Source organism: Protopterus annectens, chromosome 6.part0 (assembly GCF_019279795.1).
Source record: "Protopterus annectens isolate FY-2018-M chromosome 6.part0, PAN1.0, whole genome shotgun sequence".
In the NCBI taxonomy this organism is placed as follows: Eukaryota; Metazoa; Chordata; order Ceratodontiformes; family Protopteridae; genus Protopterus; species Protopterus annectens.
Window position 1 is genome coordinate 849,311,281 of NC_056737.1, and position 288,358 is coordinate 849,599,638.

Sequence of the window (288,358 nt, forward strand, 5' to 3'; positions counted from 1 at the left end):
ATAACTTCATGCAAAGAAAAAACAAAAGCGGGCTTCACCAAGTGAAATAATTAGCAAGAAGCATGACATTTTGTATTGCCTTTAGGGAAGAAAACATAAATAAAGACCTCAGTATAAATAGCAGTGCAAACTCATGAATAATATAAAGTAATAGTGAAATAAAATACAGGGTCTGGTTTAACATTGTGGAGTTGTACAAACAAATGGATTTTGCCTTAAGGTTACAGATATCAATTCATTGTATTAGTTTTATTTAATTACAACACCTTTTGATATATTGAAAACTAAAGAATAAGCTAGGCAAAATTGCACTTATTTCAGTTTATGGGTATGCATTGAGCTGCATTCATTAAGTTATTCTTTGATATATTTTTTTTTAATATATATAACTGGCTTTTTGCTATTACTGATTGACTTGTTAAATTAAGATGAGCTGTGATCCATCTGGACCATTTTCAGGCCCATCTGGAGTTTATAATCAAACATTACAAAATCAAAATCAAAACATATTTTAAAACTGCTATTTTTATGACTAGTATTTATAACTGTCTACAGATGAGTTGATAAAATTAAGCAGAGAATTAGCATAGCATAGATAAGTGAAATGTAACATCATTAAGATGAATGAACTGAATTGGTCAACAAAAAATGGGAATAATGAGATAAAAAAAGTTAAAAGACCTGCAGTAGGTGGACTGGATACTCAAAATTGGCCATAGATGTGAATATGCATGTGTGTGTGTGTGTGTGTGTGTGTGTGTGTGTGTGTGTGTGTGTGTGTGTGTGTGTGTGTGTGTGCGCGCGCAGTATGAAAAAACAAGTGTGACATGGCTAACACATTGAATGGTCTGAACATTGGCTCTAAATGATTGTCATTGTTGAAGTGCCACCCTGACCCCAGGTGCAAAAATGGGAAAAAGGGCATTGTGGCTGAATGGATGGAGGGCAAGGGTCACTGTTTCAAAGGAGTACTTTATATCGAAGAAAACTGCAGCAGTGAGCAGGTGATTGTCCATATTAATATGAAAAGCATGACTGACCAGCATGCTAATCTGATATCTCTAGAACTTTATCTCTTCCTTTCGTTTCTAGCTGCATAGCAGATGCTTGTCTGGTTCCCCTCCTGCTGTCTAATACATTCTCTCTTATTTTCTCCACACTAAAACTCAAATATCCTCCCATCTTTGTACCACAGTAATTGTCCAACTAAATAGATTTTTTTCCTATGTGATTGGCCTATTTAGCTGCTCTCTGAATGCTATTTTTATGCTCACCTCCTTTGATTTTCTGGTCTTTTTTTCTCTTCATTAATCATTTAAGGTTGGAAAAAGTGTTTGGAACAGAGATTCATAGTTAGGACAGTATAATAAAAATAAAACTTTTGTAATTCTTGTAATATGTGTTATGTATAACACTATTAAATAAGAAAAATTCAAGTTTAGGGGAGAAGCTATTTTAAAGTGAAACATGCTGCCAACAATGAAGGGAATAGTTATGCACAACAGCATTCAGAGTCGCCTTCAATTTATCACTCTCTGTTTCTTTACTTCTCTACACACTTACAATAATTATAGTAGCTAGTATTTTTGTAACCTATTTCACAGAGTTCATATATTAAGAAGCTTGCCACAGCCAAGTTTGCATGTATAGTGGGAATACATTGCTTACATGTATTTTTTGCTGATGCAGTCTGCCCATATCAGCTGCTTTCGCGTTTAATCACCCTTGAGCACCCAGTGATATCTCATTGCGGTTGTGCTGCTCCCATTTTGCAGACTTAGTCATCACTAGTTTGTGTTTTTTCACTTTTCTGTCTTTAACAGACATGGTAAAATTCTGCATTGGGCCATTTTTTGTCTTTATTGTTCCTGCTATGCAGCTCTACTACATTTGTGCAGGCTTAGACCGATTGTCTCCCATTAACTTGGGGTATCCCTGGCTTCACTCCCCTCTCACCCCAAATTTCCTAGCTAACTTCCAAATCTATGCATTTATTCATACTGTTTTTCTCCCACTTGTTAATGGCTTCATAAACCTGTTTAAAGATACAGCAACATATCAACACTATTTCCAAGCATTCACCCACCCCTTACCATCCATCACAATACTATTTATATTTTGTTCCCCAGTAAGTCTCTCATTCATTCACTCACTCATTTACTTAGTGTCTATTTTGTAAATACAGCAACCAACACAGTACTTCTGACATTGTCAGCCACTCAGTGACCACTTAGAAAATAGCCACCCTTCTTTCCTTTTGCACTACTGTACCTCCCTTCCCCTTCCTGTTTAAAAAAAAAATCTTCCTTTCCCAACTCACTAATCATCCCCCTACACAACCTTACTTTGTCAAATTCACTTCTACTCCTGGCTTCACACCAACTCCTCCCATTTTCTATTTTATAGCCTTATTCTTTTTCATACTTGGTACTACAAATTCTTCTCATGGATTCTCAACTTCGCCTCATTTTTTATCCAACACACTCACTAGTCTTATCCCTCTTAACTTTCCTTAACATCACTCTAACTCCTACATATCTTTGCTCCTAACTTTACAACTTCATTCTGTCTCATCACAGGTGTATAACTTATTTGGCTGTCTGTCTCAGGTAAATACATTGTTTACTGTTCTATTTCTTCGACTACTTTTTTCCTCACACACAGACTTCAAAATTGTTCTCACACCTAAAATTTCCTCATCTACCATAAGCCTCCATTTAAACCATTCTACCCAAAATTCGTCACACAAAATAGCTTCACATCTATTTTGCTGTTCACCGATTCTTTAATTTAAATTCAGAGTGTTTACTTCTCTTCACTAGCACTACCACTCCCTAACAAATCAAAAATTAAAAATAAAAATTACCATAATAAAATCACTTCACTGTCTCCAGTATTCTTGTGGTGATATATATCCTAAGCCAGGCCATCCTTTCATCTCTATCCCCTCATTTACATCTAATCTGGTCACCTTTAATAACTCTGAACGATTAAACTTTACCTCAGTGAATATATGCATTTGTAATAAAATCACTGAATTGCAGTCCAGGATCTCTCATTATACACTGGATGTTGTTGCCTTTACCTAGACATGGCTAAAACCTCATATAAATGACTCCGAAATTTTTCCCCACGAACACAGTATCATTAGAGTTGACAGGCTAAACAAAAAAGTAGGAGGAGTAGCTATTCTTTATGCTAACGCATATGAATTCTCTCCTCTTACAAAAACTCGACCGAAATTCAGTAATGCAAAACAATTATTTTTTTATTTATTTTACATTTGTTTACCAGGAAAATTCGACTGGGATAAGACACATTTTCAGCAGAGGCCTGGCGAGAAAGGCTCCACATACAGAGATTAAAAACTTATACAAGAAATTAATGAAGGCACTTAGGAGCAACCCAGCATATAAAGCAGTCTTCAGCATCAATATAGTCCCAGTGGGAAGGCAAAAGTCTATATTATTGGATCATCCAAAAAATAATCCACCATAGATAAAACCAGATATATTTATTTTGGCACATAAAAAAGGTAAGCGCTTTACATTCATGATGATGTCATCTAGTTAATTATTTAATTGAACACCTGTTATATAAGATGACCAACAGTTTGTATTTCTGTTTGTTAAAGGTCTGAGGAAGCCTTCTGGCCTTATTATCTAAATGTATATCATGTTCATCCCTGCTGATAATCTTCCCACAGAATACCACAGAATTGCTTCTAACATCATTGCATTCCAGTCTCCATCCTTATAAACAGGTCAGTACAGGAATCTTATATTCCTACAATCTGGAAAAATTCCATATCACCCCTCTTCACAAGCTGGCACTCCTAATGAGATAGCTAATGGCAAACTCATCTTATCCCCTCTCTCAAAAATATTGGAAAAATGTGTCTATAAACAACTACTCAGTCCCCGGGATTCATGAAGCTTGGTGCAAGGACGGCGTTAGGCTTGCGCTGACCGTGTGGCGTGAAGATGGCGCAGTAGTGCCAAATGCATATTAATGAAGGCACGCTGCCACCACAGCCACGTGCATAGGAAAGGACCGCGAGTGCATAGGGCATGTCGAAGTGTCGCACGGAGGCGTGGAAATGTCAGCTGTCGACGTGCAACTTAAAATGCTTGCATATAACTATTTGCAAGCAATAGTAATCAGATCTGTCAGTGTCCGTGGATACTGAAACATATGCAAAGTATGCAAGACAGTTCCTGCGAACACAAAATGAAGAAGCAAACACAAATGCACGGTAGGGAATAACGGGTCCCTATCCCGCGAACAAATGACATTGAAAACCGTGTGCCCATAGTCCAATGCTGTGTAGATAGTTATACCAAGTGGAAGTGAAACGCATCATATGTTAGCGTGCCGCCAATAGGTACGTCCAGCCCAATGGTCAGGGTCACCAGCTGACCCATATTGTGAGGGAGGGTACACAGCTGGGCAGATGTGTCCATAACAAAAAACACGATAAATGTAATCATCTAGCGACCGTATGACTGAATTATATCCCACAACGCATGTAATAGTCACATACAATAGGTATGTCCATATTTCACATACCAAATGTGACAGGAAATAGAATAAGCATGTAAACGAAACAGAAGGAGCATATAAACTGCTACAACAATAAGGCAACATGTAGGCTGAAAGGAACAGTATTATCTGTAGCGTTGACTGTGGGTACGTGTTGTCCAGTACAATCGGATATGTGTCTGGAATATATCCCATCCTGGACATAGGAAAAGGTGGCATCCTACCAATGATTAGAACAGTCGGCCAAAATCCGCACATCTGCAGTCCAAGCCGAACTTGTCAGGATGTGTCACAGTTGAACAGGTATTACGCAGGTATACCAACCATGTCATGAAAGTTAAGTATGGGCATGTACCTATGTGCGTGAGGTATATCATGTGGAAGGTCAAACATGGCAGGGTAGTCCACACAACCATACAGGTACCTGACATATGTAGGGCATGCAATGTGCTACCTTGACCGTGTCATGGGCCATCAACCAAAGCAGTGATGGATGGAGTGTCAGGAATATGTGTAGGGGGTTGGGTAATGGTATAATCCTCAAAGGCGACACTGTGTCGTATGCAGAATAGGTGAACCGGAGGTGTATGAGGGAGCAGTGAGTGAAGCAGAAAGAAACACAAAAACATGTATACACATCTGCAATACAACCAGACAGGCCATACTGTAGAACACAATCCCACAAACATATGAATATTAAAATGTGCGATACAAATGTACAGAAATGTCACCAGTACATATCCACAGATTGGTCCTGATGGAACTGGCCATATCAAATGCAACACACCTGGATGCATAATGGACTACCCAGCATCCCCTCCACAGCACACAACCCGCCCCCATACCTGAATGTCCACCAAATCCAGCCATACTTGGCCTACTAGTTTGGTGCAGCCACATCTGCACATAGTGACCACTATGCATATGTAGTAGGTAGTGTCACCCGAGGCAGTTTCAGGATTGCAAACTATTGTCCCTTGCATGTAAAACCCCCAGCACATTTTCGTAACACCAGAAGAATGGTCGGTATTGGTCTTGTTATTATCGGTCTTGTTAAATTTTTGGATATCCCTCATGGGATAAGTAACCTGTGTAAACATTATAATGGGTATGAAGACACGATGTCCAGTCCTGTAGACATCTGGACACAAGTTGGAATATGTAGTAGTGGTGCACGAGACTGTCCAGCCCTAGATGGTCATGCAGAACCTACTACCCAGGATCAAACACCTGCCCGTGACGCACGTGTCCCGACACGAATAAGCGAGAGAATATATTGCACACATTCGCATAGTGGCACATGGTATAAGGGTGATGAAGGCACTGACGTAAACAGGATACCCCCTGATCCACTGTGTGAGGGACAATTAATGTGTGTGTAGGTGTGACCTGAGCAACAATGATACAATGCCAAATGTCCTGTGATTGTAGGAAATAACTATGTACCATACTGCATGTAACAGTTGCCTAAAGCGGTCACATCGGGATATAATAAACGTAATCCATACAAAAAACAGGCAAACAACAAAAGTGCTAAAGGTATAGGCTCACAGCTAGGAAACTAATGAATGTTCTAAACCTGCACTGACCGTGGCTATGTGTTGGCCCAAACAATCTGGTGTCCCCAGTAGGGTTACCATCTGTCCCACTTTGCGAGGGACAGTCCCTCTTTGGGCAGATGTGTCCTGACAAAAAATATTAAAAATGGCAAATGTCCTGAGATTGTAGGACATAATTATGTCCCATATGTTATGTAATAGCTGCATAAAATAATTATTTCTATATCTAAAATACCTAAATGTTACAAGAAACAGAATAAGCAACTAAACCGCTATAAGAATAGGCTTTTATTTATGCAAATAAGTAAAGTTCTATCCTTTGTACTGACTGTGGGTATGTGTCGGCCTGTAAAATCTGATGTGTGTTCCGAAAATGTCCCATCTTGGTCATTTGAAAAGGTGGCAACCCTAGTCCCCAGACTATATCCCAACCTGTACATATGACAATGTCACCGCTACCAATAGTCAGAGCATTCACACAATAACTTGCCAGCCTCTTAACTACTCACAAAGCCAGTGACCTTTGGAGGAAAGGTGTTGAATGAGAATGACTACTTACAACAATGAAGAGTAATAGATGCATTTAACTGCAGAAAATTAGTAGTATTATGAATCTGTCAACAAGTTCCAAGTTAATAGTACTAATATGCTAGAAGTGTCCGTGATTGTCCCTGAGTTGTCATAGCCTTGTCCCTGTCACTGTAGAAATGAGTCCCCGAGTATCACAGAGGTCTGTACACATAAGTACACCAACCAACTGTCACATCTGTTGACAGGACTATTGCATACCTGTAGTGAATTTATAACTGATGTCCAGAATAATATTCATTGTATCTATAAATGAATGAAATAGTCAAATGGGAAGGGAAACACATGGAAACCCACTGCCACCCTGCATTATGTAGTGGAACCACTCCCCGCCCTAAATTATGTAGCGCCGACCTAATAATGTGGTCAGAGGTGCCCAAACACCTGCATCTGTAAATACAGGTAGAATGTTAAAATCTGGACTAACTCTGTCCATGTGCTACGTCTGACATTTGAAAAGCGCCAGGGCAGTTCTAGTCACCAGTCGACCGAGCCTAAACCCAGACTAGCACATGAACACCCTGACAATCAAACATGCGTATGTGCGAGGACTATAAGCGTAGGAGTACTGATTATCCTTGGAGTGAGTAGACATGCAGCATGGGCCCAGAGCAGTAGGAAACAGGGAATGTCCTAAGTGTAGTACTGCAGTTTTCCCAGCAGGGAATGGATGCCTGCTGTGTAAGGGAAGCGGTGAGGCATATGTCAGAGTAGCTATGAACCATGGATATACATATAAATGAGCCAGAACAATAATAGTGCAGTGGTTAGAGCATCCGCCTAACGTAAAGGCATTCCTGGTTCAAGTACGACTATAGCACATATTAATTGTGTAATGAATGCCTCTGTGCTGTAAAGCCAACATTTATACATGTAAAGGTGGCTGCGTTCGCATGGGTCCGTTAACCGGATTCCATCAGTCAAAGTGGTACTTTCATAAGGAATAAGGCACATGTAATCCCAAAGAAATGCCAGTAAACATATGTAACTCAGAATAAGTAGATGCAAGTGTGCCTGCGTGGGTGTACGCAGCTATTAGCATAGCAAATGTATGTTGTCTTGTACAGCTTTAACTTTTATATATATAGATAGATAGATGTGTGTATAGATAAATATCCACAGACATAACAGAAATATGCAATTATATATCTACATATATATCTATATATACATATATACATATATATATATATATATATATATATATATATATATATATCTATATACACACACACACACATATATATATATATATATATCTATATCTATATATATATATATATATATATATATATATATATATATATATATATATATATATATATATATATATATATATATATATATATATATATATATATATACATATACATATATATATATATATATATATATATATATATATATATAAGGAACGGCGAAAGACATAAGCAAACATAAGGGTTGTGAAGGGAATTCAGAGCAAGTAAGGAATTATAAAGTGCTCGCAGCATATGTCAGATAAAGCTGCACAAGTGTGAGTAGAGCACCGCTCTACACACCAGAGGCAGGGTTATACCAGTGGCCATAACATCGTTGAAGTGCTCCGTCAACATTGTAAACAGACGGAATGTAGTACATGTTACGACCACCTACACTTGTAACCCGCAAATCGTTCGTAGTCCATAACACCAGGAAAGGCACGTATGTGCAAATATGAATGGATGGTGAGCCTGTGAATACACGAGGCGGTACAAAATGTGTGTAGGGCTCCAATGCTCTGGAGAGGGCAATGTGTAAAGGTGTGTCATGGCTGCGATATCAGGTGTATAATGGCTGTTATGCAAGGAAACTCAACACAGGTGTGCTGGAGAAACTATGGATATGCGATTATGGACACAGGAGTGCTAGGGTATGTTGCACCGGGTGCAATGGAGTGGCTCATGAAGGTCAGCTAGTATGTAGGTGCAATTCCCAGATAGAGCTTCGTTTGCATGGAGACATGCGTGAATGGGCGTATCGTTGTCGGACGTTGTGTGTCAGGGCTGGCAGCCCGGCACGTGAAACCTATACGCCACCCATGAGTGGAACGGAGTTCTACTGTGACAACCCCAAACCGGGAAAAGCAGAAAGACACAACTACATGAAGACATCAATATGTTGACGTACAATCACAGTAACACAAACACTCATTCTATCAACAGTAATAATATGAATGTGCACAGAAACAAACACAGTAGCAGGAATAATAGGCTGCGCATACGAGTAATAGGTCGAATGACATGAAAAACGTGCGACATCTGTCCGCTGTAAAACATGCAATATACTGATCACAAGTTCACCGGAGTGAAGTGCCGGTGTCATAATGACTAAGGCAATAGTATGCTGTTGAAGCAGAGATAAAACCCAATACGCCTGTGTAAGTGCCCATGTCCAGGAAATGTATATGTTAACGGACAATCAGATATATATATATAGATAAAAACGTATATATATATATATATATATATATATATATATATATATATATATATGTGTATATACATATATATATTAATTTATATACACATATATATTCATACAGATATATATATATATATATATATATATATATATATATATATATATACACACACACACACACAAGGATATACTACGGATATATATAGATAGATATATATACACAAACAACAGGTATTGATGTATACACATACACACAAAACAAAATATATATGTCAGTGTAGATATACACATGTACATAAATAGGTTACTTCACAGCAATTAGGGGTAACATATTTACAGCCCGGGCATATGTGACTGGGAGGTCCAATAAATAAACATTGTACCCCCCACACCGCCCAGCTAGGCCGGTCAGATATACAGACAGGCAATACAGATCAATACACTGCTGCTGTCCAAAACACCGGTAGGAAAGTACCAGTGGGAGAGATCTGCAAGGTCTGCACTTTAAACATGGATAACGGTGTCCCTTGTGGGACCCTAAAAATTCAGGATATGTGTGAATCTGCTGACACTAATACGAGCAGGATGTAGATGTACACGGAACAGTAGGTTGTGCAAGTGTGATAATACATGGGTTGACAAAACGTACGACATGTGTCCCGAGATGGGTAGAGTGGGCAATGTGTAGAGGTGTGCTCATACCCCAGCTGTACTCGCAGTAAGTATTTGTCATGACTGCTGTAGAGGGGTGCCAGGTAGGTGGACCATGGGTATGCAATAATGCGCTTAAGTGTGCAGGTGCTGGTTGGCAGAGATGAGTAGGCCCGCCCAGTGGAAGTCATTAATATTCCTATGTGGGCGTAGCATACGCCTCACCTCCCAAACCTGAAGAGCACATCTACCGGATAGTCTGTAAACCATCAGGGGAATACATAAAGACCAAATCAGTGATGTGTACCCGAGTAGCATGGACGTCCATAGTTATGTATCAGAATGTAACAAAGTAAAACTAAACACTTCCAGAACTAGTGATATTAGGTGAACAGGTGGTGGAATACAGGTAATGACAGATGACAATATGTATGAGTCATAAACAGCATGTACCTTGACAAACGTGAATGAATACATATGCTCTGTGACCGTAAATGTGTCTGGTTAATAAAACCAATTGTCTAAATGTGTCCCACAGGGTGTTATGCATTGTTCCTGATACAGTGTTCATTCACACCCATTGGTATGTGAGTTCTGCTAGTGACGGAAGGTGCATAATTTGCTGACCACCTTAGGCAGATGATAGCATAATAGATGTAGTTCAACACCCATACGCCTGCAAGGGACACACCCATCTGGGCAGTTGTGTCCTGCAAAATGACAGTTATGGCACATGGCCTGTGAGTTCGGGAAAGGAGGCTATATAGTGTGTGTAGTGGTGTCAGAAATTAATTTGTTGTATCAGAAACAGCTACATGTAATAGGAAACAGTATTATCAATTATAATGCTACATGAATAACCTTAACGTATGCAAACCGTGGAAGTCGTCAGTTTACTAATGGCTGTGGGTATGTGTTGCCTTGACACATGTGATAGCTCTACATATAGGTTCTATAGGGCCGCCACCATTCTGAATGGCCAAAGTGGAACCTGCTCTGTAGAAATGTCAGACGTACCAGGGCAGAACATACCTACAGCCATGTATAGTACAGAAGTATACATATCAGCACAAATCAAAGCATAGTCTAGCAGCAGTAATGTTGCTTATGCTACTACATATAACATATCGACGTGTCAGGTATACAAGACCTGTAACAAGCAACACGTACAACATTAGAATGTCCCCTAATCAGGACAGTTGCAATGGCTAGAGTATTGTCCATACCTCTCAACTGTCCCTGAATTTCAGGTATGTCCCTGAGTTTGACTGAAACTTTAACTCTGTCCCTCTTAATCCCTCCTAAAATTAGTGACATTTGAAGGAAAGGTGGTGAATTACACTTAATGATTAATGACAATAAGTAAGAGTTATAAACTTCTTTTACTTCAGAAAATGTGTATTAAGTCATATGCTCTGATTCTGTCAATGTTTCAAGTTAATAGCACTACTTTTGTAAAAGTGTCCCTGATTTTTTCTTGACCTGTCCCTGATTCTGTAGAAATGTGTCCCCGATTGGTGGAGAGGTCTGGTATTGTCACATGAGATATGCCTAATGAGGGACTGTCCCATGTAAAGTGGGAAAGGTGTCACTCCTACAGTCTCCCGTCGTGCAATCTGAAATGTGGAAAATGTACAGTAGGTATGTGGTAGCATGACTTGGCGGACAGCTGCGTTAACAAAATCATAGTCACATGTCAGCATTGCAGAGTACCGGTTCCCATGTATCAGGCAGATGAGAGCAGATCGTATGAGGAGCACGCATATATGATTACATCACTGGACATGTCGCCGAGTCCCTACAGTTGAACGCCTGCCATCGCCAAATGGTTACACATACCCGATACTGTAGTCACATAGTCTGATATAATACGCATCACAAGGGATCACACACACCCAGCGTGAGTGACAAATATAAGCAGAAATGTCAGTGAGCAAGCGGCTGTAAGCGTGTTTGTCTACCAGTATGCCAGTAGTGCACTGTCAAAGAAATGTGGAGTCTAAACGGGTATAAGGTGCTGTGACCAGAGGTCAGCAGTGCTTAACACTGTGCAAACCCATGCACAACTGCTCCCACCTGCAGGAATGTGCCTTACCCAGTCCGTATCCAAAGGCGTCGGTCTGTCCGCAAACAAAGAACCGCCCTATTCACGTGTTGGTAGCAGTACCCTGCGCACATAGCTCATGTGAATTAACAATAGACCATGGCATATGTACAGACAATAGACCACACACACACCATACAGCGCACTATAGCAATGTACTGGCAGATATGTCCAGACCACTGGTGTATGCATGCCTGGTCATCCTGTGTTTCAGTGTGTGAGCATGCCCAGTATGACTGTTACACATGTTGTCGACCGACATTACCGTCAAACCGTCATGTGTGTGAGCATGCCAAGTATGGTCAACTGTATCGCATGTGTCACATGTCCAGATAGTTAGTACTGTGCTGCTGACCCCTCCGTTCTATACAGACAGGTGTCATGCTGTGTCTGCAGGGTAGCTAATGGTCATGTGGAATTGACAGTTGCTACATGTTTGCATAGCGTGGGGGGACATCCAACCACAACCACAGTCCTACACAGCACCGTGGGTAGCGCACATGACTCTCACATGTGTAGGTTTGACGGGGGCACAGCTGACAGTTGTACACATCTGCCGCTACTGTACTGGTATGCCAGGTACTCCATGACAGTGTGTGGACCTACCTAAATTGCTGGTTGGAGGGATACCAGTGTACGTCAGTTCCCAGCTTTAAATACCAGCACAGTGGTGTTGGACGTCCTAGCTTACACAACCTACATCAAACTGCCTGGCCTGCTGTAGTCTGTGTGTGTCTTAGCAGGTTGGGGTCATTCATTGGGCATATCCATAGGCCATTGTATATCATTTGTCTGTATTGGTCCACATCTGTCCAGCTGCATGGAACATGTGTGGGCTGTACGGACACACATGATGGTCAACCCATAATCTGCAGTGGGTTAGGACACCCTGTGTACCACTGGCTACCATTGTGACCCCCGTATGTGCTACATAGGTCATGGTGCCACTATGGATGTGTACTGTCTGCTACCCTAACATTCGGCCACCACAGTCACTTGTATGCTCACATACATACCATAGCAATGGGTAAATACACATTCTAATACAACTGCCAATTGTTAGGTCAATAGACATACCCTGGGTGTGTTCTGGACTTGAGGACGGTGCTGGAGGGCTGCCTATGTCAGATGCACACAGTGCACCTCCTATACATGGCCGAGCACAGGTAGTGTCATGTTTGGCATCCATTGTACTGTGTGCGGGTCAGAGAGGGGAAATCCGTGGGTACCTACTGTGTCAGTGCATATGCCTTGTGTTGCCTCTTTGCCAAGGACAGGTCATACTGTGCATGAGCTTTCGCCGACTGTGCCCTGCTCAGGTAGTTCCTTCACCAAGTCACACTGTGCCTGTACAGGACTTGGCAGTGGTGTTGGGCTGTGTGGCCCTGCCCCATGCTGTTCCTGCTGCAACTGTTACTGCAGGATAAGATTGTGTAGCATAGCAAATACCATAACAACTTGTATGCATGTAGCTAGTGAATACTGCAGGGCTCCACCGGATGTGTCCGGTTACCAGAACCGTGAACTGAGCATCCCAAACACATGCACAATTATATGTCTTGCCTGTGCATCTGCCTCATTATGGTGTGAGTGTTCAGGTGTGTGTGCATTGCTGATGGGTGTCATCAGCCATGACACCAGTGTTTACCCAGCATCCCCCACTAGGAGACTGTAGGGGATGTCCATATTGGCATTGGTGTGGTACAGCTGTCTCAGAAGCCATATATCTGAATCATCATAGCTTCCAGGGCAGACAGCACACACATTCAATCTCATGCCCTGGCCATCGCATATGGCCTAGCTGTTGAAGGGTATGCCCCTGCAGTGACTGTAGACCCTACCCTGCTCACCGGGTGGTGCTTCGATGTGTATGTGTGTGCAGGCTATAGCACCCAATACCCCAGGGTAGTCATCCATGTGGTTGAACTGATGCATATTGCTGGTCTACTAATCACGTGTGTGAAGGACATGTACGTGCTCACTAGCATGTGTTGAAATGGCGTCTGTGAACTGGTGCAATACTCTGGATGCAGATGCCTGTGAGATACCCATGATATCCCCAGTTGTGCTGTGTGAGGTACCTGTGGCTAGTACACCTAGGCCAACACATACCGTGGTATCCACTGTGATGGGTTTCCCTCGGCCTGTTTGATGTGTCAGGTGTGGCAGGCACAGGTCAACAAGCTGCTGTAGGAGGTCTCTGTCCACCCCATAGTGCTCCACCATCCCCAGCCCATGTAGCCCCTGGTAAGTCACCCTGGGTCTATAAAGTCTTATCTCACCCCAGTAAGGGTTGTTCGGCAGCATACACATCCTCACTGCCCCAGCCTCCTGCACATGTTGGTATATGTTGCCTGCTGCAGCCCTTCTCATTTGGTTGGACTGTGTCGTGAAATGTCCCTGCAGGTATACACCGGTGGTGTAGAGTGCGGAAGAAACCTGTGTGTATGCTGCTTGCTCACATTACCGCACTGTTCAGGTGCGGGCTGGCCATGTCATCTGCTGATTGTGCTGATCAACACCTGTTTGTGCAGCCAGTACACCCTGACTACCCCACCACTGCTGTCATCCCTCCCAATGTCTCCAGGCAGGTATAGACACACCCCTAGCTTAGGCGTGCTAAGGCAGGAGCACTCCCGAGGCACAGTTCTGCAATGTACGTACAGTATTCCTGACCCCCCCTCCCATGCTGTCAATTATATTCGAGCCCTGCACCTGGCTGACTACACACATACACTCCAGGGACCTACATCACACCCTGGTGATAAATGGGATACACTATTGTCAACCTCATCTGCATAGTATAGTCTTCTAATGAATAGTTATATGACCCATACCGAACCTCCAAATTAATAACAACTGCTCAGTGTCGCTCAGATCCGTACACAACTGACAACAGGTGCCTTACTATCACCATATTCAATGTCCCATGGTCTTCCCAGCAACAAAATAACTGGTGTCTACACGACTACAACCCATGACCCTGCACACTACAGACGATGTGCATTACTACTACGCCATGGCAGATATACATAGATCCCAGGTTATCACGTACAGATCATCCAGCACAAGCATTCAATACATATATAGATATATAGATATATACATACACACATATACATGTACACACATATGTAGATATTGCATTTATATAACAACAGCGGACCACATGACAGCAAAGCATTAGACAGGAATGAAAAGGAAACTACATGTGCCACCTGCATCATGTAGTGTTGTAACTATCAAGGCACGTGTGTTTTGTTGTGTCACACCGGTCAGACCGTATCAAGGGTAAGAGTAGGGCTGCTGACATTTACTCACCAGACCTGCTGGCGAATGTATGTGTTGACAACCCAGTGTCCTGGCAGAATATGCAGGCTGTGGACACTATATAGGTCAGCAACAAAACACACTGAACACATCCCGCAGCTAGCCACCCAAAGATACCAACACATACGGTATAACTACCAAACACACACACCTGCCATGCCTTGGAATCGAGCACATACCTGTCTAGTCTACCACACTACAGCATTATGCAGTAACAAAACGCGCTACTGAGTTTCAGCATCACAGCACTCCCACAGGCATACTTCTAGGTGGATGATATCAGCAAAGGCAAAGAAGCCGCTAGTGAATGTATGGGTAGTGAGCCGTCTAAAAGCATCACTCTGTCCACAGGCAGCTGGCAACACACACACTTGGCAGGGCTGGGAGTTGAACATACACCTAACTACCTTATCACACTACAGCATTATGCAATTACAGAACGTGCTACTGAGATTACTGGAACACAGCACTCACAGAGGCATACTTCTAGGTGGATGACATCATCAGCAAAGGCAAAGACGCTGATAGGGAATGTATGGGGAGTGAGCCGTCTAAAAGAATTACTCTGTCCGCAGGCAGCTGGAAACACACACAGACACAAACTTGGCAGGGTTGGTAGTCGAACATACACCTAACTACCTTATCACACTACAGCATTATGCAGTTACAGAATGCACTACCGAGATTACTGGAGTACAGTGCTCCCAGAGGCATACTTCTAGGTGGATGACATCATCCGCAAAGGCAAAGATGCCGATAGGGAATGTATGGGGAGTGAGCCGTCTAAAAGCATTACTCTGTTCCCAGGCAGCTGGAAACACACACACACACACACACACACACACACATTCACTTGGCAAGGCTGGGAGTTGAACATACACCTAACTACCTTATCACACTATAGCATGACGCAGTTTCAGAACGCGCTACCGAGATTACTGGAGCACAGCACTTCCAGAGGCATACTTCTAGGTGGATGACATCATCCGCAAAGGCAAAGACGCCGATAGGGAATGTATGGGGAGTGAGCCATCTAAAAGCATTACTCTGTCCCCAGGCAGCTGGAAACACACACACACACACACACACACACACTTGGCAGGGCTGGGAGTCGAACATACACCTAACTACCTTATTACACTACAGCATTACGCAGTTACAGAATGCGCTACCGAGATTACTGGAACACAGCACTCCCAGAAGCATACTTCTAGGTGGATGACATCATCCACAAATGCAAAGACGCTGATAGGGAATGTATGGGGAGTGAGCCGTCTAAAAGCATTACTCTGTCCCTAGGCAGCTGGAAACACACACACACTTGACAGGGCTGGGAGTCGAACATACACCTAACTACCTTATCACACTACAGCATTACACAGTTACAGAACATGCTACCAAGATTACTGGAGCACAGCACTCCCAGAGGCATACTTCTAGGTGGATGACATCATCTGCAAAGGCAAAGACTATTAAGATTAATAGGGAATGTATAGAGAGTGAGCAGTCTAAAAGCATATTACTGTCCCATGGTGTACATAGACAAACACACGGCAGTGGTGTGAGCAGGACAACTGCCTATCTACGGAGCACTATTACAATACTACATAGATACGAGATGCGCCACAGACAGTACACCCTTCAAGACAGTCAACCAGTGTGTTCAATGTAGGAATCCATCCTGACGTGGGGTATGGACATCTGTTACCTGGATGACCACGATCGCTATATAGGATTTCAATGGCCATGTCCATACACAGAGGCACATAACTGACACAAGGTGTCACTGGGCATGCTCACACACTTAGTATCACACGTCCATTTGGAATGTACTGTGTGTCCATCTACACAACGGCGTACTGGGCATGCTCACACACTTAGTAGTAGAGAAGGGATGTCTTGCATGCACATGGATTCTAAACATGGAAGGGCACAGTTTGGAATGTACTGTGTGTCCATCTACACAACGGCGTACTGGACATGCTCACACACTTAGTAGTAACGAAGGGCTGTCTTGCATGCACACGGATTCTAAACATGGAAGGCACAGTTTGGTGTTACTGTCCCCACGTACATGAAGGCCACTCACATGTACTGACCAGTACACACTCAAGAGCCATCCCAGATGTCTCAGGTGCAGATCACAGTTGTAAATGCCACATTCTACTATGTATCCCTCAGACATCACCATGTCCTTGTACCCGCAGCACACATCCATACATTACTACAACACCATGTGACGCATGACCAGTGGACTGTACATAGGGCTACAGCAACTGTGCAGACTACACATGTACTGACAGGGTTCCATCATGTGTTATGCAATGCAATGATACCACTGTTCATAACCAGGTTGACTCTACACATAACAGGGGCCCTGGGTCTTACACAGCTGTAACAGATGACTGTCGCTGTACACCAAAGAACACTTATGTTTGGATATGACATACATGTAATCGCAGTGGATATGTACATGGACCACACACACACAACACATATGTACATAGCGTAGCTTTTGCTGTCCTCCATGCAGACAAGTGGCTACAGCAATCACACACATGCACATGGAAGGTAGATCCATGGCTGTTGAATGCTAACAGTACATAAGGTAGCAATGTTGACCGAGGTAACATTCCCTCTGTACTAATTACCCATGACAACCATCATATCATACAACAGTCCATGTGTTATGTATGTCATCACACATGTCCACCAATTGCAATGCATACAAACATGGCTACATGACAGGAATGTAGGACCAACACACATGTACATGTAGTAGTGTGCATGTAGTTACCATGCATGTGCAGTAGCTGATTATGTAATTCATCTGTGCCTAACTACAACATGCAGTTGCAATGCAGCCCCCATTGACACCTGTACATGGTGAAATACTGACAGTACGGTAGGATGTACATCGGGTATGGATGGATGTGTGTACATAAAGTGGTGATCCACCTTTGCAGATGGATGTTTGCTGAAGACAGCTCACAGGTGTGTCATAAGCCATCCTACCCTTACATACATACATTTCTCTCTACTTTCACTGGCTTATGTGAGTAATCACAAAACCATCACTTTTGAAATCCCACCCCTTCAATTATTTAAATTTATTGGCCATCCTACAGTATTTCATAGTACCAAAATACAAAAGTAACCACCCCTTTCAGTCCATCTTGCTGTTTTAAAAATAGTAACTCTCCACTAAACCTTAACTTTTTAAACAGGTAAAACTCAAGTTACCTACTTTCATATCTAACTTCTCTAGTGCACACTGCAGAGTGCATTCTTTTCAATCTTACCTTTAAGCATCCCTGTTACTAGCACTTTCTCTAATACCTAAAAAGATCATCTCTACTTGACTCCAAGTAGACTTTTCTCTATCTGTTAAACCTAGCACTTGCTCCTACAGTACTTATTACCTTGATACGGCACTCTTATAGATAGCACCCCAAAAGGCAAACCCCATTTCTCGGTCACCCACGTCCCGCGGAATCTCTTTTAAAGTTTTTTTGTCTAGTCCTTCTAGCATGTCGAGGGATCAGTTGCTAGTGTCCTCTCCTGCTCAGCTGGTGAACCTGGGAATATTGAGGCAATGTTACAATTGCCTCATGTACACAGAACAACCCTCTCCTCCTCCCACAAAACACAAATACATGCGAGAGATGCAATTATACGGCCAAACTGGAGGCTGAGCTCTCTCAACATAGGACTGGCAAGACCAGTCAGGAGGAGAAGGTTACCACACACACTATAGACTCAGTCTCACATAGTACCATCACAACCTCAAATCATACACATAAACACACAAAAACATACTCAAGGCTCTGATCAAAAATCTACCAAAACAGCAGAGGCCACCAAAGCAGACACCCAAACAACCACCACCTCAGAACACAACACCTGCAACACATAGACCTCACAGTCAGAGTGTCAAACAGTCACAGCCCTTAAGGCCAAACACAATGCCAGACACACTAGTCATTGGTGACTCCATAGTCAGACACACTGGCGTCCGCTCACCAGACTGAGTAAGGAGAAGGTCACAGTAAGCTGCCTGTCGGCGCTAGAATCCGCCACATAATGCAAGCACTCGGGTCTCTCAACAGCAGGTACAAATGACTCAGTCATTGTCCACGCTGGTGTAAACGACCTGAGGCACCTCCTTGGACTACATGAAAGAGACATTGAGGAGCTCTCTGATTATGTAGCCCAGGCAGGTATGACCCTGACCTTGAGCAGTATCCTACCTTCACCAAGAATGATGCCACAATACAGAGATAAGATGATCAGCTTTAACAATTGGCTTAAACTCTGGTGTCATTCAAAGGGGATCCAATGTCTGTCTGCCTGGGATGACATGCTGGACAAGCCACGCTGCTTCGCAAGGGACGGCTTGCACCTGTCACCCTGGGATTCGGATATTGGCAAAGGCTCTTGCCACCCCATAGTGCCTTTTTAGGCAAGGCTCAAATTCTAAACCTACCACCCTAGAACACAAAAAAGGAAAAAAACTAAGGGTAATGCTGCTCAATGCCAGAAGTCTAAATCTCAAAATGCACGCACTCGAGGCCCTTCTCAGTATGGAGAACATCGATGTCTGTGCAGTGACAGAAACCTGGTTCAAGGCTCCTGAGAGCACCCCAGCACTATCAGGTTTTACCTCTTATCATGCGTTCCGGCCCCAAAATCCGGACAATACCAAGAAAGAAGGGGGGTATCCATATTCATCAAGGACACACACACCTCAAGACTGGTGGCAACGCACGATGCATCGGAGACCATCCAGGTGCAATTAACCATAGGCAAGACTGCTCTGCAAATTGTAGCATGTTACAGGCCACCCTCACAAACTCAGGAACCTCACATGGCCTTCCTGAAAACACTAGAGGGGATAAATGTATCACCAAACACCATCATACTAGGTGACTTCAATTACCCTAATATAGACTGGGAACACTACTCAAGCCCAAACACCCTAGCCCAAAAGTTCCTGGAATTCATAAACTCAAATGCCATGGAACAACTAGTCACCATCCCACAAGAGGAGAAAACATACTTGATCTCATCATCACGAACATGGGATCACAATGTTCAACACCGGAAGTATACCCCTCACTGGTGAGATCAGATCACAAACTAATCTCGCTGGAGGTCCTCATCCCACCCCCACCTGAAATAAAAAGACCACAGTAAAGAACTTCGAAGCCGACTTCACACTTCTAAAGGCTAGTGTGGTCTCCTTTAAGGCCCCGAGCCGGCGAAAACAGTACTCAAGCCGCTGAATCACTTACAAATGCCTTCTACCAGCACCTGCAGGACTGCATGGATAAGGCAATCCCAAGCAAAACAAAGACTCTTTGTACCAAAGGCAAGCGTCCAGTCTGGTGGACCCCAGCCATAAACAAACTCTACAACAAAAGGAGGAAGCTACTACAAGATAGAGCAAAATCCTTAAAAGGTAAGACACCCTTGATCACTATAAGTAAAAAACTAAGAGCTCTCATAAAATCATCCAAAGCAAATTTTGAGAGAAAAATAGCTAAAGACTCAAAAGACTATCATAAGGCCTTCTTTAGCTATGTTAGAAACCTGGGAGGAAACTCCCAGATATGCTCAGAACTAGTTCAAAATGATGTGAAGATTACTGATCCTACAGACATTGCCAACATACTGGCTGACAGGTTCAGTGCAAACTTCTCCCCCCCAAAAGGAGAGATCTATACCAAGCGATTGCAGCCATCCAAACATCTCCAACGCCCAAGTGAGAACTGCTCTCTCCAAAGCAAAAACACAGCATCCATGGGACCTGATGGTGTCCCCGGCTGTGTGCTCCACGAACTCAACGGAATTAAACCCACAGCTAGGACAGCTGTTTAATCATAGTCTTACCTCTGGATACGTACCCAGGAAGTGGCGCACTGCAACTGTGGTCCCACTTCACAAAGGCGGTGCCTCCACCGACCCTGGAAATTACCGGCCCATTAGCTTGACAAGCCTTATCTGCAAAGCCATGGAGAGGATCATAATGGACCTCATAAATAAAGACATAGGAATTTGCAGACTTTGGATCCATCCCAGTTTGGCTTTGTCAAAGGCAGATCATGCCTTCTAAACTTGGTTGACTTTTTGAAACAGTCACCAAAGCCATTGATGAGGGAAAGGCAGTCCATACAGCCTACCTCGATCTGGCGAAGGCCTTCGATACAATACCCCACTCGGGTATCATTGAAAAACTCATCAGCTTAAATGTTAACCCATACATCACAAGATGGGTTGCAAACTGGCTGAGTGACAGAACCCACAGGGTCAGAGTTGCTGGCGCCATGTCAGACTCAAAGCCTGTCACAAGTGGTGTACCACAGGGCTCAGTCCTGGGCCCACTCTTGTTTGGCATCTACTTTTCCAGTACAAGCAAACACAGGAGGGTTATGGCTGACAAAGTTTGCAGATGACTGCAAACTGGCCATAGTAGAAAACACATCTGACACAGATATCCTTCAGAAGGGTCTCACAGAAACGGATAACTGGTGCCAGAGCCATGGCCTAAAGTTAAATGCCAAAAATGCATAGTCATACCCTTCGGGAAAAACAGGGTTACCCTAGCTACCAAATAGGTGGCAATCCACTGAGCACAGAAGAAGTTATCAGGGACCTGGGGACCCAGGTTGATAGTAGTCTGTCATTCGACACCCATGTAGCTAAAGTAGTTAGGAAGACCTTCTACATTGCCCACCTTATCATGAAGGGATTCTCATCTAGATCAAGGAGGTCATAGTCTCCCTATACTCATCACTCATCAGACCAATGATTGAGTACAATGCCCCATTCGAATGTATCTGACCCGACACTTGCAGCAGCTGGAGAGGCCACAAAAGTTCCTCACCAAAAGGATAAAGGGTCTCAAACATCTGTCCTATGCTGCCCGACTGAAAGAACTCCAGCTCTATTCAGTCGCCAACACACTTGCTCAGAGGTGACCTTTGCCTAACATACAAGGCCATGTCAAACCCAGATTTGATGAATATGCTTCACCTCAAAAATCTAGATCCGTCAGAGCCACAAGGCGGAGACCTAAACCTCGACATGGCTATTAATAGGACGTGCTGGAGGGATAGATTCATCACCCAAAGACTCCCTATGCTGTGGAATAAAATCCCGGTATATGTGAGGCAGAGCACCTCGCTGGCCTTGTTCAAGAGAAATCTTGACCAATGGATGGGAGATCGCAGATATACCCCAGGGATTACCTCAGTGTCACTGCTCAACAGAGGCACAGCAAAATAATGGGTATAGTTCCCCATACTAAAGGGGTGGCGTAAGCCACAAAACTATGGGCTAGGCTTGTAAATGCCCTCGGGCAGATAGCCTAGTATGAACCTATGAACCTATGAACCTATGAACCTATGTGCAAACAGTACGCTATGTTACTGTTACTTGAAGGTGAAGACATACAACCTACACAACGGTCAGGGTGTTATTGACTGTAAATCACTTGATACCTGTAACACTTACATCGTCCCGTGTGCATATAGCAGCACAATTGCTGAAGGTAGCGTTGGTACACATAATGTGGCCAATACTGCTGCATGTCTGTCAGACATATCATCATATAGCAGGTGTATGATTCACAGTACTGCCATGTGTGTTTGCTTGTGTGACCATATATGCCATGTATGGTGGGGAATACATCCCAATTGTTACACACCCCTGTACACTGTTGTAGAGAACTGTACATACTGCAGTGTAGAAAGCATGACGTAGGCAGGGGTGGTATGTGTATCACACACATGTCAGCTATCTGTATGTGAATGACATTTGTGGACTCCACAGTGTGTGTGTGTGTGTGTGTGTGTGTGTGTGTGTGTGTGTGTGTGTGTGTGTGTGTGTGTGTGTGTGTGTGTGTGTGTGTGTGTGTGTGTATGTATGGCTGTCTGGTGCATGGAGTGAGGGTGTATGCTACCATACAGAACAGACAAGATCCCTAACCCCTCATGGTGATGCAGTCTACTACCCTGTTGATGCCATCGGTCTCAGCCTTACTGGCTACCTGTACATGTTCATTCTCTGTGTCGCATCGTGTGGGTGCACAGTACTGTGAGGGTGATTACCACATAGGCAGGGGTCCTCACCTCAACACTATCGAGTGTGCATTATAGTGTTGTTGACCCCATGATTGTGGGCATGTTACTGTGTGTTTCTGTGTATGTCTGTGTGTGTTCTCATCCTGTAATGTGGCAGGGTATTACTGCTACACATTGAGGCCTCATGCTATCAAGTGGCCTCTACCGTTATCATCGGCCAGACCACTATGTACCCCCCCCCCGCACCATGTCACCATACCTGTGATGTGACCTGGTATGGGTGTCACGTCTCTAGCCACTGTAGCCTATTAAACAGCCCACATGCTTCTGGATCAGCAGATGTGTGGACATCTGTGGAATGGTAGCCTTTCTGACAGTGAGGTTGAGGCTACTTATAGCATGCTGGTATTGCCATACATGCCTGTGAGTACTCCACATTTACACATGTGAAACTGCAAACACTGCTACTTATTGGCACATGCAAGTAGACCTTAAGGAGGGAAGCAGAGCATCATTACCAACATGCTGTTACTGTTGTTACCAAGACACATACTGTGAACATACAACAATGCACTCCAACTGCAAACACTGTAACATAATGGCACATGCAATTAGACCTTAAGGAGGGAAGCAGGGCATAATTACCAACATGCTGTTACCTTTGTTACCAAGACACATACTGTGAACATATAACAATGCATTATAAACCTGTACTACTTGGTATGTCTGGTGCGTGTCAACAGTACACAACTAATGTAATATACACTTATCTCACTATTCTGTTCACCCTGTGCATCAGACCATATGAGCATGTCCCTGTACCGATGGTGTAGATGACAGGGATGCAGCACAGGCATCATCATATGCACAGGGTGATAATGTTTTCCAGGGGCATAGGCTGCACCAGTGGATGACATCATTGTGGGTAAGGTCCGGTGATCTGATTGGACATGTGTGGGCGTTATGCATGTGGGTGTTGCGGTGCCCTACAGATGTTTCTGCTGTGTGCGTGTATGTGTGCACACATTTCTGCCTTTTGTCAGGCCTACACAGGGGTATTATTGATAGCTCCAGATTGTACAGACCAGGATGTACAGCTCACTGTGTCCGGCCACGGCCAAGTGACCTGTGCCTGCCAGGGGTTGCACGGGCACTACCAGGTGGAGGTACAAATTGGCTACTGTCCAATGACACTTGTCCACTGGAACCATGTCCCCACTGGGAATGTCCAGGGCCACGTCCATGTGGCCTGCTGCATCCTGGTGTGGACAGCGCAGCACCAGCTGCACTGCTACTGCTACTGGCACTATGGGATCGAGCATGTGAGGTGGCTCGTTCACGTTGACCTGCACTAGGTGGTGTAGCTGCCTACGTCCACTATGCATGTGATTTGACAGATGGCATGCAGCATGCATGTGATACAGCAGATGACATGCAGCTCAGACATTAATAGTGGTAGTTAGCATACCTCCCTGGGTTGCACACAACAGCAAGCAGGTGTCATATTAGTAGCCATGCAGTTCACACAATCATGGTAGTAAGCATGCATCCCTGTGATACACCATGTGGACCAGCACAGGTTAACAGTACACATGGCTGAAGTGACCTTGACATGTAATCTGCTGATGTGTGCATTGACATGCATACATGTCTGACAGAATGGTGTCCTGACACATGCACGGTGTTGTAATGGGTATCACATTGCAGTGTTGTCTGTATGCCCTACAGATAGAATGCACTTTTAGCAAATGTGCATGAGCATTGAAGGGTAGTGTGAGGCGTCTACATTGCTATACAGTGTGAAGTACAGACACTGTGCCATTACATGGCATCATGAGGCATCTATATTGCTATACAGTGTAATACGCACACAGTGCATAGCCATAACTGCGTGCATACACATTACCTAACTGTGGATTGTGACCTACGTCATTGAGGTGTATACACACCAAACCATGCTGTGTCATGTGACAGGTCACTGGAAGACCTATGGATGACACCCCTGCACAACTACTATAAAGTCTTAGCTGCCTGGCAACCATGTCCACACATGGCAGACTTGTCAATACACCATGTCCCACATGACATTAATGTACCACATACATGAGGTGCACGGCTGACAGTGATGTCCTACAGCAGCAAGAGGAATGTACGGTATCTGTGGCCTGATGTGGTGTCAATGTCTGTGAAAGCTGTACAGGTGACTACTGTCATGCTATGACACAGTCATGATGTTCAACACATCTTATATGGTCGAATTAAGTGACACCTCCACTAGCTGTGCACATGCTGTTGGATGTCTAGTGTTCCACATTAACTATATAATCAGTCATCTAAGGCTATAGTTGGACCATGTGTGGACAATGTACAACAGGGTGTATACACATCACAACTACTGTGTGGCTATATGTCTCTGGCCATCCTCCATGGCCATGTGTGAACATGTGTTGGCCAAATGTTTGTGATGGCCATCCATCTCACATGTCTGTGTTGTCCCATATGACATACACCCATAGATGTCAGATATGTCACTGTCCACAGGGCTATGCAGACAACGGGTTGTATGTTTGGTATGTGGGGTATGTATTATGGGATAGTGAGACAATACTGCAGCCGGAACACTACATGTCTGTGACATGTCAGATGGCACATCACAATGTGTTCACCCATTGCAGGGGCATATTACACAATGGTGACTCCTGTGGGCTGCCTATATCCCAGCTCACTGTGTGGTACTGTTTGCGTACCACACATGTGTTGTTCCAATGTATAATACATATGCCTACATTGAACACCTCCACCATTGTATGCACAGCTGTCCACACATCTAGCAATGACAGATACTGTGGTTTCATGTCGGTGTTTCATTTAGTTTGTATATAGTGCACATGGGTAGCCAGTGTGAATGATGACAGATGCGACCTGTATATCGTTACTGGACCATACATTATGTGTACATGTGTTAACTGGCCACATGGCAAATACATATATGCATTAACATGCCTGATACTGATAACTGTTTCACCTGCAACGGACTGATGTCTGTGCGGCATGCCAGAGGTACCTGTATAGGGGTGACACAGCAGTTTGAACATTATCCATGACTGTATGACAGCCACAGGGTGCACTGTGCATGTTAACACATTTGCCTGTACAATAGCATATAGTATGCACATGTGTGCATACACAGGGTAGCATACTGTAGTATGCGGCATGTGTGTAAACACACCTTGCATATGATGTTACATTACATATTGTACAGTGACACATGCAACTAAATGAGATATAATAGTCATATGTGCAGTAGTGGCTTACCAGGCAACTCCAGGCTCATTGGTTTGGAGACACCCACCTCCATGATGGCAGCTAGTGTTTGTGGATGCTGTTCTGAGGGTGTCCCCAGGCTGGCCAGTAGCTCCTCGGTGGGTGTGAGTGGGGGCTGGGTTGGTGGCCCACCGCCTGTTCCACCTTGTTCCCTGGCGATTGCATTGGCACGCTGTTTCACATGTTGTATCAGGTCCGTGCAGTGTCTGCGCACCTGCTGGTAGGTGTGGTTATGGCCACCCACATCATTAACCCACCTGCAAAGGTCCTGCCACAAATCGTCACGCTGCTGAGCATGCTGTGGCACATGGCTGAACAACACCTCATATTTCTCATGGAGGTACGGGATGAGGGCATCATCCTCCAGGCGACTATACACTGGCAGGCGTGAACGAGGCATTATCTGGAAGACATAATGATGGAGTCAGGTCACAGTATCACAGAGATGTACAGAGATACAGCTGCACATACATTTGTATTAAATCAAGTACATCTGAACAGTTATCTTTGCAAATCGTCATGACACTGACACAACTGACATGTTTGTGTTACACACATGTAACACCCGTTATGCACTGGATATCATCACCATATATGTGTGTCACCTCATTACATTGTTCATACTCCATGTGAATGCTGTCTTGATGTGGGCATGTCTGTTTGCCTGTACTGGTGTTTTTACCTATCAGCACATGCCTGGATGTGTCCACAGTAATGCTGTTGACCTTGATGCTGTTTATATGTCACATATCAACACATACACTGCCTTAATGGACATGAGCAGTGACAATGCACACATACGCACAGAAACCTTTACATGCATGTGTTTAGCCATATACATCTACACAGCACTGTACAGCAGTTCAACATCCTGCCACGTATCGCCTGTGTTGCACATGTGATAGACATGGGACAATGGCTAGCCGGACGTCATTCGCAGGGATGGTTATCAACTATAGCATACATGGGCAAGGTTTTCTAGCTGTATCCGACAGCCATTTTGCCACCGCAAGGTGCATCAGTGCCAAATTACTGATCCAGACAGTTAATAATACATCTACCATGCGGTCATCGCACCATGTATGACAGAGATGACATGTGCAGCTTTGATGGACAGGGTTGCATGGTATGGCAGGAGTATGTAACATGTATGGCACAGGGATCTGTCCAGCATGTGGTGATCCTTGTAGTAGGACGGTGGCTGTCCATGACGTATGTCTTTCAGATCAGGATATGTACATGTAGCATGTCCAACATCACAGTGTAGCACATGTCTTTATGCAAGGTAGCCAGCATGCTGCATAGTGAAGGCGAGGATTGTGAAGGCTGGTATCGTCCATCCACGCATGGCCAGTACCCCTTAAAGGTGATATGTGATCCGATATTGGTCACCCAAGTGCTGAGTATGCCTGTCCAATGATCTCCATGCTCATGGATGGCACTCTGTCATGACATGGGTGCTTGTATGACTACCTAATAGGCCTGGAGACATCACCAACTCAGGGAGGTGAACTGCACAGCACCATCCCTTACACAGTGTCCATAATGTTGACCGCTGCCTAGGTGGTAGTTAATGGGTACAGGTTTATTCACCTAGCAGTGACAATGCTATTATCAGCTGTCAGATTGTGCACATATGTCACACACCTCACCCACAAAGCCCATTCTGTATGTTGTCCACAACACTGAGACAGTTATTGCTTCTAGGTCATGGCCATTCACATCCTTACATACACAGATGCCTCCCATTTGTCTGTGTGGTATGGGCTACAATGAGGGGGGAAGTATACAAGATTAACCCTGTTTTACTGTAGCTGCCACTGGTGTGATATGCACATGTCACTCAGACACCTTTTATAGTGTTGCTTCTATCAACAGGCCACTGGTAGAACACTCCTGTGACATACAAAGGTACGTCTAGTATACTCAGTGTAGCTGGAACACGGTATGGGTGATGATGTCCTATGACCTGTCACAGGTATGCTATGCAGTGTGAAATCATCCGTACTGTCATCTACTTCTGTACTGCTAACATCTACATTGATAAAGGTTCATAGACATGCAGACCATACTCAGCAGGGTAATAGTGCAGTGCCTCCAATTATGACTGTCGTCTCCACTTGTGGGTTGCAATGGGTTGATATTATCCAACACCCTATCTGTATTGCATATTCATGCTCAGCACTTGTTCAGAACATGTAAGCACTTCATGAGCTACTAATTACTATAGCACCCATTTCAACTCATTTCTTACAAGTACAATTTCTGTCCTTACATTTCCAGCTTGCTTACAGTACAACAGCCGTTGTACACATGTAACTCACATATCTTGTGAGACATGGTTGAATATACAGGCATGTCCAATTGTCACTTACCAGTGCTATTGCCTGTCTGTATGATGAATATGGCAAACATGTGGCAATAGAGCAATTGTCTCATGTACACAGTCAATGCTCACCTCTCAACATACGACACTACAGCCTGTGGGAGATGCGCATATGTAGCCATGCTAGGGGTAATGCTCTCACCAACCCAGACTGAACCTGACATTCATGTGGGGATGTTTAACATTTGCAACACACCCCACTCATCACATAGTCTCACTAGATCTCCACCACCACAGGCCACACATAGTATGAGTATGACATTTGCAGAACCTCTTCATACTCTGTGTAGGCACCAGAGGCAGCCTCCATTACCAAACACAACAACAATTACTTATAGCCCACAGACACATGTGTGCCCATCAACTACAGCCAATAGGGTGTTATAACATACCCAACACACCGGTCATAGGTGACTCTGTAGGCGGTCACACTGATACACCAGGGATCACTGCAGTGGCTGTACCATACAGAGGTGTAGGTAACACATGGCTCTGCTGTTCACAGACAGGACACTACCCTAGAGAGGTGCCGCCAGTGTAAACACTGTAGTTGGGCTTACACATAGACTTGCTAGACAGCATAGTACCTCACTATGAACCTGTGAAGCTATTACATGTCCTTTGTGCATGGTTAATTGAGTAGCTCTTCCATTTCGATAAGCTATCATGCTGTTACAGTGTCCCGTGACTACAAACCATATGTATCCTGTTATTGTGTATTGTACATGCCACTAGACAATACCTTTTGTTTGCATGATATAACAGTTATGCTGTGTAGAATATCTGACATATCTACCAACAATACTGTACATTACACATATTTTACACATTATCCCATAATGCAAAGCATACTTGCACAGCAGGACCACCTTAGGCATGTTATTGTCGTTATATGCCCATACACATGCCTATTGTGACAGTATATCAACATATACTATCCCCTGCTATGGCACGTACTTGTTGGACATACCCTACCACTGACGGCGGGTAGTGTGGAATTGTTCTGTTTAAAGCCCTCATGTAACATCCCTTGTGGTGTATGTGATGTTTACCTTGTGGCCCACAGCAGGACACACAATTTCTACAAGCGTTACTATGCTCAACAAGACATCACTACATAATACCTTTTCCCACTTTATGCATTGCGTACACTTTTAATTAATACAAAACAGGCTCTACATACACTAACATACTGAGTGTTCTACATACCTTGTTAGCGTTCCGAATCTTCGTAAATATCTCTCTTACACCTTTACTGTTTAAATGGTTCTATGGTACGAGCATACATTCTAAGTCTTTTGGATTAAGCACTTGGGCTTCAGACCAGTTGTTTTACATTAGGAAGGTTTGTGGCCTGCACTGTGGTGGCAGGACAGGTAGCTTACATCCTTCTAAGTTGGGAACTGCTGATTGAGGGCTCAGTGTCTGTTATTCTAAAAGTGTATTAGATCTGGTTTAAGCACTTGGGCTTCAGGCCAGTTATTTTACATTAAGAAGGTTCGTGGTCTGCACTCTTGTGGGAGGAGAGGCTGGACTCTGCCCTTCTGAGCTGGGAATTTCTGGTTAATGGCTTATAGTGCCTGCATATTTGAACTGTTTCTTACTGAAATTGGTACACCTTGTTTGCTGTAGCATAGACTAGATCCAGGCCTGCTGAATCTAGCTTTGTTTGCATGCTTGTTGTTTGTTTGCTTGTTATTTCCCTGAAATGCTAATTCCACCTAAAACACGGCTTTTCAGCACTTCTGTGGAACCCTAGTAATATCTGCATTGCTTACTGTACTTATTTCCTTGTTTCACTTGAAAGAAAGTTACTGTTTGTCATTTTTGCATTTAAGTTACCTGTAACACATTGCATTTAAGTTACCTGGCAGTTGCTCACTAAAGCAATTATATAAGTCAGCACTAAACAATTAAAAGCACTACACCCTCACAAACTCCCCTTGAGAACCTTGTTCCCCATTGGCCCTTTTTTTTCAATTATAAAGGGATTCCCAATACTATTCTAGCATGTCCAAAGGTCAGTTGTCAATCTCCTCTCTGGTCCAGCTGGTGAATCTGGGAATCTTGAGGCAATGTTACAACTGCCTCATGTACACAGACAACCCTCTCCTCCTCCCAACAAATTCCAACATATGTGAGAGATGCAACCATATAGCCAAACTGGAGGCTAAGCTCTCTCAACTCAGTACTGGCATAACCAGTCAGGAGGAGAAGGAAACCACACTCACTACAATTCCAGTCTCACATAGACCTACCACGACAGCAAACCAAACACATGAACACACAAAAACATACTCACAGGCTCTAAATAAAAATCTTCCTAAGCAGCAGAGACGTCCAAACAGACACTCAAGCAACCGCTACCCCAAAACAAAATACGTGCAACACATAGCTCACAAAGCCAGTGTGCCGAACAGTCACAGCCCTTAAGGATAAACAACACACCTGATACACTTGTAATAGGTGACTCTATCGTCAGGCACACTGATGTCCAGCTCACCAGGCTGAACAAGGAGAAGGTCACAGTGAGCTGCCTGTCGGGCGCTAGGATCCGCCACATAACACAAGCACTCAGGTCACTCCAAGGCAAGTACAAATATGACTCAGTCATTGTCCATGCTGGTGTGAATGACCTGAGACGTACCTCCCTGGACTACATGAAAAGAGACATAGAGGAGCTCTCTGAGCATTTAGCCCAGGCCGGTATGACCCTGACCTTGAGTAGCATCTTACCCTCACCAAGAATGATGCCACAATATGAAGACAAGATGATCAATTTCAACAATTGGCTTAAGTATTGGTGTCATTCAAAGGGGATCCAAAGCCTGTAAGCCTGGGATGACATGGTCGACATGCCACGATGCTTCGCTAGGGACAGCTTGCACCTGTCACCCCTGGGCTTTCCGATATTGGCAAACACTCTTGCTACCCCCATAGTGCCTTTTTTAGGCAAGGCTCAAAAGACAAACCCACCTCCATAGGTATCACAAGGGATAAGAAACTAAGAGTAATGCTACTCAATGCCAGAAGTCTAAATCTCAAGATGCATGCACTCAAAACTCTCCTTAGCATGGAGAACATCAATATCTGTGCAGTAACAGAAACCAGGTTCAAGGCTCCCAAGAGCAACCCAGCACTACCAGGTTATACCTCATACCATGCTTTTCGCCCCCAAAACTTGGACCGAACCACAAAAGGAGGGGGAGTATCAATATTCGTCAAAGATACCCACACCTCCAGGTTCATGGCACAGCACGAAACATTAGAGATTATCCATGTGCATCTAACAGTGAGTAAAACTGCCTTCCAGTTTATAGCCTGCTACAGACCACCCTCCCAAACCCAGGAACCCCACTCGGCCTTCCTGAGAACACTGGAAAATATTTAGGTCTCTCCAAACACCATTATATTGGGCGACTTCAACTACCCAAACATAGACTGGGAGTATTACTCTAGCTCCAACACCCTAGCCCAAAGGTTCCTAGAATTTATAAACTCAAATGCTATAGAACAACTTGTTACCACTCCCACAAGAAGGGAAAACATACTGGACCTGATCATCACCAACATGGGGACTCTATGCTCCAGACCAGAAGTGTATCCCTCACTGGTAAGATCAGACCATAAACTAATCTCACTGGATATTCACATCCTGACCCCACCCCCTGCCCAGAAAACCACAGTGAAAAACTTCTCTAAAGCAAATTTCACACTCCTCAAAACCGAGGTGGAATCCTTCAAAGCCCCCGGGCCTGTGGAAAATATGGCCCAGACCGCAGAATCCTTTATAAACGCATACTATGAACACCTTCAGGAATGCATGGATCATGCAATCCCAAATAAAACCAAGACCCAATCCTCCAAAGGCAGACGTCCTGTCTGGTGGACCCCAGCCATAAACAAACTATACAATAGAAGGAGGAAGCTACTACATGATAGAGCAAAATCCCAAAAAGGGAAGGCATCTCTGATCAGTATTAGCAAAAAACTACGGGCACTCATAAACTCGTCTAAGGCCAGCTTTGAGAGAAAAATTGCACAGGACACTAAGGATAATCACAAGGCTTTCTTTATTTATGTTAGGAACCTGAGTGGGAATTCCCAGATATGCTCAGAATTAGTCCAAAATGACAAAAAATACACTGAACCCACAGACATTGCCAACATCCTAGCTGACAGGTTCACCGCAAACTCCACCCCCCCCCACCAAAAGGGCAAATATCTATCCCAGCAGAGTGCTGCCCCCCTGACATCTCAGATGCTCAGGTAAGAGCCGCCCTCTCCAAAGCAAAAAACACAGCATCAGTGGGACCAGACGGTGTCCCGGGCTGAGTCCTACATGAACTCCAAGAAGAGCTAAACCCAAACATAAAACTACTGTTCAGTCTCAGCCTTACTACAGGATATGTACCCAAAGAGTGGCGTACAGCAACACTGGTCCCTCTCCACAAAGGTGGTACCTCAACGGATCCTAAAAACTATCACCCCATAAGCCTGACTAGCTTGGTCTGCAAAGCTATGGAAAGGATCATCATGGACCTCATAAATAAAGATATTGGGGACCTACAGACACTGGATCCTACCCAGTTCGGCTTTGTTAAGGGCAGATCCTGCCTCTTAAACCTGGTTGATTTCTTTGAAACAGTTGCCAAGGCCAGTGACGAGGGGAAGGTGGTCCACACAGCCTACTTGGACCTCGCAAAAGCCTTCGATACAATACCCCACTCGGGCATTACAGATAAGCTCACCAGCTTAAATATAAACCCCTATGTCACTAGATGGGTTGCAAACTGGCTCAAGGACAGAACCCACATGGTTAGAATTGCTGGAGCCATGTCAGACTCCAAACCAGTTACAAGTGGCGTCCCACAAGGTTCAGTCCTGGGACCCCTCTTGTTCGGTATATATTTCTCGGAGGTACAGGCCAACACAGAAGGACTGTGGCTGACCAAGTTCGCAGATGACTGCAAACTGGGCACCATAATTGACTCTCCAGCTGACACAAGCATCCTCCAAAAGGGCCTCATAGAAACAGACAACTGGTGCCAGAGCCATGGCCTCAAGCTAAATGCCAAAAAGTGTATAGTCATCCCCTTTGACAAAAACAAAGTGCCCACAAATTACCACATAGGTGGTAATCCATTAAGTAAAGAAGAAGTAATTGGGGACCTGGGGACCCAAGCTGATAGCAATCTCTCATTTGACAACCACGTGGCCAAAGTGGTTAGAAAAACATTTTATATAGCCCACCTAATCATGAAGGGATTCACATCTAGATCAGGGGAGGTCATCGTGCCTCTTTACTCATCCCTCATCAGGCCCATAATTGAGTACAATGCCCCTTTTGGGATGTACCTTACCAGACACCTGCAGCAAATGGAAAGACCCCAAAAGTACCTCACCAAGAGGATCAAAGGGCTCAAACAGATGTCATATGCTGCCCGGTTAAAGAAACTCCAGCTCTACTCAGTGGCATACCGCCTGCTCAGATGCGATCTGTGCCTGATGTATAAAGCCATGTCCAACCCGAAATTAATGGATATGCTGCACCTCAGAAAATACAAATCCCATCGAGCTACGCGCTCGAGAGACTTGAACCTCAGCACTGAAATAAATAGGGCATGCTGGAGGGACACATTCATAACCCAGAGGCTCCCTTCACTCTGGAATAAAATCCCAGTCCAGGTTAGGCAGAGTCCCTCATTGACTCTCTTCAAGAGGAATCTTGATGAGTGGATGAGAGATTGTAGGTTTACCTCGGGTATCACTTCTGTGTCACTGTTAGACAGAGGCACAGTATACTAACCTCGAAAAAGGGCATAGCAAAATTAATTTAAAATGGGTGGCGAAAGCCAAACACACTCTGGCTAGGCTTATAAATGCCCTAGGGCAGATAGCCTAGTATGAACCTATGAACCTATGAACCTATGAATGTATGGCAAGTCATCCTTATATACGTCGATACCTGTAACATGTGGTTTCCTGCTGCCAATTGGTGTTCCTGAGTAAATTATTACATGCACATCAGCTGTGCAGCTGCTCCATTCGCCAATTATGTGGCAACAGTGGGGTATAATTTTATTCTCCACTTGGGCATTGCCCTTTTGCCCTACCTTCGGGGAGATGGCCTGTATGTGCTTTGTTGTGAGGAATTGCAACTGCTATTTGTAGAGACACGGATATTTTGAATTTATGTCCCTGTGGATTGTGTGTGATGGCTAGAGTATGTGGTTCTACATGTGAGTGTGCCTGTCATCTCAACCATCTGATAAGGGACTATTGCAAACAAAACCTGTAACATCGCCATCTGTTCCATTATACAACAGCTATGATTTCACATGGCGCCTTTACAAATGTATCTCTCACAAGGTATGTTAACGCTTCTGCAGATGTAATTGAGTGAGTGGATGTTTGTGATGTTATTACAGTCTGTATTGCAATTGTTTCAGGTGTGGGGGAGATGTAGGTGGGTGTACATAGCATATACAGGTTTGTGGGGACTGCATTTCTACATATTCCATATATGTGTGTAGTAGACTGAACTATGGTTGTTAAGGGCTTATACATTGAGCCATTGTTAATTGGTTTCTATATAGTATGCAGGTGAGGTTGATACTTCCATACCTCCAGAAATACAGTGATATGTAAAGGAATGTTACTAAATGACAGCTGTCTCGTGTATTTCTGTCACAGATATTTGTACTCATTGCAGTTGTGTTGGTGACTGAACCTCTTTGGCATGGGTTGCCACCTTTTCAAATGGCCATAGTGGGACATTTGCAAGACACACATCGGTGTTTACAGGCCGACACATACCCACGGTCAGTACACAGGATAGAGCATACTTTTATTCTGAATACATACTTATTCTTGTAGCACTTTAGCTACTTATCATGTTTCATGTAACATTTACGTTTTGTAGATACAGGCATAACTATTTAATGCAACTATTACATAATATATGGGACATAATTATGTCCTACAATCTCGGACATTTGCCCTTTTTAATATTTTTTGTCAGGACACAACTGACCAGGGAGGGGCTGTCCCTCTTAAAGTGGGACAGGTGGTAACCGTATGCCTACGGCCAGCTATAACCACACCTACCGTAATGATCTACCTCTGAGTTAGCACTAACAGACACACGATGCAAACACACACACACACATTACAGTCCCACGGAAATGCACATGGCACCCTCAACACACACATACACAGACTACAGCAATCACAAACACAGTTGAACACAGTACCTACGTGGACCGCAACACAGGCAGCGATAACTAAATGTCCCTTAACATTGTGATAATATTACACGCGGTTCCAGTGTTCTGGTACTGTGTTCTTTTGGACTTTAAGCCTCGTGATTACACGTGTCGGTATGTGACACATTCCATAGTTGGCAGTATCCTATTTATTTCTACCTCCATGGTTGTGTACATGTTGTTGACATATCTATATATTTGCAGATATAGGTGAATCCGTATATATCAACATATATCTCTCTATCACCCTTTCTATCTCTATTTTATATATATATATATATATATATATATATATATATATATATATATAAGAGAGAGAGTGAGAGGGAGAATACACCTTTCATTGTGTACATGTCGGTGTATACTGTTTCCTGGACTCCACACGTTTGTGTTTGAACCTGTCACATTACACACCTGCCGTTGGTACATCTTGGGTAGTTTAGTGTTAGGTGATTGTGTACATGATTGCATGTTCTACTCCTGGCAGTGGTCATTTTACCCTTCAGAGCAGGCACTATTAGTACAGGGGTGAATAATGCTAGTTTCACCTGTTCTGGACATTATTGACCGTGATCTGTGCGATATCCAGTGAAGCTTAGCCCTGTTTCATGCATATCCGTATAGTCATGTTTAAACGACGCTTACCAGCACTGGGCAATGCATATTCCCACTAACATGTGCTAAACCTGATGACCTGCATCCAACATCCATTATTCGGGCCTTCAGGATTACGTAACGTCCCTTGCAGGGCGTGGTACCGGGAACATGCACGACAGTCAGTGCATTTACCACTTGGGCATCTGGGATTTGTACATGTGTTATGGTGTTTTGTATGTGGACTGTACTATGGCTGTTACTCCATACTGCAATCAAATGGGTAACTCAGTTAGTTTACATATGGATGAGACCTATTAATGGTATGTCCAAGTGATGTTTAATGGATGTGCTCCAGCATTGGGAATGTATGTCACAGTGAGCCACACACTATAATGTGCTACACCTTTACACAACCATAGGTGGAGCAAGCTGGGGTGACAGATACCTGTCATGGGTACATGCCATGCTTTGCCACTAAATCCATGATTACATTGTATGGAGCCCCTCATTAACACACCAGGGAATCCATGCAGAGTGTGTGGGGAACAGTGATTACACACATGGATCCCACAATTGGCTCTGCTCCACTGAGGGACAGTTGGTTACTCGATGTGGTGGAGACAGCAGACACTGTTTGCCTCGATTGATGAATGGGCTCTGACAATCGGGAGTGTACCTACCGATGTACCTAGGAACCTATACATACAGTAACAACATATGCTGATAGGTGGGTGTACTGTTCAGGTGTTGACATTCCTTGTTCCAATAGCTGTTGTGTGTGCAATGGTTGAGGGCTGCCAATGTAGGATTCACACAGTAGGTTACCTATACATTACAATTTACAGGTGGTCATGTTTGTGTGCCATCCATTTTACTGTGTGTGCATGTGGAGAGGTGTGTCAGTCCATAGGGGCCTACACTGTCAGAGTATGTGCTATACGTTCCCTCTTTGCCAAGGCATAGGCATATTGGGCACACCTCCATCTGCCTACTGGGGCTGGCACAGGGTGTTCGTGGTCTGAATCCATCTGTGCCTGTGATGGCCTTGGCGATTGCGGTGGGCTGTGAGGGCCTTCACCATTATGTCCCTGCTGCAGCTGTTTCCGCAGGATCATATTATGTAGCATGGCACATACTATGAAGATGTGGGCACACGTGCCTGGAGAGTACTGCAAGGCTCCACCAGATATGTTCAAGCAATGGAACTGTGATTTCAGCATCCCGAACACACGCTCTATGATGATTCTGGTTTGTGCATGTGCCTCATTATGGCATTCTTGCATGGGTGTGTGTGCATTTCTGATGGGAGTCATCATCCACCGCTCCAGTGCATAGCCAGCATCCCCCACAAAATGGCCATGTGGGATGTCCCCCCTGACAAATAACTGATACAGCTGTGAGGCATGCCAGATGGAGTCATGGTAGCTTCCAGGGCTGCCAGCACACACATCCATGATAATGCCCTGGGCATTGCACATGACCTGGCAGTTGATGGAGTGGTATCCCTTGCGGTTTATGTAGCACCTACCATGCTCACCGGGTGGTGACTTGATATGTATGTGTGTGCAGTCTATCCCACCCAGTACCTCCGGGTAGTGTGCCACATGGTGGAAGAGACGCATATTGCTGGCCAACTCCTCCTGAGTTCAGGGGAAGTATATATGCTCATTGGCATATGGTAACATGACATCCAGGAACTGGTGTAGTACCCTGGATGCTGATGCCTGTGAGATCCCCATTATATCTCCAGTTGGCCTTTGAAAGGTACCTCTGGCTAGTATTCGCAAGCTTACACATACCTTCGTGTCTACTGGGATGGGTTCCCCTCTGTTGTTTCTGGATCTCAGGTGTGGCCGGCACAGCTCAACTATTTGCTGTAAGATGTGCCTGTCCACCCTGTAATGCTCTACTATCTCCAGATCATGTAGCCCCTGGTAGGTTACACTTGGTCTGAACACTCTTCTCCTCCTCAGGGGCCTGCGGTGGTTGTCAGCATCATCCTCCACAACACCTTCAGTCTCTAACACATGGTGATGAATCACAGCTATGGCAGCTCCCAACATGTACATTGTAAAAGTTCCCCGTCTGTTTACACCTATGGTGCAGTGTTTGGGAATACACAGGTGTGTGTGAGGAGCTTTCACACTTTATACTATTGTGCTGTGAACACTGATGATGTCATAGGGTGTGTATGTACGATCGTAGCTACAGGGTATCTTATGTGTTTTACGACAGGTACTACTATTGTGGTGCCTTTGGTGTTGAATTACATTTGGCTGCCGTGGATTAGCTCTTGCCCTTCCCTTTACATTTCTTAACATTTTACCTCCCATTTTCTGGCATGCATCCAGCAGCCTGCTTTCATTTGTACTTTCCTAAACCTGGCTTATCTTGCGTAATGTGTTCTATGGCCAGTCTACTGCAGGTTTGCTTTGCTCTTTTCCTTGCAATCCGACACCTCCCCTATCCTGTTTTGCAGGTTTCTGCGAGCAGACTTGTCAGCTGCCGTCGATTGCCCGCTGTGAGTTAGTAGGTGTTAATTGCTCAGTTGTACTCCAATTACCCTACTGCGGCATTTCCTTATTTTCTTCCCCTGACCTTCCTGTTTGAGCGATGGTGCACGGTGCGTGCATCCGCTTACCGGGTTTCGGGCACGCTTTCATTCCCGTACACATGCGCTTTCGGGCACCATATGTGCTCTCAGCTAAACTATGTTATACCTACCTCCCCACCCCTGTCCTGTGGCTTTGCTTAGCAATGGCCAGGCCGGATTTGCATTGCTCCAATGTGCTTACAGCTACGGTGGCACACCCCACTGCTGATGTCATGTATACCTCTAAACCATTCCTTGGTGTTGTAGCGCTGTGCCGTATGGTACATCCTTAGTCCGGCGGGACGTTTGCGATTCACTATTACTGGCCTCATTTGCATGGCATTGACTACTAATTCCTAGTTACCACGCCGAACACTGTCACAGACCCTTAGCAACCCTTGCAGCTTGGTTGTGGTGTACCATGCATACCATTGAGTATTATGGTGAAATCATGATTTGTATTACATTGCGATTTTATGACATTTGTATATATTTTCTTTGTGTTCCCGTTTGCGCACACATGCCCTGCATTTGTACTTTGCGTTACTGTGGACATGACATTAAATGTTTTTTAGGTGTTGTGCATCTTTTCTTATGCCATTGGCTGTATATTTAGCCATTGGCATATGCTAACTTTGTAATACATGAGTCTGGTCCATTTTCATTGCTCCGATGTTCTGTTTGGAAAAATGTAAACCGTGTTTTTTGGTTTACATTTCTGTGGGCTTATGCTACGCCTACACCACTTCATGAATCGCTATGTACCTTCATTTGCATGGTGCGGCACTGTGCATGGGGTGATTAGCATACCAAAGCCGAGGGCTGCGCAGATCTGGCATATGCTGGTAGTGCATGTGGAATTGGATCGTACCTGAATCGCTCGGCGGCCATATTTGGCGTTATACCGCCTGCGCTATGCCTGCGCCTGGCGCAAGCTTCATGAATCCCAGGGAATCTCTCTTAAAGGAACACTTAACCAGTACTCAACATGGTTTTAGCCCTGCCCATAACACAACAAGTGCCATCCTGACTTACAGATGACACAAATAAAGACAGGGATAGAGGTAAAATCATTTCTCCCTTTATTCCTAAAGCTTTCAGCACTGTGTCTTAATAAAAAAAAAAAAAATCTCCTACTGCAACTGTCCCTAATGGGGATCTCACAACCTAGCAACCTGCTCTTCAGTGCTTTAATAACTACCTGCCAGAATGCTACCAGGCAGTCAAATGGAACTTTATCCTTTCTTCTAACCTAGCTAGTATTACAAGCATTCCCACAAGGTTCTATCCTTGGTTCTTTTCTACTGGATATCTTTATCAAAAAATCTTCATACTTCTATACATCAAGCATCTATTGTCCAGTATGCAAATGATTCCACCCTTATCTGTCTTTCAGACAGTCTAGAAATCTTAGAAAAGATTATACATCATAACTTTAACTCTTTTGAAAGCTGTCTTTGCAGCAACAATTCCTTCTTAATCCAAAGAAAGCCAAACCACGTTTATTTTCCCCAAATCACTTACCCATGAGAAACTTAACTTTAAAATCACATCCCTAAACAAGACTTCAGTTAAAATAGTGCTGTATAAAAAAGTGCTGAGGGCTAGAATAGATGACAGGCTCAGATATGACCCCCACATACAGAGGAATAAAACAATATACTCACAAAAGCTAAGACTGCTCTATAGAGCCAACCAGTTCCTTACTGCATCCACCAGAATCCCTTTTGCCACTACATACCTGCCCCCCTCTCTACTATATGGTTCTCCAATCTTAACTAACTTTCAGGCCAACTTATCTAAACTAAAACAGTGTTACAACTAGGCAGCTGCATTTGCCACTAATTTAAGTCACAGAGCACATCACAGTTCTACTCTAAAACACTCTAAATTGGCTAGAATTATCCCACCAGATAAATTATATCCAAGTTCTCTTAACACATACAGTTATATATAATCTTACTTCCTGCCAGCTATGAGTACAATTCTTCAGCACTACCTCCCAAATCATCACCTTTGATCTTTTAACAAAACTCTACTTGACATAATAGTTATTGAAATAATAGTTTTTACAAAAACTGCAGTCAAAGTCTGTACTCACACTATGTAGCAAAAGTCTGGAATATGATTCTTGCACCAATCAAGGCAGCATATAGCATTCATTTATTTAAACTGCAACTAAAAGAATTCTTCCTCTCTGACTCCTGCCTTTGCAAATGCTGCTGTCCTGACTAATACTTTTAGCTCCGACTCATCTAATACCTATATATACCACATCACTCCTTTTACATGTTGGATTTTTATTCTTCTTATTGATGTCAGTTTTCACCTATTTATATGTATCCTCTTTTCGTATATTTGTGGAGCTTTTCTCCCTGAACCGCCATTGAAATAGATAAAATTATCCAATCAGACTTTCCTGATAAAAATGTCACTAAATAAAAATATAAATAAGTAATACAGAGCACTGTTAGCAGAGCACGTGTGGGTTTAAAACTGTAGAGCTTCTCAGTGAGCAACTCATATTTGATGATGTAATCTATGATTTGGTTATAAATAAGCTTTCTTAAGACTTCAATAAGAGGACATAGATGGACTATAGGTTCCATGTGAGATGCAATAGTTGTTGTTTAGTTGTTTTGGGCAAAGGAATGATCAGGGCATGCATAAAGATGGGTAGAATACAGCATGTGGTGTGTGTGAGAGAGAGAGAGATTATAAATGAAAGAAATCAGACCAGAAAGAATTTCACTACCAAGTCTCAGTATTTTTCAGTGTAATATGTGGAACTGTGGATTATAGCTGAAGTCTAGTTATCTAGTAGGCCCTTCTCTTGATTATTTTTCTATTCTTAAAATATTGCTGAAGATGGATGTACTAAAAGTAATGTGGCAAGGCAACACAATGCACAATAGTATTTAATAATTCTTCGGTGAGTGTAACTTGTGAATGTTGTTTAGGGAAATGTTTCTTACTACAAATTTGTTTTATACTAAACCAGGACTGTTTTGGTTATTTCAGCTTTACTTTTAATCTTTCTGAATTAGATGGCTTTATGCAAACTGGTGTTCATTCTGGCATCTCTGCATAATTTGGGGTATTCTTTATGTTTATCAGTGTTAGTTGGGTCACCTTTCAATAATTTCCAGACCTTGTTAAAAACCTTTAATTGCTGTTTAAGTCATGAAGTTAACTACGGGGGTGTCATGGCATCTACAGATTTTTCTGATAGTACTATTTGAATTAGTCTGATAATACTATAGAAGAGTGATAATACCCAAGTAGCACTGGTGCAGTGATATATAGTACTCCAGTCAATGTCTTGTCGTTTTTGTGTTTTTTTTCTGTGTGAGTTTGGCCTGATATCATGGTTAATTTGTTGTGTAAACCCCAACACTGATGGGAATCTGTGGAATTAATTATGGTAAGGCTTCTGCCAGTTAATGTGTAGGTCACCAAATATGATGGGAGTTTTTTTCTAGGTGCTGTGTGAGTGAGTATCCTATTAGGCATACATTGTGTGGTGGGAACTGAGTCTAGGGAATGAGATGTATATAACAGCTGTGCCTAACATAGCAGCATAGCCTAACTGTGTTTTAGTAAGAGTCCATTTAGGTTGGCTATTGTTTGTGAACTTAGCAGCAGCAAGAAGCTTGGGAATGAGGTTAGCCGAATTATCTTTATGCACAACTGTACCACTTAGTATGTGACCTAGGGTCTATATCAGAACATCAAATGATTAAAATTGCGAACGCTCTAAAGAGCGAAAATGCTGGATCTCAAACTCGTTATTGTGGGGGGCTGTGCCCCCCACACCCCCATTAAATATATATTCCAACTCTGAGATCACACTACAGGGAGGAAAGGGCAAATATTCTGATCTTCACTGTACTGCGATCTCAAAAAAGCACTTTGAGGTCCGGCATATTTGCTCTTTAGAGCATTCACGATTTTAGTAATTCGATGTTTTATATAGACCCTGTGACTTACTCCATGGTTACTGACTATTGTATATTTTGCTATGTAGTTGTGGAAGTTAGCCGCAGTGGTGCAGCGGTTAGCATTGTCGCCTCACAGCAAGAGGTTCTCCTGTTCGATTCTCTGCTGGAGCACCTTCTGTGTGGAGTCTGCATGTCCTCTCCACAGTCGAGTGATGTTAAAGACATGCAGGTAGATGAGAGCATGAATGGGCGTGCCTTTGCTGAAGGTTGAGCATCGGGCTGGCAACTCAGCACCATAAAAATCCACTGCCAATCATGAGCAGACCGGAGTTCCGCTGTGGTGACGCCTAACCGGGAAAAGCTTAAAGTCTAAGTTGTGGAAGTTAATGAGTCATTTTTAAGTCATATCTCTGTCTTAGCATAAAACTTTATTACTAACAGTTGAAGTTTACTTAACAATGAGATAAGAAATGTGTGTTGAATAAATAATTGTTTGATATAGAATAACCACAGTCATGTAAACTGACCTAAGACTGATATATATGGTTGGAGGATGGTGTTGAGCAACTGAGAGTAGTAACAATTATAAGTAAGCTACTTCCCCATCTGAGAGTAGAGAAAGTGTGAAGTCAGGTAGAAGTGGGCTCTGTGCTACTATGAGCTGATGCACTTGGCTGAAGAGTGAGTACTGGAGGAGTTTGTCTGGTATTATGGAAATGACATAGGGGTGGGTGGGATATGGTAGGATAGGGTAGGGTTGGTTAAAGTAGGGGAGCATAGCACAGAAAAGCAAAGTAAGGCCATACAGAGCAGGCTTCATCTGGCCTTGTCTTTCTGACAAAAAACAGTGACTTAAAGAAGAGGAAGTCTCAGCCTCAGCCTCAGAGTCCCTATGTAGAAAGTACATTAGCAGTCCCACAGGGCCTGTATTAATGGAATAAAGTTTTTGGCACAAGCAGACTGTGATCATATGATAATGGAAAGATATAGTGGAACCGAAGGTTCTGAGACATAGCTTAAGTAATAAATGCCTTGGTATATGAATGGAAATAGCTTAAGATTGCAAAACAGTATGTGTGTGTGACATGCAAATATAAAGTAGTTAGTAAGGCCAGCAGGACCAGCAACACTTCAGCTTTCAACTGGGTAGAACTTGTATTATGTCTAATCTTTTTGTGCATTAACTTTACAGTGATTAGATTCAGACTTCTTTAGGTACCTTTTTTGACATAATTTTTATTAATACACATTTTTTTCAGTTAACTGCTATAAATAAGAGCAGTCCACATGCATGGTGCTCTGACTTATCCTAAATGTAAAAACCATGTAACAACTTTGCAGATATTAACAATTTGTTGTACTATACCATATCAGATAGAAAGTAGTAGCTTGACCTGTCCTGTCCATGTGCACGAGCTGGCGGACATATTTTAATTTATGTTATAAGTTCTCCCCCTACTTGGTCTGTGTTACATCTTCCATCCCCAGCCCCATTGCCCTGTACTACCATGCCTATATTTTATTCCCTATCTTTTTCTTATCCACCCCTTTCTTCCCATCTTGTGTCCTACATAGCTCCACTAGCCTTATCACGTAACTTATATCGGGCTTGCAAGGACTCTTCTACTTCCTAGTGATTGCCTTTTTCATTATTAGCAGTATGGTCTGCACCAGACATTCAGTTGTCAGCGAGTGTGGCAGAGGGTTCACAGTCACAAAAATAGTCCTTAGTTACCTCAAATCCTCTCTTTCCTACCCTTGTCAGTATCTTTCCCAGAAGCTCCTTAAATTCTCTGACCTCCTTATACTCCCAGAAAATATGATGCCATTTGCCTGCTCAAGCCCTTCTACATCTCCAACATGTTGGGTCTTCCACATGAAATATTTTAGCTAGTCTGTCATGTATGTAAAATATTTGTATTGGCACAACCACCAAAACGTCTGGTAGTTCTGTGACCTTATTGCAGTATTTAGTAGCCAGATTACTCTTTTCCATGTTGCATCTGACATTTCACTCTCTAACAGTTTAGCCCACTTCTCTTTCCCTTAAATATTTTTCCATATTTTAAAGGTTGCATTTTCCTAACTGCCACCCACCTTCATTAATCCCTTAATCTCCAGCAAGCCTCGTCTAAGTTCTGTTTTCCACTTCACCAGTAGGGGACATTTTCCTCTTTCTGCTCAATCTGACTTGTCTATCTTACTCACCTCCTTATCCTCTCATATGGATTTTTTTTTTCAACAGAGGGATTCCATAGCCTTCCCCTAGCCTTTTTCAATCCATAATTTTACCTTGCTCTATTATCTGGTGCCAGTATTCTTTCTTGTGATTGTCCGTAGTCCACTGCTAGCCCTCAGTCCAGTTCTTCTTATCTTTTTCTTGAGTACCTATAGGAAGAATAGCTTCCCTCTAGATTTCTAAACTTTTGTTGTTAAAGCTGTGATGCCCCTCCATTGGACCAGTAATCAAGGAACCTTAATCCTGAGCACTGGCACCAGGGGGGGTGTACACTGGGAGAATGACAAGTACACACACAGCATATCCAGATGCAGCTCACAGCATCAAGTGCAATTTCCTTAAGAGCACACAGAGACCTCAGTCAGTCCAGGGATGTTTTCTTTCTCTTCCTCTAGATCCCCAATAAGACTCCCCACTGTCACAGCTATAGACTTGAGTCCTTAGCCAGGGTTCCAAGCCAAGCCCTCCAAAACTCTCTCTATCCAACCAGTGCTTCATGCCTCTGCCCAAGTAGCCAGCACACACACTCTTGGAGATTTGTTTTACACGCACACACACACACACACACACACACACACACACACACACACACACACACACACACACACACACACCTGGGAAAGTTTGGCCCAGGTTTACTAGCTATGCCCCCTTCTGCCCAGACTATAAGGTAGTTATCACTGCCACCAGAACTCCTTACAAGCTACTTTAAGGCCCTTAACAAAGGGTGTCCAATTTTTGCTGTGTAATATTAATACTAATACAAATGATAGTTTGACCAAGATCAAGGTTCTTAGGAGTGGCCCACACAGTGCTACCAAATAAATATGCAAGTGCTCTCAAAACTTATCTCTACTCAGATCAGCCACAATGAAAGGTTTAAATATATTTAATAATAAATAATAAAAGAATAAGACAATACTAAATATATATTCACAGTGACATCAGAGTTTAAAACCACAGGAAATATTTAAAACAACATTGCAGGACAGTCTCAAATAGATAAAGAAAAATATCTAACCTAAGCTATATTCCTGACTTTATCTAAGAGAGTTACTATAACCTAAGAATTTACTAATAGAGCAAAGCAGATGTGGTAAATGTTTTTGTTGTTGCCATTTTCAAGGCAGAATGCAGAATGCTCTGACTCATTAAGAGACTTTTAAAATTAATATCTAAAATATTACTGCTAGGATAGCTTGCAGAATGACATCACTTCTTGTTTTCTGACTTCTAGTTCCCAGGCTAAAGCAACCATTGATGGCAGCTGGCAGGATTTACCATCTACCTGCAAAAATACATAGATAAGGGGTTTTACTCAAATCTTTAGCAGAAGCTGGAAGTCATAAAACAAATGCATTCCTTTATGCTTTCAAGACTTGTAATTAGTTCACAATAAAGGCAATACAGAAAGTTTCCCAGTACAGACGTTGTATCTCTGGCCTAGCCTATAAAGTAATTTAGTTTCAGATGTTTTCCTAATATTAGCTGGACTGAGGTTAACCCTCCAGTTTCCTCTGTTAACATATACATTTAAACAGTTACAATAGTGCATGGTCATTTCTATCCTCTTCAGTAGAGCACACTGTGGATGCATCCAAACACAAATACTTTATAAAATACCTTTTCAACACACGTCTGTACAAACCAGTTTGATATACACATGGCATACATTTCTAATACAGTTGTAACACAAGCATCTTATATAAATCATTGATATTCACAAATGACATATAATCATTTATAAAATTCCAGCTAGCTGTGCTGGACATATCTCCTTTCATCACAAAAGCATTTTATCATTCCTACTTCCACCTCCCATAATATGGGCATGTTTAGCTGATCCTTATCTGCTCCCCGCATCCGCTTAAATAAATCTCCAGGTTCAGCTCTCTCATCCTTATCAAAGATCATCTCCTTCCACCTAGGTCGATAGTCCCAGTTTTTACACCTTTTTTAAAAAGGTGCACTACTTGTACATAGCTATTAATCTTGAATCCCTCTACAACCTAGATTCTTTTGATGTTTCATCCTAACCCATGCCACCCTTGTTTTTTTATCATGCCACACAAATTCTTTTATCCATTTTTTAATCCTTCCTAATTCTTTTTCCTAGATTGTCAACCAAAAAGCTTACAAATAATATAAAATGTGATAAATTGCATGACCAATTGAGTGCCTGAATGCTTTAATCTATAAATTTAAGTTTACCTTTTTCCATACTTGCAGGTTTTTATGTATTTTCTCCTTAATTTTTACAGGCATCACTCTAGTTCTTTTTTCTTCTTCTCTTACTAGTTTTACCCCCAAATATTCAATCCCATTTGATTTCCATATTCCTGGACATACTTCTTGCAGCTCTCCTATCTTAAATAACTTTAAATCTAAACACTAACTCCCAGATTTAATAAACTCTGTAGGAATAGTGTAAGTCCTACATGGACTGTACTGTGGCCATGTCTGCAGCTCCCCCTTGGCAGTCGCCTTGCATATTAGTAAAGGTGCACTACTGAGAGACAGCCATGTAACACATTTGCAGAATCGGTGTAGGGGGTGTGTTACAGTGTCTGCGCATGATTAACACACCACCTGCATTGTTAAAGTGTCAGATGACACTTAAATAATAAAGTGAAACACATTTAAATACTTTTTTTTACATGTGTGTTTACGGGACATGGCACTTAGCAATAGACACGTGCCAGACATCTAAAAATAGAAACCAGATGCATTTAATTATTTAGTAAAGGTCAAGTTTAAGCATAGCTAAGTGGGTTTGCATGACACAGCAAGGTGCTCAGCAGTGCTTAAACGTAACTGAGAGCGATATAGACATGTATAGCTGTCATCATCATGTCCTTGGTAGCTGAAAGGTTAGAGTCAAAGCCTTGTGTAAAGTAGGTGCATGGTTTGAATACACAGACAGGCCATTCAACTTTTACATGAGATAGGAAAATGTTATAAAAATATATATTTTAATTATGTATACATTGAAATTTGTTAACCAGGCTAGTCTAGCTGGACCAGACACCCATTTTCAGTGGAGACCCAAGGATAGATCAGTATTAGCAAAAGACTACGGGCACTCATAAAATCGTCTAAGGCCAGCTTTGAGAGAAAAATTGCACAGGACACTAAGGATAATCACAAGGCTTTATTTAGTTATGTTAGGAACCTGGGTGGGAATTCCCAGATATGCTCAGAATTAGTCCAAAATGACAAAAAATACACCGAACCCACAGACATTGCCAACATCCTAGCTGACAGGTTCAGCACAAACTTCTCCCCCCCCTCCCCACCAAAAGGGCAAATATCTATCCCAGCAGAGTGCTGCCCCCTGACATATGAGATGCTCAGGTAAGAGCCGCCCTCTCCAAAGCAAAAAACACAGCATCAATGGGACCAGACGGTGTCCCAGGCTGCGTCCTACATGAACTCCAAGAAGAGCTAAATCCAAACATAAAACTACTGTTCAATCTCAGCCTTACTACAGGATATGTACCCAAAGAATGGCGTACAGCAACAGTGATCCCTCTCCACAAAGGTGGTGCCTCAACGGATCCTGGAAACTATCTCCCCATAAGCCTGACTAGGTTGGTCTGCAAAGCTATAGAAAGGATCATCATGGACCTCATAAATAAAGATATTGGGGACCTGCAGACACTGGATCCTACCCAGTTCGGCTTTGTTAAGGGCAGATCCTGCCTCCTAAACCTGGTCGATTTCTTTGAAATAGTCACCAAGGCCATTGACGAGGGGAAGGTGGTCCACACAGCCTACCTGGACCTCGCAAAAGCCTTCGATACAATACCCCACTCGGGCATTATAGATAAGCTCACCAGCTTAAATATAAACCCCTATGTCACTAGATGGGTTGCAAACTGGCTCAAGGACAGAACCCACATGGTTAGAATTGCTGGAGCCATGTCAGACTCCAAACCAGTTACAAGTGGTGTCCCACAAGGCTCAGTCCTGGGACCTCTCTTGTTTGGTATATATTTCTCGGAGGTACAGGCCAACACGGAAGGACTGTGGCTGACCAAGTTCGCAGATGACTGCAAACTGGGCGCCATAATCGACTCTCCAGCCGACACAAGCATCCTCCAAAAGGGCCTCATAGAAACAGACAACTGGTGCCAGAGCCATGGCCTCAAGCTAAATGCCAAAACTGTATAGTCATCCCTTTTGGCAAAAACAAAGTGCCCACAAATTACCAGATAGGTGGAAATCCATTTAGTACAGAAGAAGTAATTAGGTACCTGGGGTCCCAAGTTGATAGCAAGCTCTCATTTGACAACCACGTGGCCAAAGTGGTTAGAAAAACTGTATATAGCCCACCTAATCATGAAGGGATTCACATCTAGATCAGGGGAGGTCATCGTGCCTCTTTACTCATCCCTCATCAGGCCCAAAATTGAGTACAATGCCCCTTTTGGGATGTACCTTACCAGACACCTGCAGCAACTGGAAAGACCCCAAAAGTACCTCACCAAGAGGATCAAAGGGCTCAAACAGATGCCATATGCTGCCCAGTTAAAGAAACTCCAGCTCTACTCAGTGGCATACCGCCTGCTCAGAGGCGATCTGTGCCTGACGTATAAAGCCATGTCCAACCCGGAATTAATGGACATGCTGCACCTCAGAAAATTCAAATCCCCTTCGAGCTACACACTTGAGAGACCTGAACCTCAGCACTGAAATAAATAGGACATGCTGGAGTGACAGATTCATAACCCAGAGGCTCGCTTCACTCTGGAATAATATCCCAGTCCAGGTTAGGCAGAGACCCTCATTGATTCTCTTCAAGAGGAATCTTGATGAGTGGATGGGAGATTGTAGGTTTATCCCAGGTATCAATTCTGTGTCACTGTTAGACAGAGACACAGTATACTAACCTCGAAAAAGGGCATAGCAAAATTAATTTAAAATGGGTGGCGAAAGCCAAACACACTCTGGCTAGGCTTATAAATGCCCTAGGGCAGATAGCCTAGTATGAACCTATGAACCTATGAACCTATGAACCTATAAAAGCTCCAGTTACACACAAGTGTCCAATACATTAAAGTCACACTCCAAGATAACATAATTAAAATGCATAAGGCAAGGAGATATAAAGTAAAATAGATACACATAATAATAAAGTATCATTACTAAACAATTGCTTTAAATATATATATATATATATATATATATATATATATATATATATATATATATATATATTTTTTTATTTTTTATTTATTTTTATTTGCAGTTGGTTTACCAGGATAGTCCATTGGGTCACAAAGTACCCGTTTTCAATGGAGTCCTGGGGAGAAAGCTCCAAGCAGAAATTTACAGTGAAATATCTTGTTACAAATTGTTATATTTACAAAAGCCTAGTAAAAACAATTACAAATACAACAGAATAGTGATTAATATACAATCAAAAGAGAGAATAAAATTTACAATATGATAACAGAGGTGACTTTACATATATGGTATGTTACACTAAGAGGTGCATGTTATGCAATCGGTATCAAGGCTTAAACAAGTGACATCAGGATGTATGAGATAGGAGGAGAAAAGAAGAGAGGAGAGGAGATTATATGGGGTGATAGCAAGAGCATTCCCACTGGGAAAATAGATGTGAGTGAAGAGATTTTTTGAAAGAACGGATGTTTGAGGTGGTGCGGATGGGTGGTGGTAGGGAGTTCCAGAGACGAGCTAGACTATAGGATAGGAGATTTTTTCCTGGGGGACGAGATGGTTTATATAGTTCTATTAGGTTTTGGTTGTTAGATCTAAGTAGTCTATCAGGGAGGTGCATTTTGAAGGTAGAGGAAAGGGAGGGACAGAGGGAAGGGTAGAAAATTAGCTTGTGGGCAACAGTAAGTTGAGTATAGGTAAGATGATTGGTGAGTTCCAACCATTTTAGTTTGTGGAGAGATGAGCAATGGTGTGAAGAGGACTTATGGCCAGTAGCAAACTTGACAATTTTGTTATAGCAAGAGGAGAGTTGTGATTTGAGTGAAGATTGTAGGTTAGTTAGGAGTGGGGCACCATAGAGGAGGGAGGGGATGAGAAATGTGGTGGAGAGGGTGATTTTAGTGGAGGGTGTTAAATAGTGATTTTGTCGGTAGAGCATACCTAGTTTTTTGTGGGGTTTTTTTATGTTAAGTTGAAGATGGGAGCAGCATTTGAGCTGACTATCAATTTGGACACCTAATAATTTGGCCTCTGAAACGAGTTTGATGGGTTTATTACTATGACTAGTGATAGGGAATGTACTTATATTATAAGAGGTGGCGTTGGATGGGGTGAATAGCATTAGTTTGGTTTTAGATGCATTAAGTGCGAGGTGATTGTTTTTCATCCATAGTTCGGTGGTTAAGAATGCATCTTGTGTGAGCTTTAGAAGGGTAGGTAAAGAGGTAGCAGAACAGATAATAGTTGAATCATCGGCATATTGGATGATGTTAGTGAAGGGGATGGAGTTATGGAAGTCATTTATGAATATATTGAAAAGAAGGGGGCCTAGTATGGATCCTTGAAGGACTCCAGTTGGGGTATTACGGAATGGGGAGGTGGCTTTTTTCCATTTTACAGCTTGGCATCTATTAGATAAGTAGCTAGTGAACCAATTCAGAGAGGAAGGTGACAGGTTAAGCTTAGAGAGTTTAGTTAGGAGTAGATTGTGGGAGATAGTGTCGAAGGCCTTGGAGAGGTCTAGCAAAAGGGTTGAGACAATGTGGCCTGAGTCTCGTGCTTTATTCACAGTTTCCAGGAAGGAGAGAAGGGCAGTCATAGTGTTGTGACCGGGTTTAAAGCCATGTTGTGTGGGAGTAAGTAGATTATTATCTATGAGATATGGTAAGAGTTGTAGGTGGATACACTTTTCCAGGAGTTTAGAGATGGGGGATAGGATGGCGATGGGACGGAAGTTAGTTATGTTATTATTGTTGCCACCTTTGTGCAAAGGTACGACATAAGCCTTTTTCCAGATTTGGGGTACTAAACTTTCTTGAATGGAGCGGTTGATTAGAATACTGATGGGATAGGCAATGGCTTCTGCAGCTATAGCAAGATAGTATGAAGGAATGTTATCAGGGGCATGAGAGCATGGTTTCAGTTTCAGAAGGAGTTTTTTTATGGTGGATGTGGGTACAGGTTTGAGTGAGAATGGTGGAAGCTGAGAGGAGAGGGTATTGAGGGGTGGTGATGGAGGGGCAATAGGAGGGGAAGCAGAGATGGGGGTACAGGAGGTATAGGATTGAAAGAGGATGATGGGGATAGTGTGGAGGGTGTGGTGGTGTTAGAGAATGAGAATGATGAGGTTAGTTTGGATATGGAATCAATGAAAAAAGTATTGAACTGAGTAGCCAGATCTATGTCTGGAGCTTCAGGGTCTGGGCTAGGGTTGTCTGATTTGCTGGGGTTAAGGAGGGTGGAGATGCCTTTCCAAAACTTTTGTGGGTTTGTTTTGTTATTGTTTTGGAGTATAGAAAAATACTTCTGTCGATCTATGATGATTAATTTTTTTACTTTGTTCCTAAGCATTTTGAATTCATTATGAGTGAGGGGAGTCCTAAGTTTTTGGTAATATGCCCAAGCTTTATCTCTGAGGTGCATGGTTGCTAGTGTGTTTTTTGTTAGCCAAGGAGCAGTTTTGTTTTTTATTCTTTTTGTCCTTAAAGGAACATGGTGGTTTAGGAGGTTCAAGAAGGTTGTGTTGAAGTGGATGACTGCTTGTTCCAGTGGTAAAGTTTTTAAAGTATTCCAGTTTATTGCTTTTAGAGAGTTGGAGAAGGTAATGGGATTGAAAGTTTTTTGGTGGCGTATAGTAATATAAGTGTGTGTAAGATGCAATGGAGAGGGCAAACGATGTATGAATGTGGGTAAGTGATCACTAAGGGAATCGGGAAAGGTGCCACTGTCTGAGAAATAATGAGGATGGGAGACTAAAATCCAGTCAAGGATACTACCATTATGGACTTGTTTTGAGGGCCTGGTTATGGAGTTGATAAGTTGTGAGAATATATAGAGGTTAATGTTAAGTGGGTTTGTGGGAGACTGTATAGAGGACCAGTTGATATTAGTGTCCCCCAGAATTATTCTTTCCATGCTAATGTTAATAGAAAGCCAGGAGAGGATGTCGTCAAGTGTAGAAGTATTGTCACCAGGAGGGATGTAAAGGGAGACTATATATATGTGTTTATGTTGGTTAACTTGAAGTAGGGCTAAAAGTAATTTGGCTTTATTAAACTGGGGTGTGGGTTTGTTATAAGGAGTAACTGATAAGGAGGATAAGTATAAGAGGGCTACTCCACCTCCTTTTTTGTGGGTTCTATCTTTTCTAATGATTGAGTAGTTGGGTGGTATTATTTCAGTATATTTTATATGGGGTTTCAACCAAGTTTCAGAGATAGACAGGATATCTGGTTTATTGTGTGCAAGCCAGGCATGGAGATTAGGGACTTTGTTAGCTATGCTTTGGGCATTTAAGGAGGTGAATAGTAAGGATTTATCTGTTGAGGGAGATGTGGAGGGTCCTGGGTTGGGGTGCATGTCTCCAGAAAGTAGTAAGGTGGCTAGATGTAGGAGTAGGTTAGAAAGGTAGTTAGATTGCTTAGAGTCAGGGGTGAGTTTTACTAGGTATGTGAGGGTATTATTGGGTGCAGAGGGGATAGGATACTTATAAGGGGTTATGAGTTTGTAGGGGAAGAGAAGGTGGTGTTGTATAGGGTACAGGTAAGGAGATATTGGGATGTGTGGGTGTGAAAGGGGTTGGCTAAGATGATAAGTTATGTGTAATGGTGGAGAGTGGTTAATGTTTGTAGGTTGGGTGAGGTAGTGAAAGTAGGTTATACTGAGAAGTAGTAGTAGTTGGAAAGAGTAGAATTGTGGTTTTGAGATCATGGTAAGATAGAGTAGTGAGAGTACTACTCTATCTTATATATATATATATATATATATATATATATATATATATATATATATATATATATATATATAATTTTTTTAATCTGGTTTCCCATAGCTAAGCTCTGCCAAGCAATGCTTAAACAGAACCCATTTTAGCAGTACTTAGCAAAGATCTGCTTAGCTGGTTTTACCACTGCTAAACATTTGCCAGTTTAAGCACTGCTCAGCTAAGCTTAGCAGGTTTGTGTGGTGCTAAGCTTCACTTAGAATTTTTAAAAGTGGTCCAATTGGGGCAAAGGGTGAGAAAACAGGTTTATTTAAGCTGAACAGGTGATACTACAGCCAGAACTTCTTGGAGTTTGATTCATGCAGGAGCTATAACAGGAGTTGGAGAGGGTGCGCACAGCTGTGGGGCATGTTGGAGACCAGGGTCATGGTTGGACTCCTTGTAAAAGGCCATGACATCTGGCTGCTGCAGGGATAGAACCAGGGGTCAAAATACAAATCTGAGGTCTGGGACCAGCTGGCATGTGACTTCACCACTGCAACTGGCATCCCCCACACTGATGAACAGGTGCCACTATGATGACCTGAAGCATAGGAAGGGGGAACTCTTGACCCAGTGGATCCAAGATGCTCAGGACACCTACACCCCACAAGTTTGTAAGTATAGGAAGCATTGATTTACCAAAGTCTAGTATGAATATCTCATAGACAGGTACTCATAATGGTGTGTTTCTCTCCCCACAGCTGCAGAGGAGAGAGCTCGCAACCTGGAGGCCCATACATGCTACCTGGCCAGGTTGCGCTGACAATGTGGTGAGTACAGATATATCCTGCAATATATACTAATACAATTAAGAAAGAGTACAGTATAACTGCCAGTAAGTATATTCTGTTTTGAGTGTACTGCAATGAATGTGTTCATAGACCTGGACTGATATAAGTGAGTAATGCCAGGTGCAGTTCAATATAAATGAAAGCATGAAACCTGATAATGCTACACAACATCACTGCACAGCACACCTTGGTACTCATATATCTCCCCATGACATGTAATAGTCCCCTCTGGTAGTATACCTGTAGGTGTTACATCCTGGCCCATACTGTCCCATGTGGATAACTTGAGAGGTATGTACATGCAACAGAAAATATAGGGCACTTGTAGACATAAAAGTGAGGGCAGGCCTATAGAGTATATAACAGTACTGTTGCAATAAATATAAGCTTATACTGTTGTTAATGAAATGTCTCTTTCACCCCGCATCCCTTATATGCATCACAAATATTATTATTGTTTTACTACGGGTATGGTTTCCATTTCAAATATGTTGTTATCAAAACCTTATGTTGGGCCTTGTGTTTAATTATTGTTACATAATACAATGGTTTTACACTAACATACCTTGTTGAAATACCAATGTCGTTGGCCTTTTCCCATAACTGTTACTGGCATGGTATTACAATACTGAATGTTATCCCATTTATTGTTGTGTTCTATATGCTATGCAATTTTATTGTTCTGGGTTATTTGGAACACCCATGTTTAAAAGTTCTGTGCATGACTAACCTATGCACTTTGACAAAATCCTCATCACCATAGCATGAGAGGGTAGGCTGGTACCTGCAGACCCACCTACCCCACCTCATCTGGCCATGGCACCTGGGCCCAGCACATCTAGGACCCAACCTGAAGCTGCATCGTCTGCTGGTCCTGCACCAGCCATGGGTTGAACCGCCTCAGGGAACAGGGTCCGTTCCCCCCTGGGCATGGGCACAGAGAGGGAGTGGTCACCTGACAACAGCTCCTAGGGATGGTGCTCAGGGTTATCCAGTGTGATGTGGACAATCGACTGTACCAGATCATGGGCAGACTGGCGCACCTGGAGGGGCAGTCCAGCCATGGCACTCAACACCCAGCACAGCCACCTTTGAGGCTGTGAATGAGCAGTGGTGACTGCCCAAGGGTGGGGAGCTCAGTCCCACCTGCTGCCATCTGGGGGCACTTGGTCCTCTAATTCCACAGCACCCTCCCCATCCAAGGTGTTTACCCCCCTCATGTGTCAAACACCACCCCTGTCTGCTGTCTTGTCTGTCTTTTCTGTTTTCAAATGCTATCTCTCCTACCAAACTTACTTCCCCACATGTACTTATATCCCTTCCCAACATACCACTCTCTCCTTAGAAAAAAGGGCATCTGTCCTGCAAAAAAAAATATTGCCCCATACATAGCTCTCCATTTGACCCACACTTACACTGCTATCAATCAATCATCACAGCAATTAATCAACAAAGTTATGTCACCCACACCCCTCCCTCTAGGATGTGAGGGTCCAAATTCCAAATTGTGCACAACATGCACAGCTGTTACTGTATAAGAAATGGAGAGCTATGGTCCTTTCCTACACCCATCCTGTACATCCTACCTGCCTTTCATATTGTTTTTTTTTCCCTGCTTGCCCCCCATTTCACCACTTTCCTATCACCCCTTTTTTCTTTTCTTGGAAATAGCACATGTTTAAGTGGGGCTAAGTATCACTGGGAATTGCAACACATTACTCAACCCTGCTTTAATTACCTTCAGTTTGTCACTGTTCTGCACATCAGCAAACATATCACCCTGGCAAATCTCGCACCCAGGACTCTACCAATTATGGCATAGTGTATTCGCCCACTAAGCCACTCAGCTTGGTCAACTAGCATGTGTTTCCATAAACTTATCCAGTTTATCAGTGATGCACAGCAGAAAAATATATAGCTACTGGTAGGTTTCAAACCCAGGACCCTGTCAACTACAGCACAGTGCATTAGCCAACTAGGCCACCCTGCTCTAATGAACCACAGGTATTTCCATAAACATATCCTTATTGCCAGTGACACTCTGTACATATAATGGGACAAATGACTATGCACTTGGGACTGTGATACAGACACCAAACCAGTACACAGATAAATAAATGTTGATGGATGTACGTGAGGCCTAGGATATCAGGTAGAGATGACAAATGCAGACTGTTGCAGAATGTCCACAGTTGTGCCACCTACATTTGGCACATTTGGCACACAACCTATGCTGTGTGCTGATGTACTGACAAGTCAGTACACACTGAGATTATGAAACATGACAAACAGTTCAGTGTCACACGTCATACACATCTGATCACACATGTTCATGCCAATCCTGTGTAACAGACTGTATGTATGCACGTGTGTCTTGCAAATGCACCTGCTATAGTATTGACTCCATAGCTCAATCTGCTACATTCCTAGCATGCTTAACATTTGTCTAACCACACTACTGGCTTCCATTCCAGTCTGTTGCATGTCGACTACATGGTTGTTTGAACAATAAAATGGCTGAGCCATGCAATTTTAAGCAGAACTTTTTTCTGCTTCTGCTTTCACTGCCACCCATATTAGCATCTCAAAGGCTTGTAGGTTGGGACACACTTGGCAAATATGTATAGGTGTCCTAAATATCGTCTACCACTGGATGGCACTATTACATAACATATGTACCAAAGGCACATGTTTCACCTGGACTGTTATGAGTACCCTCACCCTGGCTATGCTGTGACAACAGAGCTGACACTGCTCCCTTGCTCACATATACAACTTGCTGTCCCACAGTGTGCTCACAATTCCCAGTATGGCTCCTGGGCAGAATGCAGCAGCTGCAGCCTGCAACATATGCATCAATATGTTCAGCTTCCTGCTACAGACCTACCATTCCCCCCAAACACCTAGAACAGGGAATCGACACAACACCCAAACATAAAGGGTTGGGGGGGATGGTCAAGTGACAGGGACATGTGTCAAAGTTTTGCCTTACAAACATACACAGCTGATAGACCAGTGGCTACTGCAGCAGTATACATAATCTGATGCAACTAATGTATGACATTCACATCTGTCTCCTTACTGACCTCAACCCACATTGTTAAACAGTAAACTGCCACATAATCAGAAAGTCTTTCACAATGGCCAAGCACAGCATGCAAAACTGTGGGCATACCACATAAATCAAATCTTCTGTGATGCTGTAGTCCCCATACCTCAATAATATCCTTCTCACAGGGCAGGAAAAGGGTCAAGGCCTACATGAAGGCCTCACATACATCACTGTGTTGCCATGACTTCGTCTAATTAAAATGCAACCCATCTGTTCTGAATGCAATTAGCAAGTCTGAGCCACAGATTGGTGCACTGGCAATCAGCTGTTCATGAGCATTACCTACAAAAGGCAAGCTGCTCCCTATGGTACACAGGACTGTGACTTTCTCTATAATGACAGATTGTGCTATCCTAGCATTCTACCACAGGATTTCTGCACATAAAGGAGTACAGCACTATACCAGGTATGTAATAATAGTCCCCATGTAATCAGACACAGTTAGTGAATGTGGGCATGGGAAATAGGGATTACCACAACAGAGGTTTGTGGTAAATATCTTGGAATTACATTTCACTGTTAGTCAGCTGTCCAGCAGCTACAGGCTTCCCTTTTGGCTCTGTCTGTTGTAACATAGATCAAAGCTCTAGCCACTGAGTCCCCCCAGCAATGTTCAGCTCATATATGAATGTGACTGGATTGTGTATTAGACAAAAGTGACAGTCAGTAGTGGTGGATACAGCTGCCATATCACTTGATGTACTGTTAGTCTGCTCCTCTCATGCTGTGAATATCACACAGGCATAGTTCAAACATTGTCCAGGTGTCCCTGACTGTCTCTGACATACTCTGGCTAGGTCACTGTGTACTTAACACCTGTATATCATTGCCTGAGAGCTATGGCAAGCATACATGTTGACCCCCTACAGCAGAACAGCTGGTTATAGCCAGTAGTAGTCAGGGGGCACAGGCTCACCCCCAGTAACGGTGTGTACATATTGAGCATGCACTGTGAGGGAATGAATACAGTACCAGATATTAAAGTATTATAACTGTTTTCTGAGGTGTCTGGCCTGTGACAGCCAGATTCCTCACAGTCTGGAAACAACCATTACATACTGTCCAACTGATTTCCAAACATTCACATCTGTCTAGCAGAGGGTCCACGTATATCAGGCACATGTACACATTCTGCAAACATCTGTGTACTGCGGATGTTGAACACCCACAAGGAGGATGCCCTACAACATGTTTGCAGTGCTGCCTGTAATTGTGTCACACAGATGTTGCTGGACTGTCCCCATACACCTGTGGTACCACTCACCTATTTGTCAGATGGTGGATGTATGACATGGTACTGGTATGTCACCCATAGGGAAAATGCCACAGTAGATGGCAGTGATGAGAGTGGACACTTAACAACACAGTCCATCACAGTGCACAGGGCCATAACTGGTATACCTAGGATCATAAAAGGTTACTAGGCTATTGGCCCTGAGGTCCTTACAAACCTAGCCATTAGTTTATCCCCAACAGAATCATCGATCAGTGCCTTTTGCCCCTGCCATTGAGGGACACAGATAGGACCACTGGGGCCAATTTGTGGTATCCCATCCACTCATCATGGTTACACTTGATGATGGTCTGCATGGTACTCTGTTTGACATGTCTGAGAAGTGCATTCCTGAGACAGGGCAGCCTCTGGGAGACAAACCTGTCTGTCCAGCAGGTTTTGCTGATGTTGCCTATCAGATTCAAGCCTGTTGTGCTGGTAATGCACAGGCAAGTAGACTCAGATATATGGGGCAGCTGTTGAAGGGCAGGATCCAACAATGGGTTGTAGGTGTGCCCACCTCCAGGCAACCTGTCTGATACCGAGTGTGGCACTACTGATTAGAGGCTGTCTGCATGGGACAGGTGTTGAAGGGAATGGATTATCTTTGTGGGTATTACAATGGCCTTTCCAGGTGTTGCAGATATCTGGATAGGTACATATCAAATGGGCCATTGTACTAAACTAGTGTTGCACTGGCTGAGGACTATACAGAGGTAATGTCCACCTTTTTTCTGTATGTGCTCCCTTTACCTATGACTTTCACCACATACAAGGCCTTTCTGACCACTGCCACTACATGATGGTTGAATGTGACATTGTTATCAAACTGAATACCCAGGTCTGTCAACAGAGGTTGTGTGTTTATGGGCTTGCCAATGATGTGGCAAACAGTGGGGCAGTGTCCTTGCCATATGGTATGATGGTACTGTTTTTTGCATTTAGCTTGAGACCAGGACCTTAGCACCAGTCTGTACCCGACATAAGACCCTGTTGCAGTGTGTTAACATCATTTGGTGAGTCAATGACAGAGTGCACACAACTTATAGTCACCACAGCCTTAGTCAGTACCTCCATATGTGGGTGGTGGTGGTTAACATTCATGCCTAGATACATGTGGGTTATGTGGAGGCACCAGCAACCCACAGGGCCTTGACATGTATACATATTGCACACACATAGACAACACAGAGTAGGAATGCCCAATGTTGGACACTTCTTGTAGTATTGTGGCAGTTGGCAGGACAAATCATGCCCATGGCAAGTGCAAAGAACAGGACTTATCTTGGTCTGCCAATATGACATCTTATTTTTGAAGCATTTCCCTAGGTTATGCTATGTCTCAAAACATTCAGGTGTTTCTGATGTAAAATGACTGGTTTATGCAACTATTGCACATATGTAGGAAATGTTTGTTGTCCTACATTCTTGGGACCTATGTATTGCTTTAGTTGTTTTCACAGGAAACACCTGGCTAAACATGGACTGCAAACATGGACTGCAACTTGCAATGTGGGACAGGAGTCGGGCCTAACACAGTCACACTGCTCTAAGGGGATATGTGTACTCACACACACACACACACACACACACACACACACACACACACACACACACACACACACACACACACACACACTCATGAACTGCCCTTGTTGAGAGTAGAACACCTACCTGTGTAGCTGTACATACTATAGCGCTGCATATATATCGCATGAGCCACAGAGCTTTTATGTTTTTGTAGTGTTGGACAGTGCTATTCAGGTGGATGACATCTGTAGGTGCTGTAAAAGTTGCCACTGGGAGGGCTAACAGCTTTGTACAGGCCCTTAAAATGGTATAACCATTGTATACAAGCACAGGAAAGACAGCCACACTGCCACAAGAGGATATGCATACACTCACACAGTTCCCAGTTTTGAGATTAGAACCCCTACATATCTAGTTGTATGTACTATATTGCTAGGCAAGTTATCACATACACTACAGAGCTTATGTACCTGGAGAGTATCTAACTGTACATCTAAGGTGGATGTCACCAGCAGGCCCTGTAAATTAATCCAATAGGGGGATTAACGGGCCCTCAAAATGGTATAGCCATCACACATACACACAAGGCATCCACACTGCTGCAGGGGATATTCTTCATGCACACATACACTCACACAGTTGCCAGTTCTGAGATGAGAACCCCTAACTATCTAGTTGTATGTACTATAGTGCTATGTAGTTATTACATGCACCATGGTGCTTAGGTACCTGGAGAGTGTCTAACTGTGCATATAAGGTGGATGACACCAGCAGGCCCTGTAAAGTAATCCAATAGGGGGGTTAACAGGCCCTCAAAATAGTATAACAATCAGACAAGGCAGCCACACTGCTACATGAGATATTCTTCAAAAACACACACATACATATTCACACAGTTACCAATTCCAAGATTAGAACCCCTTATCTATCTAGTTGTATGTACTATAGTGCTATGTTCTTGTTACATGCACCACAGAGCTTATATACCTGGAGAGTGTCTAACTGTGGATCTAAGGTGGATGACATCATCAGGCTCTGTAAAGTAGCCAATGGGGAGTTCACAGGTAGGCACAGGCTTTAAAATGTATTGGCATTGCACACACATAGGCAGGAAATAAACACAGCAGCAAGGAGATATACTTACACACACACTGAGTTGTCATTGCTGGGATTAAAACCACTACCTGTATACACTATAATGCTATACAGTTATCACATGTGCCACAGAACTTATGCATTTAGGTAGTGTCTGCCACTGCTGTTGTGGTGGATGACATCAGTAGCTGCTGACAGGGAGGCCACTGTTATGGAGGACAGTAGTCACAGGGCCATAAAATGAGGGACCATTGCACAGACATAGGCCTCTTGGATGTGTGTAGTTTGCTGTATGTGGAATATACACACACGGTGGCTAATATGAGATGAGAACCCCTATCTACCTATTATTACACAGTAGAGTTCACCATACTATTAGCAAGCACCACTGGTTACAATTGGTGTACAACTGGCTGCAGCACTACTTTCTGGGTCTCTCTCTCTCTCTGTCTGTCTCTGTGTCTCTCTCCCCCTCTGTCTGCCTCTCTATGTATGGTATATGTATATATATATATATATATATATATATATATATATATATATATATATATAGGGTTCCCCATGGTTCCCCTTTACAATCCTGAAATACTGAAAGCTCAAATCAAATTTCAGTATCTCGGGGACCATAAAGGCGAAAATGTAAAAACTCAAAAGTGCATAAGCGCAAATTTGAATGTCTCGAATCTGCACTTATGTAGTGTAGCAACGGGATGGGAAGTGTTTGGCAGGGATTGTTTACGGAAGTGAAGGTAAGTGAGTGTATGTGAGTTTTATTGTAAGTTTTGCGTGTAGGTTAGGGTAGGGAGGTTGTGTTTGTAGTGATGCATTTTTCAACTGTTAGTGCAATCTCAGAGTTGATATATATATAAGTAGGGGGTTGTGGAGGGCTGTGCCACATTGGGGGTGCAGGGGGGCTTGCCTCCCTGTGTAGATGTAGTATAGGATTGTAGTTTGTGTGTTGTGGGTTGAATGGTGTGCGTGTTGCATGGTGTATGGCTTGTGAATGTTCGGGATTTCAGTTTTTCATGTTTGTGTGTTTCGGGATTGTGGGCTGTTCGACTTTAAAGTTTCAAGATACTGAAATTCAAGCTTCCAGTATCTCAAGATTATAAAGGGGAACTATATATATATATATATATATATATATATATATATATATATATATATATATATATATGTTACCTATATATATATATATATATATATATATATATATATATATATATATATATTAAATTCAGCAGATCCAGATATATCTTAATATATCTTATATGTGCCACATACAGATAGATAAGGATAATCATGTCTGATGGGGATAAGGAGAGACAGTTAAGGTATACCAAGCTGTCTCTATGCACAGAGATATACGGGCATCACAGTTCTATAGTCAGATGTGGATTCAGACATGGACTGAAATTAGCTAGTGTAGGAGCATGCCCTTTATGACCATCAATACTTACAATGGGACTCCAGGCCAGACCTACCTGTACTCCAGTCCCTGATTTTGTGTGCTACAGCCAATTGTCTGCTGAACCTGATGAAACAGTCCAGCACCTCCCTGATATAATGCCTGAGGGATTTCCTGGCTGTGTGCTGTCCATACTATCTTACCCATATCTAGGGTGTGTACAGAGTGTATTGGACTGAATAGAGTTTTGCATACTATGTCTGGTACATTTTACATAGCACTGTGATTTCTTGGTAAATATGTGGCAGATCATTATTGCTTGATGTGAGGAATCGTTGACAGACATTTTGGTTACCAACTCCATACACTGCAGGAAACCCATGCTACTGCATGAACTGTTCTATTCTGCACTTTCTACATTTGACTGGGCAGGAGTTTCTCCTTCCCCTTGTATGTAGGCATTTATCCTGCCCTGCTCCAGTTCCTGGCTTTGTCCACAGGTGCTGCTTTATGTAGTTGTAGGCATGCTGTGGCTGGGGTAAGAGATGTAGAGATGTAATACCACACAAAGGGTTACGGACTTCACACATCTGTCTGTCCCTGTTTTGCAGGTTGTCCAGCATTGTGCACCATACATCTATTCTGGTCCTCAGACAGTTTGTGTTGTACTGTTAGTATAAGGCTACATTTTACCCATATGTCTCAAAGTCTTACAGCCAAAAATCTGGACAAGGTCATATATAATGGTGGGACACAGGACTACACATGGGGACATGATTTTAATATTGGTCTTACAAACGTAGACAGTTGGTAGAATGGTTTTGTATTAGAATGCATCTTCTGGTAGGCATGAAGCCTGCATCTGAACTGTCTGTCATTATTTTCTCACAGAAACCTTTATTGATTTACCAATAGTTTGCCAGACAACTGCAATGTTATGACAAACAGAACAGATATAGGAGGCACATATGTGGACATTCACTCTCTAAAGCCAAAAACACAGCATCCATGGGACCGGACAACATCCCAGGCTGCGTTTTACACAAACTTCAGAATAAACTGGCTCTCCACCTAAGCACCATGTTCAATCATAGCCTCATGTCAGGCTTTGTGCCCACTGAATGGTGCACAGCAACAGTTATCCCATTCCACAAAGGGGGAGCCACCACTGATCCTGGGAACTATCGCCCTATTAGCCTGATGAGTCTGGTCTGTAAGGCCATGGAACGTATCATCATGGAATTCATAAACAAAGACATTGGTAACTTCCAAATTCTGAACCCCACCCAGTTTGGGTTTGTGAAAGGCAGATCATGCCTCCTGAACCTGATTGACTTCTGTGAAGCAGTCACCAAAGCCATAGACAAGAGTAAGGTGGTTCACACAGCCTATCTTGACCTTACCAAGGCTTTTGACACCATCCCCCATTCTGGAATTATAGCTAAACTCACTAAACTAAGTATAAATCCCTACATCACAAGATGGGTTGCCAACTGGTTCACTGAGAGTAAACACTGTAAAAGTTGCAAACTCCAAATCTGGCTTCAAACCAGTGACAAGTGGAGTACCACAGGTTTCAGTCATAGGACCTCTTCTGTTTGGTATCTACTTTTCTGAAGTACAGGCTAAAACAGAAGGCCTTTGGCTAATGAAGTTTGCAGATGACTGCAAACTAGGAGCCATAGATGAGTCCCCAAATGATGTGGACATCCTACAGAAGGGCCTCACTGAGACAGATGCCTGGTGTCAGAGCCATAGCCTCAAGCTCAATGCCAAAAAGTGCATTGTCATCCCCTTTGGTAAAAACTCTGTACCCATGAACTACCACATAGGTGGCAGTCTACTTAACGCCGAATGTGTGATAAGAGACCTTGGGACCCAAGTGGACAGTAGTCTCTCCTTCGATAATCGCATCACCATAGTAGTCAGGAAATCCTTCTATGTGGCACACCTCATCACAAAAGGGTTCTCATCAAGGAAAAAAGAGGTCATTGTTCCCCTCTACTCACCACTCATTAGATCCATTATAGAGTACAATGCCCCTTTTGGAATGTACCTTACAAGACATCTGCAGCAGCTGGAAAGGCCACAGAAGTACCTCACAAAGAGGATTACTGACCTCAAACAGATGCCCTACACTGACTGTCTAAAAAAACTCCAGCTTTACTCTGTGGCATATCCCCTACTCCGAGGTGATCTCTGCCTAACATATAAAGCTATGTCAAACTCAGAGCTTCTGGGCATGCTACACGTGAAGAAATCCTAATCCCTCCGAGCTATACACTCTAGGGACCTAAACCTTGTCACCACAATAAACAGGACATGCTGGAGGGATAGATTCCTGTCCCAGAGACTTCCTATACTCGGGAACAAGCTACTCATCTATGTCAAGCAAAGTTCCTCATTAGCACTCTTCAAGAAAAATCTTGATGGTTGGATGGAAAATAGGAAATACACCCCGCGGATCACTTCTGTGGCTCTGCTCGACAGAGGCACAGGAAAATAACTTTCTTGGGTGGTGTAAGCCAGGGAACCTTGTTGGCTAGGCTTACTTAGGCCCTTGGGCTGATAGCCTAGTACCTACCTATGAACCTATGAAACCCTGTACATTTCTGGGGTAAACATGGTGCCCACTGACTTGTTATAAGTGCTGACACAGTTATGTGACAGCCTTTATATCCTGGTGCTATTCTGACTTCTTACAACCTGCTGTTCTACTAGCCACCATCTAGGTTATTCAGAGATGTGTACTGTTCATATCTGTGGCCCCTATCCCTCCATTGTCTGTGTCTTTGTCCAGCTTTCTTGCAGTAACAAATACTGGCATACAGATATTCTGTAGCACTCCTACCATAGATGTGGCTCACATGCAAAAGAGTAGGTGTAGCCAGTCTAGAACCATGTACCCTATCAACCACGGTAATATACTTAGCCTACTAAGCCACAACAGACAGTGCAGTTTACTTCCTGATGCTATCAAACACAGATATACATAGCACATTGACCTCTGTATATTGAGGAATGGGTATAGTACATCTCACCAGCTTGATTGGGATAGCCCAGGGATTGTGTGGTCTGCTGGTATTACCTTGCAAACATACTGTTACTGCAGTTGTATAGGAACATGGTATGTTGGAGATAGGGGACTCTAGCATTGACAATCAAGCATCACTCCTGTGACCCCAGTGTTTGTAATTCCCTTGCATAGTGCAGTGGGTTTTGCTGGCTTATGGCCTACTGCATATTATGGGGTGGCCATTATTGAGCAGAGAATTCCTGTTGTCCCACATAGCTGTCAGTTGTCTGCGGCTATCTGGCTAGCCCACTCCATTCCCTTGCATACATGCAGCAGGTCCATACATATGCTACCACATTCTACTACCCCATTCATTTGTTGTAAAGAACAGTGACTTATCTTGTGCCTGCAGCAGTTGAGAGAACAGTGCTTCAGAGCTGACTCTGTGGGATGCATGCAGTACACAGCCTAGACATGGCAAAGTACAGGTTGTGTGGTGTGGCTGGCATCCTTTTTACTATGTATGTCAGCTGGAGTGAGGTGTCAGTCCCTAGGTACCTAGGTTGTCAGTACATGTGCTATGAGTTGCCTCTTTGCTAAGTCCAGGGCATACCAGGCACACCTACATGTGCCTACAGGGATAGGTTCACAGGGTTCCTCCTCTGTGTCCCCCTGTGGCTGTAGGTACCTTGGCACTGGTGGAGGGGGGGCTGCGTGTCTCTTCCTTGTAATGTTCCTGCCACAGCTGTTTCTGCAAGATCATATTGTGTAGCATGGCACATACTGTGAACATGTGTGCACATGTGGCTGGAGAGTACTGCAAGGCTCCACCAGATATATCAAGGTAGCAAAACCGTAACTTGAGCAGCCCAAACACACACTCTATGATGTGTCTAATTTGTGCATGTACCTCATTATGGCATTCTTCAGTAGGTGTGTGTGCATTTCTGATGGGCGTCATCATCCATGTTTCCAGTGTATAGCCAGTATCCCCCAGTAGATGGCTGTATGGGATGTTCCTCCTGGCAAATGTCTGGTACAGCTGTGAGGCATGCCAGATGTGAAAGTTGTGATACCTGCCAGGGCTGCCAGCACACACATTCATGATAATACCTGTAGCTAATATACTAAGGGTTACACATACCTTAGTTTCCACTGGGATGGGTTCCCCTCTGTTGACTAAGTCTGGGTTGAGGGCGGCAGAGCTCAGTGAGTTCTTGTAGTATGTCCTTGTCCACCCTGTAGCGGTCTACAATCTCCAGCTCATGTAGCCCCTGAAAGGTCACCCTGAGCCTGAACACTCTTCTCCTTTTCAGTCTAGGCCTATTGCCAGCAAAGTCATTTTCACTGACTTCAGCCTCAAGCACATACAGCTGTAGCAGAGCAGCAACAACCCCTAGCATTTTGTCAGTTCAGATTTCCAAGTCTGTATTCCAATGGTGCAGAGCATGTGGGAAAATCAGATTTTAGGGCGTATGCATACTTTATAGTGGTGTGTTGCAGTTGCAGCCTGTGTGATTGGCTATTTATGCTACATTCCACCTGATAGGTATATCATTGGGGTTTGAATGGGCCAGTGTCTCTTGAACAGGGCTTATCAGTCATTTCTCAAATACAAATTAAAAAAACAAAAAAAAATAAAATGATAAAATACCACCAAGACCACCGATCCAAGAAGTAAGCAAATTTAATGAAACACTTAGCGCCTCGGCTTAACACAACCTTCCATCCTGCAAGAAGGTCTAACTCTGGCAAATGATTGGTGCCAAAACCACTGATTAAAAATTAGTGCAAAGAAGTGCATTATAGTTCCTTCTTGGAAAATGCTAACACAGTTAAATTACTCCATTGCTAAGACACCCCTAAGAGTTGACCTGGTAGAAATCTGGGAACATATGTAGACAGTAATCTGACCTTTGATCAACAATTAGCAAGATAGTAACAAAATCATTCTCTGTTGCTCAACTTATAAATAAGGGTATGGCATCCAAGGACGTTATGGTACCACTCTACTTGACCCTAATCAGACTCTTCATTTTAGTACAATGTCCCATTCAGCATGTATCCAACTAGGCGCATACAACAACTGGAACAGCCACAGAAGTTCCTTACTAAGACAATCTAAGGTATTAACACATTGTCCTCTAAAAATCACCTTAGAGCCCTGTCTCTAACATACCTCTCAACTGTACAGATTTTCACAGAATGTCCAGATTTTTGGTACATATTTCTGGTCTGTTCCTCATAACATTTGTGGTTTTCTGGCAAATCACTGGGATGAGCTGAGGATTGAAGTCACTAAATAATGGCATACATTTGAGTTTCAGACATCAAATCTTTCCAAAAATGTATGTTAAAACAAACCCAGCTGTCTTGCCCCAAATGGTCTATCTGACACAGTTTTGAATGTGAAGGCATCTTACATGTCTTCCTCCATCTATTGTTTGGAGTAGGTAGTCATTTATTGTATAACCACATAGAAATACATAAATAAGATAGTGGGTTAAACTGACTGAATCATACTTCCCTCCTCTCTCCATATTCAAGTTTAGTCTGAGTCTTCTCCAAGCTTCTCTTAACTATCCAAGCCTTATTTCAGAAATACATTATCTATCATTTTATTTTTCTCATTCTTTCCCTTCAGATAATCACCATATTTAACATGTCAGCCCCTTCTTCCACTCCAAATATCCATCAGATTGCTTGGTTCATTATAGCATCTGCCTCTCACCTGTTTGTAACTGTTGCCACCTCTTCATTTGGTGATGTGTGTTAGCTAAACACAAAGTCAGAGAGGGCCATGTTACCTCACAGCTGATTGGATTATTTTTTGTTGTGCAATTACAGGTTCATGGTAAGTATGATGCTAGCTGCCCTTGCGGGCCATGTTAAGCAAATTTCCATTTTTGTGCTCTAAACCCATTTGGTTATAGAATGGCCTCATCCATACCAAGGTGAATAATTATATATTACCCGTAATAACAGTAACTGGGATAATACCATCGATAATTTAAGGGGATCTACGCATGGGATAAAGCATGTTGGCCTTTCTTTCAATAGCCAAGGCATTTTAAATAAGGGGGAATTACCTTACTGATTGGGTAGTGCTTGCTGCCATTTCAGTTTCTCTTTGATTATTTATGTCTCCCAGTTGAGAGGCCCATGCTGAGTCATTCACAGTATTTATTGTGAATCCTTCACTTTCTAGCCAATTCATTGCCTCCTTGGGGTTCTCTGTGGTTCTAATGCCATTGGGCAGAAATAATTTCTATATAGCTTGGAAAATGACTTTAACTTTTAGTCCTTGGCCATTTTTGTTACTGAGAGGAAGGACTGCCATTTCTTTCTTGTCTACGCAAAGAAATCCTTTCTGTTGGTAGGTCTCAAACCACACCATGACTTGTCTGAGGTTTTCATGGGTACCCAGGCATTAGGCCATTCCGTGTGCCCTTTCTATTTTGATTGACTCAGCAGGAACATTTATTTCTCCATTTGCGGAATGATGAACTGTTCACAATTCCTCCATTTCATGCCTTCTGGGATTCCACTCAACCTCAAGTTCTTTCTGAGAGCTCTGTCCTGTTGATCCCTCAGCAACTCTTTCACCATATTCAAACTAACCTCTGCTGCCTCATAGGTTTATAAGTTCATAGGTGTGTACTAGTCCAATGCCCCTTAAGCCTTTACAAGCCTAGCCCATAGAAGTGCCCTGGCATCATGCCGCCATTAGTTCCCGGTGCCTTTATCAAGTAGAGCCACTGGAGTGATCCCCAGGGTTAACTTTCTATTTCCCATCCACTCAACAAGATTTCTCTTGAAAAGGGCCAATGAGGTGCTCTGCTTGACATGTAGGGAAAGTCTATTCCAGAGCAGGGACAGTCTCTGGGTTATGAACCTGTCCCTCCAGCATGTTCTGTTGATTTTGGTAATGAGCTGAGGTCCCTGGAGCATGTGGTGCAGAGCGATTTGGATTTCTTTAGGTGTAACATTTCTAACAGGTCTGGGTCAGACATGGCTTTGTAAGTCAAGAAGAGATCACCTCTTAATAGATAATATGAGACAGAGAAAAGCTAGAGTTTTTTGAGTCTGTCCATGTAGGGCATGTGTTTAACGCCTAGGATCCTCTTCGTGAGATACTTTTGTGGCCTTTCCAGCTGTTGTAGGTGTTTAGTGAGGCACATGCCAAATGGGGCATTATAGCCTATGATTGGTCTAATGAGGGAAGAGTAGAAAGAGATGATGACCTCTTTCTTCCTGGATGCAAAACCCTTGGTAATAAGATGTGCCACATAGAAGGACTTTCTGACCACAGTGGCAATGTGATGGTCAAAGGAGAGGTTGCTGTCAACCTATGTCCCCAGATCTCTTATAACACCTTCATTGTTCAGTGGGCTACCATCATTGTGGTAATTAAGAGGAACTGAGTTTTTCCCAAAAGGAATGATGATGGATTTTTTGGCATTAAGCTTAATGCCATGGTTTTGACAACAGTGGTCTCAGTGAGGCCTTTCTGTAGGATGTCTACATCACTTGGGGTGTTAATAATGGCTCCCAGCTTGCAATTGTTGGCAAATTTGGTTAGCCAGAGTCCCTCCATATTGGCCTGGACTTCTGAGAAGTAGATGCCAAACAGGAGAGGACCCAGGACCAATCCCTGTGGGACTCCACTCGTGACTGGTCGGTAGTCTGACTTGGAGTCTGCTACTTTCTCACTCTTAATTGTAATTGTCTGCTTCTTGGATATTATCTTGAATTGCATTTGTGTGGTTACTTAGGACCAACTACTTCTTTGGACCTCTCCATGGTTTAGTCCATAATTTTCTTTAATGTAGCATTCATATTTTTGATTTTGCAAAAGTACCTCTTTCAAAATAATTACTTCTTCCATTTCTTGGTCTGCCATACTGTCTCGTGTTGCTAGCACAGGGTCCTCAGTGATCCTATTGTTTAATATTTTTGTTTCCCCCTTGTATTTTTCTTCATTCTTGACTCCACAAAGATGCAGGAGGTGTAAGTAACACTACTCATTGTTCTCCTGCACTTTTATTATTTCTTTACAGGTAGAATTCATGTTTCATTCTTTTGTTCATGCCAGTGATGTGGGATGAGCTGGTTATCTCATAGCACTACGCCAGAAGCTCCTAGGTACCTTTTCTTGAATATATAACTAGAGGTTCCTGTCATTCTTGGATTAGACAAATTCTTTTGAGTCTGTGCATCAGTTTTAGATGCAAGGATAGGGCTGTAAATTTCTTAAGCTGCTATAGAGTTATGTTCATTGTCCATAAACCTAATGGTGCTTGATGCGAGTGTAGCTGAGAAGCAAAGAGCATGAGAGAAAGAGGAGAGGAGAAGAATGAGGGTAGGAAGAGACAACGGGGAATAGATGTTGGTAGGCTATTTTGAAGAGTGAATAAGAAGAATGGAAGGTGGGCAGTAGTGAATGAAGTGAAACTCTAACAGCATTACTTAGTAAAAAAGAAAGGTGTTATAATTTTATGTCATGTGTTGCATAGCCTAGGGGATAGCACTCTTTTTAAACCAATTACATTGAGATTGCAAGAAGTGTTTTTTCAGATCCTTCCAGAGTTGATTGAAAGAAAGTATATATTTGATTTGATTCCGAACAGCTTCCCATAGTTTAGGAGTATAGAGAAAGCATGATTTAGATATTTTAGATTAGCTAGGGTGTGCTGCAGGTGTAGGATGGATATACAGTGAAATTTAAAATTTTATGGTATAAAGGGTGCTTGTGGTAGTCTTTGTCCAAAGAGCTGGAAGCTTTTTTGTGTGATACATTATAAGAGAATAGTACCTAGGAGGAGGCTGTTCTTTGGGGTACAGGCAACAATGACTTTTGCAGGGGTGGTACAGTGATGTTCATTATTTGGAGAGAAGGTTATATGTCATCAAATGTTATTTGGTTTAGTCTACAGTGAGTTAGGATCATTTTGTGAAGCAGAGGCTATAAAAGAGAGTCCATATATCGCAGCTGGGGAAGTAGGACCCATTTACCTGCTGCTGCCCTGTCTGTGTGAGAAAGAAAAGTTGTCCAGGCCTAAAAGAAAAAAAATTACTAACTTTTGACTTTGTAACCTTAATCTGGTGTTGGAAGTTAAGTGAAGAATTCACATGAATATGAAGATATCTATAATACTGCACTGTTTCTACACTTACCTTCTGATTGACTGGATTTTATTAGTCAGAGGTATGTTTATAAAGAGTTTTTGTGGTGTACCAAATTGCATCACTTTTTTATGTTTACAATTTACTTGTTATTGACTAGCAGGTGATAGACACCGGCAAAATTTGGTTCTAAATGGAGATTTGTGCTGGACAGGGTAGGGCCTAATATGTAAATCACCATGTTATCTGCCTAAAGGGTGATAGAATGTGAGTGAATGTTGATGGGAGATTGTTGATGAATGGGGAGAACTGAATGGGGATTTATTGGAGTCTTGTGGAATGTCCTTATTTATGGTGGCATGAGGAGAGAAGGTGGAACTGATCTGGACTTTGAAGCCTCAATGATCCACCTTACCCATGAGTGCTAACCCTAAACCCTCTCTCCCCCTGCAGTAAACCTAACAGTATGGTACTAAGTGACCATTAGGGTACTAAACATCCTTTCCCTAACAGTGCCACTAAAGCAGACATAAGAACAACCACACATCCACTCATCCACACAAATCCATATAACCCCTTCCCAAGCCCTTATTGTAACCCTAACCTACAAACACCTGTGTACACAAACACACACACACACACACACACACACACATGCACACACGCACACACGCACACACGCAGACACACACACACACAAGCACACACACACACACACACACACACACACACACACACACACACTCGCATGTGCACACACAGAAACATACACACCTGTGTGTACTCACACAGATACATACACACTCGCCCATACATGCACACATGCACGCTGAACTAATTCACCAACCCTTACTGTAACCATAACCCACAAACACTCACACACACACACACACACACACACACACACACACACACACACACACACACATATACACAAACATACAACATGTGAATGCCAAAATTTTTATTACAAACAAAATTTTCAGCATTACTGCCCAATCCCACGTATCTTACATTCACTGTTCATCATTCAGTAAATGCTGTTTTTGATCATCCAACCACTCAAACAATCATGTCAGCAAAAACATTACTGGCAAAATGTAAGTTTGATGAAATAATGAAATGAAGCTTTATATATAAATATATATATATATATATATATATATATATATATATATATATATATATATATAGCAGGCTATATCATCAAAGGACCTCTTAACCTCTAGCTTTACTCTATCTCTCAACTACTAACATATCTTAAAACCTACCTCCCCCACCCTCTCCTGCTCTGACTCTCACTACCACATAGCATTTCCACCATAATGTAAACCTGAGATATAACCATGCAAAATGTAGATTTCTCTCATAATTGTTACTACATCTATTAACTAGTACTCTACAGTTTTTGTTATATATTGCTACTTTCTGTTCTGTTTTTGATATGTGCAGCTTACTGCCTCCCTGTTCTACTTTTGTTCATTTTTTTGTGAATTATTTACCTGTGCAGTACCTACAAATGATCAGTTGTGATCAGTGTACTATCATGGTAAACAAATGTAACATGAAACCAGCAAGGTGGATTCCTATAATATCAAAAATGACAGTGAGAACCTCAGAACATTGAAGGCCCACATTAGCACTTGTTTCTGGATCCAGAGTGGTAGGGACTTTTGGGTTTGCTATTTTCTGTTGTTTTTGACTTTCAGAGTAGTGAATTTCAAATTGTTAGTTTTAATATTACAGGAATTGACTTTGCTGGTTTTGCATAAGTGATAGTAAACACACACACACACACACACACACACACACACACACACACACACACACACACACACACACACACACGCGCACACACACACACACACACACACACACACACACACACACACACACACACACACACACACTCACACATGCACAAATAAATCTGTTGATTGCTGGTAGCAGGTGTAGTCCTGGCTTATATTCTTCATGTTCAGGTATTAAAGAAGTTCTCCATTTATTACCGAAAATCTAAAGCACACATAATTACATAGTACTTATGTTGCACATTTTTATAAACCTACTGTGTTATGGTTTAGATTTTACATGAAGTGTTAACAGTCAGCCAGGGACAACACCTACATGCTGTGATTTTATACAGAGTGATGGAATAGAGTGTGGGTTGTTAGTTTTGTTCTGTCTCTGTGAAGCTTTAAATTCAATGAGACAATCCCCAGTGAAGTGGTGTGGGAGAAGAAAACATGCATATGGTCTCAGGCTTGGATCAGGAACCCAAGCTGAGTGGGTGTATTGCCAAGTTGTTTACCTGATTTCTGGTAGAGAATTTCCAGAATGAAAAAAAAGCAATAATTGATTTCAGAAATCTGTGCTTCGATCAGCTGGAAATAAAGTCTGGGCTTCAGCAGTTGTTGATAATGTAGCCTAATGCATCTGACTGTCATCTCAGATATAGCATCTTCCAGTTGCTTTGACATTATTAGGTCAGTGTCATACAAGCACAGCTTATGTGTGCTGCCAGTGCAACTCTCCTACCTAGATAACTTCAGATTTAAATTAGGATGTTAGACAATGAAGGCAATACTTACAAAGAGTACACAGTTCAGCACCAAGTCTGAATTACAGATCTGTTTTCTATATTGAATGTGAGAGCAGTAAAGCTGCCAAAATAGTTTTAAATGTAATGTTAGTTAAGCATTTAAAATAAATAACTAAATATTGACATCAAATAGCTTTGCAGGCGTTCCTGTAAATATTATATTCTATACGTAAAGCTTTGCCAGTAATAATGCTGTAAAATTATTTCCACTGAATATGATATGCAGCAGTAATATTTACCAGGTTTAGTGTAAACAAATAATTTTACATTTTTTATGGCTTTTTATGGCTTTGTCTAAAGTGCAGGTTTTTTATATACTGTGGAACATTTTAATTTTAATGTTTTTAAAAGAATATAATATAAACAAGCCCATGCAATCAAATAACTGTTATTTGAGTAGTACAAAATTTGCATGTTTATTTTTATTTATATTATAAGGAAAAAAGACTATGGACAATTGTTTGTGTTGCACCTTTTTTTACAGTTTCATGGTTCAAAACACAGCAGTGCTTTTTTGAGTTAAAGTGCCAGGCTTTTACATTATTTGCCAAGACAGTGACAATGGAACGAGTAACAGTAAGACAGTCTAAGAAAGGTGCGGTAAATCCGGAGTACATTTTAACTGGGTAGCTGTTAAATCACATTGTGGAAGAGAGGACACAGTGCTGACATTTTTGTAAACTAGTTCCTCATGGCTGATCTTCAACATCACACATTGTGCAGTGAGTGAAAAATCGCTGTTACATATATAGAGCTGAAGATATAACTCGCACAGTCTCAAACCACTAAAGAGGAAATAAATATTTAATGCACACTTTTTTTAGTATGAAAGCATATTCACTTACCTGAACTATGAGAAGTGAATGCTGCATAATGAAGTTTTCTTGTCTCACTGTTGCAGGGACCATAATTTCATATAACTTATAAGTGCATATTTGTACAAATGTACAGTATTTTCTATTAAATATACTGCTTTTCTCCATTAAGAATGAAAAGAAAACAGCCTGTTATAGAAACTGCATGTAGAGTTTTATATTGTGCAGGCATTACAACAGTTTCTCCTGTATCTCTGTTTACTGTATATTTTTTACCTCCACCTATATCCATACAATGACATGGTGGGTCCAAACCTCCTTGCAACACATGCTGTACAATGTAACACTGTATATTCTTGAAAAAAAAAGAAAGCAGTCTAACATCGTTAACTGCAAATATTACTTCAGTAAATCTTTGGTACAGTAGTACAGTGCTTTGCACATCTGCTTGGCATTTTGTTCAGTTTTCAGTCGGTCTGCCTTCTGTGTTCCCTGTGTCCATTCAGGGTGTTTCCATGGTGTCAAGTTTCTTACCATATCCCAAAGACATCCTGAAAGTTGAACTGATGAGCATCTAAGCTGTCTACACTTGTGTGTGTTGTGATGGAGTGACATTCTGTCCATGACTGGTTTAGCTCCCCACTAACTGTAAATAAGATAAAGTGGGAATCAGAAAATAACAAATGAGCATTCTATATGCATTCTATATGTATCAGTCACCCTAAAAAATGAATGAACTGGCACCAAGAATATAAATTGGCAAGTGTCAGTTCATGTCATTATTGCCACTTTCTTTGCCCAGTGTGACAGAGTCATACCTCTCAACCTCTAAATGCAAGACATCTGGACAAAGCCTGCCATAATGGGGGAAGGAAGGCCCAAAAATAGGGACATATTTTAAATATTGCCTTAGAGAATTAGAAAGTTGCTAGAATAACAAGATTTATGTTACCATGGATTTTCTCAAGGATTTGAAGTCTGAAACTCAATATATTTCATTATTTAGAGACTTCAAGCCTCAGATCATCCCAGTAATTTGCCAGAAAATCACAACTTTTATGAGGAACAGACCAGAAATGTGAGGCAAATTTTGGATATTCTGAGAAAATCTGGACAGTTGAGAGGTATGGCAGAGTCTATCAATAAAATTAAGAAAACCATCATCCCAAATGTGTTATTCATTCTCAGATAACAAATCTATCTCATATACCCAATATCCCTACCCACCATCCATCTCGTTCCTATAAGATGATAATAGGGGGTGGGGGATGGTTCCAATACATTAGTGTCCTCTTGCAAGGTTAGGGATATTGGTATGTGCCCAATTCATTCGAACTCATCCTGAAATAAAGCAAGCCATTATTTCCAAAGCATTCCTTGAAATAATGAGAATCATTCCTCATTGCCTGCTGCAGTCTTGCTTAATCCTTCCTGTCCATCTTCAGCCCCATTATCCTGTACCACTGCTTTCAATCAGTAGCTACAGGGTATTATCTATGCAATAAGGATTTCAGCAGGTGACAGACAGCTGTGACATGAGATATCTACTGTTATACTTTTCACTTGAGACACTAAGATAGGTGTTTTGCAATGTACATTTTAGTAAATGATCATAAGACAGTTTTTTTTTTAATTTTGGACGGACTTGCTTAACATGCCATTGAAGGGATTTCAGCTTTGAAACCAACTCTCAGCTCCCAAAACATAATTATGCAAAGACTGCATCATTTTTAACACGAGAGACTGACCTAAACTGTAATTTTGTACACCTGTAGAAAAAGGTTTGGCATACATGAATGTTGCAGGCTTTTGTTTATTTTATTTAATGATGTCTCTGTCTATCTATCTATTGATCTATCTATCTATTGATCTATCTATCCTATCCATCTATCTATCAGCTATATATTTATCTTTTTTTATTTTTTATGGTATTTATTTATTTAGGTAAGCACATAAGCCTAAGTATTTTACTAAGTAAAAACATAATAATATGCATAATTTAAAACTAACAGTTCTAACAACAAACAAATACGGCTGCAAGGCAGGTCACAGCACAAAATGTACAAGTACCAAATGTTACCTAGTTATGGGCAAAGGCATAATCTGGCCAAAATAGCCTCTCGTAGTGTCTTATAGTTTCTTGTAGTAGTTTTCAAGCTTGAAGGCTGTCAAGGAACACTAATTCATTAAAACTGATGTTACATATGTCATTCTCCATTCAAGTTTATTGAGAGAGAGAGTAGGTGATAGTATAATATCAACAGGTAGTTTATTCCAAATCCTGGAAACTACAATTAAGTATTTGCTCTGCATCTTCTTATGACAATATAGTATATTAAAGTTTATGTTATTACGTCTGTGTGATTTTAAGTTAGTAGATAAGGAAATATTGAAAATAGATGTATAAATATTATACGCAGTTATTGCTTTAGCACTCATGTAACCATAGTGGATAGAATTCCTTACACCTGTTACTGTAGCTTGCATTTCTAATTGGAATTTTGTTTAGAATAGTTATGCTGAACTAATTCCAGTTTCTTTAAGTTTGCCCTAGATTATATGCAGAAACTATTGCTACATTCCAAAACTGGGCATATAAATGACTTGTATAAAAGTAGTAAATTATTTTGGTTCCTGAGAGATATTGATGTTAACATTTAATCTCTTGAATGTGGTGTTTTTGTCAAAAATGCATTTTAATTTTTGATGGGTTGGGACTCGTGGCATCAGGTTTTTCACTTTCTAGAAGGAGACATTTTTTATAACTTTTCATGTCATTACATAGACTACCTGGACTAAACTATCCTGCTGAATTGCTCACTGTCTTGATGCCAGCCTGTCTGATTATACTCTATAACTTCCAGTCTCCCAGCCACAATGAGAGAGAGAGAGAGAGAGAGAGAGAGAGAGAGAATCAGCAGGCTGTGACTTGACTATAGTCTAAATTGATGAACTCAGCCAATGACCAGCTCAGCACTCATTCACAGCAATTCATGATGACCTGCACTGCATCCATTGTTTCTCCTGACAAGCAAGACTGCACCATCAAAACTCCAGCAGATGGTCTGTTACAAGAATTAATGTATAACTATAGATATTAGGCAAATAGCTACAGAGAACCAACTCAATATCATATAAAAATACCGATTACAGCTCCTCCCCAAATGGGCAAGTTGGCAATCAAGCCAAAAGAATAAATCTCAACCAAGGTTTCAATTCCAAAAGACTTGATCTCAGTGCAAGTGACCACTTACACTAAGAGCGTGTCTTTTAGAACCTGGACTGTGTATCAAGCTTATTTATAGACAGATCTTACACAGAGAGCAACTGTTTTGGAATCTGTCCTCAACTATTTTTATCTCAAGATCAAGCTAAAACATCAAGTACAAAAAGTATCTACACTGATGTATACCATTTTAGCTCCAATTGGATATGGAACTGCTCATTACCTACATCTGCCATCACTTAATTTAGTATAAACTTATCTGCCTATTTCCAACCTTCAGTACCAACTCCTGCTGTTTTCTTTTTATCCTTTTTCTCTTCTGTTACCCCTCTAGCCCCTTCTTGACCCTCCTTTAGCCACTCTCTTTTATTTTTCTATCTTATCTACCTTTTTGTCTTTCTTTTTTTTCTCCTCCTACCCCTTCTTTTTCTCTCCTTGTACTTCCTCCCTACCCTACCTAACCCATCTCCCTCCCTCTACATGTTATCTCCCTTCCTTACCCTAATTTACTAACTCGGAGCACACCCTTTATACTCCACTGTATACATTTGTTTAACATCTAAATCCCCTGAAAATGTCATTTTTGTCATGTACCTTTATGTTTTATTGACCTCTATAATACGTTTTCACATTGTAACCTGCTTACAGTGCTTTGCTTTAGTATATTTGTAATTTTTGCATATTTTTATTTTACTAGTGTGTCACAACTGTAATTTCCATTTTTTATTTGTATTTATTATTTCTTGTTTTATTCCTTCACTGTATTCTTTTTATTGGAGCTTTTCTCCCCAGGCCTCCCCTGAAAATGGGGTCACTTGGCCCATTGGACTTTCCTGGTAAACAAATGTCAATAAATAAAAATAAATAAGTAAATCATGTGAAATAACTGAGTGAAGATGAAAATCTTCAAAAAGTTGAAAAGCTCCATAGTGATTCTATTGGTCTTGTAATCAATCCAGACATTAAAATCTCCCACAGTCAGACAGATGAGAAACTCATACAGAAGTTTAGCAATGAGAATAGTAAACACATGTAGAAATGCTCCTAGTTATCTCAATTGGTATTGCACAAGAAAAAGTCTTATGTTCATTATTTTACTAAGGCTATAATTAAATGTGTTTGCTTGGCTCACTTAAAAAATATGAAAATCAATCAGTAAACCAAGACTTCCAAAGGCTGTGAGTAACAGAAAAACTTGGATGAATGGAGATAGACAATTCTGCCCCAAAACTCTCAGCCAGCTAGGTCTCCATGGTAAATGATAGGTCAGCCATTCAGAGCAAATCTGAGACACTACCTTGCTTGTTTCAGGTACCACTGTACTGTATTTAGTACATCAGCAATACTTTTCAAACAACACAGGCCACAGCAGGACCTCAGGGGAGCAAGTTCTGATAAATGTCCAGAGATGTTTCTTAAGGTAATGTTACTAGACAGGAAAAACCCTATTCAAATGGAAGTTACCCTTGGGTGTCATCTGCTGATCCAAACCCTGACACAAAATAAAGGCAGTATGAACAGTCAAGCAATCACAAAACACACTGGAACATGAAACCCAAAAGCATGTCCTCTGTGCTTCTTCAGAGACTGTTTTGGTAGTTAATTATGGCAAAAATCTATATCTATAATGTATAACAATCAGACTTTCCAGAAGTAATATTTTGTTGATTATACAGAGAATCCTTTGCAAACAAATCCATATAAATCCACAAAGAAAAGCCCTTGAGACTAGAATTTCAGCCTGCTAGCTAGAATGCAATGAAAAACTAAAGCCTTAAAACTTTTCCATCAGCTAGCCTCCAGGCTTTAATGCAAGGTAAAACAGGCACTTTAGAAGAATGCTAAGATAAACCAATAATTAAACTGTCAGCAGAAATAATAATAATTAACTGAAACTACAGACTTTGCTTCTCAAATTCTCAACATTACACAAAATTAAATAGGAGGAAAATAGAACTGGCTCTGTCTAACCCAGTGGAAAAGGAATCATCAGCTCTCACCATTTGCTCATGCAATGAAGTCCAGCACTGTATAAAAAAAAATAGAAGCAACAGTCAAAACATGCTTGCTGTGGACCCAGAAATATAGGCAAAACACTCAGGGAGCTAATCACATGCATTATTTCATAAACAGAATCCATTCCAAAGTGGGGAAGAGCAAGCTCAGGGTCACAGAGTGCAAAGAGTTTTGTCACAATTAAAGCAATCAGTAATCTTCATTTTATCAAAACACGTATTCTTCTAGGACCTAAGCTAGACATAGCAGAGTTGTAACAAAGTAATTGAAATGATTCATATAATACACAGGGCACAGTAAAAGATCCATGAACTCCACTGAAGCATTGTATAGTAGAATACAAGGAATAAACCAAGGAGCTGAAATTGTTGAAACTGTTATCAGAAGCCAAATCAGATGATGAACAGTCTTAAAAGGTTCTACAGTACCTAACGTCCTCTGTGAAAGTTTATTAAAATTGAACTGATAAAAAAATAGATTAATCCAGACCACAGATAGTAGAGGAAACACAGATTAGTGACTTCCTGAGAAAGATTAACTCAACAAAGTGCAGAAGGAGTGAATTCGGAGTTGATCAAAAGCCGGTTTATGAAATAAAAGTCCAAAAGCACGCCAGTATATAAAGGGTTCATTAACAGAACTGGTATTCATCTGATGAAGTCTATAGTATATGACGAAAACGCTTTGTGGATTATAATAGGCATTTATGATTTACTGTGTGTTTTTTGGCGTGCTTTTGGACTTTTATTTAATAAACCGGGTTTTGATCAACTCCGGATTCACTCCTTCTGCACTTTGTTGAGTTAATAGTTGTTTTTGTGCAGAGTTCACAGTATACTTTACGTTCCTGAGAAAGATATAACAAACTCAATCCAAAGAATAAAACAGCAGAAAAGGAGGAATGCTACAGCGTATAGCAACATTTCGATGCATGTGATCTTGTCTTTAGCACAGATTGATAGAAAGCTAACAAATTTTTGCATAAAATTAATAAAGACCTGATACACTCAAATCACACTTTTATGAGCTGTATTGATTCTTAACTACTGTTTTTATATTATGTCTAATTTGTTATAGTTATTAAACTGCAGATGTTTTTGTTTTATTTTTGAAGATTGTAAGATTATTGTTCTTAAAAATGTTTTCTAATAATTTGGAGCTTTTCACCCTGAACCTCTACTGAGAATGGACTTCTACCCAGTTGGAATTTCCTGGTAATCAAATGTCAGCAAATAAGTAAATAAAAACAGCAACAGTCCAACGTGATTCATCACACGTTGGTAAATGGTCCTTCCCATCTTTTCTATGTTTTTATAGTGTGACCTGTATTTAATACAGTATTTTTGCTCTACAGTGTACCACAATAAGTACTACGCCATGTTTACAATCTTACATACCCCCTCTACTTGTTGCATATACAGTATTTGTATACATCATTACACTGTAATTAAAATATCAGGTTTTACACAGCTTCCATCAGACTTGTCAAATCCAAATATAGCATTGTGTGATGATGATAAGCTGGGGATTCAATAAACTCTGTATAGGCTTAGTGTGAAGCCTACATGGACTTTACATGTTTGCATGATGAGCAACAGGCAGTGCATTGTGCTTACACGGATAGTTCATGCTTGCAGGTAACCATGTAAAGCAGCATGAAGGCATATAAAACATGCAGACAAGTTTACCTGCTGGCAAACGTGCTCTGCGGAATAGAACAGACAGCTACAATGATCAACATGGCTAAAATGAATGCAATGGATGCAGTAGTAATATATTATAGAAAAGTGTACTTAGTGCAGTGTACACTACAACATGTTTTGGTACACTGAAATAAAGGATTTGTGGTGATCATCAAGGGTACATAGAATGCAGTATAAATACATTAGTCTGTGGAAGTGTGTGTATTGAAAAGGGCCACAGACATAAATGGTAGGAAAGAAGAAATAGGAAAAAGACGTGAAACATGGTAATGTACACCAGGTAAGGGTATATCAATCTACATACACTCCAAAGACAAGTCAGTAGTAGCATAACATTAATCACATATGTACATGGCACAGTATGCATTGCTGTTTACACCTCCTATGTAAGTATATTTATATCATCACACATTATAATATATTATGTGACTGTCATACAAAGTTACATATCAATGGAGATGATTGGTTGTGACATAAACATCTTGACATGATCACTGGAAAAGACGTTTAGCAAGGATGATATATACAGTAGGGGTATGTGCATATTGTGAAGGTGTGCAAAATGACTTGCTTGAATATGAATGAAATGTTAGCATAGCTCTCAACCAATCAGAGACACATAACAACAGGTTCATGGACAACAGTAGACAGAAGCAAGCAAAATCATGGACGATATCAGAATAGCACCACCATTAATATGTGACATTGGCATAAATATATGATGGTAAGTTATTATACATGTTCTGCAGAAACACACTTGTACAGCTGTAATGATTTGCCAGTAATTTATAAGGGGAATTCGACACACCTTTCTCAAAAATTACTACTTTCTGGAGGTGTTAAGAGGGACAGTATTACACCTGTGGTTTACATTAGGGGCAATCCTGGCCAGTTGAGAGGTTTGCATGACACATAAGCCATAATCCAAACCTTCAAGAATGTAATCCAGGGTTGTCAAACTCATTTATCCCAGTGGCCACATTTCATCAGAGTATAAAGTATGTGGGCCAGATAATTATGAACAAATCAAGGCCACTTATTAGGGGAGTAATGTAATAATAATAATAATAATAATAATAATAATAATAATAATAATAATAATAATAATAATGATAATAATAATAAAGAAAGATGGATTTAGTCTACACTTGTGTTCGTGTGTAACCTAAAAACAAATAAGCAAAGAAAATTAGGCTATATACTTTAATTCCTGGTACTACTACTCCCAGAAACGTGGCACCTCTTGACCTGCACAAGTGAGTCAGTGTTTGGCACTAAGGATTGAGCAGTGGCTACTTTCAGTGTTGAGTTGAGATGTTCATCCGTAAGTTGAGATTTGAGTCGAGACTTGTTCAAATTCATCACAGACATATGTACCGCTGAACACTGACATAATCTTTGAGGCCAAACATTTAATTCAGGGATATGTTGGCCCAACAAACTGATAAAATGTGCCAATATCAACACCTGAAAACGTATCCCTCAACTCAGAATTACACTGGAGCTCAATTAGTTCTAACTGAAACTATTCGGGTACCTCATCAGCACTAACAAAGAAAGGGTTACAGAAAATAGAAAAATCATACTCAAGGCTTTTAAAGTCTCAAAATCTTTTTTCAAATTCACTCACTAACTTGGAAATCTTCCACAAATTCTTCAGTTACCTGCATATTTTCATCTACACTAAGTATATAAACTGCAAGTTGTGCAGTGCAACTTACATCTGTACTTACATCACTTGCTACAGAAAATGCTACAAATTTAGCAACTTTTTCGTTGAGCTGATTTCTGATAATTCATTAATTTTATTTACAACTGTATTTCTTGAAAGGCTTATGTTTTGCAAATGCTTGACATTTTTCAGGGCAATTATCTTCCACGGCCAACATACATTTCTTTATAAAGTTCCCCTCCAAAAAAGGCTTTGATGACACAGCTATTTCTTGCCCATTCCTATAATTTACCGAAACTACAGCATCACTGGCTTGATGAACACATTTAAACACTAACTGCTGCTTTCTGAGTGACTGTTCTAACTTCTTAACTTTTTCTTCTCATAACTTTCCACTATATTCATCATACTTCGAAGCGTGAATATTTCTATAATGCCTGAAAATGTTACATTCCTTCTCCATAACTATATTTTGCTTACAAATCAAACAAGTTGGTTTTCTATTCACTTTAGCAAAAAAATACATTTTCCACCTTTCCTGCACCACATGATGTTCTTCATTAACTGTTCTTTTCTTTGAAAACATGATGAAGGGATTCAAAGTAAGGTAATACATACTGGATATACTTAATTCTCCAACTGACTTGAAGGACAAAGCAAGACTAGTGCTTGAAGGCTGGGTAAAGTGAGAGCCTGCTGTGTCACATTCCCATTTAATACCTGTACAGTACAGAGTCAACACATTGAAATGGACATTGTTTAAAACATGATTAATATGGTTGACTTAAAAAGTCAGAGGGTCATTTGATTCATTACAAAAACACAATAGTAGAAAAGTGTAAGTGACGGTCTTAAAAGGCGAAAGGCCAGATTAATTAATCATATATAAAACACAGGGTAGGCCAACCGTACTACTGGAGCAGAGAATGAGCTGCAGGCCACATATTAGGAATGTGGCAGGCCTCATATGGCCCATGGGCCACGTGTTTGACACCCCTGGTGTAACCCATGCCATCAATGCTCCCAGTGACCTGTGTAGTTACTGGGTGCATCACGGAAAGATATATCACACATACATCTTGTAGAACACTTTGAAGGGAAGTCTGTACTGTAAACTCCTAATGGTTATACATCACATAGAATACTTATGTATGGCAGACAAAATGTGTGTCAGCTCACTGTGCCAAAGTAATACAGTTGAGTAAAGTATCTCTGGTTGACATAGGTATCATCCATATAGATAACAACACTTAAAAACAACACACTCTTATCAGTAGATTCCCTACACAGCTGTGTATTGAATGCATCTGACATATATAATAGCAATGGATATTGTCTGCAGCATCTGCAACTGATGTGTGAATTCAGAAGTGATCCATCATAATGAATGCTACAGCACTATGTGAGACTCATGGCAATGCATCAGTTATGCCCATGTGTACAGAAACTACAGAACTGCAAAGTCTAGCTTCAATGAGCGAGGAAGCTGTCACCATGATAGTGTTCACATACCAAACAATACATGGAGCACACTTTCTATCAGCACATGTCAAACCCAAAACGTGTCACATGATTATTGGTACATCCGTGATTCTGTACAGTTTCTAGGATACAAACTGAACTTCATAGATTTATAAGTGCATAGGGGTGTACTAGGCTAAAATCCCAAGATCCCATAAAAGCCTAGCCATATTTAACATGAGTTACACAATTTGCAATAGCTATGTAAACAATGTTTACTCAGGTATGTGCCTATGCTATGTCATCTAATAGCAACTGCCTCTGTCCATGAGGGACATGAGCACAACACCAGGAGTACAATTATGATTAATCATCCATTGATCTATGTTGCACATGAAGACAGTCAGGAAAGGCCTTTGATTCATGTGAATGGGAAGATGCTCCAGAGAAGGGGTAGTGTCTGAGAGATGTATCTATCGCTCCAATATGATTTATTATGTCAGAAGCTACTGTAGGTTAGCATCCTTGGAACAAGTGACCCTTGTGCAGTTTGCATTAACAATGTGTAGCATTGCCATCAGGGACAGATTGCAGGGTGTCTTGTAGATAAGACACAGATCAGCCCTTAGTAGTCTGTTGTAATTATAATACGTTGATAGGGCTTTAAATCTTTCTGTGTATGACCTCTTGTTTACGTCATGTATCTTCATTGTGCAAAACCTTGTGATGGTCCAGCTGCTGCAGATTTGTGTTGAGGTACATGCAAAAGGGTGCATTATACTCAATTATTGGTGTGATGAGAGCCAAGTAAAATGGCATTATAATGTCCTTTGTAGTGGATGGCATGGCCATACTTATGAGCTATGCTACATACAAGGGATCTGTCACCACTGTGGACGCATGGCGGTCAAAATTCTGGTTACTGTCTGAGTACCCAGATCACGTACTGCTGGATGTACTCATAGGGATGTGCAGTCTGTACTATAATTAACTTCAGAATTTGCTTTTCAAAAGGGAATAATTATGCTTTTCTGTTTATTTAATGTTTCCAGTTATTTTTGTGCATTAATAGATTCTGCTGTATATCAGTAGTGTTTGTGGATTCACTGATTTCCATATTTTGTAGTAATTCAGAAAGTTGGTAAGACAAAGGCTGTCTAAATCTGTCTTGACTTCTGAGAAGTAAATGCCAGACAAGAAAGGGCATAGTACAGAACCCTGTGGTGCGGCCCTGGTCATTGGCCTCTTGCTTCAGGTGAATTCACACATGTCAACAGTGTTGGTGATCCATTTGGCTACCCACCTAGTGACATATGTGTTTATGGCCACTTGAGACAGTTTCTCTATAATACCTGAGTATGGATTTGTGTCAAATGCCTTGGCCATATCTAGTTAGGTGGGATGCACATTCTTTCCATCACCAATGCCCTTGGTGACGTCCTTAAATAAGTCAAACAGACATGATGTATCTGTAACAAATCAAACATGGATTGTGTACACAGATGAGAGATTATCTGTGTTCTTTTTGATTAGGTCCATGATGATTCCTTTGATTACTTTACAGATGAAGCAAGTCAGACTTATGAGTCTGGAATTTCCTGGGTCAGGAGATGGTTCTTCCTTGTTCAGATGGATGATTTTTGCTGTACACCCTTCTGTCAGAACATATCCTGTCTTGAGGCTGTGGTTAACTATGGATCCAACTGTGTCTGCTTGGTCAGGTTGCAAGTTATTGAAAAGGCAACCTGAGATGTTGTCAGGGCCCATTGATGCCATGTTTTTAGCCTTTGAGAGTAGAGGGATGAGCTGCTGTCTTGAGAAAATATACTGAATAATGTTTTCATTTATACTTTTGGTGATGTCCAGTGTGGACAGGGGTTGAAGTTTGATCCAAATATTTTAGCTAGCAGTGTATTCCCCATATCATTTTGTACTTATTTAAAAAATTATTTGTGACAACACCTCCGAATACAGCCTTGGGTATGCATCACATGCACACAGTGGAAGTCTTCACAAAGTCATACAACTCTACTTATGTCATGTAATTACATCAATTGCACATGATATGTATATATGTTTGTCCCTGGAAAGCTGTGTGTGAGGGCCCTGGTATCATAGTCTTGATATCATATATGGACACATTACAAATGAGGTGGATGTGGTTAATGAAGAACAGTTACTGACATAATTGCTGTCAGTCACACAATGCTTCGGGGTACCACCTCAATAATCCTTGTGAATAGTAACACATGTGTGCATACAATGAATTCACAAAAGTTGTTACTGAATCTGGGCAACTTATATGTTTGTGTACATAACAGATTACAACATGTAGATGAAACAAGGCATTTGTGCCCATGCAATCAGTATGACTTTGTATTGATGTATCTCACAGAGCATTTAATAACAATAGGTAGGTACATGCTCACCTGTGCCATTCTGCAGGTGTCACTGTGATGGTTGAATGAGAACTGGGTAGAATGTTGGTCTACTCCTATACAAAAGCAAATGCTGCAGTAAGGAAATAATGCATATAGCATCAGCCATTGGCAGCAGTTCTCAAGAGGCATATTACTACAGCTGTTATGTAAGGAATATGTAATCAAATGGCAGCAGTGGCCATCAGTACACTACCTCAAATCACAGATCGGAATACATTGTTGTAGGACTGCTGTACATCCACACCTCAATGTGGCACATGTGAATGACAGCAACATTGACATGTGCAATCTTCATAGGGTCATAGGATATTCCTAGGCTACCAGCCAACATCATATAAAACTGTAGCCATTGTAATGTCATTTAAACAATTGCTGTATCTGTATGATGGAAGACTGTAAGTGTATGTGCATACATGTGTATGTGTTTGATTGTATTACATACTGACTCTGCATTTATGTGAATTGTGCACCACCCCATAACAGAATTAGCAATCACACATCAAGTGGCCTAGAGCTGGCTTGCAGAGGGTCATGAAAGGAATCTGGTTCATGATGTGTGTATGCATCTTTGGGGTGATGTGATGACATCCTCCAGTTTTCTGCAGAAAGGATGTTATGTGGACAGAGTGAAAAAGGGGATGTTTGATTCCTGGGGGCAATGTTAAAGGTTTACCAGAGTGAGGGTTGAATGAAAAGAGGCCCAAAAGATCATATAATGTCTGTAATACATCACCAACCACACACATAGCAGTTGATTATGGTCAGATTTCAACATTAAAATTGTGTAGGTATAGAAGCTAGATTCCATACAACACAAGACTAGCACCACCACACATGTCTGACTTTAACAGTGTAAAAGAGTAAACAGAATACACAGCCAAACCAATTAGTAAAAAAGCACTATAAGAAAATCCTAACAGAGCTAAAGTTTTCACTGTGTGATTCCTTAAAACCTCTTTTAAAAGAGGATACTGGCTATATACACATGACCTCTTAAGGACATGAGGTATTTCAGCTATACCACAGCTCTGAACACCCATGGCATTTATCTTTTTAAGTATATTAATTGCCAAATTCAGACAAGTAAAGCCAAACCCCACTAGCTGTGGACATGCATGTTTCAGTCTTCTTATGACTTTATCAACACAGCATAAGTGGACTGTTTGGCTAACCTGTAGAAACACAAGTTGTCGTACCCAGCTGATGTTCATAACAATTAAGGTGTTCACAAAATATCCCATCCGACAACTAAATAAAAGAGTAAACAGGACATACAGCCAAACCATCTAGTAAAAAGCTACAAGAAAATCCTAGCAGAGCTAGAGTTTTCAGTGTGATCCTTTAAAACCTCTTTTAGAACAGGATAATCGGATGTATGCAAATGACCCCTTAAGGACATCAGGTGCTTCAGCTATATGGCTTTACGGGTCTGAATTTGTCCATTACTAGATTTAAGAAGAAAAAAGCCATGGGCATTCAGAACTTCCATATAGTTGAAACACCTGATGTCCTTAAGAGATCATTTGCATATATCTCATTATCCTCCTTTTAAAGAGGTTTTAAGGAATCACACAGTGAAAACTCTCCCTCTGTTAGGAATTTCTTGCAGGTTTTGACTTTAAAAGTGTCACAGTGTACTTTTTAGAAGTTGATAGCATTATTGTATACTGAGAAAATGATGTTTGGGTGAGTGTCTGACATAGATTTTGAGCCATATCTCGGTGTAAAATTGTCTCCAGAGATGAGCACACAATCAAGTTGATGCCAATGAGATGAGAATCTCTACCTAGCTGTCTGCAGAACACAGTACCTAATGCAAGTATGACAGCACAAATCTGACTTTTATAGTGTCAGACAACACTTTAAAGCAGATGACATCATCAGTGTTGGGTCTTACACAATGGTCAAATTAATTTGTGCAATGTGGGATTCAAACCTATGTAAAACTGAGAAGAGATTTGCTTCCACATAAGTATCTTTTCCTCACTGCCACAGAAGAAGTGTTTGTCAGACATGGTCATTAGTTATATAGACACATTAAAAGGTGGTGCTACACTTTAGTTAATCATGTATGTATGTAACCTAATAAGGTCCTGGTTTAGGCATTTTCATGTGTAATGCAGGACTAATGTGTGACAGTGTTCTGGAAATACATATACGTGTATTGCTTTCAGGCTAGATTTTTGAGTTCTGGGTCAGACCACACAATGCAATCTGTTTTTCAGTTATACTTATGTTATGTGAGTTGCGTAGATGACTATCAGTAAATTATAAAGTTCATCCCAGGGCAGGGAAAAAAAATTAATTACAGAAAAATAATTGTCAGGATACCCCCAGTCACACATGTAATTCATATGATATCAACTGCTATACATAGTTATTGTTATGTATAATTATCTTTATAGTGTTAATTTTTATATAAATTTTAGTGGAACAGCATTAATAAAATTTGGAGTGTGCGGGATTAGAACCCTTGGTTATCTGTATCGTGGTTATGAACTTACACCTGTTACCACAGGGAAATCTAGACAGCAGGAGTGTTTCTTACACTCATTACTGTCCAGAGTACTGACCAACGCATAACCCCACTTACTGTGTTTGCACGCAGGAAGGTGGAACAAGTAACAATGTTACATTTTATCAAGTTATAATATATCTTTGTACGCAGGTGTTGTGTATCTGCAGGTATTATGTATGAGTGTTGACCGCTGACCAACACTGCTTAGGATGTTTGTGTGAAGGAAGGTGAAACAAGTAACTGTATTGCAAGTAACAATGTCTTTTTTGTCTGCACCCATAAGGCATGTTTGTGCACAGGTGAGCAATGCACAAAAAATACAGGCAAAGGTGAAAATGCATTTTCTTTGTAAAAAAATTGTAATATCATTAATGGTTAAAAAAATAATGAGAGATTTGAATCATGGTCTAACTATCTTATGCCATGTGTGCCTCAACGTCTTTACAAGGTGTGTTTCACCATACAGTTGATTCACAGCTGTGATTTATGCTGTCCATATCATGCAAACTGATATTAAACTTTAAGTACTGACAGGTTTCACTGTGTGTGCTAAACCATGCACTGCACAAATATTAATATTGGAACTACCATACTAATGGAACTAGAAAACACAGTGGGAGTATGTTGTCTCTCCTTGGCACAGACACAGCTTTCCAGCAGGAAAGCAAATCATGTGTATACAAGCAATTTCCATTTCCTCTACAGTATTAACAGGATATACACTTGTACATTCTCAGTTAGTTGTACGTGTGATTTACATATTTAGTGAAAGGAGTGATCACACAACCATTTATAAATATCTTTGCACAAATATAGCTCTGTCTTCTCTTTGTATTGTGTTCATTCTTCCCTTATCTCTGCTGTAATCTCAGACATGCATTCCATAGTGCATTTTGTATCGTTCTCATGTAACTGTATGATAAAAAGTACATGACAGTGAAAAACAGGTATCAGCACAGGCGTGAGCATTGCTTACTATTGAACATAAATGATAAATGTGTGCTATTTAATTCCATTTAAAAGCTTGCTAAATTTACTTCTATGCTTTGTAAGAGTATCTGGATTGAAACATACACTTCAGAGAAGGTAGCCTGAATTGCTGTTGGTCTTCCCTCTCTCTCCCACTAATCAGTTACTGTTGTACTCCATTAGCAACAGTGTTGTAGATCCTACACTATGTTTACATTTGCTACACAAAGTCAAAAGTTTGGTATTCAGAAATTCTAATGAATTCATGCCTCATTTGTATCTTCACCATGCTCGGAGGCCTGAATCTACAGTATAAAATGGTAACAAGGAGCATGAAGCTGAGGGGGCTTGTGCATTTGGACAGAACAGAAGATTGCTATTCCTTTTGATTTATCTGCAGAGAAGGCTTCTAATTTTGCTAAGGTGTGCCTCTATGTTTCAAGTACATTCTAGATTTTAAATAGATAGTGTGCTGCCAACCAAATGAATGAATGCTCCGTTGTAGAAAGTCAAATAAAAGTTAAAATGATGAAAGACAATGGAGCAACACAGATAAATGCATTCACAAATAAAATGTCCAGATGTCCAAGCACAAAATATCCAATAATAAGGCCAAAACCTTATTTAAAAACGTTTTAATTGATGAGTGCTTTCGCTGAATAGCTTCGTCAGATCAGTACAAATATGTTGTATTTTATACTGATCTGACGAAGCTATACAGCGAAAGCGCTCATCAATTAAAACGTTTTTAAATAAGGTTTTGGCCTTATTATTGGATATTTTGTGCTTGGACATCTGGACATTTTATTTGTGAATGCATTTATCTGTGTTGCTCCATTGTCTTTCATCATTTTTACATTCTAGATTTTGCAGCATGTTACAAAACAATCTATATATCCAATTGAAATTGGAAGTTTTATCTGTATGCACTTCTTATAGTTCATTTTTGGCATAGACACTTTTGGCAGGTATTTACATTTCTCAGACAGGTTAATAATTTTCATCACAAGTGTTATTGTTAAAATAGTTATTTTACAGTCTCCTATGTTATTGCAGAGAAATGTAATGTACATGTCAATGACACAGGTGTTATGCTTTTGAGATGGCCCACAGCTACCTGCAGAGGAGTGGTAGGCACAGTGAGAGGTTACTGGCAATTATAAATTACATTTTCCCTTGTAAATGTGTACACATTCTGATAATTGAGTCGAAAGCATATATAACAATTTATTTCTGTGGTATTCCTTGGTTTGTACAAACTTTCATTTGTTTGTTATTTTGGGGGGTGGGGCAGCCGCCTACCATTTGTCTATTGTCAGAACAAAAATGTGTTTCAAATGCCTTTCTCTTGAAAATATGTAGGCATCTTGATATTCAGTCAGAAACATAATACATTACTAAAGTGGTATTTCCTGGTTTGGACAAACATTGGTTTGTGTATGAGGGTGAGGTGGGAAATCACATGACCTTCAGTTTTAATAACTGGCATGTGTGTTTCCAGTGTTTAATGCTGACAAATGTGTACATAACCAAGACTTATTTAGGTGATATGGCTGCCAGAATGCAGATTTGGAACTAGTTAGTGAACAATGTCAATGCAGTAAGGAGTTGCACCAGGACATATGATCAGGTGTGTCATCGGGTCACTGATATGATTTTATCAGCCCAAAGAAGAGCAGCTGCAGTTGCCCATGAACAGCTGGCTATGGGGGTGCTACTGAGCCCCCACTGACACCAAATGAAAAGTTCCTGTCCACTGTCAAAGATCCAGACATCACATTGGAAACTGCATGCCAACATGTGCTTGATGTCAGTGCTGATGTGTCTGGTAAGGAGCAGTGTCCAGATTAGCTTACCCATGGTAAGTTCTAGATTTGCTTGTATAGTAAAATATATAATTTGACTAATACTTTCTGGAGGGAATTTTTTATTTTACTGTACGTATTGATAACATAATACACTTATATGACACAGTTGTTCATTACACATGTGCGGTTGGTGGACATGTCAACCAAGTTTCAATTAAAACTATTCTTACCAGACATATAGGCAATTATGTATTCAATATACCACTGTGTTATTCCCATTGTGATGTTTAATTTGTGTCTCTCCCTTGCTTCATTTCTTCCAGAAGCATCCTCCCTACAAAGTGTGGAGACATATGCACAATCAGATTTATGAATTTATTTGAACCTCTGAGGTGGGTGTAATGAGTGTCTGTATTGCTGTACCATTTGTGATAGTTGGACTAGTGTTAGTTTATTATTATATAAATTGTTTTAATATTTAGTGTAGTATTAATTTTGTTACTATGTTTGTTGCTTATTATCACAAGTGATCCTGACAGTGGAAGTGTAGGACTCTTATCATCTGACATCAGAGTATCGACAGACTTTGATGATGATGGTGACCAAACAGAGGCACAGTTGGAGGGTGCAGAGGTTGAATCTGACACTGAGGTTGACATTCAGCCATCCCTGGATTTCTGTCAGATACAGATAGTATGCCTATGCATACCTGTTCCATAAGCATTCAAATATTGGACAGGTGGTGGGTGAGACACTTGATTAGGGTAGTGTGGTTACTGCAGCATTAGTGCTGGTTGACTCTGGCCATAGCCAAAGTGTGGGTGAGGTGCCATAAAGGAGGGTTCTTAGGGGATGCTTGAAGGAGGCTTGCTGACCACTCTCCACCAGATACGGGTGTGTCATTACATGCCACTCGATGTATGTTTAGGGCCATCAAGGAGGCATAGACATGTTTCATTAGGACGCCTGAGGACATGTTTAGGGTTGTAGATGTGGCTCAGATTGACATGCACGATTGCCACCACCATGTGGCCATGTGGCTGATTCAGTGGACTGGATGAATTACACGATGGAATGGGCACTGTTTGTGATGAAATGTCTAGTGGAATGAGGACAGCAGCCACATGGACATAGGCCAGCATTATCATCTACTGTTAGCCAAAGAGGTCATACCTGATCATGTTCCAATAGTAACAATACTTCTACTGCTCCATCAGTGATTGAGGTGTCCACATCCAGATGTGGCAAGCCATGGGGTCATGGCCCTGTACATACTCATGAGGAGAGCTCATCCAGATAGTATCAGTCACGTTCAGGTAGCACCAGCACATCCGACCATGGGCATGGATGTGCCAGTGCAACTCCTGTCAGAGAAAGTTCTCGTGGCTGGGGGGGGGGTTGGGTGACAGATATGAACTGTTAACTCTACCATGCATGACTCACACCTGTCTGACATGCCAGGATGTAGAGCTAGCACAGAGAGTTTTGTATTCTTACAGACACTCACACACACGTTTCACTTTGAGTGCCCATACAGACACACACACACACACACACACACACACACACACACACACACACACACACACACACACACACACACACACACACACACCAGGTACATGGGTCATTTGTGAGGCTTGCAGATCATTTTTTCTCATTGCCCATTTGATAATTATCTGAATTTCTGCCTGCCTGCCTTTCTTACTCACATTCACTACCTTTTGTATCAGCCTAGCCTCTGCCCCCCCTCAAACAATACCCTGTGCAAATGATGATAAATGTGACATCTCCTTGTTTCTATCTTTTGGATTTAGGGATAAATAAGTCTTTTTTTCTGATGCACATGGTGGACAGCTGACTGAGTACTTAATATATATGTGTTTGTGATGCTCTTTTGAAAATTGTTTTGCTTTCTTAAAGGTTTTCGTATTGTGTGTATCTTTGTTGCACGATGACTACTAGTTGATAAAGAGCAGACATCTATTGACATAAGTCAGTGCTGTCACATATTGATGTCATTACTGCAAAATTCACACTCCTTCTACTTAGATACATTTTCAAGTAACAGCATGCAAGGATCTGCCATTCATTTGTGTTATTACCAATTTATTTTCCTATTTCAGGTTCAAAACTTACTTGATAGTCCTGCAGTTACAAGTATTTTAATGTGGAGTTGACTCTGCTTGATGCTGTCAGTACAAGTACTATAATTGTACTGCAGGGCACACCACCATGTATCCAGGCACCTTAACTGTGACTTCAGCAGCCCAAACATATACTCTATGATATTTCTTGTTTGAGATTGTGCCTCATTATAGTAGTCTTCAGTGGGTGTGTGTGCATTTCTGATTGGTGTCATCAGCCATGGTTCGAGTGCATGCCCTGCATCACCCAGTAAATGACCTTGTGGGATATCCCCCCTAGAAAACCTCTGGTAGGGCTGAGAGTTGTGCCAGATATGGGAGTCATGGTAACTGCTGGGATTGCTAGCCCACACATTCAGGATGATTCCCTAAGCATTAAGTTAATGGAGTAGAAGCCCTTTCTGTTAAGCTACACCTTTCCCTTTTCCCTGAGTGATGCTTTGATCTCAATGTGCATGCAGTCTATGGTACACAGCACTTCAGGGAAGTGTGCTACAGGGTAGAGATCCTGCATAGTTGTAGCTCTGTCCTAGGAAGTATGGGGAAAATGTGTGTAGTCACTGGCATGCTGTAATATAGCATTCAGGAACTGATGTAGGATCCTAGGTGCTGATGCCTATAACGCCCCCAGGATGTCCCTGCTGGACTCTGGCAGGTTCCTATAGCTGATATTCTAAGTGCTACATGTATCTTAGTTTATACAGGTATTGTTTCCCCTTAGTTTGCCCTTACTCTCAGTTGAGGATGACAGAGGTTGCAGAGTTCCTTTAGTTTGTCTCTTTCCACCCTGTACTGTTCTATTATTTCCACCTCATGCAGACCATGAAAAGTTAAATTGGGCCTAAACCCCCTTGTCCTTCTTGGCCGAGGTTACCAGCAACAGCAGCCTGTTTCACAAACACATGCAGAAGAGCAGCAACAGTAGCCCTAACATTATTTCTGTGTAGAGTAGTTTTTGTGGCTGCATTCCAATAGGTTTTGAAATTCGGGGCCAAAACCTGCACTGAGTGTACACAATTGCTTTATAGCTTCTTGAATAGCTCTTTCATATAATATTTAGATGTTTCAGATAAAAAATAACTTTTATGCAACTATTAAAAAAAATCATAGGAAATATTTTTGTCCTAAAATCTCAAGACATTTGCCATTTTTTTAGTTTTTTTTGTAGGACACAACTGCCCAAAGTGGGATATGTGGTAACCCTAGCTTTTGCCCCTTCTGTAGCTAGCCAGATAGCACAAAGTATTTTGAGGTACTGAAGTAAATGCCTTATTCTTACCACAAACTCTTTATTGTTACCTCACAATGAATCAGTATGTGAGAGTTATAAGTATTTACTTAAGTTGAGGCTAACATCTCACTTGAGTAAACATTCAGTAAGCACAACTCACATACACACATGGGACAGAGCACTTCCACTAAGATAACTTAGTCTGAAGTTGCTTAGAGAACACTGCCTAAGCCTCCTAGGCTAAAGACAAAGAAGATTCAGACATTAGTTTACACAACTACACACCTGCCTTTACCTTTCGCATTGACAGCCAGTACATATACCTGTAGGAGTCACATGGGTATATACTCCAAGCCTTTATGGCCCACTGGGACTGCATCTAGCCACAGTAATGTTTTAGTAATAGGTGTATCTATTGTTAAGCATACAGGTATCAACATCACCAGGCTGGATAGGACTAGGGTGGCAGCTGTCTTTCTAGAGACAGATCAGGGATATAACACAGGCTCTTTGATCCCTCTATCCTGACAAATGCAATTATGACATGATAGTTATCCATGTTGAGGAGATGACCTTACATGGCCCACCCAGAAGTACATACAGAAGGATATGAATGAGCTTGCTGTGCATGTGTCTGAGGCAGGAAAGACCCTGGCTTTGAGTGATATTTTGCCATCACCCAGAACTATGCCAATATTCAAAGACAAGATAATTTGCTTTAATAATTGGCAATATAGTTGGTGTCATTCTAGAGAGATCCGGTATATGTCAGCTTGGGATGAGATGTCTGACAAGTTTTCCTGTTTTGCCAGGGATGGCCAGCACCTTTCTTACCAAGGTTTTCACATTCTGGCTAAAGCCCTTGCTACCACCATAGTGTTTTTAGGCAGAGTCCATTTGAAAAACATTTCAGCCTAGTAAATTCTAATTTGGAGCACATTAATGTGCTCCTATTCAGTGCCGTGAGTCTTAGAAAAAAATTAATTATTCATTTATTTATTTTACATTTGTTGACCGGGCTAGTCAAACTGCATATATGTCAATTCGCAGTAGAGGTGCAGGGAGATAAGCTCCACCAAAGAGATAATAGCAACATCAGTACAGTACAATTTTAAGACCAGAAATGCAATTTTACATAACAACATTGTATTCATATAGCAAACACATTTTAAAGAGAAAGAAATGAGAATTTATAAGGTAGGGATAGGTTTATACAGTAGAAAATGCCAGAACTTGAGCTTTTACTTTAAGTTGAACAAATTCATGTATCATTAGTTAGACATGATTTCAGAGCAATGAAAGCACTCCATCCATTCCTGGGTATAATGCCTATCACTTCTTCAGGCTTACTGGCAGCAGTGGAGGGAATATTGATATTTGTGTATTTATCAAGAATATCATCACTTCACAACAATTTTTTTAGGACACTACAGTTGAACTCCCAGATGTCCAAATCACCATAAATAGGACTAATTACCACTTCATAGCTAGCTAGAGAACACCATCTGTGTTCCCTTCTGAGCATTATAGCTACATTAATATTTTGGCTGAAATCCATGTTAAACCCAGCATTGTTCTACTGGGGGACCTCAGTTAACTCGAGCTACATATCTACTCTCCACTTTCTGATTCAGACTTACTACTGAAAGAAACTACCCTCCACTATTTTCCACACTTCCCAAGAAAACGTTATCCTGCAGCGTCATCCTGCAGCCTGAGACTCCACCAATGACATTATTTCTCTCAATATTTAGACCACCACTCACTTAAAGCAGCCATTGATGAAAAAGCTTTTTTCTAGCCTTACTCCACTCTATTGGAATTGCATACCTCCTGAGCTCAGAAAGGTACAAACCAAAGTCACCTTTGAAAAAAAACCTTAAAAGATGTTCTTCCCAAAAAGAATGATTGAAAATGCTACAATGATTATCGTTAATTCCATTTGCGTGTAAAGCCTTTCATGCAATGAGCTTTGTAATCACAAAACTTTATATTGGTTGTTAGTAGTACACGTCAATACAGGGGGGAAATAATTTACAATTGTACATACTTTTTGCTTGTTATATGTGCTATACTTTTTGTCTGTCTTTTTTTGTTTTACACTGTTGCCATTAAACTTTTGTTTTATGTCTATTGCTTTATTTATGTAAAGAAGACTAAGGCTTTCAAGTGGCACCAGAAAGGTAGCCTGGTCTGTCTGAGTCCGTATGAGTTTCAAAAGACACAGTGAGGCTTAAAGTGAGATTATTACATTGGACAGAGGACCTTTTAGTAGGTTTAGTAATGTTTGTTTAACCTGGTGATTCAATAAACTTTCTGTAGGCTTAGTGTGAAGCCTACATGAAGTTTATGTGTTTGTGAGGTGAGCAGTAGCAGTAGCACTATTTACATAATCATGCCATGCATCCCGTTTAAATGCAAGCAAGCATGGTTTCATGGCTAGCAACAGTGCAGCCAGCAAAGAAACCAGATAACATAACCTAGATAGCAGCAGACATGTAGACCTGTTTACATATGGGCAAACTAGGTTTGCAGAATTGTGCAGAATGCCACAGTGATTACCAGGGTATCAGGGTTAATATTATTGGAATGTATTTGGTCTAAACATATTACAGGACAGTGTATACAGTGCAGAGTATTTTGAAGTCCCATTTCATGCATTCTGTACAAAAGTTGTGTAAAAGATCCATAATGGTACATGAACTGCCATTTAAAATAAACAGCCAGGAGAAGTGTGTGTATTACATACGGACACACATATATGAATTGTAGGAATGAACATAGGGAAAAAGGACAGGTGAACCATCTTAATGCACAGCAGATGAGAACATGTAAATTAAGATAATTGTATCAGGAACACTAATCACACATCAACATGATACAGTACGGATTGCACAGTGGAAATGTATATTATGTGACTCCCACACAAGGTGACACAACAGCATAGAAGGATGTCTTTGTGATATAAGCATCCTGACATGAACAATGGAGAGGACATCTATCAGGGATGTTATATACAATAGGGGTTAGGTGCATATTGTCAAGCTGAACAAAATTAGTTTTCTGATTATGACTGTAATGTCAGCATAGGTCTCCACCAAGTGGAAAACATAGTTACAGGCTCATGGACAATGGAAACAGAAGCATTCACAACCATGTAGAATATCAGAATAATACCACCAGTAATCCCATGTCTATGACATAACATACGTGATTGTGAGTAATCATAGATGGTTTTGCACAAATACATTTGTACAACTATTATGAGATGTCAGCAATATATGAGGATAATCAAGCACAATTCCCTGACATTGTAACATCTGCTGGAGATGTTAGGAGGGACACTGCTATACCTTTATGTGACATTATAATCAATCCAGTGTAGTTGACAGGTGTGCATGGCTATATATGGCATAATCTACACTGCCACAAATGTAACCCATGCCATCAATGTTGTCAAACAGCTATGTATGTACTGTGTGCATCAGTGTCACACATGAATCTGTTATATGATCTTGATGAGGGCTCCACACCATCAGACAGTAATGTTTATGTAACAAAATGAATACCTAGGTATGGCCAATAAGATGTGTGGGAGCTCATTGTAGCAAAGGTGGTACTTTTGAGTTGCACATCACTGGAAGATGTGTAGGGAGGTACATGAAGATGGGTGTGTTGTACTCAATTACTGGAGTGATGAAAGCTGTGAGCTATGGAAGGATTATGGCCTTTGATGTGGATGTCCTACACATAGGAATTGTGTTACAAATATTGATGTAGTAACGACTGTGGGCACATGCTGGTGGACATTCCACATACCATCTACCACAGTACACTGGTCATATACCTTTTTGTCTGCTCATAGGGGTGAGATGTATACATTATCAACAAGCTGTGTGTTTGTTTTCATAATGTAAGAAATCCCCCCATGTGGTTGTTTCATCTCATGTGTCTTCATGGCTGTGGCAGCAGTCTTTGGTGTGTGTTGATACTGTCTGTATTTATACTACTATCACAGCACAAATCTGACTTAGAGAGTGTCGGACAACACTTTATAAGTGATGACATCAGCAGTGTCTGGTGAGGAGAAGATGGCAATAGCAGTGTTCCATGTGCTGGTGTAAAATGGTCTCTCTAAGGCCAAACAAGTGCACAAACACACAAACACATGCACGCACGCATGCACACATACACACACACACACACACACACACAGACACACACACACACACACCAGTTGACTGCTGTGAAAAGAGAACCCCATACCTAAGTACACAGACTACAGAACTTAGTATTTTACCCAAGCACTATGACACAAGTCTGACTTTTACAAGGCCACAGGACAATTTATAGTAGATGACATCATCATTGCATGTTTGACAGAAGATGTTGGGAGGCCTATCTGAAATGGATAGTTAACCTTGTACAACTGTAAAAATCTTAAAGTTCTGCATGTTACCAAATTGATGAGTGTGCAATGTGTACTATTTGCTGTTGTATTTCCAATGTGCAGGTATACTTTAAGAGATAGCTTTACAAACTATATACGAATAGCTGTCCGCATTATTACAACTACTGGAAAATCTGATGTGCATGGTATATAAGAAAGCATTTTTTATTTATTTATGTAGTGTAGTTGATATATTTGTGAAGACGTACTGAGAGACTAAGTTTGCAGTGCATGGCGGAAGGTAACAGATGGCTACAGTGTAAGTATGTGTTGATTTCTTAAAAAGTGCCTTCTCTTTGTGTTTTTGCATGTAATTTCATGGAATGAAGACTAAATGTACAGTAAACATAAGTAATACATGCTATTGTGGACGTACCATAGTGCACCACCAAGTAGCTTAGTTGCACGATTGATGGCAAAGTGTTTACACGTGCAAGAGATGCATATTTATGCTGCTTTCCCTATTTACGTGTAGTTAAGCACCGACTAAATGCAAGCCTCACTGCTAAGATTCTGAGAATTTGAATACTGAGTGAATGAAACACACCTGCTGATTAGGTGACTCTGTGGCAGCAGTTGTAAATGCATTGACAGATTTCTTTTGGAGCCCAGATGATATAGTGTTTGAATACAGGTATTTCTAATAGTTTTAAAAATGTGTTTATAATGCAGTGAAATAATTAATATAAAAAATTTAACCACCACCGAAGCACAGCCAGAGGAATAAATCACACTAAATGAATACTTCAAACAAATAAAAATACTTTATTCAATGGGTAAGTGCTTTTGCGAGGTAACTGGCTTCATCAGACCATATAGTAAAATAAAATAAAACAAACATTTATAAAAAATGACATCGCAAAAACATTCAAAACATCCAATCACATTAAAAAGCATCTCAGATCTCTTAGCTACCATTAATTAATTAATCATTTAATTAATTAGTTAATTAGTTAATTAATTAATTAATTAATTAATTAATTAATTAAGAATAAAACACCATTCAAACTACCTTGTCAACCTATGTGACTTAAGCACTGGTTTGAGAGGAATATGCTCAATCAAGCCCAAACCCCGATCACCTCCTAACTTAATGATCCACCTCAGTTCAGTCCTTTCTGTATCATTAACATAGTTACCCACCAGTTTGCTAATGTAAACATTTTCAATAACTAAAAACTTAAAACTGTGTGCAGGACCCCTAATCAGGGTGTGTTTAGCTACTGCACTAACACTATTACATTTATGTATGCAGTATAAATGATCCCTAATCCATTCACATAACTTTCTGTTGGTTTTACCTATGTAGAAGGAACACATTCCACACAATATGTAAGGTAGATCACATGCTTGCTGTTAAAATAAGCACTAAAAAAACTAATACAACCTACCAGTAGCCCAATGTTTAAAACAGCACCTTTCATCTATATACTCACAGAAATTGCCAGAACTGCACTTAGTCCCAAGCCCAAGTTGCCCATTATCATCCCCTTCCCAACTAGTGGGATAGCAGAGTGACTTCTTTAAGGAATTCTTGTTTTTATAATGAAATCTCAGATACGGGCCAGCAATCCTTCTAATCTGATCATCAGTATGTAAAATGTGCCAGTAACATATAATAATAACATTCTCTAAGGTCTTAGTATTGCTACTATAAACCAAAGGGACAGAAACCATAGTTTTGTGATTAACGCCCCACTCGGCCATCCTTGTAAGTGATGAGAAATACTGCTTTACTTGCGTTGATCTAAGAGAAAAAGATGCCTCAATCCCCATTCTCACTTCATTCTCAGAATAGCCTCGAGCAGCTAAATATTTATGTAAATTTTCTAATCTATTTTAAATTCCTCATCAGCCATGCAGAGCCTGGACATCTGCATAGACTGTCCCTTAACTATATTATGAAAAATATTTTGTGGGTGCATGGTCATTCTATGTACAAAAGACACCCTATGACACTGCTTCCTGAATAATCTGATGGTAAAAGTATTATCAGATGCTCTAATAACTTGTACATATAAAAAATCAATAGTATTAGCTGAATATGTCATAGAAAACATAAGAAATAAGGTTGTGCTATACAAATAACTAAGAAAATGTTGTAGATCACCAGAAGAACCTGTCCAAATGAAAAATACATCATCAACAAAACAATGAAAGAAAGAAATGTAGTGGCCAAACTGCACTGAATGAAAAACATGCTCACTTTTCCAACATTCCATGACCATACTGGCATAGCTATTGGCACAAGAAGTGCCCATAACTACACCAGAGGTCTGTAGATAATAAACATTGTCAAACAAAAAAAACATTATTCTTGATGACTATTTCAACAAAGAGGTAAATGAAATCAATAAAATCATGCCGGTATGTACTATACTCTAACAGAATATTCCTAACCATCTGTATTCCCTCATCATTGGGGATAATGGTAAACAGAAAACCACATCCGATGTCACCAAAAAACTACCAAAGGGTAACAAATCATTCCTAGTACACTGATCTAAATCCCGTAAAGAGTGCTCAGTGTCATGGAGAACAAAAGAATACCCATCAAGAATGGGTCTAGGAAACATTTATATATATATATATATATATATATATATATATATATATATATATATATATATATATATATATCTATATATATATATAAAATGGCATGTCATTCATAGTATCAAAGTAATATGAGCGGTCCATCACAACCACTAACCCACCCTTGTCAACAGGTCATATAACTATGTCTGGATTGGATTGTAAATCATATAATGCTTGTCTTTTTTCATAAGATAAATTATGGAAAGTTTGTTTCCATTTATCATTACTCAATAAATCAGAGATCTCACGCTCACATAGTATACGAAACATTTCCAGAGTCGGATGATTATGTGGCATAAATGTACTAGGCTTCTTAAATTTTCTTAAATACCTGTGCTTGATCCACATTTGCATTCTTATACATAATCTTAAGCATCAAGCTCCACACAAATAGTCTCAAACCAATAATGGTGTCAGCCATATTAGCCCTCATTGGTGGTATGAACAAGATTCCCTTACTGAGGACAGAACATTGAAAAACAGATAATTCCTTGCTAGAGATGTTCCAAGCTAGTGTTCTACAATGGGTATCCACATCCTCTTGATTGAATGGTTGATCATATCATCTCTGGGATATTTTCACTTGGTCCTCCCTCGAATGATGGCCCATTCCTTTGATTTGGTACTGTCTTGCTATATCAGAAGAGGAAAAACCTGCTCCAAACATCGAGACATGGGTTTCCTCCTCAATTAAATAATTCTTCAGCCTACATACACTGTGTGTTACATCTGTGCAACTTAAGTGACATTCCATGGAGGAAACCAAAGCCATTCACCATCACTTGGCAATGGTGCACAATGCTAAACTCTTTGCAAATATAGAGGCCAAAAAATTGTAGGGCTCCATTGCAGTTATGTGTGATTCTATTTTTTAACCAGATTAAATGTGTTACAATGGGGTAGACAGGAAAGTGATATAATGGAAGCAAGCAGGGGAAGAACAAAGGGAAAGCAATATAGGAATGTTAAGTAGGGAGGTAGGAAACAATCAAAGCTATCCACTGCTTCAACAGTGTAAAATGAAAATATGTACATAATATTAGCTGAATTTGGACTGTCACTTCAAAAAAGAGGAGTGACAACAACTCCAGCATGTTGTATAGCCAATTGGACCAAATCAAGTGTGTCAAAAAAGACATGTGGAGATCTATAAACAAAAATGAAAACAAAAAAATGAAAATGAACCGGGAACAAATGGCACCACAGCCCTTTAATTAAAATAAACAGATATACAAGAATAAAATAAATAAATCAAAGAAACACTGGGAAACAAATCAGATTAAGCACTTTTTGTCTAGTTTAATAACTAGACATCTTCAGATAATTGTTGCAAAGTCAGGTTCTTCTTAAATACTCACTCTCCCTCCCTCTTGCTTAATTGGATAATAGATACTAAAAGTCACAAGCCATTAAGTACAGACATAAATAATTCACTATTATGAAAACTGGTCATTGTAAAAATTGAAAATTGTTGAAAAAATGGTTAAAAAATAGTTAAAAATATTGTGCATAGTTAGTAGCCAGTTTAAACACAACATGTAACATTTAGAAGTCATCCTTCTGGATATGCTACCCAGTGAGGTGGAATATTATAATAGTCTTAAAGACAAGAGAAACTAGTAATCCCTTAAATTAACACCACATGTGCAAATATATAAATCTTATTTTTGTGTGTGTGACTATTTTATGTGTGTATTTTCTGCCCACTATCACATGGTGTCCTCAGATTTCCTTATATATTTCTCGCTAACCCTCCAGTTCGGTGTTAGACATACTGGCCATTCTAACCATGTACATGTCTCGCACGACCACTGATGAATAGAAAAAATAATACAAAAAAATAGAGAAAAAGAACTGTATCACACAAGTAAAGTAGGTTCTTTAATTATTTTGCAGCTAGTATGTCAGTGGTTGTGCGAGACATGTACATGGTTAGAATGGCCAGTATGCCTAACACCAAACTGGGGGGTTAGCGAGAAATATATAAGGAAATCTGAGGACACCATGTGGTAGTGGACAGAAAATTGTTGTTGTTTGGCTTTCGGCTTTTCCCGGTTAGGGGTCGCCACAGCAGAACTCAGGTCTGCTAATGATTGGCAGTTGGTTTTTATGGTGTCAAGTTGCCAGCCTGACGCCCAACCTTCAACGAAGGTACGCCCATTCAACACATGTCTTTCGAACACCCACTCGACTACGGGGAGGACATGCAGACTCCACACAGAAGGCACTCCTAACCCAAGCCGAGAATCGAACGGGAGAACCTCTTGCTGTGAGGCAACAATGCTACCGCTGCACCACCACGTCATTACACACATAAAATATTCACACAAAAATAAGATTTATATATTTACACCTGTGGTGTTAATTTAAGGGCCTCTTGTCTTTAAGACTATTATAATACTCCACCTCATTGGGTAGCATATCCAGAAGGATGAACTCTAAATGTTACATGTTGTGTTTAAACTGGCTACTAACTATGCACAATACTTTTTAACTATTTTTTAAACATTTTTTCAACAATTTTCAATTTTTACAATGACTAGTTTTCACAATAGTGAATTGTTATTTATGTCTGTACTTAATGACTAGTGACTTTTAGTATCTATTATCCAATTAAGCAAGAGGGAGGGAGAGCGAGTATTTAAGAAGAACCTGACTTTGCAACAATTATCTGAAGAAGTCTAGTTATTAAACTAGACGAAAAGTGCTTAATCTGATTTGTTTGCCAGTGTTTATTTGATTTATTTATTTTATTCTCATATATCTGTTTATTTTAATTAAAGGGTTGTGATGCCATCTGTTCCTGGTTCTTTTTTGTCTTGAGTACCTTAGTTTGTTGTGCCATTTGTGGTTTATGTGGAGAGCTATGTATGGGATGATATTTTTTTGTGGCACATGTGTCTTTTTAACTTCAGTAAGAGATGAATGTTGGGTAAGGGACGTAAGTATTTCTGGGTCAGGTAAGTAGGGTAGGTGAAGAAGTAGATGCAAACAAACAGGGCAAACAAGACAAGACACAAGGATGGTGAGAGACACAAAAGGATGGGGGAAACCATGAATGGGGTTAGGGATGGGACAGCAGAGGTCCATGCTCGTCAAATATGGAGACAGTGTGAATCTAGTCCTCACCCACAGGACTGTCATCATCATCCCCTTAATCTGCTGGCTGTTGGAGAGCCTGATGTCTCCTCCTATGTATCATAAAGGAGAGCAGCCTCTTGATCTGGTGTAGGTGTGCACCAGTGGTGGTGTGCACAAACCTATGCACCAACCCTGGCATCTCCTAGCAGTTGTGAAAAATTCCCACCTCTGCCAGTAGTCCCAGAGTGTACCACAGCATGAGCTGCAGGGGTAGTGCTATTGGAGGGTGTAGGTGGTGCAGGGGCAGCAAAGGCAGAACTTTCACATTTAAGTAGACTTCTTAACAATTACAAACTATAATTAAGGATTGCGTCAGTGCTGGAGCTAGTGGAGTGGGGCAGGCTGAGCCACTAGGATTGGCCTACCTTCTTGTGCTGTAAAGCAATTTGTGATTTTTCAGAGATGGTTGATATGCAAATGTTTTGATGACACATAGAAAAAAAAAGATAAGGATTGGGGTGAGAGAAAAAAAAGATATAAAATTAGTTCCATCATAGGTGACACACAATGCATTATCACAATAATTACAGTATTTTATCTGAACTTTTATATTTAAGTATACTTAACATCTACAAATTATAATTAAGGACTGAACAAAGCAATCCTTTCAATGTATAGATGTTGCACATATGCTTAGTCCGATTACAGAGGTAAAATTAATAACAGGGCATTTATGCCACTTGAGAACATATTAATTTATGTAATATTTTTAAAGAATTGTACTATTTTATGCTTGTTACTTGTGATATTTGAACCCATAATATCTGACTACAGTCTTACACTTGACTCCTGCAGTTGTTATGTGCTGCATACTGAAGCATGCAAGATTACTTTTAGTTAGGATATGCATGCTTACTTTGTTACAACTGTATAGAAAATAAATGTTTAATTTAAAAGCTACTAATAATGCCTCTCTTGTGCTGCATGCATAGCCCTTGCTTCTTCACTCTAGACAGTCAGCATGGGCTTCTCTATTCATGGTTATTTGGCATTGGCTGTGGAATAAACAGAAAAGAACAAGAAAAGAGAATTTTGCATACCAGTCTTGCCTATATGTAGCTTTCTATCTACTATAAATTCTCTTTATTAGTATACTTACACAACTGTTGGATGTTGCTAGCTTTAACCCATCCAGCCACTGGTTGAGTGTAGCCCTCTTGCCTCTTTTCAGGTCATTAAAGTGATGCCTACACTGTTCTTGAGTATGTAAAATGCCAGTCACACTGGAGACTGCCTTGGCCAGGCTACTCCAAGCCTCAGACTTGTACTGGGAGCTGGTATAGTCCCTCTTTAGATGTCTTCAGCTGTGACACTTTACAAGGAGTCCAGTAAACATTTTGTACTCCTCAATACCCCACCTCTGCACCTTAAATTGGACACCTTCCCTTCTACCATGAGACATGTCCAAGCAGAGAGAACAGCAACAGCTAATAATGATTTCCCATCAATACCTGTTATCATGTTTACTGGTAGTGTGCAAACCCAAACAACAATGCCAACCATGTTTGCATGAAGATAAGTGGAGAGCAACAGTCCAAATAGAGAACAAATCATTTTTATTAATGGGAAGGTTAATATGACAGTTGGCAATAATTTGAGGCTTGTTGCTGCTGGAACTGTTAGGAAATTTCACTTTGCAGACATGTACTGGGAGCATACATTTCATGACCTGACACATTTTTGATTTGGCTTTGGACAGTGATAAAACAGATTTTTACAATGTGGGATTCAAACCTATGCATAAGAAACAAAACAACTTCTTCCACAGTGGTGATTTTTCATCTTTGCCGTAGAAGGAGTGCTTCTTGACATAGTTGTGAATTATACATAAATACATATGACAGATTGAAGGGTTAGCCATGTATGTGTGTGACCTGACAAGGTCCAGTTTTATACATTCATGTGTGTATGAATCTTATTGAAGTCTGAAAGCCATCCAAGGCCAGATAGCACAGTTATAATTACAGCAACATAGTAGTCTGTATCACCTCAGTCTTACATATAATTCATATGAGCTCCATTGCTATACAAACTTATTGTTATTGTTATTTATAATTATGTTTAACTTTTTTAACTATAGAGTGGAAGTTAGTCAACTCATCATCTGATGTGACAACAATAATCTCTCACTAAATGTGAGCGAGACCAAAGAGATCATTATTGACTTCAGAAGAAGGCATAAAGTACACTTTCCACTAACAATTCACAATGAAATAGTAGAAAGAGTGGAAAGCACAAATGCTTGGGGGTAAATGTCACAGTTGACCTAACATGGAAAATTAATACTATTGCCATTATAAAGAAAGCACAGCAATGCCTTAATTTCCTGTGAAACATGAGAACAGCAAACCTCCCTTCTCCAGTCCTTACTATCTTTTACAGAGGTACCATAGAGAGTATACTAACGAACAGTCTTGCAACCTAGTATGATAATTGTTCCTCCTTGGACAAAAAGACCAAAGAGATCATTATTGGCTTCAGGAGAAGGCAGAAAGTACACTTTCCACTAACAATTCACAATGAAATAGTACAGAGAGTGGAAAGCACAAAATTCTTGGAGGTACATGTCACAGTTGACTTAACATGGAAAATTAATAATATTGCCATTGTAAAGAAAGGACAGCAATGCCTTAGCTTCCTGTGAAACATGAGAACAGCAAACCTCCCTTTGTCAGTCCTTACTGTCTTTTACAGAGGTACCATAGAGAGTATACTAACGAACAGTCTTGCAACCTAGTATGATAATTGTTCCACCTTGGACAAAAAGACCAAAGAGATCATTATTGACTTCAGAAGAAGGCATAAAGCACACTTTCCACTAACAATTCACAATGAAATAGTACAGAGAGTGGAAAGCACAACATTCTTGGGGGTACATGTCACAGTTGACCTAACATAGAAAATTAATACTATAGCCATTATAAAGAAAGCACAGCAATGCCTTTATTTCCTGTGAAACATGAGAACGACAAACCTCCCTTCTCCAGTCCTTACTATCTTTTGCAGAGGTACAATAGAGAGTATACTAACCAACAGTCTTGCAACCTAGAATGATAACTTTTCTACCTTGGACAAAAAAGTCCTTCAGAAAGTGGTTAAGGTAGCAGAGAAAATCTTTGGAACCACGCGCCATGCCATCCAAGAAATACACTGATTGTAATGTCTCAGTAGGGCCAACAAGATTATCAGAGACATTACCTACCCTGCCCATGGACTGTTCACCTATTTATCTTCTGGTGTGTTACTGCAATACGAGATGCAAAACAACCAGATACAACTGCTTTTTTCCCACAGGCCATCAGACTACTAAACTCATACTAACTCAACACTATGTTGAACTCTGAACAGTGAAAAACCCTTGGAATTTCCAACAGTAGTATCACATATTTTCATGCAATAACTTTGGTGCAATAATCCAACTGGGATTCTTTTAATTCATATTCTTATGCAATTCTAAATGTGCAATAATGATTACAGCAATCCTAAATGTGCAATAGTGATTACCATGAAAAGTTGCCCTTTCTGTGGAATTTTTATGTATAGTTAGTTGAGTGTAAGACAATAATATGTGTCATGTCAGTAGTAGCTGTTGTAATACAGACTGTCTATATGTGAAAATGCCTCCACTTTGAGAAGAAGTAATGACATTTCATTCAGTGATGCACAAGTTGTATAATCTAAATGATAATAAAGTTTACTTTGACTTTTACTTTTTATGTGACATTTTATATAAAGTGAAATGGAACAACAGTAAAAACATTTAGAATTTACTGTATTCGAACTCAGGGTCATCAGTATTGCAGCCCTATACTTGCATCTACTGCCACAGGAATTGTTTAATAATAGTTGGATATTTCCTTATTCATTGTTAACTTCTGTGTGTTAACCACTGGGCAATGCCACTAAGCGTGTATGGTCAGCACTCAACAGAATTGACAGAATGCATCTGTTTGCAATTCTCTTCTATCTGCTTCCTCTTTGCGGGTGTTCTGGTCCTTCAGGTGTTGGGAAAGGTTGCTAACAGCTGTGCAATGTTGCTAAGTAGTGTTGTGTGATGGAAAGCAAAACATGCAGCAATGTATCCTTTCTGAAATTAAGAATGTCTGCATCCTATCTGTAGGTGTTCTGTCTGCTTCATATGTAGGCCACTACTCCAAGTTTGTGAGATGGTAAGCATCACGCAAACAAGAAAATCAAAGCTAAACTTCTTTTAGCCTTGTGAGTAGTGTTTACTAGGTTTCATCCTTCAAAGGCAAAGGTAGAACTTGAAATCTACAGATAGTATATGCTGTGTGGATCAATGTGTTTAGCAGATGTGCTACACACACAAGTAATTCACAGGTGTAGTTAATGTATTGGTTAGCAAAGAAGTACTTTACATGACATTTGTGTTTTTCCATTTCCTGTATTTGCGCCTAATCATGCACCATGCAAATACTGTCATTAAAAAAAAGAAAAGAAACCTATAAAATAAACACTACAAAATATGTATCAGTACCCATGAAACATTTTACACAAGTCTGGATTTGAGCTCTCACACCAATAAACATTCAAAACAAAATAAAGATGTATTATCCCTCTTTGCCACAGAAACATCTTTGCAGTAGAGAATGAAAATCATTGTGCATACAAGCATGTGCAACATCATCCACAGTATTAATGAGACATATGACACTTATACACTTCTGAGTTGTTTCTATAAGTATTCATTTCAGATGTATTGCATTGGGTGATCACACAACCATTTATGACTCTTTCTTGCAGAAATGCAGCTCTGTCTTATTGCAATGTTGTTCAGTCTTCTCTTATCTGAGCAGTAATCTCAGATATGCAGTCTGTAAGGCATTTTGCATTATTGTCTTTAAAATGTGTGAGAATATGAAATTACAATAATATACAGTTTTCAACAAATGCAGGGGAGGTTGGATGTTACTGAACAGAAACTTAACTGTGTGCTGCTTACTTACATTTAAAACCTTGATAATACAATTACAATTTTGTAAGGCTAACCTGGCTGATGCATCCACTGGAGGCAAGGGAGTCTGAATTGCTGTTGTGTTTTTCTTCTCCCTACCAGTAATCATTTAAAGTTGCAGTCTATTAGCAACAATCAATGAGGGAGCACCTGCACTGTGTTTATATCTGATACACAGAGCTAGGAATTTGGGATTTAGCAATTCAAATAAGTTCACATCTGATTTTCATATTCACCATGCTAACAGGCCTGAATCTACTCCGTAAAAAGGGAACCATGTAGCTAAGGAACCTGAAGGTGAGGAGATTTGTTTATGTGGATAATGCAGATGATTGCTATTACTTTAGATTTATCTGTACAGAGGAGTACTGACATTCATAAGGTACGATTGCATTCAGTTGTATACTGTATATGCTCAGATGTCACTTAGAAAAATATTTTACATATGCATTAGAAAATGCTACTTTTATCTGTATGCACTTCTTAGAAGTTTAATGATGACAATTTTGTCAGGGCATTTTACTTTCTCAGATGCACAGCCTTATCAACTTTCATCATAAGTGTTATTGTTAAAACTGTTTTTCTCTTTACCCTCTCTATTGGTATTTCAATAAAATGTAAATGTCCTATATTGTCAATGACAAAGAGGTGTAAGGCTTCTAGAATGACCCATAGACATTGTCACTGAGATGGTCAAAATAAAACAGACAAGCGGTTGTGGGTTCAGTTCAAGCAGCTTTATTACACACAAACACATCAGGAATGAGGCTTTGTAAATTAAACTTAAATAAACTTATAATCAGACTGACTACCACACTCATACATGTTAACACTCGGGCTGCTCTCTCAAAACAGCACTGCTGCTTGCACGCGCTCACTATTTATATGCATGTGCTTGCATCTGGAAATGCTTCTTAAAGTTACATACACCCACTCTGATCTATAGCCTCCCTATTTGAAAAAATAGATCATATACTAAATAATAGTATTCAATGACATGCAATTACACAGACGTGATCTTTTGACATGCAATTATAAAGCACAAAGTCTTTGACATACACTCATACAAGATTAGACACATATGAAACAATCATGTTCCTGTTACTGTGTATTTTATAGTAGGTCTAGAAATATGACCTGACTATGTAACAAAAAAGTCAGAACTGGATTTAGCAATAGGAACTGTCTTCAAGGAATGTTCAATTTTTGGGGAAAACTGAGACATCATCAGGAACAGGAATGGACACTGAGACATGTTCTTCGGTATGAACATCGTCAGGGCTGCTCTGAGATCTAGAGTCTGTATCACAGGTATGATGCTGCAATATTTTTTCTGACACAAGAAGAAGATACCTGCAGTTTCTCCTGTATTCTATACCCTCAGATTCCACTAAATAGGATCTCAGCTCTGCACATATACCTCTTACTTGGCCAATTCGATCAAAGCCTTTCACCGTTCACATCTTCACTGTCTCTCCATCTTTCAACAGATGAAGAAATCTGCTTATTTTTTCATAGCTGGACTTCTGAAGGGAACACTTCTTAAAAGGTTGGCCTTTGACTGCTTTGTTGTTTTTAGCATTAGGCACCAACAGACTAGAACTGATAGGCAAGGCTGTTCTTATTTGCCTAGATAGAAGTCTCTGAGCAGGCAAGCCAAGTAGGTTGTCATGGGGTATATTTCTGATATTAAGCAAATTCAAGAAGATATCAGTATTGTCATGATTTGACCTGTCTAGTAATTGCTTTGCACTCTGTACTGCAGGTTCAGTAAGGCCATTTGACTGTGGGTATTCTGAACTACTAGTAACATGGATAAAGTTCCACTCTTTTGCAAATTTCTGAAAATATTGACTGGTAAACTGGGTACCATTGTCTGAAATAACTTTGTGCAGACTACCACGGACTGAGAAATAAGGTTTCATCTTAGTAATAACAGCAATGGACATTAGGTTAGGTAGCAAATTAATCTCAAACCAGTTCAAATAAGAGACTACCAAGACTAAGTAATGCTGATTGTTCCACTCAAATATGTCAGTGGCTACTGTTGACCAAGGTAGTTCAGGAATCTGACTTAGCTGAAGTGGCTCTTTTTGCAAATGTGGTTTAGTACTGTTGCATACTGCACAAGAACACAGCACTTTATCAATATCCTTTGACAGAGAAGGCCAAAATACTAGTTCTCTCGCCCTTCTTTTGGTAGAATTGAAACCTAAGTGGCCACAATGCAAAATCTGAATATATTCATGTTGTAAGGAAATAGGAACAATAATCTTTTGACCTTTGAAAATGATACCATCTTTCATCAGCATATCATCACTGTATGGAAAATAAGGTTGTACTTCTGGCGGTATACAGGATTGCTTCAACTGTCATCCAACATTGATGAAGTGGTTGAGCTTTTGCAAATCTGGATCAGTTATTGTATGATTTCTTAGCTCAACAAATCTTGTGGTAGAAAAATTACACACTTCCATGACATCAAAGTCAAAACTCACTGCATCAAGCTGTTCTGTGGTATTACTGGGTTATCTAGATAAGGTATCAGCCAGATAAAGAAGTTTGCCTTTTGTGTAGACCATTTTGAAATTGTACTTTTGTAATCTAAGCATCATTCTTTGTAGTCTTGCTGGAGCATTATGCATAGGTTTCTTTAAAATAGTGACTAGAGGTTGATGATCAGTTTCTGTTTGGATAGTTTGGCCATAGATATAATCATGGAACTTCAAAAATGCAAACACAATTGCCAAGAATTCCTTCTCAATTTGAGTATACTGCATCTCCGTTTGGGTAAGAGTTCTAAATGCATAGTCAACAGGTCTGCCCTCCTGAAGGAAAACTGCACCAAGATCAAACTTTGAAGCATCAGAGAAAAGGACTAATGGTTTGAAGACATCATAGTATCTCAATGTAGGAGGGTTGGCAATTTACTGTTTGAGGTTATCAAATGCTGTCTGGTGCTGTTCCAGCCATGACCAGGCAACATTTAGGCATGTCATGTCTCTTAAAGGCGCTGATAGCTCACTAAAGGCAGACCCCATGATTTACTAATCTTCTGTGTAAGACTAGATTAGTCTTATATGGAAATGCCAGTCTAAGAGTATGACGGCAGTGTGCCATGCATATTAATGAGGGTGCACTGCCTCAACTCTAAAGCTTACACAGAGCGTGGATGAGTGTAGGGGGCATGTCAGACTGCCGAGCAGTCCAAAAATAAACCCCCCTGCACTGACAAAACTCAAGAAATGTAGAGTTACATGAGCGAGTCCGCTCACATGTGTACATTGTAACACTACACTTCCCCTTATGTTAAACCTCGTACAAATTTAAAAATTAAAAGAAATTTTTTTTGTTTTGTTTTATTTCAGATATAGCTGCCCGTATTTGCACGTGTTTGTGCGGGATTGCCCATTGCTTAGCTACAGTTAGCAGCTTAGACACCGAAGAGGATAATAAGAAAAAATATGCAAATTAAGCAAAATAGTGATAGTGTAGTGGTTAGAGCCTTCATACAAAGAGGAGGCATTCCCAGTTCAAGTCCCACTACTGCACATTCCATTTTCTGTTGAAAATCTGTATACAAAAATATTTCCTGACATTTATCATGTATAAGTTTTGTAAAAAGCATTCACATGTTATATGTAGTAGTGAACGAATATTTTATATAGATATATATATATATATATATATATATATATATATATATATATATATATATATATATATATATATAAAGGTGAAATGGTTATGCATTCTGAGGCATGAGTAACTTATTTTAAGCAATATAAAGCACTGCTAAGCACATTTTCACAGTATTTAGCATATTTAAAACCAATTGCTCGTAGCTGAGCACTGCATTAACAAGTGCAATATATTTGTGAGTAGCTGTGCACCGCACTAACCAGCGCAACATCGGGCAATGTCGGGCATCGTCGAGCAACATCGAGCAACGTTGGGCAACCTTGGGCAAAGTCAGGCAAAGTTGAGCAAAGTCGGCTAAACACGGCCACACCTCCTTTACTGTACCTTAACCATTCAGGTCCGGCCAGTAGGAAAATAAAAAGCAGTGACAGGTCTTAAACTCAGGATACTGTGCACTATAGTCACAGTACATAACCACTAAGCCATGACAGCATTTCATAACCATGCACTTTCAACAGACGCATATATATCAAAGGAATATTAAACATTGCTAACATCACCTAAGCAGGTGTGCCTACAGCTGAGTTTTTTCAAAACTGGCCAATCACAAACAAGTGCGGGAAATGAGGCATATTTAAGCTCCACAGCCAGGAATACTTGCCATAACTGGTTGTAGCTCCCTTCTGCAGTCAGCAAGGCTGGTGTTTGAGAAGGCACTCGATTTCTAGCGCAATACTGGGGCATTGAGGAGACCAAAGTAATGGTTTGGCTATTTGTACACAATCATGAGGAAAGACTCTTGCAGGGCCAATACCAGGGCACCCAATATAAAACGGAGGCCTGGAACAGTCTAGCTTGTGATCTCACCAGTGCTACTTGGTGTTCCTCAGATGGGTGAGCAGGTCAGGCACCATTATTCTGACCTGAAGCGACGTAAGGAGGATCAACTGGACCAGTGGATCTAGGAGTCCCTTGCGATGCCTAATGCCCCAGTATTGAGTAAGTAGCCATTGTATTAAGTAGTTAAGAATTGCTTTGCTTGTTTATACTATGGATAGGTATGTCTCAATATCACTGCATTTACTTCACAGCTGCAGGTGTCCAGGCTATGAATCAGCAAGCCCATGAAGATAGGTTGCAAAGGCTGCATCATCAAGCAGGTTAGTAATTATTCTGCATGTACTGTTATATAAAATAAATGAGAGAGTCTTCAAAAAGTGTTTTAACCCTTTAATAAATGTATAATTCCTGGAGTGCGTCTGTGTCATTTTTTTTTATATGTTGTTGTACTGTTCCATTTTACAAATAGTACTGTTGCATTAAGCAGTGTTTACCCACACTTCTGTAGGCCCATATAACGTGGATAAAGGGAGTGCCAGTAGCTTTTATGCATATTTACAGCCCTTAACTGTTGTTTCATGCCCAGCATGTACAGGTTAATCTGGCACATGAGTAGCTTGGTATTTTGTTCCCCAGAAATGTCAGTGTGCTGCCAGAAATGTAGGGAGCTGTTAACATATAACTCATACTTTCATCTGAACATATCTAGATAATTATATGAAAGTAGAGCTGTCAGTGTACCATCTTAGCAGTAGTGTGTGTGAGCAACTCTCAAAATATGCAGCAGTAACATCTGCATCTTGGACAGTTTGTATGTAAGATACAGCTCATGTATATAATGATCTAGCAAAATCTAATTGCACAATATAAGGACATTGGGTAGTGTAATTATAAATGTAAGGGACATATAACTGCAGTTAATAGGAATGTAGTGAAAACTAAAAGGATATATAAGTTGTTAATTGAGCTATCCTTTTTCACCCTACTGTATGTGCATATAAAATGCCATTCCACACCTCAATAGGTATGTCTAATCTCAAAACATTTATTGGGACATATGTCCTATTGATTTATAAATATTTTCATTTATTTCTATGCATGTGCCCTGTTAAAATACCACAATATTGGTGGCCTGTTGCCATCAATTCAACCTGCATGCTGTTGTAATGTCCACTATTGTTCTATATATGCATGTGTTATGCTTGCTTTTCAACTATTGAAAATCTGGTGTATTGGGTTAATGGGAATACTTCTGCATGCTGTTATAACTAACTGGGAATGCTGTTGACTGTTACTAACCCATATCTTTATTAAACCCTCCAAAACATAGCTCATATGGGAAGGCCGGTCCAAGTGCACCCACCTTTCCCACCTCAGCTGGTCATGGCACTTGGCACCAGCAGGTCCAGTGCCCAGCCTCGGACATCCTCCTCTGTTGGCTCTGTGCCACCTTTGGGTGGAAGCACTGCAGGGGATGGGGCTCAGCCCCCCCCGTGCAAGTATGGGTGGAGGAGGGCCACCTATCACCCTTCGAGTGGTCCGGGTTGTGGTGCTTAGAGAGATTGAACATTCTGTTGCAGAACCTCTACACCAGCTTGAGGCACGAGTGGTGCAACTCCCGGGTCAGCCTACCCCTCCTACACAGCCCCAGCACAGCCACCCTCTGGGCTGTGAAGGTGCAGTGGTGACTGCCCATGGGTGGGGACCTCAGTCCCATTGTTTCCATCTGTGGGTTCATGGGCTAGCAATTTCCAAACATCCCTCCCTGTCAAAGTTGTTCACCCACCACATGTGTCATATACCGCCCTGTACGTGTCTTGTTTGTCTTGTCTGTTTACCTCCCCAACCTACCTCCTCAAATATACCTACTTCCCCTGCCCCACATTCCACTCTCACCTGAAAAGAAAAAGGCAATCTGCTCCCAAAAAAAAAATTACGCCCCATACATAGCTGCCCATTTTGCACACATGTCCACTGGACACATAAAATGTAATTTAATTGGCATTACAACATACTTTGTTGTCCTCACCCCTCTCTCAGGGGTTGAAGGTTTCATATCTACCTCCAAATTTATTCCATCTGCACAGCTGTTGCTGTTAAAGAAATGGGCAGCTATGGACGTTCCCTACACCCGTCCTGCACATCCTGAGCTACCTTCCATACTGTCTTTCCCTCTTTGTGCCACTTTTTCACCACTTTCCTATCTCCCCATTTTTCTTTTCTTTCAAAGAAATGAGCACAGGGGTTAGCGGGAGTAAGCACTATTAAGCAGTAGTTAGTGGGTTTGTGCTAGTGTGCACTTGTTTGTGCTTAGCTAAGCATTGGTAAGCATTGTGCAAACCTGCGCAAACCCGCTTACAACTGCTTAAAAGTGCCTTAGTCACTCTGTATGTGAGGGCCCTTATTCTGCTCAGGAGCAAAATAAAACACCTCTGTCAGTCTCGAACCCCAGACCTTGTACACACTACACAACATGGAGTACCATTAAGCCATGGTAAATATACAACAAGTTAGTGCTGAAATAAATATATCATGCATCAGAATGAGTGAATATAAAGGAAAAATAGGAATACCATACCACACAACTTGTTCTGTGGATCTTTACCAACAGTTGTTGTGGGATTACATTACATGACTGTGATAAGAGAAGCAGCCATTCTAGCAGGAAATAATGTTACACCATCACTTTACAACCCCACACAGTATCACAGCAGGACAAACACTGGCATATCTGTTTAGGGCAGAGGACATACCTCCAAACTGTCCCTAATTTTCAGGGATATCCCTGATTTTGACACAAATTTTAGCTCTGTCCCTCTGAATCCCTCCTAAAACTACTGACTTTGGCCAGAAAGGTGGTGAATTACACTTAATGAATAATGACAATAATTAAGAGTTAGACACTACTTTTACTTCAGAAAAGGTGTATTAATTCATATGCTCTGATTCTCTCAATGTTTCAACTTAATGGCACTAACATTTTAAAGGTGTCCCTGACTTTTTCTTTACTTTTCCCTGAGTCTGTTCAAATATGTACCTGAGTGTTTGAGAGGTCTGGCAGAGGCAGAAACACATAGGCATATCAGCCTTTCTGCTGTTACACATTGTGCAAATAGCTTTGGAAGGAGTTTCGGAAGCATACCCTTATGTAGGAATACAACACTGAAATTCAAATGGATGTAGCCATGTACTGGTAGCAACCAACTGTAACAATGCCATTACTCTATTGCTGGAAAGACCTGTGTGGTGCACAGACAAAAAATAACAGGCTATTTTCTGGCTACCGTGTGGATAGGTCCACAGTTGGGAGTTACGCAGACAGACTACTTGCCTTCATAAACTAACATGTACACAGCAATCCTGTAAGTCCAGCAAGATAAAATCCACACAATACTACTTACGCTCTCTGTACTTCATCACCCCTACCCAAATGTAGAATATACTTGTGTGTAGGTAAGCATACTCACAGTACTGACGTGTGTCCAGTTTTTCTGAGCAGCTTGTGCTAATGTCAACACTAAAAAATCACAAACTGTTTAGAACTGAGTAAATGAATATTCACAGTATAGCAGTTCACAAACAATTCTTGTGCCAAAGGAATACATCTCAATAACTAGCTTTGTATGGCAGTTAATTGTAAAAGTTGAAAATAAAGTACATCTTTCCATGTATCTTGGGGTAGCAATTTGAGGAGTGAGTACATTTCTACACTGACAATTGGGTACTGGAAGTAGCAACATTAGGTCTGAGTACAAAATTTAAATCTCTGGCTACACCCCTGGCTTCTGATATACCAACCTTCTGTCTTAAACAATGATGTCCACAGCAAACAAGGATGATCTCCATCTTGGAAAGCTGAAAGGGCCACACCTATCTGAGTTAGCAATTTGTAGTACTGGGTTGCTATGACAGTGATTACTGCAATTACTACACAGCAGGTTGCATGCAATTAGCAAGTGGTGGCCACTAATTGGTGCAGAGGCCATCCCATGCTCATGTGCAAATACCTAAAAAAGCAGGCTGCAATCTCTGCTAGCAAACTCAATCACTCTATTGCAGAAACTGACAGAGAGAGTGACAGAAAGAGAGAGAGAGACAGAGAAAAGGAAAAAGAAAAAGAAATATTACCAAATCATACAAAGGAAATGTATGCAACACATACATATTTACTGGCATGTAGCAGATGTTATTGAAGAAAGGTCTACATAATGTGAACCATTCATATGTGGCAGCAGTACTTATTTATGCATAGATGTTCTGCTTAACTACTGCTATGGACAATACAGTGTGTACCTGTGGGCAGTGGGACATACCTGTGAAATGTGTAGCTCAGTATTAAATGTCAAAGATCTGATCCATGTTATCTGTGTTCTGTACAGTTGTGTGGCCAATGGCTGTTGGGGGGATTAGCGCTGACATTATATAAACATGGGTGTGACAGAACAACACATGCATGCTAGTCATATTAAAGTATAGCTTAGCACTGGCAACTGCTGTAGCAGTCTAGTATGCTTATCTAGCATTTATAGCCATATATATCCCCCATAATGTTAGTGTGTGTTCATATGTGACACCTGTTTGTGTTGCAGCAAGGCCCAACAGTTCAGCTGTGAGGTCCAGGGACTTATAACAGTGTGGACCTTGTGTGTGTGTATGCCACACACATACGGAGAAATGTATATATGTCATATATATTCACATTTGTATATGTGCATAAAGCAGGGGACATATTGCAACTATTTGTAAAGGGTGGAGATATATATGTTGGTGAAGGTTAGTATGCGCATATTTGTATGTAGGATTTAGTGCATGACAAACAAGACAGCATACAGTGCTGGTATATGACATGTGGTGGTTAAACACTGTGGGTGGTCTGTTCAGTTTGCAACGTTGAAGCCGGTGAGGCCTGCTAAAGCTACCTGGGCTGTGAACACCTTCAATGCATTTATCCCAAGACTGTGCGATTTTATTACATTACTGTACACCTCACATCCTTTGTATAATTGATATTCCCACTGTGAAAGGTGAAATGTATATGTGCCTACATATATATGTATATGCACACCAATGGATGCATATATATAGTTATATATACTCATACACACCTACATCTACTTGTTGCAATAGATTCTCTGTACTGTTAACTGACTGTGATGGTCAATGTGTTTGTGAATATGTCAAAGATATGTATCTGTGGGATAGCTTAGTGGGAAACTGTTTATGTCATGGTATTATGGGTCCTTGCTTTGATCCTAGCAAAAGCTGTGTATTCTGTTGCTAGGCAGAAAAAGTGCTATTGCATACAGTATTATTAAGTCCCTTGGTTTAAATTAGAGTGTGTCATTGGAGGCTAAAGCACTACATCTATGATTATTGATTGGTACTGATGTTGAATCCAAATCCTGTGTGTACTGTAGTACTACTTGAAGCTCTGGTCCTGTACAGCAAAGTATGGTGTATGTCCACATTGTTTGCATCCACTGTTTTGTGTGGTCCCTGTATTCATCACAGATTACATTTCTCAAGATTAAGGTTGTGTAAGGACTGACACACAGTACTGTATAGCACACACTGAAAGCTTATCTGGGTTGTCATACCTTTGTGTCCTGTAATTATGTCTGATGTGTGTGTGGGTATGTCTATAACATGTCCTTTGACATATGTGTGGTAAAACATATAACTGCATATCTAGCAACATTCATAGTGTACTACAGCAGTATGCAATCTATATTCCCAATTGTGCACATATTTTTCGACATGGGTTTGCCATTAACAAGTTGTGTGGTATAATAGTAATACATTTACTGGACCTTACACTCATTGTGATGGATGATATATTTCTTTACACATCAGCTTGATGTATATCTGCTGTGGCTAGGTGGTGCATCGTGTTGCATACAGTGTGCCAGGTACTCTTGTATAGTCTTATATAGTGATTTTATTTTGTTGCTGTGCAGAACATGGTTCATTAGATTGAGAGTGAGCCAGGCACTTCCAAGCAGTTGTGGGGTGAGCAGTGATAAGTGGCAGTTAAAGTGTTTCACTCTCGGTTAGCTAATAGGTTGCTATATATGGCAGTTCAGTGATATCTGTACTGTATAATGTTAAATGTGCCATATGACTTGCTCAGACATATTTTTATATTTATGTCTTCCAGGAATCATGGCACATTGCTGGAACTCCACTTACAGTAGTGCTGAAGATGACATGATTACTACCAGTATGATTCAGCACTACAGTCTCATGTTCTCACTTACCAGCAAGGACCAGCAGGAGCGTACTGCAATGTGGCAAGATGTTGTCCACAGGGTAAATGAAGTAGGCCTGCATAACTGGACATATGAGCAGGTATGCCACCACTGCAGTGATCTTCTCAGACATGTCCGTCAGCATGCTGCTGATGTGCGGAGACAACAGCTTGCAACAGGAGGTGGTGTTAATATCCACCCCCCTCACCAGAGTGGAGGAGCTGCTCCTGAGCCTGGTGGCACCTGCCCAACAACAACAGCAGCAGACATACACCATGATGGAGGTTGGAGCCACCCAGCAAGCACACATGGAGCATGCAGGTAACATGACATATCTGTAGACTACTGTTATCTGTATTGGTAGATCATGCATATGTGAGATGTGGAGTGTGTCGTTAAAAGATGTGGAGCCTGTTGTTGTGCAATACTGATAATTTGGAACATAATCTGTAGACCTGTGAATGTAAACTGTTGTTGTACTGTAAGATTGCAAACACACAGTAGCAATGCCACAGTTGTGGCCACTGACAGACTGTCTCATCTCTATGTAGGTCCCTCTGGGGTGATATCAAGGTAGTGGATAGATGCTGGTGAGTGTGATCTACATTTATTATTGTAAATAAAAACTGCATGTCATAGTTAAGGTGTAGGCCATGCAGACATGTAACACACCTACCCATAATGCATGCTGTGCATGCTTGGTGTAAGACCATGCACATCTTACTAATGTGATTAGCTGCCTCAAACACATGCAATACCCAGACCATCTCCAACAAATGTGGCTAGACTGTAGTGACCATTGGATAGGCACAGCTGATACTCAACATGCACATAACATACACATATATGTTATACACAGACCATTTTAACATGCTACACATAAAGGATTCCCAAACCCTCTGTAAAGACACACTCCAGTATCCAAAATCTCATCCAAACATTACACATAATATACCTGAGGGGTAGAGGCCTATCATGGGGCATTTAAACACTCTGCAACACACTACACATTCATGTCAGGGAATGTTCCTTATTGGCCTCCTTACGAACTCATGTAACAACTGGTTGTGAAATGGTGAATGTAGCCAAGGTAGTACAGTTCTGCTACAGCATGAGTAGTACTGGTTTGGGAAACATTTGTAGCCTTGAGTGACCACATGATGCTTCATGATGATGGCCTATGGTACTATACCCCATCCAGTTATTGTAACCACAGTACTACACATAGCTTTCATTGCTATATACCTTGCTATACACTTTAATGCTGCGTGTGTGCACACATATGCACCTCTAAACAATATGCATACCAATCACCATTTGCACAACTGACACATATATGTCTTGTGATGCTATTGAGTGGCTAGGTCATATGACACACATTGGGTATGTGTAGTGTTTAAATATGCAGCTGTGTTTTAGCATGCCATGTTATGGATGATATTGGCATGTTCACAATATGATCTACACTCACTATAAGTACCGTACATTGGGTATGTGGCCGAGTGGTATTCCATCAATTATCCATGCACCACTGATGATGTTGTGTGAATGCTCATCATGCATGTGCTAAAAATGTGTCTACAATTATTTGCTAAATACACAGAGGCTGTAATCAGCATTGGATACCTATCTGACACACAGATACACATCCAGCCATGGTATGTACACCTGTTTGTTATGGAGCATAGTACATTACAGAGTTTTGAATACCTGCACAGCAATGTTGTGTCCATGTATGCATTGTGTTCCAGGGGGAGGCCCATCACCTAATAACAAAACACATGCATCAATGCCATGTATACTGTTAGTAACAAGGACTGTCTACACTTGCACTGCATGCTGTTGAGCAACACATGTCCTGCATGCTGACATGTGTGATATGAGTGTTTTGCTTGTGATACTGTACCCCACCATCACCTGCTGTTGTGTATGTTCTGAGATTGCTGGTGTTGTGTGTGTCTGCTTTAGGGAGGAGTGCATGTGTGCATGTGTGCATGTGCGCATATGTGCATGTGTGCATGTGCACATGTGCGCATTTGTGCATGTGTGCATGTGCAAATGTGCACATGTGTGCATGTGGTCTGACATCATGTTCAGGTCTTAAAGTGTGATTCCTGTTTTCCTCTCACAGTTGCCGAGGTGGGGCTGGTTCAGTACAGCATGGAACCTGATGTCACTGAGACAGACAGTGATCATGAGGATAGGTGTGTTGAGGCACAGGCAGGTTTGTCAGGGTCTGTTGTTGGGCCACCAATTGACAGTACACAAGTCTCCACTCTATACTGCCTGTACAGCCATCATCACCATTGCCCTTAGCTGAGGGACAGTGTACGGTTGGCACTGGCCAGGACAGTGTGGTATCTATGGCACATGTATCAGGACACAGCAGCCATAGCCAGATGTCTGTAACAGTACCACATAGGCAGATGCCCAGGGGTTTTCATCAGAGCACTGCTGGTCATCATGCCCCTGGCAGATGTGCCACACCTCTTTCTACCACATGCATGTTCCAGGCTGTCATGGAGGCACAGACACAAATGGAGCATTACACTAGACAGGGACTGAGGGCATAGAGGGCTCATAATACCTCTGTAAATGACAGTATCCGTGACCTAGCAGGTGCCATACATAGTTAAACTGAGATCATTGATAGACGTTGGGGTGAGACATTGGATGTGCTCCACAATGTCATGTCCATGTGTCAGGACAGTGCGGGACAGTTGAGATGTCAGTGTGGATGTATGCCAGCCAACATCAGTAGCTGGAGGTCGCCGTGGATGTCCAGCAAGTCACAGCTGCTCCCGTAGTGCCAGTACCAGCCCCAGCAATGTTGGGGGGGCTGGCAATAGACTGTCCTAGAAGACCACATGCACGTGGCTTTGGCCAGTCCCAGCAGGGACCTGGATCCAGTGGACATATGTCAACCTCTTCAGATAGTACCCAGTCTGGACTAGTACCTGATACTTTCTGTAGCACCCCTGCCAGGCACAGGTTCCGTATCCATGGCCAGAGACAGTGATCTGTAAAGCCTGCCAGGTACAGTCTGTAGCTGTCTCACAAATCCCTGTATATGGCAGCCACATGGTGGAACTGTGTGCATGTAGACACACAGACACACACACACATAAACCAGAAACCTAGGGCAAACACATATCCGCACACATTACATCAACATTGGCCCATAACAGTACTCATGGCCCTCACACACACACTCACACACACACATGTCGACTGTATGGCTCAGTATAGGCCTCTGGCAAGCCAACAACACACCATGTGCATATGATGAAACCTGTGCCACCTCCTGTCATCTGTAACATTGATGCAGGAACAGGCTAAGATGTTGCTGATGCACAGGATGACTTTAATAAAGTATAGCAATGGTTGAATGTGTAGCATGTTGTCAGCAGTAAAGTGTAATGATATCCTTGAAGGTGTAGCTGATCAAGCATGATGCATTAAAGCTGTAATTAGCAATGTTGTATTGTTTCCACCAGTGTTTATTCCAATTGTGTTTTGTTTGCCCATGTGCCACTTGACTGATGTGTGTAGTTGTGTCAGCATGTGCTATACAGTGGACAGTAAGTGTGGAGTGTGTGCAGCACAGGTCTGCAGGTGTACATTTGTGAACATGGTGGAGGTGCACTGTCTACATGTACGTGCATATTGGACACATAGGCAGGGTGACATGCCCTGTATTGGCCAGTGTTAACACTCAGTACTTTCTATTGGTGGCCAGTATGCATTGTACTACACACATTTTGGAACTTTAGTACACATATGTGTGTATGACATGGGTTGACACTGTGCGGTGGGTGATGCTGTTGTTGCTATCTGTCATTGGTTTGCATTACTAAGGTTAACACTGTCCCAGCTGCATAATCCTTTATTAATGCACACTGTTCACCTATAGGGTTACATGGACTGTGCAATCACAAACGCAAGAAATTCTCACTTATACAGTAAAAGTGTATTAGTCTCCTGGACCCCTGCCATAAACAAAATATATAATAGAAGGTGTGAAGTTGTACCAAAAGAGTTACATACCAAGAAGGGATAACCTCTGGTCAGTATCATTGGGAAAATACAATCCCTCAATAAACATACAAGGCAACTTCAAAATACAAAATGGCAAGGATTCCAAAGACAACATTAAAGCTTTCTTCAGTGTTGTGCATAATCTACAGGGTAAATCTCAGATCGGATCACAGTTAATGTAAATGGTCACAAAGTACACTTATCTGACTGACAGTACCAATTCCTTGTCAGACAGTTTGAATGTGGATTTCACCACCCTGTCATTACACAAGGGTCACATTTCCAGACCTGAAGAATGTAAAACCTGATGATTCACAGACACTCTAGTTAAAACATCTCTTTAAAAAAGTACACTCCACAGTGGCAATGGTACTGGACAGTGTCCCTGGTTGTGTCATACACAAGCTGACATATGAAATCACCACTCACCTAAATGCTCTGTCCAGATGCAGCCTCTATACAAGTTACATACTTGTGGTATAACACACAGTAATGGTGTTCACAGTCCACAAGGGCTGAGCTGCAACGTCTTCTTCTTCTTCTTCTCCTTTCGGATGCTCCCATTAGGGATCACCACAGTACATCATTTCTTCCTGGCCTCTGCATCTTGCACTATCACACCATCCACCTGCATGTCCTCTCTCACCACAGCCATAGGCATTCCTCTTTTCCTGTTACCTGGTGGCTTCATCCTTAGCATCTATTTCACAATATACTCTGCATCCCTCCTCAGCACATGTACAAACCAACTTAATCCTGCCTATCTTGCATGGTCTACTAACCTTCAAACCTGGCCTGACCCTCTAATATACTTATTCTTAAACCTGTCCACCCTCGTCACACCCAGTGCAAACGTTAACATAAATTGATTAAGGGTAGAACTACAACAGGTCCTGGAAACTCTCACCCTATAAGCCAGTCCAATTTTATCTGGAAGGCTATGGAGCACAGCATTATTGAACTCATTAACAGAGACATTATGAACCTGCAAACACTTCACCATGCCCACTTAGGTTCTCTAAAGGCCAGATCATGACTCCTACACCTAGTAGACTTCAAGCCAGTCAACAAGGCTATAGGTGAGGGAGGGGAGGTCAACACAGCCAAGCTATAGCTCACCAGCAGTTCATACCCATCCCACATACTGGTATTATACATAACCTCAACAGATTGACCATAAACAATTGTTAGATGATGGCTTGACAACTGACGCACAGATGTAGGACATACAGTAACATTTGCAGCCTCCCTGTACTATTCTATGCCAGTAACAAGTGGTATTCACCTGCACTCAGTCCTGGGACCACTCCTGTTTGGCATATAGCTTTCTTAGGTACAAGCAAACACAGTAGGGATATGTCTGCCCACATTTGATGACAATGCATACTGTGGGCTATACTTTATTCTCCAGATGACACACACATACTCCAAAAGGGTATCATACAGATGGATACCTGGTGTCAAATGCATGCTGTAAAGCTATAAGCCAAAGAAAGCATAGTTATCCACTTTTAGAAAACAAAGTATCCCCAGAGTACCACATAGGTAGTAGCCCCCAAAATGTAGAACAGGTACTAATGTATACATAGAGCCATGTGTCAAGTCATCTCTCCTTTGATAATCACATTACCAAAGGGTTTTGGAAATCCCTCAGTGGAGCACATAAGCAATAAAGGGTTTGCATGCAGATCCACAGAGGTTGTTGCACTCCTATAATGATTAGTCATCTTTGCCAGACTTTGCTTGCTTTGGAACAGATTTCAAATATACCTCAAGCATAAACCCTCACTCACACTCTTCAATAGAAACCGTAATGAGTGGATGTGAAACAGAAGACGTAGCCCAGGGATCACTGCAGTGGCTAAGCTTGTCACAAGCATACAGAAGTGACCTAAGGTCTGGAAAGTGCCAACATGCTCTGGCAAAGATGACACATGCGTTCATGGAGAAAACAGAGTACCCACCTATGAAATACTTGTGGTCACATGTATTTGCCCCACAGCTACCTTACATGTGTAATGCACATACAGTTGTCATTGTAATATGTTATACACTAGAAAAATCAAAACCCAATCCACATTAGCCAATGGTGTCACACACCTGAAGCAGAGACACACACAGTCAGCAAATGCGAGATTCAAACTCTTTCCTAACTACATTAGTATGCATTTACACAATGCACTATACACATTAATGGGATTTCACCTTTCCACAGGTATATTTGTAGGATGGTGACATCATCAGACTTGACAAAGATGAGTACGCCACTTTTAAGGTGTGTGAGTAGTCTCCAAAAAGGTTGCGCCTTCCCAGGGAGACACATACACACAGTTGGCAAGTGCAGGATTCAACCCCCTACCAAACTACATTATGATACTACAGCAGTACGCATTTACACAATGCGCTATACATACTACTGGGATTTTTTTCTTTCCACAGGTATATTTGTGGGATGGTGACATCATCAGACTTGACAAAGATGAGTATACCACTTTTAAGGTGTGTGAGTAGCCTCCAAAAAGGTTGCTCCTCCCCAGGGAGATACCCAACCTCAAACAGTCAGCAAGTGCAGGATTCAAATCCTTACCTAGCTACATTATGATTTGACAGCAGTATGCATTTACATGACACACTATACACATCACTGGGATTTTATCTTTCCACAGATATATTTGTAGGATGGTGACATCATCAGACTTGACAAAGATGAGTATACCACTTTTAAGGTGTGTGAGTAGTCTCCTAAAAGGTTGTACCACCCCAGGGAGGCACACACACTCACACAGTTGGCAAGTACAGGATTCAAACCCCTACCTAACTACATTATGATACTATAGCAGTATGCATTTACACAACATGCTATATACATTACTGGGGCTTTATCTTTCCACAGGTATATTTGTAGGATGGTGACATCATGAGACCTGACAAAGATGAGTATACCACTTTTAAGGGGTGTGAGTAGTCTCCAGAAAGGTTGCTCTCTCCCCAGGGAGAGACAGGTACACACACACACACACACACACACACACACACACACACACACACACACACACACACACACACACACACACACACACACACACAGTTGGCAAGTGCGGTGTTCTTAATCCAAACTAAGTACATCTTTACACTTCAGCAAGCAATATGGAGTTACAGGGTGCAATACAGACATTACTTGCCGACAGTCTGCACAAAGGGTTTTTCACATTTGCTGACCTCAGCAGGCTTATCATACTAGGTGTATTGTGAGTGTATTGTATGCATAGGCCATGACCATATCATATATGGGTTGATGCACCACATGCTGGCACACACAGGGTCAAACCTTGAGTAGCATCTTACCTTCACCTACATGATACTGCAATATAACAGAAAGATGATAAACTTCAACAATTGGCTGAGCTTTTGGTGTCATTCAAAGGGGATCCAGTCTCTGTCTGCCTGTGATGACATGATAGACAAGCCTTGTTGCTTCGCTACAGATGGTTTGCACGTGTCACCCCTATGCTTCTGAATACTGGCCAAGGCTCTTGCTGTCCCTGTATTACCTTTTTTAGGCAAGGCTCAAAGGTTCATAGGTTCATAGGTAGGTACTAGGCTATCGGCCCTGGGGCCTATACAAGCCCAGCCAAAAAGGTACCCTGGCTTTTGCCACCCAAGAAATTTATTTTCCTGTGCCACTGTTGAGCAGAGACACAGAAGTGATCCCCAGGGTGAATTTCCTATTTCCCATCCAATCATCAAGAATTTTCTTGAAGAGTGCTAATGAGGAGCTTTGTTTGATATAGATAGGTAGTTTATTCTGGAGTATGTGAAGTCTCTGGGACTGGAATCTATCCCTCCGGCATGTTCTGTTTATTGTGGTGACAAGGTTTAGGTCCCTAGAGCATGTAGGTTTATAGGTTCATAGGTAGATACTAGGCTATCTGCCCAAGGGCATTTATAAGCCTAGCCAGAATGTGTTGACTTTTGCCTCCCTGTTAAATTATTCCTGGGCCTCTGTCTAGCAGAAACACTGAAGTGATCCCAGGGTTAAATTTACAGTTTCCCATCCACTCGTCAAGATTCCTCTTCAAGAGAGTCTGCGAGGGGCTCTGCCAAACATCAACTGGGATTCTATTCCAGAGTGAGGGAGGTCTCTGGGACAGGAATCTATCCCTCCAGCATGTCCTGTTTATTGCTTTGCTGAGGTTTAATTCACTGGAGTGTGTGGCTCTAAGAGATTTGTTTGTCTTGAGGTGGAGCATGTCCATTAATTCCGGGTTGAACGTGGCCTTATACATCAGGCATAGATCACCTCTGAGCAGGCAATAAGCAACCAAGTAGAGCTGGAGCTTCTTTAGTCGAGCTGCATAGGGCATCTCTTTGAGGCCCTGATCCTCTTGGTGAGGTACTTCTGTGGTCTTACCAGCTGTTACATGTGCCAATTAAGATACATACCAAATGGGGCATTGTTCTTTATTATGGGCCTAATGAGTGATGAGTCGAGGAGCACAATGACCTCTCTTGATCTAGAGGTGAACCCTTTTGTGATTAGGTGGGCTACATAAAAGGAATATCTAACCACTTTGGCAATGTGATTATCAAAGGAGAGGTTACTATCTACCTGGGTCCCCAGGTCCCTAATTACATTTTCCATACCTAGTGGATTACCACCTATGTGGTAATTCGTGGGCACTTTGTTTTTTCCAAAAGGGATGACTATGCATTTTTTGGCATTCAGCTTGAGGCCAATGTTTTTGACACCAGGTATCTGTCACTATAAGACCCTTCTGGAGGATGTCTGTGTCAGCCAGAGAGTTGATTATGGCCCCCAGTTTGCAGTCATCTGTGAACTTGGTCAGACATTGTCCTCCCGTGCTTGCCTGTACCTCAGAGAAGTATGTACTGAACAGGAGGGGTCCCAGGACTGAGACCTGTGTGATGCCACTTGTGACTGGTTTAGAGTCGGACATGGCACCCGCAACTCTGACCATGTGTGTTCTATCCATGAGCCAGTTGGCCACTCATCTCATTACATAGGGGTTAATGTTCAAGCTGGTAAGCTTATCTCTGATGCCAGAGTGAGGAATGGTGTTGAAGGCCTTAGTGAAGTCCAGGTAGGCTGTGTGGACTACCTTCCCTTCATCTATGGCCTTGGTAACTTTGTCAAAGAAGTCAACTAGGTTTAGGTGGCAGGATCTGCCTTTAACAAAGCTGAATTGGGTAGGGTCCAGTGTCTGGAGGTTCCCAATGTCTCTGTTTATGAGTTCCATGATCATTCACTCCATAGCTTTGCAGACCAGGCTGGTCAGGCTTATAGGGCGATAGTTCCCAGGTTCTGTTGTGGCACTACCTTTGTGGAGCGGGATGACTGTTGCTGTACACCATTCTTTGCGCACACAGCCTGTGGTAAGGCTGAGTCTGAACAGTGAATTTAGGTGAGGGTTTAGTTCCGTTTGGAGCTTGTGTAAGACACAGCCTGGGACACCATCTGGTCCCATTGATGCTGTGTTCTTAGCTTTGGAGAGGGTTGTTTTTACCTGCATGTCTGTGATGTCTGGGGCTCTGCTCTGCTCTGGGATGGACACAGGCCCTTTTGGGGGTGGGGGGTGAAGTATGCACTAAACTTGTCTGCCAGGATGTTGGCAATGTCAGTTGGTTCAGTGTATTTTCTGCCATTTTGCAGTAGCTCAAAGCATATCTGAGAGTTGCCACCTAAATGTTTGATATAGTTAAAGAAGGCTTTGTGGTTATCTTTAGATTCCTTAGCAATTTTTCTTTAGAAACTGGCCTTGGATGATTTTATGAGTGATCGTAGTTTCTTGCTAATAATGATCAGTTATGCCTTTCCTTTTTGAAATTTTGCTCTTTCATGTAGTAGTTTCCTCCTTCTGTTGTATAGCTTATTTATGGCCAAGGACCACCAGACTGGTTTCCTCTTTTTGGAGGAGTGAGTCTTGGTTTTACTCGGGATGGCTCAATCCATGCATCCCTGTAGATGCTCATATAATGCACTTGTAAAGGATTCTGTGGATTGGATAGCATTATACTGTAGCAAGGGGGCTTTGAAACTTTCCACTTCGGTCTTGAGAAGTGTGAAGTTTGCTTTTGAAAAGTTTTTCACAGTGGTTTTCTTGACTGGGGGTGGGGTCGGGATGTGGATGTCCAGTGTGATTACTTTATGAACTGATCTTACCATCAAGGGGTTTACCTCTGGTGTGGAACACTGAACCCCCATGTTGGTGATGATCAGATCCAGTATATTGTCACCTCTAGTGGGCATGGTGACCAGCTGTTCCAGGGCATTTGAGTTTATAAACTGTAGGAAACATTGGGCAAAGAAGTTTGTACTTGAGTAATTCTCCCAGTCAATGTTTGGGTAGTTGAAATCTCCTAATATCATGGTGTTTGGTAGGACCTTTATATTTTCCAGTGTTCTCAGGAATGTTGAGTGAGGGTCCTGAGACAAGGTAGGTGATCTGTAGCAGGCTACGATCTGATAAGCAGCGTTGCCCACTGTTAGTTGCACTTGGATGGTCTTCGAGGCCTCGTGCTGTGCCACTAACCTGGAGGTGTGGGTATCCTTTATGAAAATGGATACACCCCCTTCTTTTGTATTTTGGTCTGGGTTTTGGGGCTGAAGCTTGGAGAGATTGGGATTTCTTTAATTGGAGCATGTCCAACAGCTCTGTGTTTGACATAGCTTTGTATGTTAGGCAGAGATCACCTCTGAGTAGCAATATGTGACAGAGTAAAGCTGGAGTGTTTTGAGACGGTCTGTGTAGGGCATGTATTTGAGGCTGCTAATCCTCTTTGTGAGGTACTTCTGCAGGCTTTCCAGTTGTTGTAGATGTCTTGTGAGGTGCATACCAAAAGGGGCATTGTATTCTATAATGGATCTAATGAGTGATGAGTAGAAGGGAACAATGACCTCTTTTTTTCTGCATGAGAAACCTTTTGTGATGAGATGTGCCATGTTGAAGGATTTACTGACTACTGTGGTGATTATCAAAGGAGAGTCTACTGACCACCTGTGTCCCAAGGTCTCTTATCACACTTTCAGTGTTAAGTATACTACTGCCTATGTTGTAGTTCATGGGTACAGAGTTTTTACCAAAGGGGATGACAATGCACTTTTTGGCATTGAGCTTGAGGCCATGGCTTTGACACCAGGCATCTGTCTCAGTGAGGCCCTTTTGTAGGATGTCCACATCATTAGTAGTTTTGATTATGACTCCTAGTTTGCAGTCATCTGGGAACTTCATTAGCCAAAGACCTTCTGTGTTAGCCTGCACTTCAGGGAAGTAGATACCAAACAGGACAGGACACAGGACTGAACCCTGTGGTACTCCACTTGTCACTGGTCTGAAGTCGGACTTGGAATCTGCTACTTTCACAGTGTGGGTTCTGTCAGTGAGCCAATTGGTAACCCATCTTGTGACATAGGGATTTATACCTAGTTTAGTGAGTTTATCTATAATTCCAGAGTGGGGGATGGTGTCGAAAGCCTTGGCAAGATCTAGATAGGCTGTGTGAACCACCTTACCCTTGTCTACAGCTTTGGTGACTGCTTCAAATAAGTCTATCAGGTTTAGGAGACATTTTCTGCCTTTTACAAACCCGAAATTGTTGTGGTCCAGAGTTTGGAGATTGCCAATGTCTTTGTTTATAAGTTCCATGATGATACGTTCCATGGTCTTGCAGACCAGGCTCATCAGGCAAATGGGGCGCTAGTTCGCAGGGTCCGTGGTGGCTCCCCCCTTGTGTAGTGGGATAGCAATCGCTGAGCGCCATTCAGCAGGCACAAAGCCTGAGGTGAGGCTATGATTGAACATGGTACTTAGGTGTAATGCCAGTTCGTTCTGTAGTTTGTGTAGAATGCAGCCTGGGATGTTATCTGGTTCCATGGATGCTGTGTTCCTGGCTTTGGAGAGTGGATTTTACCTGTGCAGCCATGATGACAGCAACTTTGCATTCTTCTGGTATAGAGATGGGCTCTTTCATGGGTGAGAGGGGGGTAAAGTTAGCACTGATCCTATCTGCCAGGAAGTTGGCAATATCAGTTGGGTCTGTATATTTAGTGCCATTGTGCTGTAACTCAGAGCAGATTTGTGTGTTGCCATTGTGATTTTTCACATAGCTATAGAATGCTTTGTGGTTGCCTTTAGAATCAGTGGCGATTTTGTTTTCGTAACTAGCTTTGGAGGATTTTATCAGGGATCACAGCTTCTTACTGAGGCTGACCAGGGAGCTCCTCCACTCATGGGTTTTACCCTCTTTTGCAACAATTTCATCCTTCTGTTGTACAGTTTGTTTACTCAGGACAAAACAAACCCCATAACCAACACAAATAATCACAAAGTGAGCTAAATGCTACTCATTGCCAGAAGTCTCAGCCTCCAGATGCACACACTCGAGGCACTTCTCAAGAATATTGATATCTGTGCAGTAACAGAAACCTAGTTCAAGGCTCCAGAGAGCACACCAGCACTACAGGATACTACTCATTCCATACCTTCCAGCATCAGAACCTGGATCATAGCACATAGGGTGGGAATGTATCCATATTCATCGAGGATACCTACACCTCTCGCTACATGCTCTCTACAGGATATGTACCCATAGAATGTTGCACAGCAACGTTCTTCCCACTCCACAGGGGTGGGGCCACAAAAGACCCTTGGCAGTCACGGTCTATGAACCTGACGAGTTTGATCTGCAAGGCAATGGAGCCAATCATAATGGAAGTCAACAATAAAGACATTGGGGACATTCACATAGTTGAGCACACCCAGTTTGGCTTCATCAAATGCAGATCACGCCTCCTGAACTGGGTGGATTTCTTTGAGACAGTTACCCAGGCTACAGATGATTGAAGTGAACTCCACAAAGCCTACCTATACCTCGCTAAGGCCTTTGACACCATTCCCCAGTCAGGTATCATACATGAACTCACCAACCTGGGCATGAATCCATACATCACAAGATGGATTGCAAACTGGTTCACAGATAGATCCCACAAATTAAGAGTTGCTGGCTACATGTCAGACTCTACACCGGTAACAACTGGTGTCCCCCAGGGTTCAGTCCTGGGGTCCCTCCTGTTTGGTATAGACTTCTCAAAAGTACATGCCAAAACAGGAGGGTTGTGGTTGACTAAGTTTGCTGGGAACTGTAAAGTGTTTGCCATAATAGATTCCCCGGATGACACAAATATTCTCCAGAAGGGACTCTATGAGACAGGTGTGTGTTGTCAGAATCATGGCCTCAAGCTCAATTTGTAAGAATTCATAGTAATCCCCTTTGGTGAAAACAAAGTACCCATAAACTACCACATAGGTGTTACCCCTTAAAACTGAAATGGTAATAAGGGATCTGGGGACACAAGTAGATAGTCATCTTTCCTTTGACAACCATGTTGCCAAAGTGATTGGGAAATCCTATGTGACCCACCTAATCAACAAAGGGTTTGCATCACGATCAAAAGAGGTAGTGGTGGCTGTCTACTCTTAAGTCATCAGACCCATCATTGAGTACAATGCACCATTTTGGATGTACTCAACTAAGCGTATCCAGAAGCTGTGGAGACCAGAGAGGTACCTCACCAAGAGCATTACTTTTCTCAAACAGTTGTGTTATGCACCACAACTGGTAAAACTAAATCTGTTCTCCATTGCGTACCACCTACTCAGAGGCACACTCTGCCTAACATACATTGCCATGTCCAACACATAACTGTTGAACATGCTCCATCTACGGATAACAAAACTGAGTCACACTACACACTCCAGGGATATGAACCTCATCACAACAATGAATACAACATGCTGGTGGGATAGAGTGCCATCCCAGACACTTGCCTTACAGTGGAACAGAGTCCCAATGTACATCAGACAGAGCCCCTCGCTGACATTCTTCAATAGGAACCTTGATGAGTGGATGGGAAACAGACAATTCACACCAGGCATCACATCAGCAGCCCCACTAGAAAGGGACTTAGGGTACTAACTATTAGAACTAGAGCTTGAGAGACTACCCAATGGGGTGGTGAAAGCTGCACAACTTGCCTAGGCTAATATATGCCTTCGTGAAGATAGTCTACTACATACCTATGAACCTATGTGACAGGTACGTCTACAGATAGTAGATGTGTACTTCATTGCACAGTCATGTTGTACAGCAGGCACATGGACCACATACACTGTAATGCTTACAGATACTGGTGGCTGTTATGTACAGTGGGTGAGTTGTGCACCTAATGTCTTTTCTGCCATTGGGCTGTGTGCTGGGTGGGACAGTCCTGGATGGCTCCCTGTCATGGTCACCCTCTTACACACATCTCTGCCCATCCTTCTTTGGCTTATTATACTGTGTTCCCCCTATATATATATATATATATATATATATATATATATATATATATATGTATAGGTACATAGGTAGGTAATAGGATATCTGCCTGAAGGCATATATTAGTATGGCCAGAGTGTGCAGCTATCACCACACATGGGGTTAGTTCCCTAGGCCTCTGTGTAGTAGAGCTGATGAAGTGATGCATGGTGTGACAGTTCAGTTTCACATACAGTCATCAAGGCTCCTCTGGAAGAGAGTCAGTTAGGGACTCAGTTTAATGTAGGTTGGGAGCCTGTTCCAAAGCAAGGGAAGTCTGTGAGTTTTTAATATATCCCTCCAACATGTTCTATTTATTGTTGTGATGATGATATCTCTAGAGCAAGTGGCTTGGGTTTACTTCAGATAGTGCATGTACATCAGTTCTGCATTGGACATGGACCTGTCTGTTAGGTAGAGATCACCTGAGTAGACAGTATGCAACAGAGTACAGATTGATTTAAATTTTGCCTTGTTGCATGGGGCAACTGTCTGAGGCCAGTAATCCTCTTGTTGAAGTACTTCAGTGGTCTTTCCAGCTGCTGAAGGTGCCTAGTCAGATTCATTGCAAGTGTGCCGTGATACTCTCTGATGTGTCTGATGACTGATGAGTAGAAGGAACCTCTTCTGACCTACATGCAAAGACCTTGGCAATTTGTGGGAACACATAGCATGATTTTCTAACCACTTTGTGAATGTGTTTCTGGATGTAGAGATGACTATCCACATGTGTCCATAGATCCCTTATTATTACCTCCATATTTAGGATGTTGGCACCTATGTGGTATTTGTATGACTGTAGCTCAAGGCCATAATTTTGACACCACATCTGTCTGACTGAGACCCTTTTTAAGGATGTCTCTTTTGTCCCAAACATCGATTATGACAACCTTTTTGCAGTCATCCACAAACTTTGCTAAACATAGCCCTCATGTGTTTGACTGTATTTCTGAAAAGTATACACCAGACAGGAGGGGTCCCAGGACTGAGCCATGGGGGACATCAGTTGTTACCAGCTTGAACAGGAGACCACAATTCTTACATTGTGGGATCTATCTGTGCCGCAGTTGGCAATCCATCAGATGACATACGTGTTTATGCACAGGTTGTTGATTTTGTGGATACTACATGTGTGTGGGATGTTGGAAAAGGGCTTTTCAAGGTCTATGTAGGCCGTGTGGAGCTCATTCATTGATGTATGTCCTGAGTGACTGCCTTGAAAACCATGTAGCAGGTTTAGGAGCCATGATCTGCCCCTGAACAAACCACAATGGGTAGGGTTGGGTGTTTGGAGGCTCCCAATAGCTCTGTTTATGAGTTCCATAATGATGGAATCCATGGCCTTGCAGATCAGGCTTATTAGGCTTATAATACTATAGTTCCCATGGTCTGTTGTGCACCGACACATATGGAGAGTGCCAATCATTGCTGTAACCCATTCAACAGTTTCATATCCTGTACAGAGGATGAGTCTCAACAGACTGTTCATGTGCAGGGTCTGTTTGTTTTGGAGTTCACATATGACACAGCCAGGGAAACCATGTCATCCTATAGACGCCGTGTTTTTAGGTTTGGATAGAGCTGTTTCACCATTGCATATGTGATTTCTGAGTTTTCACAATCTCCAGGTATGGTAATGGGCCCTTTTTTCAGTGAGAGAGGGGTAAATATGTATGAACCTGTCTGACAAGATGTTGGCAATGTCAGTCATGTACATGTATTCATTTACACTTTGCACTGACTCAGAACATATATGAGTTTACATTGATATTTATGACATAGTGAAAGAAAGCTTCATGGTTATCTATTGACTCTTTGACACTATTTTTGCCAGAACATGGCTTGGATAATGTTAGGAGTGCTCATTGTTTCTTGATGATACTGATCGGAGATTTATTGATCTTCTTTGCATTTTCACTTTCATTGAACAACTTAAGTACTTGTAGTACATAGTCTGATTATGACAGGGGTCCAATATATTATATGGGTCTGTTTTCATATCACTGTGTGCGCAGGGCAGGATTTGTGAATAGTGACAAGTGTCTGGAGTAAGAACTGCAACTGCCAGATATGTGTGGCCCGCTGCTGTACTCAGACATGTCCTAAGTGTGTGAGCATGCCTGGTATGACCTTTCAGTATGTTGTTGACTGACATTTGCTTCATTTAAGTGTGTGAGCATGCCCAATATGACCTTTCAGTATGTTTTTGACTGACATTTGCTTCGTTTAAGTGTGTGAGCATGCACAGTATGACCTTTCAATATGTTGCTGACTGAAATTTGCTAAATTTGTTTAAGTGTGTGGACATGCCCACTATGGGCATATATACTATATGTGTGTGAAAAATCAAGTTGTTTTTTACTTCAGGGCTCACCTTTGTGTTGTACATCGACAGGAAGCATGCTGTGCCTGCAGGACTTCCATGAGTCAATTTGCATAGACATATCAACATTTCTACATACAGGGGGACAGCTATTATTTGTACATTTCTACCTGGGGGGGGCACACCTGATTGTTACTGTGGGTGTACATAGGATGAGGGGTACAACTGACACTTATAAACATTTTCTAGGCCTAAACTGTTATGTTAGGTACTCTATTTCAGTCTGTACTGTTGCCTATTGTACTGGCTTGAGGCATACCACTGTACAACAGACCTTAGCTTCCAATTACACACATATTAGTTTGTGACTAGCCTACCCAACCCACATCACACTGCCTGGCCTGCTATCTGTCTGCATAGGCCTTGGGGGAGGTTACTCAAATGCCTCTTCAGAGGGCAGGATACAGCATTTGTTTGTGTTTGTATTTGTCCACAATTGTCCTGCTGGCTGTGACTGTTAGGTATGTGACCCCCCCCCAACTGGTATGTGTGACTGACTTAAGTTGTGTCTGTGCCAGTGAAATGCTGTCATGGCTTAGTGGTTCAGTATTGTGACTATAGTGCACAGTATCCTGAGTTCGAGCCCTGTCACTACTTTTTATTTTCCTGCTGGGTAGACCTAAATGGTTAAAGAACAGTAAAGCAGGCATGAGCATGTTTACCTGACTTTGCTCAACTTTGCCCAACATTGCCCAACATTGCCCAATGTTGCCCGACATTGCGCTGGTAGCGCAGTGCACAGCTATGCGCAATTGTATTTAACTATGCTCAATACTGGTAAAATTTGCTTAGCAGTGCTTTGTATTGCTTAAAATAGGGACTCATGCCTCAGGTGGTGCTGCAGGGCTGCCTGTGTCAGATGCACATATTACACTCCCTATACATGTTTGAAAGCAGGTAGTGTCAAGTTAGGCATCCCTTTTACTGTATGTGCGAGTCAGAGAGAGGTGTCATTTTCAGGGTTACTACTGAGTCATTGTATGTGCTATGCGTTGCCTCTTTGCCAAGGCCAGGGCATACTGGGCAAGCCTCCTTCTGCCTACTGGGGTAGGCTCAGGTTGTTCCTCCTCCAAGTCACGCTGTGCCTGTGCAGGCCTTGGCAATGGTGGGGGGCTGTTTGGCCCCCCACCATGTTGTTCCTGCTGCAGCTGTTTCCACAGGGTCATATTGTGTAGCATGGCACATACCATGACAATTTCGGTACATGTAGTTGGTGAGTACTGTAAGGCTCCACCAGATGTGTCCAGGCACCGGAACCGTGACTTGAGCATCCCAAACACATGCTCAATTATGTTTCTTGTTTGTGCATGTGCCTCATTATGGAGTTCTTGTTCGGGTGTGTGTGCATTTCTGATGGGTGTCATCAGCCACGGCTCCAGTGCGTATCCAGCATCCTCTACTAGGTGACCATCAGGGATGTCCCCATTGGCAAATCTCTGGTACAGCTGTGTCAGATGCCAGATGTTGGAATAGTGATAACTTCCAGGGCAGCCAGCACACACATTCATTATTATGCCCTGGGCATCGCACACGACCTGGCAGTTGATGGAGGGGAAGCCCTTGTGGTTGATGTAGACCCTACCCTGCTCACCAGTTGGTTCTTTGATGTGTATGTGCGTGCAGTCTATTGCACCCACTACCTCAGGGTATTCTGCTATTTGGTGGAAAAGACGCATATTGCTGGCCAATGCCTCACGGGAATTGGGGAAATATACGTGCTCACCGACATGTGCTAACATGGCATCCAAGAACTGGTGCAGTACCCTGGATGCTGATGCCTGTGAAATCCCCATCATATCACCAGTTGGTCTCTGGAACTTACCTGTAGCTAGTATTCTTAGGCAAACACATACCTTGGTATCCACTAGGATGATCTGTTGGTTCTGTGTGTGAGGCGTGGCTGGCACAGCTCAACAATTTGCTGCAGGAGGTCTCTGTCCACCCTATAGTGCTCCACTATCTCCAGCTCATGTAGCCCCTGGTAGGTTACCCTGGGTCTATACACTTTTCTCCGTCTCCTCACTGTGGGTTGCTTAGCAGCATTCACAACATCACCACCCTCAGCACCTTGCACATGTTGGTTTATGATAGCAAGAGCAGCCCCTAACATTTTGTCTGACTTGAAAGTTTTCAAGCTTTCCCTCTTTGTATACTGCAGTGTTGCAGAGTTCTTTGGAAAAAACAGGAAAGAATGCTGTTCGCAGAGTTTAAAGTGCTGGCTGGGCTGGGCTAGTCTGCTACCTGTGTAATTGGCTGATTCTGATATATTTCACCTGGCAGCTCTGCTAGTTCTCCTTGTTTAACTTCCTACTACTTCTTTTCCCTTTCTTTTTCCGCCCAGGGCAGCGCCATGCAAACGAGCACACATGCGCACACATGCTGTGTGCATGTTTGCAAGAAATTTCATATATATTCATGGTGTACACCTTTGGTTTCTGGTTTTCAAAAAGGACAACTGTAGACACTCCTCTGGCAATCGTGAGCAACTCAGGGTAAACACAAGACACTGCTCCAATAAGCTTACAGCCTTTCTGACACACACCCTCATGATGTTACCTATATTCTACTCTACTACTCACCTACTCCTACACTTACACTCTTGGGACATGGCTCACATGCTGGGGAAAATTGGGATTCACTATCCTTATCCTCATTTGCATAGGATTGCCTACTAATGCATGGTTACATCTCTCACATTGAGCTTCCCCCCTTAGCAACCACTACTCAATGGCCATGTTGCCTTCAGCCTGCCATTCACCTGCATGGCAGGATAATATTTTTAGTGAAAATGGCTATTTTTGGCTATTTTAAATCATTTTCTTGTTTTTTAAAGCACCGCACGTTTGCGCTGTGCTGCGCTACACTTAAACATCGGAGATCGGGAAAAAGTTAGATTTTAATAATTTTAAACATTTATAAATGCCAATGGCCTTATATTTGGCCATTGGCATGCTTTGTCAACTGTATGCATCCTTTATTTGGAGCTGTTATAGCTTCATTTAGCTATTTGCAGAACGGTACTCTGTTACCAACGGAGTACATTTCTGCAGATAACACTAATCTTCCACGGACAGGTTAGTGTTTCTTGGATTGCAAATTTACCTCATTTGCATAGCTTTCAGCAGCAAATGAGGTAATTTGCATACCATGATGCTGTCCGTGCAAGAGTAGCTTTAGCAGCTCTCGTGTACGCCCCTGCTGGCTGTACCTGGATTGTACGGCAGACATATTGCCTCCTTGAGCTCCTACACTCTTCTTGCACTCCGTGCAAGCTTTCATAAATCCGGCCCATAAATAAATTTGCCCAAATAGTTAACCATACCAAGAAAATGCTGTAAGATTTGGACACTGTCTGGACTTAGCATTTCAAGAATGGCTGCTTGTTTAGGAGGGTCTGGTCATAAGCCAGTACTGGTAAACAAATGACCTACATAAGTAACTTCTGGTAATCTGACTTTACATTTCAGAGGATTGAGCTTTAACTTCACTTCATATGCTCTGTCCAGAACTTTCCTGGGGTTCCTGTCATGCTCTGCTTCAACATTGCCTCCAACCAGTAAATCATCCACTATTGTAGCACATGGATAGCCCAACAATTTGCTCCATTGCACCCTGAAAGGCTTCAATGGCAGAATTTATTCCAAAAGGCATATTGTAGCACATGGATAGCCCAAAAATTTGCTCCATTGCACCCTGAAAGACTTCAATGGCAGAATTTATTCCAAAAGGCATTCTGAGAAGTCTGTAGCTACCAAATGGGGTGCTGAATGTAGTTATCGGTAAAGATTTGTGATCAAGCATTACTTACCAAAATGAACTCTATGCATCTAAGACAGAAAAAACAGTGGCATTTGGCATGAGGGCAGCAACCTCCTCAAATGTACACATAGGATGATGAGGTCTCTTTAATGCCTTGTTCAAGTCTCTTGGGTCAATGGATATTCTGATTTTATATGAACTTTTCTTATGAGCCGCTACCACGGAAGACACCCATTCAGTTGGTTCTGTGACTGGACAAATCACACCTTGCTGTACCATTTTGTCTAAGTCAACTTTGACTTTGTCCTGCATAGCTATTGGGACTCTCCTTGATAGTCTGAGCACAGGACTGACCTCTTGGTCTACATTCATGGAGTAAACAACTGGAAGTTTGCCTAACTTGTCATCAAAAACATCAGCATACTCTGAGAAAATAGTATCACTGAAGCTGGAACTGGGACATGTGCTTACATTATGTACTTCTTTGGTAAAAGAAAGCAGTTTCATTCTCAAACTGTCTCTGAGACCTAATAATGACCGCACAGGTCTTCATACTACATAAAATTGCAAGCTGTAACTATTCCCAGACAAATAGCATGAAAGCACTACTGAGACTTCAATTTGAATCTCTTCACCTCCATAAGCAACAAGTTTTGCACAATGGGTCAAATTAAGTTGTTCACCAGCTCTCACTCTAGCAAATATTTCTGCTGACATCACATTGCACTTTGAACCAGTGTCTACCTTGAGCTTCGTGGGCTTGCCATTGATCAGGATACTACAAAATACTTCATTCTTTGCCAATAAATCAACTGCATTACCTTTTCACAGACCGCTGATACACCATCTACATAGAAAGTAGAGTTGCAGCTTTCTATATGATCAACTTGCTTTTTAGAGTGACCTTTCTTAATAACTGAATGAGACGTGCTTGATTTACAAACCTTTTGAAAATGGTTCTATTTTTTACACTCGTGGCATTGCTGACCAAATGCTAAGTACTTCTCTGTTTTAGACTCATAATTGGCACCACAATTACGACAGTTAACAATAAGACTTGACTTGAGTTTTGCTGACTCACCCCTATACTGCATTGAGCATGTCTATTTTGATGAACTAGTCATGGAACTTGCTAGAAAGTTATGGGATCTCCCTGGAAATCCAGCAGGGGTTGCAGCTGCCATGTGCTTAGACCTGCTTCTGATTTCCACATGCTGCATGCTGTCTATGCTTGTTTTAGAGGCTGCTGAAACTAAACTCTTATCATGTGTAAGCATATCTGTGTGCCTTTCTGTGAGCTCATGGATTTGACAAATCTCTATGGTTTTGCTCAACATTAAATCACTGTCACAATTTAAAATCTTTCTCACTGCAGCATTACTAACACTACACACAAGCCTGTCCTTTATTAAGTCATCTTTCAAATCACCAAATCTGCACATTTTAGCCTTAATTCTCAAGATAGTAATATAAGCTGCAAATGTTTCACCTGGCTTTTGGTTTTGTGTACAAAATAGGTGCCTCTCTAATGTAACATTTGTCTGGGGTTTGCACATTTCTCTAAATTTGTGTTTCAAGCACTCATGATCTTCCCTTGATTCAGCTGGTACAACAATATGGCAAATTTCCCCCTCTCCTGCATATACTGCTGGTGCAAACACAAATAAATGCTTTCTCTCAATGGCCTCTGACCCAGCTAAGTTAAGCAAAATGAATGCCCTTGTGCATGCATCTTTATCAGAAAAAGCTGCTTGTATGAAAATATCATATTCCTGCTCAAATACTCTCCAATTCTCGGCAAAATTATGATCAAATACAAGTGGACTAGGTCTGTGAAATGCTTCTGCCATATCAACACACAGTGGTGAAGGTGCTTGAAATTATGTACAAATGTATACACATAAATATATGCCAGAAATTTATGCCAGAACTTGTAATTAGACCCAATAGCACAAAAGACTCTTTGAAATAACTCCACTTTGCCAAATAGGTCTCCGTAGCACAAGAATACTTTAAATTGACTGTACTTTGCAAAAACACTCCTAACCAGTATAAGAAATACTTTGAAATGACTGTACTTTGCAGATAAACTGTACACAGCAGAAGAAGCTCAGTGTAAGAAACACTTCAAAATGAATGCACTTTGCAAATAAACTGTACACAACACAAGAACTTTTCAAAATGTCTGTATTTTGCAAAATAACTCTGTACAGTGTAAGAAACACTTTGAAATGGTGGCACTCTGTGAACAAATCATACACATCACAAGAAACTCTTTGAAATGGCTGTACTTTGACTGCACTTTGCAATATAACTGTACTTTGCATACAGCAAACGCTTTGAAATAATTTCACAGTAATAAAGCACACCCTGTCAACACTTTGCACACTCTGAGATACTTCAAACAACTCTTGTTATACTTTCAATGGCTTTGACCAATGCAAAATAGTAGTTTATGCCCAAAACATGGTCCAGATAGGCTGTGTGGACCGCCTTACCCTCGTCCACAGCTCTGGAGACTGATTTGAAGAAGTCAATTGGATTCAGGAGACAAGATCAACCCTTCACAAACCCAAACTGGGTGGGGTCCAGTGTTTGAAGGTTGCCAATGTCTTTGTTTATAAATTCCATGATAATGCATTCCATGCCCTTGCAGATCAGGCTTGTCAGACTGATGAGATGGTAGTTCCCGGGATCCAAGGCGGATCCCCCCTTAGTGCAGTGGGGATAACTGTTGCTGTGCGCCACTCAGTGGGCATGAAGCCTGAGGTGAAGCTATGATTAAACATAAGACTTAGGTGAGGTGCCAGTTCATTTTGTAGTTCATGTGGTACACAGCCTGAGATGTCATCTGGTCCCACGGATGCTGTATTCTTAGCTTTGTAGAGTGCGGTTTCTACCTCTGTGGCTATGATTACCGAAATTTGGCAATCTTTTGGTATTGAGCTGCACCCTTTAGGGGGTGAGAGGGGGGTGAAGTTGGCACTAAATCGATCTGCCAGGATATTGGCAACATCCTTGGGATCAATATATTTAATGCCATTCTGTTGTAGCTCAGAGCAGATCTGAGTATTGCCATTTAGATTCTTGATATAACTATAGAATGCCTTGTGGTTGTCTTTGGAATCTTTGTCAATTTTATTTTCGTAACTAGCTTTTGAGGATTTTATGAGGGATCTCAGCTTCTTACTGAGGCTGGTGAGGGAGTTTTTTGCATCCTGGGATTTTCCTCTTTTCTGCAACAGTTTCTTCCTTCTGTTGTATAGTTTGTTTATAGCAGGGGACCACCAGATTGACTTCCGTTTTTTGGAGAAGAGCATCTTGGTTCTATTTGGGATGGCATGATTCATGCACGAGTGGATGTGCTCGTACAGTGCCTTAGTGTAGGATTCTGCAGTAGAATTTTCAAATCCTGTCTGCATGAGTGTCGTGAAGTTTGTCACTTCTGACTTCAGTAGCATGAAGTTGGTTTTGGAGAAGTTTTTTAAGGAGGTTTCATTACTGGGGGGGTGGGGGTGAGGTGTGGATGTCAAGGGTGATTTGCTTATGGTCAGACCTGATCATTGAGGGGGTGACCACTGGTGTGGAGCATCTCCCATGTTAGTAATGACCAGGTCTAGGATATTGGATCCCCTGGTGGGACAATGGATTAGTTGATCCAGGGCATTTGAATTTATGAATTCCAAGAACCGTTGGGAAAAAGAGTTGGTACCCAAGTAGTTTTCCCAGTTAATGGCAGGGTAGTTGAAATCACCTAGTATCAGGGTATTTGGTTGTATCTTAATATTTTCCAGTATGTTTAGAAAGGTGCAGTGACAATCTTGGGGCATGGTGGGGGATCTGTAGCAAGCTACAATTTGGATTGCAGTCTTACCTAGTGTTAGTTGCACCTGGACAATTTCAGCTGCATTGTGTTGGGCAACTAGCCTGGAGTTGTGAATATCCTTGGTGAATATGGACACTCCTCCTCCTTTAGTGTTTCGGTCTTGGTTTTGTGGCCGAAAAGTGTGGTAAGAGTTGTAGCCTGGTATTGCAGGGGTGCTCTCTGGAGCCTTGAACCAGGTCTCAGTTACTGCACAGATATTGATGTTCACCATTTTTAGGAGTGCCTCTAGAGAGCGCATTTTGAGGTTTAGACTTCTAGCATTGAGTAGCATTACATTCAGATTGTGCATGCTTGTATTGGTTACAGTGGTGGTTTTATCCTTTGAACATTGCCTAAAAAAGGCACTATAGGGGTGGCAAGAGCTTTAGCCAGTAACCTGAATCCCAGGGGTGACAGGTGCAGACCATCTCTGGCAAAGCATTGTGGTTTGTCAATCATGTCTTCCCAGGCAGACAAATACTGGATCCCCTTTGAATGACACCAGAAGCTTAGCCAATTGTTGAAGTCAATCATTTTGTCCTTATACTGAGGTATCATTCTGGGTGAAGGCAGGATGCTACTCAGGGCTAGGGTCATACCTGCCTGGGTCACATGATCCAAGAGCTCTTCCATGTCTCTTTTCATGTAGTCCAAGGAGGTACATCTCAAGTCATTCACTCCAGCATGGACAATGACAGAGTCGTATTTGTACTTGTGGAGTGACTTGAGTGCATGCATTATGTGGTGGATTCTGGCACCCGACAGGCAGCTGACTGTACTTTTCTCCTTGTTCAGCCTGGTGAGTGGGACATCAGTGCACCTGACTATAGAATCACCTATGACTAAAGTGTTGGGTACATTGTCTTGCCTTAGGGGCTGTTGTTGGGTGGCACACTGGTGTTGTGAGCTATGTGTCACTTTGGTTGTGACTGGTGTTTGTTTGCATTTCAGCTTCGGAAGTCCTTGTTGCTTGGGCAGGTTAATGTTAAGGGCCTCTGCATATGTGGGTTTAGTGTTGCTATATGCGGGTGTTGATGGTGTGGGTTTTGAAGGGCTATGAGTTGCTTGAGGTGTAGTGCAGGTGTTAACCTTCTCCTCTTGACAGTCTAGCAAAATCTTGGCTGGAGAGAGCTTTGCTTCCCGTTTGGCTATGTAAGTGCATCTCTCGCAGGTTGCAGTGTTGGGAGGTAGGAGGAGAAGATTGTCTGTGTACATGAGGCATTTGCCACATTGCCCCAGTATGCCCAGATACACCAGGTGGACAGGAGAAATCACCGGAAGCTGACCCTTGGACATGCCTGTTTAGGTGTTTTTTTTGTAAAGTTTAAGAGCTGTTTTCCCTTATGTTTGCAAGGTACTTTGCAATTATAGGCTGTTTAGTGCCTATGATTAATTTCTCCTTATTGACAAGGAGAGTTGAGTGCTTGTATCAGTTTCAGGCTTCCTAGTGCTTTTCAGCAGGTTCTAGAGCAAGTGCTAGTCACAGGGGTTCAGATTTTAGTGCTACTACTGAGAAATCAGCTACTTCTAAGGGAAAATTTGAAGAGCAGACTTTCTTGCACCTGGAATAGTTTAACTGTAGCCTCACAGTGCTGCACGATGTGAAAAATGTGCAAACACATGTGTTTTTAAGCCAGAAAGTTGACAGGAATAGAAATCAACCCAAAAAGGCTAATAAAATTACAATTTCAGAGCTGGAAGCCACTCCTCTAGCATTAGATAGGCAGCACAATGCTCAACACTCCCACTGGTAAGCAGTAGGACTTCCCTCTAGCACAGCAAGGTCTGGATAGCTCTAAACACAGAAAACAAAGTCCTGAAACAATCAAAGCCTGGGATATGGACTGGCTAGGAAAGGTGGGAAACGAGCAAACAAGATAGTATTTTTTTTTGTTGAAACAGGCTAAACAATGCAATAATACAGTAAATAAACACAGAAAAGGCTAACACACTTGAGTGTGTAGTCCTAAACAGTAAATACAATTAAAACTCTACAAAATTAGCAATTTAAAACTTTTTAAATGAAGCAAGGCAAGTGCACAACTGAAAAACGATTTAAGAGACAATACTACAGCAGAATAAGTAGCTAGTCTACATATACAGAGAAGTCTATATATACAGAAAAGCAGCTAAAACACGCAAACAATCCAGATGCAGTGCAACCTAGAGCACTTGAGTTGTAGCAATATTATAGGTTCATAGGTTCATAGGTAGGTACTAGGCTATCGGCCCTGGGGCCTATACAAGCCCAGCCAAAAAGGTACCCTGGCTTTTGCCACCCAAGAAAATTATTTTCCTATGCCACTGTCGAGCAGAGCCACAGAGGTGATCCTCGGGGTGAATTTCCTATTTCCCATCCAATCATCAAGATTTTTCTTGAAGAGTGCTAATGAGGAGCTTTGTTTGATATAGATAGGTAGTTTATTCCAGAGTATGGGAAGTCTCTGGGACAGGAATCTATCCCTCCGGCATGTTCTGTTTATTGTGGTGACAAGGTTTAGGTCCCTAGAGCGTGTAGCTCAGAGGGATTGGGGTTTCTTTAAGTGGAGCAAGTCCAACAGCTCTGGGTTTGACATAGCTTTGTATGTTAGGCAGAGATCACCTCTGAGTAGGCGATATGCGACGGAGTAAAGCTGGAGTTTTTTGAGTCGGTCTGCATAGGGCATCTGTTTGAGGCCAGTAATCCTCTTTGTGAGGTATTTCTGTGGCCTTTCCAGTTGTTGTAGATGTCTTGTGAGGTACATACCAAAAGGGGTGTTGTACTCTATAATGGGTCTAATGAGTGATGAGTAGAGGGGAACAATGACCTCTGTTTTTCTGGATGAGAAACCTTTTGTGATGAGGTGTGCCACATAGAAGGATTTCCTGACTACTGTGGCGATGTGATTATCAAAGGAGAGACTACTGTCCCAAGGTCTCTTATCACACTTTCGGTATTAAGTATACTACCGCCTATGTTGTAGTTCATGGGTACAGAGTTTTTACCAAAGGGGATGACAATGCACTTTTTGGCATTGAGCTTGAGGCCATGGCTTTGACACCAGGCATCTGTCTCAGTGAGGCCCTTTTGTAGGATGTCCACATCGTTAGGAGTTTCAATTATGGCTCCTAGTTTGCAGTCATCTGTGAACTTTGTTAGCCAAGGATCTTCTGTGTTAGCCTGTACTTCAAAGAAGTAGATACCAAACAGGACAGGACCCAGGAATGAACCCTGTGGTACTCCACTTGTCACTGGTCTGAAGTCGGATTTGGAGTCTGCTACTTTCACAGTGTTGGTTCTGTCAGTGAGCCAGTTGGCAACCCATCTTGTGACATAGGGATTTATACCTAGTTTGTGAGTTTATCTATAATTCCAGAGTGGGGGATGGTGTTGAAAGCCTTGGCAAGATCTAGATAGGCTGTGTGAACCACCTTACCCTTGTCTACGGCTTTGGTGACTGCTTCAAAGAAGTCTATCAGGTTTAGGAGACATGATCTGCCTTTTTCAAACCCGAACTGGGTGGGATCCAGAGTTTGGAGATTACCAATGTCTTTGTTTATAAGTTCCATGATGATACGTTCCATGGCCTTGCAGAGCAGGCTCATCAAGCTAATAGGGCGGTAGTTCCCGGGGTCCATGGTGGCTCCCCCTTTGTGGAGTGGGATAACCATTGCTGTGCACCATTCAGCAGGCACAAAGCCTGAGGTGAGGCTATGATTGAACATGGTACTTAGGTAGGGTGCCAGTTCATTCTGTAGTTCATGTAGGACGCAGCCAGGGATGTTGTCTGGTCCATTGGATGCTGTGTTCTTGGCTTTGCAGAGTGTGTTTTTTACCTGTGCAGCCATGATTGCAGGAACTTTTCATTCTTCTGGTATAGAGATGGGCTCTTTAGTGGGTGGGGGGGGGGTAAAGTTAGCACTGAACCTATCTGCCAGGATGTTGGCAATATCAGTTGGTTTTGTATATTTAGTGCCATTGTGCTGTAACTCAGAGCAGATCTGAGTGTTGCCATTGAGATTCTTGACATAGCTATAGAATGCTTTGTGGTTGTCTTTAGAATCAGTGGCAATTTTGTTTTCATAACTAGCTTTGGAGGATTTTATCAGGGATCGCAGCTTCTTACTGAGGCTGACCAGGGAGCTCCTCCACTCATGAGATTTTACTCTCTTTTGCAAGAGTTTCTTCCTTCTGTTGTATAGTTTGTTTATGGCAGGGGACCACCAGATTGGCTTCCTTTTTTTGGAAGATAGCGTCTTGGTTTTGTTTGGGATAGCACGATCCATGTACTCATGTAAGTGCTTATAAAATGCAATTGTGTAGGATTCAGTAGTCGTAACTGTATTGCCCATCTGCATGGGTGTCATGAAGTTCACCACTTCTGTCTTAAGAAGCATGAAGTTGGCTTTGGAGACATTTTTTATCATGATTTCCTTAATGGGGAGTGGAAACAAGATGTGGATATCTAGGGTAATTAGCTTATGGTCGGATCGGACCAATGAGGCATTGACTTCAGGTGTGGAACACCGGTCACTCATATTGGTAATTACTAGATCTAGGATATTGTTGCCCCTGGTAGGAGTGTGGATAAGTTGATCCAGAGCATTGGAGTTTATGAATTCCTGAAAGTATTGAGTGAAGGAGTTGATACAAAATTAGTTTTCCCAGTTAATGGTGGGGTAGTTGAAATCGCCCATTATTAGGGTGCTTGGTTGAACCCTAATATTTTCCAGTACATCAAGAAAAGAGGATTGGGAATCCTGGGGCATGGTGGGTGATCTGTAGCAAGCTACAATTTGGATTGCAGTTTTGCCCAGAGTTAGTTGCACTTGGATAACCTCGGCTGTATTATGCTGAGCAACTAGCCTGGAGGTGTGGATATCCTTAATAAATATGGGCACACCTCCGCATTTGGTGTTCCGGTCCAGGTTACATGGCCGAAAAAGTGTGGTATTTGTTATAGCCTGATAGTGCAGGGACACTCTCTGGAGCATTGAACCAGGTCTCAGTCACTGCACAGATATCGGTGTTCTCCATTTTAAGGAGTGCCTCGAGTGAGTGCATTTTGAGATTTAGACTTCTATCATTGAGTAGCATCACCTTCAGTTTTTGCTTGCCTGTTCCTGTTACGGTGGTGAATTTGTCATTTGAACCTTGCCTAAAAAAGGCACTATAGAGGCAGCAAGAACCTTAGCCAGTATCCGGAATCCCAGGGGTGACAGGTGCAGGCCATCTCTGGCAAAGCATCGTGGTCTGTCGACCATGTCATCCCAGGCAGACAGATACTGGATCCCTTTAGAATGGCACCAGAACTTAGCCAATTGTTGAAGTCAATCATTTTGTCCTTGGACTGCGGCATCATTCTGGGTGATGGCAGAATGCTACTCAGGGCTAGGGTCATACCTGCCTGGGCTACAAGATCGGAGAGCTCTTCCATGTCCCTTTTCATGTAGTCCAGGGAGGTATGTCTCAGGTCGTTCACACCAATATGGACAATGACAGAGTCATATTTGTACTTGTGGAATGACCTGGGTGCGTGGGTTATGTGGCGGATCCTGGCACCCAACAGGCAGCTGACAGTAACCTTCTCTTTGTTTAGCCTGGTGAGTGGGACATCAGTGTGCCTGACTATAGAGTCGCCTATGACTAGTGTGTTGGGTATGTTGTTTTGCCTTATTGGCTGTGGTTCAGTGGCACACTGAGTCTGCGGGCTATGTGTCATTTGGGTTATATTGGGGGGGTGGAGGTTGCTTGCATTTCTGCTTTGGAGGTCTCTGTTATTTGAGCAGATTATTATTGAGCACCTCCACAAATGTTTTTGTGTTTCTATGTATGGATTTTGGTGGTGTAGATTTAGTGAGACTATGTGATGAGTGTGGTGTGGTGCAAGTGTTTACCTTCTCTTCTTGACTGTCAAGTTCAGTCTTGATTGGAGAGAGCTTTACCTCCAGTTTGGCTAGATAAGTGCATTTCTCACAGGTTGTAGTGTTGGGTGGTAGGAGGAGAGGGTTGTCTGTGTACATGAGGCAATTTCTGCATTGCCCCAAGATGCCCAGATTCATCAGATAGACAGGAGAGAACACAGGGAGCTGATCCTTGGACATGCCTGAATAGAAAAAACATTTTCCTCTAGATAAGTGAGGAAAGTGAGTAAAAGAGCTGTTTTTCTCTAAGCAAGTGAGGAAAGTAAATACCAAATCTGTTTTCCTCTAGGTAATGAGGAAGGTTGAGTACTGTAGTAATTAGTAGGTTATTTAGTGCTTACAAGTTCTGAACAAGTGCTGATCACAAATAAGCAAATTCAAGTGCTAAAAGTAAGAATCTGTATCTGGACTAAACTAGTTACAGGAAAGGGGGGAAACAAGTGCAAATGTAGGCTTTTAAATCAGAAAGTTGAGAGAGATGGAAAAACTGCCCAAACGGCCAATAACTACAATTTCTGGGCCAGAACCACTCCTTATGTGGTAGATAGGTTACCTAGTGCTTACCACTTGGAGGGGGGGGGGGACTCAGAAGCTTACATACATTCCTGGATACAGCAAATCTGAATCTGGACTACACTAGTTACAGGAAAGGTATTTATATGTATATATATATATATATATATATATATATATATATACAGAAAAGTAGCTAAAACAGCAGTCAAAACAATTCAAAGCATTAAGGCAATTACAGTTATAATGAATGTTATAAAATATGCTCATTCCCCCCATTATGTCTCTAATACTTACTAAGTCTTCTAAAATACCACCTCTACTCTACACCCTACCTTTACTAATCACCCTTTATTCTCTCACCATCTATGAAAACCAATCCCATATAAGATTCAACCACCACAAATGCCTTGCTACCACCCCAATCCTCTCAAACCATTCTTCCCACTCATTCATGTCCATCAACGCCCACTTCTTTATCCCTGCTAACACCCACCCTGTTATACCCAGAAATGTTAACACCAAAACTAAATACTACCAAAAACTGATAAATAAATTTCTAAAGCTCATAGCTAGTTTGATCCATGCCCTTACTATTGATGGGAATATCCACCCAAACCCTGGGCCACCATCCCCAGACAACACTAACTCTAATCATAACAGCCCAAACATAAGACCAAGCCTAAACAGACCCCCCAACTCACTGTTGATCTGCCACTTAAACATTAGAAGCATCAACAATAAGGTCCACAATGTCCATGCCCTCCTGACAACCTACTACCCCGACATACTTTGTCTCAGTGAAGGATGGTTAAAACCAACTACACCAGATAATGAAATTCTACCTCCAGAGTATAATATACTCAGGGTAGACTGTACTACCAGGAAAGGGGGAAGGGTTGCTGTTCTCTATAAAACCACCCTAAATGTTACTCGACAACTTTCAACCACCTATATTTAACAAAGCAGAAATTATGATTTCCAAACTACAAATAAATAAAAACAAATGTATAAACATAGTATGCGTCTATATTCCCCAGGTAATCAGGGACCCTAGAAGACATCCTCTACTGGCTATCCACTGCCTACCCCAAGATGCCATTATTTTAGGGGACCTCAATATAGACTGGAACATTTGCACTGCAGAGACCCCAACCACCTATGTAAACTTTCATGGTTTTACACGAACTATAACCTCTCCTACTAGGATCAGCAAGCCTAACAATAAAGAAAGTATCTTAGACTGGATACTAATTAATAGCCCCCACCACATGTACAAATCAGGTAGTCTCCCTGAAGATCTAAGCGATCATTTCTTAATGTATACTATTAGGCATAAAGTTGAATGTCCACATCTACCTACCTATAAAACAATAAGAAATAACAAAAACGTCAACCTTAATAAATTCTTAGAAGAACTTTAATTATGCAATAGGTCAATTCTAAAACAGCTACCACTAGATGAGGCAGTACCACACTTTAATAACACATTCCTGGCCATCCTTGACAACCATGCATCTGCACACTCTATTAGAATTAAAACAAAAGTTGCCCCTGGCTCACTAAAGAAACCAAACTAAAGATCATCCAAAGAAATAATGCCTGGAACACCTGGGACTCCTCTAAAGCCCCACAAGGTCAACTCACATTTTGACAATATAGGAATGATACAAAATAAATCCATATTACTAGACAAAAAATACATATTTTTGCCATCTACAGCAGAAACACTACAACACGCCACAAAAGTTCTGGGCAGGTATTAGCAAACTCCTCCACCCAGGGCAATCCACAACTCCAACCCCCTCAGCCCCAGCCCAAAAATCGCCAGTGTCCATTGCCAACACCTTCAACAGTTTCTTTACAGAAACCATCCAGGCCCTTACTAGTAAACTTAAACCCATTTGTCCTAATGCTGAAACTCCTAAACGCAGTGACATTCTCTCATTTAGCTTCCAAAAAGTTCTGACTTCACTCATTAGATCCCCAATTAAAAAACTCAAATGAACCACCCTTTCAGCTGACCTCCTCCCTGCAAACTACCTGCAAAAATCTCCTGATGTTATAGCATACCCTGTCTCTATTCTGATAAACAGAACCATAACCAAAGCCTCTATCCCCTCTTTCTGGAAAATATCACATGTCATACCACTCCACAAAGGAGGCAGCTCCACTGAGTTGTCAAACTATAGACCAATAGCTATCCTTGCCCTCTGGCAAAAATTATGGAAAAGTGTATCCACAAACAACTCTTACACTACATTATTCAACATAATCTTCTGGCCAACTCCCAGCATGGATTTAGACCACAGCACAGTACCACCTCATCCCCCCTCTCCTTTTCTAATGTCATAATTTCCAACCGTAACAACAACAAACTATCTTCTGCCCTGTTTCTCGATCTTTCCAAGGCCTTCAGCATGGTTAACCACCAGCTACTCTTACTTACCCTAAATAAAATATCCCTAAATAACCATGCCATACAATGGTTTCAATCTTATCTTAGTCTTAGTAGAAGACAACAGGCTGTCCTTTGGCAGAACAAACTCTCCACCCTTCTCCTCTTTACCCTTGGTGTCCCTCAAGGCTCCATATTATGTCCCCTTCTTTTCTCCCTCTTTATCAATGCCCACCACACTGTAATCCCAGATGTAACCTGTATACAATATGCTGATGACTCCACCCTGATTTGCTCAGCCTCTACCCCTGCAGATCTCCTTAGTTTAACCCAGAAAATCTTTAATACAGTGGAAAACTGGATCTCTAATCAACAGCTGATATTAAAGCCTAATAAAAGAAAGCTATTGCTCTTCTCCCCTACTCACAAATCCTTTCAACCTTCGTTTACTATAACATCTAACAATGGGACCATAATCTCACCAGATATGTATACCAAACTCCTGGGTGTTATAATAGACAACAACCTCAAATATGATATGCACGTAAACCAAACTATTAAAACCTTTAATAAAAAACTTGGCTCCCTATACAACAGCACATCTTTTCTCACCCCTCTAGCTAGGACTGCCATTGCCCGTACCTATCTGCTTTCAACTCTACTCTATGCCTCACCAATACTCACTAACTTGAACAAAACTGAGCTCAGCAAACTCTCTAGCAGCTACAATCAAATTGCCATGTTTGCCACAAGATCTCCTTACAGGACACACCACTGTTAAAACTTAAACCTTTTAGGATGGCTAGAACTCCCCAGGCTAATTCGATATAATCAATTTACTGTAGCATTCAAGGTTATTAACCATTCATAAAAAAAGTCCTCCCTTAAAAACATTATCCATCCCTACAAAAACATTGGGCCACTTTGTTCTACTACAAAACTTTTGGTTCAGTCTGTTAAAGCTAACAACCTATCTGGAGAATCTTTGTTTGCAAGTTCAGTAGGCAAAACCTGGAATCTGCTCCCATCTGACCTTACTCTGAACCCATCTCTTAATCAATTAAAAAAAAATCTAACCCAGTATTTTAAAACTCACTGGTTATGTGCCTGTTCTAACCCTGACTAAAGCCTCATCTACTTCCATATCCCTGCAATTTTTTTATTCACAGAAGCTAACCTCTTACACTTAAAGGTTTGAAAAGAGAAACTGTAACATCTCTGGAGATACTGTGTATATAAGCTGCACCTATAGGTTTGATAAGAGAAACCGTAACATATTTGTATATATTTCTGAATATAAACTGTATTCTTCATAGGCTTGAAATGTGAGACTCTAACTTGTATGTTAATACAATATGTTTGTGCATATACTGCAACTTGCTTGTCTTTATCTGTTTGTAAGTTTGGAGCTTTTCTCTCTGGGCCTCCGCTGAAAATGGACATGTATCCAGTTGGACTATCCTGGTCACCAAATGTAAAATAAAATAAATAAATAAATGATCATGCTCATTCTACTTTTCTTGTGCTCGGTTTACTTTAAATATGCTTACTATGCAAACCAACGGTAATTCTGAGCCCCATATGAATATTTCTACCAATTGTATCAAATATCATACTTTTGAACATTTTGTTTAATTTAGTAATGAGTTTTATGCCTTTCCTTTCATTAATAACATGTTTTGTGCCTTATGAATGCTCCGTTTCATTTTCTTTGCAAAATAAATAATTTGTGCAAGTTTTGGTTACCTTTAGTTCATTTCTGGTCCTTTTTGATCATTTGAGCACTGTTATCACCATCTTTGGACCTCGTGGCTTAAAGAAGTTGCACTCTCAATCCCGGTTCTGACACCATGTCGCTCGTCCGGTCAGGATAAAACAGACAAGCAGTTGAGGGTTCAGTTCAAGCAGCTTTATTACACACAAACACATCAGGAATGAGGCTTTGTAACTTAAACTTATAAACAGACTAAGTACCACACTCATACATGTTAACACTCTGGCTGTTCTCTCAAAATGGCACTGCTGCCTGCACGTGCTCACTATTTATATGCATGTGCTTACATCTAGAAATTCTTCTTAAAGTTACATGCACATGCTCTGTTCTACAAACATCACTAGGGGGATGCTGGTCACAAGTAGGGATGACTGGCAATTGCATAAAAATGAATGTTCTGTGTAAATGTGTACACATGTTTTTGGAACAGTTTCTTTGACAGCCCTTGTAATAGTTCACTGATGTTTTATTCCTCTGTTTGGTAGCAAAATGTAATTTGTCTGTTGTTTTGGGGGTGGGGAGCCAAGTTCCATTACTGTGATGGCACAAACAAAATTGTTTATACAAATGTTTGCTTTGATACTGTTACTCCTCTTATTTTGCATCCAACCTTGCTTTGTTTGTGACTGTGATATGTTACAACCACACAAATCCTTTTTTTATAGGTTCATAGGTTCATAGGTTGGTACTAGGCTATCAGCCCTAGGGCCTATACAAGCCTAGCCATAACAATTCCCTGGCTATTTCTTCCCACATTATTTACTTTCCTGGACCCCTGTCTAGCAGGGTGACTGACGTGATCCCTGGGGTGAATTTCCTTTCTCCCATCCAATCGTCAAGGTTCCTGTTGAAGAGGTCCAAAGAGGCACTCTGCTTGACATATATGGGCAATCTATTCCAGAGTCTGGGGAGTCTCTGGGTCAGGAACCTATCCCTCCAGCATGTTTTGTTTATTGTGATAACAAGGTTTAGATCCCTGGAGCGTGTAGCTCTGAGGGATTGGGATTTCTTTAAGTGTAGCATGTCCAACAGCTCTGGGTTTGACATGGCCTTGTATGTTAAGCAAAGATCGCCTCTGAGTAGACGATATGTGACAGAGTATAGCTGGAGTTTTTTTTAAGGCGGTCAGCGTAGGGCATCTGCTTTAGGCCTGTGATTCTTTTAGTGAGGTATTTCTGAGGCCTTTCCAGTTATTGCAGATGTCTTGAGAGGTACATACCAAATGGGGCGTTGTATTCTATAATGGGTCTAATGAGGGATGAGTACAGTGATACAATGACCTCCGTTTTTCTGGATGAAAAGCCCTTCGTGATGAGGTGTGCCACATAGAAGGATTTCCTGACTGTTGTGGCGATGTGGTTATCGAAGGTGAGACCACTGTCCACCTGTGTCCCTAAGTCTCTTATCACACTTTCTGTGTTTAGTGTACTGCCACCTATATGGTAATTCATGGATACATGTTTTTTCCCTAAGGGGATAACAATACATTTGAATATTTTGAAAGTTTTTTGTTTTTCCAGTGAGTAATATTGAAAAAATGCTACTTATGTGTTATGTCAAAGCAGGACTTTTATTAATGTAATATTTATGTATATTATCCTTCATTTGTGTTTTATGTCACCTAGGACTATGGCACCCAGGTATCCCAATCCCTGCAAACACTGAGAATGATGTCATGTCCAAGCATTTAGGCAACATGGTGAGTTTCTGTTGAGACAGGCCATAGGGATATGTTGGGAAGAATGCAAATTTGGCAGCAGATAGTGGACAATTTCAACACTACTGGGATCCACATCAGGACATATGATCAGGTGCATCATAGGTCACTGACATGGTTTCATCAATCAGGAGGAGAGAAGCTGCAGTTGCCCATGGACAGATGGCTTCTAGGGGGGGTCTGCTACAGAGCCACCACTAACACCAAATGAAGAACTCCTGTCCACTATCACTGTCAGGGATCTAGAGAACTCAGTGGAAAATGCACAACAGCATGCGACTGATGTTGATGCTGCTGTTGTTTCAGGGAGGACAGATACGTCCCAGGAGGATCTTCCAGGTAAGCTTACCTATGTCCTTTGTTAAATATTTCTTGTATAGTGCAATATTGGCAACAATACTTATGTTTAACAATTTTTTTTTGGTGGGGGGGGCTAGTTATAGATTGATACAGTTAACAACACATTCTGGTTCATTTCACATGGATTTGGGGTTGACGTGTCATCCAGGTTTCTGTTAAATGTACTACTAATAGACATACACAGGTCAAAACATTTTTCACTCCCTGTGTTACTGTTATTTGTGATGATGGTGTTGAAGAGTGGAGTCATCTGCACATGGTAAGCCAAACATTTTTATTTCAGTACTGATGAGCACTTCACAGAAATATTTATTTTATCTGTATGTGTGATGTGGGTGTCAGGACTGTGTGTGTATTGCTGTACTGTCTGTAATAGTTGTACCATTGTTAGTTTGTTAGCATATACTGAGCTGTGATACTGTAGCTATTAATTTCTTTCCTGCATTTGTTGCTTATTATCACAGGTGATCCTGACAGTGGAAGTGTAGGACTCAACACCTGATGTCAAAGTATCAGCAGACCCTGATGATGACAGTGGACAAACAGAGGCACAGTCAGGAGGTGCAGAGGTTGAATCTGACACTGAGGTTGACATTCAGCCATTCCCTGTAATTCCATCAGACACAGCCAGTAGGTGTATGCCAACCCATTCCAGTGAACCGTCAGATTTTGGACAGGTGGAGGGTGAGACACTTGATCAGGGTAGTATGGTTACTATGACTTCAATGCTTGTTGACTGTACCGTAGCCAAAGTGTGGGTGAGGTGCCACACTGTAAGATTATTAGGGGTACTCAGAACAGGCCTCCTATCCATCCTCCAACTGATCCAAGTGTGTTTTTCCATGTCACTTGACATATGTTTACGGCTGTCATGGAGGCACAGGAGCATTCTAATAGGGCATATGAAGAAGTGCTTAGTGGTGTAGATGTGGCACAGGCTGACATGTGTGACTGCCTCCACAATGTTGCCGTTTGAATGGATTTGATGAATGACACATTGGATTGGGCGGTATCTGTGATGTAACATCTGCTGAGAGGCAGACAGCATCCATATTGGAATAGGTCAGCCACATCATCTGATGTCAGCCAAATTAGTTGTGCCCAATCATGATCCCACAGTAACACTACTTCCAGTGCTCTGTCAGTGGTTGTGGTGTCCATACCTAGACATGGCAGGCCATGGGGTCATGGTCCTGGGCATACTCATGAGAAGAGCTTGTCCAGCAGGTATCAGTCACATTGAGGTAGTGGCATTGCATATGACCATGGACATGGAAGTGTCACTGCAACTTCTGGCAGAGACAGTTCTTGTGGTAAGGTTTGATGACGATGTACTGCTACCTCTATCATGCATGGCTCACACCTGTCTGACATACCAGGAGGCAGAGCTAGCACAGAGCTTGACTGTGTTCTTGCAGACAATTACACACCAATTTCACCTAGAGTGCCCATACAGACACACACACACACAACAGTTACATGGTTCAGTCATGAAGCTTAAAGCTCATTTTGTCGCAGTGGCTGTACTTTATCCAAATGTCTGCCTCTTTCTCTTTCTTACTCACACACACTCACTTACCTTTTGTGTCAGCCTAACCCCCCCCCCCCCACACACACACATAATACCATGTGCAAGTGATGATAACTGTGTCATATCCTTGTTTTCTAACTTTTTGGATTCAGGGATGCATAAGTTTTTTGTCTGATGCTCAGAGTGCATGGCTGACTTAGTGCTTAGCATATCTGTGTTTGTGATTCTGTTTTGCTAATTGTACTGCTATCTTACAGGTTTCTGAAATGTGTACATGCCTCCTATACTCTTACAGCAACAAAGCTGGAGCCATAAATAAAAGTAGGGCAAAGGGTGAACAATAGGGAGACTTTTTCAATGTTTTGGTCTTACAAAGTTAGACAGTTGATAGAATCAAACAGCTTGTGCATCACTATTTTTAAGATTTTTCTTAGGGCTATGAAGTCTGAAACTGAAATATGTGTCATTAATTTCTAACTTCTCTCTTTATTGATTTGCCAGTACAAAAGTATGAGGCTACACTGAAGATATTTGGTGACCATCAGTACTTCTGATGGGTATAAATGTGTGAATCTTTGATGCCTGAGGCCTATTAGTTGACAGAGGACACGTATTCATATAAGTCACTGCTGTCACATATTGAAATCATTGCTGTACAATTCAACCACCTTTTACTTACTTACATTATCAAGTAACAATATGTAAGAACATGCTATTTATTTGTATTATTACACATGATTTTAATATTCCAGGTTATAAATCTGGCAAATGATACAGTTTTAGTTCAGATCTGAGCTTCTCTGGTGCTAGCAGTGCACAGCCATTACATGGGTTGGTAAAGGTTGTGAGCATTGCCCAGCATCAGTGTTACTGTATGTATGTGCATAGGATGAAGATTTTTATCCCCTTAGGTGATGAGTGAGTGTGCTGTGTGTTGCCTCTTAGCAAATGCAACAGCATATTGAGCACACCTACATCTATTTAGATGCACAGCAGCTGCTGGTTCCCCCTCTGACTCCTCACCTGTGTGCGGCTTTGGTGATCTTGCCATTGATGGTGGGATGTGTGCCCTTTCCCCTTGTTGATCCTGCTGAAGCTGTTTTCTCATGATGATGTTGTTAAGCATGGCACAAACGGTGAGGATTTCAGGACATGCACATGGATTGTACTGCAGGGCTCCCCTTGATGTATCTAGGCAGTGTAACCACAACTTCAGCAGCCAAACACACAATCTATGATATTTCCTGTTTGAGCATGTGCCTCATTATAGCATTCTTTGGTTGGTATGTGTGCATTTCTTATGGGTATCATCATCCACAGTTCCAGTTCATAACCTGCATCCCCCACTAAATGACCCTGTGGGATATCATCCCTAGTAGACATCTCATATATTTGGGAGTTGTATCAAATATGTGAGTTGTGGCAACCTCCTGGGTTGCTAGAACAGACATTCAAGATGATTCCCTTAACATTACACATGACTTGGCAGGTAATGGAGTGGAAGCCGTTTCTATTTATGTACACCCTTCCCATTTCCTTCGGTGGTGCCATGATATAAATATATATATATATATATATATATATATATATATATATGTATGCCATTTATATATATATATATATATATATATATATATATATATATATATATATATATATATATATATATATATATATATTATAGTCTATGGCACCCAGTACTTCAGGGTAGTGTGCATATTTTTGGCCCTGTCCTCAGGTGTACAGGGAAAATATATGTAGTCTCTGGCATGTTGGAGCATAGCATTCAGGAATTGATGGAGGATCATGGATGCTGATGGCTGTGACACACTTAGCATGCCCCCTGTTGGTCTCTGAAAGGTTCCTGTAGCTAGAATTCTAAGTGCTACACATACCTTTCTCTCCACTGGTATTGGTTCCCCTCAATTTGCCCTTGGTCTGAGTTGAGGGTGACAGAGGTCACCGAGTTCCTGTAGTGTGTCCCTATCCACCCTGTAATGCTACAATTTCCACCTCACGCAGATTGTGATAAGTTAAATGGGGTCTAAAAACTATTCTCCTTCTTGTCCATGATCTGTTAGGAGCAGCAGCATAATCTTCAGCCTGGTGCACATACACATGAATTAAAGCAACAGCAGCCACTAACATTCTTTCTATGTAGATTCCTTTCCATGGCTGTATTACAATATGTTTTGGAATGTGCAAGGAAAACCAGCACTGAGTCTACATAGTTATGTAATACAACTCACAACTTGTAAGCCCAACACAGCTCAACGAGTCAGGAACCACGATAGTACTGCAGTTAGTTTCTTTTATTAAAAAACCATGCACCAACGATGACACTATTAGTTGAGCGCTTTCATCTAGTGAATCTAGATTTCTTCAGAACATCAGACAAACTGTTTGAATACACTTAAAATACCTTAATTTCCCGCCTTTTTCTAAAAACAATTACCCAATTACATACATTTAACCCTATGCATCACTTATGCAGTAAAATATCCATCTCAAACTTGATTAACCATCTTATCCTTTAACTCTATTGCAAACTTACTGCATAATGTGCTGTTGTTAAAATTTAACTTGGAAACACATCAGTATTCACAAATGAATCATATTATTACTGTATGTGCAAATACTGCTGTTATGGATTAAAAAATATATAACTAAAATATATATGTTATACTAAAAAAAATACAAAATTTGATAAATAATTTGATAAAAATGCAGTACAAAAAGAATCAACCAACACAATAACTGTTGTTACATACATAGTGATGGCTTATCTTGTATAATATCTAACATTTTTTATCTGCCTCAATATTTTCACAAAATCAAGATTATACCCTCACTAAGGGTTTAGTAGGAATTACTTCATTTAGGCCAGGTGGTGTGGCAGCCTCAAGCCGCAGCTGCCACTTGATTTCTTTTTCTCCCACAATGGCCTTTGTATTACCTCCTCTAGGATTTATACTGACCACATCCAAAATACCAAATTTAAAACCCGTGCATGTCTCGCTATTGATTATGTGACGGGACAATGCGTTATTGGTATCGTTTCTCTTAATGCAATAGGTGTGGTCATAAATTCTATTTTTAAGAAACCGGTCCGTCATTCCAACATAATAACTTTGACATGTGTCACAAATAGCTAGATATACCACATGTCTAGTTAAACAATTACCATGTTTAAAATGAACCTTAGTTCTATTTCTGTCCTTTAATACTATGCTTTTGCCTTCGTATATATACTTACAATAACTACAGCTCCCACACTTCGTAGTACCCCTTTTGAAGGTCTTTGTGTCTTGTATAGCACTCTGCCTTATTTCTATAAGCCTTTTGAGGCTATTACCTGTCTTATACACAAAATTGGGTACAGGGGGGATTTTGTCCTTAATCACTGAATCGCTTGTCAAAATGTGCCAGTGTTTGGTAATAATTTACTTAACATGCTGTGTATAATGTCCATACTTCACAATACAGGCCCTATTATAATATTCACCCTCTGTATTGTTGTGTGGATTGTTCTTTTGAATACCTATGCCTAATAGTGGGGGAAATTTTCTACCCCATTCCTGGGTTACATATGCTGTTAAATCATCCAACATCTTGTCAGGGTATCCCTTTTCTCTGAACATGGCCACCATAAAACTAACCTCTTTAAGCATAGTACCCCTATCTGATGTCATCCTCGCTGCCCTTATTAACTGTCCTTTCACTATATTGTTGAAGTACCACTAGAACTGGCGCAAGTATTCTCAAAAGGCATGAAGTTCATACCTGACAAATCACTGGATTTGGTGGGTGTTTTGGTTGAAGTAAAGTTATTCCTAAGAAAAATAAATCTAGGGATATTTTTCCAGAATAGGCCTCAACATGCATACATAAGTTCCGATTTAAGGAAAAAAAGTTCCTTTACACCACCTATGGTGAAAACATTGGAAACATTGGAGAAAGTGATCCAGGATGACATTTACAAGTTATATAAGAAATGTAAATATCGGAAAAAGGACCAAATTATGGTTAATAAAATGCATTCATTGATTGACTCCATCTGTTCGGAAAATGTCAGGATTTTGGTTGCAGACAAGGGTGGGGGTATAGTATTGTATGACCAAGAAAAATATAGCAACAAGATATTCGAAATACTTAATGATCCAACCCAGTACGAGGTATCTTCATTAAATCAGGTCAATATCGCCCATAATAGAATAGACTCTTATTTGGAGGAATTTTTATTGGACAATAGAGTTGATGAAGAGCTTTATAAGTTTTTGAAGGTTGAGTACCCCATCCTGGCAACTATAAGAGGCATTCCAAAGGTACATAAAGATCTGATTGATCCACCCTTCAGACCTATAATATCAGGGAGTGTGAGTAAGACATTCCCATATGGTAAAGTAGTGGACAAAAGATTGAAACATATGTACAAATGTATACCGCATATAATGAAGGATTCCTGGGAATTCCTGGGAATATTCAAACAGGAATTGTGGTCACCTAATATCATATTTGTCACTGTAGATGTTAAAGAACTGTTCTCCTGTATTCCTAAGAATGAAGGAATAGACAGCTTTATGCAGAGCCTTAACAAATTTAGTGGGTTACAACAAGAAGAGATTGCCCTACTGTCCTCATTTATGGAAATAGTACTTGACCATAATTATATCTTTTCGAAGGAGAATATTATAAACAAATCTCAGGTGTGGCAATGGGGGCAGCGTGTGCCCCCATGTATGCCAACATGGTTTTCCTAGATTGGGAAACAACTTACATTTTAAATACAAGTTGGATGAGCAAAATTAAAACTTATGTAAGATACCTGGACGATATGTTTCTTTTATGGACAGGCAATAGTCAAGAATTAGAAGAGTTTATAAATTACATCAATGGTACTACTAATTATTTAAAATTTATTCACCAATTTGATAGACAAGGAATAAACTATCTAGATGTATATGTCTATAATGATGGAAAGACATTTCAGTCCAGGATACATAGAAAAGAGACTTATAGCAATGGTTATTTGCATTACACTAGTGCCCATACATACAAAGTCAAGTACAATATAGTGAAAGGACAGTTAATAAGGGCAGCGAGGATGACATCAGATAGGGTACTATGCTTAAAGAGGTTAGTTTTATGGTGGCCATGTTCAGAGAAAAGGGATACCCTGACAAGATGTTGGATGATTTAACAGCATATGTAACCCAGGAATGGGGTAGAAAATTTCCCCCACTATTAGGCATAGGTATTCAAAAGAACAATCCACACAACAATACAGAGGGTGAATATTATAATAGGGCCTGTATTGTGAAGTATGGACATTATACACAGCATGTTAAGCAAATTATTACCAAACACTGGCACATTTTGACAAGCGATTCAGTGATTAAGGACAAAATCCCCCCTGTACCCAATTTTGTGTATAAGACAGGTAATAGCCTCAAAAGGCTTATAGAAATAAGGCAGAGTGCTATACAAGACACAAAGACCTTCAAAAGGGGTACTACGAAGTGTGGGAGCTGTAGTTATTGTAAGTATATATACGAAGGCAAAAGCATAGTATTAAAGGACAGAAATAGAACTAAGGTTCATTTTAAACATGGTAATTGTTTAACTAGACATGTGGTATATCTAGCTATTTGTGACACATGTCAAAGTTATTATGTTGGAATGACGGACCGGTTTCTTAAAAATAGAATTTATGACTACACCTATTGCATTAAGAGAAACGATACCAACAACGCATTGTCCCGTCACATACTCAATAGCGAGACATGCACGGGTTTTAAATTTGGTATTTTGGATGTGGTCAGTATAAATCCTAGAGGAGGTAATACAAAGGCCATTGTGGGAGAAAAAGAAATCAAGTGGCAGCTGCGGCTTGAGGCTGCCACACCACCTGGCCTAAATGAAGTAATTCCTACTAAACCCTTAGTGAGGGTATAATCTTGATTTTGTGAAAATATTGAGGCAAATAAAAAATGTTAGATATTATACAAGATAAGCTATCACTATGTATGTAACAACAGTTATTGTGTTGGTTGATTTTTTTGTACTGCATTTTTATCAAATTATTTATCAAATTTTGTATTTTTTTAGTATAACATATATATTTTAGTTATATATTTTTTAATCCATAACAGCAGTATTTGCACATACAGTAATAATATGATTCATTTGTGAATACTGATGTGTTTGCAAGTTATATTTTAACAACAGCACATTATGCAGTAAGTTTGCAATAGAGTTAAAGGATAAGATGGTTAATCAAGTTTGAGATGGATATTTTACTGCATAAGTGATGCATAGGGTTAAATGTATGTAATTGGGTAATTGTTTTTAGAAAAAGGCGGGAAATTAAGGTATTTAAAGTGTATTCAAACAGTTTGTCTGATGTTCTGAAGAAATCTAGATTCACTAGATGAAAGCGCTCAACTAATAGTGTCATCGTTGGTGCATGTTTTTTTAATAAAAGAAACTAACTGCAGTACTATCGTGGTTCCTGACTCGTTGAGCTGTGTTGGGCTTACAAGTTGTGAGTTGTGTTGTGGACTTCAGGAACTTTTGTGTGAGTATAGTTATGTAATAGCTTGATGAATAGCTCTTCCATCTTCGATTGGTTGATTAGCATACAATTCAATTGCTTACACAGAAATTAGCATGCCACAGTGTTTACCATGTTTATGCGGCTCTACATGGCGTGTAGAGCCACTTGGTGAATACAAAACACTGTGCTATTGTGTACACATTGTGCACCGACATGCATACAATCTTAGTGGACTGTATAGGGTTTATTGAATCTGCCCCTAAATCTATAAATTCTGCTGCTCATTGCACAGTGCCATTTAGTAGTGCATGTATAGATGCAGGCACTTAGAAACTACGTTTTCCTTAAAAAAAAACTTCCTCTGTAACTTTACCCTTTACTCAGTTGTGCAAAGAGCAACTTGTGTGCATGCTGAGGAGCATGACTGCAGAAATTCAATCATACATAGCCTAGTTGTTCCACCTGTTTGCAGTTCACTTAAAAAAGACCTGGAAGCATGGATGGGTACTTTCTCAGTTTCTCCACCACCAGCTTGGTAGATATCCGCATCCTGAGACAATATATTACGTCATGCTCACTGACAACCAACTAATCTTTAGAGAAATGGATACAGTGTGTGACAGATGTAATTACACATTATCACTGGAGGCAAGACTCTCACACAAAAGCACTCAAAATAACAATCATTTGTCAGTAACATAAGCATTACACCTACCACATATAGTATTGACCTAAAACATAGACCAACATATACTGAGACACTTAAAATCAACCCTCCCAAACCACAAATACCTACTAGACATTTGTCCTGCAAGTAGAATCCTCAGTAACCCCAATAGCACTCTTCCAAAAGCAGAAGTGTAGCTGGCTCAACCAGCACTACTGCCAGTATCAAAGCTCTTCTACTGAAGAGTAAAAAATGAAAAAAGCTTTACTGTAATAAGCGGATGGCTACTTATTACAGATAGATCCCCCCCACCTCTTCCATAAAAAAAAAATGTGTCATGTCCCCAATACCCCTTCCACATTTTTAATAAAAAATATATATTTATATATGTATATATATATATATATATATATATATATATATATATATATATATATATATATATATATATATATATTTCTTAGCTTAAACTGTAGCAAACTGCTCTCTTCAAATGTAGCAAACACTTGCTACAGTTCATACCCTGCCAGCACAGAGCACTAAGGTGCTCAAGTTTTAGTTAAAAAGAAATAGATTTTCCATTTTGTTTTTACTTTTAAGCTGTAGCAAATTCCTTGCTACAGTTTAGACCATACACTGAGCACTACAGATCTTTTCAATCTTGTCTATCAGGGAAATTGGGGAAAGGAACCACCAAATCACCCTACACTTAAGTCAAGACCACAAGTGCCAGTATGATTTAGTCATAGTCCATGTGGGTATAAATGGCCTGAGATATTCCTCTCTGAACTATATGAAGAGAGACATTATGGAGGTCTTGGACTATGTGTCCTAGGCTGATATTTGTCTAGCATTGAGAAGCATTCTACTATCACCAAAGATCCTGCCATGATATGAACAAAAGATGATTGACTTCAATAGTTTGGCTTAGTTTCTGGTGTCATTCCAAGGGAATGCAATATTTGTCAGCATGGGAGGATATAGTCAACAGATCAAGTTGCTTTCCCAAGGATGATCTGCAACTGTCCTTTCTAGGTTTTCATATATTGGCTAAAACATTTTCCAATGCCCAGGCATAATGTCTTTTTAGGCAATGCCAAATCGACAAACTTTCTGACAACCCAAGGGAATGTGATGAAAAACTAAAGCTACAAAATGCTAGGAAGCTAAACAAGAAACCCCACACTTTCCATGCTCTCCTCACCCTGGAGAATGTGGACATCTGTGCGGTTACTGAGACATGGTTTTCAAGCTGCAGACAAGTACCCTGGCAGTACAGGACAACAATGCCTTTCACACATTCAGGCCAGGTACTGCACAAGTAGGGACCAAAGGTGTATCAACAACAAGCTCACCTCAAGAGTAGTCAAGCAGTTCAACTTGCTTGAGCTTTTTCATGTCCAGATTCCCATAGATAAAGTACCACATCATATCCTTGCAAGCTATAGGTCACGATATTGGCTCTGTGATCCATGTAACCTATAACTCATACTTGGACTTACTGGAAACCCTCACCCCCCAACCCAATACCATATTCATGGGTGACTTCAACTACCTCACTATAAACAGGGATACTTATATGACCCCAACTTACAGGACCAGAGATTTCAGGACTTTGTAAGCACAAACACCTTGGACCAAAGAGTCCATAAGCCCACTAGGAGTGAAACATATTTGATCTGGCACTTAAAACCATGGAAGAATGCTGTACCTCCATGTAGGTCAGACCACAAAGCTGTATTTTTCATAACAAAAATCAGTTCTGTGACCCTGACTAACCTTGTAACATTTCTGAACTATTCTAAGGCAAACATCTTACTATTAAGTGATAACCTGTCAAAATTTCAAGTCTCCCAACTCTGAAAATACAGCTGCCTCTGTGGAATTGTTCACAAAAACCCTATATAATCTTGTCAATAAATGCATAGAGACAGCTGCTCCTAATAGAAATAAGCCCAGAACTAACTCAAAAAACAAGCTACCCTAATGGAAAACATAAACAGGTTGTACAACAAAAGAAGAAAGTCATAGCCAAGCTAGGAAGTGCTATCCCCAACATAATAAAAACACTATCATTAATCTAAACAAACAAAAAAAATGACTGGTTCCAAAGCTATGGTGCAAAACTCATCTCAAAGAAATGTATAATTTTAACTTTTGGAAATTCAACTATTCTAGGTAAGTGTCTCATGGATAACACACACCTAAAAGTAGAACCAGTAGTCAGAGATTTGAGTAAATATGTAAATAGTAACATGGCTTTCAGCCAACATGCATATAAGGTAGAAAGGAACTCTTTCTGTGTTGCTCATTTTTAAGCAAGAGCATGGCATACAGATCCAAAGAAGTATTTTTTTCCACTGTATTCAGTCCTCATCAGGCCCATCAGTGAGTACAACAGCACCTTCACTATATACCTGACCAGGCAAATGCAACAGCTAAAATGTCTACAAAGGTTTCTCACAAAAAAAAAAAAAAAACATGACATAAACAGCATGTCTTATGCAGATCACCCCAAAGCCTACCTCTATAGTTTGTTTCCTACAGACAGTTAAGAGGTAATAAATTTCTTGCATACAAGGCATCCTTGGATCCCATTCTGATGAACCTTCTGCATATCAACAAAGTAAATGGCATCAGAATTACTCAGTCAAGGCATTTAAGCTTTGCTTGCCACATAAATAGGACACATTGGAGGAACAGATATGTGTCTCAAACAATTTCCATTCTTTAGAACAGGCTGTCCATCCATGTGAACCAAAGTTCTTCCCTAACCCTGTTCAAGACAAACCTGGACCAGTGGATGAGAAATCAGAAATATATCCCAGGTCTAGTACCCATATGTCTAATGGGCAGAGGCAACTGTAAATCTTGCCCTAGATTACATATACCCTTTAAAATTACCTCTAAGGCACATAAACTTGTGAATACAGTTGGGATGCTTAGTTAGGTTTATAAAGGTCCCAGTGGTTGTTAGCCAACTATAAACCTATCCACCTATGAGCCTGTGCCTTAGTCTTTATGTATTCTGTCTTACAGTTACATTGTATATTTACTCTGCAGCACCCATGTTATAGCTAAAAACGGCCTTTGGGCCAGCGTACCCATCTGCTTTATAACTAAATAAATAATATATCCATACACACATAGATAAATATATCAAACCACAGCACTGATGGCATTTGGTCCTCTCTATATCCATGAGGTTTCTCAGTAGTTTTACATTTAATAGTGCTAAAAAGATTTTGGGCTAGACAGCTTGATTCCACCCCCCCACCCCACCCCACCCCGAAGTAAGATATGTGTCTAGGTCATCATCCTGAGTAATTCGTTTCGAAATTGTACTGTGCTTGGAGTAGCCATCATCTTAGATGCTGAGATCATCCCTTTAGCTGCAGCTGTTCTGGTGTGTAGTAACTGCCCTGCCATGGCCATCTTTACAAACAAACCCTCAGGTGCACTCAGAGAAAACTGTCAGTACACAACACAGGACTCTGTCTCTCTCTCTCTCCTTTTAGTGAAATTACACTAATGCTGGCGGTGATAAGCATAATCTTTGGGCTTTGGCATTAATAACTCGTGGCAAAATTCCAGACACCAGTGCAGAATATTAAAGCAGCACAAACCATCAATCTTTATAAAAATAAGGCCAGTTTCTCCAAGCAAAAACAGTTTTGTAGTTTAGTCAAGTTCACAGCATGTAACCTAAACTCAGTCTTTTACTTCAGAGAAACAGCCTCTTTAGGTAGTAGTCAATGGATTAGTTTGCAGGAACAGTTTCTGGCTTCTTTTTCAAGATCTTCTTCACTATGGTTTGAGTCTGTCTCCCAGAGCCACTTCTCTGGGTAGCAAATTTCACCTCCACAAGGGCAAATGCTTTCTGGCTGGATTTTTCTCAGCACACTTCTTATATTACATTTAATACCTCATTGAACTAATCTGTTCTTACTAACATAGCCAGGTATCTTTTCTGTTCTTGAAGAAACAATTATAACTTAACAGAAAAAATATATTTATAGTAAAACACAGACACACTTGTTTTTAACATTTGTTAGCCAGCTAAGCCCACTGGATGCATTTTTAGGGGTAACTCAGGACTACTGCCTGATTAAGTGACTTGCACAAAGTCATACATTAGACAGATGGAGGTGGAAGATATTAAACCCTCCACCTTTTGGTTACAGGGAACAGCTTATTAATATTTCAGAGTCATAACCTCTATGCTAACTTCCAAGCAGACTCTTCTCTTCATTCATCAGCCTCTCAAAATACTCTTTCCATCTACTCAACACACTCTCCTCTCTTGTGAGTACTTTTCCCTCACTATCCTTTATTACCCTTACTTGCTGCACATCTTTCCCAGCTCTGTCCCTCTGTCTAGCCAATCGGTACAGGTCATTTTCTCCCTCTTTAGTGTCCAATCTCTCATACAACTCTCCATACGCCTTATCCTTAGCTTTCGCCACCTCTCTCTTTGCCATGCGCCTCATCTCCTTATACTCATGTCTACTTTCTTCATCTCTTTGACAATCCCACTTCTTCTTCGCCAGCCTCTTCCTCTGTATACTCTCCTGTACCATTTTAATGCTAAACAGAAATAGCTGTGTAGCTTCTGTAGAGTGTCATTCCAGACACAGCACTCGCTGTCACTCTTATTCAGAACTGGCATAGTGATAAACTGGATTCTTGATTTCCAGTATATTGACATGCAGAAGTAATTATAGTTAAATAATAGAGTATGTTGCAAATATGGACATCTCACCTCTGCATCAGTAGGTCATGCAATTATTTGATATATATATATATATATATATATATATATATATATATATATATAGATATATATATATATATATATATATTGAGCTATATATAATCAAGCAAATGAGAGAGAAGGAAAAGAGACATAAAAATATCTTACAAGAAGCTAGACAAGTTTGAGGTTAATGACGGAGGATTGTGCTGCATTCTTTATTGCTTCTCTTAAGGAGATTCACATAAAGCAGGTGAATGGCATGGCTTTTGTTTCTTCTGTTGAAACACAAGTGGACTATATTTTAGCACTGTGTTTCACAAATATGTGCTTTTCTATAACTTCAGTAGCAAATACTAGATTTTATTTAAAAAAACTGCTTATCTTTTTTTCTCAGTAATAGCAGTATCGAGGATGAGGGTGTGCTCCCACATAAAACAACTATTTTAGAATGTTGCCATTCGTGATGTATGATTTTGTGTGTTTGTGTTAGAATATTTGCTATTTTCGGAAGCACTGAATGACATTTATTGTAGGACATATCCAACTGGCTGATAAGCCCCACACCCGTTTTAAGCAGGAACCACCCCCATTGCACTGCCATATCTGAGCCTACGTCATGCTATATGACTACTGAGGAAGCTTTTATCAGCAGTCAGGCTACTGCTCTTTTGAAGTAGCACCAGCAGTAAGAAGCAGGGCATCTCCATTACTTCTCCAACTTTTTGTACATCTTTTCAGCTTTCTCATGTTCAGATGAAAGCTATTCTAGCCCAGGCATATGATATAATATATTAAAAGATTATTTTAAATCACTTTTCTTCGTATAGAAGAGCTTATAGACTATTTTAGGTAATATAGAACATTTATATAAATAGGCACATTATAAAGATGTGTTAGCTTAAAATAATTTCCTGACTTTTTAATGAGGGGAATCTGGCAGAAGCAGAATGTCTTGTGGAATGAAACAATTCCTACATAACTGAATACAATTTTGTGCAAAATGTGCCTTGAAGGGAAGGGTATGGTATGCATGGAGGTAAATATCCATATTAATATTTATCAACATATTATAGTTACAAATGTCAGGTGTTATATTGCTACTATTATTATTTTGAATTGCTTAAGTGTTTTGTAACTTGTTAAGGCACAGAAGATATAGATATATACCTACATATCTATATCTATATCTATATCTATATCTATATCTATATCTATATTTAGCTATGTGGTTCCGCTTCAGAATATTGACTTTTCTCTGAAAGTCGAACTGCTTATGGTTGTGACCATATGATCGATTTTCCAAAAAGTCAAAATGTTTGTACTCAGTACAGTGAGGATTAAGGAATTTACCCTTTTCCCCACTGTAGTGCGATCTTGGAGTTTGTATATATAATTTGCAGGGGCTGTGGGAGCTGCAGAAATACAGATTCTTTTTCTTTCCTTTTCAGTGTTGTGGAACATGGATAATATGGTTTCAACCATATGCAGTTCGATGCTCTGTAACATCGATGTCATGACATAGACATATAAATATATCTATATATATATATATATATACATACAATATATATATGTATATTTGTATGTATACTTTTGCATGGATGCACTTCTAAACATTGAAGTACCCAAATCTCAAACAGCTAATGATTGATCCTGAAAGATCAAAAGCCAAAACACTGAAAAAACAACCCCCTCTACATACCCCCTGCTGATTACATATACCAACTCTGAGATCGGCCTAGAGTTGGGAAATGCTAATTCCCTGATTCCCACTGTGCATAATCTTGTATCACATCACAAAAGAGTTTCAATCAATTTGAGATTATGAACATTTGATTATATGGAGTGTTTCCAATGGATTTCATTGGTTTGGTCGACAGGGAGTTAGGTCGACATCACTTTTATCAAGCTCATTTGGTCAATTACATGGATATTCGACAGGTGTGAGAGACTGACAATCCCTGGGTAAGGGAGCATTACTTTTCCCCATGGATGGTGCGATCTCAGAGTTAGTATATATAATTAGCGTGGGGTGTGGGATGCAGGGGTTTTGCCTCTCTGCAAAAAATTATGTTTTAAAGTTGCATGCACTGAGGTTCTTACTCAGCACATGCATACTAGGAAGTCAATGTTGCCATTTTCACTGTAGAGTGGTTTACCTTCAGGATGTTGACATTATCAGCTGCTAAGATCCTCAGGACTCAACTAATTAGGTATTATACTTTTATTTAAAATTCTTGTTTAAATACTATATCTTATTCAGAAATCAGTTCAGGCAGTTTCATTTTCTAACTGGCATGCTGAGAAAATTGAAAATGTTTTAGTAACTCACATATTTTTTTTTTATATTGTTAGGTGAATGTCTTAAAATAACTTCCTGGAGCTTTCTTTGGGTAAAATCTCAGAATTACAATAATAATAGTGATGATAATAATAATAATAATAATAACAATAATGATATAAACAAATTATAATAATAGAGGATATTTTACTGGCATGCTATAGAATGGAGCAGCTTTTTCATTTGGTAGTGAGCGGTGGTAATGAAACCTTGTGCAGTAATCACTTTGGAAGGGGGAAATGCTCTTGTAGAACTGTCCCAGAGATGAGGAAATAACCGCATATCATTATACCATTTCCAGTCACTGACTAGGTGGATTCTTTTTTATAAGAAACACTGCTTGTGGAAGACTGAACTCTGTTGCTCTGTCAAAAATGAATCGGCAGGGAGGAAGTGTAACATTGATTCTTTGTAAGTAGTTACTGCCACTAGAGACAAGTGACTTTGTTTCCACCAAGGACCATTTAAATGTCCTGGTGGGAGTCTCACAGCAGTCAAACAGAGACTGAAGGAATTAGGCCCAAGAATACTGTATGAAGATGCTGTTTGCTAAACTGCCAGATAGTTTCACGAAACAGTAATGTATGAAGTGTAGTACTGAACCATTCAATAGTTATATATTAAAATAACCACTGTAAGCATAATACACCCGGCATTGTCACACTAGAAATGCTGTGTATGTACTTTCATCAAGCATACACATGTGAGGTATCACTGTGTTGCAGAGATTGGCACCAAAGCCACAAGGTTCTAGTGTCTGGAGTCCATTCTGGGCTTCCAGATGATGCCTTGGTACTTTTTGTGCATTGACTTCATTTTCTGCAGGATGTTTATAAAAATACTTTTGTTGTTTTTTTTGTTTTCACTGTCCATGGCTGTGTAATTTCTTTGATTATTCTAAATTGTTTCTTGGTTTGTATTGTTGACTTTTGCCCTAAGTTTTCCCTAAAACAGAGTTTTTACCTCAATGAGTTTTGCTGGTTAATAAAATGGTATAAATAATCAACAAATAAATAGATATTTATTCAGCTGTACAGGTATATTGTGCCATGCAGAACTCATAATTTAACGGCAAATTCTCATTAGAGCACTTTACATTAGTTTACCAGTAATACTGATTGAGAGAATAGTGTATCTTAATGGATCGTGTGGTGTACTGTGAAAGGTGCTGTTTCACTTACTTTTCTCTATATGCATATAAATGCAATGTAGTTATGGTTTTCCCATTGTGGAAAATTAAATATGTTATACTGAACATTATGTTTGATAGAACATAGTGATATGGTGTCATGCAGTTAAACAAGTACATACTTCCTCATTGTTTCAGTGGCTGCAGAGCAGATATAGCCTTAGAATCAATTTCACTGTCGGCTTTGGTGCAAGTCCTTACTGGGACACAATTGAAGCATGCATTATGCTCATGGTTTGTCCAAATCCACCTAGTGGACTATAGACCTGCTTTTGGTGTAAGACCCTCTGTTCTTTGTCAGTTATTTGAAGCAGCACATAAACTAGACAAGAAATAGATTTACACCTCCTCCTGTACTTACTAATGCATTCTAACCTTAATCCTGCCCCTGAGATGTACACCCCCACCCATACTTACTAATGCATTCTAACCTTAATCCTGCCCCTGAGATGTACACCCCCACCCATACTTACTAATGCATGCTAACCCTAATCCTGTCCCTGAGAGGTACACCCCCCTCCCATACTTACTAATGCATGCTAACCCTAACCCTGCCCCTGCGAGGTACAACCTCTTCCATACTTATACAATGAATTAACCCTAGTCCAGCCCCTGCTCGTAACCCCAGCCTTAGACCTTACCTTAGAAAAACCTTTCCATAACATTACCACTGTTCAGAGTGTATCCTAATTTAGTGGCAAGGTTTTATTTCTTTGTTTTCATTTTATCGATGGATGTATGTTCAATGTTGTGAATTTTTCAGTAAGTACCATATATTTTTGAAATGCCAACTCTGATCACCTGTGTTTTGATGCTGCTGCATTTAGATAAATCAACGCATACTCGAATATTGGTACTGTCAATTTACATGTTCCTCAGAGCATATATTCATAGTATGCAAGCCCTAGGAGATGTGATACCTTATGGAATGCTGGTTTCTGACACAGTTATCCATGAATATAGTCTGCTGAAATCGCACGGTAAGATTACAGTGTTAACAAAGCAGTGTAGGAACAAGAACTGTATTAATGAACATCCGCAGTGTATTTGATGTCCGCTACAATGCTGCCCTCAAATGTTCTGTTACTACAGCTGTAAGTGATAAAACCATTTCTGTAATCAGGGCAGGCAAGATGCAGCATTTTAACTTATACAAAGAAACAGAGAAAACTTAGCTAGTATTGTGTCATAGCCCCCCGAAGCACCCTAGCTGCAGCTGTAGGCAAAGCAAAATGTAAGCATGGAAGATACAAAAAAACACAATTTAGACAAATGCACATAAAAATATGCCTACTATGCTACTGGGGGTCAAATTTGAAAATTTACACCATAATGATCAAATCAAGATAACTAAGTGATACCTAAGCTTTACCACATGACTGTTCAGTACTGCAAATGTTGCACTCCTTTGTAACCAAAATGGTGTCTGAGATACAAAAGCCACACTTTTAAAGTCCTTTGTGTATAAGGGCTTGTGGCATGGCATAAATGTTGCAGAATCACAGAGTTTAAAAATGCAGCTCTTGCATGTCAGCCGTAGCATTTCAAAGCTGGTGCACAAGACTGCCACATGGCTGCATGCCACACAACTAAACAATCAATGATTGTGCAGAATTTGGTTCAGAAACATGCAGTGTTGTTTTTTTTGTTTCAACTAAAGATGTTATCTGGTGATGACTGCAAACTAAGTAAAGAGCTAATGCATGGTATATGGAACAGATAAAGATTTTCTTGTACCTCCTTTACAGTGACTTCAGACAAAGGCTCCTGGATCCTTATGATGGACTTTTTAGATATGTAGGTATTTGTACTCTGTGCTCCTTTATCTTTCAGCTCAGGATAACTGATGCCCCAATGCAGGGAAATGTCATAGGAAGCTCCAAAGGCGGTCAATATTGTCTGATGTTTAGGATTGACATTTGGTTCAGCGATGGTTCTGTGCCCAGCAGATGCATGACTTACAGCAACTTTCCCATTGTGTCTCCACTCTGCAAGTCATATGATTGAGGAAGAGGAGGGGCCCATACACCTTCACTAAGGCCTCCCACTGATGGGGCCCCTGTCTGGGGGACAGGCCTTACAATAGCTGGACCAGTTGGTTAATGGAGGAGTGGAGTATTAGTTGGTGTCGCCATATTGCACTCCCCTGCAGTAAATTGAGATTTTCTAGAGCATCAGGCTCTGACCATTGAACCACAAGAAGGTCAACAGGATCTTACCAGTGGCTACCTATGGGCTGGTGATGCTTCTCTGTCTTGGTAGGTTGTAATGCCTGCATTACAAACTATCTGCTGTCTGGTGTGATCTCCTTTCTACTGTGTCAAACCCTACACTTAGTGTGTGTTCCAACCCTCCCCATCATCAAATGTCCACCCACTGTACATATGAAGCAGTCGTTTGTCATCCCAGCCTCATGTGTGACCACCCAGCCCTGTTTGCCTGCACTGTTTCCTGGCTGTGTGTTTGCCCCCACTACTTCTTCATCCATTTTCCACACCCAGTTTTCCCTTGAATACATAGCTCATTGTCTGGTCTCCCTTTATATGAAAAAATGGGCCCTATCTCTGCCAAACAATGTAGTCTGCCTTCCTCTCCCCAACATGCACTGTACTATGAGTTCTTCTTTTGTGTTTTCCTCTTGCACTCTTCCCCTTTTGTACTATGTTATATATTCCTTTTCTTTCCCCTTTGCTACTGCTGATAACTGTGGTTATATACTTTCAGCCACTTACAATGCTAGGACAAAAACTGAGGCTGAAGCAGCTTAAGGCACTATCATGACTATTAATGTTTTGTGGCAGGCTACACAGTGCCTTCTTTCCTATGTATGGCTTAAATATTCTGTCAGCAAGTACATTATTGATACATGCCTTCATTCCTGACAATATGTTTGCTGTACTCTGAGGAGTAATGAGACAGCCACATGCTTCGGTGCTGCTTCACTGTATCACTGCTCAGTACATCTGTGCTGAGCAAGGGCATTTGGTTTATAACACTGCCCACCTGTTTGGACATCCAGAATTATTGTTCTTCATGCTGTGTGATGGTGCTTTTTCTGTGCTGTGCTGTACAACAACTAGTGGCTCTTTATGAATTCTACCTCATAATTCAAACACCTGTGCTGACATCATTAACTAATAGCATATCTAGGATTCCGGGTACCTACTGGTGTAATTTACTTTAGATTCAAAAAGGGATGGAGGGAGTATGAGTCAAATTCTTTATGGTATGTTTTTATTACTCTTTTTGTTCTCTTAGGTTACATTACATCATTGCACAGCTTTAGAGAGCTAGTTTACTATCATAGCTGTCAATTAAAGACTTACTAACTTTGTAGGGTCTGTCGGATGCATTAATGTAGCTATATCAAATATTATTGATACTTCTGAGGAGCAAACATTGCCACATGCAGACAACTGTCACTAGCATGAATGATGCTGCTATAGAAAAGAATGATTCATAGATTCATAGATTATTGGTAGGCTAATGACCCAAGGGGGAGCCTTTCTAAGCCTAGTTAAGTTTTCCCTGAAAGAATAATGATGCCCAGTATCAGAATAGGACATTGATAGCCAGGAATTTATGTTACCTCTGCCCATAAATGGCATGGGTGCCAGGCCTGGTGTAAATTTCTTATTCCCCATTCACTCACTGGTCTAGGTTGCACTTAAACTGGGTGATATACAAACTCAGCTTCACGTGTATGGGAAGCCTGTTCCATAGAAGGGGTAGTCTCTGAGACACATATTTGTCTCTCCAGTATGTTCTGTTTAAGTCACAGACAAAATTCAGGTCCCTAGACCTTACATTTCTGGTACTCTTTGAGTTACGAATATGTAGGAGATTTATATGTGTGGGGTTTGCAGATGCCCTGTAGCCAGGCATAGATCACCCCTCAGCAATCTATAGGAGACTAACTAGAGGGAAAGGGCTTTAAGGCACTCTACATAAGGTTGGTTTGTTACATCTTGTTTTCTTTTTTAAGGAACCTCTGAGGTCACTCTAGTTGCTGCATATGCTTGGTCAGGTATATAACAAAAGGAGTATCGTACTCTATGACTGGTCTGATAAGGGCAGAGTACAGTTGGATAATGACCTCTTTGGATCTAGATGCCATACCCTTACTTATAAGTTGCACAACATAAAAAGGGCTTCCTCACCACTGTGGCCATGTGGTGATCAAAGGTAGGGCTACTGTCTATGTGCATACCTGGATCTCTGACCACTGGGTCGACTCTTAGGGTCTGATGCTAGGTTTTTGACAGTTAGTGTAGGAGATTAAGGTTCTGTTTCTTATGGTACAGGTATGGATTCCTTCAGCTTTCATTTGCCTTCTGCGTGACCTTGCGCAAGTCACTTAACCAGACAGTGCTTTGGAGAAACTGTGAAAATGTATTTATTTATTGCATTTGTTTACCTGGATTGTCTGACTGGGCATGCAAGACCCCATTTTCAGAGGATGCCAGGGGAAAAGAGCTCCACAAAAAAAACAAAGCATTTTCTAAGTATAGTATAGCTGAGTTAGCATGATAATTAGGCAAAATATGTCAGGTAAAATATTTCAGTTTCATACAGCCAGCACATATAAAAATAAACCCATCTTACATAATAAACACATCTTACAATGAGTTTCAAATCTTACAATACAAATTAGTCAGTGAATATCAAAAGCAATTTTTAATATTTGAATCTTCCAAAGTACTATCAATGTAATAGATTCCTAAGTAATAGTGCTTAGATCATTAGGAAGTTAGACAGGGGGTAGAGGTATTTGTAGAGGAAATTTATTTGAAAGTTAGATAAAAAAGGGAGATGTAATTAGAGTAGACTAGTCATGAGTGAAGGTAAGAAGGTGAGCGGAATAATAACCAGAAAGTATAGAAAGGATATTAGTTGGTTAGGCAGTTAGGATAGAGCATTGACATAGTTCAGCATTTAGAAGAAAAACAATGAGGTTTCTCTTAAAACTAAACATTTGTCTAATTCCGTAAATGGGCCAGGTATATTATCATATATTTTGGAGATATAAATGGAGTAGGAAGCATCTCCTGATGAATTCTATGATTTAGATTGTTGATTCATGAATTTATCTTTAGAGCAGAGAGGTCGGTTTGGGTTATACCACCTCAGGAAGGTATGTGGGAAAGGGCATTCATTTGGGTGGTGAATTATAGAATAAGCAGTTTTTAACTGAATGATTTTAAGGTAGCTTTGAATTCCATCCAGTTTTTTTTTTTTTCAGTGGAAGGCAGTGATGTCATCTGTTAGGCAAATTAGCAGTGAATTGGGCAATTTTCTTGTAGCATTGTTAAAGCTTCCCTAGTGTAGGTTAGTAAGGATATAGATAGCATATAAAAGCATTGGTAGAAGATAAGCACGTGTGGTATTTTTATGACCTAGGCAAGTGACAAATGGATTGGCTCTGTATACAGCTCCATACCTTTGCAGAGTTTGATGTATGACTTTATGTATATGAATATCAAACTTGAGTTTGTCATCATTTGTAACACTAAGTAACTTGATGTTGGAAACCTGCTTAAGTTTAATATTTTGAGGGGAGGAAATATTAAAACTGCTTGAGTTTTTGGAACTGATTTTAAAGAGGAAGTGCAATAGTTTATTTATTTATTTATGCATGTATTTATTTATTTATTTATTTATTCATTTATTTATTTTTATCATTGAGGGTAAAGTGAGCATTATCTTTCCACTGTTCTCCTGCTGAGTAGGATTCCTGCATAATGGTCTGTAGCTGTCCCAATAATTGTAGCAGCATCTGTATACTGAATCATAGTAGATGGACGTGTGAAAGTGTAAAGCTTATTTAAGGACATGTTGACTAGCAGAAGTCCAAGAATGGGATAAGAAATTGAGTTTGGTCCTTCAGTGGTCTCCTTGATTGATTAAATGACTATTAAATGCCTATTAACTACATAGAGCTAGTGTGTGACTGACATTTCTTGTGTTTGTGCATATCAATGTGTTAGGGGTATATTTATATGTAACATAATCACAAGCACAGTTCATGATCTATATTTGATGGCCATGTTTCCTTGTATTTGAGCATTTCTTCTTCTTTAGTTGTGCATTTCCTTGAGTTCGTGTTCATCTTGTTTCTGTTATAGTTTTTTAAATACTGCAGTTCTAATGTGTTTGGCATAGATGGTGTGTACATGTCAGTCAAATGTGCATGCATTCATATATATGACTGTTTCTCACCATTTATTGCTATATGAGCATGAGTTTTGCATTGTATCCTTTCACTTGCTCTTTCTTCATATCCCCTCAATTCCCGGGAATCACTGCCCTGCTCATTTTGCTCTCTGCAATTTAACCTCCCAGCCACATTTATTTCCAGTATGAAGCCATGAGTCAAAAGACATCGAGGAACCACAACACCGAATACAAATGCTCAAATCACCAGAAGAACAAAAAAATGAAACTGTTAAGTGTTTTTTGCAGGGTCACCAACTGCACCCCTCATGCAAGGGATGGGGAAGTGCTGCCAAACTTATATATATATATATATATATATAAATATATATATATATATATATATATATAGACATATATATATATATATATATATATATATATATATATATATATATATATATATATATATATATATATATATATATATATATATATGGGTCCCATTCAAAAGACCGAAACGCCGATTGACGCGGAAATCACCGACGCCAGATGACCGACAGGTACGTATACCGACAGGGTGATTCGCCGACAGTGGAAAGACCGACAAGGGTAATCTGCATCGCGACCGGTAAGTGTGCGATAGTGACGGAGGTAGGAGTGGTCAGGTAAGTGAGTTAGGGTTAGGGTGCAGGTAGGTGATGTGTACGTTAGTGTCGGAGCTTGGGCTAGGGGTGTGTAAGTGAGTTAGGGTTAGGGTGCAGGTAGGTGATGTGTACGTTAGTGTCGGAGCTTGGGCTAGGGATGTGTAAGTGAGTTAGGGTTAGGGTGCAGGTAGGTAATGTGTACGTTAGTGTCGGAGCTTGGGCTAGGGGTGTGTAAGTGAGTTAGGGTTAGGGTGCAGGTAGGTGATGTGTACGTTAGTGTCGGAGCTTGGGCTAGGGGTGTGTAAGTGAGTTAGGGTTAGGGTGCAGGTAGGTGATGTGTACGTTAGTGTCGGAGCTTGGGCTAGGGGTGTGTAAGTGAGTTAGGGTTAGGGTGCAGGTAGGTGATGTGTACGTTAGTGTCGGAGCTTGGGCTAGGGGTGTGTAAGTGAGTTAGGGTTAGGGTGCAGGTAGGTGAAGTGTGCGATAGTGTCGGACCTTAGGGTTAGGGTTTGGGTCAGGGCTAGTGTGTATGGTATGTAGTGTCGCGTGTTGTTTACGTTCCGTGTGTCGGTGATTTGGTGTTCGGTGTTTTGCATTGTCGGGTTTGTGTCGGGTTTGTGTGTTGTCGGTTATTTGGCGTCGGTGAGTTTTGTGTCGGGGAATCGGTGTGTCGGTGTTTAGAAGTAGACCCATATATATATATATATATATATATGGATCTAGGACTCTCCATCGAACACGTTTCACTAAAATGTAAATGGATGAGCTCAAATTCGCGAAAGTGCATTTTATTGAAAATGAACTTTCGCCAGATGGCAAGTAAGCAAATAGTTGTTTGCATGTAAGTTTAGTTGTACATCAACATGTGGTGTAGATTGTACAGCTAAAACTGTTGCTTAGATCACTCTACAGTGAGGATAAGGAAATATTCCTTTTTCCCCACTGTAGTGCAATCTTGGAGTGAGAATATTAAAGTGGGGGTGAGGGCTGCAGGGGCGCTTTCCCCCCTGCATAAACGTGAGTAGTCTTTTTTTTTTTAATATTTTTTTTTTTGCGAAAGTGCATTTTCGATAAATGCACTTTTGCGAAAGTGTGTTCAGTGGTTTACATTTTGGTGAAATGTGTGTTCGATGGAGAGCCCTAGATCTGTATATATGTAAAGTCTACAAATGCACAAACACAAAGAAGAGAGATATCTCATAAAATAAAAGAGTACCTGATGGTACAATTATAGAAACTGCACCTGTAGTGATTTCCTATAGAAGATGGTTATCAGTGTTTTATACCTTGGCATTTTGTGACTCGGGGATCTGATGCTTGGGGGTTTGAGTTCAGTGACCTTAGAACAACCATTACAATCTAAAGGATGTTCAGACCACCATGAATCTGATTCCATTCCACTCAAGCCTTGTACTTCTGAGCAGTACATATCTTTGAAACCATCCTGTATACATAGATCAGCATATATAGACATATATAGATGTATTTATACATATGCATATTCCATTGTAAATACATTATTTCAAATTTTTATACAGACCTTATATCAAGTTTAAATTAACATATATTTAAATATATTACTTTTTGCATTTAATTTCTATATAGTTATTTGTTCATGTCCATTGTTATTTTGTTTATACAAAATTATTGAATGCTTTGTGAATCATTCATGCATTAACAGTCAGCTGTCTTCTTCTTCTAGCTTTTCCCGGTTAGGGGTCACCACAGCGGATCACCTTGTCCGCACATTGAATGGCAGTGGAGTTTTACGGTGTCGAGTTGCCAGCCCGGCGCCCAACCTTCCACAGAAGGCACACTCACATGCACACCTAGGGCCAATTTAGAGTGTCCAATCCACCTGCAGCATGTCTTTGGGATGTGGGAGAAAACCGGAGCACCCAGAGGAAACCCACGCGACCACAGGGAGGACATGCAGACTCCGCACAGAAGGCACCCCAGCCAAGGATCGAACCGGAGAACCTCTTGCTGTGAGGCAGCAATGCTAACCACTGCACCACCGTGGCCACCCTCATTAACAGTCAGCTGTCACCTTTCAAAAATGATAATTTAGAAAATCTGCATACCTGGAGCAGGATGATCCTATCAGACCTCCAAAATGGTTTTGTGTCTGCAAATAAACTTAAGCCAAGCTAAAACTAAATTAAAAATAAAATTAAATAGTTCATGGTTTCAATCAATAAGCAATTCCATGGTCAGTCCAAGAGATTCAGAAGCATTATCTCTGTGATTATGACCAAGGCAGCACTGTTTACAATGTGTGCTTGATGAGCCCCAAAGCTCATGAACAATGCATGCAGCAAGACCAGTGTGCACGATAAGGAGCTGCTCATAGTGGCCTCAATAAGGACCTGTGGGAAGATTATGTTGGACCAACTCTTGGCCACAATAAAGTATGATCAGATGTTGTAAACACTGAGTGAACATGAGCCTCTAGGGTATTCATTATAAAACCATGTGTGTAGCAGGTAATGCTGATGTGCTTGATCGATTGTTATAAGTTATGGATACAGATTTGCACAAAAAGGTCTTCTTGAAAGAGGTAAGGGAAGTAGGGCCATGGGGGAAGGTAGAGGCAGTAGCACAGCGACAAAAACAGAAAGGGACAGAAGACTGCAAAGAGAGGTGATGAAATCAGAGATGCAGAAGAAAATGGAGAAAGTGGTATAAAACACACACACAGATTTTTAGTCTGAAGTACGTGAACCTAGACAATTTGAAGCAATGATAGAACAGATGAGGTAATGAAAAGTAATGGCGTTTACTGACCTACATCAGTTCTGACATCATCAGCGTTTCAGCAGTTTACTTGAAATATAAGGCCAATGTTATGAAAAAACAAATATCCAATCCTGAAGACATTTGAACCATCAACTTTTGTAGTTGTATACTGTCCAGTACATAGAAGCAATCACACTAAAGCTGTTTGTGAAGCACATAGCAGGTGATCAGTATACATTCACAGAAGAGAAGTAGAAAAAAGGTTACAGGCCTCACAGACTTTGAACCCATTATCTTCTTTTGTGACATCCTCCCAAAGAGTGCATTTTCAAGGTGAGCTTTAGAAGCAGATGCACATAAGGTGTCAGTGAAGCACATAGCAGGAGATTACTACACATTTAAATTGGAAGCAAAAAAGTCCCACAAATCAGTCAGCCATGAGTTGTATTGTACTCTCAAGCCTCTTTGATTGTTCTCTACAAATGGTTTACTTACAAGCTGAGCCATGGATACAGTCAGACTGAAATGATGAGCATCAGTAGGGTAGCAAGGGTGGGGCAAGAAAGGAAACTGCACCAGGAGCAAAGTGCCGGGGGGGGGCACAATCAGCCAATTCCAATCTCTGTTTAACACAATACTGACTTTTAAAAGCTGGAATTGCATTTTCAGCCAAGCTTGAGTGCTATACCATTCTGTACTTGGTCTTAGGTTCATAGGTTCATATGTTCGTACTAGGCTATCTGCCCTAGGGCATTTATAAGCCTAGCCAGAGTGTATGTGGCTTACACCACCCCTTAGGATGAGAATACTATGCCCTTTTAGGGTTTAGTTTACTATGCCTCTGTCTAGTAGTGACACAGAGATGACCCCCGGGGTAAACCTACGATCTCCCATCCACTCGTCGAGATTTCTCTTGAATAGAGTCAGTGAGGGGCTCTGCCTAACATGAACTGGGATTCTGTTCCAGAGTGTAGGGAGCCTCTGGGTTATGAATCTCTCCCTCCAGCACGTTCTATTTATTTCTGTGTTGAGGTTTAAGTCACTTGTTCTCGTGGCTCTGATGGATTTGGATTTTCTGAGGTGGAGCATGTCCATTAATTCAGGATTGGACATGGCCTTGTACGTCAGGCACAGATCACCTCTGAGTAGGCGGTATGCGACTGAATAGAGCTGGAGTTTTTTCAGTTGGGCAGCATATGACATATGTTTAAGACCCTTTATCCTCTTGGTGAGGAACTTTTGGGGTCTTTCCAACTGCTGCAGGTGTCGGGTGAGATACATCCCAAATGGGGCATTGTACTCAATCATTGGCCTGATAAGAGAAGAGTACAGGGGCACAATGACCTCTCTTGATCTAGATGTGAAACCCTTCATGATAAGGTGGGCAATATAGAAGGTCTTCCTAACCACTTTGGCAATGTGAGTGTCAAATGAGAGGTTACTGTCAACCTGGGTCTCTAGGTCCCTGATTACCTCTTCCGTACTTAATGGATTACCGCCTATGTGGTAATTTGTCGGTACCTTGTTTTTCCCAAAGGGTATGACTATACATTTTTTGGCGTTCAGTGTAAGGCCATGGCTCTGGCACCAATTATCCATTTTTATGAGGCCTCTCTGAAGGATGTTTGTGTCCGCTGGAGTATCAATTATGGCACCCAGTTTGCAGTCATCTGCGAACTTTGTCAGCCACAATCTTCCTATGTTTGCCTGTAGCTCAGAAAAATAAATGCCGAACAAGAGGGGTCCCAGGACTGTGCCCTGTGGGACACCGCTTGTGACTGGCTTAGAGTCTGACATAGCTCCAGCAACTCTGACCCTGTGGGTTCTGTCCTTGAGCCAGTTTGCAACCCATCTTGTGACATATGGGTTTACATTTAAGCTGGTGAGTTTGTCTAAACTGCAGCAGCTGCTTTTTAGAGTTTAAAAGTAAAAAAAAAGAAAAATCTTTTTTTTAACTAAAAACCGAATGCTGTAGTGTTCCATATAGGCAGGGTATAAACTGTAGCAAGAGCTTGCTACATTTATAGCAACCAGTTTGCTATACATTAAAAAGAAGTTTTTTTTTAACTCAACACCTATGTGATGTGGCATATCACACCTCTAGCAGCCTACATAAATCTTGCATTCCAAGACATTTCTGAAAAAATGAACTTAAAAAGCATTAGATAAACAAATGTAAATATTTTGTGAAAAATAAAAGCTATTAAAACTATACAAATAGCTGTGTTATCAGTAAGAAGTATTCTTTACAGTGGTAATAGGACATTCATAGGGCAGGATTCACGAAGGCTTGCACGGAGTCTAAGAGTAGTGTAAGACTCCATGCAGCCTTCGCGATCCAGGAACAGCCCAAAGTCCGTGTAAGAGACCAGCTAAAACGTCTCTTACATGGAGTGGGCGTGGATAAGCTAATCACCTCACTTGCAGCCGAATAGCATGCAAATGAGGTAGATTAGTGATCCAGGAAGCCCAAAGCAGCCCGTGTAAGAGCCGTTTTAGCTGCAGAAATGTACTCAGTTGACAACTGAGTACGTTTCTGCAAAAACCACAATAGAGCCATGTCAGCTCCAAATAAAGGGTGCATATGTGTCAGGCAGCATGCCAATGGCCAAATATGTGGCCATTGGCAAGGTACCCCGATGCAAATAGGAGAAATATTTTTTTTTTTTTCGGCGATCGCCGATGTTTAAACCCAGCGCAGCCCTGCGCAAGCGGACTGCGCTATATAAAAACATAAAAATGAAGGTTATAAACCCACAAATGTGGGTTTTATGCAATACATGGATTTACAATGCAGGGACCAGCAGACCAAAAACAACATGGCCACCGTGTAGTGGTTGCTAAGGGGGGAAGCTGAGTCTAAGACATGTAACTAAGCATTAGTAGGCAATCTGATGCAAATGAGTGTTAGGATACTGAATTCCACTGTCACATAGCAAATGAGCACATTCTGAGTAGTGTAAGAGTTACATAAGGGGGAGGAACAGAGTAGGAGATAGGTGACATCACAGGGGGGAATGGCAGAAAGAAATGCAGTTCATTGGAGGCCAGAGTTACATGACAGATGTCAGACACATATCATGGAAAGAGGAGTGCCACAACATAAGCATGGGAAAGTCAAGAAATGGAAGGTGTGCACTGTTGCCTACACCAAAGTTTCTTGCTGGGCGTGCATGCACACGTGTGCGCACCATGAAGCGCGAGTAGGGCAGTGTGCGTGCGTGTAAGGCAGACTGAGCATGTGGGAGCGTGTTGGTTGATGTTTACCACTGTTTGCGCTGGTGTGCGCGCGTATGGGGCAGGCTGAGCATGTAGGAGGCTGTTGGCAGACTTGTAACACTGTTTGCATGGGTATGCGCGCGTTTTAACCCGAATAAGCAGATTCTGAACCGTGTAAGCATGTGTGCGCGCTTGTAAGCCACTGTGAGCGTGTTTCTGCTGGTATGCACGCTGCTCCCCCCTGAGGAAATAGAAAGGAAAAAGGAAGCAACAGAATTAGTAGAAAGCTAGCAGGGAATACTGCTGGAGCTAGCAGGTGAAAACAATTAGAAGCAGGCAATTACACAGGCAGAATAGTAGCTCAGCCCAACACTTAAAACTCTGCAAACAGCAGTGCAAGATGTTTCTCACAAGAGACACTGCAAGACAGGAGTAAGCTATTAGAAGTGAAAACTGAAAAAGTTGAACTTAGAGCAGAAATGTTAGGGGCTGCCATAGCTGTCATAATGAGACATAGGCGACTTGCTGAGGGTGGTGACAATGCAGATGGTGCCAGACAACCCACAGTGAGGAGACGGAGAAGAGTGTACAGGCCCAGGGTCACCTACCATGGGTTACATGAGCTGGAGATAGTAGAGCACTATAGAGTGTACAGAGACCTCCTGCAGCAAATAGTGGAGCTGTGCAGGCCACGCCTCACACACAGAACCAACAGAGGGGAACCCATCCCAGTGGAAACCAAGGTATGTGTTGGCCTAAGAATACTAGCAACAGGTACCTTCCAGAGACCAACTGGTGATATGATGGGGATATCACAGGCATCAGCCTCCAGGGTACTGCACCAGTTCCTGGATGCCATGTCAGCACATGTCGGTGATCATGTATATTTCCCCAATGCCCGTGAGGTATTGGCCAGCAATATGCGTCTCTTCCAGCAAATAGCGGAATACCCTGAGGTAGTGGGTGCAATAGACTGCACGCACATACGCATCAAAGCACCAGCCAGTGAGAGGGGTAGGGCCTACATTAACCACAAGGGCTTCCCCTCCATCAACTGCCAGGTCGTGTGTGATGCCCAGGGCATAATAATGAATGTGTGTGCTGGTTGCCCTGGGAGCTACCATGATTCCCACATCTGGCATTTGACGCAGCTGTACCAGACATTTGCCAATGGGGACATCCCACACGGACACCTAGTGGGGGATGCAGGTTATGCACTGGAGCCGTGGCTGATGACACCCATCAGAAATGCACACACACCTGAACAGGAACGCCATAATGAGGCACACGCACAAACACGTAATGTAATAGAGCGTGTGTTTGGGCTGCTCAAGTCACGGTTCTGGTGTCTGGACACATCTGGTGGAGCCTTGCAGTACACACCAACTACATGTACCCAAATTGTCATGGTATGTGCTATGCTACATAATATGATCTTGCAAAAACAGCTGCAGCAGGACCAGCATAGGGCTGGCCCAAACAGCCCCCCACCATTGCCAAGGCCATCACAGGCAGAGCGTGACTCGGAGGAGGAACAACCAGAGCCTGCCCTAGTAGGCAGAAGGAGGCATTCCCAGTATGCCCTGGCCTTGGCAAAGAGGCAACACATAGCACATACACTGGCTCAGTAGGAATCCTGGGAATGATACCCCCTCTGACTCACTCAAATAATAACAGGGATGCCTAAAATGACATGACCTGCTCACAAACATGTACAGGGAGTGTAATATGTGCATCTGACAGAGGCAGCCCTGCAGCACCACCTGAGGCATAAATGCCATGTGTTAAGTAATGTAACACCATGTACTATATGCACACCTGAGGACCATGACTAACATCCTACCCTCACCAAGCATCATGCCACAATATGACAATGAGATGATCAAGTGCAATAATTGGCTGAGGTATTGCAGTTAGTCAAAGGGGATCCAATGTGTGCCAGCCTGGGATGACATGCTGAGCATGACATGATGCTCCACCTGCTAGGACTGGCGTGCACCTATCAGTGCAGGCCGTATGGATACTGGCAAAGGCTGTTGTTACCCACAGCGTGCCCTGAATAGGTAAGGCTCAAAACACAAACCTACCTCCATAGGTATCAGAAGGGATAAGAACCTAGATGTAATGTTACCCAATTCCAGAAGTCTAAACAGCAAGCTGCATGCAGTCTAAACTCACCCAGTATGGAGAATGTTGATATCTGTGCTGTAACAGAAAACTGGGTCAAGGTTCATAACAGCACCCTAACACTACCAGGTTACACCTCATACTGTGCTGTACAGCCTCAAAACATGGAACAAGCTACAAAAGGAGGGTGACTAGCAATAATTGTCAAGGATAACCACACACCCATGTTGGTACCACAACAAGAAGCAGCATGGACTAGCCATGGTCAAGTAACAGTGGCTAAAACTGCCCCCCAGTTTATAGCCTGCTACAGACTACCATCCCAACACCAGGAACTGCACCTGGCCTATGTTGGAATACATGAATATATCAAGTCCTCCAAACCACATTATATTGGGTGAGACATAGACTGGGAGCATTATACTAGCTCCAACACTGTAGGACAAAAGTTCATAGAATCCATAAACCAAAATGCCCAGGAACAACGCACCACTCCCACAAGAGGGGTAAGCATACTGGATGTGATTATCAGCAACATGGGTACTGGATGGCAAGATGAGAAGTGTATTGCTCACTGGTAAGACCAGACCATAGAGTAATCACACTGGATATACACATCCTGACCACAGTCCCTGGCCAGAAAACCACAGTGAAAAACATGTGTAAAGCAAAATTTGCACTCCTCCAAACTGATGTGGAATCCATTAAAGGTCCTGTGCAGGTGCAAAATATGGGCCACACCTCAGAACCTGTTATACAGGCATTCCATGAACACTGCCAGGAATGCTTGGATTATGCAATCCTAAATTAAAACAAGACACAATGCCATACACGCAGGCATCTGGCATGGTGGACACCAGCCATAACCAAACCATGCAAGAGAATGAGGAAGCTACTACATGATATAGCAAACATAAAAAAAGAAGTAATCACTGATCAGTAGTATGGCAATAAAATATGTCCACACATACAGTCCACTAAGGCCAGCCACAACAAGTTGAATCTGTGAATCTTGAGGCAATGTTACACCTGCCCCAAGTACACAGACAACCCCCAACTCCCCAAGAAATACAAATATATGTGAGAGATGCAACCATCTATCCAAACTGGAGGCTGAGCTCCCTCAACTCAGTACTCCCAAAACTAGTCAGGAGGAGAAGGTAACCACACACACCACAAACCCAGTCCCACATAGACCTATCACAACTGCAAACCAAAGACATAAACACAGAAAAACATTCCCAGAGGCCTGAATTACAAACACACCACACCAACAGAGGCCTCCAAAGCAGACACCCAATCAAACAACCTCCAAACATAGCACATGCAACACATAGTACACAAAGCTGGTGTGCCAAACAGTCACAGGCCAGAAGGAGAAACAACATGCCTGATACAGTTGTAATAGGTGACTCCATAGTGAGATACGCTGCTGTCCCGCATACCAGACTGAACAAGGGAAAGGGTACAGTAAGCTGCCTGTAGGCTGCTACAATACGCCACATAACACAAGTATGCAGGTCACCCCAAAGCAAGTAGAAATATGATGCAGTCATAGTCCATGCTGGTGTGAATGACCTGAGATGTACCTCCCCAGACTACATGAAAAGAGACATAGATGAGCTCCCCAATTATGTAGTCCAGGCCGGTATGACACTGACCATTTGCAGCATCCTACCCTCACCAAGAATGATGCCACAGTACAAACACGGAATGATCAGTTATAACAAGTGGCACAATTACTGGTGTCATTCCAAGGGGATCCAATGTCTGTCTGCTTGGGATGTCATGCTTGACAAGCCACGCAGCTGTTCCAGGGATGGCTTGCACCTGTTACCCCTGGGCGTCTGGATATTGGATAAGGCTTTTGCCACCTCCATAGAGCTCTTCGTAGGCAAGACTGAAAAGACTAACCCACCACCCTACAAAACATAAGTGGAAAGAAACATAAGGGTAATGCTGACCAATGCCAGATGTGTAAACCTCAATATGCATGCTCCTGAGGCCATCCCCAGTATGGAGAACATCGATGTCTGTGCAGTGACAGAAACCTGCTGCAAGCCTCCTGACAGCACACCAGCACTACCAGGTTATACCACATATCATGCGTTATGGCCCCAAAACCTAGAACAAAACATAAAAGGAGGGTGAGTATCCATATTCAGCACAGACACCCATACGTCCAGGTAACTGACAATGCACAAGGCATTGGAGTCCACCCATGTGCAACTAACCGTAGGCAAGACTGCTGTACAGTCTGTAGCATGCTACAGACCACACTCTCACACACAGGAACCCCACCCAGCCGTCCTGAAGACACTGGACAGTATGAATGTCCCACCAAATACCAAACAAGGTACTCACAAATTACCACATAGGTGGTAAACCATTATGTATGGAAGGAGTAATCAGGGACCTAGGGACACAAGTGGACAGTAACCTGTTATGTGACACTCACATTGCCAATGTGGCTAGGAAGACTGTCTATATTGGACACCGTATCATGAAAGGATTCACATCTACGTCAACAGAGGTCATTGTGCCCCTATACTGTTCTCTTATCAGACCCATAATCTAGTACAATGCCTCATTTGGGATGTACCTTACCTGACACCTGCAGAAGTTAGAAAGACCTCAAAGGTACCATACCAAGAGGATAAAGGGTCTCAAATATATGTCATATGCTGCCTGGATGTAGACACCCCAGCTGAATGCAGTCACATACTGCCTACACAGAGGCATTGTATGTCTGTTGTACAAGGCCATGTCCAACACAGGAGTAATGGACATGCTCCACCCCAGAAAACTCAACGCCATTGGAGCTGTGAGAGTGAGAGATGTCAACCTCAACACATAATGAAATAGGATGTGCTGGAGGGACAGATACATAACCCAGAGGCACCCCACACCTTGGAACAGAATCCCACTCCATGTTAGGCAGAGCCCCTCTCTGACACTCTTCAACAGGAATCTTGCCAAGTGGATGGATGATCGTAGAGTTACACTGGGGGTCTTCACTGTGTCACGTCCAGACAGAGGCACAGCAAAGCAAATCATAAATGGCCATAATATTCACATAGCAAGGGGTGGTGAAAGCCACACACACTCTGGCTAGTCTTACAAATGCCCTAGGGTGGATAGCCTAGTATGAACCTATGAACCTATGAAGATACAAATTGTACAGGACACTAAGGATAATCCCAAGGCTTCCACAACTGATGGTAGGAACCATGTTGGGAATTCACAGATATGCTCTGAATCACACAAATATTACAAACAACATACCAAACACACACACATATTGCCAACATACATCCTGACAGGTGCAGTGCAGCCCCCCCCCCCCAGAATGAAAAATATCTATCCCAGCAGACTGCTGGCCCCCTGACATTGCAGATGCTGAGGTAACAGCCAGCATCTACAAAGCAAAACACAAAGCAGCAATGGTATGAGATGGTGTCCTGGGCTGAGTCCAACATGGACTCCAAGAAGAATGGAATGCCATATCACACTACCGCTCAATGCAGCCTTACCACAGGATATGTACCCAAAGAGCAGTGTACAACAACAGTGGTCCTTCTCAACAAAGGTGTTGCCTGAATGGATACTGAAAACTACCACCCCAGAATCCTGAGAAGCTCGGTCTGCACAGCTATGGAAAGGATCAGCATGTACTGCAGACATAAAGATATTGGGGACCTACTGACACCGGACCCTACCCAGTGTGGCTTTCTTAAGTGCAGATCCTGCCCCTAAACATGTTTGACTCATTTGAAACAGTCATTAAGGTCATTGATGAGGGCAATGTGGTCCACACAGCGTAGCTGGACCTTGCAAAGGCTTCTATACAATACCCTACATGTTCATTATAGATATGCTCACCAGCTTAAATATAAACCCCTATGTCAGTAGAGGGGTTGCAAGCCAGACCAAGGACAGAACTGACATGGTCAGACATGCTGCAGCCATGTCAGACTACAAACCAGATATAACTGGCGTCCCACAAGGCTTGGTCCTGGGACCTCCCTCGTTTGATATATATGTCCCATAGGTACAGGCCAACATGGAAGGACTGGGTCTGAACATGTTTGCAGAGGACTACAAACTGCCCACCATATCTGACCCTCCAGCTGACACAAGCATCCCACAAAAGGGCCACATAGAAACAGACAACTGGTGCCATAGCCATGTCAGCAAGCTAATTGCAGAAAAGTGTATAGTCAACCCCTGTGGATATACAGTAAGTGCCCACCAATTACCACATAGGTGTTAACCCATTACGTACTTAACATGTAATGAGAGACCTGGGGACACAAGGTGATAGATATCCTGCATTGGACAAACATGTGTCTGTAGTGTTTACAGAAACATACCATATACCGACCTAATCATGAAGGTTGTCAGATCTAGATAAGGGGAGGTCATTGTGGCTCTGCAGTCATCCTTCATCAGCGTTACAATTGATTACAATAGCCCCTGTGGGATGCTCAGCAGACACCTCCATCAACTGTAAAGTCCCCAAAAGTACCTCACCAGGAGTATCAAAGAGCTTGCACAGATGCCATGTGTTGCCTGATTAAACAAACTGCAGCTACACACACTGCCGTACTGCCCACCCAGAGGCAAGCTGTGCCTGATGTATAAAGCCATGTGCAAGCTGGAATCAATAAACATGCTGCACCTTGTACAATCTGAATGGCAGTGAGCTATGCACATGACAGACCTGAACCCCAGCACTAACATACATAGGACAAGCTGTACTGCATGATCCATAACACAGAAGCCACCCCCACTCATGAGTAAACTCCCAGTACAGGCTATCCATAGAGTCACCCATCGATCCTCCTCAAGAGGAATCTTGATGAGTGGATGGGAGATGGTAGGTTTACCCTGTGTATCACTGTTATGTCACAGGTAGACAGAGGCACAGTATACTAACCATGACATATGTCATGGCAAACTCCACTTACAATGTGTGTCAAGGACAAACACACTCTCCGACTAGCATTAGAAATGGCCTAGGGCACATCGCTAGTGTTTGCAAATGTACACCTATGTTGTGGAATACATTACCAATGTTGGACGAGCCTGGTTTAAGTAGTTCATATCTGAACATAATGCAACATGGTCAGATGTGCACAACTGGCCCCTAACCAGGCTGTTGTGCTCACTATGGAAATGTAAAGTAGTGATAGGACTAAAGCCCAGGATACTGTCCACCACAGTCAAAGTACTGAACCAGTACACTATACGGTACTACAGTGTTAGGTCAGTATGAAAGGATGTTGACAACTGTATGCAAAGTATCCCATGCAAACCCTGCAGGCACAGTATAATCCCTGTTGTGTTCACACACAAAGCAGTCGGACAGTAACTACACAACATGACCCACAACACACAACCATAAACGGGAGATATTTGTTGAAGTTCACACTCATCCACAAATGTGGTGGGCTGCAGAGTTCAACATATGGAAAGCTCACACTGGGCATGCTCACACACTTTGATAAATGAGACATATGTCAGACAACATGCCATGGGAAGGCTGAACTGGGCATGCTCACACACTTAGGCCAAATCTCAGTTTAGCAGTTGGCCACACATATCTGGTATTTGTACGTGTTATTCCAGGAACCAACCACATTACAACAATCTGCCCAGTGCACACAGTTAAATTACTACAGAGACATACGTGATATAGTGGATCCCTCCCATATGCAAACATCTTCCACAGATACACAAGTTGTTCATACAAACAGGGAATGCTATGGCAATAAAGACCTGCAAACAGTCTATCAGCAACAAATAATGTGCATTTGACAATTAAACATATGGGTGTAGAGGTCAACACTAGGCTGCTTGCCCTAGGGAATGACAGCTTAGCCAGAGTGTGCTTGGCATCTGCCTCCCCACAGGATGCACATTCCCCTTTCTAAACACTGATGATGTCAGCACCCTATAAGTACAGCAGGAGAAAAAAACCTCCCAGTAATGCAAATAGCACGCTCCGCAAATGCATCCATCTCAAGTGTCATAACATAGTTAGGTAGGGGTTTGAATCCTGCAAATGCTCAGTTTGTGTGGGTGTGTATGAGTGGGGTTGGTGTGTGTGTGAAAGAAATGTCCCTTTTGGCAACTGAGAAAACACACTACAGGATGCACATTCCCCTTTCTAAACAGTGATGATGTCAGCACCCTATAAGTACAGCAGGAGAAGGGAAATTTTCCAGTAATGCAAATAGAGCGCTCCGCTAATGCGTCCGTCTCGACTGTCATAACATAGTAAGGTAGCGGTTTGAATCCGGCAAGTGTGTGTGTTTGGATGAGGGGGGTTAGTGTGTGTGCAATTTTGTGTGAGGGAAATGTCCCTTTTGGCAACTAGGAGAACACACTACAGGATGCACATTCCCCTTTCTAAACACTGATGATGTCAGCACCCTGTAAGTACAGCAGGAGAACAAAGGCCCCCCAATAATGCAAATAGCGCGCTCTGCTAATGCATCTGTCATGACATAGTTAGGTAGGGGTTTGAATCCTGAAAATGGCAAGTGTTTGTGTTTGGATAAGAGGGGTTAGTGTGTGTGCAATTTTGTGTGAGGGAAATGTCCCTTTTGGCAACTAGGAGAACACACTACAGGATGCACATTCCACTTTCTAAACACTGATGATGTCAGCACCCTATAAGTATAGCAGGAGAAGGGAAACCTCCTAGTAATGCGAATAGCACGCTCCGCTAATGCATCCGTCTCGAGTGTCATAACATAGTTAGGTAGTGGTTTGAATCCTGCAAGTGTGTGTGTTTGGATGAGGGGGGGTGAGTGTGTGTGCAATTTTGTGTGAGGGAAATGTCCCTTTTGGCAACTAGGAGAACACACTACAGGATGCACATTCCCCTTTCTAAACACTGATGATGTCAGCACCCAATAAGTATAGCAGGAGAAGGGAAACCTCCCAGTAATGCAAATCACGCACTCTGCTAATGCGTCCGTCTCGAGTGTCATAACATAGTTAGGTAGTGGTTTGGATCCTGCAAGTGTGTGTGTTTGGATGAGGGGGGGTTAGTGTGTGTGCAATTTTGTGTGAGGGAAATGTCCCTTTTGGCAACTAGGAGAACACACTACAGGATGCACATTCCCCTTTCTAAACACTGATGATGTCAGCACCCAATAAGTATAGCAGGAGAAGGGAAACCTCCCAGTAATGCAAATCGCGCACTCTGCTAATGCGTCCGTCTCGAGTGTCATAACATAGTTAGGTAGTGGTTTGGATCCTGCAAGTGTGTGTGTTTAAATGAGGGGGGTTTAGTGTGTGTGCAATTTTGTGTGAGGGAAATGTCCCTTTTGGCAACTAGGAGAACACACTACAGGATGCACATTCCCCTTTCTAAACACTGATGATGTCAGCTCCCTATAAGTACAGCAGGAGAAGGAAAGCCTTCCAGTAATGCGAATAGCGCGCTCTGCTAATGCATCTATCTCGAGTGTTATAACATAGTTAGGTAGTGGTTTGAATCCTGCAAATGGCAAGTGTGTGTTTGGAGGAGGGGGGTTAGTGTGTGGGCAATTTTGTGTGAGGGAAATTTCCCTTTTGGCAACTAGGAGAACACACTACAGGATGCACATTCCCCTTTCTAAACACTGATGATGTCAGCACCCTATAAGTAAAGCAGGAGAAGAGAAACATCCCAATAATGTGAATAGTGCGCTCTGCTAATGTGTCCTTCTCGAGTGCCATAACATAATTAGGTAGTGGTTTGAATCCTGCAAGTGTGTGTGTTTGGATGAGCAAGGTTAGTGGGTGTGCAATTTTGTGTGAGGGAAATGTCCCTTTTGGCAACTGGGAAAACACACTACAGGATGCACATTCCCCTTTCTAAACACTGATGATGTCAGCACCCTATAAGTACAGCAGAAGGTATGTGGCATGGACAATGACTGAGTCATATGTGTCCATGCCTCTGACTGACCTGTATGCTTGTGTTATCTGGTGGACCATAGTGCCCCACGGGCATATCACTGTGACCTTCACCTTGTCCAGCCTGGTGAGCGTGATCTCACTGTACCAGACAATAAAGGTACCTAACACAACTGTGGTAGGTGTGTTGTCTAGCCGTACAGGCTGTGACTGTTTGGCACACAGGATTTGTGTGCTATGTGTTATGCGTGATGTGTTCAGGCATAACGTATGCCTGTGTGCCAGCTGCAGAGGTGTCTGTCGCTCATGCAGGATGCTATTCTTAGGCTCCACGAATGGCCCAGTGTGTTCACGTGCTTGTATTGCTGTCAGTGTAGGTATACATCAGACTGGTATTGTAGTCACTGTAGTATTTCATGCCACCTGACAGGTTATGCCAGTACTGGGTTCAGAGTGCTTAGTCCCCAGTTTGGCTATGTGGTTCCATCTCATACATGTGTTGTACGTCCATGTGTAGGGGAGAGGGTTGACTGTGTACATGTGGCAGCTGTGACATTGCCACATGACCCACATATTCCACAACTGTACCATAGAGGTGACTGACAACTGACCTTTGCACATGCTACCATAGTATTGTGATTGCCATGGTGATTAACAGCACATAGGGCCAATGGGGAACAAGGTACATAGGTTCATAGGTTCATAGGTTCATACTAGGCTATCTGCCCTAGGGCATTTATGAACCTAGCCAGAATGTGTTTGGCTGTCGCCATCCATTGTAAATATATCTTGCCATGCCCTTTTCCGAGGTTAGTATACTGTGCCTCTGTCTAACAGTGACAGAGTACCCGGGGTATACCTACAATGTCCCATCCACTCATCAAGCTTCCTCTTGAAGAGAGTCAATGAGGGATTCTGCCTAACCTGGACTGGGATTTTATTCCAGAGTGAAGTGAGCCTCTGGGTTATGAATCTGTCCATCCAGCATGTCCTATTTATTTCAGTGCTGAGGTTCAAGTCCCTCAAGCGTGTAACCTGATGGGATTTGGATATTCTCAGGTGCAGCATGCCCATTAATTCCGGGTTTGACATGGCTTTATACATCAGGCACAGATCGCCTCTGAACAGGCGGTATGCCACTGAGTAGAGCTGGGGTTTCTTTAACCGGTCAGCATATGGCATCTGTTTGAGCCCTTTGATCCTCTTGGTGAGGTACTTTTGGGGTCTTTCCAGTTGCTGCAGGTGTCTGGTAAGGTACATCCCAACAGGGGTATTGTACTCAATTATGGGCCTGATGAGGGATGAGTAAAGACGCACAATGTCCTCCCCTGATCTAGATGTGAATCTCTTCATGATGGGGTGGGCTATATAAAATGTCTTTCTAACCACTTTGGCCACGTGGTTGTCAAATGAGAGATTGCTATCAACTTGGGTCCCCAGGTCCCTAATTACTTCTTCTGTACTTAATGGATTACCACCTATGTGGTACTTTGTGGGCACTTTGTTTTTGCCAAAGGGGATGACTATAGACTTTCTTGCATTCAGCTTGAGGCCATGGCTCTGGCACAAGTTGTCTGTTTTTATGAGGCCCTTTTGGAGGATGCTTGTGTCGGCTGGAGAGTCGATTATGGCAGCCAGTTTGCAGTCATCTGCATATTTGGTCAGCCACAGTCCTTCCGTGTTGGCCTGTAGCTCCGATAAATATATACCAAACAAGAGAGGTCCCAGGACTAAGCCTTGTGGGACACCACTTGTAACTGGTTTGGAGTCTGGCATGGCTCCAGCAATTATAACCATGTGGGTTCTGTCCTTGAGCCAGTGTGCAATCCATCTAGTGACATAGGGGCTTATATTTAAGCTGGTGAGCTTCTCTAGAATGCCCGAGTGGGGTATTGTATCGAAGGCCTTTGCGAGGTCCAGGTAGGCTGTGTGGACCACCTTCCCCTCATCAATGGCCTTGGTGACTGTTTCAAAGAAATCAACCAGGTTTGAGAGGCAGGATCTGCCCTTAACAAAGCCAAACTAGGTATGATCCAGTGTCTGTAGGTCCCCAATATCTTTATTTATGAGGTCCATGATGATCCTTTCCATAACTCTGCAGACCGAGCTAGTGTGGCTTATGGGGCAAGAGTGTCCAGATCCGTTGAGGCACCACCTTTCTGTAGAGGGACCACTGTTGCTGTACGCCACTCTTTGGCCACATATCCTGTAGTAAGGCTGGGATTGAACAGTAGTTTTATGTTTGGTTGTAGCTCTTCTTGGAGTTCATGTAGGACACAGCCCGGGACACTGTCTGGTCCCATTGATGCAGTGTGTATTGCTTTGGAGAGGGTGGCTCTTACCTGAGCATCTGAGATGTCAGGGGGGCAGCACTCTGCTGGGATACATATTTGCCCTTTTGGTGTGGAGGGGGGGAGAAGTTTGCGCTGAACCTGTCAGCTAGAATGTTGGCAATGTCTGTGGGTTTGGTGTTTCTATTGATATTTTGGACTACCTCTGAGCATATCTGGGTATTACCACCCAGGTTCCTAACATAACTGAAGAAAGCCTTGTGATTATCCTTAGTGTCCTGTGCAATTTCTCTCGAAGATGGCCTTAGACAATCTTATGAGTGCCTGTAGTTATTTGCTAATACTGATCAGTGATGCCTTCCCTTTTTGGGATTTTTCTGTATCATTTAGTAGCTTCCTCCTTCTATTGTGTAGTTTGTTTATGGCTGGGGTCCACAAGACAGGACGTCTGCCTTTGGAGGATTGGGTCTTGGTTTATTCGGGATCACATGATCCATGCATTCCTGAAGGTGTCCATAGAAAGCATTTATAGAGGAATCTGCGGTCTGGTCTGTAGTTTCCACAGGCCCTGGGTCTTTGAAGGTTTCCACCTCAGTTTTGAGGAGTGTGAATTTGCTTTAGAGAAGTTGTTCACTGTGGTGTTCTGGGCAGGGGGTGGGGTCGGGATGTGAATATCCAGTGAGATTAGTTCATGGTCTGATCTTACCAGTGAGGGATACACTTCTGGTCTGGAGCATAGAGTCCCCATGTTGGTGATGATCAGGTCCAGTATGTTTCCCCTTCTTGTGGGAGTGGTAACAAGTTGTTCCATAGCATTTGAGCTCATATATTCTAGGAATCTTTGGCCTAGGGTTTTGGAGCTAGAGTCATGCTCCCAGTCTATGTTTGGATAGTTGACGTCGCCCAATATAATGGTGTTTGGAGAGACCTTCATATTTCCACTGTTCTCAGGAAGGCTGAGTGCAGTTCTTGGGTTTGGCAGGGTGGTCTGTAGCAGGCTATAACCTGGAAGGCAGTTTCACCCATTGTTAGTTGCACATAGATAGTCTCTGATGCTTGGTGCTTTGCCACCAACCTGGAGGTGTGGGTATCTTTGATGAATATCAATACTCCCCCTCCATTTGTGGTTCGTTCCAAGTTCTGGGGCTGAAAAGCATGGTATGAGGTATAACCTGATAGTGCTGGGGTGCTCTCAGTAGCCCTGAACCAGGCATCTGTTACTGCACAGATATCGATGTTCTCCATGCTAAGGAGAGTTTCGAGTGCATGCATCTTGAGGTTTAGACTTCTGGTGTTGGGTAGCATTACTCTTACTTTCTTATCCCTTGTGATACCTATGAAGGTGGATTTGTCATTTGAGCCTTGCCTAACATAGGCACTATGGGGGTAGCAAGAGCCTTTGCCAATATCTAAAAGCCCAGGGGTGACAGGTCCAAGCCGTCCCTAGCGAAGCAGGTGGTTCAACAGAAGATGAATATGTGAGGGTGTAGTGCCTGTGATTAGTTAGCAGTAGCATATATGACTGCTCACATGGGCAAATGCCAGGTAAGTCATATGCAATGTGTCACAGGCAATGTACATGTGAACAGGACAAACAGTGACATTCTGTCAAGTGAGACATGGACATACATATAGTAAGCTATGCAGATGTCACTAGGAGTCCACAGAAGCTCTGTAACTATGCATTGCAGGTGGGATCAGTATTCCAGGGTAATTGCAAGCAAACATGCATGCAAACAAAGCTACAGTAAGCAGGGCTGTATGTAGTCCATTGTACAACAAACAAGCTGTACCACTTCCAGTAGGTAACACTGCAAATATGCAGGCACTATGCACATGTACATGGAAATACACAGGTCAGATGGCTAGGGTCCAGTCTCAGCGCACACAAGTGTACAGACCATGTACTGTCAGGATGTACAATAACTGGATGGAAACCCATGTGCTCATACCTGCAGTAATACACATGTCAAATAACAGACACTGAGCCTTCACTCAGTGGTTCCATACTTAGTAGGATGTATGCTACCTGGCCTGCCACCACAGTATCCCTGACATGTATGGGGACTCTCCCTCCTGTGACAGTTAGTTTTGTGTGTTGGGGCTGTCTAGCATGGTATGAGATGTGAGGTTGCAGTGCTAGGGTGCTCCTGTGTGTCCTGTACCAGTCGTGTAGTACTGCACACATATCAACATCCTCAAACATCCGCATTGCAGAGTCCAGTGTGGGCAACATGCCACTTGCAGTTTACATGTCCATCATTGTGTATTAATACATTCATTACCTTATCCCCTGTGCTACCTATGTATGTAGCCTTCTGTTGACATCGTTACCACCAGTATGCCAACATGTGCAGATGATACACTATGGTACTTACCATGGGTGTAGACAACAGTACATGACAATCACACCCTTACTGCATCAGGCATGCTGTGATATACCCACAATTATTCCAGCACACAGTACAGTTAACAACATGATACTATTACTACACGTCTATGTAGTCACCCTGTGCATCAGCAACATGTTAACCTGTACCTGCACTGATGTTACAGATTGCAGGAGGTGGCACAGTTTCATCATATTCACAGGGTGTGAACTTGGTATGCCTGAGTCAGCAACCGATACCACCGATTGACATGTATGTGTATGTGTGTTTGTGAGGGACAGCAGTACAAAGTGGGGCAATGTTGATGCAGTGTGTGCATGTATGCGGTAGCCCTAGGTGTTGTCAATTCGCATGTGTGTATGGATGCACACAGTTCCACCTCATGGCTGCCATATACTGGTGTTTGTGGACAGCCACAGACTGTACCTGCCAGGTCATACAGATCAGTGTCTCTGGCCACGGACATGGTACCTGTGCCTTGCAGGGGTGCAACGGACCGTATCCGGTACCAACCCAGACTGGGTACTGTCATCAGAAGCAGGTGTTCGTTGACTGGACACAGATCCCTGTCGGGCCTGGCCAGAGCCACGTGCACATGGTCTCCTGGGGCGGTCTGATGACAGCACAGACCCAGCATTGCTGGGGCTGCTGCTGGCACTATGGGGGCGGCCGCGGCCCTGTTGTCATCTGTGATGACTGCCAGCTGCTGCTGTTGCTGGCATACACCCACGTCGATGCCTCAACCGTCCACCATCGCCCTGGCTCATGGACATGTAGTTGTGGAACCGGTCTAATATGTCCCCACAACGTCTGTCTATGACATCAATGAAATTACGGATGGCAGCCGCAATGTCACGCATACTGTCAGTCATGGCTGTGTGACATGCTGTCAGCTCCCTCAGACCCTGTCTGGTGTACCGTTCCATACGTGACTGTGCCTGCATGACAGCCCGAAACATAGCTGAGGTTGTAAGACCTCTGTGGGCATGTCTGATAGGGGCAGTACGCCCACGGATGCTCCCACGAGAACCCCTGGGCATCTGTCTGTGTGGTCCCATCTCAGGGCCATGCCCATGGCTGCTGTGTGGGGAGGCATGTGCCACAGATACCACATTACCTGGTCAATGCCCACTGTATGCTGTCCATCACCTAGGGACATTGGTGACAAAGGGTGTATTGGCAGGATAACTGTGCGCATTGATGGGGTTGACAGCTGTGTACTGTCAATCGGCTGACCAATGATGGACCCTGGCATACCTTCCTGTGCCATTACACAGATGTCATCATTATCAGTACCCATGGCACCTGATTCAGGTTCCCTGCTGCAAGACACCAGAGCAGCACCAGAACCTGTGGGAGGGAAACAAGAAACACAGTTTACAATGTCTACACATTACCAGTGATGCACACATCCACACATGCACAGGTCCAGACATGCACACATGCACACATGCGCAAATGCGCACATGCGCACATGCACACATGCACATATGCACACTGCACACATGCACAGGTGCACACATACACAGGTGCACAGGTGCACACATGCACACATGCACACATGCACACGTGCACACATGCACACATGCGCACGTGCACACATGCACATGCACACATGCACCCATGCACACATGCACACATGCACACATGCACACGTGCACACATGCACACATGCACACATGCACACATGCACAGGTGCACACATGCACACATGCACACATGCACATGCACACAGTTGCACACAATTGTACACTACTCAGTATGCGTGATATCAACACACAGACACACCTGCATGCATACAAAGAGCACTACTAAGTGAGCCTAATATTACTATTACTATAAAGACTATTACAGGTATTGTTAATACACACTCACCAGCATGGATAGGCTGCATTGCTGTTACACCGGAGGGACCTGCAGAAGTGAGGAAACTAATGTCAGTGGGCACAACTGCGCCATTGTTACTGAGTATGATACAGGTCAGTAGTACAACGGTCGCCTTTCACAGGTCAGCTGCTAATATTGAGGATATCACACTTGCACATTAAATACTATGATGACAGCTACAAACCAAGGACACACCTCACACATGCATTAACTACCAGTGTACACAACAGTCAACTATACATATGGCATATTGCCTGCATGCTCATAGTCTTGCTGCTGTGTGGCTCCAGCCTCCATCATAATGCATGTCTGCTGCTGTTGTTGTTGCTGGCAGACTGGAGCCACTACACTCATGAGTAGTCCCTCCAGTCTGGTGAGTGGAGGATGTGTAGCCACCCCACCACCTGTGGCGATCTGTTGCCTGTGGATATCCGACGCACGCTGACGGACATTTCTGATTAAATCACTGCAGTGATGTCGTACCTGCTCATATGTCCTATTATGCGTGCCTATGTCATTTACCCGACGGACCAGGTCTTGCCACAGTGCAGCCCTCTCCTGCTGATTCTGGCTGGTGCGGGAAAAGAGTATTGCATAATCCCGCACCAGGCTCTGGTGTATATCTTCATCCTCAGCTGCGGAGTAAGCGGGATTTCGCAGGTGAGCCATGTACCTGAAAAAGAAAATAACCTGATATCAGCAATATATGTCAGCAGAATTTGGCACACATACTACACATGCTACTCGACTGTTATGATATAACATATCTCACATATATAGCATCTGTCTGTCTATTGGTGGATACACATGTAAATGGCCAGGTATCAGTGCTCAGCCAGCAACTGTGCAACAGTACCTGGCACACTCCATACGACATACTACCAAACCCCAGCAGTCAGAACACTGATTCAGGTCCAGAGCACCTCCTCACTCTGGGGGGTTGTATCTAGGTACTGTATGGCCTACATCATCAACTACTGTGAGCTGATCACACACTAATTGCCCTAGATATACATATCCCACCTCCACCACCAGCACAAACGACTATAGTGAATAACATTGCAGATGCAAACTTTACACTTTGTAACAGTGACATGGTATCCTTTCAGCCCACTGGGCCAGTCGAAGACACAACCCACAATGCTGACCCCTACACAAATGCTTTCTACGGACATCTCCGAGAAGGCATGGATCATGCAATCCCATATATGACCAAGACACTCTCCATAAAGGGACAGCATCCTGTCTGGTGGACCCCAGCCATAGACAGATTGTATTACAAAAGATGGAAGCTACTGCAAGACAGAGCATAATTCCATAAAGGGAAGGCATGTCTGAGCAGCACTAGTAAGGATCTATTTTCCCTCATACAAACATCCATGGGCAACATTGAGAGGGAAATCAAGAGGGACACTACAGATAACCAGAAGGCCTTCTTCAGTTATCTTAGCAACCTGGTCAGAATTCCTCCTCTATGCTTATAGTTAGTACACAACAACAAATATTTCATTGGAACCACAGATATTGACAACATTGTGGCAGACAGGTTCAATGCAGGTGTCACCGCTCCCTCTCCCCCAAAATAAGACATAGTTATCCCAGCTGACTGTAACCTCCCTGTCATCACAGATGTCCAGGTGAGAGCCGCCCTCAGGAAAGCAGAATACACAACATGACTGGGACCTGATGGTATCTCAGGTATCATGCTACATGAACTCTGACAGGAGCTAAACACACATATAGAAGTGCTATGTAACACTAGCCTGACTACAGGATATGTACCAGTACACTGGCGCACAGCAGCAGTGGTTCCACTCCACGAAGAAGGCACCTCAACATACCAATACAATACAACACAATACAATACATTACAATACGATACTATACAATATGCTATTGCCTCTGGGACTACAGCAGCATACTGTTCTGCTACCCTGACCATTGTGACACATGTGGTGTGATGGTACCTGCTGCTGTCACACAGTTACACAGGGTGACTCATATGGCATATTACCTATCTGACTAACATTCAGCAGGGGTATGTGTGACATGTACTCATGGGGAGTCTTGCTTCTTAACACTGTGTGGTTTATTGCAGGGTATGTCTTATCTGTGGGTAGGAACCTTTACATCCACATGTGCTCTCTATTGCTGTAGCATGGACGACACACAGCAGTCATTTAGGTTGTGGATGGTGTGAGGTGTTACTATGGTTGTTGGACATCTGTCATGGGTGTGACTTACGTATGTAAATCCAGGAGTGGTAACCTCTATGTGGGTAGTATGTGTGTACTCTGTGGTGTTGTCAGTCACTGTGCATTGGTAATGTGTTTGAGTGCATTGTCACAGTGTTGTACATGTCACTGTGTCCTTCTCCATATCTGTAGCTGTCATGTGAGGTACATACCATGGCATCCATTATGTGTTGTGGAGGGGTACACTGACGTACATGTCCATAGCTGACACACCATGTCTGCTGACACATACCATGTGTAGGTATTCCAGGAATAGTGTGCCACTGTGAATATCATTGGGGGGACTATTGTACACATTTATGACCCTGTTCACCCCTGACACATGCAGTGGTGGTCAGCCAATCACATATCTGGTGGGTAATGGTGTAGGTGATTTGAAATTGGGTATGGTACTCCAGTTTTGACACTGGTGTTCACTCCATGCTTTTGTCACCAGGCACCTGTTGCAATACATCTGTACACATGTGCCTCACTCAGAATATATATACATCTCTCTCTCTCTCTCTCTCTCTATATATATATATATATATATATATATATATATATATATATATATGTATATAGATATATCTATATGTATATATATATATATGTATGTATACATATACACATATATATATTGATGTACATATATTGCTATAGATATGGAGAGGGGGGACACAGAGGGGGTGAGAGTGACAGAGGGGGTGGGACAGGGGGTGTTGAGGTCGTCATATACAGTCATACCTGTAGATAGTCAGATCAGTCTGTCTATGTATATGTATCTACATATATCTATATCTGTATGTGTGTATTACATATATATGTTTGTACATATTCTATCTATCTACATCTGTCTATGTATTCCTACATCTCTCTCTATGTATGTATACATATATGCATATTATATATATATATATATATATATATATATATATATATATATATATACATACATACATACATACATATTTTGACATACATACGTATCCATATGATAGACAGGTATATCAACATGTTTGTCTACCATACTGTATACACACACTAACATACTGCTAAACATACATAACTGTGAAACCTACTTTGTACATTGCACTACAACCTACAGTCAACCTACATTGATATGTGCACATAGATGCTCTCACATACAAATGTATGTACAGCCTTCACTGATAGTTGCTGTATGTCCCCTGCCCTTTGCACATCTTCATATACATATGGATACAGACCAATGACACATATGGAGGGTTCACAGTATGTAGACCTTTATAGTATTACTTTACATTACCTGTGTTTGTCACAGCTGCTTGTGTTGCTGTCTGGTTTTGTGTCCTGCTGCTCCACTTGCCAGTTGTCAGCTTTCAGGTGGCTGTTGCTGAACAGTTTTGTTTGTGTCTGTTTAATTTTGTTTTTCTCTTTCTCTGTCTCTCTCTCTCTCTGTCTGTCTCTCACTTCCTCCTCAGGGTGCAATGAAAGTATTGCATGTGTGGTCTAGGAGTACAGCATACTTTTGTAGGTATCTGCATATGTCCATGTGATGGCCTCTGCACCAATTGTTAGCCAGCATTTGCTAATTGCATGCAGCCAGTTGTGTACTGATTGCAGTTCTCACTGTGATTTCAGAACAGTGCTATAAAAAGGTATGTGAGATAGGCATAGCCCTTTCAGATTTTAAGGGCAGGGACCATGCTGGTATGCTGCGGACAATGTTCTGTGAGTGTAAAGGTTGGTATATCTCTCATATTGCCAGCTGTGTTGTAGATTAACATTCCTCCATTCATTTCTCCAGTTTCCTGTACTAACTGTGTATGTACACTGACACCTACGACTACTACTACTGTTAATGTGTGTGTGTGTGCTTCCCTTGCACTTTTGCTTGCACTTTGTTGCTATGGCTTCAATATTTGCCCTTTACAGTCACTACTTGTATGCCTGCTAGGTGTCCTGACTGTAGTGTGCTGCTGTGGCTTTCCTATTTTCCATGTACATTCACACCTTGGAATGCTTGCTATATCTGCTAGGGTGTTACAGCATGCAGTGTGGCCTGGCCATGGTGTGGGCCTTGACATCTATTAGGGTATTTGAGTATGCTGCTGAGCAGGCCCCAGAGACTCTCAGGTGCATCTGTTATCTGCCTCATGGAATGGTACATAGTGGGGTACACACATTAAATTGTCTGGTATGCTGCAGTTGTGACTGTGGGATAACATGAGCATATGTATTACTACACTTTTTCTGCCATGCAAGTGGTGCATACTTTCAGGACTCCATAGTTACCATTGCATGCATTGTAACACCTTTCTGCCTACTGTTTGTACTTTTCACATGGAGTCTGTGGGGCATCCCTGTAACTCATTCACTGTTGCTATGTCTAGGCTCTTAACTATTCAAATATGGTGGTGTCAGACCTCTCATGTGTACAAATATTTGCAGGTTGTCCACATTTCCGCCTCATATTTTGGTCAATATCTCATGCACAGCTTTTTCTGGAAAATCACTCTGGGCTGAAGTCAGGATATAGTGACAAACATTCAAGTTTCAGACTTCATATCCTTCCAAACATCCCACAAAATGCAGAACCTGTTACTCTCTGAACTGTCTGAGTTTGTTGTAACATTATTTGTAATGTGTCCCTGGTTTTGGCCCTTTGCTCCACATATTTTATTACTTGGTCCGGATGTGTTCCTGTAAGAGGTTGTGGGGTATGGGCAGTGATTATCCTGCTGTGAGTATGTGTGTAGCTTGCAAGGTGCTACAGTGACATTATTACCTACTAGCTACCAACTAGCATGGCTGTTTCTGTTCACACACTACTATTATGGAAATCCACTAGTTTTGACAGTAATTCTAAATGACATGCTTTGTGTACTACACATCCTATATTCCCTTTACATTCATTCCTACTATTACATGATATATTTATTTTAGCACAATGTTCTTGTATAACAGTCATGACTTAGTGGTAAATCATGCAGACTACTGTTTCCAAGGTCCTGGGTTCGGGACTGCCAGTGGGATTTTATTTTGCTTCTGAACTGACTACAGGACCTGTCAATCAAAGTGACTAAGGCACTTTTAAGCAGTTGTAACCAGGTTAGCGCTGGTTTGCGGAGCTCACGATGCGCACTGGCGTTTAGCTCTGCGCACACGCGACACCCGCTTACAACCGCTTAACGTGCTTACTCTTGCACACCAGCTATTTTCTTTGAAAGAAATGAAAATGGGGAGACAGGAAAGTGGTGAAAAAGGGGTCACAAAGAGGGTAAGACAGTAGGGAAACAAGCTTGGGTTTTGCAGGAGGGATGTAGGTAAGGCCCATAGCTGCCCATTTCTTCATCAGCAACAGCTGTGCATATGTTTGTAATTTGGTGTGACATTTGATACCTTCCACCCCTGAGAGAGGTGTAAGGACAACAATAATACTTGTTGTACAGCCAATTGTAATTTATAGTTTCCATGTCCGGCAGACATATGTGCTGAATGGGCAGCTATGTATGGGGCGTAATTTTTTGTTGGTACAGAGTGCCCTTTTTTTTTTTTTCAGGTGAGAGTGGTATGTCAGGTGAAGGAAGTCGGTATAGCTGGGGAGTTAGGTTGGGTAGGTCAACAGACAAGACAAACAAGATGCATAAAGGGGCGGTGTATGACACATGTGGGGGGGTTACACAATTGACGGGGACGGAGTTTTGGATATTCAGAGCCCATGAGCCCACAGATGGCAACAGTGGAACTGATATCCCCACCCATGGGCAGTTGCCACTGTTCCTTCACTGCCCAGGACGGGGCTGTGCTGGGGGCTGTGTAGGCCGGGCAACAGATATGCCTGTAAGTTTTGCCACCTGTGCCTCAAGCTGGCGTAGGGGCTCAAGAACAGAGTCCCGGATCTCCCTACTCACCACAGTCTGGACGCTACGGAGGGTGAGTGGTGGTTCTCCTCCGGCCACGCTTGCAGAGGGGGGATGGGCCCCATCCCCTGCAGCGCTTCCACCCACAGGTGGCACAGGGCCACCGGAGGAGGGTCCAGACTGGGCACTAGTGCCAGGTGCTCTCGCCAGCTGAGGTGGGAGAGGTGGGTCTGCTGGAACCCACCTTACCTGTCGTTCTATGTTTTGCATTATGTCATGACAGTTTGGGTTAGTAACATACAATACCATTAGCAATTAGTTGTAACTGCATGCATTAGTATTCCCATTAACCAAACACCCAGATATTCACACCATTGAACAGCGAGCATAACACATGCATAATTTGAACAGCAATACACAGTCCAACAACATGCAGGGTTGATTGATGGCAACAGGCCATCAGGTTTGGATGTATGAACAGGGCAGATGCATCAACGGACATGCAAATATTTATGACCCATCAGGACAAATGTCCAGGGGTGTTAATTGTGATTGCACATACCAGTTTCATGTGGAATGGATTATATGTGGTTATAGGGTGGGGTGAAGAAAATATTATAAACACCTTCGAATACCAATACATATGCTGTACATTTCTAATAGCTACAGATATATACATACTACTGCTCTAACTACAGTTTCCTATATGATAACTACTTCACTTTGGTGATAGGACAGTTACTGCTACATCAATATACATTTTATTGTTATTCATACATGTTCATATCTGGCTTTGTTCAGCTACATCATCCTGCTACATTTGCTTTATATAGCTATAGACAACTGTGGATGTTTGATATTTCAGACAATCATACTATCTGCATATTGCAGACTGAGAGCAACATATCCAGATTTTGGGATACACATTCCAGCTGCAGCAACACTTTGGACACATTTCAGTTTGGTTCTACTTGTCACATTCATTTCATTCTGTACTGACTGCAGTATACTTTATTCAGGGGTTATTACTACTTTATTGGTGGATTCATAACTCTTTCTCACACCCTCTCACTTGTTTTCATTTTACTATTCAGGATGGTACTTACTTCTAGGCTTTATTGACATGTTTTACCTGTAGTTATTACAATCCTTTCCAGCAGTCTCACTTCTGTCATGTTTCAGTATTTCAACAGGAATATATTTCACATATGTGATTTGCTCATCTTCTGCAGCTGTACTTTTCAGCCTGCTGCAGGTTATGCACTATTATATTACAGGTGGGGCATCTTTATTTCAGACTTTATTTGAGACATTTTCATTTTTCTGTTTGGATTACAGACTGCAACACACTTTTGTAATCAAGCAATACTTGCAAACACTTTTACACTGTTACTTGCACATTTTATTACTTAGTGACTACACTGCACTCTTTTGCTAACTGTCATACTTTGATATTTCTTTACAGTTACTGGGGGTGGATTACTGACCTGCCTGGTGGCACAACCGCACCAGCCTATCGCCATAGGCTCTGCGGTTCACAGAACGGACACCTGCAGCTGTAATATAAATGAAGTAATATCGGAATACACATCCATAATATCAGCTAATTTAATTTCTTACATACATAATTAAATGTAACTTACTCAGTAGTGGGGCATTGGGCATTTGCCGTGCCTCCTGTATCCAAAGGTTCAATTGGTCCTGCTTGCATCTCTTCAGGTCCTCATGGTGGTGACGGACCTGCTCACCAGTCCTTTGAATCCCTGTGGCACTGGTGAGATCATGAGCCAACCGGTCCCACGCCTCAGCCCTATATGCTCCCCACAGGACCTGGCCCTGCATGAGTTGGGCCTTATGATTGTGGACTAGGAGCCAGACCATGTATCTGGACTCCTCAACACCCCACCTCTGTGCTCGAAAGCAACTACCCTCATCTACACCTGACATTCTGGCTTGCAAGTCAGTTCTACAATCGTTTATGCTGTGTATTCCCGCCTATGGGGCTTATATATGCCGTTTTTCCCGCACTTATCTGTGATTGGCCATTTTGGAATTGTATACACTTGACAAAACCTGCTTTGTCATGCTCCACTTTCTATTCATTCCTATATATTTGCTATTACTGCATTTCTGAGTAGAGCTGTTGTGGCTTTGTGGTTCAGTACCTTGACAATGGTGCATGATATCCTCGGTTCGAACCTGGCCACTGCTTTTTATATTTTATGACTGTCTAGACAGGCTAGGGGGTGTGTCTGTGTAAAGGCAGTTTTGTTACAGCTTGCTCAACGTTGCCCATCGGTTAGCTTGTTAGCGAGGTGCGCAACTCCACGCAAACAGGGTGCGCTGGCTTACGCCTCATTTGGCTGTCAGCACGCATATCACGCTCAGCTCAGCTAGGGGCACACAGTTTCAGCGTGTTAAACCACTGCTCACCTATGGGCACTCAATATGCACCTGTTAAACCACTGCTCAGCTACGGGCACTCATTTTGCAACAGTTAAACCACTGCTCACCTACGGGCAGATGCACTCACCCTGTTAAACTGTAGCACAGCTATAGGCACATCTGGCATTTTTTATTGTTTTGTTACCTCACATTTCTTCAAAATAAATGGACTGTTTCATTACATTTTACATAAAATGTGATTTTATATGTGTACATGTTTGTCAGGGACTTGTTTTGTGCTTATTTTGCTAAAAATAAAAATTGGTGTTGTGGGGGCTCGAGCCATGAATGCCTGCTCTTCAGTCGACATTTCTACCGCTACACTATTGCTTTGTGGCTTACTTTGCATATTTAGTTCTTATATGCTTTCCCACTGACTGCTAACTGTAGCGGCGTTACGGGCACGCCCGTGCAAACGAGCGCACTCATGGGCAAACATCTTTACGATTTAAAAAAAATGTATAATATGTTCATTTATATATTTTCTGTTCATAGTCTGTGGGGGCATGTGTTGTGTTGTGTTTATTCACATTTCCATGGACTCTGTCGTGGGTGTTTACTTTGGGCACTTTTACTCTTCTGGGGGCGTGTCCGCTTACAGGGCTCGGCCTACGGACATGCCCCCTACTGTCTTACATGGACCGTGTTAGCCTTAGGTGTGATTCAGCATGCTCTCATGAATATGCAGAGCATGCTGACATCACTCCGTTTAACTGCAGCCTCCGTGTAAGAGTTATAACTCTTACACGGAGGCTTCGTGAATAGTCTTTTCCATAAATACTATAAAACATTATAATCCACACAAACCCCAAATTATAGTTTTGTAAACTTTCAAAAATGTTCATATTTTGAAAACTGTACAACCTAGACGTACATTGTTAAAAAAAACAGGCATAAGCTTTCACATGACAACAAAAAAATTAATCTATAAGTACATACTTATTGAGATATTTACAGAAATATGAAAGTACATGCTTAATTGCATAATTCGTAAAACAAATAATACTGGATATCTCTCAAGATGTGCAACCTACAGTTAGAATATCAGACAATTTTCTTCAATAATATCTAGAGTTTCACTTAATGTCATGCAACAATTTGTAAGTCATTTGTTTTTTTAAAGTATTAAGTACATGTGGAAATATTGCTTATTTCCATAATTACTAGCATATAAACCAGCATTGACAGTAAATTGTCCTGTCTCCCTCATTGGTGTTTCACACCATATGCCTCAGTAACATGTAGATCACTCAGTTATGAAAATATGAACATAAATTTGAAAATATAAATGTAAGTGGAAAACAAAGATTAATTTCTCCACTGCAAGACATTCTTGACTATCAGTCTTAGTGTCATTTTATAATACTGCGTATTATTAGCTGGTAAGATAATGAAGCCATATCAAAAAAAGTTTTGAATGACATAAGGTGGCATGGGTGTCAACTGGAAGTACACAAAAAGGGCTTTAGGCTTGAGTGAGTTAAAGTAAAACATGGGCGCTGTAGCACTCTGTGCAGATAAGGTATAAACTGTAATAACTGTTTGCTGCAATTTAAAATAAGTTTTTTTTTTTTTAATAAAAGATGTGTTGAAGGAGGGTTGGGAACAGGGCACAGAAATTAGACCTGAATAGCTGGGGCATGTCATGCATCTCGCCACAGTTATTGTGCAACAGAGCTTAGCTAATTTGTGTGACCGACAGCAGTGGAAGGATTTTATTGCTGCTCCACCAGTTTCAGTGCTGTTCTTCATTGACTATAGACAGGCATCAATGGCACTCTTTGTGACTTGTCACATGCACAGTACCACCACAAAATGATAGGTGATTTAGAAGCCCTAGAGAGGCATGTGTATTGTGTATTTATCTATTTTCTGACAAGATTAAAGGGTGGAAATGGGAGTATAAGAGATGAAAAGGGGAAGCAAGCAAAAGATAGAACAAAACGCGAGCAAATAAGGAATGAGCAGGATGGAAGTGAAGCAGGAGGAAAATACTTTTTTGTTTGTGTGACAGGTATCCATTTTATTTTTAGGGAAGTTGAGGAAGGAAATAAGGGAAGTAAGATGAAGGGTAGAGTATTAGGTGAAGTAGCAGGAAAAGACAGATATAACAAACAGGGTTTGTGGTAACAGAAAGAGAGGGGGATACACAATGATGGAGATGGCATTAGACAAACAGAGGGAAGACAATGATGAGGGCAGTACAGAATGACCAAAAGGGGAAGGTATAAACACAAAAGAGAAGGGAATACCAGGTTAAGGATAGGACTGAGTATTTGCAACCACACTCTCTGCCAGCTGAGACCCAGTAGAAGATTATTAAACACCCTAAGTACTGTCACCACTGAGCCCTGGCTCAAATGGTAGAGTCAGTGTTTGGCAGGAACATGACTCAATGAGTCACCTGAGCATGTTCTCCATCTGTTCAATGCAGGCATCCAACTTGCCTCCTGTCTATGATATCCCCCACAATCTTTGAATCTGTTGATGATCGACAAAGGTGGCACTTCAACTTGCACTACTACACGTGGGTACAATAATACCAGCTTTAACAGCTTCTGGTGCAGGGCTACCTGATGCAGGTGGTACAGGGCTACCTGATGCAGGTGGTGTGGAGGCAACTGTGGCAGGCTGAGACCCAAATGTGCTGGGACTTTATAGTGGTGGTGGCACTGGCACTGCCACCTTTGAGAGTCTAACAGGTCTTGCCAGTGGGCCGAGAGCAGGTTATTGCATTGCTGCAAATAATAATAGAAGAAATGGAAAGAAAAAAAAACAATAAACAAAATAAATGTATGTTGAAGAGAGAGGATGGAGGTGGGCAAGAAAAATATAAATACATATGCAATGAAAAACTGAAGTTCTTCCTGTGTTGATACTTGTAAGTTAATGACATACCTATGGAAAACCCTATGTACTTATGAATTTAACAAGCTTGTTTGTATACACAAATGCAGGGGAATGGGGACCAAACCAACTGTCATTATCTGATGCAGTCTGACAAAGGATTAATGGGAGGAGCTACTTAAACAACTCAGCAGGTGCCTGTAGTCAGAGATGCAGTTTGATGTCTGAGACTGATGTACAAAGAAGACATGCTGCTCTAAAATATACAATTCACTCATTGATGAGAGGCAAAGGAAACAAACTTCTATGTTATATTGCAAAATGTCCACTGAACTAATAGTAATGATATTTGTTCCATGCACGGATGCAGTTACAAGAATGAGACAGAAAACTAATAGAAGAAATATTTAATCAATAAAACAACTATAGGGAAGGGGATTTAATCCACAGGCATTCATTACAATGTGAAAGCAGAGTCATAACATTCTGACCCTCGTACCCACCTGTACAGGCAGGGGCATGCATAAACATATTCATAACATTGCACAGTCATACTGCTACTTTTGTGCTATGTCATTACTGACAGAATTGGCACTGGTATTTGAAAGTTATACTTTTTTAATGAATCACTACTACGGTTAATATTAAAAGTCAGACATTTTTAAGACAGCATGTATTGTCGCCCTGTTCTTTTAGTTGTTGCAATCTCCTCCTGTGCAGCTTGCCTATTTACTTCAATTTTTTGAAGGGCTACAGAGACAGAAAAAGAACACTGTGTAATATTTGTGCTGGCATGCAGTGACATTTTAAATGTGTAACTAACATAAGTTCTACATACAGTATATATGTGGCTCCTGCTCTTTAACTTCATCCTCCCATCAGCATATGAGGTCATGATTCTGGTGCTTCATGTCACTGCAATGATAACGGCACTGTTCCCCCATTTGTAGGATGCCACCGGCACAGGTGACAGCCTTGCTCTAATTATTCCAGGCTTCAACCTTATACTGACATCCTTTATAACCATCCTGCAGAAGCTTCTGTCTGTGTCCCTTATGAAGGAGAGCCAGAAAAATTATGAGCTTTTCCTCACACCACCTCTGTGCTCTGAACTACCCTCTCTTTCTCCAGCCATGATGTTTCTCACCTTGAAGAATCTCAGAGAAAATGGCAAAAACTGGCAACCAAATCAGGTTTAATGTGTTCCATGTGGCATACAATGTAGGACATCAATGGGCAACTTATTTGCATGTGGGATGGCAGCTGCAGAAAATGAAGGTACTGTAGAATTAGGATTCTCAGTGGCAGTTTCAGGTGGGAAGCATGGCAGTCCAGAATCCTTGTGTGTGCCCCATGTCCAAATACTTAAATATGATATGACACTACCAAGAAGAACATAGGGACTCAGGCATATGCACCGCACTGAGTAAACATCTGCAGATGTTTACTAAGGTATACATCACACAAATTGAGCAAGTCATAAATAATAATAAGATGATCCCTAATTAGCATAGGGAGGTAAATGTATACAATATAAGTGCAACGGAAAACGCAGAGCCTCACCATGGTATGAAAGAAAGCACTACTGCAAGAATTTGATTCCTGTTAAGGGTGATTTTGAGGAACAGTTTTTTCAAGCTAACATATCTGCTTCTATAAGGTAAGTGGTACCTCTTACAAATCCATTCCTTTGTACTACGGTTGCTTTTTCTGTTATTTAACCTCTTGCCTATCAGGAATGTCAATTTATCAGTACTTATAAACATGTTGGCTAAAGATTATTGAGGGGGGAGATAACAAGGGTACAGCAATTAGTAGCCTGCAGGATTGCTAAACTGTATGGGAGATACACCTCTGAGCTCCTAGTCTGAATACAGTTCAGTACAATGTTGGTGTGGTATGCCTCACACATATGACATTGACCAAAATATTTGTAACAGTGATAATGTATTAGTCATGTGTTCTTCCTTGGTGGAAATTCTGTGATTGTTTTGTGGAGGGATATGAGATGAGCAATCCTAGATGCCTGGCAAATACTTACTGAACAGTGTGGATACATATATTTAACTGTCAGGCACAAATAAAGCATAATATATGGCATAGAAGGAAAGTAGTAGAGGTTGGATTTATAATCCACCCCCCTGCACCACCTTAGTAATGGCTGCAACCCTAACACTAACACTGCCCCTTCCCTCAACCCTAACCCTACAACTTACCTTTATAAAAGCCTTCCTGTAATACTACCACTGGACAAGACACACTTGGACACACAAACATTCACAAACACACACAGACAACACTATATCTATCCCATAACCTAACCTGACCCTAACACTAAAATATATAAACATACAACACCCATTCTTCAGTCATCCCTGACCCTAACCCTAACTTATATACACACTCAAAACCACTCTCACCACTCCATCCCCACTTACCTCTCGACATTACACACCATCAACATTTCCACTGCTCAGCAAACCTGTACCATCACCATTAAACTAGACCCCTGCATGTGTCAAAGAAATTAAATTCAACAAAGTGCTAGGACCCATATATATATATATATATATATATATATATATATATATATATATACATTTCTTTGTCAAAACTTCATTATTTTGAAAAAGAAAAGTAGAGGACCACTTATTTGAAAGTGCACTTAAATGAAAGTGCACTTTCATGAATATTAGTTCAACACTCCGATAAAAAACACAAAAAACAGTGATGTTCTTCATCTCACATTGCTGCAGTCCTTACACTTGGGTAGTCCGCTGTCCTCGGTCGGCCCGAATATCAAAGTATAAGGCTGACGTCGGTCAAGGCGCATTAGACTGACATCAGGACGTCAGGGTACAAATGCGCATGACCGACGTCATATCCTCAGTCTTTTTTGCCGCATGGTCCGATGCAGAAGCAGCGTTGCAAGTGCCGTTCGGCGTTCTGAAATTTTTCGAATTCGGAGTTTCAGACCGAGTCAAAGTTGGCTAAGTACCCGTTGGGAATATTTTAGTTTTTTCTTGCCTCAGTGGTTTACCGGATGTCAGAAAAAGTGAATAACTGTATTTCTTGTGGGAAACAGATACCGCATAGAGATTATCATACTTTGTGTATTCCTTGCTTAGGGCCTGAGCACGACGTTGTTGGGTGTCGCTTTTGTGCTAGATTCAATAAGCGCACTATTAAGAGAAGGTTAGACTGTGCCAGGTTAGTCTTCGGGAAGCGGTGCAATTACAATATGCCGTCGGATGCTCCGATGCCCGCTTCTTCGAAGAAGCGCAAGGATAAAGCAGCTAAGTCCAGGCAAGATGAGTCGTCCGTACCGGACGCCAGTTCTTTAGAGGTGTCGGTGGAGCCGGTGGTTCCACCGGAGGTTTCTCTGGAGTCCCAGGGGGAGACTTTGTTATTGCAGGATGTGGCCTCTCAGGAGGCAGGTCAGGCTGAAGGGGCTTCTCAGGTTACTGTACTCCCCTCCCTTCCTAGGGTGATTAGGCCTTCTCCTTCTGTTTCCAAGGCTTCCCCCAGAGGCAGGCCAGGTTTAGCTTCAGTTGGGGTCACTCCTAGTTCTTCAGGATCTGTGCCCAAGAAGCATATGCTTAAAATGGCAGAAGATTTGATTACTTTGATTAGAGGTTCTTTGCCCCCTCCTGATAAGAGGCCTAGGGTGGAACCTGAGTTGGGGAGTTTTGAGCAGGCTTCAGATGTTTCAGAGTCTTGACTGAAGACTTGCAGGAGTATTCTCCTTATTCTGATTCTGATGTGGATGATTCTACTCCTTCTGCTTCTCCTCCTGAGGATTTTTCTTTTCAGAGACTCTTCATTCCATGAGGGAGCATTTTAAGTGGGAAGGTCAGGACTTCTCTGATTCCAGGAAAAGGCTTAGGGAATTTTTGTTTTTACCCCAGCATAGGCCTTTGGCTATACCTCCTGTTCTGGATGTTGTGGTGGATGTGTTTGCAGAGGCTTCTCTTAATCCTGATTCTTTGCCTCCTGCTCCTGTTAAACCGGATAGGTACTATAGGGTGCCTGAAGCTCATAAGTATCTTTTTAAGAGTCCTAGGGCGGACCCAGAAACTGTCAGTCAGGGGCCTAAGGGGTTAAGGCTTCTGTTGTTAAAAATCCGGTTCCTCCAGATAAAGAGGCCAGGGCTTTGGATAGGTGGGGAAAGAAAGTCTATACTTCTTCCACCCTAGCTATGAGGGCTCTGAATTGCCAGTTTCACATGTTGAAATACCAAAACTATCTACTTTCTCAGTTGAAGTCTAAGGTAGATGCTCTGGCGGAAGGTATTGAGTGTAAAGAGTTACAAGATTTGGTACATGTCTCTGAACAAGTGGGTAAGCATTCTTTGCAATGTGGTTTTGATGCTGTACAGGCCTCGTCCAGGGTGGCTGCCACTGGGTCAGTTCTTCGCAGGCACGCCTGGCTGAGGGATCAGAATTTATCTGAACATGTTAAGACGAGGATTTTAGATGCTCCTTTACAATCTGATGTGTTGTTTGGTTCACCTGTTGAGGCAGTCTTAAAGAAAATGGAAGACAAGGCTAAGTCTATGCAGACTGTTAAAGATTTTTTGCAGGTTCAGCCTCCGAAGTTTAGCAGAAATTGGCCTACCAAGGGGTGGACGTATCCTTCTTATGATTCTCAGTCTAGGGGTAGGTCTAGACGTGGTAGGGGCAGAGCTCAGGGCTCTTTCAGGCCTAGAACAGGGAGTTCACCTGCACAGTCTTCTGGTGAGGGTAGGGGTCAGTCCTTTCGTAAATAGACCCAATGACCTACCTTTTCAGCTGCCAGAGCCTTCTCATCTGACAGCACCTTTGGGAGGAAGGTTGGCACTTTTCAAGGGAAATTGGAGTTTAATTACCCAAGACAGATGGGTATTGGATATCATACACCGAGGTTACAGGTTTTATTTCCATACCTTGCCTCCTTTCAAAGGCATGCCAGACGTTCCTCCTCAGCAAAGAATAGAGGCTCACAAACAAATTTCTCTGCTGCTCCAAATAGGGGCCATACAACCGGTCCCTCTGTCAGAAGTGGGCCTAGGATTTTATTCTCGCCTGTTCCTAGTACCAAAGAAGGGGAACACGTGGAGACCAATTTTGGATTTATCTATCCTCAACACTTATCTGGACATTCCCAAGTTCAAAATGTTGACGTTACAACAGCTTTTACCTCTGCTGGGCAAAGATCACTGGATGGTGACTCTGGATCTCAAGGAGGCTTACCTTCATGTTCCTATCAGGCTAAGTTGCAGGAAGTATCTACGTTTTCGGGCTGGGACTTCTCATTATCAGTTCTCTGCATTGCCCTTTGGCTTATCTACTGCGCCCAGAGTGTTCACGAAGGTTCTGGCTCCAGTGATAGCTTTCTTCAGGCTAGAAGGAATACAGATCTATCCTTATTTGGACGATTGCCTGATTCTGGCTCAAGGAAAGGACAAACTTCTTCATCATCTACATTATGTGATAGCAGTGCTAAGATGCCTGGGGTATTCTGTGAACGAAATAAAGTCCAGTCTAGTACCCTCTCAGGACATGTGCTTTCTGGGTGTGAGACTGAATACAGCATCCCAGATGGCCTTTTTGACCCCGGACAAACAACAGAATCTTTCTCTTTACTTCCATCAATTGTCTCATCTGTCCAGCCTGACTGCAAGGACAGTCCTTCAAGCCTTGGGGTTCATGGCATCTTGTATTCTGGTGCTTCCCAATGCCAAACTGCATATGAGGAAGCTACAATGGTATCTCAAAAATGTATGGACACAGCACTGCCAGGATATGGACACTGTCATTCAGATAATACCTTGCATTCAAAAGGAATTTTTGTGGTGGGCTCAGGAATGTCACCTAAACAAGGGACTCTCTGTGACCCGGCCAGAGGCGAGTCAGATTCTAACGACAGATGCCTCAGACAAAGCTTGGGGAGCTCATCTAAATGGTAAGTGGATGCAAGACAAGTGGCCTGCCAGACTTCTACATCTACATATCAATCTGAAGGAGATGTTAGCAGTCCAATTTGCATTAATAGCTTTCAAGGATTTACTTCTTCCAGGGCAGGTGTTGATTCTAACAGACAACACAATTGTCATGTGGTACATCAACAAGCAAGGGGGAACACATTCTTATCCTCTGTGCAGACAAGCAATGATTTTGTGGAAGACTGCTCTCAGTTTACAGCTAAATCTTCAGGCAAGGTTTCTGCCGGGAGCACAGAACTCCTTAGCAGATGTGTTGAGCAGACAAATAATGGATCCCCACGAGTGGAAATTGGATCCTCAAGTTTTTCAGAAATTGACAGTGTCATGGGGAACTCCAGACATAGATCTGTTCGCTTCTCCACTAAACTACCAGCTGCCAAAGTTTTGCACAAAACGTTTTCATCCCACAGCCTGGAAAGTGGATGCTCTTTCATTCAATTGGAGCAATCTTCATGTGTATGCCTTTCCACCTCTGCCTCTCCTCCCAAAGGTACTTCTGAAGGTCAGACAGGACAAACCAAAGATGATTTTAATAGCTCCAGATTGGCCTCGACAGCATTGGTACCCACTACTGAGAAGTCTGGTACGGGAGCCGCCATGGCCTTTACCTTCGATTCCACACCTGCTGTCTCAGGAGAACAGTCATTTACTCAATGTCAAACTTCACTCTCTTCACCTGACAGCCTGGCATATTCTGTTTTAAACCCTGGAGGGTTTCAGCTTCCACAGCAAGTTTTGAATGTTATTTTGGAGGCCAGAAGGCCTAGTACAAGGAAAGTGTACGCAGATAAATGGAAGAGATTTTTATTTTGGAGTGCAGCAAAAGCATTTGATGTTTCTAAGCCTAATTTAAGTGTGGCTCTTCAATATCTTACTGAGTTACTGGACAAAGGTTTGTCCTTCTCTTCTATTAAGATTCATGCTGCAGCAATTTCTGCTCACTATGATTGTGACCCACCATTGTTTTCTCATCCTTTGTTTAAGCAATTCCTTAGAGGGGCAAAGAATATAAGACCCCCACGAAGAGCTCCTACTCCTGCTTGGGATCTCAATTTTGTGTTGGAGAAACTCACTCTACAACCTTTTGAGCCTGCAGCTACTGCTGAGTTGAAATATTTATCATGGAAGACTGCTTTTTTGTTAGCCATTACCTCTGCGAGAAGGGTTTCTGAATTACAGGCCCTTATGGCAGTTGAGCCTTTCTTAATTTTTCATAAGGATAGGGTATCTTTGTGTACTAATCCTTCCTTTATGCCTAAAGTGGTTTCTAGTGTGGCTTTAAACCAAACTATTCATTTGCCTACCTTTTATGCAAACCCCCAAAATAAAGGGGAAAAGATTTTGCACACTTTGGATATACACAGGCAGTTGCGATATTATTTGATCCGAACTAAAGGGTTCAGGCAGTCTCAGCAGTTATTTGTTTCTTTTGCTTTGAGTTCTCAGGGCAAGCCTGTGTCAAAACAAACTATTTCTAGGTGGATTGGGTGTTGCATTGCTTTCTGTTATTCCCATCATGGCAAGGAGGTTCCAGCTGGGATTAGGCCTCATTCCACTAGGGCTACTGCCACTTCAACAGCTTTTTTAAGGGGGGTGGCAACTAAAGATATCTTGGAGGCAGCTACCTGGAGTTCAGTGCATACTTTCTCTAAGCATTATCACCTTCCACTTTACTCTAAATCTAGGGCTGGTTTTGCCACTGCTATTTTACAGGGCATTTTGGCAGCCCCTGCTTCTTTATAGTTGTGCCATCCTCCCTTACCTCTGCTTTGGGATTCTACCCAAGTGTAAGGACTGCAGCAATGTGAGATGAAGAACATAGTACAGTTTTGTACCTTCCATAAATGTAGATGTTCGAAGATCCACATTGCTGCAGTCCAATTTACCCTCCCTCCTTCCCCTCTGTAGTTAGAGGCGGTTGTGTGGGTTGGATTGTAAATATTGTGTATATTGTATATATTGTACATATTATTAGTGCTAGGGTGGTTGGTTGGTTGTTTGTTGTCTTTGGGTTTTTGACCTTTCTTGTTAGGGTCTTCTGACATCTGGGGCAAGAAAAGACTGAGGATATGACGTCGGTCATGCGCATTTGTACCCTTACGTCCTGATGTCAGTCTAATGCGCCTTGACCGACGTCAGCCTTATACTTTGATATTCGGGCTGACTGAGGACAGCGGACTACCCAAGTGTAAGGACTGCAGCAATGTGGATCTTCGAACATCTACATTTATGGTAGGTACAAAACTGTACTTTTTATGGGAGACAAGCCCCCTGCACCGCCCATGCAAGGGGCTGTGTCCCCCCACACCCCCGCTACTTAAATATAGTAATTCTAAGATCGCACTACAGTGGGGAAACAGGTAAATTCCCTTCTCCCCACTGTGGTGTGCTTCTGTACCACAATGTTTTTTATCGGTTCGTTGAACCATTATTCAAGAAAGTGCACTTTTGTTTAAGTGCACTTTCACGTTAAGTGGTCCTCTACTTTTCTTTTTTGATATAATGAAATTTCAACAAAGAAAAGTAGACCCTATATATTACAACTGGAAATAGAAAATCAAATGTATTACATACTTAAAAAAAATTGAAACAGTTAAGGCATTTTAAACAACGTTGCTTGTGTGTTACATTTAGATGACTTAAGAAAAAATGTTTAAGCGTTAATGCATTAAACTAGAGATGAGCAAATGTAGTACTTTGAAAAAGGATTTTTTTTTTTACAGATCCATAACACTGTTCAAGCACCAAGCTTTGGCTATTAAGTCATAGCTAACTGGACCTGTCACTTGCTATGTCAGTAGCAAGACTAGAATCACAGTCATAATGACTCTTCTCACTATCTCCAAGATCATGCCAGGGATTCAGAAAAGAGCTGTGCCTAGTGAGGGTGTTTTTTTTCCATTTGTCACAGAAATCACTAATTTATTACAATTATCCAGCAAAACACAATCCAGTCTACTTCTACTTTCTTACGAAAAAAGTTTGTCTGATAAGAAAAGAGTATGATTTGTCTCTTTTTCCTGTCTTAGTACACTTTCTTAGGTTGTTCTTAGCCTTCTTCATTTCTCTTCTTTGTTTCTCCTCTGCATATAATTCCCAAGACCTGAGTATACAAGATATCTTTTATGAAGCCAAACTTAAACAACTAATTGGTGGAACAGATACAACAGTAAAATTAATGTCTTATACACTGTCTCTATACTGCTAAGTTGTGTCCAGTGTATTTGTTTAGATCTGGCAAATGTGAGAGTTCTGCTTTCATTTTATGCAATAAAATAAAAGCAGTCAAAATTAATTCAACTCAAATCCTTTATTAGATATACAAAATAAGAGATTTCATCCAACAAGATTACACTGATGTCTGTTTTTCCTGTTATTACACTTAATCTCATTGAGTTTGGTTTCTTTTGGTTTTACATTTTATTTATGATATATATGTATATATATATATATATATATATATATATATATATATATATATATATACACACACATATAGATATAGATATACAGAGAGAGAGAGAGAGTGAAACACACACACACATACACACCCCACAGGGTGGCACAGTAGTGCAGCAGGTAGTGTTGTTGCCTCACATAAGAGGTTCTCTTGTTGGATTCTCAGCTGGGTGCCATTTGTATGGAGTCTGCATGTCCTCCCTTACTTCACCTGGATTTTTAACAGGTGCTCTGGCTTCCTCCCCCATTCCAAAGACATGCAGTAGGTGAGCTGAACACTCTAAATTGACCATTGTGTGTGTGTGTGTGTGTGTGTGTGTGTGTGTGTGTGTGTGTGTGTGTGGTATGGACTGTGGCAGGCGTAGCCACCCTGGCACTAGATGATTGTCACTGTTCACGTGACATGCAAAATGCGTGTGTGCATGTGTGAATGTCAGTGTGATTGTGTGTGTGGGGGGGTATGTATACATACACATGTATGTACAGGTATATAATCATAGTCATAAAAAGTACAACTGACCTGTCAAAACTACATTTCCTGAAATTAATTCACCAAATTCACCAGACATACAGGGAATTATTTTTTTCTAGAAATGTTTGTATAGGATGTGACACTGCAAGCCCAGCTATCTGGAATTTTGTAAATAGTTATATGTTATTTGTGAATACCAGCATGATGCAATTGCTTGGGTTACCAAATGTATTAGACATATATGTTATGTGTATATTAAACTATTTATACAGAACTGTATGTTATGTACTGAGCTTCAAGGATGTGTCCACAGTGTACCCTACTGGAAAAGAACAGAAATGTATATAAACTATATACCTGTCCAAATGTATGCTTCAATAGTAGAAGTTAGAACATACAAAGTTAGCTTGCAAAACTTCAAGTAAATAAGTCAAAACTAAAGTGTTTTTACAATTGTATCTCTCAGTGAAGCAGACATAATGTCTAGAGCTAGAGGTTTTTCTATTGTCTTGAAAGATAAATAATTACTAGGTTTCAAATATAAAAGTGTTTATTTTATGACGTCCATGTTCTGCAAACTTTCTGAGAGATATGTATTTCTAACACAGAGGTGTTAGTCTCTGTTAGCCTCAGAACTGAAGGCAGGTGACAAAGAGTGATATCATCCAACCTAACCCAGCAGTAATGTGTATTATTAATTTAAGAACTATCTGAGAGAGTGAGTCAGGGCATTTTGTATCTTGTCTTGGATGTAGAAACATCCATCATCTGCATTTACCTTGCTCTGTAAGTAAGTTATTTAGGGCATAGTATCTTTTAGATACAGATAGGAATATAGCAAAGATTAGTTTAGATGTATACTGTATTTATTTTAGACTGACCTGCAATGTTGTTTTAGAATATTTCCTGTGAGAATGAACTCTGCAATTACTGTGTTGAGTATTGTCTTTTTTTTATTATTTATTATTAAATATATTTAAACCTATTTTGTGGCTGATATCTGTGAGACATATTTAAGCTCTGAGGGTACTTGCATATGTATTTGGTAACACTGTACAGGCCACTCCTAAATAGCCTTGGTCTTGGTCACACTTACCATTTGGATAATAGTAACATTGTATTGTAGGATCACACAGTCTTTATAAGGGTCTTTGGGCAGTTGATAAGTAAGAGCCGGCTGGTGGCAGTGATAACCACCTTAAAGTCTGGACAGAAGGGGGCACAGCTAGTAACCTGTGCCAGCCTTTCCCAGGCGTGTGTGTGTTTGTATATCAATCAAATCTCAAAGTGTGTGTGTGTGTCAGCTACTTCAGCAGGGAAACGAAACACTGGTTGGACAGAGAGGGTGCTGGAGGTCTTAGCTGGGCCCCTCGGTTGAGATCTTAACCCTATAGCTGTACCAGTGGGGAGTCTTATTGGGGATCTGGAGAAAGAGGGAGAAATCAGCCTCCGGACTGACTGTGATATCTGTGTGCTCTTAAGGGAAATTGTACTGTACTGTCTGTGTACTTGTCATCCTCCCACTGTGTACATCACTCACTGTCGCCAGTGGTGGGGATTGAGGCTCCTTGATTACTGGGCAAGTGCAGGGGCATTCACATATCAATTGATTAACAGTGGTGGGATATCCACATCATATATTAATTGGTTGACAGTGGTGAATGAGCCACATCACCTATTAACTGGCTTGTAGTGGTGTGGATTTTGAATTCCTGTAGCCTGTGTACAGTGGTCACTGAAGGTGTTTGTACTCTCAATCAGCCATGCAGTGAACATTCAGAGTTCATATCACAATTGTTTTATTTTTTTGTTAGCTTAGTTAGTCAGGGAGAGCTGGCAAGCATCTCAGCAGAGGAGTATGGCAAGCTGACAAGAAGCCAGTTGGCTGAGATGTGCCAGACTAAAGGACTGGTGCATGCCAACCTAACTAAAGCAGACATAATTGCAGGTTTAGTAACAGCTGCATTGCAGAATAACACCAGGAGGACAATCAGACTGGCATTGGAAATGTACAACTCTCAGAAAATGGACAGCTCAACCTTTCCACAGAGGACTTAAAAAAATCCATCTGGAGTTAAAGAGACTTGAGCTACAGGTCAAGTGTTTGGAAATAGAGGCAGCAAAGAGACTGAGACATTTAGAGACTGAGGAAAATGAAAAACTGCAATGTCTGAAGGCTGAGGAAATTGAGAAACTGCAACGCCTGGAAGCTAAGGAGAAGGAGAGGCAGAGGCAACATGAAAAGGAGATGCTGACTCTTTGCCAGACCAAAGAAAGAAGTAGTAGCTCATACAAATGTTGGCAATGGATAACCAAAGCACAAATTAGCAAGAAAAAAAAGCAAAAAACTCGCCAACAACATCACACACTGAGAAAAGGTTGTAAAAACATGGAAGCTTTGTGATTTAGAGATTAAAAGTGTTTCTGTTTGTGTCTTTGACATTGTTGATGTGTTTTTTTGACTCTTTGCCAGAGTCGTGGAAGTAATGGGGAAGGGAGTAATTGAATCCCAAAAGAAACGAAGGTCAGTAAATTTCTTCCACAATTTACAGAGGTGGATAATTTTGATAGTTTCATTTATATGTTTTAGAGGGTATGTAAACAGTATAATGTTGACCAAGGGCTCTGGGTGCAGTTCCTGACCCCCTTACTCCATGGTAAAGCTGTAACTGCAATTTCTAAACTGTCTGATACTGATTGTTTAAATTATAATGCAGTCAAAATGTGTTTGCTAGAATGCTTTAAGTTAATACCTGAAGCTTATAGAAAAACATTTTGTGAGCATAGATGCAAGGCAGATGAAAGCTCTTGCTCCAATAGCTATGCGAATGCAGTGATGAGGGTATGGGAAACTCAACATTTGATGCAAGGTCCATTTTACAGATATATTTTGTTTTATAAACGATTTGTGGATGACCTTTTTTTGATTTGGAATGGTATGGAAATACAACTGATGGAATTTATTAAATACATTAATTTGTCATCTGACTTTTTGAAATTTACTTTGAATTATTCTACGGAAGGTATACAGTTTTTAGATGTATACATATGTAAGGATGAAAAAGGTGGCTTAATTAGTAGATTGTACAAGAAGGAATGTCATGTCAACCAGTTACTCAGTAGGGGTAGTATGCATCCGAATTTTGTTTTTGACAATGTTGCTAAAAATCAGTTTTTTAGGGCATCAAGGCTCAATGTGAGAGATGAAGACTATGAGCATCATAAAACTAAAATTGGGTTGGATTTGGTTGCTAGGGGTTACGAACAGGGATTGGTAAGGAAGAACTCTGCAGCCATAGATGCTGTGAAATCCACAGTAGCTAAACCCTACTTTTCTGAACACTCTAGTAAAAAGAATAGAACCATTGATAATCGACTTAGAATGTCTATGCATTATACTAGAGATGTAAAATTGTATACAGAAATTATAAATAAGCATTGGGGCATTCTGATGACGGATGACAACATTAAGGCCTTGGTTGGTACAAAACCTCAATTTTCTTTTAAGAATATGAAATCATTAAAGTCTAGGTTATGTCATAAATCCCAGAATGAATATTTAACCAATAATTTGGGCACCAAACCATGTGGGACATGTAATTATTGTAGTTATGTGTCCACAGCTTCTGAATTTAAACATCCAGATACAGGTGAATTTTACAAACTTACTACTAGTGCTGATTGTGGCACCATGCATGTTGTATATCTTGCAGTCTGTACCCTGTGTAATAAATACTATGTAGGTAAGACTGACCGCAGTCTTTGAGAGAGGATTAGAGAGCATTTATATAACATTAAGAGAATGAATGGTACTAATGCACTTGCCAAGCATGTTATGCAAACAGATATAAAACATGTTTTTATGTTCTCAGTACTAGCTAAAACTTTCGAGACTGTGAGAAGGGGTAATGTAAGACATAGAACTGAAGAGTTAGAAGCAGGTTGGATTATTAGATTAAGGGCCAGCTGTGGGCATGGTCTAAATGACCATGTTCCTATTAAACCAACATTACAGAAGCGGTCTTTGAGGAAGTAATTATAATTATTTTAACAACATTTATTTTATATTTATGTATGTATACATGAGTATGTAATATTGTTCAATGTTTTATATAAAAAATTTTTATGACATTTTTTACCTGCAAGTTCACTTTAATTATTTGCATCTAGGTTTTGTCACATGATTAACTGTTAGTATAAATAGGTGTTCTAATCAGCATGTATTATGCACCTGACAAAGCTATATGTGAAAGCGCTTGTGTGAATAAAGCTGAGCTGACATCAACTTCTTGGATTTTGGATTCATATTTCAACAGATTTTGAAGTTTGGAGCCATACCTTTGCTTTTTGGACTTTTATATACCTGTGCAAATGTATGCTTTAATAGTAGAAGCTGGGACATGCAGAGTTAACTTGTAAAACTTCAAGTAAATTAGTCAAAACTAAAGGGTTTTTACAATTGTGTTATCTCTCAGTGAAGCAGACACAATGTCTAGAGCTAGAGTTTTTTCTATTGTCTTGAAACAGAAATAATTACTAGGTTTCAAATGTAAAAGTATTTATTTTATGACATCCATGTTCTGCAAACTTCTGAGAGATATATACTTCTAACACAGAGGTGTTAGTCTCTGTTAGCCTGGGAACTGAAGGCAGGTGACAAAGAGTGATGGCATCCAAGCTAACCCAGCAGTAATGTGTATTATTAATTTAAGAACTATTTGAAAGAGTGAGTCAGGGCATTTTGTATCTTGTCTTGGCCCTAGAAACATCCATCATCTGCATCTGCCTTGCTCTGTAAGTAAGTTATTTAGGACATAGTATCTTTTAGATATAGATAGAAATATATTAAAGGTTAGTTTAGATGTTTTCTGTATTTATTTGAGACTGTCTTGCAATGTTATTTTAAATATTTCCTGTGATTCTGAACTCTGCAGTTACTGTGTTGAGTATTGTCTTTTTCTTTTATTATTTATTATTAAACATATTTAAACCTATTTTTGTGGCTGATACTTGTGAGATCTATTTAAGCTCTGAGAGTACTTGCATATGTATTTGGTGGCACTGTACAGGCCACTCCTAAATAGCCTTGGTCTTGGTCACACTTACCATTTGGATAATAGTGACATTACACAGTAGGATTGGGCACTCTTTGTAAGGGCCTTATGGTAGCTGATAAGTAAGAGCTAGCTGGTGGCAGTGATAACTACCTTATAGTCTGGGCAGAGGGGGGCATAGCTTGTAAACATGTGCCAACCTTTCCCAGATGTATGTGTGTGCTTGTATATTAAATACATCTCAAAGTGTGTGTGTGTCAGCTACTTGAGCAGGGACATGAAGCACTGGTTGGACAGAGAGGGTGCTGAAAGTCTTAGCTTGGCCTCACAGCTGAGATCTTACCCTATAGCTGTGCCAGTGAGGAATCTTATTGAGGTTCTGGAGAAAGAGGGAGAAACCAGCCCCCAGACTGACTGTGATATCTGTGTGCTCTTAAGGAATATTGTACTTTACTGTGTGTATACTTGTCATCCTCCCATTGTGTATATCCCTCACTGTTGCCAGTAGTGGGGATTGAGGCTCCTTGATTACTGGTCCAGTGCAGGGGTGTCACACATGGGAACTAAAGAAGGTCTTTTAGAACATTTGAGAAAGTTTCTGTTTTCTGCTGCCTCTGCATGGACCTGGTAGTGACCTTAAATGTACAGTTGGCTTTAAATGTTGTGAATTTTAAATAGCATAATGAAATAATTCGAAAATTTGTGGAAGAATTCAGCTAATGCAGCAAAAAGAAAATCAGTTGTGAAATGTGCTGTTATTTTAAAAAATATGTACACTTGTCGATGAAAGGATCAAAAGAAATTTATGGCTCACCCTTGACATTTTCTCTATGTCAGTTTTCTACCAAACCTTCTAACAATAGGTCTCTTCAATCTAGCCTTCTGGTCCATTTGTCTTTTGCTAGTGTGCCACTTGTTCCATCCCACATTTGGTAGACATCGAATTCTCCAGTGGTAGCTAACCTAAATACAGTTGACCTCTCTATAGTCAACAGTATTTATTCAAAATCAGTAGCACAATTAGACACTGAATGCATAAATGTACATCTATGTAATTAACAGAAGCAATAAAAATCGTCTTTGTTTGTAAGCCCAGCCAATCAGAATGCTCTCAAGTACCTTACATCAGTATGTGTCTGGACCATGCCCAAGTATTAACTTAAGATGTTGCAAATGGCCAAGGCAATAAAAAGTAGTCTGTGAATTAGAAATTCTTAATTTGTCTATATAACAAAAATTGTGATAGATCTTCAAACAATCCTTCTTTATCTGCATCTTGTCCTCACTTGGGGAAATGCAAACAACTCTTAAACAACAGAGCTGCACTTTTTTAAAAGATCATTCTTATAAACAGAAACTATTCACAAAGATTACTCTTTCAAGTAGATCAAGGCAATGCTGAATTTTACTAACTTGTTAAGTGTTTGTAATGATCAACACAACATGTGCAAAAGGGCTTCTTTATGATAGTGGATTTGTGGTGATGAAAGGTAAGTCTACTTTCAACACAGGTTTCCAGATTCCATAGTACAGGATCAACTTTTATGGTATTGGTCAATCTGATAGTTACAAGAGAAGTCATGCTTGCTAAAGAATATGATTATACATTTCTTATAATCTAGTTTTAGTTCAATCATTTTGATACTAGCTATTTGTTTGGAAGAGGATCTCTCAGAGGGTTTTGGTGTCCTATGGGTATCCAAGTTTATAATCATCTGCAAAGTTGGCCAGCCATATACTCATAAAATGTGCTTTAACCTCTGAAAAGCAAATGATAACAAGGAGTGGCCTAAGGTCTGAACCTGCAGTACACAGCTAATGAGAGCTCTTGTGAAGGAGGTAGCATCACTCACCTGAATTCCCTGGATTCTATTTATGTGGCAAGTTGCTCCATTAAGTTACATAGGGATATGCATTTAGTAGGGATATTTTATTTATGATATCTGAGTGTATATGGTGTTGAATGCCTTTGCAAGGTCTAGATGTGAAAAGTGTTCTGATTAGGCTTTACCCATTGCCTTAGAATCCTTGTCAAAGAAGTTGACCAGGTTAAGTAGGACGGCTCTGCTTTGATGAAGCTGAACTAGTTTAGGTCAAAAGTTTTCTGGTTACCTATGCCCTTATTTATTAATTCAATTTGTGACCCTTTCCATAGCTAAACAGAAGATGATGGTCAGGCTTCTGGATCTATAATTACCCAAGTCTATTGATGCCCCACCTTTGTACAAGGGAATAACTGTAGTTAGGGTGGGGTAAGAGGGGCAACTGTCCTGGGTGCAAAGTATTTGGGGGGGGTGTGATCAGCCAATCCTGATTCCTCTTTAATGCAATATTGTCTTTTAAAAGCTGGTATTGTATTTGAGATCAAACCTGAGAGCTGTAGCACTCCATGTGTGGTCTAAACTGTAGCAACTACAGTTTAAAAGTAAAAAAAGAAAATAAAATGAAAAAAAAAACTACTTTTTTAACTAAAACTTGAGCAATGTAGTGCTTCATGTAGGCAGGGTATAAATTGTAGCAACTGTTTACTACATTTGTAGCAAGCAGTTTACTACAGTTTAAACAAAATATGTTTTTTTAAATGGAAATATGAGTGCCATAGCACTCCTTACAGGCAGGGTATAAACTATAGCAACTGTTTGCTATATTTGTAGCAAGCAGTTTGCTACAGTTTAAAAAGCAGAAGTGATTTTTTTTTAATTAAAACATGAGCACTGTAGCACTCAGTGCAGGCTGGGTATAAACTGTAGCAAATGTCTTCTACAGTTTAAAAGAAGAAGAAGATGACATTTTTTAATAAAATATGTTAAAGGATGGTTGGGGACAGGGCACAAAAATGGGCACTGTGTGGCTAAAGTGGGGGTGGGGAGCATGAAGCTGGCCACTGGGTTGGTGTTCCAGTAGACAGTAGAAGGAACATGCTTTTTTTGTGGAAGAGCTAGAGGGGTTATCTAATTATCTAATAAGCCAGTCACTTATGTACTTACTTATGGTTTATTACAGTGAAGTTTTTTTTTTTTTGCATTGGGGAGCTGATTCATAATACCATCCCGGGGAACTAGTTAAACCAGCTGCATTTCTACTGTTACCGTTCTCCATTCAACTGGCACAAGACCTGCTTGGAGGCTGATACTGAATAACCTCTGAAAACGATCTGATAATTTATGTTTGTGGCTGACCAGTAGGCAGTCTTGCATTTAGGTGGAATTAGATATATAGGTCAAATTAACCACATTAAACACTAAAGCCCTTTTTCAGCCACCCTCTAGTTACAACAAGAAGACATGTAAAAACAATACAAACAAGAAGAAAAAATAAATATAATCAGGCAAAGTATTTAAAATCCTAACAATCAGTAAGAAACAGCAGATAGAAAGGTGAATAACAATAGAAAGCATAGAAAAGAAAGGCAGTTCAGAAAAAAAAGGAAATGTGTAAAGGAAATACTGCAAAGGAAGAAGGAGATTTTAGCTTCAATCATTAGCAGTCACGGATCAGCACAACAGATCAAAGAGAGAGTTTACACTGGCAGTATAATCCAGTGAAAGCAGATATTTTCAATAACTAAGAGTACTTATAGGTGCAATAAATAAACAACAGATAAAGATTTATATGATACAGAAAATGTATTGCCTTATTCAGCAATCATAGTACATGGCCTTTTCAGAGGTACTGTTTATTCAATGTTTTATTTAATGCCAGTAGAAATAACAGACAGCAATAATAAGACATGTTTGGGATGAATTTGTCCTCAAAGACATTATAAAATGCAGATGTTAAATTTAAAAAAAGAATGTAGTACTGCCATAGAATAACCATGCAAATGCAATCCCACTCCATAGTGCAGATATATCAAGCTCTGACTACACTCTATATGCCTAGAACCAGTTATTGACTTGGACAATGAATGATTTGGTTGGGAAAATGAGGAACGATGGTCTGATCCCTGTTCAGTCATCAAGACAGATAGAGTTGGCTCAGTTGGAGTGCAGCCATGACCCTTGACTGTGCTTAGGATCCAGCATGCCTGCTTAATCTGTTAAACAGCAAGCAGCATTGGAGCTGGATTTAATGCATGGACAGTACTGCAGCCCTGCATCACTGTCATCGTGCATGTGAAGCCAGTGTGTGTGTGTGTGTGTGTGTGTGTGTGTGTGTGTGTGTGTGTGTGTGTGTGTGTGTGTGTGTGTGTGTGTGTATGTGTGTGTGTGTGTGTGTGTGTAAGAAGGATAAAGCATTCCAAGACCTGCAGGATGATGTCCTTTGAGCCTGGTTCGTGCTTCAGCCCCACTGGTGGTTGAGCAGTCACAGGATGGCGAAATAAGTGAAAGGGAGTCTGATGGTCAGCAGGAACAGAAAAACATTTTAAAAAAGTCTGATACAGAATTAAGAGCTGGAAATGCATCACTGAACATTGTACTAGTTTGCATTGAGGAATGGATGGCTGGATCAATCCAAATTATTTCAGTGTTGTAAAGATTGTATAAAAATGTTAAATGATGTTATATAGCAAAACATACTATATATACTGGTTTACTGTAGTTAAATGATAGGAGTTAAACTTTACAACAGTTAGCTGTTATACTTGTTTATCTTTACTAAGGTCACTAATAACTTGCACAGTCTACCTTAAAAATCCTTTTAATTATTCCCAAGTGTTTCAAATGTATCATTATTCTTGAGTACCAGCATCTTAAATACATCTGGGAAAATGCCCCCTTTCCATCTGAGACATTACGATGTCTCTGTTAATACTACGTATTAATTTTAGAAGATTGCACAGACAGAATGTTCAGAACAAATCTCATGGGCTATGTTTTTGACACTGTTCAACATGGCAGATGAATAAAGTGTTTTATAATCCAACTAGATTACATCCATGACTCATCAGCAAACCAGAAAACAGATGACGAAACAATGGCTCACAAAACACCATTAGTAAATATGCAGAAAACAGCTGGTAGCATGTCAAAGTGTACTTCTAGTACCTTAATAAAGAAAGCAGTATTATTCAGGGTACAAGGAAAACTATTTCAAGTGTGTTTTGCAAATGCTTTAAAGCATAGAAATATGATCTCAACATAGTTTGACATAAAAATGATCTGAGACCAACATTCACAATATTTTGAAATAATTTAACCACTTGTCTTACACCAATTAGGTCACTATTATTTATTTTGTGCTGCTAATCAGTAAAACTAAAATTATGTTTGCCCTCTTTTTCCATATGTAGTTCTAATGAAGTATAGTATAAAAGCAGATAAACAGAGAAGACACATAAAAAAGTAAAATAATGTCATAGGGGATACATATCAAAATTAATAAAGTAAGCCATTTCGCTACCCTTTTAAAGGCACACTTTCTTGTCAGCTATCTGTCTACCTAGATGTAGACATGTGTGTGTGTGTGTGTGTGTGTGTGTGTGTGTGTGTGTGTGTGTGTGTGTGTGTGTGTGTGTGTGTGTGTGTGTGTGTGTGTGTGTGTGTGTGTGTGTGTGTGTGTGTGTGTGTGTGTGTGTGTGTGTGTGTGTGTGTGTGTGTGTGTGTGTGTGTGTGTGTGTGTGTGTAGAGAAAGGGGGGATCTGTGTATCTGTCTGTATGTATATACCTGCAAACCTCAGATTTCCTTACCTCCTAAACAGTAAGATGATACATAAGAAATATATTCACTGATAGACTCCCTACATGCTACAAGATCTGTGTTGCCCTTGATTACTGTATACGATGGATCTATCAATAAGATTATGTTATATTTGTAGGGGAGGTACTGTTGAGTCTGTGAGAAGATGACTATGTGATCCTGAAGTGCTGCATCCCTGGCTGACGTTTTTAAAGTATTTTGGTGGCTAGGGATTCCCTAGTAAGCCAAACATTTAAGAAAAATGAGGGCTGAGTGGAGGTGGTGGGTGATGGTATATGACAAATGAGACAGAATTACAGGTACAGAGGATGAGAAAATGAATAAGGTCCTCAGCATACTGGACTCTCAACAATGTTCCCTAGCATGTGGTGCAACAGAAAGGAAAGGTTTCTTGCCAAAAGAGAGAATCTGGAAAAATAAGGACATGTTGGCTGATTACTATAAGGAATTAATGATGCTTAATAAAAAAGCATCTTTTCTTCTCAGTAACATGGATGTTTTGGAGAGTAACAAAGTGATAAAACCTTAGACTGAATGGGCTCCCCACGAATGTAGAAGGGCTAAACTTGTGGGTGCTTTTGGAAGAGAAATTTGGGAAACCAGTCAGCCAGGGAAAAAATCAGTTGGAAATGAATAGAATGGAGTGATTCTGAAAGGCATCAGAGTGCCCAGATCAGGTAGTCTATAAGCTTCACAGCTTCAGTGGTAAGGGGTGGCTTCTCATTAAAAGGAAGACAGCAAAGAAGTGGGGAGGTAAAGCTGGAATGGGGAGGGGGCTGAAACATATCCTGTTCAGATGCATCAAGCTTTTCTCCAAGACCTGCAGAAAAAGAGATAAGCTTTAAGAAGCAGCGGCAAATTACAGTTCATGCTTGGGTGGTATATACATATATCCCAGCTCTCACATGTGCAAGCTGTAGTTGGATGCTTTTCAGGGTTGGAAAAAATCATTTTTTTTAATTTATTGATCCATTGTTGATCAGGTTAGTCACACTAGGACAGTGACCTCTTTTCAGGGCAGACCTAAAGTTGTATTTATACTACTAGGGGAAATTTGGGAAGAACATCAGGGAACTTCCCCTATTCATCATTGTTGTGAATGGCAACCATTTTGGAGGAGCACAGAAGTGGTGGGTACAGAGGTAGCTTGGAGAAACAGGGAGGCAGATGGATAGAGAAGGAGATGATGATGGAGTAGTGAAAGAAACAAAGGAGAAAGCAAATATCCAGACTAGAGAATATATTCAGGATTCTGACGAAATGTTTCAAATAAACTTATTTGATGGAGATGAGTTGGCAAATGATGGATGTATAATTACAACCCTCCAGTCAGGAAGGTTGTGGGATGATTTACTTAAAGAAATGATGGTGCAGAGTGAGCCAGAAAATAATAGAGATGTTTCCTGGGGAACCATTATAGAGAAAATACAAAAGGAGGATGCAGAGACAATCCTGAAGAATAAAGAGTGGTAAGATGGGAAAGAAAACGTGCAGAAAAAGTAAAAGAAGGCAAAAGTGGAGTAGCAGAAAAGAAGGCTGAGAAACTGAAAAATGGAAGTCTGTGGTAAGGATTCAAGAGAAAATGAAAAATGGAAGTACATGATAAGGATTCAAAGTAAAGAAGACAAAGAAATGAACAGGTATCAAGTGTGGGACAATTTCATAGCTCCTTTGGGTGTAAAAGCACATGAGGTAAGAGCATTTATTTTTATTAACAAAGAGACATTTTGTGACATTATATTTGAGACTGTTTTTTTCAATGGAAAAGTTTCTTGGAGATATGAGAAAAGAATGTAACCCATGGAGTCTTTATGTGATAAAAGCATTTAACAGGGAAACAAAAAATAAGATTCATGTGCAATTTCAAACAGAGGTAGAAAGAGAGACTTTGAAAGGACATTTGAAAGCTTTATGTAAAGAAGTACTGGATATCGAAATGTTTGTGACAAAAGGGGTTTCGGGACTGGTGCCTGGGATTGTAATATTGTGTTAAAAATAGAAATAGAAGAAAATATATACCAAGCATGATAAATGTGGAGAGAAATCGGGATGTTGTAAAATACTGGGGACAACCCAAACATGTGAGTTTTTTTTGTGGAAAAGAAGGACATTTGATAAGTAAATGTGACAAAAGAAAATTTTATATTTATTCCAAATAGGACAGAGCCTATTTTCAGCTGAGACCTGGGGAGAAATGCTCCAGATGCATGTCTTTGGAATGTGTGAAGAAACCCACACAAAAACAGGGAGGACATGTAGTCTCCACACAGAAGGAACTCCAGCCAAGAATCAAACCAGGGAACCTCTTGGTGTGAGGTGACAACTGCACTGCTGCAAAATATATTTGTGGGGGAATGGGACATGATGCAAAAAATGTGAATTGAAATGTTATAAATGTAGCAGATTTGGTCATTTATGGATGGATTGCAAAAATGAAAATAACAGTAAGGAAAAAGAAAAAGAAATTGAAGAAAATGAACAAAGAGAATAAATTTTAGAAATAGTAGAAATAGAAGAAAAATTAGATGAAAAAATAATAAAAAGATTATAGAAGAAGATTCTGAAATAAGTGACAAAGAAGACATAAACTGGGAGGTAGTAAAAGGAAAAAAGAATTCTACTGGTAAAAGGGTCAAATGCAGAAAAAGAAAATGTAAAGGGATAAGTACAAAAGAAAAAAAGAAAGGAAATGGATGAAAAAGAATATATACAGCTAAAGATTGGGGCTTGGTATAATGGTTAAGGTGTTTGACTCACAAACAAAGTACAGTATTTGATTCTCGCCTTTGGGAAGTCAATTGGCTAGATAATGGCCTGTTAAGAAAGCTAGCCTAGTAATTAGCTATGAACTTATGAAACCATGCGTCAAAGGGAAAATGAAAATTTTAAATTCTTTCTGTAAATGTGAATAGCATTCATAGGTTAATACTAAGCTAATGACCCTTGCGAGCCATTTTAAACCTAGCCAATTATTCCTTGTGAGACTCAAACTTGGCACCTTATGTTTGTAAGGCAAACACCTTAACCATTAAGCCACTTGCCCAACTGTTAAGAATATAGTAAGAAGAATTGGAATTTTGCAATGTTGCAATGCATGTGATGTACATGTCATTATATTAGAAGACACAAGATTTTTAATAAAATAAGAAAGATTACAAGCAAAGAAACTATGGGGAAAATAATTTGGAATTTGGGAAATGAGAGATGTTCTGGAATAGCCATATTTGGTAGAAATACAGTAAAGATATTAGATGTAACTTTAGCAAAATTGGGAAGATTACCACTGTAGATTTAAAATGGAAAGAACAAGTATATAGAATTATAACATTTTATGCTTATACTAACTGTAAAGAAAGGGAAAGCTTATTTCATCAGATTTTAGACTATGCAGTGATAAATATGAATATTATAATGACAGAATACTTTGTGGTTTAAGAGTCAAGAGCAAAAAGAAAGAAAATGATATAAGAAAAATTTTACAAGTTATAAGATGTGGTAAGTTTAAAATTTGGGACAAAAATTAATGAACTTACAAAAGGAGATTGTATAGAACTGAAACAGATTATTTTATAGTATCAGAAGGTTTAATTAAAGGAGAAGGGGAGGTAGTGAAATAAGATTTTCTGATCATCTTGCAATATGGCTAGAGATAAAAGAAAACAACAAGGAATAAAATAGGCAAAGAGATACAAAGGATAAATGAGAAGGCATGGAATGAAGAAGGAAAGAGATTAATAATTCAGTATAGAAAGATCATATTACCATGAGAACATTTTATAAAAATTGGTCTGAATGGTCTATGATATTTAATGTTTTATTTTACAGTAGTAATATGATGTGAGAAAAGTAGAGAAAGAAAAATATAAAAGAACATATAACAGCACATTGGAAGATTTAGAACATAATGACAAAGTACTTTGACAAAGAAAAATAATTATATAAAAGAAATCAAGAAAAATGCAACAGCTCCTATATAAGCAAAGATATTTTTACTTGGAAAAGGAGAAGAAGTGTTGAGTTACTTAAGCAGCTTACTAAAGAAAGATGGTAGTGTAATGAGAGAAATAAAAAATGTAAAATAAGAAATAGAAAGAACTCAGGAAAAGATGACTAGTGTAGTGTAATATGTGCAAAGAAATGTTTAAAGAAAAAAGAAGGTAGTGAAAAAATATAGAAAGTAAAAAAGTTAACAGCAAAATGAAGAAATGAAAAAGGAGGTTTCTTTAAATGAGCAAGATAAAGTACTAGACAAGTAGATATAGATTCAGCTACAGGCCCAGATGGGTATGAAATGTATAAAAAAATTAAGGAATTGGCAAAAAATATTTTTAAAGATTTTGAATTAATGATTAAATGAAGGTTTTATATATAAAGAATGATGTAGTGGAATACTTACACATGGAGGAAGGAAGATAGAAAAGAATTTAAAAAAGGGGAGACAGACAGTATTTAATAATGATGATCAGAAGATCTTTATGAAAATAATGCAAAAGAGATTTGAAACTAAAATGGAAAATATTATGGCAGATAACATATATAGTATAAAGGGGAAGGGTTGTCAAGAATTATTAATGATAGTTAGACAAATTGTGGATGATATTATGAACAGGAAAGAAAAAGTGAAAATCATGATATGAGATCTTAATAAGGCATTTGACACAAGTGGACATGAAATTGTATGGATAATAATTAAAAAAATATAATATAAGTGAGAATGTTAGGAAATTATGTATATCAGCATACAGTAATGATAACATAAAAATACTTTTAAAAGAGTGGTTAAGCCAAGAGGTATATATGAAGAGTGGTATAAAACAGGGATATCCAATGAGTTGTATACTCTTTGCATTGGGTATGAATGTGATAGTATGTGAAATAAATTACAAAATTAAGTAGGTGGGGTATATAATACCTGAAAGGTTAAGAATTCCAGTTCTGTTAACATATGCAGATAACATTATAATAATTGCAAAACACAACATTTAGATACACAAAGTAATAATTTACACAAATGAGTGTCTAGAGATGATAGGGGTGTCTTTAAATAAAGAGAAGAGCAAAGGTTTAGGTGATGTAATAAAAATCATGGGTATATATTTTACAGTGAATGAAATTTCTGTGTTAGGTATAAAATTAGGGAATAAAGAAGCAAGTAGAATAAAATGAGAAAAACAATAGAAGAAATAAAAAAAAATGTCTTTTCTGAAGAACATATAAATTATCATTCAATTTGATAAATTCAGCAGTGATGAGAAAAGTAACATACTTAGCAAATGTATTTATGTTGCCAACAGCATTTGAACATGTATTATTGTAGATATATATATATATATATATATATATATATATATATATATATATATATATATATATATATATATATTTCATTTATATGGGGTTCTAGATTAAACCCAGTAAAAAGAGATGTTTTTGTATATAGATAAAGAAGAATGAGGTTTAGGGTTATGTAATCCAGTGGTGTATAGGCTTCATTAAATTTGCACTAAGTGTTAAAGTGGATAAATGAAAAAGATGAGAGATTAGTAGTAAAACTGTATAGATATAAGTATGATAAACACTGGGGTATGGTAAAAAAGAGTACAGAGAAAAAGAATGTATAAATGAAATAAAATGCTGTCAAAAAATATTTTGTGGAAAATAAAAATTGATGATATAGAAAAAGATAAAAAGTAAGATGTAAGAATGTACTGATTAAACATTACTATGTAAAACTATGGGAAAGTCTAACAGATGAAAAAAATTAAAGTTATAAAAATAAGAAGCAAATGGCGTAATCAGAAAGTAAAATGTCAAGATTTTTTGTGGAGACTGGTAATAGATAAAGTGCCAGTAAAATGAAATAGGCCATATAAAAAGAAAAGGGATATAATATGTTTATATTGTCAAGAAAAAGAAACTACAAAACGTGTTTTTTTGAAATGTAAAACAGCAAAAAAGTTATGGGGAAACTATGTAAAGAAGATATGTTTGAAGATATAAAAAGGGATAAAATAAACATGGATATTATTAAATAGGGATATTATAAGAACAGAAGTAACAAATATGTTAAAAGAGTGGATAGAAAGTTATTTTATGTTATATGGGTTATATGGAATGAAAGAATAAATTAAATTATGTTTAATGGCAAATGGATTTTAGCAACAATATTAAGTAAAATCAGATGGTTATGGAAAAAAGTGGGGGTCTAATAGGGATGAAAATTAAGCATGGCTGTAAAGGAAATTATGAATATGTGTAAACATATCTGTATATTTATATATTTGTACATATGTAAATATTTGTAAATATGTAAATATTTTGTAAATAAGAATTATTTCGTATACAAATAAGGGGCTCCAATTGTTTTTGATAAACACCCACCTGCACTACCACTATGTCAAGCAGATGGGGCCTCAATTTAACTTCTCATTCAAAGCCTGCCCACACCTACTAAGATAGTGGGTTATGTGCAATGCTGAAGGATGTGAAGTCTGAAACTCAAATGACTGTCAAAATGTAGTGATCGCAGTCCTCAACAATTTTCCAGCAATTTACCCCCAAAAACACATTTTAGAAGAAAATGATTGAAATACGAGGCAAAATCAGTAACAGTTTTCAACATCAGAGACACGAGTGCCCTGAATGCATCTTAACATTGTTTTACTCAAACAATAGCCTATTCCAACTTATTTCTCACAAATACATAATTAGCCCTACAAAGACACATATTAATGAAAGTATAACCTGAACAAACAACAACAGGTCACTTCCATTCACAGATGGCCTGCCTTAACAAGTTGTTATAGCCACCTTGTGTATGCCTCTGATATCTGATTATTATAACACAATGTTACATTAATGTATTTTAATCACACAAACAGTTGATAGAGCTTTTATTCCAACATGCTTTACCCAAGTATACATTAGTCCTAGAAAATCAGAATTACAACAGTAAATGGCAATCATTTGTCCACAAACAGCCCTATACCCACCATCTGCCCACACTTCCTGATTTGACCCTGCTAGGATAAAACATATATTAATAACAATAGGTACACTTAGGTAGTTTTATTTCCCAAAAATACTAGTCACAGCTTGTATTCCTTCTTGTTGCACCAAAATACACACTAGTCCTCCAAAGTCAGAATACAAAAACAAATAGCAGGACGAATTGAAAGCCCCATTAACCATCATCTATCCAAAGTATATTGTATGTATTGGCCCTGCCAACATGAAAAAGATAAGAACTATGTTAATGTATTTGTGTATGATGCAATCAGTAGTCGTGGCTTGTTTTTGGCTTAATTCACGCTAGTACACATTAGTCACGCAAATCTGGAATTACAATAGTAAATAGGAAGGTCAGTCAGAACCCATACTGTTGTCTATCCAAAGTATCTGTTTTGATCCTGCAGGATAAAAAGAAAATAAAGTATTTTTACTTCACAGATACAGCAATTGCTTCATCCAAATAAACATTAGTCTTCCAAAATCAGAATTACAACAACAAATAACAGCTCTAATCTTTTCATCCACAGAGAGCCAGTGTACCTAATACCTACCAACAGTATCTAGTTCAACCCTGCCAGGATGGTTTTGGTGTCTAGTAGGCACCATTCATTGTCTATTAGTGCCCTAAACCTTTGACTACTCTCAGAGATGTTAATATCACAACCTTAGGCTGCAGTTTGACACAGCACCACTTTTGTTAGTGTGGTAATATGTCAATTTATATTCTTGATTCAGCTGCTGCTTCTTGTAAAGCCAAAAGTGCTACAATTATGATGTAAGTCTGGGTTATGATGCTGCTAATGGTGGAGCAACACTTTCATCTCCCTACTGGATTATAATCCAGTTTGTTAGGTGCCATGGTAGCTCTGCTTAACGCAATAAGCCTCAGAGACAAAATATCTGACTTGGAAACATTCCTTTACTTAGAAAACATACACATCTGTGCAGCTACTGAAACCTGGTTCCAGTCTATGGAAAAATAACTCCTTCTATACTGTGATTTACCACCTATCACTTGTTCAGAACTTCTAGTAGTGGTATGATCTAAATATACATATTAGAGATTTCATATCTACAAGACTTATCCCAAAAGACATTACGCCTGATTTAGTGTAGGTCCAATTCACTCTTAGCAAAACAAATGTTTAATTTATAGGTGATTACATGACCTTCTCTAGATCCCTAGAAGAACTCATTGAATGTCTAAAATGTTTCCTGTAAGTCAAACCAAACAACATTTTATTCCTTTTTATTAGGTAACTTTAATCACTCAAATATCAGCTAGACCACCTGCAAATCCGACAATTGTTATATCAAAGACTTTCAAAATATTATCAATTCCAGATCCCTGGACCAAACATTTGTTGCCCCTACCAAACCACCTAGACCTTGTATTAGTTGTATCTTTTCTTTTGTGGCATTACCCTCACAGGTATTCCCTCCCCTGGTTAAACCTGATCATTTATCCATAATCTTCTGCCTCAAGAGCAGCTTCCCTTGTCCCAGTAATCTACCTATATTCAAGGACTATAGCAAAATGTTTTCCATTTTATTGACCTTTTTAGAAAATGTACAGTCCAATCATCCAGAATCCCTCAACATAAACACCCATCCATAATCAAGGAATTTTATGATGTACTACCATATTGAAAAAAAAATTGTCCCACTTCCATCACAAGCAAAACAATAAATACAGTAAACATCTAATCTAGTTGAAGGGATTCAAGAATACTATGAGAAGCACTAAAACTACATATGAGCACAACACAGCCACCAACATACTACTAAACATTGACACCTTTCTAGTTCATGGGGTTACTAAATGGATATGAAATAGAACACACTTGGTCAGATCAGAATAAATGATACCCTCTCAAAAAAAAGCATAATGTAACTAGTGGCATGCCTTGATGTTCTGTCTTATGCCCCCCATTCTCTGAAGTACAAGCAAATGGTAACAACCTTTAGCTAACTAAATCTGTAGCTGAGTAAAATCTAGAAATTATCCTGCATCTCCCTAAGATTCAGTGATGTTCTGCTATGTCTTTCCTCACAATACTAACCGCTGATCTAATCACAGTGTGACTCTAAATACAAACAAATGCAGTACAGTCACTTTCGGTAAAACAATGTTCTTTTGTCATAACGCATAATTGGAATTCACATTAAAAATAAAACTGTGATCTGGGATTTGGGAATTTTCATAGATAATAAGCTATCTTTAAATTAGCATATTTCCAGTAGTGTCCTGCCTCATGTCACATGTCATGGATTCTCATCCATATCCTAGTGCTTTATAATTCCTCTTCATTCTGCTCTCATTTAATCCATCATGGAATACAATGTATATATAGCTTCAAAAAAAAAAAAAAAAAACCCTCTTCTAATTAGACCCCCCCCCATCATTTTATAATCAAAGTAATCTAATGTTTAAATTATGTCCCTAATTTCTGTGACTTGTATATTACTGTAAGGTGATATGTGCCTTACCTCCTGAACTATGTCAGCATCTTCTCTCTGCAGCCTCCTCCACTGAAAATAAAATTTATTTTGTTAGCAACCATTGAATAGACCTAGTTTTATGACAAAATACTAACAAGTCCTGATTCTTTCAGAAATTCATCAGCTAGCACCTTACTCACATATGAAACAAGCGTCCCCTTCATATTACATAGTGCAAAGCCCTAACAACAGTCAAACTTTAATTAAGTGAATGGATTGGATCTTACAAATGCATCCCAGGATTGCGGTGGTGCAGCAGTAGTGTTGTTACCTCACAGCAAGAGGTTCTCCCATTCAATTCTCGGCTAGAGTGCCTTCTGTGTGGAGTCTGCATGTCCTCCCCGTGGTCAAGTGGTGTGCGAAAGACATGCGTAGAATGGGTGTGTGTTAATTGAAGGTTGGGTGTCGAGCTGGCACCTTGGCACCATAAAAATCTACTGCCAGTCATTAGCAGACTGGAGTTCCGCTGTGGCGACCCCTAACCAAAAAGCCGAAAGAAGAACAATCTTTTTTAGCATGTCTTCCAGCTGAAAATCAGATTCTCTCAGTCTGATCCAGTTTGTATCTTTTCATTTGTGGCATTCCCCCAGAGCAGGGACACTGAAATAAAAAAAAAAAATATATATATATATATATATATATATATATAATATATATACTTTTACTCTCTAAATATTTGCTGCATGTTCTAAAGACGCATGTGCACTTAACATCCAGCATGAACTATATAGTGTATGTAATATGGTGATTACCTGTTAAATGATATGTACTTCAATATTATTATGTATATTCTATTGTTAATTCATGCTGACTGCCTATGCAAAGGTATGTATGTGGATTTTTTTTTCCATTGATTTCTCTGATAATGGGCTATGTCCAGTTAGACGTTCCTTGTAATCAAAGGCAAATAAATAAGTAAACTTATCTATGATACATACCTCCCAACTGTGCAGATTTTTAGCTTATATTTTTGATCTGTTCTTATAAAATGTGTGGTTTTCTGGCGAATTAGTGGGATGATCTGAGGATTGAAGTCAGTAAATAATGATAAGCTTTGAGTTCCAGACTTCAAATCCTTCAGAAGATGTATGTTAAAATAAACCATGTTACTTTGGCAACTTTAGAAACATACAAGAGCAATATTTAAAATATGCCCCTATTTTTGGGCCTTTGTCCCCCTATTTTGTTGGGCTTTGTCATGATTTCTTGCGTTAACAGGTTGAGAGGTATGTCTATGAACTATTGAAATAAAAGTGTAATAGTAAATTATTTTGGAATTATGTCAACAGTCCAATTGAAACAAAGAAATTAATATATTCAGTATGTCTGATGGGTCACAACTTGAAAATGCACGAACCCGTTTGGAAAAGAAAATCATTAATATTCTGTGATCATCAAAATAGCCTGCTGTGATTGTGTCCTATCATGCTTGATATGTCTTTGTAAGACTCTGTCTTGTGACGGGATCACCATAAGTTGTATGCCCTCATATGAACAGAAAAAAGGTTACTTTAAAAATTCTTTATAGTTGCTTTTTTTTTCTAAGCGTTTTCTCTTTCCTGTATATTCTGTGTCTGGCTAAAATGATGTTGGTTAATTGACTTTTGGGTCAATATGATGGTCATTGACACTGAGTTCTGCTTTTCAAAGAAATGAAATTCTGTTTTCATAACATGAAATCTAGGAGTTATAAGAATGTTTTTATAAAATAATTTCTGGTCATTATTCCGATTGTCATTATAATTTTCTTTTGCATCAATACATTTTGAAAATTTAAAGAGATTCTAGGCACAGAACACTCAATAATGCAAGATGAAAATATTATAGATAGTGCTCAACTTGGTCGACTTCTTTGAGTCAGTCACCAGAGCTGTGGATGAAGGCAAGGTGGTTCATACAGCCTACCTTGATCTGGCCAAGGCCTTTGATACCATTCCCCAATCAGGTATCATAGGAAAACTCACTAAGCTAGGCAACCCTTATATCACTAGGTGGGTTGCAAACTTGCTCACAGATAGAATCCACAGTGTGAAAGTAGCTGACTCCAAGTCAGACTGCTGACTAGTCACGAGTGAAGTCCCACAGGGTTCAGTCCTGGGTCCTCTCCTGTTTGGTAGCTACTTCTCTGAAGTCCAGGCCAACACAAACGGACTCTGGCTGACAAAGTTCACAGATGATTACAAGTTGGGAGCTATTATTAACTCCCAAAGTGATGTTGACATCCTACAGAATGGCCTCACTGAGACCGACTACTAGTGTCAGAACCATGGTCTTAAGCTCAATGCCAAAAAATGTGTCATTATCCCCTTTGGGAAAAACCCAGTTTCCATGAATTACCACATCGATGGTAGTCCACTGAATGCAGAAGGCGTTATAAGAGATCTGGGAACACAGGTTGACAGCAACCTCTCTTTCGATCACCACATTGCCACTGTGGTCAGAAAGTCCTTCTATGTGGCACATCTCATTACTAAGGGTTTTGCATCAAGGAAGAAAGAGGTCATTGTCTCCCTCTACTCTTCCATCATTAGGCCAGTCATCGAGTACAATGGCCCATTTGGCATGTACCTCACAAGATATCTGCAACAACTGGAGAGGCCACAAAAGTACCTCACAAAGAGGATCCTAAGCCTTAAACACTTGTCCTGTATGGACAGACTCAAAAACTCCCACTATTCTCTGTCTCATATCGCCTACTTAGAGGCGATCTCTGCTTGACTTACAAAGCCATGTCTGACCCAGCTCTGTTAGAAATGCTAAATCTAAAGAAATCCCAATCCCTCTACACCACATGCTCCAGAGACCTCAACCTCATTACCACAATCAACAGAATGTACTGGAGGGACAGCTTCATAAGTCAGAGACTACCCATGCTATGGAATAGACTTCCCATACATGTCAAGCACCTTGCTGACCCTCTTCAAGAGAAATCTTGATGAGTGGATGGGAAATAGAAAATTCACTCTGGGGATAACTCCAGTGGCTCTACTAGACAGAGGCACTGGGAACTAAGGTTGAGTGGCATGATGCCAGGGTAGTCCTATGTCTGGGCTTGTAAAGGCCCCAGGACCATTAGCCTAGTACACACCTATGAACCTATGAACCTATAAACAGAAATAAAACTTGTTATGAATTATCTCTCTGGCCTAAAATGTCAAGTTCCATGAAAATCAAATGTTTTTATAAATATCAAACAATTCATATTTGAAATTTTCTGGTATTTTTCCCAGACAAAATGGAAAATTAATGTCCCTATTGAAGAATTATTTATTTGTTTTATATATATATATATATATATATATATATATATATATATATATATATATATATATATATATATATATATATATATATAATTATGGCTGCTTATTTCAAAAGAATGGCTGACTTTTGTAGAATCACGCTATTAACTTTTAGAGTTTAGAGGATAGGTTCATGCTATAATAAAAATTGCAATGTTATTGGTTGGCAGAATGACATTTACCAAATTTGTCAACTTCTTTGAGCCCAAGTGGCAAAGCTTTCTCTCTCTGGTTCTCTATCCTACACTTATATTATGCCTTACTTGGGAACAGATTCTGAAAGCTTTGGGGTAGGTTTGTTGAGGTCTTCTGCTATTCCAAACCCTTATTTTAGTTCTGCTACTAGTATGACATCATACTAGGGGAAAGTATACTTAGGAGTCACTGGGCGCTACTCTGGAATTGCTGTTCCTTATAAGGCATGTTACATCCAGTGTATGTAATGAAATACAGAAACATTTTATATTAATGAACACCATTACTTATTGATGGTGTATCTTGAAGATACCCAGTCCAAATGTGTAGCCCCAGACAGACATTGAATACTCCTGATCACACATTACCACCTGTATCTTGGACCTAATTCTGCATGCCTGATAGGTAAAACTCTGTCGTGCATTCAATGATGGGGCCACCACGCAATGGGTATCATGCCCCAGAGCTGCACACCTAAAACTTAGTTCAATAAAATTAAACATTTACAGTAATATCCTGTGTTCATATGGGACAACTACATGTAAAACCCAACCATGCTTGTGTGTGGCCATTTACACAGGGAAACAAAACACGATGGCAACCTCATAGTGGCTTCACCTCTATGCAGGAAATGCTTCTGCAGACACTCAAGCTACCTTTCCATGTAACACCTGCAGTGAGATTACCAACATACATGGGGAGCTCTGCCCTCTGCTTTAAAAATCTTTAAAAAAATAGCAAATATATAACATAGGAAATTTATGTTAGAGTTAAATGCCAATGTAAGATTTAGAAGTGCTGAGATGTACCATGACAGTCTTGTGCTTTTGGAACTGGGACTAGGGCTTACAAGAATATGGCGTACTACTCGGAGTGAAACTCATCTCACAATCTGGCCCTTATATTTATCATAACAAATGTGATGGCACCTTGGTATGAGGATTTAAAGATGCCTGTCAGGGACACTTTGATCTGTAGTTATGCTAAAAGCCTCTTCTCCTGCTGTCTAGAATTGACCCTGACATTTGAAGTACTATATATATGTAAGATTGTGTGTCTACTTCTCTACATGTATGTGTTTGTGTATATGTGTGTGTGTGTGTGTGTGTGTGTGTGTGTGTGTGTGTGTGTGTGTGTGTGTGTGTGTGTGTGTGTGTGTGTGTGTGTGTGTGTGTTTGGGTAGATATGATGAAAGATGGAACGCTCAAAAAAGAGAACCTTAGAACATTGTGCTTGGATACTGGAAAACCTAGAAGCTCGAAAAGCATGGACCTTCCTTGTGAGGGATTGCAGTACAGTGAGGATCTGTAGTTTGCGTCCTACTCCACTGTAGTGCAGTCTTGGAGTAGGTATATATAATTATCAGTGGGTGTGAGAGGAAGGATGCCTCTGCAGTAGTGTAGCTAGGATGGGGTAAATAAGGTAGTTACCCAGAGTGCAAGCTGTTACATTGTGTGATTGGCACCTATGAAGATTTACCAGTCAGGTGCAAAATGTAGTGCTGGTATTCACCTGCACTGACACTGCAGCTCCCTAAAATGGATGTTTGTTCATGTCAGGAACTGCAGCAAGAAGATAGGAGGTATTTGGTACAGTTCTGTAGGTTAAAAGTTACTTTATTTATTAATTGTTTTATTTATTTGCTCCTCAACCTGTAAAAGACAATTTTGTGCCAGCTGATCTAACTATTTTTTTTACTTCTCTACAGTAATGACAATACTTATTGAATAAAAAACAAATTGTAAGAATGTTAATCTATTTTGATTATATGCAAAGTTGTTAATTTGAGGGGGCAAGGGGCAGCTATAAAGAAACCACAACAGTAATAAGTATATTTTTTAAACAATTACATAATCTCTTTCCACTGTATATCATGGTTCTTTATTTTATTTAATTCTGTGTCATATACTTTCTGTGCAGTCATTTCAGAATGCCATTTACAAAGGAATACGGTATTACTTCTTATATGAGGTGTGCTCATTTCATTCTGTACCATTAAAGAAGAAATTTGTTTGTATGATGTTTTACTACTTTTTACTCTGTTGCATATACACAAATATAAAAGCATCTAAAGCTCTGAACTGTAATTAGCGCAACAGTGTATTTTTATTCTGTATTCTTTTATTCCTCATTTTTTAGGTTGCTACCATTAGATCCTTTAGTCATGCAGTGCACTGTCATGTATGCAAATGCTCAAATCACAATTTCAGAACATTACATAGTCGTTTTAGTTACATTACATTGCATTTCATAAATTTTAAATAAATACACCAATGGCAATCAACTATATGTATACAATCAGATCTATGCTGATGGTATATTACATATATTTGAATGTTATTAAAAAAAAAACAGAACACAAAGCAGTAAAAAGTAAAAAAAAAAAACTTCAAAAAATACCTTGAAATTAAACTATAATTTTTATTTTAGCATTCAGTAAGTGGTTTTGTCTGATTCAAAGGCTTCTGCAAACTGAATGTAATAGAATAAAAACAACATATTTAAACCCTTTACAAGTCACATGACACAATTAATTAGTGCTTAAATAACTTTCTCTTTAAAAACAACTTTGACATTTTATTTGTCATTTAAACTTAGAGGGCAGCAGGCATCTAACTTAAACTGCCATAAGTATTCCCTCCATTCAAGTTCATCTTCTGCATCAAACAAATATTCAAAGTTTGCAACCGGTTTGAAAACAATACAACCAACGGTATGAAAAAAGACACAACAAAACCAGGAAAAAACAATCCTTTTCTGCCTTGCTGAAATGGTGCGTGAGTAAAAAGACAAAATAAAACAGTAATCCGAACAACAGTCCCAACAGTTTATTCAGAAAATTCGGTCAAGAGCTTTCTTCCAGGAAGCCTGGACTTCATCAGAACCAAGTAAATTCTGAATAAACTGTTGGGACTGTTGTTTGGATTACCGTTTTATTTTGTCTTTTACTCACGCACCATTTCAGCAAGGTGGAAAAGGATTGTTTTAACCTGTTTGAAAACAATAACCCTAAAATCTACTTTACAATTACTATAACTATAATGTGTACTGAGAGCACTTTTATCATCTCTAATGCTCATTGCATATTTATGCTCATAGATTTTATGGCTGAATTCTCTAGTTGTTCTACCTACATAAAATGCAGTGCAAGACTTACATAAGATCAGATAAACAACATATCTAGATCTGCATGAATAATGTCCTTTTATCTTAATGTTCACATTGTTGACAGGGTTTTCTTTGAAACATTTGAATGTTGCCTGTTTTCAAAAATCATTGTACTGGCATTATGCAGGTGTTTGACCTAAAATTCATTGGCAGGATGATGACTATTATATAACACAACTCTCCTGGTTCTAAGAGCTCAGTCATAAAGCATATGTTGTACTGTTGTCACCATAATTATATATGTGAAATGATGTCTTAGAGACAATAAATTACAAAATTAATAAGCTTGGATTTGGTTTCACAAATAGTTGTCATCATGAGTTCTGTTACTATGGAGATTAATCAGCATGTTTTACTCTTGTCTGTGCATGTGACTGCCACCGTGTCATTTGTCTGCATTAAACCTGCCAAAACATAAAGAATTAAGACTCCTTTGACATTTTATGTTTGTATGCTGTCTTCCTGTTTAACTGCGGTGGTGGTGCTGCGGTAGTGTTGTTGCCTCACAGTAAGATGTTGTCCTGTTCGATTCTCAGCTAAAGCGTCTTCTGTGAGGAGACAAGCATGAATGGGCATACTTTCGTTGAAGGTTGTGCATCAGGGCTGGCAACTCAGTACGTAAAAATCTACTGCCAATCATTAGCGGACCGGAGTTCTGCTGTGGCGACCCCTAACAGGGAAAAGCCGAAAGATACAACAACATGCTGTCTTCCTGTTTACTTCAGTTTCTAAATACATTTTCCCGTCAGGATTCTTTCTTCAGTTCTAAATATCCCTGTTTTATATATCCAGTCTCTGATCTCCCCTATTTTTAACCTTACTTGTCTTATAACGTATCTTATACTGTGTGTTATCTCTTATACCATGGGTTATTTTTCTCCCTCTTCTTTCTCAAATTGCAATTAAAATCTCACACAATACAAATTCAGTAGGACAAAGTTTTTAAGTTCCCCAAACATCTTTTTCCTCGACATCATATTGATGTATGTATAAACTTCAATTATCCTTACACATTTTCCCCCTTTCCTTATAGAATATATCAGAAATCTTCCAGGTATTACTGCTGTTACATCCAGTGTCTTTATCTCTTCACATAAAAAACTTATTCCTGAAGTCCGATTACTCCCTACTGATCAAATAATCATTTTACCCAATATCGTCATCAGTTATTTTCCTTTTCTTTTTCTTCAGACTTCGCGTATAACCTTCATGTTTATTTTTTACACCACTCACTCACTAATACACTTTTAACATGATTTCTAATGCCGTTGCATTTAGTGCTAATATTCCTAAGTCATCCCTTTCCTTTTTTCATCTTGCCTATTTCCTGTCTTGATATTTCTTTTCCTTCTCCATATCCTCTCACCAACTGATTTATCATCACTTTATCCTTGTTTTCCTCCTGTCACAAATGTTAACTCTCCCTCTTTTTCACTTCCCAGTGCTACAAATCTTTTCCCACTGTAATACTTTCTCTTTGTAATGCATTTCCTAACTCTTTCTCATCCTCCTTCTTCATATTATTTACATTTTCTTTTCAGTCAACTCCCAGTAATACTTTCTCCACCAATACTTTTAGCTATAGTATCATCACATTGTCTTTCTTCTCAAATATTATATTCTTTTTCTAACCTTTCCTTTTCTAGTATAGGACATTTAAACCAAAAGCATCCAAATCCATACACTTAGGCCTACAGTTTTGTAGTCTGCCCACTTTCTTCACACTGTCCACATTGTCATTATTTGCAGTCTTTCACCAACTGTCTCTCCTGCCCACAGGAACCATATTTTAGGCTGAATCCGATATCTCACTATCTTTTATTTCCCATTCACCAGTATAACTTTTGAAATATTCTGCACTTTCCCTCAAGTACATCCAATGCTATCCATACCTTCCATCCCCTATCCAAGCATTTCTTTCGTAATACATTTTTTTACCTTGTGCACCTTATTACAAACAGACAGAAAAATATTTAATGCACGCCCCTATATATCTCCGTCCATCCATCCTCAACCCCTTTTCCCATTTTTGTACGTGGGAGTCAGGGTGTCGTTTCAACAGTGACAATCGTCTAGTGCCAAGGTTTACACTGCCAGGTGGCTAGCCTTGCTACGGTAGTTCCTCTATATCTGATATTCTGAATTTGCACAATTATTTTCTTCCTTAACTGCAGTCCCTTGTTCTGAAAATATATTCATTTCTTGGTGTCAGTGAGCTGCTTTTCTCCAATTTATTTATAAATGTTTCAAGTAAAATAAAAGTTTTAAAAATAATCTGGCAAAAGTATTATAGGTTCATAGGTTCATAGGTTCATACTAGGCTATCTGCCCAAGGGCATTTATAAGCCTAGCCCATAGTTATGTGGCTTTTGCCACCCCTTTAGTTTGAATAAAAACTATGCCTATCATTTTTCTGTGCCTCTGTCAAGCAGTGACACTGAAGTAATCCCTGGGGTATATCTGCAATCTCCCATCCATTGGTCAAGATTCCTCTTGAACAAGGCCAGAGAGGTGCTCTGCCTCACATGTACCGGGATTTTGTTCCACAGCATAGGGAGTCTCTGGGTGATGAATCTGTCCCTCCAGCACATTCTATTTATAACCGTGTCAAGGTTTAAGTCTCCCGCCCTTGTGGTTCTGAGGGATCTAGATTTTTTGAGGTGAAGCATATTCATCAAATCTGGGTTTGACATGGCCTTATATGTCAGGCACAGGTCACCTCTGAGCAAGCAGTACGAGACTGAATAGAGCTGGAGTTCTTTCAGTCGGGCAGCATAAGACATATTTTTGAGACCCTTTATACTTTTGGTGAGGAACTTTTGGGGCCTTTCAAGCTGCAGCAGGTGTCTGGTCAGATACATTCCGAATGGGGCATTGTACTCAATCATAGGTCTAATGAGTGATGAGTACAGGGGGACGATGACCTCCCTTGATCTAGATGTGAATCCCTTCATGATCAGGTGGGCGATATAGAAGGTTTTCCTAACTACTTTAGCAACATGAGTGTCAAACAAAAGGCTACTGTCAACTTGGGTCCCCAGATCCCTGATGACATTTCTGTGCTCAGTGGATTGCCACCTATATGGTAGCTAGGGGTAACCTTGTTTTTCCCAAAGGGTATGACTATGCATTTTTGGCGTTTAACTTCAGGCCATGGCTCTGGCACCAGTTATCCGTTTCTGTGAGGCCCTTCTGGAGGATATCTGTGTCAGATGTGTTTTCGACTATGGCCCAGTTTGCAGTCATCTGCAAACTTTGTCGGCCATAACCCTCCTGTGTTTGCTTGTACTTCAGAAAAGTAGATGCCGAACAAGAGTGGACCCAGGACTGAGCCCTGTGGGACACCACTTGTGACAGGCTTTGAGTCTGACATGGCTCCAGCAACTCTGACCCTGTGGGTTCTGTCACTTAGCCAGTTTGCAACCCATCTTGTGATGTATGGGTTTACATTCAAGCTGATGAGTTTTTCGATGATACCTGAGTGGGGTATTGTGTCAAGGCCTTTGCCAGGTCGAGGTAGGCTGTATGGACTGCCTTTCCTCATCAATGGCCTTGGTGACTGTCTCGAAAAAGTCAACCAAGTTTAAGAGGCAGGATCTGCCTTTGACAAAGCCAAACTGGGTTGGATCCAAAGTCTGCAAGTTCCCTATGTCTTTATTTATGAGTTCCATTATGATCCTCTCCATGGCTTTGCAGATAAGGCTTGTCAAGCTAATGGGGCGGTAATTTCCAGGGTCTGTGGAGGCACCGCCCTTATGAAGTGGGACCACAGTCGCCGTGCGCCACTCCTTGGTGTATCCTGAGGTGAGGCTAAGATTAAACAGCTGTCCTAACTGTGGGTTTAATTCCTCATTGAGTTCATGAAGCACACAGCCGGGGACACCATCCGGTCCCATGGATGCTGTGTTTTTTGCCTTAGCGAGGGCAGTTCTCACCTGGGCGTTGGAGATGTTTGGGGGGGCTACAATCCTCTGGAATAGATATCTCTCCTTTTGGGGGGGGAGAAGTTTGCACTGAACCTGTCAGCCAGTATGTTAGCAATGTGTGTAGGTTCAGTAATTTTCACATCATTTTGAACTAATTCTGAGCATATCTGGGAATTTCCTCCTAGGTTTCTAACATAGCTAAAGAAGGCCTTATGATTGTCTTTAGAGTCCTTGGCGATTTTTCTCTCAAAATTTGCCTTGGATGATTTTATGAGAGCTCTTAGTTTTTTACTTATAATGATCAAAGGTGTCTTACCTTTCAAGGATTTTGCTCTATCTTGTAGTAGCTTCCTCCTTTTGTTGTAGAACTTGTTTATGGTTGGGGTCCACCAGACTGGATGCTTGCCTTTGGTACAGAGAGTCTTAGTTTTGTTTGGGATTGCCTGATCCATGCAGTCCTGTAGGTGCTGGTAGAAGGCATTTGTAAGTGATTCAGCGGTTTGAGTAATGTTTACCTCTGGCTCAGGGGCCTTAAAGGAGACCACACTAGTTTTTAGAAGTGTGAAATCGGCTTTTGAGAAGTTTTTCACTGTGGTCTTTTTTGTTTCAGGTGGGGGCGGGATGAGGACCTCCAGCGAGATTAGTTTATGATCTGATCTCACCAGTGAGGGGTATACTTCCGGTGTTGAACATTTTGATCCCATGTTCGTGATGATGAGATCAAGTATGTTTTGTATTCTTTTCCTAAGTGAATTAAAGCTATTATGTCCTGTACTATAATGCCCAAAGGTGAAATAATACGGCTCATAACTTCTTACCTGTTAATAATTTCACATCTCTTTGTTTTGATTCTTACCATCAGGACTTCTCTTTTGGATTTGTTGTCTTTGCAACAGTCCTTGTCTTCTTCCAGATTTGTTCACATCATCTTTCTTGCCTTTGTTTACCATTTAGGTGTAAGAAAGCATTTTCTTACTGCTCACAAAAGCACCCTTTTGCAGGTGCAGTCTTTCAAAGCCAGCTATTCACCTGGGCAGCTATACCCTCAAGCTGCTGTCAGCACCTTATGTAATCTCAATCCTTTTCCTGATTCATCTGGCAGCACATCCTCTGTTACCTCTTCCAGCATGTTATCCACCATATTAATCCAATTTACTTCCTTATCAGCATTTGGCTTACCTCAGTGCATTATCTCCATAAATACAAGAGTTTTCAGACTTCTTTCCTCTATCTGTGTAACAACAGTCTTATCGGTTACAGAAAATGTTGTGAAAAATCAATATTCTGTATCACTCCATTCTCAGCCTATTGATTTCTTTCCTCCTCCATCTTGGAAATCTTTAACTTCAACAGCAGCTGCCACCCCCCACCACCTAGTGGTGAAAAGAATAGGGAAAGTTCCCCACTGGCTCAGTCAAGATTTCCTCTAATCAGTATGAACACCACCTCAGGTGTCCCCTGAAAATAGGCCACTGGCTTATTGAGAATAATCAGACAGAAAAAGTGTGACTAACTAATTAACTAAATAAAGAAATACAGTTTTGGTTTCACTTTTATTGTAGTTCATCAGAGTGCTTTAAATGAGATACACTTGTACTTTAAAACATCTGGCTTATAAAACCTACTGTTATGCATAACACACAAGTGAGTACACTAAGAAAAGATGGGAATAAAAAGCGAAAGTCCACAAAATAAAATAAAATATGTGCTAGCCGCATACAACAAGGAAATGTGTGTATATTTATTATGTCTCAATAAAATCTCATTAATATGTTCCATAAAAGGGAAATACTTTATTGCACTTACAAGTAGGAATCTGCATTTTTTTATAACTGAAAATAATCCTTTGTCTACATGCGTGTTGAGAAGAATTACAAAATGAAGATTGTATTTGGACCCAAATAACTTTGAAGTATTAAACCATTGTAGAAATGTCTGACTTCCACATGAAAGCAGAATAGTAGGCATGTAATATGTGTATAACCTGTGATTGTCATACAAAGAACAAACATTCTTTGAGTTTTTAATGTTATTTTACAAAGATCAAATTGGGCCTGTAGAACTTTTTTGCATTGTTAGTTAACAGAAAAGAACTATATAAGAGACATAAAAGCAAAATGTTAAAAGTTATTGGACATGTTTTTCAATTTGTTTAAAAATAAAAGTGTACTGGTAGTGCTTGCTGGCAAGTGAACACTCACTGACATCTTCCTGAAGGCCAGCCTTGCAGCCAAAGTGCTAGAACTGGCAACCATTATTAAAGGGTTTGCAGACAGTTGATCAGTGCTGTTATGGATGTCTAACTATTTCTGATGTGAAGTTCCTGGCTTGAAGATGCAGGATAAACTAGCCGTAGCTCCAGGGAAGACCAGTTTGAAGTTTCTTCATAGAGATCAGTTTAAAACAAGGTAAGTCTGTACCTGTTATTAGCCAAGGTAACAAGGAAATAATGTGCTGCAGCTAGTTCTTCACTAATAAAAAGAATGCTCAAGTTTCTAAGACTTTGACTGGTACAGCATCCTTGATATATATATATATATATATATATATATATATATATATATATATATATATATATTTTTTTTTTTTTTTTTTATGTAGACTCCCAATCACATTTTGAACAGGAACATAAGTGAATACTCTTGCAGGTTGTTTAATCAGTGTTGACTGAAAACTTTTTAGTTCCTTAACCTTTTTAAGATTTCCTGAATTTTTAGACTGCAACCATCAATGTACAATATAGCATAGGACTGTTTTTTTAGCTGTAGAAACATACTGTTATATTATGGACCTCTTTTTCAGCCATTTGAGGAGCTTGTGTACTTCTGGTAAGAAAATATAACACATCTCCTTAGAGGGAAAATGCATTCCAGCATTACCTATAATTCTGAAAAAAAAAGATTAAAAAATATGAAACAAATGGGAAACACACACCATAACACATGTGAGAGAAATAATATTTACCAAGGATAAAAGGTTCAATACCCATTACCAAAAATGTGCACAAACTTAAACTTTGAAAACTTTCCCCAGGATTCACTAATCCTCCGTGTAAGACTAGATTGGTCTTACACGGAAACGCCAGTCTAAGAGTAAGATGGCAGTGCGCCATGCATATTAATGAGGGTGCGCTGCCTCAACTCTAAGGCTAACACAGAGCGTGCATGAGTGCAGGGGGCATGTCGGACTGCCAAGCAGTCCAAAAATCCACGCCCCTGCAAGTCTCTCAATCGGGAAATGTCAATCTACATGAGCAAGTCCGCTCAAATGTGTACTTACCCAACACTACACTCCCCCACATTCTAAACTCCTGTACAATTATAAAATGTAAAACTTTTATTTATTTTTTTTTATTATTCCCGATATAGCGGCCCATATTTGTGCGGGTTTGCTCATTGCTTAGCTACAGTTAGCAGTTTAGACATCGAAGAGGATAATAAGAAACTTATATGAAAATTAAGCAAAATAGTGATAGCGTAGTGGTAGAGCTCTTGCACAAAGAGGAGGCATTCCCAATTCAAGTCCCACCACTCTCCTTTCTATTTTCTGTTGGAAATCTGTATATAAAAATAATTCCTGACATTTATCATTTAAATTTTAGTAAAAAGCATTGAAATGGCCTATGTAGTAGTGAATAAATGTTTTATATATATATATATATATATATATATATATATATATATATATATATATATATAAATATATATATATATATATATATAAAAAGGTGAAATGGTTATGCATACTGATGGCTGCATAAGTAACGTATCTTAAGCAATGTGAAGCACTGCTAAGCAAAGTTTACCAGTATTAAGCATATTTAAATGTAATTGCTCATAGCTGAGCACTGCGTTAACTAGCCCAATGGCTTTGCGCATAGCTGCACATCACGCAAACGAGTGCAAACAGAATATGTTTGCGCATAGCTGCACACCACGCTAACCAGTGCAACGTCAGGCAACGTTGGGCAACGTAAAGCAACGTTGGGCAGCATAGAGCAATGTTGGGCAACGTACAGCAATGTAAAGCAATGTAGAGCAATGTCAGGCAAAGTTGAGCAAAGTCGGTAAAACAGAGCCACACCTCCTAGCTGGTCTGGCCAGTAGTAAAATAAAAAGCAATAACAGGCCTCAAACCCGGGATACTGTGCACCATGATCACAGTATTGAACCACTAAGCCATGACAGCTTTTCAAAAGCATGCACTTTCAACACACACATACATATCAATGGAAGTTTACCCATTGCTAAGCAGGTGTACCTTCAGCTGAGTTTTTTTCAAAACTGGCCAATCACAAATAAGTGCAGGAAATGATGCATGTTTAAGCTCCATAGGTGGGAATACTTGCCATAACTGGTTGTAGCTCCCATCTGCAGGCAGCAATGGCCGGTGCTGGAGAGGGTTCTCGTTTTTGAGCGCAGCACTGGGGCATTGAGGAGTCAAAAGTAATGGTTTGGCTCCTTGTTCATAATCATGAGGATAGACTCCTGCGGGGCCAGTACCAGGGCACCCAATACAAAGCAGAAGCCTGGGACCGTCTAGCTCATGAACTCACCAGTGCCACAGGTGTCCCTCGGACTGGTGAGCAGGTCAGACACCACCACACAGACCTGAAGAGATGCAAGGCGGATCAACTGGACCAGTGGATCCAGGAGGCCCGTGAGATGGAAAACGCCCCACTACTGAGTAAGTAGCCATGGAATTAAGTATGTAAGTATTGCTATTCTAGTGTATACTATGGATAGGTATATCTCAATATCACTTCATTTACATCACAGCTGCAGGTGTCCGTGCTGCGAATCAGCAAGCCTATGCAGATAGGCTGCTAAGGCTGAGCCACCAGGCAGGTTAGTAATTATTCTGCTTGTACTGTTATGTAAAATAAATGAGAGAGCCTGAAAAAAGTGTTTTAACACAATAAATAAAGGTATAATAATTCTCTAATAATTATTCTGCATGTACTGTTATATAAAATAAATGAGAGAGCCTCTAGAAAAGTGTTTTAAGTTTTAATAAATGTATAATTCCTGGAGTGTGTCTGTGTCATTTTCTTTGATATGTTGCTGTACTCTTGCATTATAGAAATAGTACTGTTGTATTAAGCGCTGTTAACACACAGTTGGGTAGGTCCATATAAAATGGATGAAGGGAGTGCCAGTAACTTTTAAGCATATTTACAGTCCTCAACTGCTGGTTCATGCCCAGTATGTACAGGTTAATCTGGCACATGAGTAGCTTGGTATTGTGTTCCCCAGAAATGTCATTGTGCTGGCAGAAATGTAGGGAGCTGTTAACATATAACTGATAATTTCACCTAAACATATCTAAATAAGTATAGGAAAGTAGAACTGTCAGTGTACCATCTCAGCAGTAGTGTGTCTAAGCAACTCACAAAATATGTAGCAGTAACATCTGCATCCTGGACAGTTTGTATGTCAGATACAGCCCATGTATATAAAGATCTAGCAAAACCCATTTCACGATTTAAGGACAATTGGGTAGTGTAATAATACAAGTAGGGGACATTTAACTGCAGTTAATAGGAATGTAGTATAAACTAGAAAGATATATAAGTTGTTAATGGAGCTATCATTTTCCACCCTACTGTATGTGCATAAAAATGCAATTCCACACCTCAATCGGTATGTCTAATCTCAAAACATTTGTTGGGACATATGTCCTATTGGTTTATAAATATCTGCATTTATTTTGATGCATGTGTCCTGTTCAAATACCACAATATTGCTGGCCCATTGCCATCAATTAAACCTGCATGCTGTTGTAATGTCCACTGTTGTTCTATATATATATGCATGTGTCATGCTTGCTGTTCAACTGTTGGAACTCTGGTGTGTTGGGTTAATGGGAATACTTCTGCATGCTGTTATAACTAATTGGGAATGCGGTTGACTGTTACTAACCCATATTTTCATTAAATCCTCCTAAACATAGAACGTATGGGAAGGACGGTCCCAGCGGACCCACCTGTCCCACCTCAGCTGGCAATGGCACCTGGCACCAGCAGGTCCAGTGCCCAGCCTGGGACCTCCTCCTCCAATTGCCCTGTGCCACCTTCAGGTGGAAGTGCTGCAGGGGATGGGGCTCATCCCCTCTGTGCAAGCGTGGGCAGAGGAGGGCCACCTATCACCCTCCGAACGGTCTGGGCTGTGGTGCGTAGGGAGATCGAGCGTTCTGTCGCTGATCCTCTATGCCAGCTTGAGGCATGAGTGGCGCGACTCATGGGTGAGCCTGCCCCTCCTATGCAGTCCCCAGCACAGCCACCCTCTAGGCTGTGAAGGTGCAGTGGTGACTGCCCATGTGTGAGGATCTCAGTTCCACTGTTGCCATCTGTGGGATCATGGGCTTGTGATTTCCAAACATCCTCCTCATCAATGGTGTTCACCCACCACATGTACCATATTCCACCCCTGTATGCGTCTTGTTTGTCTTGTCTGTTTACCTCCCCAACCTACGTCCCCAAATATACCTACTTCCCCTACCTCACATTCCACTCTCACCTGAAAAAAAAGAAAAAAAGGGCAATCTACTCAAAAAAAAATACGCCCCATACATAGCTTCCCATTTTGCACACATGTCCGCTGGACACATAAACTGATATTTAATTGGCTGTACAACATACTTTGTTGTCCTCACCCCTCTCACAAGGGTTGAAGGTTTCATATTTCCCTCAAAATTTATTGCATATACACAGCTGTTGCTGTTAAAGAAATGGGCAGCTATGTACCTTCCCTACACCCGTCCTGCACATCCCAAGCTATTTTCCCTACTGTCTTTCCCTCTTTGTGCCCCTTTTTCACCACTTTCCTATCTCTCATTTTCTTTTCTTTCAAAGAAATGAGCACGGAGGTTAGCGGGATTAAGCACTATTAAGGAGTAGTTAGCGGGTTTGCGCAAGTGTGTGCTTAGCTAAGCATTGCTAAGCATTGTGCAAACCCACACAAACCCACTTACAACTGCTTAAAAGTGCCTTAGTCACTCTATATGTCAGGGCCCTTGTTCTGCTCAGCAGCAAAATAAAACACCTCTGTCAGTCCCAAACCCGTGACCTTGTACACACTAGACTGCATGAAGTACCACTAAGCCACAGTAGACATACAACAAGTTGGTGCTGAAATAAATATATTATGCATCAGAATGAGTGAATGTAAAGGAAAAATAGGAATGCCATAACACAAATCTTGTTCTGTGGATCTTTATCAGCAGTTGTTGTGGAATTGCATTACATGACTGAGAAAAGAGAACCAGCCATTCTAGCAGGAAATAATGTTACACTTTACAACCCCTACATAGTATCATAGCAGGACAAACACTGGCATATCTGATTAGGGCAGAGGCCTATACTTCCCAACTGTGACTTATTTTCAGGGATGTCCCTGATTTTGAAGCAAATTTTAGCTGTGTCCCTCTGAATCCTTCTGAAAAGTACTGACGGTAGGCAGAAAGGTGAGGAATTACACTTAATGAATAATGACAATAAGTAAGAGTTAGACACTGCTTGTACTTCAGAAAAGGTGTATTAATCCATATGCTTTGGTTCTCTCAAAGTCTCAACTTAATGTCTCTAATGTTTTAAAGGTGTACCTCACTTTTACCTACTTTTCCCTGAGTCTGTTCAAATATGTACCTGAGTGTTTGAGAGGCCTGGCAGAGGCAGAAACACATAGGCATATCAGCTTTTCTGCTATTACACACTGTGCAAATAGCTTTGGAAGGAGTTCCAGAAGCATACCCTTATGTAGGAGTACAACACTGAAATATCAAGGGATGTAGCCATGTACTGGTAGCAACCAACTGTGACAATGCCATTGTTCCAGTACTGAAAAGACCAGTGTGGTGCACAGACAAAGAATAACAGGCTAACCTCTGGCTACCATCTGGACAGGTCCACAGTTGGGAGCTACGCAGACAGACTACTTGCCTTGATAAACTAACAGGTACACAGCACCCTTTAAGTCCAGCAAGATAAAATTCACACAATAATACATAATGCTCTCTGTACTTCTGCACCCCTACCCAAATGTACAATATACCTGTGTGTTCAGGGTCTACCAAGGATGTAGGTAGGCATACTCAGTACTGAAATGTGTCCAGTTTTCTTGAGCAGCCTGTGCTAATGCCAACACTAAAAAAGCACAAACTCTTCAGAAGTGAGTAAATTAATATTCACAGTATAGCAGTTCACAAACAGTTCATGTGCCAAACGAATACATCTCAATAACTACTTTTGTATGGCAGTTAACTGTATAATTAGAAAAGAAAGTACATACTCCCATGTATCTTGTGTTAGCATTTGTAGGGGTGAGTACAATTCTATACTGACAAGTGTGTACTGGAAGCAGCAACATTCAGGTCTGAGTACAACATTCAAATCACTGGCTACACCCCTGGCTTCAGATATAAGAACTATACCAACCTTCTGACTTAAACAACGATGTCCACAGCAAACAAGCATAAACCCCATTTTGGAAAGCTGAAAGGGCTATGCCTACCTGAGTTAGCAATTTATACAACTGAGTTGCAATGACAGTGATTACTGCAATTACCATACAGCAGGCTGCATGCAATTAGCAAATGGTGGCCACCAATTGGTGCAGAGGCCATCACATGCACATGAGCAAATACCTATAAAAACAGGTTGTAATTGCTGCCCACAAATTCAATCACTCTATTGCAGAGACTGAGAGAGAGAGAGAGAGAGAGAGAGAGAGAGAGAGAGAGAGAGACAGTGAAAAGCAAAAGGAAAACAGAAAATAAATAATACCAACTCATACAAAGGAAAGGTATGTAACTGATATGTATTTACTGGCATGTAGTAGTTTTTGAAGAGTACTCTACATAATGTGAACCATTCATATGTGGCAGCAGTATGTATCTTTGCACAGATGTCCTGCTTAACTACTGCCATGGACAATTCAGTGTGTAGCTGTGTGCAGTGGGACATAACTGTGAAATATGTAGCTCAGCATTAAATGTCAAACATCTGATCCATGTTATCTGTGTTCTGTACAGTAGTGTAGACAATGGCTGTTTGGGGGATTAGCACAAACATTCATATAAACATGGTTGTGACAGAGTAACACATGCATGATAGTCATATTAAAGTTTAGCTTAGCATTGGCAACTGCTGTACCAGGCTAGTATGCTAATCTAGCATTTGTAGCTATATACCCCCTCTAATGTTACTGTGTGCTCACATGTGTCACCTGTTCATGTTGCAGCAAGGCCCAACAGTTCAGCTGTGAGGTCCAGGGACTTACAACAGTGTGGACCTTGTGTGTGTATGGCACACACATACGGAGAGATATATATGTGTCATATATATTAACATCTGTATATGTGCATAGAGCAAGGGACATATTGCAACTGTTTGTGAAGGGTGGACATATATATGTTGGTGAAGGTTGTTATGTGCATATTTGTATGTAGGTTTTAGTGTGTGACAAACAAGACAGCATACAGTGCTGGTATATGACATGCGGTGGTTAAACACTGTGTGTGTTTTGTTCAGTTTGCAATGTTGCAGCCAGTGAGGCCTGCTAAAACTACCTGGGCTGAGAACACTTTCAATGTATTTCTCACAAGACTGTGTGATATTATTGCATTACTGTATACCTCACATCCTTTGTATAATTGATATTCCCACCATGAAAGGTGGACTGTATATGTGCCTATATTTATATGTATATGTACACCAATGGATGTGTATATGTATGTGTATATAAATATGTATATATATATATATATATATATATATATATATATATATATATATATATATATATACATATGTCAAAAGATTTTATTACTCTTAACATATACTGGAAGAATCACGCAGATAAAAATAAGCAAAAAGGTTTATTTTACATGCATGGAGACATGCTACAAAGTACATGGTATGTCAGCAGTCTAAATTCTGTACATTTCACATGGGTTTTTATACCCTTTCCTGCACATACACAGTGGCTGGTTACTAGACAAGGAATTTCACTCAAGGCTATAAATTCACATCCTGGAGCCTTAGATGGTCAGAGGTCAGGCACAAGATAAGCTTGTGCCTGGATCAAGGTATCATCTGTGCATTCCTCTTTGGTCAGCAAATCCTTTACAAGAAAAACAACTTATTTTAGCTTATTTCTTTGCACACAATGCAGTTTCACATTTTAACCCTTACTATACATGATATAAAGATGTTGAACACAAAGAATATTACTACATTTCCCCCCTAACAACACTTTGTATCATCAGTAATACATTTTATTCATACAGTTTTTCGCATGACTCATGTTCTGTATATTCAGAATAATAAGCCTTAGTTGCATTGGCAGACAATACATTTGATATTATCATTCGGATGCAAGGAATGCAGCAACAACCCAACAGTAGGAATATAATGGCACTAACACATATAGCAATTAAGACATTCAAAAGTACTGTTTCCCAATTTCCAAACCAATTTTGGAAAAAGTCAATTAATGGATTTTGTCCTGGTTTTGTAAGTTTAGAAACTTGTTGTAGGATCTCCAGATGGCTGTTAATGTCATATTTGTTGTCTATAATGAATGGACAACACTTGCAAGTACCTCCTTTTTCCGCTAGGGTGAAATCGAGCGCCATATGATTTTGCAATGCTACAGTCCTCATTGCAGTTAACTCATCCGTCACCAATTCTAGCGCAGAAAAAGTTGCATTGCTCAGAGTTTCTAACAGTTTTGACAGATTTCTGAGCTCCCAAATGGATTTTACTGTCCCATACGCTGGAAGAATACCAGCCCAGGAAATAACATCATCGCCCAAGTCCATGTGTGATAGCCCCTTGCTGCTACTATGGGCCAAATCGTGGTGATAGATCCAGGATGCATCAACGTTACCTACGGGATTAACAGGTTTATTAACAGCACGTACATTTCGTATTTTACCTTGGGGAAGAGAAAATGTATGTCTTATAGCTGGTGCTAAATAACCCAAAACAACTGCCTGACCAATTCCTTGGTAACCATTTGTATGCTTTTCTACCACAGATAAAATAACAATCATTTACTTTAAGTGTAATATTGACTGGAACAGAGTGATTTCCTTTGTCTTGCAGTCCTTTAAACAAAAGATCATACACAGATAACATTTTTTCAAAGAAACTTGTGCCATTAATAAGCCCTGTACTATTAACAAGCACTCTTATAGGCTTGAAACTCGTTGCACAGTGCCCATCTATTGTACAGTTATGAATTATGGTTACATTACACTGACTCCATCTAACCTTACAGTTCCATTCTGGCAACCGAGGTGTAATGTTATTTTGTCCTTTAAGGCTACATTTGAAGTTTCAAATAGTAAATTAGTCCATGTATCACTTGCCCCCAAAGGGACTGTACCTAACATTAGACCACCATGTACAGTAGGGATAGCCGTGCATATCCAACAATTTGAAACATTAAAAGATAGAGCATATGCATCATCTCTCTTTACTTGGCTAGTCTTGTTTGAAAAATAAAAACGGCCAAAACAGAAAAGTAACAATCACACTTATTAACAACAAAATTAGTTTGGAATGCTTTTGTGGAAAAGGCTACTCCCTTCCAGTATTTTTCTGCATTGCTACAATAGTCAGATATTCATACAAAACAAGATTACTACTAATCAGTTTTCCTCAGGGGAACTCAAGTTTTTGTCCAGTTCAAACTGTTTTACCAGTTTACAGTGTGTCAGATGGATCCACAATGTTCTTTTTTTTTATTCGGACTGCTGTAGGTGTTGCTATTAAAACCTGGTATGGACCTTCCCACTTGGGGGAGACCCACGTCTTCCTCTTGACAATTTTAATCCAAACCCAGTTCCCGGGTTTTGCTTCCAGGATCCTGTTGTTCTTCTGATCTGAAAAGAAATCATTCGTTAGAGAAGTGTTAGTTCTGGTCAGCAACAATTTCCTCATGTAATCTGCTATCTCTTCACCCCCCTCATGTTCCGCAGGCAAAAAATTTTGCCACTGCAGGACGTAATAAGGTCTCCCGTATAATAGTTCAAATGGTGTGACCCCTTTTGAGGTGGGAGTGGTACGCATAGACAGGAGTGCCAGAGGTAAGCAGTTTATCCAAGACTGATGTGTCTCGGCCATGAGTTTACGTAACTTGCCTTTGAGAATGCCATTATGGCGTTCAACCAACCCTGCTGACTGTGGGTGGTAGGCACAATGGTGTTTTAACTCGATCTGAAAAATGGCGGCCAGCTTTTGAATAACTTGGTTTACGAAATGTGTGCCATTATCAGAATAGATGTGTGTAGGTAGCCCAAAATGAGGGATAATGTTATTTATAAGGGCCTTGGCTACCGACAGTGCATCTGGGTGTGCTACCGGAAAAGCTTCAACCCATTTCGTAAAAGCGTCAGTAATGACTAACACAAATCGCTTTTGTTGAACAAGAGTTAGTTCAATAAAATTTATGCAGATTGTGTGAAATGGATGCGGAGGCAGCAGAAAAGCTGTTGGGGTGATCTGCACCCCACCACCATGGTATTGTGCACAAAGCAGGCACGATAAACAAAATCGTTTAGTGTATGCTATAAAGCCCTTGGTCTAGAAAATTTGCTGGATCATTTGAACCATAGCAGCAGGGCCCAGATGAGATGGGCCATGCGTCACTAATGAGGCATACCTAAAAAGGTTTGTTGGCAAGACATACTTATCATTTGGACCTACAAAAACTCCCTGCTTTTGAATAGCCCCATATTTAACCCATCGCTGTTTTTCCCGAACTGTACTAAGTTCCTGCATTACTTGTAAAGTTTGTAGATCAAATTTATCTGTAGGGTAAAGTTCCTTTTGTGTGGTCTCGAGTGCAAAGGTAGAGGTTAAGGCTATACTTTTTGCAGTTTTGTCAGCCAGTGCATTTCCAAGTGATACCGGATCCTTGACATTCGTGTGCGCTACGCACTTACAGATGGCCAGTCCCCGTGGCAGTTGGACAGCTTGTAAGAGGCTAAGGATTAAATCCTTGTGGGTTATTTCCTTTCCTGAGGCCATAACCATTCCCCTATTTTTCCATTGCTGTGCAAAGACATGGACCGTGGAAAAAGCATACTGACTATCTGTGTAGATAGTAACTGCCTTATCCTTGGAGATGGTGCATGCTCTGGACAAAGCAATTAATTTGGCCGCTTGTGCAGACAGGTTCCTGGGGAGGGGTTTTGCCTCCAGTACCTTAGTCTCAATTGTGACTGCATAACCCAGTTGTGTAATGCCTGCCTCATTTTTACATGCTGACCCATCTACAAACAGGGTCCAATCCGAATTTGCCAAAGGTTGGTCCTTAAGGTCTGGTCTTGGTAAGACATTAGAGTGTATTAAATCTAAACACACGTGAGGGGCACCATCATCAGCTGTAGGTAACAGCGTGGCTGGATTAAGAGTGGTGCATCTCTCAATGGTCATGTGTGGTTGTGATAATAGCGTTGTCATGTAGGATAAGTGTCTGCTAGGAGAGAGAAAGGTAACTTTATCCTGTAGTAGTATTACCGTGACAGAGTGCGGTACTCGTAAGGTAAGATCATGAAACAAAACTAGGGTTGCAGACACTTGCACAGCCTGTGCGGCTGCGACTACTGCTTGTACACAGTGTGGCAAAGATCGTGCCACTGTGTCCAGTCTACTGGAATAAAAAGCTAATGGTCTCAACTTATCCCCATAAGTTTGCAACAGAACCAATGTCATAAAGCCCTGCTTACAATCTACTGTCTGAACAAAGGGTTTTGTATAGTCAGGGAACATAAGTGTTGCAGATCCTGCTATCAATTGTTTTACCCTAGTAAATGCCTGTATTGCCTTATCCGTCCATTGCAGTGCGTCATGTGCTGCCATGGGAAGTGCAAAAATAAGTTCCGAAAGTGGACTTACTTCCTCTGCATAGTTGGGAATCCAACTACGGCAAAAATTTGTTATTCCTAAAAATTACATCATTTCTTTTTTTTGTGCTGGGCATTGATGCCTGTAAAATTGCTTCTTTTCTACAGTTATCTAGTTGTCTACCAGCAATTGAAATGGTATAGCCTAGATACCGTACTTCAGTTTTACAAAATTGTAATTTAGATTTATTTACCTTATGTCCCTCTTTCGCCAAAAAATGCAATAACCGAATAGTTTCGGACTCACAGACAGCCTCCGTGGGTGCAGCCAGTAAGATGTCGTCCATGTGCAATAGTAGATGACAGCCATGCTCTGGTTGAAACTGTGCCAGGTTTGTCGACATTTCTTACGAAAAGATTGTAGGGCTTTCACAATATCCCTGCGGTAGTCGTGTGTATGTGTACTGCTTGCTCATAAACGTAAAAGCGAACCAAAACCTACTATCTTCCTGTAGGGGAATAGAAAAGAATGCGTTACTAATGTCAATAACAGAAAAATACTTATCCGTGGGAAGGATATCATTTAACAAAACAGATGGATCTGGGACCATAGGAGCCCTTGGTACTACAGCAGCATTTACAGCCTGCAGATCCTGTACCATTCTCCATGTCCCGTCCGGTTTCCTTACTGGGAACAAGGGTGTGTTACACAGTGAACCTGTACATGGAATTAAAACCCCAGCTCTCAGTAGAGCCATGATCACTGGAAAAATGCCTTCTTCTGCCTTTTTACTTAATGGATACTGACGCTTATGAGGTCTAAAATCGGATTTTGGAGTTATTTTAACCTGTCCTGCTGTTTTCATTAGCCCAATGTCGTGCTGTCCTAGGGACCATAAGGATTTTGGTACTGACTGTAGTTTTAATTCTTTTTGTGGGGTCAGAAAGCATAGTCAGGATGGCATGCCTCTTGTAAATCTACGGAGGACACCTTTTCTTGATTTTCTGCTTCTTTTTCCTGATACTGGGGTGGACCGACCATTTCTTTAGGGACTTCTGGATACAAGGGTGGGGCTGTCAGTTTACGACAGACAACAGATGTCCTGTCATCTTCTTTATGGACAAAAATGAACCTTTTTGCACTCGAGCCACCACTTTCCTTATTCGAAAATTGTTCCCTATGCCTCTTATTAGCTTCTTTTAACCATTTTTGTGCTTGAGGGAATCCCACCTTTACTGGATTTTTAACTTTGCCTCCTGCATCCCTACGCAGATCTCTCACCAAATTTTGACATTCTGATCTATTTAAGTTACCACTAAATCCATAATTTGTCTTTCATTTTTTTATGTATTTTAAGTTTTTTTTTTCTTTTTGGATGTAATTTAAACATATATTCCTCATCTTCAGTCCTTTTATTTAAGCAGCCCTTACTAGCACAACAACTGCTTCCTATTCCCATTTTTCTTATTTAAAAGAAAAACTGTTTCCCATTTTTCTTATTTAAAAGAAAAATTGTTTCCCATTTTTCTTATTTAAAGGAAAAACTGTTTCCTTTTCCTGAGATCTCTACCGGTCTTTTGTAAAATTTAAACAAAAGAAATTCCTTTATGACTAGTCCCTTTGTTCTTTTTAAAAAGAGAACAATACAAAAAGAAAGAAAAAAAAATGTTACGCTTACCTTTCTGCGGTTCTTTCGCCCCGTTCGTCACCGTCCCATGGATCGAATCTAACAGTGACTGGCCTCTACTTACAACTTCTTTGTCGGAGGTCTTTCCGTTCAAGGGAGCCTGAGATTCATTCTCCCCTTCCTGTACAGGTTTTTCAGTCCCTCTTATGCGATTCGTACCATGAAGAGGTGGCCACACGGTCTTGGGCACCAGAAATGTCAAAAGATTTTAATACTCTTAACATATACTGGAAGAATCACGCAGATAAAAATAAGCAAAAAGGTTTATTTTACATGCATAGAGACATGCTACAAAGTACATGGTATGTCAGCAGTCTAAATTCTGTACATTTCACATGGGTTTTTATACCCTTTCCTGCACGTACACAGTGGCTGGTTACTAGACAAGGAATTTCACTCAAGGCTATAAATTCACATCCTGGAGCCTTAGATGGTCAGAGGTCAGGCACAAGATAAGCTTGTGCCTGGATCAAGGTATCATCTGTGCATTCCTCTTTGGTCAGCAAATCCTTTACAAGCAAAACAACTTATTTTAGCTTATTTCTTTGCACGCAATGCAGTTTCACATTTTAACCCTTACTATACATGATACAAAGATGTTGAACACAAAGATTCTTACTACAATATATATATATATATATATATATATATATATATATATATATATATATATATACATATATATTTATAGAGAGAGAGAGAAAGAGAGAGAGAGTCATATATAGTCATACACACCCACATCTACTTGTTGCAATAGATTCTATGTAAAGTTGACTGAGCGTGATGGTCAATGTGTTGGTGAATGTGTCAAAGATGTGTATTTGTGGGATAGCTTAGTGGGAAACTGTTTCTGTCATGGTATTATGTGTCCTCACTTTGATCCCAGCTAAAGCTGTGTATGCTGTTGCTAGGCAGATAAATCGCTATGGCATACAGTCTGATGTAGTCCCTTCGTGTTAACTGGGGTGTGTTATTGGAGGCTAAAGCACTACATGTATGCTTATTGATTGTTACTGATATTGAATCCAAATCCTGTATGAACTGTAGTACTACTTGAAGCTGTAGGCCTAAACAGCAAAGTATGGTGTATGTCCACATTGCTTGGAACCATGTTTTTGTGTGGTCCCTGTAGTCCTCACAGATTACATTCCTCAGGCTTAAGGTTTTGTAAGTATTGACACACAGTACTGTATGGTACACACGTAAAGCTTATCTGGGTTGCCATACCTTTGTGTCTTGTAATTATGTCTGATGTGTGTGTGGGTATGCCTGTAACATGTCCTCTGTCATATGTGTGTTACAAGATATAACTGCGTATCTAGCAACATTTATAGTTTACTACAGCAGTATGCCACCTATATCCGCAATTGTGCACATATTTTGGCCACGGGTTTGCCATCAACAAGTTGTGTGGTATAATGGTAATACTGTAACTGGACTTTACAAACATTGCGATGGATGACATATTTCTTTATGCATTCACTTGATCTATACCTTATGTGGCTAGGTGGTGCATTGTGTCGCATACAGTGTGCCATGTACTGTTGTATAGTCTTAAATAGTGATTTTATTTTGTTGCTGTGCAGAACATGGTTTATGATATAGAGTGTGCCAGGCACTTTCAAGCAGTTGTGGGGTGAGTACTGATAAGTGGCATTGAAAGTGTTTAATCTCAGTCAGCTAATAGGTTGTTATATATGGCAGTTCAGTGATATCTGTACTGTATAATGTTAAGTTTGCCATATGACTTGCTCAGACATATTTTTCTTTGTCTTCCAGGGATCATGGCCCACCATCTTAATCCCAGCTACAGTAGTGCTGAGGATGACATTATTACCAGCTGTCTGATTCAGCACTACAGCCTACTATTCTCAATAACCAGCCAAGACCAGCATGAGTGTACTGCACTCTGGCAAGATGTTGTCCAGAGGGTAAATGACATAGGCATGCATAACCGGACATATGAGCAGGTACGCCATCACTGCAGTGATTTACTTAGACTTGTCCGGCAGCATGATTCTGATGTCCGTAGACAACAGCTTGCAACAGGTGGTGGGGTTAACATCCACCCCCCCTCACCAGAGTGGAGGAGCTGCTCCTGAGCCTGGTGGCACCTGCCCAACAACAACAACAGCAGACATTTACCTTGATGGAGGTTGGGGCCACCCAGCAAGAACACATGGAGCGTGCAGGTAACATGGCATATCTGTAGACTACTGTTACCTCTATTGGTAGATCATGCATATTTGAGATGTTTACTGTGTAGTTAGAAGATGTGGAGCCTGTTGTTGTGCGATACTGATCATTTGGAACATAATCTGTAGGCCTGTGAATGTAAACTGTTGTACTACTGTAAGATTGCAAACCCACAGTAGCAATGCCACAGTTGTCGACACTGACAAACTGTCTCATATCCATTTAGGTCCCTCTGGTGTGACAGCAAGGCAGTGGACACATGCTGGTGAGTGTGTTCTACATTTATTATTGCAAATAAAAAGTGCATGTCATAGTTAAGGTGTAGGCCATGTACACATGTAACACAACTACACATAATGCATGTTGTGCATGTTTGCAGTGAGACTACACACATCTCAGTAATGTGATTAGATGCCTCAAACACATGCAATACACTGCCCATCTCAAACAAATGTGGCTACACTGTAGTGACCATTGGATAGGCAGAGTCGATACTCATGCACACAACATACACAACTATGTCATACACAGAACATGTTAACATGCTACACATGAAGTATTCACAAACCGTCTGTAAAGTCACACTCCAGTATCCCAAATGTCATCCACACAGCACACATAATATACCTGAGGGGTAGAGACCTATCATGGGGCAGTGAAACACACTGCAACACACAACACATTCATGTTAGGCAATGCTCCTTATTGGCCTCCTTACAAACCCATGTAACAACTGGCTGTGAAATGGTAAATGTAGCCCTGGTAGTGCAGTTCTGGTACAGCATGATAGGTGCTGGTTTGGGACACATTTGTATCCTTGAGTGACCACATGATGCTTCATGATGATGGCTTATGGTACTACACCCCATCCAGTTATTGTAACCACAGTACTACACATAGCTTTCATTGCTATACACCTCAATGCTGTGTGTGTGCAAATATATGCACCTATAAACAATATGCATACCAATCACCATTTGCACAATCGACACATATATGTCTTGTAATGCTATCGAGTGGCTAGATTCATATGACACACATTGGGTACGTGTGATGTTTAAATATGCATTTGTGTTTTAGCATGCCATGTCATGGATGACACTGGCATGTCCACAATATGATCTACACTCACCATAACTACTGTACTTTGGCTATGTGGAACCAATGGTATTTCATCAGTTATACATGCACCACTGATCTTGTGTGTATACACATCATGCATGAGCTAACACTGTGTCCACAATTATTTGCTAAAGACACTGAGGCTATAATCAGAATTGGATATCTATGTGACACACAGATACACATCCAGCCATGGTATGTATACCTGTGAGTGATGGTGCATAGTACATTAAAGAGTTTTTAATACTTGCACAGCAATGTTGTGTCCATGTATACATTGCGTTGCAGGGAGAGGCCAATCACCGAACAACAAAACACATGCATCAAAGCCATGTATACTGTTAGTAACAAGGACTGTCATGCTGACATGTGTGATATGACTGTTTGGCTTGTGATACTGTACCCCACTATCAACTGCTATTGAGTATGTTCTGAGATTGCTGGTGGTGTGTGTGTGTGTGTGTGTGTGTGTGTGTGTGTGTGTGTGTGTGTGTGTGTGTGTGTCTGCTTTAGTGAGGAGTGTATTTGTGTGCATGTGTGCATGTGTTCATGTGTTCATGTGTTCATGTGTGCAAGTGTTCATGTGTTCATGTGTTCATGTGTGCATGTGTGCATGTGTTCATGTGTTCATGTGTTCTGACATCATGTACAGGTCTTAAAGTGTGTTTCCTATTTTAGTCTCACAGGTGCTGAGGTTGGGCTGGTTCACTGCAGCAGGAAACCTGATGTAACTGACACAAATAGTGATAATGAGGATAGGTGTGTTGAGGCACAGGCATGTTTGTCAGGGTCTGTTGTTGGGCCACCAATAGACAGTACACAAGTCTCCACCCCATCCATGCACACAGTCATACTGCCTGTACATTCATCATCACCAATGCCCTTAGCAGAGGGACAGTGTACAGTCGGTAATGGCCAGGACAGTGTGGTATCTATGTCTCATGCATCAGGATGCAGCAGCCATAGCCAGATGTCTGGAAAGGTACCACATAGGCAGATGTCCTGGGGTTCTCATTAGAGCACTGCTGGTCATCATGCCCCTGGCAGATGTGCCACAACTCTTACAACCACATGCATGTTCCAGGCTGTCATGGAGGCACAGGCATGTATGGAGCGGTACACCAGACAGGGACTAAGGGCACAGAGGGCTCATAACACCTCTTTAAATGACATTATCCATGACCTAGCAGATGGCATCTGTAATTACACTGAGGTCATTGATAGACATTGGGGTGAGACATTAGATATCCTCCACAATGTCATGTCCATGTGTCAGGACAGTGCAAGACAGTTGAGACATGGACATGGATGTATGCCAGCGACATCATCAGCTGGCAGTCACCATGGACGTCCATCAAGTCATAGCCGCTCCCGTAGTGCCAGTACCAGCCCCAGCAATGTTGGGGGTGGGCTGTCCATAGACCGTCCTAGAAGACCAAGTGCACATGGCTCTGGCCAGTCCCAGCAGGGACCTGGATCCAGTGTACATATGTCAGCCTCTGAGGATAGTACCCAGTCTGGATTGGTACCTGATACCGTCTGTAGCACCCCTGCCAGGCATAGGTCCTGTATCCGTGGCCTGAGAGGGTGATCTGTAAAGCCTGCCAGGTACAGTCTGCAGCTGTCCCACAAATCCCCGTATATGGCAGCCACATGGTGGAACTGTGTGCATGCCGACACACACACATAAACCAGACACCTAGGGCAAACACATACGTGCACACATTACATCCACATTGGTCCATAACAGTACTCTTGGCCCTCATACAGACACTCACACACACATGTCAATTGTATGGCTCAATGTAGGCCTCTGGCAAACCAACAACACACCCTGTGCATATGATGAAACCTGCGCCACCTCCTATCATCTGTAACATTTATGCAGGAACAGGCTAACATGGTGCTGATGCAGAAGGTGACTTTATAACAGAATAGCAATGTTAGCATGTTGTCAGCAGTAAAGTGTAATGATATCCTTGAAGGTGTAGCTGAGCAGGCATGATGCATTAAAGCTATAATTATCAATGTAGTATTGTTTACACCAGTGTTTATTCCAATTGTGTATTGTCTGCCCATGTGCCACTTGGCTGATGTGTGTAATTTTGTCAACATGTGTTAGAGAGTGGACAGTAAGTGTGGGATGTGTGCAGCACAGATTTGCAGTTGTACATTTGTGAACATGGCCGAGGTGCACTGTCTGCATGTACGTGCATATTGGACACATGGGCAGGGTGACATGCCCTGTATTAGACAGTGTTAACACTCCATAGTTTCTATTGGTGGCCAGTATGCATTGTACTATACACATTTTGGAACTTGAGTACATGGTGTATGACACGGTTTGACACTGTGCTGTGGGTGATACTGTTACTATCTGTCATTGGTTTGCATTCTGGCAGTATACATAACCTCAACAGCCTGACCATAAACAATTGTTAGATGATGTTTTGACAACTGACACACAGATGTAGGACACACAGTAACATTTGCAGCCTTCAAGTACTATTCTATGCCAGTAACCAGTGGTATTCACCTGCACTCATTCCTGGGGCCACTCCTGTTTGGCATATAGCTTTCTTAGGTACAAGCAAACACAGTAGGGATATGTCTGGCCACATTTGGCAATGCATACTGTGGGCTATAATGCATTCTCCAGATGACACACACATCCTCCAAAATGGTATCATACAGACAGATACCTGGTGTCAAACCCATGCTGTAAAGCTATAAGCCAAATAAAGCATAGTCATTCACTTTTACAAAACATAGTATCCCCAGAGTACCACATAGGTAGTAGCCCCCAAAATGTTGAACAGGTACCGATGTATACATAGAGCCATGTGTTACGTCATCTCTCCTTTGATAATCACATTTCTAAAGGGTTTTGGAAATCCCTCTGTGGACCACATAAGCAATAACGGGTCTGTATGCATATCCACAAAGGCTGTTGCACACCCATAATAAATAGCCATCTTTGACAGACTTTGCTGCTTTTGAACAGGTTTCAAATATACCTCAGGCATAAATCCTCACTCACACTATTCAATAGAAACCATAATGAATGCATGTGAAACAGATGACGTAGGCCAGGGATCACTGCAGTGGCTAGGCTTGTCACAAGCATACAGATGTGACCTAAGGTCTGGAAAGTGGCAGCACACTCTGGCAAAGATAACAGATGTGTTCATGGAGAAAGCAGGGTTCCCACCTATGAAATAATTGAGGTCACATGTATGTATATGTATTTGCCACACAGCTACCTGACGTGTAATGCACATACTGTCGTCATTGTGATATGTCATACAGTACTAAAAGTGAAACCCACATCACCAAACAGTATCACACACGTGGAACACACACACAGTCACCAAGTGCAGAATTGCAGAATTCAAACCCCTACCTCATGACACTACAGAGTACGCATTAACACAAGATTACACATTACGGTGAGTACTTCTTTCCACAGGTATATTTGTAGGATGGTGACATCATCAGACTTGACAAAGATGAGTACACCACTTTTAAGGTGTTTCAGTAGTCTTCAAAAAGGTTGCTCCTCTCCCAAGAAAGCCATTCTCTCATACAGTTAACAAGTACAGGATTCAAACCCCTGCCTAACTACTTTATGATACTAGAACAATACACATTACCACAATGCGCTATGCGCATCCCTGGGAGCTCTTTTTTCCACAGGTATATTTGTAGGATGGTGACATCATCAGACTTGATAAAGATGAGTATACCACTTTTAAGGTGTTTCAGTAGTCTTCAAAAAGATTGCACTTCTCCAAGGAAACACACACACACTGTCATACAGTTGGCAAGTGCAGGATTCAAACCACTACCTAACTACTTTTTGATACTAGAGCAATACACATCAACACAATGCACTATACACATCACTGAGAGATCTCTTTTCCACAGGTATATTTGTAGGATGGTGACATCATCAGACTTGACAAAGATAAGTATACCACTTTTAAGATGTTTTAGTAGTCTCCAAAAAGGTTGCTCCTCTCCAGGGACACACACACACACACACATGTACACAGTTGTCAAGTGCAGGATTCAAACCCCTACCTAACAACTTTATGATACTAGGGCAGCACACATTTACACAACACCCTATACACATTACTGGGAGTACTCCTTTCCACAGGTATATTTGTAGGATGGTGACATCATCAGACTAGACAAAGTGGGTTACATTAGGTGACATTAGGTGGGCTACATAGAAGGAATTTCTAAACACTTTGGCAATGTGATCATCGAAAGAGAGTTTACTATCTACCTGGGTCCCCAGGGCCATAATTACATTCTCCGTACATACTGGATTACCACCTATGTTGTAATTTGTGTTCACTTTGTTTTATCCAAAGGGGATGACTATGCATTTTTTGGCATTCTGCTTGAGGGCATTGTTTTGACACCAGGTATCTGTCTCTGTAAGCCTCTTCTGGAGGATGCCTTTGTCAGCCATAGAGTTGATTATGGACCACAGTTAGCAGTCATCTGCAAACTTGTTCAGCCATACTCCTCCCATGCTTGCCTGTACCTCTGAGCAGTATCTACTGAACAGATGGGGTCCCAGGACCAAGACCTGTGGGATGCCATTTATGACTGGTTTAGAGTCAGACATGGCACCCGCAACTCTGAACATGTGTGTCTGATCTGTGAGCCAGTTGGCCACCCATCTTGTGACATAGGTATTAATGTTCAAGCTGGCAAGCTTGTCCATGATGCCAGAGTGGGGAATGGTGTCAAAGGCCTTAGTGAGGTCCAGGTGGGCTGTGTGGACTACTTTCACCTCCATCTGTGTCCTTGGTAACTGTTTCAAAGAAGTCAACTAGGTTTAGGAGGCAGGATCTGCCTTTAACAAAGCCAAGTTGGGTAGAGTCCAGTGTCTGGAGGTTCCCAATGTCTCTGTTTATGGGTTCCATGGTAATTTGCTCCACAGCTTTGCAGACTAGGCTTAGTAGGCCTATAGGGCAATAGTTTCCAGGTTCTGTTGTGGCACCACCTTTGTGGAGCTAGATGACTGTTGCTGTATGTCATTCTTTGGGTACATAGCCTGTGATATGGTTGAGTCTGGACAGTGAATGTAGGTGAGGGTGTAGTTCCTTTTGGGGCTGGTGTAAGATGCAGCCTGGGACACCATCCAGTCCCATCGATGCTGTGTTCTTAGCTTTGGAGAGGGCTGTTTTTACCTGCATGTCCATGAAGTCTGGGGCTCTGCATTCTTCTGGGATGGACACAGGCCCTTTTGGTGGTGATGGGGGGGGTTTGCACTGAACTTGTCCACCAGGATGTGGGCGATGTCAGTTGGTTAAGTGTATTTTTTGACATTTTGCAGTAGCTGACAGCATATTTGAGAGTTGCCACCTAAATGTTTGGTATAGCTAACGAAGGCTTTGTGGTTGTTATTCTTACATTCCTTGGCAATTTGTCTTTAGAAACTGGCCTTGGATTATTTTATGAGTGATCATTGTTTCTTCCTAATAATAATCAGTGATGCCTTTCCTTTTGTGAAGTTTGCTCTATCATGTGTTTGTTTCCTCCTTTTGTTGTATAGCTTATTTATGAGCAATGACCACCAGATTGGTTTCTTATATTTGGAGGACTGCGTCTTGGTTTTATTTGGGATGTCTCAATCCATGCATCCCTGTAGATGCTCATAGAATGCACTTGTAAATGATTCTGCAGATTGTATAGCATTATCCTATAGCAAGGGGACTTTGGAACTTTCCACTTTGGTCTTGAGAAGTGTGCAGTTTGCTTTTGAAAATTTCTTCACAGTGGTTTCCTTGACTGGGGGGGGGGGATGTGGATGTCCAGTGTGATTACTTTATGATCTGATATTACCAGCGAGTTGTGGAACACTGGTACCCCATGTTGGTGATGATCAGGTCCAGTATGTTGTCACCTCTAGTGGGCATGGTGAGCAGCTGTTCCAGGGCATTTGAGTTTTTGAACTCTAGGAAGCACTGGGCAAAGAACATTGTACACGAGTAATTCTCCCGGTCAAAGTTTGGGTAGTTGTAATCTCCTCATATAATGGTGTTTGGTAGGACCTTTATATTTTCCACCTTTCTCAGGAATACTGAGTGAGGTCCCTGAGACAAGGTAGGTGATCTGTAGCAGGCAACAATCTGATAAGCAGCTTTGCCCAACGTTAGTTGCACTTGCATGGTCTCCAAGGCCTCATGCTGTGCCACTAACCTGAAGGTGTGGGTATCCATAAGGTAAATGGATACATCCCTTCCTTTTGTATTTCACTCTGGGTTTTGGGGTTGAAGATCAGAGGGATTGTGAGTGTTTTACGTGGAGCATGTCCAACAGCTCTGTGTTTGACATAGCTTTGTATGTTAGGCAGAGATCACCTCTGTGTAGGCGATATGCGAGAGAGTACAGCTGGAGCATTTTGAGATGGTCTGTGTATGGCATGTATTTCAGGCCGCTAATGCTCTTTGTGAGGTATTTCTGCAGGCTTTCCAGTTGTTGTAGATGTCTTGTGAGGTACATAGCAAAAGGGGCGTTGTACTCTATTATGGATCTAGTGAGTGATGAGTAGAGGGGAACAATGTCCTCTTCTATTCTGCATGAGACACCTTTTGTGATGAGGTGTGCCACGTAAGACAATTTCCTGACTACTGTGGGGAAGTGATTATCACAGGTGTGTCCACTGTCCACCTGTGACCCAAGGTCTCTTATCACACTTTCAGTGTTAAGTATACTACCGCCTATGTTGTAGTTCATGGCTGCAGAGTTTTTACCAAAGGGGATGACAATGCACTTTTTGGCATTGAGCTTGAGGCCATGGCTTTGACACCAGGCATCTGTCTCAGTGAGGCCCTTTTGTAGGATGTCCACATCTTTAGTAGTTTCAATTATGGCTCCTAGTTTGCAGTCATCTGGAAACTTCATTAGCCACAGACCTTCCATGTTAAAGATTACTTCAGGGAAGTAGATACCAAACAGGACTGGACCCAGGACTGAACCCTGTGGTACTGCACTTGTCACTGGTCCAAAGTCGAACTTGGAGTCTGCTACTTTCACAGTGTGTGTTCTCTCAGTGAGCCAGTTGGCAACCCATCTTGTGACATAGCAATTTATACCTAGTTTAGTGGGTTTATCTATAATTCCAGAGTGGGGGATGGTGTTGAAAGCAGTGGCAAGATCTACATAGGCTGTGTGAACCACCTTACCCTTGTCTACAGTTCTGGTGACTGCTTCAATGATGTCTATCAGGTTTAGGAGACATGATCTGCCTTTTACAAACCCAACATGGTTCTGGTCCAGAGTTTGGAGACTACCAATGTCTTTTTTTATAAGTTATATGATGATACATTCCATGGCCTTGCAGAGCAGGCTCATCAGGCTAATGGGGTGCTAGTTCCTGGGATCCGTGGTGGCTCCCCCCTTGTGTAGTGGGATAACCATCACTGTGCGCCATTCAGCAGGCACAAAGCCTGAAGTGAGGCTATGACTGAACATGGAACGTAGGTGTGGTGCCTGTTCGTTCTGTAGTTTGTGTAGAACACAACCTGGGATGTTATCTGGTCCCATGGATGCTGTGTTCCTGGCTTTGGAGAGTGTTTTTTACCTGTGCAGCCATGATGACAGCAACTTTGCAGTCTTCCGTTATAGAGATGTGCTCTTTCATGGGTGAGAGGGGGCTAAAGTTAGCATTGATTCTATCTGCCAGGATGTTGGGAATGTCAGTTGGGTCTGTATAGTTAGTGCCATTGTGCTGTAACTCAGAGCAGATCTGAGTGTTGCCATTGAGATTCTTGACATACCTATAGAATACTTTGTGGTTGTCTTTAGAATCAGTGTCGATTTTGTTTTCATAACTAGCTTTGGAGGATTTTATCAGGGATCACAGCTTCTTACTGATGTTGACCATGGAGCTCCTCCCCTCATGGGATTTTACCCTCTTTTGCAACAGTGTCTTCCTTCTGTTGTGCAGTTTGTTTATGGCAGGGAAACACCAGATTGGCTTCCTTTTCTTGGAGGATAGCATCTTGGTTCTGTTTCGGATAGCATAATGCATGCAGTCATGTAAGTGCTTATAAAGTGCAATTGTGAAGGATTCAGTAGTCATAACTGTATTGTCCATCTGCATGGGTGTCCTGCAGTTCAGCACTTCTGTTTTAAGAAGCATGAAGTTGGCTTTGGAGACATTTTTTAACATGGTTTCCTTAATGGGGGTGTGGATCCAGAATGTGGATATGTAGGGTAATTTGCTTATGGTCAGATGGGACCAATGAGGTGCTGACTTCAGGTGTGGAACACCGGTCATGCAAGACAAACCAAACCCCATAACCAACACAAATAACCACAAAGTGAGCTAAATGCTACTCATTGCCAGAAGTCTCAGCCTCCAGATGCACACACTTGAGGCACTTCTCATTATGGAGAATATTGATATCTGTACAGTAACAGAAACCTAGTTCAAGGCTCCAGAAAGCACACCAGCACTACCAGGACACTACTCATTCCATACCTTCCAGCATCAGAACCTGAATCATAGCACATAGGGTGAGGATGTATCCATATTCATCAAGGATACCTACACCTCTCTCTACATGCTCTCTACAGGATACGTACCCATAGAATGTTGCACATCAACGTTCTTCACACTCCACAGGGGTGGGGCCACAAAAACCCCTTGGCATTCATACTCTATGAGCCTGACGAGTGTGTTCTGCAAGGCAATGGAGCCAATCACAATGGAATTCAACAATACAGAGATTGGGAACCTTCACACAGTTGAGCACACCCAGTTTGGCTTTGTCAAATGCAGACCATGCTTCCTGAACTGGGAGGATTTCTTTGACAGTTACCTAGGCTACAGATTATTGAAATGAGCTGAACACAGCCTACCTATACCTCGCTAAGGCCTTTGACACCATTCCCCAGTCAGGTATCATAGATGAACTCACCAACCTGGCCATGAATCCATACATCACAAGATGGATTGCAAACTGGCTCACAGATAGATCCCACACATTAAGAGTTGCTGGCTACATGTCAGACTCTACACCAGTAATGATTGATGTCCCCCAGGGTTCAGACCTGGGGTCCCTCCTGTTTGGTATAGACTTCTCAAATGTACATGCCAACACAGGAGAGTTGTGGTTGACTAAGTTTGCTGGGAACTGTAAAGAGTTTGCCATAATAGATTCTCCGGATGACAGACATGTTCTCCAGAAGGGACTCTATGAGACAGATGTGTGGTGTCAGAATCATGGCCTCAAGCTCACTGTGGAGGAATGCATAGTGATCCTCTTTGTTGAAAACAAAATACCCACACACTACCACATAGGTGTTACCCCCTTAAAAGGGATCTGGGGACACAAGTAGATAGTCATCTTTCCTTTGACAACCATGTTGCCGAAGTGATTGGGAGATCCTATGTGACCCACCTAATCAACAAAGGGTTTGCATCAGGATCCAGAGAGGTACTGTTGGCACTCTACTCTTACATTATCAGACCCATCATTGAGTACAGTGCACCATTTTGGATGTACTCGACTTAGCATATCCAGCAGCTGTAGAGACCACATAGGTACCTCATCAAGAGGATTACTGGCCTCAAACAGTTGTGTCATGCAACACAACTGGTAAAACTACATCTGTTCTTTGTTGCGTACCGCCTACTCAGAGGCACACTCTGCCTAACAAACAGAGCCATGTCTAACACATAACTGTTGAACATGCTCCATCTACAGATAACAACACTGAGTCGCCCTACACATTCAAGGGATATGAACCTCATCAGAACGATGAATACAACATGCTGGTGGGATAGAGTACCATCCCAGACACTTGCTTACTGTGGAACAGAGTCCCAATGTACATCAGACAGAACCCCTCGCTGACACTCTTCAATTGGAACCTTGATGAGTGGATGGGAAACAGACAATTCATGCCAGGAATCACATCATCAGCCCCACTAGAAAGGGGCTTAGGGTACTAACTATTAGAACTAGGCCTTGGGAGACTACCCAATGGTGTGGTGAAAGCTGCACAAATTGCATAGGCTGATATATGCCTTCATGGAGATAGTCTACTACATACCTATTTACCTATGTGACAAGTACATGTCTACAGATAGTAGATTAGTAGATGTGTACTTCGTTGTACAGTCATGTTGTACAGCACACACATGTACCACATACACTGTAATGCTTACAGATACTGGTGGCTTTTATGTACAGTGGGAGAGATGTGCACCTCATGTATTTTGTGCCATTGGGATGTGTGCTGGGTGGGACAGTCCTGGATGGCTCCCTGTCATGGTCACCCTCTTACACACATCTCTGCCCATCCATTTTTGGCTTATTATACTGTGCTCCCCCTATATATATATATATATATATATATATATATATATATATATATATAAAATAGGTACATAGGTAGGTAATAGGCTATCTGCCTGAAGGCATATATTAGTATAGCC